This window comes from Jatropha curcas, chromosome 11 (assembly GCF_041381405.1).
Source record: "Jatropha curcas cultivar XTBG-Jc1 chromosome 11, XTBG_Jcur_1.0, whole genome shotgun sequence".
NCBI classification, from domain to species: Eukaryota; Viridiplantae; Streptophyta; class Magnoliopsida; order Malpighiales; family Euphorbiaceae; genus Jatropha; species Jatropha curcas.
Window position 1 is genome coordinate 1 of NC_143161.1, and position 263929 is coordinate 263929.

At 35.2% G+C, this 263929-nt stretch overlaps 52 protein-coding genes, 1 long non-coding RNA gene and 3 other non-coding genes across 91 annotated transcripts in view; 32 read left to right on the forward strand and 24 right to left on the reverse strand.

The window, feature by feature from the left end:
• Positions 1 to 2728: 2728 nt before the first annotated feature.
• On the forward strand, positions 2729 to 23529 carry SPK1 (guanyl-nucleotide exchange factor). 4 transcript variants are annotated; one of them, XM_012235847.4, is made up of 32 exons: positions 2729 to 2962; positions 3057 to 3109; positions 3209 to 3292; positions 4517 to 4679; positions 5168 to 5289; positions 5472 to 5584; positions 5716 to 5771; positions 6336 to 6433; positions 7034 to 7171; positions 7420 to 7731; positions 8461 to 8748; positions 9011 to 9178; positions 9251 to 9442; positions 10446 to 10489; positions 11402 to 11471; positions 11886 to 12047; positions 12818 to 12925; positions 13133 to 13170; positions 13842 to 13986; positions 15099 to 15225; positions 15354 to 15547; positions 16021 to 16151; positions 17096 to 17171; positions 17260 to 17370; positions 18960 to 19142; positions 19689 to 19832; positions 19977 to 20150; positions 20304 to 20651; positions 20727 to 21059; positions 21351 to 21536; positions 22020 to 22994; positions 23118 to 23529. In XM_012235847.4, exons 3-32 carry the CDS (start codon positions 3209 to 3211, stop codon positions 23370 to 23372), a joined length of 5538 nt encoding a protein of 1845 aa, XP_012091237.1. In that variant the 5' UTR covers positions 2729 to 2962; positions 3057 to 3109; the 3' UTR covers positions 23373 to 23529. The 4 variants fall into 4 exon arrangements, with proteins under 4 accessions (XP_012091237.1, XP_012091236.1, XP_020541329.1 ...); XM_012235846.4 differs by having other exon boundaries at positions 2729 to 2958; XM_020685670.3 differs by lacking the exon at positions 3057 to 3109 and having other exon boundaries at positions 2729 to 2958.
• Positions 23530 to 24730: 1201 nt separating this feature from the next.
• Positions 24731 to 27546, reverse strand: LOC105649257 (2-oxoglutarate (2OG) and Fe(II)-dependent oxygenase superfamily protein). Of its 3 annotated transcripts, none has more exons than XR_016318797.1 (5): positions 27394 to 27546; positions 26622 to 27119; positions 26220 to 26541; positions 25250 to 25530; positions 25035 to 25130 (listed from the first exon to the last, which is right to left on the reverse strand). XR_016318797.1 is itself a non-coding variant. In XM_012235849.4 (4 exons), the coding sequence occupies exons 2-4, from the start codon at positions 27101 to 27103 to the stop codon at positions 24882 to 24884; spliced, it is 1053 nt and encodes a 350-aa protein (XP_012091239.1). In that variant the 5' UTR covers positions 27104 to 27119; positions 27394 to 27546; the 3' UTR covers positions 24731 to 24881. The 3 variants fall into 3 exon arrangements, 1 of the variants encoding a protein (XP_012091239.1); XR_002286190.3 differs by having other exon boundaries at positions 25226 to 25530; XM_012235849.4 differs by lacking the exon at positions 25250 to 25530 and having other exon boundaries at positions 24731 to 25130.
• A 6564-nt stretch (positions 27547 to 34110) lies between these two features.
• LOC105649258 (oxygen-dependent coproporphyrinogen-III oxidase, chloroplastic) lies at positions 34111 to 37808 on the forward strand. Its single transcript, XM_012235850.4, has 8 exons — positions 34111 to 34875; positions 34962 to 35037; positions 35437 to 35531; positions 35884 to 35967; positions 36873 to 36960; positions 37079 to 37203; positions 37301 to 37399; positions 37494 to 37808. The coding sequence occupies exons 1-8, from the start codon at positions 34327 to 34329 to the stop codon at positions 37560 to 37562; spliced, it is 1185 nt and encodes a 394-aa protein (XP_012091240.1). The 5' UTR covers positions 34111 to 34326; the 3' UTR covers positions 37563 to 37808.
• Positions 37809 to 38306: 498 nt separating this feature from the next.
• LOC105649259 (AAA-type ATPase family protein) lies at positions 38307 to 40261 on the reverse strand. The gene has a single exon (XM_012235851.4). It carries the CDS (start codon positions 40198 to 40200, stop codon positions 38599 to 38601), a length of 1602 nt encoding a protein of 533 aa, XP_012091241.1. The 5' UTR covers positions 40201 to 40261; the 3' UTR covers positions 38307 to 38598.
• Positions 40262 to 41770: 1509 nt separating this feature from the next.
• On the reverse strand, positions 41771 to 43453 carry LOC105649261 (Leucine-rich repeat (LRR) family protein). The gene has a single exon (XM_012235852.3). The coding sequence runs from the start codon at positions 43308 to 43310 to the stop codon at positions 42051 to 42053; it is 1260 nt and encodes a 419-aa protein (XP_012091242.1). The 5' UTR covers positions 43311 to 43453; the 3' UTR covers positions 41771 to 42050.
• Positions 43454 to 48033: 4580 nt separating this feature from the next.
• LOC105649262 (ent-trachylobane synthase KSL2, chloroplastic) lies at positions 48034 to 52213 on the forward strand. The gene is made up of 14 exons (XM_012235853.4): positions 48034 to 48190; positions 48287 to 48342; positions 48454 to 48736; positions 48879 to 49059; positions 49290 to 49507; positions 49590 to 49710; positions 49838 to 49935; positions 50038 to 50252; positions 50348 to 50457; positions 50539 to 50637; positions 50739 to 50954; positions 51038 to 51179; positions 51268 to 51513; positions 51604 to 52213. Exons 1-14 carry the CDS (start codon positions 48121 to 48123, stop codon positions 51910 to 51912), a joined length of 2364 nt encoding a protein of 787 aa, XP_012091243.1. The 5' UTR covers positions 48034 to 48120; the 3' UTR covers positions 51913 to 52213.
• A 724-nt stretch (positions 52214 to 52937) lies between these two features.
• Positions 52938 to 59868, forward strand: LOC105649263 (phosphatidate cytidylyltransferase 1). Of its 7 annotated transcripts, none has more exons than XM_012235857.4 (13): positions 52938 to 53117; positions 53564 to 53865; positions 54006 to 54153; positions 54534 to 54787; positions 55360 to 55511; positions 55649 to 55790; positions 56741 to 56897; positions 57474 to 57521; positions 57602 to 57688; positions 58477 to 58605; positions 58752 to 58808; positions 59086 to 59169; positions 59265 to 59868. In XM_012235857.4, exons 3-13 carry the CDS (start codon positions 54085 to 54087, stop codon positions 59352 to 59354), a joined length of 1269 nt encoding a protein of 422 aa, XP_012091247.1. In that variant the 5' UTR covers positions 52938 to 53117; positions 53564 to 53865; positions 54006 to 54084; the 3' UTR covers positions 59355 to 59868. The 7 variants fall into 7 exon arrangements, with proteins under 7 accessions (XP_012091247.1, XP_012091246.1, XP_012091249.1 ...); XM_012235856.4 differs by having other exon boundaries at positions 53564 to 53746; XM_012235859.4 differs by having other exon boundaries at positions 53564 to 53746; positions 54053 to 54153.
• A 300-nt stretch (positions 59869 to 60168) lies between these two features.
• ATCES1 (Alkaline phytoceramidase (aPHC)) lies at positions 60169 to 63264 on the reverse strand. Of its 3 annotated transcripts, XM_012235865.4 has the most exons (4): positions 63073 to 63264; positions 62757 to 62796; positions 61658 to 62010; positions 60169 to 60965 (listed from the first exon to the last, which is right to left on the reverse strand). In XM_012235865.4, exons 3-4 carry the CDS (start codon positions 61909 to 61911, stop codon positions 60449 to 60451), a joined length of 771 nt encoding a protein of 256 aa, XP_012091255.1. In that variant the 5' UTR covers positions 61912 to 62010; positions 62757 to 62796; positions 63073 to 63264; the 3' UTR covers positions 60169 to 60448. The 3 variants fall into 3 exon arrangements, with proteins under 3 accessions (XP_012091255.1, XP_012091253.1, XP_089572231.1); XM_012235863.4 differs by lacking the exon at positions 62757 to 62796 and having other exon boundaries at positions 63073 to 63263; XM_089716105.1 differs by lacking the exon at positions 63073 to 63264 and having other exon boundaries at positions 62625 to 62763.
• A 2010-nt stretch (positions 63265 to 65274) lies between these two features.
• LOC105649266 (phosphoenolpyruvate carboxylase, putative (DUF506)) lies at positions 65275 to 66734 on the forward strand. The gene is made up of 2 exons (XM_012235866.4): positions 65275 to 65829; positions 65944 to 66734. Exons 1-2 carry the CDS (start codon positions 65421 to 65423, stop codon positions 66456 to 66458), a joined length of 924 nt encoding a protein of 307 aa, XP_012091256.1. The 5' UTR covers positions 65275 to 65420; the 3' UTR covers positions 66459 to 66734.
• Positions 66735 to 68046: 1312 nt separating this feature from the next.
• LOC105649267 (golgin family A protein) lies at positions 68047 to 74005 on the forward strand. The gene is made up of 3 exons (XM_012235867.4): positions 68047 to 68532; positions 73208 to 73366; positions 73613 to 74005. Exons 1-3 carry the CDS (start codon positions 68200 to 68202, stop codon positions 73763 to 73765), a joined length of 645 nt encoding a protein of 214 aa, XP_012091257.1. The 5' UTR covers positions 68047 to 68199; the 3' UTR covers positions 73766 to 74005.
• Positions 70149 to 70289, reverse strand: LOC149492274 (U4 spliceosomal RNA). The gene has a single exon (XR_016319028.1). It is a non-coding gene; the product is annotated as a U4 spliceosomal RNA (small nuclear RNA).
• Positions 74006 to 74436: 431 nt separating the features above from the next.
• LOC105649268 (mitochondrial pyruvate carrier 4) lies at positions 74437 to 76628 on the reverse strand. Its single transcript, XM_012235868.4, has 5 exons — positions 76470 to 76628; positions 75616 to 75714; positions 75433 to 75485; positions 75066 to 75139; positions 74437 to 74733 (listed from the first exon to the last, which is right to left on the reverse strand). Exons 1-5 carry the CDS (start codon positions 76522 to 76524, stop codon positions 74688 to 74690), a joined length of 327 nt encoding a protein of 108 aa, XP_012091258.1. The 5' UTR covers positions 76525 to 76628; the 3' UTR covers positions 74437 to 74687.
• A 93-nt stretch (positions 76629 to 76721) lies between these two features.
• LOC105649269 (mediator of RNA polymerase II transcription subunit 11) lies at positions 76722 to 77851 on the forward strand. The gene is made up of 4 exons (XM_012235869.4): positions 76722 to 76880; positions 76954 to 77070; positions 77224 to 77421; positions 77556 to 77851. Exons 1-3 carry the CDS (start codon positions 76824 to 76826, stop codon positions 77398 to 77400), a joined length of 351 nt encoding a protein of 116 aa, XP_012091259.1. The 5' UTR covers positions 76722 to 76823; the 3' UTR covers positions 77401 to 77421; positions 77556 to 77851.
• Positions 77852 to 79008: 1157 nt separating this feature from the next.
• Positions 79009 to 82795, forward strand: LOC105649270 (putative carboxylesterase SOBER1-like). 3 transcript variants are annotated; one of them, XR_001047611.4, is made up of 8 exons: positions 79010 to 79318; positions 79911 to 79963; positions 81174 to 81297; positions 81399 to 81520; positions 81743 to 81850; positions 81928 to 82031; positions 82394 to 82439; positions 82523 to 82795. XR_001047611.4 is itself a non-coding variant. In XM_089716106.1 (7 exons), the coding sequence occupies exons 1-6, from the start codon at positions 79057 to 79059 to the stop codon at positions 82015 to 82017; spliced, it is 759 nt and encodes a 252-aa protein (XP_089572232.1). In that variant the 5' UTR covers positions 79009 to 79056; the 3' UTR covers positions 82018 to 82031; positions 82523 to 82795. The 3 variants fall into 3 exon arrangements, 2 of the variants coding, with proteins under 2 accessions (XP_089572232.1, XP_012091261.1); XM_089716106.1 differs by lacking the exon at positions 82394 to 82439 and having other exon boundaries at positions 79009 to 79318; XM_012235871.4 differs by having other exon boundaries at positions 82394 to 82534.
• On the reverse strand, positions 82721 to 87615 carry HT1 (Protein kinase superfamily protein). Of its 3 annotated transcripts, none has more exons than XM_012235873.4 (4): positions 86546 to 87615; positions 85480 to 85935; positions 83457 to 83744; positions 82721 to 83013 (listed from the first exon to the last, which is right to left on the reverse strand). In XM_012235873.4, exons 1-3 carry the CDS (start codon positions 86960 to 86962, stop codon positions 83496 to 83498), a joined length of 1122 nt encoding a protein of 373 aa, XP_012091263.1. In that variant the 5' UTR covers positions 86963 to 87615; the 3' UTR covers positions 82721 to 83013; positions 83457 to 83495. The 3 variants fall into 3 exon arrangements, with proteins under 3 accessions (XP_012091263.1, XP_020541367.1, XP_012091262.1); XM_020685708.3 differs by lacking the exon at positions 82721 to 83013 and adding an exon at positions 83045 to 83289; XM_012235872.4 differs by lacking the exon at positions 82721 to 83013 and having other exon boundaries at positions 83045 to 83744.
• A 2088-nt stretch (positions 87616 to 89703) lies between these two features.
• On the forward strand, positions 89704 to 93672 carry LOC105649272 (Ubiquitin-specific protease family C19-related protein). Its single transcript, XM_012235874.4, has 4 exons — positions 89704 to 90764; positions 91965 to 92120; positions 92571 to 92782; positions 92933 to 93672. The coding sequence occupies exons 1-4, from the start codon at positions 90006 to 90008 to the stop codon at positions 93123 to 93125; spliced, it is 1320 nt and encodes a 439-aa protein (XP_012091264.1). The 5' UTR covers positions 89704 to 90005; the 3' UTR covers positions 93126 to 93672.
• A 798-nt stretch (positions 93673 to 94470) lies between these two features.
• On the reverse strand, positions 94471 to 97506 carry IBR1 (indole-3-butyric acid response 1). Its single transcript, XM_012235875.4, has 6 exons — positions 97299 to 97506; positions 96279 to 96395; positions 95952 to 96086; positions 95697 to 95822; positions 94922 to 95023; positions 94471 to 94814 (listed from the first exon to the last, which is right to left on the reverse strand). The coding sequence occupies exons 1-6, from the start codon at positions 97437 to 97439 to the stop codon at positions 94665 to 94667; spliced, it is 771 nt and encodes a 256-aa protein (XP_012091265.1). The 5' UTR covers positions 97440 to 97506; the 3' UTR covers positions 94471 to 94664.
• Positions 97507 to 97927: 421 nt separating this feature from the next.
• LOC105649275 (EH domain-containing protein 1) lies at positions 97928 to 102798 on the reverse strand. The gene is made up of 16 exons (XM_012235876.4): positions 102469 to 102798; positions 102294 to 102373; positions 102020 to 102088; positions 101875 to 101932; positions 101487 to 101542; positions 101356 to 101398; positions 101208 to 101269; positions 100827 to 100940; positions 100510 to 100612; positions 100360 to 100409; positions 99734 to 99862; positions 99397 to 99648; positions 99223 to 99302; positions 98611 to 98737; positions 98321 to 98464; positions 97928 to 98238 (listed from the first exon to the last, which is right to left on the reverse strand). Exons 1-16 carry the CDS (start codon positions 102551 to 102553, stop codon positions 98053 to 98055), a joined length of 1638 nt encoding a protein of 545 aa, XP_012091266.1. The 5' UTR covers positions 102554 to 102798; the 3' UTR covers positions 97928 to 98052.
• Positions 102799 to 103698: 900 nt separating this feature from the next.
• LOC105650085 (RPM1-interacting protein 4) lies at positions 103699 to 105461 on the reverse strand. The gene is made up of 5 exons (XM_037637442.2): positions 105113 to 105461; positions 104965 to 105032; positions 104268 to 104612; positions 103983 to 104183; positions 103699 to 103904 (listed from the first exon to the last, which is right to left on the reverse strand). The coding sequence occupies exons 2-5, from the start codon at positions 104968 to 104970 to the stop codon at positions 103869 to 103871; spliced, it is 588 nt and encodes a 195-aa protein (XP_037493370.1). The 5' UTR covers positions 104971 to 105032; positions 105113 to 105461; the 3' UTR covers positions 103699 to 103868.
• Positions 105462 to 105586: 125 nt separating this feature from the next.
• MRB1 (transmembrane protein, putative (DUF3537)) lies at positions 105587 to 109359 on the reverse strand. Of its 5 annotated transcripts, none has more exons than XM_020685688.3 (6): positions 108783 to 109358; positions 107878 to 108327; positions 107473 to 107785; positions 107263 to 107388; positions 107104 to 107147; positions 105587 to 105804 (listed from the first exon to the last, which is right to left on the reverse strand). In XM_020685688.3, exons 1-5 carry the CDS (start codon positions 109182 to 109184, stop codon positions 107134 to 107136), a joined length of 1305 nt encoding a protein of 434 aa, XP_020541347.1. In that variant the 5' UTR covers positions 109185 to 109358; the 3' UTR covers positions 105587 to 105804; positions 107104 to 107133. The 5 variants fall into 5 exon arrangements, with proteins under 5 accessions (XP_020541347.1, XP_012091268.1, XP_020541346.1 ...); XM_012235878.4 differs by lacking the exon at positions 105587 to 105804 and adding an exon at positions 105907 to 106373; XM_020685687.3 differs by lacking the exon at positions 105587 to 105804 and adding an exon at positions 105907 to 106529.
• Positions 106455 to 106821, forward strand: LOC105649277 (uncharacterized). The gene is made up of 2 exons (XR_016318906.1): positions 106455 to 106548; positions 106639 to 106821. It is a non-coding gene; the product is annotated as an uncharacterized LOC105649277 (transcript).
• Positions 109360 to 110968: 1609 nt separating the features above from the next.
• IM (Alternative oxidase family protein) lies at positions 110969 to 114461 on the forward strand. The gene is made up of 9 exons (XM_012235882.4): positions 110969 to 111239; positions 111314 to 111506; positions 111738 to 111831; positions 112210 to 112325; positions 112767 to 112875; positions 113310 to 113378; positions 113774 to 113845; positions 113921 to 113968; positions 114096 to 114461. Exons 1-9 carry the CDS (start codon positions 111109 to 111111, stop codon positions 114323 to 114325), a joined length of 1062 nt encoding a protein of 353 aa, XP_012091272.1. The 5' UTR covers positions 110969 to 111108; the 3' UTR covers positions 114326 to 114461.
• A 518-nt stretch (positions 114462 to 114979) lies between these two features.
• PFA-DSP4 (Phosphotyrosine protein phosphatases superfamily protein) lies at positions 114980 to 117836 on the forward strand. 2 transcript variants are annotated; one of them, XM_037637440.2, is made up of 6 exons: positions 114980 to 115448; positions 115543 to 115636; positions 116907 to 116964; positions 117069 to 117112; positions 117209 to 117412; positions 117739 to 117836. In XM_037637440.2, the coding sequence occupies exons 1-5, from the start codon at positions 115207 to 115209 to the stop codon at positions 117407 to 117409; spliced, it is 639 nt and encodes a 212-aa protein (XP_037493368.1). In that variant the 5' UTR covers positions 114980 to 115206; the 3' UTR covers positions 117410 to 117412; positions 117739 to 117836. The 2 variants fall into 2 exon arrangements, with proteins under 2 accessions (XP_037493368.1, XP_012091274.1); XM_012235884.4 differs by having other exon boundaries at positions 114982 to 115448; positions 117209 to 117836.
• Positions 117837 to 118533: 697 nt separating this feature from the next.
• TRN2 (Tetraspanin family protein) lies at positions 118534 to 120015 on the forward strand. Its single transcript, XM_012235885.4, has 2 exons — positions 118534 to 119418; positions 119514 to 120015. Exons 1-2 carry the CDS (start codon positions 118921 to 118923, stop codon positions 119823 to 119825), a joined length of 810 nt encoding a protein of 269 aa, XP_012091275.1. The 5' UTR covers positions 118534 to 118920; the 3' UTR covers positions 119826 to 120015.
• A 1023-nt stretch (positions 120016 to 121038) lies between these two features.
• LOC119370083 (small nucleolar RNA snoR111) lies at positions 121039 to 121171 on the reverse strand. The gene has a single exon (XR_005177659.1). It is a non-coding gene; the product is annotated as a small nucleolar RNA snoR111 (small nucleolar RNA).
• A 2523-nt stretch (positions 121172 to 123694) lies between these two features.
• LOC149492275 (uncharacterized) lies at positions 123695 to 124494 on the reverse strand. Its single transcript, XM_089716404.1, has 2 exons — positions 124059 to 124494; positions 123695 to 123771 (listed from the first exon to the last, which is right to left on the reverse strand). Exons 1-2 carry the CDS (start codon positions 124492 to 124494, stop codon positions 123695 to 123697), a joined length of 513 nt encoding a protein of 170 aa, XP_089572530.1.
• Positions 124495 to 127321: 2827 nt separating this feature from the next.
• Positions 127322 to 130334, forward strand: PHOX2 (Octicosapeptide/Phox/Bem1p (PB1) domain-containing protein / tetratricopeptide repeat (TPR)-containing protein). The gene has a single exon (XM_012235886.4). The coding sequence runs from the start codon at positions 127636 to 127638 to the stop codon at positions 129979 to 129981; it is 2346 nt and encodes a 781-aa protein (XP_012091276.1). The 5' UTR covers positions 127322 to 127635; the 3' UTR covers positions 129982 to 130334.
• A 1427-nt stretch (positions 130335 to 131761) lies between these two features.
• On the reverse strand, positions 131762 to 133285 carry LOC105649282 (1-aminocyclopropane-1-carboxylate oxidase). The gene is made up of 4 exons (XM_012235887.4): positions 133099 to 133285; positions 132796 to 133022; positions 132362 to 132695; positions 131762 to 132251 (listed from the first exon to the last, which is right to left on the reverse strand). Exons 1-4 carry the CDS (start codon positions 133201 to 133203, stop codon positions 131955 to 131957), a joined length of 963 nt encoding a protein of 320 aa, XP_012091277.1. The 5' UTR covers positions 133204 to 133285; the 3' UTR covers positions 131762 to 131954.
• A 3024-nt stretch (positions 133286 to 136309) lies between these two features.
• On the reverse strand, positions 136310 to 137824 carry LOC105649284 (uncharacterized). Of its 2 annotated transcripts, XM_012235889.4 has the most exons (2): positions 137273 to 137823; positions 136310 to 137133 (listed from the first exon to the last, which is right to left on the reverse strand). In XM_012235889.4, the coding sequence occupies exon 2, from the start codon at positions 137074 to 137076 to the stop codon at positions 136486 to 136488; it is 591 nt and encodes a 196-aa protein (XP_012091279.1). In that variant the 5' UTR covers positions 137077 to 137133; positions 137273 to 137823; the 3' UTR covers positions 136310 to 136485. The 2 variants fall into 2 exon arrangements, with proteins under 2 accessions (XP_012091279.1, XP_012091278.1); XM_012235888.3 differs by having other exon boundaries at positions 136310 to 137824.
• Positions 137825 to 139206: 1382 nt separating this feature from the next.
• Positions 139207 to 141497, forward strand: LOC105649285 (plastid-lipid-associated protein, chloroplastic). The gene is made up of 3 exons (XM_012235890.4): positions 139207 to 139818; positions 140647 to 140842; positions 140935 to 141497. Exons 1-3 carry the CDS (start codon positions 139394 to 139396, stop codon positions 141247 to 141249), a joined length of 936 nt encoding a protein of 311 aa, XP_012091280.1. The 5' UTR covers positions 139207 to 139393; the 3' UTR covers positions 141250 to 141497.
• A 773-nt stretch (positions 141498 to 142270) lies between these two features.
• Positions 142271 to 147894, forward strand: LOC105649286 (pyrophosphate--fructose 6-phosphate 1-phosphotransferase subunit beta). Its single transcript, XM_012235892.4, has 16 exons — positions 142271 to 142709; positions 142942 to 143103; positions 143206 to 143327; positions 143449 to 143502; positions 143580 to 143686; positions 143832 to 143937; positions 144223 to 144286; positions 144793 to 144881; positions 145403 to 145534; positions 145664 to 145834; positions 145927 to 146042; positions 146276 to 146387; positions 146569 to 146653; positions 147123 to 147167; positions 147377 to 147445; positions 147583 to 147894. Exons 1-16 carry the CDS (start codon positions 142520 to 142522, stop codon positions 147657 to 147659), a joined length of 1701 nt encoding a protein of 566 aa, XP_012091282.1. The 5' UTR covers positions 142271 to 142519; the 3' UTR covers positions 147660 to 147894.
• A 2257-nt stretch (positions 147895 to 150151) lies between these two features.
• Positions 150152 to 151659, forward strand: LOC105649287 (serine/arginine repetitive matrix-like protein). The gene has a single exon (XM_012235893.4). The coding sequence runs from the start codon at positions 150381 to 150383 to the stop codon at positions 151413 to 151415; it is 1035 nt and encodes a 344-aa protein (XP_012091283.2). The 5' UTR covers positions 150152 to 150380; the 3' UTR covers positions 151416 to 151659.
• A 519-nt stretch (positions 151660 to 152178) lies between these two features.
• On the forward strand, positions 152179 to 158405 carry LOC105649289 (P-loop containing nucleoside triphosphate hydrolases superfamily protein). Of its 2 annotated transcripts, XM_012235896.4 has the most exons (15): positions 152179 to 152388; positions 152554 to 152708; positions 152857 to 153018; positions 153283 to 153413; positions 153565 to 153700; positions 153773 to 154035; positions 154385 to 154509; positions 154932 to 154975; positions 155489 to 155620; positions 155750 to 155827; positions 156312 to 156394; positions 156484 to 156606; positions 156883 to 156943; positions 157018 to 157188; positions 157427 to 158405. In XM_012235896.4, exons 1-14 carry the CDS (start codon positions 152271 to 152273, stop codon positions 157183 to 157185), a joined length of 1779 nt encoding a protein of 592 aa, XP_012091286.1. In that variant the 5' UTR covers positions 152179 to 152270; the 3' UTR covers positions 157186 to 157188; positions 157427 to 158405. The 2 variants fall into 2 exon arrangements, with proteins under 2 accessions (XP_012091286.1, XP_012091285.1); XM_012235895.4 differs by lacking the exon at positions 157427 to 158405 and having other exon boundaries at positions 157018 to 157328.
• LOC105649288 (uncharacterized protein At4g22160) lies at positions 157395 to 158150 on the reverse strand. Its single transcript, XM_012235894.4, has 2 exons — positions 157699 to 158150; positions 157395 to 157613 (listed from the first exon to the last, which is right to left on the reverse strand). Exons 1-2 carry the CDS (start codon positions 158148 to 158150, stop codon positions 157565 to 157567), a joined length of 501 nt encoding a protein of 166 aa, XP_012091284.1. The 3' UTR covers positions 157395 to 157564.
• A 684-nt stretch (positions 158406 to 159089) lies between the features above and the next one.
• On the forward strand, positions 159090 to 161992 carry LOC105649290 (plant UBX domain-containing protein 4). Its single transcript, XM_012235898.4, has 4 exons — positions 159090 to 159304; positions 160413 to 160698; positions 161096 to 161191; positions 161387 to 161992. The coding sequence occupies exons 1-4, from the start codon at positions 159156 to 159158 to the stop codon at positions 161765 to 161767; spliced, it is 912 nt and encodes a 303-aa protein (XP_012091288.1). The 5' UTR covers positions 159090 to 159155; the 3' UTR covers positions 161768 to 161992.
• Positions 161993 to 167727: 5735 nt separating this feature from the next.
• STM (KNOX/ELK homeobox transcription factor) lies at positions 167728 to 173396 on the forward strand. The gene is made up of 4 exons (XM_012235899.4): positions 167728 to 168857; positions 169317 to 169560; positions 172379 to 172623; positions 172973 to 173396. The coding sequence occupies exons 1-4, from the start codon at positions 168444 to 168446 to the stop codon at positions 173174 to 173176; spliced, it is 1107 nt and encodes a 368-aa protein (XP_012091289.1). The 5' UTR covers positions 167728 to 168443; the 3' UTR covers positions 173177 to 173396.
• A 672-nt stretch (positions 173397 to 174068) lies between these two features.
• On the forward strand, positions 174069 to 178500 carry LOC105649292 (Ribosomal protein L4/L1 family). 2 transcript variants are annotated; one of them, XM_012235900.4, is made up of 10 exons: positions 174069 to 174221; positions 174323 to 174410; positions 174557 to 174730; positions 174834 to 174895; positions 174984 to 175110; positions 176289 to 176437; positions 176694 to 176801; positions 176933 to 177052; positions 177528 to 177701; positions 178084 to 178500. In XM_012235900.4, exons 3-10 carry the CDS (start codon positions 174625 to 174627, stop codon positions 178183 to 178185), a joined length of 948 nt encoding a protein of 315 aa, XP_012091290.1. In that variant the 5' UTR covers positions 174069 to 174221; positions 174323 to 174410; positions 174557 to 174624; the 3' UTR covers positions 178186 to 178500. The 2 variants fall into 2 exon arrangements, with proteins under 2 accessions (XP_012091290.1, XP_020541320.1); XM_020685661.3 differs by lacking the exon at positions 174069 to 174221 and having other exon boundaries at positions 174238 to 174410.
• A 766-nt stretch (positions 178501 to 179266) lies between these two features.
• LOC105649293 (chromatin remodeling protein EBS) lies at positions 179267 to 182093 on the forward strand. The gene is made up of 5 exons (XM_012235902.3): positions 179267 to 179554; positions 179676 to 180018; positions 180117 to 180185; positions 180724 to 180862; positions 181736 to 182093. The coding sequence occupies exons 1-5, from the start codon at positions 179458 to 179460 to the stop codon at positions 181760 to 181762; spliced, it is 675 nt and encodes a 224-aa protein (XP_012091292.1). The 5' UTR covers positions 179267 to 179457; the 3' UTR covers positions 181763 to 182093.
• A 2126-nt stretch (positions 182094 to 184219) lies between these two features.
• LOC105649295 (O-fucosyltransferase 15) lies at positions 184220 to 188678 on the reverse strand. Of its 2 annotated transcripts, none has more exons than XM_012235906.4 (10): positions 188118 to 188678; positions 187167 to 187286; positions 186976 to 187069; positions 186702 to 186763; positions 186488 to 186576; positions 185949 to 186069; positions 185703 to 185846; positions 185261 to 185595; positions 184701 to 184941; positions 184220 to 184608 (listed from the first exon to the last, which is right to left on the reverse strand). In XM_012235906.4, exons 1-10 carry the CDS (start codon positions 188550 to 188552, stop codon positions 184300 to 184302), a joined length of 1950 nt encoding a protein of 649 aa, XP_012091296.1. In that variant the 5' UTR covers positions 188553 to 188678; the 3' UTR covers positions 184220 to 184299. The 2 variants fall into 2 exon arrangements, with proteins under 2 accessions (XP_012091296.1, XP_012091297.1); XM_012235907.4 differs by having other exon boundaries at positions 187197 to 187286; positions 188118 to 188676.
• A 577-nt stretch (positions 188679 to 189255) lies between these two features.
• Positions 189256 to 195748, reverse strand: SRF8 (STRUBBELIG-receptor family 8). Of its 3 annotated transcripts, XR_016318828.1 has the most exons (17): positions 195269 to 195747; positions 194612 to 194744; positions 194457 to 194528; positions 194293 to 194358; positions 194127 to 194198; positions 193964 to 194035; positions 193111 to 193182; positions 192930 to 192995; positions 192791 to 192856; positions 192295 to 192605; positions 191595 to 191848; positions 191124 to 191395; positions 190891 to 191026; positions 190644 to 190783; positions 190359 to 190515; positions 189757 to 190075; positions 189256 to 189499 (listed from the first exon to the last, which is right to left on the reverse strand). XR_016318828.1 is itself a non-coding variant. In XM_012235904.4 (16 exons), exons 1-16 carry the CDS (start codon positions 195390 to 195392, stop codon positions 189923 to 189925), a joined length of 2142 nt encoding a protein of 713 aa, XP_012091294.1. In that variant the 5' UTR covers positions 195393 to 195748; the 3' UTR covers positions 189652 to 189922. The 3 variants fall into 3 exon arrangements, 2 of the variants coding, with proteins under 2 accessions (XP_012091294.1, XP_012091293.1); XM_012235904.4 differs by lacking the exon at positions 189256 to 189499 and having other exon boundaries at positions 189652 to 190075; positions 192791 to 192832; positions 195269 to 195748; XM_012235903.4 differs by lacking the exon at positions 189256 to 189499 and having other exon boundaries at positions 189652 to 190075.
• A 2650-nt stretch (positions 195749 to 198398) lies between these two features.
• LOC105649297 (malonyl-CoA decarboxylase family protein) lies at positions 198399 to 204894 on the forward strand. 2 transcript variants are annotated; one of them, XM_012235909.4, is made up of 16 exons: positions 198400 to 198612; positions 198706 to 198809; positions 198900 to 198990; positions 199065 to 199191; positions 199540 to 199723; positions 200029 to 200173; positions 200260 to 200350; positions 200982 to 201040; positions 201112 to 201189; positions 201688 to 201771; positions 201944 to 202122; positions 203283 to 203411; positions 203617 to 203689; positions 203958 to 204043; positions 204332 to 204416; positions 204498 to 204894. In XM_012235909.4, exons 1-16 carry the CDS (start codon positions 198526 to 198528, stop codon positions 204528 to 204530), a joined length of 1635 nt encoding a protein of 544 aa, XP_012091299.1. In that variant the 5' UTR covers positions 198400 to 198525; the 3' UTR covers positions 204531 to 204894. The 2 variants fall into 2 exon arrangements, with proteins under 2 accessions (XP_089572185.1, XP_012091299.1); XM_089716059.1 differs by lacking the exon at positions 204498 to 204894 and having other exon boundaries at positions 198399 to 198612; positions 204332 to 204434.
• Positions 204832 to 206021, reverse strand: RBCX1 (Chaperonin-like RbcX protein). The gene is made up of 5 exons (XM_012235908.4): positions 205629 to 206021; positions 205430 to 205547; positions 205305 to 205321; positions 205141 to 205203; positions 204832 to 205047 (listed from the first exon to the last, which is right to left on the reverse strand). The coding sequence occupies exons 1-5, from the start codon at positions 205857 to 205859 to the stop codon at positions 204967 to 204969; spliced, it is 510 nt and encodes a 169-aa protein (XP_012091298.1). The 5' UTR covers positions 205860 to 206021; the 3' UTR covers positions 204832 to 204966.
• Positions 206022 to 206174: 153 nt separating this feature from the next.
• On the forward strand, positions 206175 to 210461 carry LOC105649299 (lysM domain receptor-like kinase 3). Its single transcript, XM_020685319.3, has 12 exons — positions 206175 to 206978; positions 208098 to 208131; positions 208228 to 208235; positions 208356 to 208514; positions 208633 to 208829; positions 208961 to 209050; positions 209146 to 209239; positions 209336 to 209487; positions 209563 to 209654; positions 209723 to 209861; positions 209966 to 210064; positions 210139 to 210461. The coding sequence occupies exons 1-12, from the start codon at positions 206360 to 206362 to the stop codon at positions 210301 to 210303; spliced, it is 1848 nt and encodes a 615-aa protein (XP_020540978.1). The 5' UTR covers positions 206175 to 206359; the 3' UTR covers positions 210304 to 210461.
• A 163-nt stretch (positions 210462 to 210624) lies between these two features.
• LOC105649300 (axoneme-associated protein MST101(2) protein) lies at positions 210625 to 214180 on the forward strand. Of its 2 annotated transcripts, none has more exons than XM_012235911.4 (5): positions 210625 to 210950; positions 211841 to 211959; positions 213240 to 213310; positions 213438 to 213524; positions 213607 to 214180. In XM_012235911.4, the coding sequence occupies exons 2-5, from the start codon at positions 211869 to 211871 to the stop codon at positions 213880 to 213882; spliced, it is 525 nt and encodes a 174-aa protein (XP_012091301.1). In that variant the 5' UTR covers positions 210625 to 210950; positions 211841 to 211868; the 3' UTR covers positions 213883 to 214180. The 2 variants fall into 2 exon arrangements, with proteins under 2 accessions (XP_012091301.1, XP_012091302.1); XM_012235912.4 differs by lacking the exon at positions 210625 to 210950 and adding an exon at positions 211505 to 211689.
• A 1146-nt stretch (positions 214181 to 215326) lies between these two features.
• LOC105650086 (hyperosmolality-gated Ca2+ permeable channel 1.2) lies at positions 215327 to 221409 on the forward strand. The gene is made up of 12 exons (XM_020685562.3): positions 215327 to 215754; positions 215981 to 216302; positions 216408 to 216563; positions 216992 to 217127; positions 217409 to 217510; positions 217668 to 217787; positions 217906 to 217986; positions 218749 to 219089; positions 219172 to 219417; positions 219695 to 220019; positions 220522 to 220755; positions 220896 to 221409. Exons 2-12 carry the CDS (start codon positions 215989 to 215991, stop codon positions 221166 to 221168), a joined length of 2328 nt encoding a protein of 775 aa, XP_020541221.1. The 5' UTR covers positions 215327 to 215754; positions 215981 to 215988; the 3' UTR covers positions 221169 to 221409.
• A 1765-nt stretch (positions 221410 to 223174) lies between these two features.
• LOC110008625 (Transcription factor jumonji (jmjC) domain-containing protein) lies at positions 223175 to 228746 on the forward strand. Of its 2 annotated transcripts, none has more exons than XM_020685555.3 (13): positions 223175 to 223580; positions 223956 to 224521; positions 224653 to 224768; positions 224861 to 224960; positions 225275 to 225407; positions 225491 to 225545; positions 225645 to 226341; positions 226559 to 226888; positions 227326 to 227691; positions 227785 to 227833; positions 227913 to 227998; positions 228204 to 228323; positions 228414 to 228746. In XM_020685555.3, exons 2-13 carry the CDS (start codon positions 223961 to 223963, stop codon positions 228537 to 228539), a joined length of 2739 nt encoding a protein of 912 aa, XP_020541214.1. In that variant the 5' UTR covers positions 223175 to 223580; positions 223956 to 223960; the 3' UTR covers positions 228540 to 228746. The 2 variants fall into 2 exon arrangements, with proteins under 2 accessions (XP_020541214.1, XP_020541213.1); XM_020685554.3 differs by having other exon boundaries at positions 223177 to 223580; positions 227761 to 227833.
• Positions 227819 to 231859, reverse strand: LOC110011079 (uncharacterized). Of its 2 annotated transcripts, none has more exons than XR_002286157.3 (3): positions 231695 to 231859; positions 228720 to 228808; positions 227819 to 228406 (listed from the first exon to the last, which is right to left on the reverse strand). It is a non-coding gene; the product is annotated as an uncharacterized LOC110011079 (long non-coding RNA). The 2 variants fall into 2 exon arrangements; XR_002286156.3 differs by having other exon boundaries at positions 227819 to 228341; positions 231695 to 231858.
• Positions 231860 to 233728: 1869 nt separating this feature from the next.
• On the forward strand, positions 233729 to 242519 carry EMB2369 (tRNA synthetase class I (I, L, M and V) family protein). Of its 2 annotated transcripts, none has more exons than XM_012235919.4 (20): positions 233729 to 234222; positions 234602 to 234746; positions 234841 to 234897; positions 235464 to 235583; positions 235669 to 235773; positions 235887 to 236110; positions 236234 to 236300; positions 236378 to 236532; positions 236742 to 237006; positions 237097 to 237291; positions 237993 to 238072; positions 238689 to 238751; positions 238869 to 238950; positions 239290 to 239367; positions 239436 to 239537; positions 239677 to 239849; positions 239947 to 240124; positions 240988 to 241065; positions 241221 to 241352; positions 241784 to 242519. In XM_012235919.4, the coding sequence occupies exons 1-20, from the start codon at positions 233810 to 233812 to the stop codon at positions 242024 to 242026; spliced, it is 2955 nt and encodes a 984-aa protein (XP_012091309.1). In that variant the 5' UTR covers positions 233729 to 233809; the 3' UTR covers positions 242027 to 242519. The 2 variants fall into 2 exon arrangements, with proteins under 2 accessions (XP_012091309.1, XP_089572854.1); XM_089716728.1 differs by lacking the exon at positions 233729 to 234222 and adding an exon at positions 235005 to 235121 and having other exon boundaries at positions 234694 to 234746.
• Positions 242520 to 243712: 1193 nt separating this feature from the next.
• LOC105649302 (glycosyltransferase BC10) lies at positions 243713 to 248328 on the forward strand. 3 transcript variants are annotated; one of them, XM_012235917.4, is made up of 11 exons: positions 243713 to 243855; positions 244007 to 244284; positions 244363 to 244479; positions 244826 to 244926; positions 245144 to 245215; positions 245348 to 245429; positions 246308 to 246388; positions 246806 to 246847; positions 247219 to 247284; positions 247433 to 247579; positions 247954 to 248328. In XM_012235917.4, the coding sequence occupies exons 2-11, from the start codon at positions 244015 to 244017 to the stop codon at positions 248131 to 248133; spliced, it is 1158 nt and encodes a 385-aa protein (XP_012091307.1). In that variant the 5' UTR covers positions 243713 to 243855; positions 244007 to 244014; the 3' UTR covers positions 248134 to 248328. The 3 variants fall into 3 exon arrangements, with proteins under 3 accessions (XP_012091307.1, XP_012091306.1, XP_089572653.1); XM_012235916.4 differs by having other exon boundaries at positions 243726 to 243890; XM_089716527.1 differs by lacking the exon at positions 243713 to 243855 and having other exon boundaries at positions 243994 to 244284.
• Positions 248329 to 248507: 179 nt separating this feature from the next.
• On the reverse strand, positions 248508 to 250120 carry LOC105649301 (transmembrane protein, putative (DUF1068)). Its single transcript, XM_012235913.4, has 3 exons — positions 249765 to 250120; positions 249278 to 249301; positions 248508 to 248979 (listed from the first exon to the last, which is right to left on the reverse strand). Exons 1-3 carry the CDS (start codon positions 249985 to 249987, stop codon positions 248657 to 248659), a joined length of 570 nt encoding a protein of 189 aa, XP_012091303.2. The 5' UTR covers positions 249988 to 250120; the 3' UTR covers positions 248508 to 248656.
• A 614-nt stretch (positions 250121 to 250734) lies between these two features.
• Positions 250735 to 253435, reverse strand: LOC105649304 (Putative pyridoxal phosphate-dependent enzyme, YBL036C type). Its single transcript, XM_037637432.2, has 7 exons — positions 253041 to 253435; positions 252868 to 252934; positions 252715 to 252761; positions 252393 to 252480; positions 251420 to 251553; positions 251208 to 251306; positions 250735 to 251054 (listed from the first exon to the last, which is right to left on the reverse strand). Exons 1-7 carry the CDS (start codon positions 253329 to 253331, stop codon positions 250980 to 250982), a joined length of 801 nt encoding a protein of 266 aa, XP_037493360.1. The 5' UTR covers positions 253332 to 253435; the 3' UTR covers positions 250735 to 250979.
• Positions 253436 to 253519: 84 nt separating this feature from the next.
• LOC105649305 (cytochrome b561 and DOMON domain-containing protein At5g35735) lies at positions 253520 to 254501 on the reverse strand. The gene is made up of 3 exons (XM_012235921.4): positions 254259 to 254501; positions 253916 to 254176; positions 253520 to 253829 (listed from the first exon to the last, which is right to left on the reverse strand). Exons 1-3 carry the CDS (start codon positions 254466 to 254468, stop codon positions 253563 to 253565), a joined length of 738 nt encoding a protein of 245 aa, XP_012091311.1. The 5' UTR covers positions 254469 to 254501; the 3' UTR covers positions 253520 to 253562.
• A 2117-nt stretch (positions 254502 to 256618) lies between these two features.
• On the forward strand, positions 256619 to 257350 carry LOC105649306 (protein GRIM REAPER). Its single transcript, XM_012235922.4, has one exon. It carries the CDS (start codon positions 256692 to 256694, stop codon positions 257154 to 257156), a length of 465 nt encoding a protein of 154 aa, XP_012091312.1. The 5' UTR covers positions 256619 to 256691; the 3' UTR covers positions 257157 to 257350.
• Positions 257351 to 258146: 796 nt separating this feature from the next.
• LOC105650087 (Pectin lyase-like superfamily protein) lies at positions 258147 to 259709 on the forward strand. Its single transcript, XM_012236972.3, has 3 exons — positions 258147 to 258860; positions 258971 to 259074; positions 259162 to 259709. The coding sequence occupies exons 1-3, from the start codon at positions 258147 to 258149 to the stop codon at positions 259514 to 259516; spliced, it is 1173 nt and encodes a 390-aa protein (XP_012092362.1). The 3' UTR covers positions 259517 to 259709.
• Positions 259710 to 260945: 1236 nt separating this feature from the next.
• Positions 260946 to 262435, forward strand: LOC105650088 (putative pectate lyase 2). The gene is made up of 3 exons (XM_012236973.4): positions 260946 to 261662; positions 261750 to 261853; positions 261940 to 262435. Exons 1-3 carry the CDS (start codon positions 260946 to 260948, stop codon positions 262307 to 262309), a joined length of 1191 nt encoding a protein of 396 aa, XP_012092363.1. The 3' UTR covers positions 262310 to 262435.
• Positions 262436 to 262515: 80 nt separating this feature from the next.
• LOC105649308 (wall-associated receptor kinase galacturonan-binding protein) overlaps positions 262516 to 263929 on the reverse strand; it is a 1627-nt gene continuing 213 nt past the window's right edge. The window contains exons 1-3 of the mRNA XM_012235923.4: positions 263119 to 263929; positions 262983 to 263027; positions 262516 to 262831 (exon numbers count right to left, since the gene is read on the reverse strand). The exon at positions 263119 to 263929 is cut by the window's right edge and continues 213 nt beyond it. Coding sequence (XP_012091313.1) covers positions 262704 to 262831; positions 262983 to 263027; positions 263119 to 263929 — 984 coding nt within the window. The 3' untranslated portion in view covers positions 262516 to 262703. The remainder of the gene's footprint in view (positions 262832 to 262982; positions 263028 to 263118) is intronic.

Consider the following 263929-nt stretch of genomic DNA (forward strand, 5'->3'; position numbering starts at 1 on the left):
CAAATCAGGATGCCTAACTTGCTGACTCAATGCGTAATCAAATTGCTTAAGCCATATAAATTCATGCGCAAAATCCGTGCCACTCCTGAAGCATTCGACAGTTTTGGCCCAATATCTCTTTTTTTTACTGTTTGGTACGTCATTTTGAGGCCATAATATTTCGTATAAGACAGGTAGTAAGCATTGAAATCATTTTCAGGTCATTCTATGCTAGAACTTCTAGGTCCAATAATCCAAAGTTAAACCTTTGGTTTAAGAAGCCCCATGTGGAGGCCTATTCCGGAGCCTATATCGTCTGTACGCCTAATGAGCAGCTCGTATAGGGTCTTCTAGGCAATAGTTTAGGGTCTTATGGCTAAATCAGGATGTCTATCTCGCCTGCTCAATGTGCCATTAAGAAGTGCATACGCCATGTAAATTCATGCGCAAAATCGATGCCACTCCGAAAGCATTTGGCAGTTTTTGCCCAATATCTCTCTGTTTGTTGCTTGGCATGCCATTTCGAGATCATAATATTTCATCTAAGACATGTAGTAAGCATATGAATCATTTTTGGGTCATTCAGTGTTGGAGTTTTCGGGCCTAAAAATCCAAAGGTAAACATCTTTATTCTAAGAAGCCTTGTATGAAGGCCTATTTTGGAGCCGATATCGTCTGTAGGCCTAACAGGCAGCTCGTATAGGGTCTTCTAGGTGATTGTTTAGGGTCTTGTGGTCAAATTGAAATTCCTACCTCACCTGCTCGATGCATCATTAAGAATTGCATATGCCATATAAATTCATGCGCAAAATCGATGCCACTCCAAAAGCATTAGGCAGTTTTGGTGCAATATCTCTCTATCTGTTGCTTGGCACGTCATTTCAAGGCAATAATATTCATCTAAGACATATAGAAACATTGGAATCAATTTTGGGTCATTCTGTGCCAGAGCTTCTGCCCCAAAATCTAAGATATACCCTTTTGATCTAACAAGTCCTGTATGAAGGCTTGTTCTGGAGCCGATATCTTCTGTACGCTTAATGACTAACTCGTATAGGGTCTTCTAAGTAATAGTTAGGGTCCTATAGTCAAATCGAGACACCTATCTAGCCTGCTCGATGCGTCATTAAGAATTGCATATGTCATATAAACTCATGTGCAAAATCAGTGCCACTCCGGAAGCATTTGGTAGTTTTTGCCCATTATTTCTCTGTCTGTTACTTTGCACGCCATTTCGAGGTCAAAATACTTCATCTAAGACATATACGAAGGGTTGAAATCATTTTCGGGCCATTCTGTGCGAGAGTTTTTGAGGCCAAAAATCCATATGTACACTTGACGGGAAGCTCGTATAGGATCTTCCAAGCAATATTTTAGGGTCTCGTTGTCAAATCGGTATGCCTATCTCACATGCTTAATGCGTTATTAAGAATTGCATACGCCATATAAATTTATGTGCAAAATCGGTACCACTCCGAAAGGATTCGACAGTTTTGGCCTAATATTTCTCTGTCTGTTACTTGGTACGCCATTTTGAAGCCATAATATTTCATCTGAGAGATGTAGGAGGTACTGGAATTATTTTCAAGTCATTGCATATTGGAGCTTCCGGGTCAAAAATCCAAAGGTATACCTCATTAGTCTAAGAAGCCCTGTATGACGGCTTGTTCTAGAGCCGATATCGTCTGCGCGCCTGATGGTAAGCTCGTATAGGGTCTTCTAGGGAATAGTTTAGGGTCTTGTGGTCAAATCGGTATGTGTCTGTTGCCCGCTGGATGCGTCATTAAGAATTGCATATATAATTAAGAATTACTTATTTAGCATATTAAGTCCTAAGCATGCCTTTTTTAAAAATTATCGTATCTCATACATCCCTATATCTCGTATCATGTTTCCTTGCAACCTAACTTTTGGTATATAAAACTACTTTATACACCAAGTTTACTTTATATACCCAGTTAATTACCCACGTTTTTTTTTTATTACAAATAAAAATGAAGCTTTTTATTTTATTTTTGTCATTGAAATAAGAAATTAAAATTTTTATTTATTTTATATTTATAATTTATTATATATTTATAATTTATTATAAATGATTGTTTATTTGTTTGAAATATTAATGTCTTACTTGTTCACTATAATGTGTCCTAAGCGTATGAATGTCCTACTTTTTTAAAAATTGTCATATCTTGTATGTTACAATTTATATTTTTAAATTATTTATGTATTGTTTATTTAATAATAATATATTGTTTATTCATGCTTTTTAAACTCGTGGATTACTTATTAATCATTTTATAAGAAAAAATAAATTTATATTAATGTATTAAATGCTAGGAATAATCTTTTTATAAACATTATCTTGTCTGTATATTATCTTCTTAGAATTTTTATAATTGTGTTAAATTGTATTAAAATTTTAGCATCAGTTATTTTATAATCCAAAATAATACCAAATGACAAATTGTGTCCTGCTATATATTATATAGATGTGAGCTTCATTAAATCCCTAAACAACATAAAGTAATCATCTTTTATAATTTTATTTTTGTTGTTTAAGGAAATGTTGTGAAGATCACGAAGCAAATAATACAAAATTTACACTTCCTTTTTTCTGAGAATAAAATAAATGCTTTATAATTACTTGCCTTGGAAGCGAATAAATTGTGAAAAAAAATAAAAAAAAATAAAAAAAAAAAAAGCAAGCGGACATCTGTTTGTTTGAGCCAAGTTGAAGCAGACTTCAAACAGCCCGGATTCCATAAAAAGAACCCGATCCTATCGAGATCCCATTTGGCGTCTTCTCTGTTGGACTTTGGACTCCTTTTGACCCCCTGTATCTTCCGACATTTTGCTCTCTCTGTGTTTTTCTCTTTCTTAGGGTTGGTCTTCTGCTTCGTATTTCTTACTTCTTCCTCCTCCACTTTACTCGAGACAAATCACGTTACATTTCGCGCATTGTCTTGGATTATAAAATTGGTAGGTATGCCCCTTCTTCTCGATTTGTTTTACTTATTTTGTTTTGGCTCACCCATCCACTCGTAATTGAACACCAAATGTGGTTGGACTTGTTTCAGATCTACCAGATATATGATTGCTGAAAACATTCTGCATATTCTTTTGTTTTCCGGTTTGTATTTGACTCACATTTTCTTTTACTTCGGTCCAAATATGTTAATCGAATTAGCTATTTTCCTATGTACCTCATTGTTGATTGTCTATTCTGTAGATGGATAATAATAATGACAATGGAGGGAAGCGTTTCCGTAGAATACCTCGTCATTCTCTTGCTCGTCTCAAGTTGGACCCACTGGTAAATCTTTCTCTGTTAATACTATTTCCTCTTTGTTTTTTAATTTTGTCCACGGCAGTTTGGTAATTAAATTAAAATTTGAAGTGGAACGAGCTATCACATGTAATTGTTATCTGCTATATTTGAAGCTTTAAATTTTGACCTTTGCATGCTGCTTGGTCTATGTTATGATATTATTATTTTACAGCACAAAAGGCGTTCTATTGTCTCCTAATGCTGGTAGAATGTCTTCCAGTTATAATGCAGGCGAAGTTTTTTCTTATAACAGTATAATCCTATAGTGGACAAATGCAAAGTTGCCTGTACTTGACTCTAAGATACTGAATACAGCCTGTATAGAAGGCCATCGGCTTTGCTTATGTCTACTTTGAATCTTAATTTCTGTTTCTGATATTGATATTTATATGTGCTTCTGTGAATCTATACTGTACCCACTATTTTAGGCAAGTTGGCTTGCTTATATATGTAAGACATATAAATATTGGAAACAAGTGCATTACCATGGTTTAGTGCTTACCTCATAGTCGTAGGTTCAACTTCTAAGATCCCCTTCTTGCTTACCTGCATATTTGGTTCTAAGGGTGCGAATTGTTGGAGTTTCAAGCATCATTTCATAACAAGAATTTTATCTGTTAATCTTATAGAATCTCAGAGTGTTTTTTTCCCTTTGAAACTCGCCACATTTTCAATTTACTCATCATTCAAGGCTGGCTGGTTGTCACTGCTCTTTCACTTTTGAACCTTTTATTCTTAGTTGTATACTAATTTTTTAATGCTTCATTGAAGTATGTATTTACATTAAGCGTTTCTAAATCAGTAGATGGACTGCCATGTTATGGAAGTTTGATCGAGTAATACTCAGTAGCAACTCCACTTTATCTATTAAATGACTTCCTCTCTCTTTCTAGTTACATTTTGATTTTTGATATTTCTCTCATGATTCATGGTCATATAAAATATTATACAAACTGAAGAAGGAAAGCAAGGATAATATAGGGAAGATCACTAATATTAAAATATATGTCCCTAGACATTTTCAATAATATCATGTACTTCTCTTTTACAACATCGTTTTTTGCTTTGCCAAATTGAGCTTATGATTGTCTAGGACTCATGCTATGTTCATTTGTATCATGGAGTCCTTAACTTCAAATGATTAGTTGCTAAATTTGATTATATCAGGATTTTACTAATGAATGTACCTTATTCTTACTGTTTTTCCAGCTTGATGAGAATCTGGATCAGTGGCCTCATCTTAATGAACTTGTTCAGTGCTACAGAACTGATTGGGTAAAGGATGAAAATAAGTATGGTCACTATGAAAGCATCGCTCCTGTATCTTTCCAAAACCAGATTTTTGAAGGGCCTGATACTGATATTGAGACAGGTGATGTTAATGGATTCACTTAGAAGATAAGAAATCTCAGATTAATGTGAGAAGAGAACTGTTATGTGCTAAGAGAGATTGGTGTATAGATGGAATCATAGTATTGTAATTATTGTTATTGGATTCTGACATTCTGTGGAATTGAACCCTCACCCCACCCCACCCCACCCCACCCTTAACCCCCTGAAATATATACCTATGGAAGTGTAAGTTCACATGGCATTTCCATTTTAACAGACTTTCTGCTATGTCATGGAGAGAGTCTGTGTACTTTTTATTTGGAGATTTAAAATGTTATGATGTTTATAAATACTTCTGCACCAACTGATCCCTCACCCCACTCCTAGCCCCGTAAAATTATCCCTATGATACCGATAGTCCACATGGTATATCCACGTTCAGAGACAGTCTGCTGTCTGATGGGGAGATTCTGTGTATTTTGTATTTAGATGTTCAAGATTTTATGATGTTTATAAATTTTTCTGCAGAAATGCAGCTTGCCAATTCAAGAGGAACTAAGGCTGAAGATAACACTGATGACGACATCCCAAGCACCTCCGGAAGACAATTTAGAGAGGCCTCTGGCATGTCACAGGCACATGTTTCAAAGGTTGTAGTGTGTATTCTCTTTTTTTTTTTTTTTTTTTTTTTGAGATCATATGTCTAACTTCCTTTTGCACTGTTCATTTATGCTCTCCAGTTGAAATCAAATTTCTTCTGTGAATTTTTTTCCAACAATTCATTTTTATCTCTTTTCCTCCCTTTCAATTTATCATAATTATGTGTTTGCAGCATTTTGGCCGTTCTCCTCTTCCTGCTTATGAACCAGCTTTTGATTGGGAGAATGAGAGGTCAGTGATATTTGGTCAAAGGATTCCAGAAACTACAATGGCGCCATATGGCAGGTTTATGATTTGATGTTAGAATTCTGTTTCTTTCTTTCTTTTCTTTTCTTTTTTTTTTTTTTTTCTTTTTTTGTGGAATCATTAGTCTCAACAATTTCTTTTTTGTTTGTTTGGGCATTGATTGGTCTCAGGGGTTTGAAGATATCTGTGAAAGTTCTGTCCCTTTCATTTCAAGCAGGACTAGTTGGTAAGTAATCAGCTCATCTTGCTGGAGCTATGCAATTGATACTTTGCTTTACGGGTGCGTATTTGATTTCAACATACATTAAAACTTTCCTGACATTTAGTTATTTGACTTGGAAATGACATTCTTTCTTATTTGGTCAAGTCACATTGTAGTTGAAGGAACGAGATAACTCTAGAGACACAATCTCCTCGTCTTATGCTTACTGATAAATTGTGCAAGTTTCGACAATGTAATCCACCATTCATAATTGGGTGAACATGAGAATATTTCATATAGTTGCATCTATACTGTAACTCATTTTTTATTGCAAAGAATTTACATAGTGAAAAACAGAATCTTAGTTTCATGTTTCTCCAATTATGTTTCTTTTCATTAATTGGAATTTGACTTCAACAAAATAATAGTAAATTGTAAATTCCAGCCAAAATGTTGAACATAATGCATCCTTATTTTAATTCATATTTTATTTGTAAAACATTTAGATGCAGACAAACACATGTTCATTTCCTTTTACTTGTCTTATTTTATCACGTCTGATTTTTTACTTGAATTTTTCTATCTCAGAGCCATTTTATGGTACTATTTGCATATATAACAAGGAGAGAAGAGAAAAGTTATCAGAGGATTTTTATTTTTCTGCGATGCCAACAGACATGCAAGACGTAAGTTATCAAGCCAATAAAGTGATTGTTTTGTGATAATTATGAAGGAAGGCCTATAGTCCACTTTGTTAAGATATTGATGTTTTAAATTCCATGTTTGAGGCTTTGGCGAAATTTCTAATCGTTATTTTCTTCTATGTTTTTGTTTGACAAAAGTGATGTCAGATTTTAATTCCTTATAAAATAAAGTTAGAATTTGGCATATGGCTTGTATGAAATAATTGATTGTTCTGTCAGAATTTTAGAGAGTTGGTTTGGACATAAATATGAATATCTCTATAGTTGTTAATAAAAATTCAACTTACGAACTTCCTTTTCGCCTGATTAGTAATCTTTTATGAACTTTCTTTTCGCCAAATTAGTGATCTTTTTTTAACACTTCATTTATGGGATTTCACAAGAAATTAAAAATAGTATAAAGATAGGGTTTGAATTGAAGTCCTCGAAATATTATATGGTGAGCATTAGAACCATAATTGAAACTTACTTCATACTACAAGCCTTTTTTGTAATTTTCATTTTTGGAAACAGAATTTAAATTTCTTTTCTCGGCGCTTTTTTTCAAGTCTTTCATAATAGTTTGGTTCTTGTTAATTCCAGGCAAAAATTTCATGTGAGCCTCGCGGAATCTTCTATTTAGATGCTCCATCAGCATCAATTTGTCTGCTGATCCAGCTAGAGAAGCCTGCCACAGAAGAAGGCGGGGTTACTCCTTCTGTTTATTCACGTAAAGAACCTGTATGTCCAAATAAATCCCTATGTTTCATATATTATATTCCCCAACTAGTTTAGGATTAAGGCTTTGTTGTTGTTGTTTCATATATTTATTATAAGCATATATCTTCTGGCTTTCTTTCTTTGCTTTGTGGCTCCAAAATTTGTGTAGTTGCCTTGTTAGCGATCTTTCAATAAGTTGCTTATCCATTGAAGGATTTGTATATTAAATCTGCTTGTATAATGCTTGTGTTTCCCCTCTATCGGAGCAGGTGCACTTGACGGAGAGAGAAAAGCAGAAATTACAGGTGTGGTCTCGAATTATGCCTTATAGACAGTCCTTTGCCTGGGCTATTGTTCCACTGTTTGATAACAGCATTGGCGCAACTTCTGGAGGACCTGCTTCTCCAAGTAGCCCACTTGCTCCTAGTGTGTCTGGATCAAGTTCCCATGAGGGTGTGTTTGAGCCAATGGCAAATATCACACTGGATGGGAAGTTGGGGTATTCAAATGGAAGCTCAATTGTTGTTGAGATATCAAACTTGAGTAAAGTTAAAGAAAGCTATACTGAGGACTCCCTTCAGGTGCAGCACACATTCATTTGTATCAGACTCTTCTTTTAGTACATTATTTATGAGTCATTCAGAGCAAATTATTCCTTTCCTATTCCTATAAAATGCTTTTTTCTTTTTCATAATTTGTACTTTGTGGCTGCAATTATTGCTTAGATTCACTGTGTTCCACTTTATTTCCAGTGTTCACACAATTATCAATCTTGTCATGATAGCATCAGAGCCTCTTGATGCAGCTGATAAACTTAAAATGGAAAACTTAAGATAGATAGAATTTAAGCCAGGAATCTTCATGGGAGGGGAATTCAACTATATGGACAGATCTTGAAAGGACTAGTCCCCAGAATGTTCTGTTTCTGGTAGTTCATCTATCATGTAAAATACTCTAGTTCCAATTGGTGAAAATGGATGGCTTTCGTATGCTATACTGCTTATTGTTCTTGCAAATTTGTCTTTGATTCTATATTCTCATGTATGTTTTTAATAGTTCGTTTACTCTTGCAATGGACATCAACGAACTCCCAAAAAATTGGAGTTTGAATATAGTACTTCGATTCTATTTTGTAATGTACTTATATTTTGAGAGTAATTCTGAATTACTTAGATATTTTTGTCTGATACTTATATTTTCTTTCCCCTTTCAAAATAATAATGAATTGAATATTGTCATTTAAATTCTAAAATGTACTTTCATATTTGTCTTTTACTTGGGGATGATTGTTTCCTCTCTCATATTTACAGGATCCTAAACACAAGGTTCACAAACCTGTCAAAGTTGTTCTTAGACTAGAAATTGAGAAGCACCGGACAAGCCATTCTGAGTTGGAAAACCTATCAGAAAGTGGAAGCGTGACCAATGAATCGATTGACCCAGGAGACCAGGTTCCTGATACCACATCTACAAAATGCTCTGGCAATGGCACTGACTATCCTCAAACTAGCAGTTCTAAGTGGGATGTCTTTGATATGAAAGAAAGTTTTGGAAATAGTCCTAGTGCTCATGGTAATTCTGAGATGAGAGCTGATGATGTAAGCTTTGCAACCTTTTTTTTACTCTGATAGAGTAGAAAAAGCCTTTATGGCTTTCGATACATTTTCTTGATTATCTTATAAGTGATTCTTCCTCTTATTCTTTTCTTTTTTCCTTTTTTCTAATTATCCTTTGCTTTCTGCTTTTTCAGTGTTTTTTTTTTTTTTTTTTTTTTTTTTTTTTTTTGCCTTTTTTCTGGATAATATTGAAGAAGACAAAAATAAAAGAGAGTCTAAAATAACCATGTTAATTAACATGCAGTTCCAAGCATTTGACTTTCGCACAACAACTCGGAATGAGCCTTTTTTGCAGCTTTTTCATTGTTTATATGTTTATCCTTTAACTGTTACTTTGAGTCGGAAGAGGAATTTGTTCATACGGGTGGAACTAAGAAAGGATGATACGGATGTTCGTAGACAACCTTTGGAGGTGAGATGTGACTATAGTTAGCAATTTGCTTTGCCAATTTACTTGTTTCATGTATGTGAATAATGTTACCAGGCAATGTATCCGAGGGAACCAGGGGCATCACTCCAAAAGTGGGCTCACACGCAAGTTGCTGTAGGGGCCAGAGCAGCTTGCTACCATGATGAGGTTAAACTTTCCCTTTCTGCCATCTGGACACCATTGCATCACCTCTTGTTCACTTTCTTCCATGTTGATCTTCAAACAAAGTTGGAATCTCCAAAGCCAGTGAGTACTGTTTGTAATTTATGCGACATGCATGCATATGTGGATGCATACACAAACAGTTTGATATTATATTGCTGCTAGTTGAGTCCAACTTTTCATGGATGGCTACAAGGATGTACATGCTCAATTTTTAAAATAATAATTGATAAGTTTGACTGAACTCAAGTTAGTTGTTGGTGCCCAACAAGTTGCAGTCAGCTGCAGCTGTCCCTTTTTGTATTCTCTTTGTTGCAAAATGGTGACTTTCTAATTAATGAATTTTCATATTTAATTCCTTCTCAATGTGGTATCGTGAAAAGATATAGCAAATGACAAGAAAGTAGACAGAATTGAGAGCCTGTAAGTCATTGTTAAGAAGCTAATCTAACGGCTATAAGTTCCAAGCCTTCAAAACGTATTGAGAACATTCAACTTTGATTATCAAGGTATCCGTGTTTGTGAACGTATTGAAAACATTTCGGGAATACCTCTAACAGAGGGACATATGTTATTTTGAAAGAACTTATTTTCAACATCTTTCAGATATGAATCTATCTGATTCAGAAGGGAAGAACTTGCATCAATATCTCAATTTCAATTCAAACATGATGGACCTTTGAAGATCCAAATGGCGTAATGATGAGATCTTGGCTAGATCATAATGGGATCCTTGTTGTTAGATAGAAATTGATGATTTGTTGTTCAAGAAATTTTCTTACTTAGGTATCCTGGAGCCTAGCACAGGACAAGTTATGTCTTTACTTTAAGAAAAATCAAGGAACAAATGTTTTCAAAAATTTAGTACTATTTTTATATTGTTAGACATGTCATGTTCTTATGGTCCATCTCTGTAAGCCGCTGGCACACTGATAGCGGATTAAATAGAAAACATTTGTTAACTTTTTTTTTCTTTTAGTTTTCTCTTAATGTTATAGTAGTTCATTCATGTACTATTCATGCTGTGGGGCTTGGACTTGTTATATTTATCATGGTTTTCTAATGATTGCCATATATTTTTCTCTAGGTGGTAATTGGATATGCGGCACTTCCTTTATCCACACATGCTCAGTATGTAAATGGCTTTACATTTGATCTTCCTTTCTACTTATTCTTAGAAATATTTGTAAAATAATGTTCATTTTCTGTTTAGATTGTATTCCTCACTTTTAAGTTGCGTAGGTTCTATTCACTTTTAGATTAAATAGATAACAGTTTCTTCATTCTGTGCTGCATAAGTGGCATATATGTGGCATTCCCTGTCCAACTTCAGGATGAGTTGTACAAACTGCAATTTGATGTGGATAATAGCTTTTGGACTGTATTCCATATTATTCTTTCTTCTTTCATCGTTAACATATTGTTCTACTATCTAGCTATCAATTTCTCTCTCTCTCTATCTATCTATCTATCTATCTATCTATATATACACACACTTATACATACATGCATAGACAAGCTAATGGTTTGACTGTTGATCCGGTCTCGTCCCCTGATGTTCTATCTGAATATAACTGCACTGTACATATTAAGAAAGATAAAATAAAACTGGCAGCAGCATAATAGGTTAAAGAAGGTTAAACTTGCACTTATTAGTGATTAGTAATTTAGCATACATTCTCGAAGACTAGTCAAAAAATGTTCTTTCCAGATCTTTGTTTATGATGATCAGCTTCCTCTTCTTTGTGACATTTCTGATCTGCATCTCTATTTAAAAGTAGGCACTTCCTTAGAAAGATTTTGATTTCCTTCAATGAGTTCCTGTCCTACAGGATTCTGTCTGTTTGAATTAGATGTGAGATAGAATTATAATCTATAAAGTTATACTGATAAAATGGTTTCCCATGCTATATTTTAGTTCAGGGATATTATTTTGATGCCATGATTCACCGCATATTTATTACTTGCAAATTTTACCTTTGGTCTTAGTCAGTTAACTAATGATTTGATCCTAAGAGGTGTAATGGCTATAATTCTATCCAGGTTGCGGTCTGAAATTTCTTTACCTATCATGAGAGAGCTGGTTCCACATTATCTCCAGGATATTGGCAAGGTGCATTTTAAACAAACATTATTTGGGTCAGAGTATCAATATAGTACCTTCTAGTTTCACTGTCTAATTTTGTTCTTTCTATTATACTTTGTTGTTAGTTTGATTTGCATTTTTTATTTTTTGGAACCTGACTCGGTAATTACCGGAGGTACTTTCATTTTTTGTCTTTAAATACTTTCTAATAGTGTTTATAATAATTTCCCACTTTCTTCATTACCATATATTTATGCTCTCATGTAGTGATAAATTTTTTCCCCTAGATTGGCATTCTTGGGCAATATTTGGGTCCTCATAGTTTGGGGGAATTGTTTGCATCTCTGCATGAAATTTGTCCAACTTAATTTAACTGTGATTAATTCCTAACTCTGTTAGATATTTGGTTCCATTCATAGGTGTGACAATGTTGTTTTGTAGGAGAGGCTGGAGTACTTGGAAGATGGAAAAAATATCTTCAGATTGCGCTTGAGACTTTGTTCATCTTTGTATCCTGCAAATGAGCGCATAAGAGATTTTTTCCTTGAATATGATAGGCACACTCTTCGAACGAGTCCACCTTGGGGCTCGGAACTTCTGGAGGTATAATTCCAATTTCTGCATTATTTCAATGCTTTTGAGGCCTTATCTATATTCAAAAATTTTTCAACTTTCAATTCCAATAGAAAGGGAGTCCGTTCCTGCTTTCAAAATCGATGAAACACCCCCAACATGTGTTCTGATGTACTGCCTCCTCTACTTCTGTAAAATCTATTCAACATGTATTAGCATTTTCTATGTTGATTCTTTCTGTAGTTCATAAATAATGACCAAAGAAATATCGAGTGTCATATTTAACAAAGAATTGACTGCCAGAACGTCCATTTTTTCTGTCTCCTTGGAATGGTTCCCTGTCAGCCAAGCGTTATGGTGAAAGTCTAATATAGAGCCTTGGATGCTTGGACAGACCTTAGTCCCTGCTTCTTCTAGGCTAAAGAAACATTCATGGATGCCTTTTCACTGACTGACCTGGGAGTTCTACCAAAACTTTTACTGTTGGTAAAATGGAATGCTCAAATTTACAACTAGTATTATGGGGCCTGTTATGGACCTAGTTAAGCCACCAAGTAACAATCCATCAGAAAATGACACAGGTATTTGACAAATAGTTCAAGAGATCTTCTGCAGAGAGGAATTTAAGATTTTCATTCATCCTTTCAAGGGAACCCCACTTCTGTTGCATACCAATTTTGAATTATGGAAGTGTAGGTCTCTTTGTAAGCTGAGGTTGCCAGGAGTTTTTACAGTTTATTTGTAATATGACTGTTGTATCAGTTGCAGTAGAGGACTCATTTGAATCTGATGACATGCAGGCCATTAACAGTTTGAAGAATGTTGATTCCACTGCTTTGCTTCAGTTTCTTCACCCAATTTTGAACATGCTTCTCCATCTTATAGGAAGTGGTGGAGAAACTCTACAGGTACTTCTATATGTCTTGCCAGGGGGGTTTGCCCTTAGTAGTTCTTATTATTGGCTCATAATCTATATAGATTCAAGTTAATTGCAAATATCTGCCTTGGTTTGTTTGCTTAGGCACCTAATAATTCTTCTTTTCGATTTTCACAGTCCCTAGTTCTTAACACTGCCCTCTTGTTCTTTTCTTCGTCCTCTTTCCTCTTTCTTTCAGGTTGCAGCTTTCAGAGCTATGGTTAATATCTTAACTAGGTGAGCTTCTTACTCACATTGAATAGTTTGGAATTGTTTCGGGATGGGAATTTGTGTCTGAAAGTTTGTTAAATTTTCTAGCACTGCCAAAAACTTGTAGAATTTGGTGAAATTTTAATATCAAAGTTATATCACATATTTAAAACAAATTGAAATTTTGTGACCAAAAATAAAATCAAATGTCTAGTTCAATACCATTAGTATAAATGACCCTCATGGAACTTTGGCATATTTCAAGGTTTGAGATGGTGTTCTAAAATGAAACTTTTGCGGCTATTCGTAGGTTTTGATCTGTTGTAAATGCTTCCGTGTTAAGAGCCTTGCTCTCTCTTCTTTGCTATTAGACAATTTTTTTGTTTTTGGGCATCATTGTGGTTTTAGGCTAGCAGGGATTTGGAGGGTCTTTAGTTAAATTCAACAGGATTGGAAGGCATTATTTCAGTAGTATATTATCTTTCTTTTGTTGAATGAATGAGTAAAAATTGAACACAACCCCTTCCCACATACACCTTCAAAGTATAAATCATTTTGATATGGATAATATTCATTTGGGAGAAGTTAGGATTTTGATTCCTAGTTGCTTTTAAGTTTTAAGTAGTCTAACAACTTGGAAAACCATCTATCTGAATTTTGGATTTGGTTCAACATATAATTTGGATGTTCATTTGTAGGGTGCAACAGGAATCAGTTGATGATGCTGAACGAAACCGATTCCTTGTTAACTATGTAGATTATGCTTTTGACGACTTTGGTGGTCGCCAACCTCCTGTTTATCCTGGTTTGTCGACTGTGTGGGGAAGCTTGGCTCGTAGTAAGGTGTGCTATTCTGATTATTTGACACTTGCTGGTAGCAAAAATTCAGATGATGTTCTTGATTCTTGTTACTTGATACTTCATTTAAATTATTATGTTGATTGTTTAGATTATAACGTGGTACCTTTTCCGAATCGTATTTTAGAGTTCATTTATCTCAGTTGTGGCATCATTGTGTTATCATTTTCATGTCTGAATTTTTAAGGGATTACTGTGTTGGTAATCATTCTGAAGCAGAAACCCTTTGACAAAGGATTGAACAGTGTTTATATAAGCCTCCGACTGTAATGCAAAGTCTTCCTCGAGATTTGAAACACTGAGATACTATTATGGGTGTTCATTGGAAAAAAAGATGGTAAGTGGTGCTGAGATGGAATGAAACCAGATGGGTGGTGGTTGTGGTGGAGGCAGCAAGGGAATTGAGGGGGATGAAATGAAATGGGTGAGGTGAGAGAAGATTGAAGGAGCATAGGATAGAGTAGAGAAAAAGGGTAGGAGAGAAAAAGTAGTTTACTTGCTTACTTGTAAAAGTTTTATAATTGAATAATGCCATTTGCACAATCCGATTGCCAAAATTTAATTTAAACAAGCAAAAGAATTTGGGAATTTTTATGTGCCAAATTGTAGTCTAGGGACGATAAAGTGATAGGGCCTGTATTTTGGTGATGATGGGTGAAAATAAGCCTCTTCCCCTTTTCCTAATTATATATGATTCTTACTTCTTAAGACACCTTACAGCGTGCAACCCAATTCTCAAAAATTGAAATCTGCCATTGGAAATTGATTGCTGGTCTTGACAAACAACTATTCTTCATTCATGATTCACTATATTTCTTTTCGTGTGTATGTGTGTGTGTGTTCAAAATGAGTTTTGACAAAATAATTCTTGCTTGGACTTTCCACACTAAATTGCCATCTCATTGCAATTTTTTGGGCTCATTATAATTCAAGCTTTGGTTCCTTTTCTTGTATCGATGCATTAAGTGTTGTTCTCTTCTATGCAGAACAATCATTGTCATCATTCTTTCACGTACTTATGCTTTTCCTATCCCCCACCCTCTTTTTTTTTTTTTTTCCCTTATTTGCACAGTTTTTGAAGTTTGATTATTTTGCAGGCCAAAGGCTACCGTGTTGGACCAGTATATGATGATGTTTTGGCAATGGCTTGGTTTTTTCTTGAGCTAATTGTCAAGTCAATGGCATTGGAGCAAACGCGTCTTTTCTATCACAGTCTTCCACTTGGTATGCTGAATGCATTGGGACTTATAATCAGCAATTGAACTGCTCTTGCTTGAAACACTGTTATTATCATTTTCTGTAAATGATTTTCAGCTTTTTTATTTTTTTTTTGTGAAATCTGTGTTCCATAGGTGAAGATGTTCCACCAATGCAATTAAAAGAAGGTGTTTTCAGATGCATAATGCAATTGTATGATTGCCTTCTAACAGAAGTGCATGAGCGTTGCAAGAAGGGCTCAAGCTTGGCAAAACGCTTGAATAGCAGTTTGGCTTTCTTTTGTTATGATCTTTTGTCAATCATTGAACCCCGCCAAGTTTTTGAACTGGTATGTTTCTACTTAATTATATAGAACACTGAATTTTTTTCTAAAATAGGAGTATCCTAACAGGAAATTGCATGTCATTCTAAACAGAAAATTTTACAAGAGGATCTTAGTTTCATAATGATATTCAAATTTATAAAAATAAAAAATAAAAAAAAGGAATGCTTGATTTTGTTTTTCTCCATGGCATTTAGGTACTCAAAGCAAGGGATTTTACATCCCACATAGCATAATACTATCCAAGATCTCCATAGCCTTGGGGAGCTTCATGTTTCTCCCTAATTCACTTTAATTCAATTCCAAACAAAGTTGACAACTTGTTGGACCTTTGCTGCATTAGAAATTGTAGTGTCATCCCCGAAAAGATGAGAGAACTCCAATATGCTCAATTTTGGAATGAAATTGTAGGATATACGATAACAGTTATTATGTATATTTTACTTTGTTTTTCACATGGTCTCTTCAATTTGCTGCAGGTGTCCTTGTACTTGGACAAATTTTCTGGGGTGTGTCAATCAGTTCTGCATGACTGTAAGCTAACCTTCCTGCAAATTGTATGCGATCATGACCTTTTTGTTGAAATGCCTGGGAGAGACCCTTCAGATAGGTATTTAATCAATCGATCCTTTCATATACCTTTGTGATAAACATTTGTCACTCTCAATCATGTCTATTATGATAGATATTTCCATAATCAATTTATGATTTGCATGGGGTGGAGTTGATTAAAGTCTTGCTACAAGCTTCTCAATATTGCGCTTTTCAATTTTCATTGAAGAAAAATAAAAATAATAATAATATCATATTTTCCATCATTCACTTCAGCCTAGTTTGAGTTGGATAGAAAGATCAACTTACTAGCTGTTAAATGCTTTGTAAATTTTGGATAGAAAGATCAACTTAGTAGCTGTTAAATGCCTTTGTAAATCATTTGTGCTGACTGTCATATCATCTACATAACACTGTTCTGCAAACCTTCACTTCTGTCTATAGATAAGCTTGAATCTAGATTAGTGGAATAGCATCTACATTATTACAAACTGTCTGTAATTTTTCTGTGCCAACCTTTATAAGCCTACCTTATTAACTCTATACCTCAAAGTGTAGGATATTTGGATATTGGCAGGGGTGTTTCCCTTACTTGTGTTTTATGAGGCGCATACATGTATGTAATTTTTAAACCTTCTGCAAATTATTCATTCTATTCAATAGAAATTCTCGCAAACATCACAATACTGCCTGATTCTACTTTCCTTGATTAATCATCACCTTTTAAACTTATGATGTGGTCAATGCATCCATGTGAGAAAAAGTCCTTAGTATAATCTCTTTGCAAATTATTTGAATTCATTTTCCCCTTATCCTCCATTACCATCGCAATTTTCCGTCTCTTTTCTTTTTCCTTTCTTTATTGAGAGAACATGCTATTAAATCAATTGGATTAGATGCATTAGTAATGTATGAATATTTTGATTATTTAAATTACATTAATCTATTTGGGTTGGGCATATGAATAATGTTTGCCTAACTCCATCTGTATTCATATTGTAGAAACTACCTTTCGTCTGTTTTAATACAAGAACTTTTCCTTACATGGGATCATGATGATCTATCTCAACGCTCAAAGGTGAGCTTGGTTTTGAAATTTTCAGTGTCCCCCAGATGGTACAGAATGCTTACTAATTTTTTTGTCCCTTGCTTTTTGTCGTTTGCAGGCAGCTAGAATGTTAGTAGTTATCCTGTGCAAGCATGAGTTTGATGCTCGTTACCAAAAGCCTGAAGATAAATTGTACATTGCACAGCTATATTTTCCTCTCATTGGCCAGGTTTGCAGCTGCATAAAATTTTTATCCCGCAGCTATAGTTTCCTCTTATTTATTTGCCAGGTTTCACATTTATAAAACTTTAACATCGGTTTTAAATGGTTTCTCATTTTAAATGGTTTGGTCTGGTTTATAGTTTAATAAACCGCTTTCAAAACAATTTGATTTGGTTTTTATTTAATTAAACCATTTAAAACCGAATCAAACTGTAATAAATTCCAAACCTGTAGTTTAATCAAACTGTAATTAAACCATTTCTTATGTTCTTAATGCTATAGTATTGAAATAAATTTATTTATTTTATGAATAAGTTCTTTTTGGTAGGGGTACACTTTGGTGTATCAGAATATTACTTACATGTAATCTTATTATTTTTATAAATTTAAATTGCAGAAATTGATATTTTATATGTTATGCTTTATGTTAACAAATAATTGAGCACTTTTTTGCTAGGAATAAATTTTTTTTCTTATGTTATATATTATATATTATATATGAATTCATTATGTTTAATTATAATTAAAACAATTATGAAATTATTTTAATGGTACCAAACTGCTAACCAAACCGAATCAAACCGCTTTTAATTCGGTTTGATTTGATTTGATTTCATTGATTAAATGATTTGATTTGGATTGAAAAATCCATAAAGTTTAATTTTTGGTGTCGTTCGAAAGTTTTTTCAAACCGCACAAAACCAAACTGTGCTCACCCCTAATGGTGGGTGGTTAGATTATGTCTGTTAGATAGTTGTTTCTGCCATGTTATCACTCCAAGCTCTTTCCTTATATCCTAATATTACCCTCCTCTTAAGAACTTTTTGTTCTCATGGATGAATCGAGCCTGTTGAAATGACCATTCTTCTCATCCTGTCCCCTTAACAATGGGTTAAACTCAAGAACCTATACAAGGAGCCATCAGTTGTACACTTGAAATTGCTGTGTAAACATCGTTTTAATTTCCAAAGCACTATATAGTGCAATGGTATAATTTCCAGCGGCCACATACTTGAATTTGGACATTTGCTTACACCCAGCTTGTCTTGAAAACAAATAAAATGAAGACCTTCGCTCTTCAACCTTCTAATTGCCAATAAACTCTTCCATTTACACTAGCATTTTCAAGATGTTTATGGAAGTGCTGTTTTCAATCCCTCGGTGATGATAGATCCTGCACGCATAGCAAGAAAATAACTAGCTCCAAACAACTTGTTACGCCAACAACCCACCAGATTTACAATCAGCAGAGACCAAGAGTCAACTTCTACCATTATATCTAAACCAGTCTGGAAATGGGCAAATACTACGCCATTAGGTGGAAAAATGCATTTTCCTTCTTTGTACGATCCGTATCTCAAATTTATCTAGTTTAAGAACTCCAAAACTACTTGCCACCTTATTTCATGATCATCAAACTCTTGAATTTTTCCATTACTTCTTGGTTAATTTTCATCCCCAATCTTTCGACACAAAGGCAAATATTTACTTAGTAAATTACCAATGGATAGTAGAAAACTGAAGTAAGATTGATTCTTACTGTTGGTTCTTACTGTTTCACAAGTTCCTGAATTATTGATTTTGTGATCTGTGCAGATCCTGGATGAGATGCCTGTCTTCTATAACCTGAATGCTGTTGAAAAGAGAGAAGTTTTAATTGTTATTCTGCAGATTGTGCGCAATCTTGATGACACATCACTCGTTAAGGCCTGGCAGCAAAGCATTGCTCGGACTAGATTGTTTTTCAAACTCATGGAGGAATGCCTTATTCTTTTTGAGGTTGATACAAGTTTGAAAAGCAGTTTCCTTTTTGTTCATGAGACGTCGACTGTTGATTGTATCTCTTTTACTAGTTTGCACTGTTGCATGCCTAATTTTTTTATAATTGCAATTGCATTTATTTTTCATATTTTGTAATGTTATAGCATCCTGCATGTGGCAAATTGAACCATTTTAGTAGTATAAGGGTAGAAAATGTTTTGCAGCAGAACAATAAACACCACATGCTAAAACCTTACAAATAGTTTCCAAAATTGAGAACTTCAGGAGCAATTAACTTCGGTCAGCTCCAATGAGAAAGTGCCCGTGTATTATGTTAGTTGAGTGTGATGCGTAGTGTATATGTTTCTCCTCCTTTCAGCATAGGCTTTTGAATTACATTAATGCAGGATTTTAAGTTGTGTTCAGAACCTTCTAATGTATTGTATATTTCATCTTTGGTCATTGCACCAAATTTATTTTATAGCATAATGGTTATATTAGATGTCTTACTCAGTTTATTCCTTTTACAACCATGATGCTTATTCTGTGCAATGTATTTTACAGCACAAAAGACCTGCTGATGGCATGCTCATGGGCTCTAGCTCTCGCAGTCCTGTCACAGATGGACCTTCTTCCCCTAAGTACTCTGATAGGCTTTCTCCTGCAATTAATAACTATCTATCTGAGGCATCACGACAAGAAGTTAGAGTGAGTTAATTTTTCTTTCTACTTTTTGGTTTCACCTCAACATTGATGTCTTTAATGGTGTTTCTTTCTGTTAAAAGTTTGCCCATCAATTTTGGAGAACTGGTATTTTATTTTTCCACATAAATTCTGAATTTCTCTATGCAGACTCAGGGAACACCTGATAACGGATATTTGTGGCAGAGAGTAAATTCCCAGTTAAGCTCTCCTAGCCAACCATATTCCTTGAGAGAAGCTCTTGCTCAGGCACAATCCTCAAGAATCGGAGCTTCAGCCCAAGCACTTCGAGAATCTTTGCATCCAATATTGAGACAAAAACTGGTAATTTCCTACAGAAATCTCACATGCATTTGCTTATGTATTCTGTAATGCAACAGTTGCTATTTATTTTTGACATATTTTTCAGTTTTCATTTTACTTTCTGCATATGCTAAGCCATATTCAGGAAGCTGATAACTTTCAAAACTACTCCAGGAGCTTTGGGAGGAAAACTTGAGTGCCTCTGTCAGTCTTCAGGTCCTGGAAATAACTGAAAAGTTTTCCTTGATGTCAGCATCCCATAGCATTGCTACCGATTATGGAAAACTTGACTGCATGACAGCCATATTTATGAGCTTCTTCTCTCGAAATCAACCATTGGCTTTCTGGAAAGCTCTGTTTCCTGTCTTCTACTGTGTATTTGATCTTCACGGGGCAACCCTTATGGCCAGGGAGAATGATCGGTTTTTAAAGCAGGTTGCTTTCCATCTTCTTCGGCTTGCTGTATTCAGAAATGGAAGCATCAGAACAAGAGCTGTCGTTGGACTCCAGATACTTGTGAGGGTAGGCTCTCTTCCATTTTGGGTTCTTGGTCTTACATTGTTCTTGTCATAAGTTCTTTTTCTTTCATTTCTGCAGAGCTCTTTCTATTATTTTATGCAAACAGCAAGGTTGCGGGTTATGTTAACTATCACATTGTCAGAGCTGATGTCCGATGTGCAAGTGACTCAGATGAAGTCCGATGGAACACTGGAAGAGAGTGGTGAAGCACGACGCCTTCGCAAGTCTTTGGAGGAAATGGCAGATGAATATAAGAGCACCAACCTATTAATGGAGTCTGGTCTACCTGAAAATGCACTTGTGGCAATTTTGGACACATCAGTAGAAAATCGCTGGTCCTGGTCAGAGGTGAAATATCTCTCTGACAGTCTAATCCTTGCCCTTGATGCTAGCCTGGAACATGCACTTTTGGTAAGTTTGCACAGTATCCAAATCATCTTGAATCATGCAATTGCTTATTTAGGTAACACAATCTGCAATAGCAAGACTGCAATGGGATATATAAATTAAGCAGGGATATCAATGTGTCCTCTCCGCTTAATCCATTGTATTGCAACTCCTGGCTTGGTCTAACTCAAGTTCTTATAATTCAGGAAAGGGCATCATCCTCCCAGGACTTTTCTGGGAAAGAACTTCATGTCATCTGGGTGAATAAGTACTATTGCTTTGATATTATAATTTGTGCTGCATTTTCTTCAACAGGCTTCTGTGATGACTATCGATAGATATGCCGCTGCAGAAAGCTACTATAAACTTGCAATGGCATTTGCACCTGTTCCTGATCTGCACATAATGTGGTTATTGCATTTATGTGATGCTCATCAGGAAATGCAGTCCTGGGCAGAAGCTGCACAGTGTGCTGTGGCTGTGGCTGGTGTTGTAATGCAGGTAATTTACTGATCTACAATTTTCAAAAGGAAAAATTAATAGTATTTCTCTGCTTATATTCTATATAAAATCGACCAGGTTAATACATGGAAATAACTCCCAACTTTATCATCTATCGTCCTATATATCTGTTGTTAAATTCATATTGTCACAAAAAAGAAGTGAATTATGGCGATTGAAGGTAGAAACAGTCTGGACTTGTTTCATAATTGCTCTAGAAGTGATTGCCTTACCGGAGAAATTGTGCCTGAAACCTAAGAGGCTGAATAGGTAATCCTTTATTTTCCCAAAGTTGACTATTACATAATGGTGTATTTTAGGAGCTAACTGAGGCATTAAGGAATTTTAAGTTAAAGCAATTCCTTTGTGTTACTATTCCATAATGTTTGTTCTGTTACTTGATATGCTGTGGAGCTCACTTTTATCTGTGATTTCATTGATCATGTAATGATGGTTAAGTAATATTTAATTACATCCATGTAGGCCCTTGTGACTAGAAATGATGGTGTTTGGAGCAAGGATCATGTAACTGCTCTGCGTAAAATTTGTCCAATGGTAAGCAGTGAGATCTCTTCGGAGGCATCTGCTGCAGAGGTAGAAGGATATGGTGCTTCAAAGCTTACTGTTGACTCTGCTGTAAAATATCTACAGCTTGCAAATAAGCTTTTCTCACAAGCTGAGCTCTTTCATTTCTGTGCAAGCATTCTGGAACTCGTCATTCCAGTTTATAAAAGCAGGAGGGCATACGGACAGCTGGCTAAAAGCCATACATTACTCACTAATATCTATGAATCAATCCTTGAGCAGGAATCAAGCCCAATTCCATTCACTGATGCAACATACTATAGGGTAGGATTCTATGGTGAAAGATTTGGGAAACTGGACAGGAAGGAATATGTATACCGAGAACCCCGTGATGTACGGCTGGGTGACATAATGGAGAAGTTAAGTCATATTTACGAATCTAGGATGGATGGCAATCACACTTTGCACATTATTCCTGATTCTAGACAAGTAAAGGCAGATGAATTACAGCCTGGAGTCTGCTACCTGCAGATTACCGCTGTTGATCCAGTAATGGAGGACGAAGATTTGGGAAGTAGACGGGAAAGAATTTTCTCTCTATCCACTGGAAGCGTCCGTGCACGAGTCTTTGACCGCTTCTTGTTTGACACCCCATTTACAAAAAATGGCAAGACACAGGGTGGTTTGGAAGACCAATGGAAAAGGCGGACTGTTCTTCAGACTGAAGGTTCTTTCCCTGCCCTTGTGAATAGGCTTTTGGTGATAAAATCTGAATCTCTGGAGTTCTCCCCAGTGGAGAATGCAATAGGGATGATTGAAACTCGGACAGCTGCCTTAAGAAATGAACTTGAAGAGCCTCGCAGTTCTGAAGGGGATCAGCTCCCACGCCTCCAGAGTTTGCAGAGAATTCTTCAGGGCAGTGTCGCAGTTCAGGTAAGTTACAGAGCTTTTTTGTATTCTTGATGTGTCTCCAGGTTAATGCAACTTGCGTCTTTTAACAATTCTCTTTTGTCACCAAGGAGATGTTTTATCTCATGGTAAACTGCATATGTGCAGGTAAATAGTGGAGTTTTGAGTGTCTGCACTGCGTTCCTATCTGGTGAGCCTGCTACCAGATTACGCTCACAAGAGCTGCAACAACTCATTGCTGCACTCCTAGAGTTCATGGCTGTTTGTAAGCGTGCCATTCGCGTACACTTTAGGTTAATTGGAGAGGAAGACCAGGATTTCCACACGCAACTTGTGAATGGATTTCAGTCTCTAACAGCGGAATTGTCTCATTACATCCCTGCAATTCTTTCGGAGCTCTGATATTGGTGGAACATTATTTATTCCAGTTTGCTTTTGCAATGTTTTTGTTCATTGCAATGATTTCCATTTTAAACCGAACTATTTTGCTGCTATTTTTATGTAATCTATTTGTTCAGCAAACGCGTATTTTTCTAATCAAAATTCGTTGCTTCTTCCATTTTGCGTGGGTTTTTCAGGCACAAATGTTTTTCATATTGGGACATTGGGGGAAGCCCTATTTCTTACCAATTAATTTACTAAATATTCGGGGATATTGTTTATTTCTTTTGGAATTATGTTTCATGACTGCTACGTACAAGCTAAGTGTCTTATATATAAATTGAAAATATATTAAAATTATCTTTGTGAGATGAACTTGTCTTAAATTTATATTATAATTTAAATTAAGATAACTATATAGTGAACACTAAAATAATTAAAAAACATTGTTGTATTCCTTTTCATGTTGCAAATAAAAATTTTAAAAATAGCAATATTTATGATATATGAAAAGGGAAAAAAATATTTTAGGTATAGTCAAATTAATACATGAAAACCTTTGTTTAAAAACTATGAGGTTTTTTTAAATCATAAAACTATGAGGTTTTTAAATTATAGTTTGACTACAATTTAGAGACCAATTTCTCAGTCAATTGACATAAAGGAACTATAATTTCTATTTTCATATACTAATTTGACCAATTTATTTTTTTCCTATATTAAAATAGATTTTGATTTATTTTTTATAATATATCAATGTAACACAAGTATGCAGAATCAATTTTTCTTTTATACCAATTTTAATTTCGCAACATCCTTCTTTTCATTCTCACTTATCAAATACTTTTATATCTATTAAACACTTGAATTTTGTAAAACCATTTTATTTAAACACATTAATTTATAAAATTAGATTAAATATGTGATAACTGTTATTCTAAAAGTTATGATACCCACATATCAAATCAATATTTTGCATATAAAAGCTAAAAATTCTAAAATGTATTGTTAATATAAAAAGTGTATATCATTATTAAAATTTATAATTTTAAAGATACAATAAATCTCCCTTAAAATTAAAATGCCACAAGATTAAAGTAACATAATTTTGTAAATTAAAATACCACAAGGTTAAAGTAATATAATTCACTGGATAATTTATGGAAAAGGAGTACACCAGCGTTTTGCTGCTTCATGCGAGTAAATTTTAGGCGAACAACACTTGACTATAATTACTAAATAGGGTGGTCCCTGACTACTTCATTCTGTAAGTGAATACATGCTGGCATTAGGAAATCGATTTAGATATCTTTTCTGTTCACCATTTCTGTAGCACAACACAATGCTAAATGTTACCCCTGAGGCATTAGAAATCCCACTATCCAATCCAATCACTTTTAGAATTGATCTTATGCAATCATTCGGATTGACAAAAAATAATTAAAAGTATATTGATACAAACTGAATTTACAAAAGAAAAATAACGGGAGCCACTAATGCGTCCTCTTAAACATAAGGCATTGTAGACGGTCAATGATTAATCAGAAGTGCATCAATGTTTCGTTTTCCTTGTGGCCCTTTTCTGTACCATGATGACACATAATCTGCATAATTAACCTCATGGTATCTAGGAGGGCATGATTTGCTGATAAGCTCAGAAATAGGGGATATTTTCACAGTCTTGGCTGGATCATGAAATGTTGCGACTGAAAGTCGAGCCCTGCTGGCATTAGTTATGGCCCGATGTTGAGCACTCTTATACTTCCCATTGGTTATTATCTGCAAGAAAAATGATCCCATTAGCAAGACACAACAACAAAGTCACCGTCTATTTGTTTCAATGTAATACGATTCCTCATAGAAAATGATTAAACCGTGATGAAAATTCACAAGATTGCCTAGCTATCAGCATAGAGAACATCACGCATAATTTGGAATTGACTTCTGCTTGAAGTGCAGGCCAGGACGTTGTAAAGCAGTTCGAGGCTTCATGCTTCAATAAAAAACTGTGTAATATGCGGGGCGCAATATAAATAGAAGTTGAAATGAAAAAACATAGCATCATAACAAGACCAGAGAGATTTCTCCTCTCTCAAATACATTCCTCTTGCATTCCCGTGTGGCCTCTATCAACATTTAACATCTTCACCTCAAAATAGGCACAATTAAACCTTCTGCTCTGCATCAAATATCATATGCATTATTTATCTCCATTGTAATCTTGTGCAAATGGTTTCTAATGGTCAATAATGGGCACAGCTAACCAAAGATACAACCCAACCAACATCATCCAAGAAAGATTGCATGCAAGAATTTATCTGGGATATTATCTCTTTCAAACTCATAAAGTTCAGCCACAATGACACTTTAGAGTGTAAGCAGTGCACCAAATATCATGCCCCAAAAAGAATAAAATAATCATTACCTATCTTCAAAGACACTACGAAAAATAGATTATTTTACAGATTTCACGTGGGATTTTCATAAATCCCCCATAATCTATCTTAACCACCAAAGTAATCCAACCTCAGAGCTCCAACCCCTTTTAGAGTTAACAATCCATACTCAAATTGTCAATCTGTAGGATAGAACTCCACAACTAATCAAACAAAAGAGGCACGATAGAGCAAAGAGATACAAAACTTGGCAGATTACAGAGAATACTCTTATGAGAGTAAACTTCCCACCTCTTAAGCGATAATTCCCCCTCGCGATCTACAAATTTCTATTCAAACAAAGGAACTCTTCAAATTGAATTCAACATCTAAAAGCTAACCAATTAGGAAGCGGCAGATAAGCAGATGAAAGTACAAGAAAAGAATAATACCCAAAACACTCAGATGATGATGAGGGTTGGAAAAGGAGTACCTCAGTTTGATCAGACAGGATGACAACAATGGCATCAGATAAAGGGTGCACAGTCACCCACTGAGAATCTTTGAAAACCTGAAGACCCTCAACGTTGTCTTGAATCAATAGAGTAATAACACCCATATCAGAATGGGACTGGAGACCAAGTGTAAGCTCAGGCCGAGGGCATGGAGGGTAATAGCTGATGGTAATATTCTGATAGAAATCCCCTATTGCATCCTCAATGCAACATGATGGCAACCCTAGACTCTCTGAGATCAGACCCAGAAGCTTTTGAGCTAGCACCTTCATCTCATCACTATACTTCCCTACGATTTCTCTGCCATTGACCAAATAGTCAAAGAATTTGAACTCAAAGTCCAACTAAAGTTGAATAGTCCAAAAAAAATGGAAAATCACCTGTAATTGGGAGGGTAGTGAGGCCAGCGAGAAGGATTACGGCGAGAAAGGGGCAGAGTGTGGTGATCAAAGTAGTCCCTCCAGTCCAAGACGCTGTCTTTATCAACCAGCATCTTGCTCCCATATCCTTCGGAGGCTGCGGAAGAGGGATCGCATGCGTACTTTAGCTTATCTTGAAATGGATAATCACTGAAGAAGCACAAGCTCAAACTTCTCATCTGGTCCAATAATTGAGTGGGTACTCCGTGGTTGATCACGTGGAATGCACCCCATTCCCTGCAAGCCTCTCCAATTGCCTTCCTAATTGATTTTCTGTGCTCTCCATCCAACCCAAACAGGTCTATCGCCGGAATATTCTCATTACTATCGCCAACAATGACGGGTCGATTTTCAGGGGGTTGAATATATTGGCAAGGGATCTCTGCTATGTCCGCTTCTGCTAAGATCTGGACTCTCATTGCAGGGCTCCTTCCCGCCTCCATTCCTCTCCTTGTGAATCTAATTCAATAGAAGAACAACACAACACAGAGAAATTGAATAATTTTAATTTTAATTCAACGAATGAACCCATCAAAATCAATTAATGCTAATAACAGAATCGATTCTCTTCTCATAAAACCATAACTTCCACGAATAAATCCGATCATAATTAGCAAAAGGAGCTTTTAATTTTAAGTATTTTTTTTTTTCTTCGGAATTCTACAATGATTAGGACTGCGTATCAATTTCCTCATACAAGAAATTATACGAATTGTTACAGTTGAAGCCTTACCAAACTAGAGAATTGCTTTGCAAGAGTGACTTGTGACTATCCTTTGAGACAGAACTGATGGAGATCGAAGTACCTGCGACTACACTTTTTCGTATGCGAAAAATATAAATTATCCAAAATTATATTCAAATTAATATATAAGGACATTTATTTATAAAAAAATTATTCATATTCTTGAGTTAAAAAATAACTGGATTTCTCCTAATAAGTAAATTTTATCATAAAAATTTTCATTGTTCAATTCTATTGAATTTATTTGAAAATTCCGTTTATTTTAATACACTTTTTTTCCTAAATTTAGTCCGAATATTTTTTATATAGTTTAAGAATAATTAGTTAAATTAATTTAACTATAATTTTTTTTCTTACTTTTCTATAGATATCATTAAAGATGTCAAAAATTATATATTAATCATCTTTTGAGACTCTTAAAATAAAATGAATGGTTAAATATATCAAAATTATAGAATTAATTATCTTAAAATTTGTTTTCCCCTATTTAGCAATATTAGTTATTCACAGATTATTATAAAAGGGTATTGTGAAAAAAAGGTTAAAAAATTCCTAAAAATACAAATAGAACTATTAGTTTTAGGCATCTGAATAGGAAATTAGGACTATAATTTTAGGGAGAGAGAAGTAGAATTTGATTCAGTTATGTTGAATTTTAGAAAATAAAATTCATAAAATTAAAATATTCATTTTTTTATTCTAAATATAAAAATTTAGATATCCAATCTACAAAGTTGTATAAAATTCATTTATCCTATAATTAGATAATTTAGATTAACTAGAATTTTCTTATTTTAATTTTTCCATGGACACTCTCAAAGGTGTTAAAAATTGTATGAACTGCAATATTAATTATTCACACAGATTACGATTAAGGGACACCGTAGAAAAGTGCAAATAAAATATTTCTAAAAAAAAGAAATTTTACTCTTATTTTTATGCACCTTAAGACAAATAATTTCAAATTCATACTATTGAAATTTTTATTTTTTTAATTCCAAACATAAGCCTTCACGAAGTCTATGTATTTGGTGAATGGTTTAACTAAATGTTTATCTATTAAAAATTATCACTTCTTTAATTTATCACACACCCCTATCCATGGTGTCATACCATGATAACCTTATAAATAAAGTAAGGTTATTGAAAACGAAAATAGCATATTAAATGGTATTTGGACTAAGACTATGAGAGGAGAGACCCGGCATAATGCTCTCCACCGCCCCGGGGTCGGCATTCGGGACCGAACCCTAGTGAACTAGGATGCAAACATCATATTCTATTAAGAGGGGCTGATGTCTCCATAGAGAAGGAGCTCTCTCGACGCTATAGGGCCAAAGGCTGCGCATCTGTCTTGAAGTGGGGTTTCGGTACAGGCAATCTATGCTGTCCAGGATGCCTTAAGGCCTCAAGCCCACACACGATTGTGCAGGATCCTTAGATATGCATTGCAAAATAAGTTCTATAGTTGGATTATAAGCTAAGTCTAAGTGCCACACGGGTGTGTTATAGAAATTATAATGCCATTGACTTATTTTAAATAATTAAAAAATTGAAGTAGTAATATTTAGGTTTCAGTTAAAGGTTAAAGTTTACAATTCAAACAATTAAAATATTTTATGAAAAAATTTTACGATCCAAATAATTCAATATGGATAATCTATAAAAAAATATTGTTTTTAATTTAATTAGTAAAATATAATTTAATTATCTAGGTTTCAGATAAAATTTAAAATTCAAACAATTTAAACACTGTATCTTATCATAAATGAGTATATAGATAAAATTTTTTACGATTCAAATAAATTAATATAGATAATATATAGATAAATATTATTTTAATTTAATTAGTTAACAATAAAATATAATATAATTATTATTAATATTATTTCTATGAAACATAAAAAATAAAAAAAAATTATATTCATATCTATCAATTCCAAATAAGAAATATTTTAGTTTAATTTCAATATATATAATTTAAATAGATTAAAGAATAAAAATTTTTATAGCAAAGAAAATTATAATTATATATTATTTAAAAAATTGAAAAAGAAATTTAAGAATTTTGAAGATATAATTTTAGACGGTAAATAAAATTTCAAAAGAGGATTTTTAGAAACTCTTGTGCTTATTAATATTTAAAAAAAAAATTGGGTCTTATTCTTTTTTGTTTTAAAATATAATTTATGAATTTATAAATATATTATATAAAACTCAATATCTAAATAAAAAATTTAATTAATTATTTTATAAATTCTAAATAATAAACAATTTAAATATATGATTTTTTTAATAACAACGAAATTAATTAAAAAAATTGCAAATAATTACCTTTTATAAAATGCCCAACTAAGAGTTTTTGGATCAAATTATTTGGTTTCTTATAAGATGAAGTAATTTATTGTCTTATACGTTATTAATTATGTCAAAACTATAATTAAGTAGTTTTAGAAATTCCTTAGAAGTGAGAAATGATAATAATATTAATTTTGTATATACTATAAAATATTGATTAATTTTAATATCCAATATATGATAATAACATTGATAACCCAAAAAAAACTCCCTCCAAAGCAAATTGAAAATAAAAAAAAAGCAATTATCCAAAGCGAAAGAGAAGACGAAAAAATGAGAAATTAAATCATGAGAAAATAAGAGTTCAAAAAATAATGAGAAAAGAAGATCAAAGATTAAAAGGAAACCTATAAACAAAATTTAGTTTCTTATTTAGAATTCAAAGAATGGAAAGAAAGAAAGTGAAAGAAAACTTAATCCGAGAGTGATTTAAGATTTAGGTTGATGGAGAGCTCTTTATGTTCATCTCTTTTCTACCACCTGTAAAAAAAAACACATAAAAATTATCAGATGAGAACATTAGTAGGAAAGAGTAGGAGGGGTAGAGATACAAATGAAAATTAGGATACAATAGAAGGAAAATATATAGCTAAATAAGATTAAATTTAAAAAATGTTGGTTATTATCACAAATTGAATATTAATTTTTAAATTTAAAAAATATTTTAATGGCCTTTCAAACTGTAGAAAGATTTAAAAAACGTTGATTATTATCATAAAAAAAATTAATTTCTAAATTAAAAATATTTTAATGACCAAATTTTTAGAAATAAAGAAAAATCATAGTAAAAAAAGAAAAAAGTTAAAACTTTATTAAAAAAATGGAAAATAGAAAGATGAAAGAATAAAGTAACACATGAGCACTTTTGAAATATTTTTTGCTTCAAAATTATATATATATATATATATATATATATATATATATATATATATATATATATATATATAAATTCAATCACAATAGCTCTTGGTCCTGGTGTTCTATCCTATTAAAAATTAAATATGACTTTTTTCAGTTATATATAATTAAACTTAAGGAAGTAAAATTTTATTGCCAAATTGAGGTAACCCCCTCTCTCTCCCTATCACTGTTATCTTCCATTCTCTCTACTGAAACACAAAATTAAGCATGTAGACACGAAGATGGGCTGTCTCTTGTGATAGTCCCTCCTCGTATTTCTAGTTTTGAGGTAGATTTTTATTTTTTTTTGTTAAATAAATTACATATCTATGTCTATTATGGCATTGATTCATGTTATTTATATTTCTGCTATTATTTGTGTTTTATCTCCATCTTGTGTAGAGTTTATGATCTCTCTATTTTAAGTGGAGTTTTGTTTTGTTGTTTGCATTTGTTTGGTTTATTTGGATAGATTGCAATTTGTGGAGAACTTTTCAATTATACGATGATTTTCGTCTTTTGGAGTTTTGTAATGCGGTATATTCCTCTATTGGATTGAGTGGTTCAAATCCTTTCGTCATAAGCAACTATGTAACATTCCCGAGTTGAGTCATTTCATAGAGTCGAGTTGAGTCGAGTTGAACCAAACCCGGTTGGGGTAGAATGAGATTAGAAGTGGACTTATTTGAATGAGAGGAAAGATCAAAGCATATAAAGGAGAGGATTCAATTGCATTAAAAGATCAAGCTTGGGTATTAAGTTGTAACCTTGCATAATTGAGGTGCCATGTAGGAAGTTTTACATCTATTTTGATAGCCTACCCGTAAAAATCATTTTCACTTTCCCATTTTTCATGTTTATCTCCATCTTCTTCATCTCCTTCCCTTCCCTTCCTTTCATTTTCATGGTAGTTGTGGTAATTAAGCATTAAGGCAACCTCAATTTGCGACAAGTAAGTAGTATATCTTGAAGCTTTGTGTTATTCAACTTCTTTGAGTTATATTGTGGGTAATGTATAAGAATTGTTATGGATAGGTGAAGGAAGTTCCAAGAGTGTAGAGAAGAGAAGCTAGAAGAGCTCAAGCTTTTGGAGTGGAGGTTTGATATCTCTTGTTATTTCCCATGTTCTTTGCATGAAACATTGTGTGGAGTGTTGCTCATGAGATCATATGTTGCTTATTGTGGAGTGAGAGGATTGAAAATGATGTGAAAACAGGGGATGGAATGAGTTTATGAACCAGAGTTTGCTGGAAATTTTACCAGCAACTTCATCTTGATTTTGACCCCATTTATTGATGGAATTAGGAAGTGTCATAGAAGAGTTTTTTGTGCCCCTATGTGTTAGCTTTACGTGGGCTTTTGAATATGTGACATCCCAGGTTTGGGGCACTACACCTTAGGCGAATCCCACATCGGCTACGCACAGGGTGTTCAGACAGTACATAAGAGGGGTGATGCCTTGAATGGTTGGACGCGTTTTGGTGGTGAAATGGCTGGAGAGTTGGAAGAACTCCAGGGTTAAGCGTGCTCGCTTAATGGAAATCCTAGGATGGGTGACCTCCTGGGAAGTTTCTCATTTCCCCAAGAACAAAACCGATGGTGGGGCAAACCTCAGCGAGGACGCTGAGTCCCTAAAGGGGGGGTGTATGTGACATCCCAGGTTTGGGGCACTACACCTTAGGCGAATCCCACATCGGCTACGCACAGGGTGTTCAGACAGTACATAAGAGGGGTGATGCCTTGAATGGTTGGACGCGTTTTGGTGGTGAAATGGCTGGAGAGTTGGAAGAACTCCAGGGTTAAGCGTGCTCGCTTAATGGAAATCCTAGGATGGGTGACCTCCTGGGAAGTTTCCCATTTCCCCCAAGAACAAAACCGTGAGGGTGACCTCGTACGGAAGGGCCCAAAGCAGACAATATTCAGCCATGTCAAGGACCTGACAAACTAATTCATGAATAATTACGCCATGTATAGAAGATTCAGGGAGTTCATCTAATCAACTGCTTTTGAAGATTTATTTGTTTTCTTCAAGTTTACCTTCTATTTTTTATTAAAATTTCTTATTAAATCAGCAAATAATAATTCTATAGTTTTTATTCTATGTCAGTCTTCAGAAGAGGGGTTATATCCTCCCACTAATATTTGTAATGATTTGAAATTTTTTAATAAAATCCTAATATTATCTTCAATAAAAAAAAAAAAGAAACTATAGCTTCTTAAAAATGCGTTTTTTTTATTAAAAGTTATCTCTCTTTAATTTGTAGCCTTTTTATAAGTTTTAAATACAATGGCTCTTGGTATTAGCTCTATTAATTTTTTATGAGTTTTATTACTGTCATAAATTAATGTCTCGCTCGTTAGAATTGTCTCTCTTTAATTTATAGTTTTTAAAACAATGACTTTTGCCTTTTTAGTATTTTTCTTTTCACTCAAAATTAAATATGTCTTTTATTATTATACTTAAAAATAAAAAGTGCGCCTTGTTATTAACTACTTTCCTTCTAAATGATAATTTGTTAATAAATTGACCTAAAATAATATTCCATAAAATAAAAAATCAGAATAAATAAATATAAATATGATAAAAAAATTTATTACCAAAACATATATAAGATGTGAATTGCAGTAAATAAGTAATATTTTATACACCTCTTATCTAATTTTGCTCTTCTAACTTATTTGCTTATATTTTTTACAGAACTTTATTTATGTAGAATTGCCTAAAATCAGAAACAATGTTTAAATATTTAAATTACAAACTCTAACTAAAACTATGCTTTATAATTGTTGACATTATAATTTTTATATAACAGGAAAATTTAATAAAGCAATTGCAGAGAAATTAATTTTATAATAAAAATACAGATGTAACTGTGCAAGTGCGGCCTTCATCTAATTATTAATAAATTTTCAAATTTTTTATGTATGCGTTTATATGCTTCAAGTTATTACTTAAAGGGATATAGATTTTTATTTATACACTAATATGTTTTCTCTATTTCAATGACCACATATAAATAATGTATTAACATGCTTTTTCCTTTTAAATTTATTATATGAACAGCTCAATTAGAATAAAAATTTTTAATTTCACTTGATATATTCGAATCATATTACCCATATATTATATATACTTTAAATTTTTAGTAATTTATTCGTTACACATATTTTAAGTCTAAAAAATAAATATACTATATACCGGGCGCACAGCGCAAAAACTGTCAAGTAAAATTATTAGTCGAAGACAAATGCAAAAATTACGGGGCACGAAGTATAATTTTTTTTTTTTTTTTTTTTTTTTTGTTCTTTTTAATGCAAAGGACGGTATTAGACCCAACATTAGGAAGTAGAAATTAAGGGTTAACGATTTGTGCAGTTGTATTTGACCGAAGGAGGGGAATGGTGTCCCATGGGATTCTTACGGCGATATACAGACTCAGTGGGCGCGGCAGATAGTACAGTAAGTAATAGACTAATACTAGTAGTTGTTAGCAGGAGAAGCAAGCGGTCAAAAACCGGGGGATAAAGGGGATCCTTATCTGCTTCCAACACGAACAAGAGCTTTTCATTGTTCCTTCTCTATATGAGCGAGGGGGACTCCCACCTGGGACATAGTCGAAGAAATACAAACATTTGACATTGAGAAATTGATTGCGAAACCAAATGCCTCACGCAGCCTTGTCATCTTCTTTAACCTTTCCCTTCTTCCCACTTTCCTCACCTTCTTCTACTTCTACATCTACTTGTTTTCTGGGCAAACTCTCTGGCAATTTTAATCCCAAACAACTCCCATTTCCTTTTTCTTCTTGCCTTAAATTCCACAATCAATCCTCTCTCATGATACGATCTGCCGTTTCTATCGAGAAGGAAACTCCCGAAACCGAGCGCCCGGATACATTTCTCCGTGAAACTGAAGGAGGAGATGTGCGAGCCCGCTTCGAGAAGATGATAAGAGAAGCCCAGGACAGCGTGTGTCATGCCATAGAGGCTGTCGATAAAGGTGGAAAGTTCAAGGAGGATGTCTGGTCCAGACCGGGAGGTGGCGGAGGCATCAGCAGGGTCTTACAAGACGGCGCTGTTTGGGAGAAGGCTGGAGTCAATGTGTCTGTCGTCTACGGAGTGATGCCCCCCGAAGCTTACCGGGCTGCTAAGGCTGCTTCTGCTGATCAAAAGCCTGGACCTATTCCATTTTTCGCTGCTGGGATCAGCTCTGTAACTTCTTCATTTCGATTACCATTCTATCATTTATTCTTATTATTATTTCACACTGTCACCAATTAACTTCTATTCTTTTGCAGGTATTGCATCCAAAGAACCCTTTCGCCCCAACGTTGCATTTTAATTATCGTTATTTCGAAACCGATGCTCCCAAAGGTAAGTATGCGCGTGTTGCAACAATAAACTCTTAAACGAACCATACGTTATCTTCACAGACTGATTGTGTCTTCTATATATACAACTGCATTTCTAATTGTATAATGCTTGGATTTGCCAGAATCAAAATCCGGAAACCAGAGCACTTGACTTACAATTTCCATTGTTACACTTTAAACTTATAGTATATCTTTCTTTTACATCTTTTTCTTTTTGACGATTGCCAAACCCTATAAGCAAAAATAGTGTATGCCCATTATGTTTCCACCTGAGATCTTTTCATGCGTGATATTAATTGATGATTTCAAAATGCCTTGACAAAACCATCATCAGCATGATCGACTGGCTATGGAAATGACGTACTGAAGTTGCCTGATGTCTTTTTGTCATGATACGCAGATTCTCCTGGAGCACCTAGGCAATGGTGGTTTGGTGGTGGGACTGATTTGACTCCTGCTTACATCTTTGATGAGGATGTCAAGCATTTCCATTCTGTAAATTCTCAAATTGATATGCTGGTTCTGTTTTTTCATTTTTAAAAAGCTCTAGTGAAATGTAGTCTTTCATTTATGATTTATATTTGGAGTTTAATTGTTTCGTTTTTCATATTTTGTGGTTCTTTTCTCGAGAGCAAAATGGTAAAAGATAGAAAATGCCATTTTTCTTTAAAAGGATATTTCCTCAAATTTAATTTTCCATCCACTTGGAAGTAATAGTTGCCCATTTTACATCCGCAACTCCAGTTTTTGTTAGTAGGGCAGCTTTTACTGAAGGGTCTGTAGTTGTGGAGATATTTCTTCTATTTTTTTATTTTCATTTGACAAATGTTTATATTGTATGTTGTAGATTCAAAAAAAAGCATGTGACAAATTTGATCCTGCTTTTTATCCCCGGTTCAAAAAGTGGTGTGATGACTACTTCTATATTAAGGTAGGCCATTAGGCATTTTGTTTCACATGTTTATCATACTTGTTTATAGTACTCTGGATTCTAAATTTATCTTATCAATGCCCCTATTACATCAGTTGTTCCTTCCTACAACTGTTACCACAAGTCCACAACACGTACATTCCCAGATAAAACAATGGGGGAAGGAAAATGGAAAACCTATAATTATCTTGCCTTTTATGTCTGAAGATGCTGTGATGTTTCTTGCTTTCTATTGTAATCTACACATGTCTGAAATATATAGAATGAAAAATATTGTAATAAACCAGTCCGCTTGGCTGAATCTTTTTTCCTTTTCTTTTTTGGGAAAATAGTGTTGAAATTATGTGAGGTCCATGAATGCTTTTATATAACCAATAACAGACTGGTTTCAAAATGCACTTGTATAGGTGAGAAATGTGACGGGGAAATAGGCTGCCCCTTTTCAGTGTTAAAATGCAAGTTGATCTTGTACCTTTAAAACTAGGCAGGAATGATGATCTGGAACTACTTGGTTTACCTTGTTAGTGAAGTATACCCTATGGTAATGTTCTTCATGTGTGTTGTAGACTGTAGGATGCCTCTCTAAGGCAAATAGAGCATCTTTAAGTTAAGTGGAGAAGACTAGCAACGGGAGAGGAACACCCTAGAGGACATGGGAAAAGTGATTAAGAAAGATTAGATAGGTCTTACTGAAGAATTAATGCAAAACCAAGTGGAATGTAAAAAATAGATACATTTAGCCAACTCTAACTAGCTTATGACTAAGGCTTATTGTTGTTGTTCACAGTTGTTTTTTAGGTTCTTGTTTCCTCCAAAATCGTTCTAGATAACATGTTGCTTAAGTATTTTTCCAGATTTTGCTTAAGTTATTGGCCTATATGTTTATTAACAATACCATTATGCAGCATCGAGGCGAGAGGCGAGGACTTGGGGGAATATTTTTTGATGATCTAAATGACTATGATCAAGAGATGCTTCTTTCCTTTGCCACTGGTAATTAGTTTAGGTTATTGAGACTTATGCATCTAGGTTGTTTTTACCAGCAGATATGTTCTTTCATTTCCAGGGGTTAAAATTTGCATTCATGTGCAAACTTTTTGTTAAATTGCAGAGTGTGCAAATTCTGTGGTACCTGCATACATTCCTATTATAGAGAGAAGAAAAGATATGCCATTTACTGAACGCCATAAAGCATGGCAACAGCTACGAAGGGGTCGCTATGTGGAATTTAACTTGGTATAACTGGCTCAGAAAAATCCAAACTGAATTTTTGTAACATGAAAATTTGTTGAAGAGCAGGCCTTGATTGCCATTTCTCTTGATTTTTGTAAAGGTTTATGATCGCGGTACTACATTTGGGCTGAAGACAGGTGGTCGAATTGAAAGTATTCTTGTTTCTCTACCACTAACGGCTCGGTGGGAATATGACCATGTAAGTGTGCAAGACTATCTGCATATGTTGTGTCAGACTAAGAGGTGAAAATTATGAGCTGACAGCGATAGGTTGTTTCATTGTGGTCATACAGAAACCTGAAGAGGGGAGTGAAGAGTGGAAGCTATTAGATGCTTGCATCAACCCAAAAGAATGGATCTAATTTACCTAAAGATAAGCATAATCTTAGCCCTTTTTTCTTTTTCTGTTTTTCCCTTCCTTTCTCGTATGTTCTGTGTCTTGTTTAGCTAGTGTTTTTTGTAGCTGCAATAATAAGTTTAGCGTCTTAGCTAGCTGAGATCTACTGTAATCTACTAATTATGAAAGGCAATAGAAGATTTGGTTGTGAAACAGTCTGTATATTTTATTGCCATCTTTTTATGATTATGAAAAAACATTCTGGCAAAAAGATGAACTTCCGCATGCTTTGCTGCATGTTGGAGTTGGAAAGGTCATTCTCGCTAATTATTATAAATTAGATCTCTCTCTCTCTCTCTCTCTCTTATAAAATGCTCTGTCGACCAAACTTGGGAAGCAGGATCAATAACCATTGTAGCTCGTTAGCTACTTAATGGAGGCCTCTTTCAGAGGCATGCTGACAGGCACATCTCTCTCTCTCTCTCTCTCTCTCTCTCTCTCTCTTATAGAATGCTCTGTCAACCAAACTTGGATAGGATCAATAACAATTATAGCTCGTCGGCTACTTAATGGAGGCCTCTTTCAGAGGCATGCTGGCAGGCACAGATTTCCACTGCAATTGGTTTTGATATATAACAGGTAGGCATGCTGATAGGCTCAGATTTCCACTACAATTGGATTTGATATATAAAAGGTAGCGCCATAATGTTTAGAGCCTCTGTACCATACATTAAAGAATACACGACAACATTTAGCTAATGAAAACAACTGAGCAAAATTTTGACAGCTTAAATTTAGGAAATCACTAAGGACTTGAAGATATAGTTCACTGGAACTTTGCCAATATAAACAACTAATGGTCTAGTACATTAATGTCGTATTCCTTACTGTGCTTAGCATGTTTCTCTATATGTTTCAATCCAGTTATAAAACAGTAAAACAGGATGATGTTAGAACAAATAACGGGCTTTTGCAGCAGAAATCATCAGGACTGCTAACCAGCATTAGCTATCACAGTCAAAAAGTTTTGTAGTGATCAAATTCAAGTCGTTTCCTGCTTATCACTCATTATCGGGAGGCCAATCAAGGAACTTGTAGCCCTCAAGTGAAGAGGGTAAATAGGTCTGCTTTGAAGATGGATTGTGGGGAGTGTAGATATAGTCCTTCCCGTAACCAAGCTCTTTCATTAGCTTAGTTGGAGCATTTCTCAAATGGAGAGGCACTCCCTCATTTTGTCCAACCGATTCCTTAACAATCTTCTGTGCAGCCTCTATTGCTTGATACACAGAAATGGATTTAGGAGCCAAAGCCATGTAAGCCACACACTGGGCGAGAATCACATTGCACTCGGGCATGCCCAAGAAATGGCAAGCTTGGTAGCAAGCAACAGCCTGGTTAAGTGCCAAAGGGTCGGCCAACCCAACATCCTCACTCGCAAACCTTATCAAACGCCTAGCAATATAAAGTGGTTGTTCACCGCCTTCTAACATTCGCGCTAACCAATAAATGGAAGCATTTGCATCACTTCCTCTCATAGATTTGTGAAGCGCGCTGATCAGATTATAGTGTTCTTCCCCTGCTTTGTCATATGCAAGATGCTTGCATTGAAGTGCCTCCTTAGCATCACCCAAAGTAACACTAACCACTGATGAGATTGAGGATAAATTATTTATTCGGGAAGATGCAGTGGTAGCAGAAATCTCCAAGGCATTCAAGGCAACACGGGCATCTCCATCACAATTTTCAGATAAAAATTTAACAGCATCTTCATCCACTTCAACTTTCGCACCTATGCTTTTAAGCAGTCCCCTATCAGAATGATTGATTGCCCGGTTGAGAATGGTTTGCACATGGTGAGGCTTTAAAGGATAGAGGGTAAGAAGTCTACAGCGTGAGAGCAGTGGCGTGATCAAATGGAAGGAGGGGTTTTCCGTGGTGGCACCTATAAACACAATGCTACCATCTTCGATGACAGGCAAGAAAGAATCCTGTTGAGACTTGTTGAACCGATGAACCTCATCCACAAACAAGACAGTTCTTTTCCCACTCTTCACTTTCATCTTCCCAGCATTTTCAACTGCATCCCTCACATCCTTAACCCCACAATTCACTGCTGACAGAGAAACAAATCTATACTGGGGAGTGGAATTCACAATTGCTCTAGCAATGGAGGTCTTACCTGTCCCAGGTGGACCCCAAAGGATAATTGACGGAAGGCGGTTGCAGTCGATGGCGGAGCGGAGGATAGAGTTTTGGGCTAGAAGATGATCCTGGCCGACGACGTCTTCCACGTTGCAAGGGCGCATGCGTTCTGATAAGGGTTCGTGGCTGACGGCAGTATCTAGCAGTAATTTGGGCCGCTTAGAGTTTGAAGGTAGAGGAGTCATTTCGTCATGTCCTTCTCGTCGTCCTTCGAGGTATCCAGCAGTGGGTTGTGGGGAACTTGAGGAGTTGGGTTTCGAATTTGATTGCAAGAGGAAGAAGCGGTCCAGCTTTGGCTGGAGCGGAGAAGGGTTTGGCGGCGGTTTAGAATTAGCGTCAGAAGGCTTACGTGAAAGTATCCATTCGGTGGCTTTGAGGGTGGATTTGCCGCCGGTGGCCGCCAGAGCTTCGGTAGCCAACTCGGTTGGAAAACCCATGCTTAGCAGCTGCTCCATCTCCATCTTTTTTCTGGTGCCTTTCTTCTATGCACACCGTCGCTAATTCGAAGCATGGAATGCTGGTCTTCGGAAATTTACCATATATATATATATATATATATATATATATATATATATTTGGTTCCCTCCTACTTTTCACTAATAACCTAATTAAACATTATCTTAAATATGAATTAAATTCTTATTAAAAGATAATCATAATTAATTATAATTGAAATGAATAATCTTAATCAATTTAAATATCCGGTTTTTCTTTTATTTTATTATAAAAAATTATTCCATTACTGTCATAATTTTTTATCTTGGTTGGACTTGCACACAACACATATATTAATAAAATTTAATTGATATAATTAAATTTTTATTTTTATTTTATTTTTTCTAGCATGTCTTTGTAGTAATTTCATTAAAAATTATATGATCCGTATTAAATGCTTATTAACTGATAGAAATCAGTCGAATTATAATTGTCCAATGTGTAAGTAGAAGATAAAGGTTTAAAATCAATTAAAGCTTCCCATTCTCAAAATAATAAGCCTTAACAATTCAATGCCATCATTACTATATCCATATCCTTACCATTATCTACGATACCACCATTAATGTCGATAGATTTCAAAAAATCAACAGAATAAGGATTGAAGGCTTTTGATGGCCAGGATGAAGTATCGTTCGAGTTCCCTCGAGTCGTGACTCTTTGCAAACTGTTTGTGGTCATTGTTTTAGCACAGTTGCTAGTTGATTGAAAGTAAAAGTATTGATAAGGTGTACGTTGGGTGTTTGATGTCGAGATATCCTAAAGCCAACAAGCTAACTATTCTTCTTTGCCCAACTTGTTTGTCACTAACTTGCAGTAAATGTGAGCCAATTAAGCTCAATAGGGTGCTCATTGATGAAAATGGGACGAATTTGTGTCAATTGTAGGTGTGGGTACACTGCAATTTTTGTTGCATATATACTGTTTGTTAAAATGCCTGAATGAAACATTGAATGGATTTGGACATTGGAAGAGGAGAACGAGATATGGAGAGGGTGTGATGCCAGAGTTCTGAGAATCGTATTTTCCATTTTATTTTCATTTGCCTTTTAGGTGTGATAATAAAAGCAAGTTCTACATGAGTAGTGCTTGCATGGCTAAATGCAAGTTCCATTCTGGCTTGCAAAATAATTTGGCATTGCGAAACAACCTTGGTCAATTGCGTACAATATTTTAAATAATTTAGAAACTTGATTGTAAACTTTTTTTCATTCAAACAAAAAAAATGAAAAATTTAGCCATCCATATCGTTAAATATAGGATATGATATAAAGTTAAAATTTAAATATGACTTGAACTAATGCTCATCGATTTTACACTTGGCTCTTTAATTTCATATGCAAGATTAAATGATATCTTTAATTTCATATGGCATTTCACTGCTACGATGGAATGTTGTTTGGTGGGATGTGCAGTAGTCTAATGCCCAATTAACGGTTTTTTTAATTATGTGCTAAAAATAAAATTCTTCCACATAATTCTGAGTTCATAGCGAACTGTTCTATAGGCAACAACGAAACCATAGCCATTTCGAAGTTTAAAAAAGAAAACTAGAAAACTTGGATTCTTTTTTATTTTACATCGGAATGTATCCTTGGATTTACTCGCTATATATATATTATACCACAGCCCTTTGCTTTATACATCTCGCTGATCCCTTGTATAAACTATAATATATATCAAGAAATAAAATAATCCTTGGAGATAGAACAGTTAATGAATTTGTCCGTCTCGATCGCAAAGCAGTTAAAATGCAGCGTGACCCATATTTATAGCATTCACCCGATATGTGATGTAGACTATAACTATTAAACCATTAATGCCTGGAGTTCCCAACTCCATGGTTGAATGCAACACACTGTGATTCTGGTCTAGAGAACTGCCCACCGGCACTGATGGGGCAAGTGGTCGTCAGCCCCACTGGCGGAACCATACAATTGTAAGACAAGCATAACGACGCCGTATCAGGCAACGCCCTCCCAGGTTCCAAAGGAAACCCCGTTATATAATTGTGTTGCAAGTACAAGGTTTTGGTGATGCCTCGGTACACGCTGTCAACGTACTCCTTTGGAACCGTCCCCATCCAATGGTTGTTATTCAAGAATAAACTCTCCACCCCAGCCAATACTGGCGTCAGCTCTCCGCTCAGCAAGTTGTGGCTCAAGTCCACGATGGATCCCTCACCGTAGGATGCAGAAGACGGGTCCACAAACCCCAGGCCCCCAGATAAATTGTTCCGTTGCAAGAGCAAACAAGTGAGGGAAGGCCTGAAGAGAGAGGCAGGGATGGGCCCATTGAACTGGTTCATGCTTAGGTCCAGGTACACTAAATCTGAGAGCGACTCTAGGCCGTTGAGTGGACCCCACATCTCGTTTCTCGACACCGACAGGTAACGAAGCGTTGACGGCATCTCTAACGGCAAAATGCCTCTTAGCATGTTGCTTTTCAGATCCAAATGCAGCAGTGGAGCGGATATCCTCTTGGGTAACTCTCCGGACAAGGAATTTGAAGCAAAGATGACGACTTTCAATTGGCTCAACGCTGTGAAAAGACCCACAGGTATGGAGCCGGTGAGTCGGTTGTTACTCAAATCGAGCGTGTGCAAATTGTGGAGCGATGCTAGTGAGGTGGGAATAGAACCGGTTAAGCGATTGTTGGTTAAGGAGATGACACGCAGGTTGGTAAGTCGATCGAGTTGGGTAGGGATGGGGCCAGTAACAAGGCCCGGATAGAGGATTAGTTGGGTTAAGTAGGTGAGGTTGGAGAGGGAAGGGGAGAGTGAGCCAGCAAGCCCCGGAGAATCAGAGAGTCCGGTGCCGAGAGTGAGAGCAGTGACTCGATTGAGAGAGCAAGTAATGCCGGAGAAGGTGGAGCAAGGATCTGGGGATATGAAGTCCCAGGTGGAAAAGAAGTTGGAGCCTGGAATGTCTGTGAGGCTGTTCTTTATGGCTGCCAAAGCTGCAAGATCAATGCTGTTCAGTTTTTGCTCATACGATGAACATGGAATGGCAATATGCAGTAGAACCAGCAGCCAGAGAGTGTGCTCTCTATTCTTGGCCATGAGAGAAGGATACATGTGTTTGTTTTACAACTAAGTGAAAGAAAAGGCAAGAGTGTGCATGCTATATATATAGGAGAAGTCCAGCACTCAGTTATAGAGCTAGCTTAGATTCAGTTAGGGAGCGACAATGACCAAGAGTAAGAGAGTGGCTTGTTGTGTTGGTGGCATTATTATGTCTCATATATGTGTTCCAAGTTTTTATTTATGGTGCTCATCCAAACGGAAATTTCTGTGGATTCTTTTATCTAATTGCAGATTGCCACGTAGCATATTGCTTTTATTTTGTCTCTTTTATGTCGAAGGATAATCGAAAATTAAGAGTTTTATTAAAAAAAAAAATTCAAAGGATATCCCTTTTACTTGTAAAGCGAATCATCTTAACTAGGCCAAGGTCGCAATATTACATAGTTTATATTTCATAAGTTAATTTATTGTTATTATATTTTTTTAAAGCATATTATTATTTTATTTTATAAATTGTGTTTAGTATATTATTAAATATTTATTTTTCCGCATATGCAGTTCATTAGATTGTCGTGTTATAGAAATTGTAATGTAATTAATTTATTTTAAATAATTAAAAAATTCAAGTAATCATATTTAGGTGTTATATTTATGATAAAATTTTACGATTTAAATAATTCAATATGGATAATCTATAAAAAATATTATTTTTAATTTTATTAGCAAAATAAAATTTAATTACTTAGGTTTCAAATAAAATTTATAATTCAAACAATTTAAACATTATATCTTATTATAAATAAATATTATTTTAAATTTAATTATTAATATAATTTAATTATCTAGATTTAAAGTTTATAATAATTCAAACAATTTAAACATTGTATCTTATCATAAATAAGTATATAGATAAAGTTTACTATTCAAATAAATTAATATGGATAATATATAGATAAATATTATTTTAATTTAATTACTTAACAATAAAATATAATATAATTATTATTAAATATTATTTCTATAAACATAAAAAATAAAAAATTGTTTATATTCATATCTATCAATTCCAAAATAAGATGTATTTTAGTTTAATTGTAATATATAATATAAATAGATTAAAAAATAGAAAGTTTTATACCAAAGAAAATTATAATTCTATATTATTTAAAAAATTGAAAAAGAAATTTAAAAATTTTGAAGACATAATTTAGACGGTAAATAAAATTTTTAAAGAAGATTTCTAGAGACTCTTCTGCTTATTAATTTTTTTTTAAATAATTGGGTCTTATTCTTATTACTTTTTTTTTTCAAACTATAATTTATGAATTTATAAATATATTATATAAAATTCAAATTTAAATTCATAATATCTAAATAAAAAATTTAATCAATTTTTTTATAAATTCTAAATAATCAATAATTTAAATATATGATTTTTTAATAACAATAAAATTAATTTAAAAAGTTACTAATAATTACCTTTCATAAAATGCCCAGCTAAGAGTTTTTGGATCAAATTATTTGGTTTCTTATAAGATGAAACAATTTATTGTCTTAGACGTTATTAATTATGTCAAAATTATAATTAAGTAGTTTTAGGAATCCCTTAGAAATGAGAAATAATAATAATATTAAATTTGTATAAACTATAAAATATTAATTAATTTTACTATCCAATAAATGATAATAATATTAATAACCCAAAAAAACACTCCCTCCAAAACAAATTGAAAAAAAAAAAAAGCAATGATCCAAAGCGAAACAGAAGAGGAAAAAAATGAGAAATTAAATCATGAGAAAATAAGAGTTCAAAAAAATAATGAGAAAAGAAGATCAAAGATTAAAAGGGAATCCGTAAGCAAAATTTAGTTTTCTTATTTAGAATTCAAAAAGGAAAGAAAGAAAGTCAAAAAAAAAACCTAATCTGAGAGTGATTTAAGATTTAAATTTATGGAGAGCTATTTATATTCATCTCTTCTTTACCGCCTGTAATAAAAAAGCAAATAAAAATTATCAAATAAGAACAATAGTAGGAGAGAGAAGGATGCATAGAGATACAAATGAAAACTAAGATTGAATGGAAGCAAAATATATAGCCAAATAAGATCAAGTTTCAAAATGTTGGCTATTATAACAAATTAAATATTAATTTTTAAATTTAAAAAATATTTTAATGGTCATTAAATTGTAGAAAGATTTCATAGATGTCGATTATTATCATAAAAAATTAATTTCTAAATTTAAAAATGTTTTAATGACCAATCAAATTTTTAGAAACAAAGAAAAATCATAGTAAAAAAAGAAAAAAGTCCAAAATTTTATTAAAAAAAAAGGGAAAATAAAAACTGAAAGAAGAGAGTGACGAGTCAGCATTTTTGAAATATTATATTTTGGTTCAGGGTTATATATATATATATATATAACTAAAAGAAAAACTGAGTCAATAGTCAAAAATCTAATTGACGTAGTGCAATTAATTGTTTGTAATATGCAGAATTCCATTAGACCCAAAACATCACCAATACCCTGTACGCATGCGCGAGAAAGAAAGAGAGCGGCACATGGATCGGACCAGAAATTAAGGTAATAATACTAGTGTATGCACAGCACTTAGCACATGAATGCTGCAACTAACTACTATACATTACAACCAATTTACATGTAATGTAGCACAAGAAGACAGAACGGAATTTGTTTATGTATTATATTAATTCTAACCAAGGCAAAATATAGTGCCTAATTAAGCACAGTGAGATGTAGAAATTTTTGTGTTAGAAAGATTCCATTCCTCCATTATTATTATCATCGGAATGGCAAAAAGATCTAAACGAGTGCGGCCTGTTGTTCATCAATGCCTTCAATATTATGTAAGTGGACCACTGCTGCCCACCCTCCACGCGGACGCAGCCATAACTAGTTTAGCGGTGAAGCAATTGCAAATGCACGCGCAGAGAGAAGAGATTTATTTATAGAGTAGTTTGTTTGCTGTAGTGGAAACCATAGATTCTCTCGATTTAAAAGAATACTCTGACTACTATATATCTTTCATGGAGTTTTCTATTTCAGGTGCCAACTTCTGATTAATTTATTCGCTTTAATAGCTTTGTACGCCTAAAAAAACCCAGGTTCCAGCTTTGAATTATTTGCATGCTTGAATTGGCATTCCTCCAAGGCTATCTTTCTATTCAGAATGTATCCCCTTTGATTGCTGCATGCATGAATTGGCAAAAACCATTGGCTGGCCTGGCAGGTTAAAGTTTAACATTGATGCTAGTATTTTCAGTTCAGTTCTCAAAGGAAGGGTGCTTTAGTTGTGTATACTATTGAGGAACGAGGTAGGGGCTTTGACAAAATACAAAAATAAAATAGTAACTTTCTCCCAAGTTGAGATATGGACTCCATGAACTTTTTTTTTTTTTTTTAAATGAATTTTAACTGAAATTAGATTTTATGATGTACAAGTTGCCAAGATATTTAGATTATGAATTTATGATTTAACTATAACAAATAGAAAGACAGGATATTTTTGTGTATTGGGCTGTGAAAAATATAAGGTGACAAACTACAAGTGGAGCCAAGTTCATAAGTGAAAATGGAGAGACTTTTCATAATGATTTTTTTTTTTTTTTTTTTTTTTTAATGTTACCAAAGATTTATTCCTTCAGCACAGACAAAAATTACCGAATTAAATAGAGAATGTTTTATGCCTGGCAGGCCGGAGTTCAGTAAGCAACCCACTGCTTAAAATAAGCAGCCATAGAAAAGTCGGTTCGATATGATTATTTATAAAAATCAACGGATGTTTACTTCCTATGCTTACAAAGCTCTTTTCCTAATGCAATTCTATATTTCTATAATATCTTTGCTAGTCCACTACTTTTCAAAGATTATAGTTGCCCAAAAATATAAATATTTTAAAAATTATTTATATTTTTTAAAAGTGTATAATTACAAATATTATCGTTTCAACAAAAATTTCTATTTTTATTGATTTATTTCATAGATGAAGTCTAAACCCAATATAAATAAGTTAATCCCATTTTTTTATTAATTATTTTTAAATTTAGGTTGAATACATAATTCATCCTGAATTTTATTATTTCAACCTTGTGACATCCTCAACTTTTACTTTAATGCAATAAATACTTTAACTCATAAAATCATATATATTAAACGCTTTAAATATATATAATTATTTTATTATATACTTCAACTGACTTATTAAAAAATATGAAAATTATTATTTCAAAAGTTATGCTAACTATACATTAAATCAATATTTTACATATAAAAATCAAGAATTTCTAAAATTATTTCGACTAGTGTTATCAAAATTTGCAAATTCAAGTACATATCAGGTCGTTCACAAAATTAAGATGCTATAAAGTTCAAATTACAAAGTTTGGTGGTGAATTTATATATTTTGAAATAAATATAAATGAAAAAGTAAAGAAAAAGATCAAACAACCTTTTCAATTCTGGCTGCTGATAGATAAGTCGTTTAGATAAGTCGTTATATTTTATACTGCATAATATTAAAATTAAATGAAGGCGGCTGCACCAACAGTACAAATAAAAATACTTATTTCGTGTATTTGCATTGGCGACTAGATTTCAATCTGCGCCAAGAAAAATTACTTTGAATTCTAAGCAATATGTACATATATTACGTATACTTTAATATTTTATAGACTAGTATTTTGACTTGGGGATTGGAAAGGCGGCCAGCAATATTGACCGTCTATCGTATCTCCAACCTCCAAATGTATACATAATGCTGCTCTGATTAACTCCACACACTGTCCATTGAAGCAATAACAAAGCTCCAAAGCAATCAAAATAATATAATCTCTCTCTTTCAATGTCACTCGCTTATGGACATACTTTCAAGCTTCTCTCCCAGCAAAAGAGGGAGACTAGGAGTCCCTCAGGTTTGTTTCATGAATATACACAAACGCCATATACATGCTTTGTGATAGCTTTATGTTCTGAGATGATTTTTTTTTTTTTTTCATTAATCTGTTTAGGAAATTATTTGCATCCCAAGACACCCTCGAAAAGAAGAGTCCAACAATTGGATTTGGTCAGTAATGTTTAATTAATTTGTTTGATTTGCACGTTAGTATTTGCATGTTGATTAAATATCCAAAAAAAAAAAGTAAAAAACATTGAATAATTGGTATGCCAATTATAGGTTGGGTTAGGGGATGGATCAATTACCAGAATCAAAGAAATGCTACACAAAGTGGATCTATCTGTTTCACCGTATGATACTGCATGGGTTGCCATGGTCCCTGCTGGAGATTCCCCACGTTTCCCAGGATCCTTACAATGGATTTTGGAGAATCAAAATCCTGATGGCTCATGGGCTTCTCACTCAACCGATCCCTTGCTCATCAAAGACTCTCTGTCTTCCACATTAGCATGCATACTTGCTCTTCGAAGATGGGACGTCGGCCAAACACTCGTTTGCAAAGGTATGCCGATTCCATTTTATTATTAGAATATAGTTTTTTTTTAAGGGTATTATTAGACTATAGTAACAGGAAATCTCCTTTTTTTTTTTTTTTTTTTTTTTTTTTCATAATTAATAATCTCAATTCTCAACTCCTTTACTAGGCCTAGACTTTATCGGCTCCTATCAATGGGCCGCCACGGACAGGAATCAGCGTTCTCCAATCGGCTTCGATATCATATATCCTGGCATGATCGACCAAGCGAGGCGTATGGGCTTGACTCTTCCCATTAACCCGTCTTCGCTCGATGCAATGCTTAACAAGCGAGACTTGGAGGTCCAGAGGTGAATGTCGTTTGCGTTACCTTTTTCTTTTTCTTTTATCCTTTTTATCTAGTATATAGTCAAAAATACAGTCCTTTCTCTCATTTATTAGAGTTTGCTAGCATAATATATAAATAATAGAATACAACTATCATTGGTAAGTCAAGTCTATCATTATTATATATGATGTTACAGTCTACATTAATTATGGGCGCATTTAGACTGAAAATATTCGGTTGCTTCATAATTAGTGCTTTGACAAGTGGTTTGGAGGGAAAGAAGAAGTATCTTGCATATGTTGCGGAGGGTTTGCCTAAACATGATGACTGGAATAATATAATGAAGTATCAGAGAAACAATGGATCTTTGTTTAATTCCCCATCTACCACTGCTTCTGCTTTGCTTCACCTGAATGATGATAAATGCTTCACGTACTTGGTCTCCCTTCTTAAAGTATACCAAAACACAGGTACATATACAGGTGTGTGTATTAGTTGATTAGTCACTTGTTGTATTAATTTGCATACTTACATCTTATACTACTTTTGCAGTTCCAACCATCTATCCTTTAAATATATATACTCGCCTTTGTACCATTGATAATCTCGAAAGACTGGGGATTGATCAATATTTCAGATCCGAGATTGAAACAATTCTAGATGAAATCTACAGGTGAAATGCCTTGCATTTGCTATTTTGTAAAAAAAAAGTTTAATACAGGTTTATCTGACTCTCTCTCTCTCTCTCTCCATGTATATATATGGTTGAATTTATATTGATAATTTTTGCGGTGGAACAGATGCTGGCTTCAAGGAGATGATGAAATATTCTCAGACATTAATTGTCTTGCTATCGGATTTAGACTCCTAAGGATGAATGGATATAGAGTTTCCTCTGGTATGGACTAGAAAGTTTTGTTTTGGCCAAAAACAGAGCTAGCACACTCTAGTTTTATGCACAAGTTAATGACATATAAAATTTGGGGGAATATTGGTGCAGAAGCATTAACAGGACTTGATGACCAACAGCAGTACTTGGATTCTGTCAGCGAACAAGACAAAGATATAAACACAATTCTCGAGTTGTACAAAGCTTCCCAGATGGCAATACTCCCAAGTGAACCCATTTTGGAGAAAATAAATGCTTGGACAACCTCCTTTCTCAGACTGGCATTAGTAAATGGGGCTTGTGCCCAAAAAAAATTGTACAAAGAGGTAACAATTTCATTAGTTGATATCAAAAGTTTGTTGCTACAACACGACATTTACTCCAGACGATGATACATTCATTTATGGGTCTTTTTTTTTAGGTCGAGTATGCTCTTAAGTATCCTCATGCCAGTTTGGAACGGCTTGAGAACAGGAAAAGTATAGAGTTGCTTGAAGTAGACAACACCCGACTTCTCAAAACATCTTACAGGTCAATTCCTGCCGGTTTTTTCTTTTCTTCTAAAAGAATGGAAAATATCTAGAGTCTGTTGACACTTTATACATATTCCAGGTGCTTTAACATGGACAACAAACATTTGCTGGAACTGTCACTGAAAGATTTTAATGCCTGCCAATACATACACCAAAAAGAATTGAAAATCTTGGAAAGGTAAGTATAACAATTAATTTCTTTTAATAATTGAACGGTTGAATGGAGGAACATGTTGAATATTATACTTGATTGATTATGCTCTTCCAACTGGAAATCAGATGGGTCAAAGAATACAGAATGGATGAGCTTAAGTTTGCAAGGCAGAAGATAGCCTATGGGTTTTTTGCTGCTGCTGCTGTGCTATTCTCTCCTGAGCATTCCGACGCCCGAATCGCATGGGCTAAATTCACTGTTCTTGTGACTCTCATCGATGATTTATTTGATGTCGGTGGCTCCGAAGAAGAGTTGCTAAACATGATTGCATTGGTCAAAAAGTAATTAATGTTTCCCTTGCTTCCATTTTGTTCCTGATAATGGGAATATGTCAGCTAACAATTGTGTGTTGAACGAAAAACAGGTGGGACAGACATTCAGAAGTAGGGTTCTGCTCCGAACAAATTGAGATAATTTTCTCTGCAGTTTATGATACAACCAATGAGTTTGCAGTGAAAGCGGGCATAGAGCAAGGAAGAAGCGTCAAAGATCATTTAATTGAGATAGTAAGCAGGAGATTAATTATTAGTTAGATTAGATAAAAAATAATAAACCAGCATAAAGAATGAATTAGCTAACAAATTTTTTTTCCAGTGGCTGATATTGCTGGATTGCATGTGGAGAGAGTTCGAATGGACAAGAGGGAAATCGATCCCCTCAGTGGATGACTATATGTCAAGTGCATATGTGAGCGTTGCCTTAGGACCAGTTGTTCTGGTGCCTCTCTACTTTCTTGGGTGCAAATTGTCAGAGGAAGCAGTGAAGAGCGAGGAATACGACAAACTGTTTATGCATATGAGCGTTATTTCACGGCTCTTGAATGATCTCACAACAGTCAAGGTACTCTCTTTTGTTTTTATTTTTGCTTTTGCATTTGCATTTGCATTTGTTTCTCTCTACAAATAAAATCAACGTACGTATTAATTGCAGAGAGAAAGTGAACAAGGAAAACTGAACAGCTTGGCATTGCGTGTGATTCATGGGGGAGGTAGCATCTCAGAGGAAGAGGCTATAAGAGAAACGAAGAAAGAAATTGAGAGTCATAGGAGAGAATTGCTGCGAATGGTAGTGCAGACTGAGGGAAGTGTGGTTCCCAAAATTTGCAAAGACTTGTTCTGGAAAACAAGCAAGATTGTTCACCTTTTTTACATGGGAAAAGATGGCTACTCGTCTCCACATGAGATGATGAATGCTATAAATACTGTCATCCACAAACCGATACTGCTACCTCAATACTAGTTCCATTTCGTAAAAACTTCCACTTTCACTCTCGATTCCTAGCTAAGGACAAGCATAAAATACGCAGTTGATTCTTTAAATTTTTTTTTTTTTTTAAATTCCGCCACCAAAATCAACATCTTGTTCCTATATGTATATGGTTAAAGAAACACAAAGCTTCAATATTTGAAGCGGGAATAGGAAGAAAGATATAATGAGATTGGGGCGAGTGAGAGGATCGATGCTTGTTATTGGGTCAAGGAAGAACCTTTTTCCCCCCTTAAATATTGAAAAAAAAGGAAAATCTACATTAAGGTGTCTTGATACACTGTTATTTATTATTGAAATATTATTATTGTTTGCTTGATTAAACAATCTTGAAACCCAAATATGCAAATTCATAGCGAAAAATCTTACAGCAATCCAAACATAACACAATTCCTCACATTAATAAAAATATTTTTGACAATTTTTAATTTTTATATATAAAGTAAATTCAAATTTTCGCGACTATAATTTCACAATTAAAAGAAAAAACGCTTAATTACTGCTGATAACAGATAATAATAAGTATGTAAAGGTGAAAGGAGAACAATTATATTCTATCTAAATGGATAGTAGTTTTACTAAATCAATTTATAATTATTATATACCCATCTATAATTATTTCAAACCACTATTTTTATATTTTATTTATTTATAGATCTAATACTTTTACTTTCAATCCATTTTTACATACAAATATCAAATACCCAACCTAATATAAAGAAAACCAACTGTTGTTGGTAATTTGGTTCACCTTTATTCACATATCATCATATAATAATGGAGAAAGAGAGAGAAAAATAGCAGATTTTTGGGTACGTGCACACTTAAGGGTTAATCCACGTGTAAATAGAAAAGGATTAAAAGCGTGAATCTAACGCTCCCCCGTTCGTCTATAATAGTAAGTAAAATGGAGTTAATCAGAAAATTATAATAACTTTTGAGCTCTTATTTAATTAATTAATTTTTGCCAAAATTGAAAATTGTGTGCCTTTGTATTGTACTCCACGAATGAAATTAAAATTAGTAATTGTTCCCTGGGAATTATTCTTTGCTTTGCTTTGCTTTCCTTTCCTTTCCTTTGCTTTGGCTTGCTCGCCCCTCTAATCCATTATTCTCATTCTCTCCACTAAGGGCTTCTCTTCTGTTTCACTCTCACAGCTGCTTTCAACTGAAACCAGGTATTCTTTCTTTTTAGCTAGCTTACATGCGTCATGCTTTCTGTGTATGGCATGGATCTTCTCGTCCGAACTCTTTTATTTTCGGATGTGGGTTTTCCTGCGAATTGTCATGCCATTCTGTTTCAGGTAGTTTTTCTATTGTCTTGCGGAGTTCTTCTTCTTTAACGATTCTCTTTGGGGTTTTTAACTCTATATACTCTCTGGAGCTGTATTCTACTTGTATTTATTTTGATTTCTTTATACGCAAACAGTAATTAGAGCTATCAACATCTTCACGAAACTGTGAGCAGCAGGCAGTTCTTACTGCTACTATTTTTTTGTTTTTTGAGAGTTCTGCAATTGTTTAGTTGGGACTTTTTTTTCATGTTGGAAGTAATAGTTTTTGCTTCAAATTGCAAACTGCTATTATGCTTAAGATTATGAAGCTCAACTTTCACCAAATTCAGGTGCGAAGCACTCTATGTTGAAACACTATCGCTAGCAGCGCGACCCAGGTTGTGGATTAAAGTAGGCTTTCGAGCCAGATGCTTGGTTAATACTTTCCGGCAGAGGGAAAACATGCATTTTCTTTCTTTCATCCGTAGATGTTGGAGATTGTTTTTCTGAATGAAATAGTTATTCTAGATCAGGTTGATAGCCAAAAGGGTGCACTTTTACTCAAGAAGACATCTGCTTATATGCTCATAATTTTTGTTTCCTGGATGAAGCGTGTTTGCTCTTCGTTGATACTGCCTTTGTACTGAAAATTGTATTTACCTAATGTTCCTTGATTTTTCCTCTAATATCATGCTTGGTGTTTGTCATCATGACTTCATACAATTGGGTGAATTTCTTTCGATACCTCCATGCATATTTACTTTTCATTAAGGACCATTTTTGACATGGCAGGTGCCAATTTCCTAGGCTACATATAGATGCAGTTTTTTTTTTTTTAGATTGTTAATCAAGTGAAAGTAAGTACATAGCCATGCAAAGGGATAACAGCACTAGTGCCCCATCAACACCCCGGCTTCGGCACCGCAGGCGCTCCAACGAGGTCGGTTACTCTATTTCAATATGTTGTTTTTTGTTTTCTTTTCATGTTCTTTTAACATCATCAACAAATTGGTTCTGTAGAAGTATATATTTCCTAGAAAGTATCCATGTTATGCAGTATATGCTATTGAAGGAAAACCAGTACTGAATTTTTTCTTTGCCCTCATGACTTATTTTTATTTTTGTGTATTGTGATATTTTAGTCTCTTCAATGAATTCAATATCACTATCAGTTGTGCCCTATTTTCTTCTGACATACTTGTTTGGATAATAAATGGAAGATTGTAAACGTCTTTATCATTTGTTTGAGAAGATATATTGCTTTCTTTAAAATTGTGGATGAAAGTTCATATTTAGTTCTATCTTTCACCTGAATTTCAGGTTATTCCAGAGGCTAGTAAGGAAAATGGAGGCCATTTACTGCTTCATGATCGAAACAAATACAAGTCAATGTGGATCCGTGCATACTCGACCATTTGGATGATTGGGGGCTTTGCTTTTATTGTCTACATGGGTCATCTCTATATCACAGCAATGGTGGTTGTCATTCAAATATTTATGGCCAAAGAACTATTCAATTTACTTAGGAAAGCCCATGAAGATAGGCACCTCCCAGGTTTTAGACTTCTAAATTGGTAAGGATGGCATATCATCTTATCCTTGTTAGATTATACGTATAAAGGGATCAAGGCGATTTGAGACGTAAAAAATTTGTAATTTTTTTATGAGTGCCTGAACTTTTCTTTTTGTGCTATTAAGTTTCTGAACATCCACACAAAATGCAATGAAGTGGTTTTGTATTTTTTCCAGCAACCTGAAGTGCCACGATGGTTGAAGTAACAGAAATTTTGGCTTCACTTGCTATACAGGCAAACACATGAATTATTTTATTTTTCTTTTTTCTTAAAAAAAAAAAAAATCAGGTATCCCTCCCATAGATAACAACATTTTTTTTGCTACTGCGGATTTCTAAGATTTTGAGCATGCATATTCTGAGAATGTTTTCTTATTAACATAGTCCATGTGTCTGCTGACAAAGCAAGTAAAACCAGTTTCATATTATTTTAATTCATTCTCACACATCTGGTCATTAAAAGGTACAGAGGCCCTTAATTGTAAAATCTATTCTCATGCAAGCACTCAATTACACAGAAAAAATTCTTGGCATTCAAAGTATTATTGTCATTATAAATGTGTCTTTTCTCAGGCACTTCTTCTTCACTGCAATGCTATTTGTCTATGGCCGCATTCTCAGTCAAAGGCTAGTCAATACTGTAACTTCAGACAAATTCTTGTATCAGCTCGTGAGCAGCCTCATCAAGTATCATATGGCTATTTGTTATTTCTTGTATATTGCAGGTTAGTTGTATGCTACATAAGGTGCCATTAAAATTTATTTCAAGGGTTTCTCATTGCCTTTTAGAGTGGGTTTGTTTTGACACGCATTCGTGATGCATTGCTTCTGATTTGGGTTCTGATTTGTACAATTGGCTTAGGTTTTATGTGGTTCATTCTCACGCTAAAGAAGAAGATGTACAAGTATCAATTTGGCCAGTATGCATGGACGCACATGATTCTTATTGTGGTGTTTACTCAATCCTCTTTCACTGTGGCCAATATTTTTGAAGGAATTTTCTGGTAACTCAAAACTCTTACTGAAACGTATATGTTGACATGCTTCAATTTATATAATATTGGTTTCTCTGATCTGGGATTGTGTGTAACCTCTGTTCCCAATTTTGACGGTGTCAAGCTTTCCTCGGGCAGGTGGGGCTTTCTTTATTTTCTGCTAGTTTCATTTTCTGATATGATATGCCAAGTGCATTAGACCCTATTTTTTTATGATACTTATATGACATTTTTGTCCTCTCTATGGAAATGTTTGGTCAAATGGTTATGCTAGTGTGCTCACTTTGTCCTCTTTGCAATTCGATTCTCATATGAGCTTGGAGGTTTTGTTTATTGAGTTCCAAGTAGAATGAGATCTGTTCCTAGTTGCCTTTTTCAAAGCTTCATTAGGAATACTTTTGCCGTCCAAGTATTATGGGGGATAAGGATTATCATGTACATCTGTAAGTTAAATCTCACACAAATTTCTACTTCTCAAAGTGCAACTGCCACTCCCATACCAGTTTGTCCTCTGCGACAGCAGCTCATCATAATTTTGCTTTTTCATTAACTTGCCTGGAAAAATATTTTCTTTCATTACTAAACTACTAATATCTTATGGGAAACATTGATGGTACCAGTACCCCACCAAAAGAAATATCCAAACTATTCCTAATTCAGCCCATGTAACCTGGTTTCAAAAAGACCAGATGTTAATGACCTGGCTTCATTTATCTTTACCTGAAGATTTATTCCTATGTTATTGGTCCCATCTCATCCTTTCATGTATATCTATAAGTTCAGTAACAAGTTTTATATATATGTAATGAATCTATGGATATTTGTTCTATTCTTGCCTATAGGCTACATAATCAGTTCAATCTGTCTTCTGTTATCTTAATCATAAACTAGACTTCAAACATGAATAGCTCATCAGTGTTGGTACTCATTTACATATATCTTTTTACCTTGCTATGTAGGTTTCTTCTTCCAGCCACACTAATTGTCATCAACGACATTTTTGCTTATATCTTCGGTTTCTTCTTTGGAAAAACCCCTTTGATCAAGTTATCACCAAAGAAAACGTGGGAGGGATTCATTGGAGCATCTGTGACAACTATGATCTCTGCATTTGTGGTGAGCATGCACTTTGCTCCTTTTCCTGGCAATTCTAGTGGATCTTTTTATTTGATGTGTATTGTAATTAGTTTCATTTACCATAATCTAATCATTATTCTTGCTGTATCAATCTTGTGCTTAATGCAAATTTGAAGTATAAGGCTTAACTTTGCAACTATCATGGTCACAGAACTATAATATTATTATGAGTATATTTCTATGAAGTCTCAACTTCTGTTCAGCTGTGTGTCCTCTGTAGGAAATTTGTTGCCATGTCTAGATCTATACAATAATGCAGTTAACCATGAATGGAGGAGTTAAACCACTGTTTCAGGCTCATATCGTTAGGATTCATCACGAGTTCCCCATTATTTTCATAAGTTCCTGTTGCTCTCATAATGGCATATTTGTTGTGACATTTTTACTACTGACAGCCACTTTCATGTCAATTACATCAAAAGACTGATGCTTTCACATTTGACTCGAGACTTTATGAGAGGATTCTCTAAATGTTTAACTAATTTGTGCTCAGTTATGTAGTTCATGAATGTCAAGTGGTATAATGTTTAACCAACCTTGTGCTTGTTTATGTAGCTTGCAAATGTCATGGGGCGTTTTCAGTGGCTAACATGTCCAAGGAAGGTAATTCTCCCACCACACATTAGTCATTATTGCTTAAAATGCATACTGGTTAATTATGCTGGGGACCCACGTTCATGCAGGACTTATCAAGTGGTTGGCTTCAATGTGATCCTGGGCCTTTATTTAAGCCGGAGTATTTCACTTTACCAGAATGGATTCCTGAATGGGTGAGTAAGCTCATGTTCAATTGGATTTGAATATCTGCACTGATTTTACAGTTTGTTAAGAACAAGATGAGAATTGTTCACTTTAATGCATGACACTCAACAAGCTTATGGTCCATGCTTTTCATATTATGGTTTTATACCCGTTTTTATGTTTAGATGGGTTGTATATCCTGTTGTCAATATATAAACAGCTTTCCTTGCACTGCATCAACTGTCGTTAGTAAGGTTTACCATGTGTCATTTTCACTTGGTATCTATCAACACACTAAATATGATTGGATATCCTCGCTGCCTGTGATTTTAGCAATGATTTGCCTGCGGTTGTTTGAGTTAGGTTGTGTTTTTGCATGTTGCCAACTGCTGCCTTGGAATACACACTATTAACTTTATCCAGCATCTACTTATTCTTGAAACTCATTGTATTAAGGTAATTGTCAAGGTAAATCTAAGTTGATACTAAATTTCATAATTATCTCATTTGTTGCCTTTTTTTTTTTGAAACGAGAATCATGTGTAGATATGGTGATGAATGTATGGTAGGTAACTGTGTTGAACTTGAGCCTTAAATAAGCATGCAAGTAACATTTTGTTATGAGTTACATTTTTATGTTTTCTTGTTACTATGAAACAAAAAAAAAAAAGAATTAATGTAATTTTCTTATTCTCTTTTCTTTGTGTTGAATTTTTATTCTGTATAATCGGTGTATCTTGGTTAACTTGTAACTTTCAGAGACTCGAATCATTTCTTAATTACCAATATTAATGCTACATTAGTTGCTCTCGTGCAGTTTCCGTGGAAAGAAGTCTCCATTCTGCCTGTTCAGTGGCATGCCATGTGCCTTGGTCTGTTTGCCTCAATAATAGCACCTTTTGGAGGCTTTTTTGCAAGTGGTTTTAAAAGAGCTTTTAAAGTCAAGGTGCTCTCTTGTACTTTCAGCATTTTCAGAAGGAAACAATAGGGAGACGAAGGGAGAGAGAGGAATGGGGAATGATGTTGATATGTATGACATGCTCTCCAAAGTGTTGGATATCATCTGCTAACTTGTTTTCATCTTTGCAACAGGATTTTGGTGACAGTATTCCTGGCCATGGTGGAATTACAGATAGAATGGATTGTCAGGTAAGCTGTACTCTATTTATTTGATGTGATTTGCTCAGGATCTATTTATCTCCAGTTTGGAGCATTTGCTTCCTTTTAGTTGGCTGCACTCTATTTATTTGCTGCTATTCCAATTTGAGCCATTTGGATTCAAGGCATTTTATTCATTTCTTAAAGCAGGATTTGAAATTAAAACATGTAAATGAGCAAATGGATGCTTCAAATGCAGCGTTTCCATCTAATTTATGTTGCAACCATTCTTGTATTGCTCTCTGATTGATTTGATCACTCTCTGTAGATGGTGATGGCTGTGTTTGCATACATCTATCATCAATCATTCGTCGTGCCTCAAAGTATCTCAGTTGAGATGATACTAGATCAGGTAAAACTAATTAATTTCCATATATGACTATATATTCCATCTTAGGTCATATTAAAGAGTAAATGACTGCAGTAGTTGATTGTGTGGTTTTGTAGATCTTGACGAACCTTACTTTTGAGGAGCAGCATGCTTTGTACACAAAGCTTGGTGAAATCATTCAGGAAAGGCTGGTCGGACGTTCTTAGCCCACATCCATAATGTTCTAACTCTGCGCAGCATGTGATACATGGTAGCCAAGCAGTGAAAGAGAAATGTTTGTATATGTTGACTTTCCTATTTCGGATTCGAAATCTCTAGGTGGAGGCATTCTTTAGTGTGCGCACTATGTACAGCATTAACAGGATATTCATAAACTGTCAACGGCATGTATTGTTGATTCTCTTCTTAAAACTGCAATACAATGGAAGAATGAGAGGTGGCACAGGCAACTGAAGCTATTTCCAAAGCCAGATGAAAAGCTAATAACAGTGTCATGGCAGCACCATTATTGAGAAACCTAGAGAAATGAGTTGATTCAAGCTAGGTAAAGAGTGATCTGCATGTTACTTGTAATTCCAGAATCAAGCTGGCCGAAGAATCTGAAAGTTCTCAATCAGTTGGAAACGTTTAAGATTCATCAATGAGTAGGTTTTGTTGGTTTTTCATTAAAATTAGAAACTCAATGCACTTAGTGAATATGGAACATTTCGGGTTGCTCTACATGGTTACCATTGTCTGAAAATGTTCTTTTTGGAAATTGATCCGCACATTGGAGCCAATATCACATTTGAATTTCATTGCCAAAAAAGGGACGGCGCCATAAACAAAATCTTAACAGAAATCAATATCCCATTTCTATGTAAATCCTCGAGCACAAGGGCACAGTTCATAATACCCTGGGCAAAAGTCAAACAACCCCTGGCAACCTCCTAAGAGAAAAACCAAATGGCATAAGCAAAATTCATGGTCTTTCTAAGGAGTTCAATGGGAAATTTATCGTGGTATCGTCAGTTCCTATGATGAAAAAAAAAACATCTAAGCTGATGATTCAACAGAGCATATAAAATATAGTACATGTTCTACTTTTACAATGAAAACTTTGACGTCACATTTCCCTCAAGATCCATCCAGATGAACAAAAAATTGACAGATTGTTTTCCTTAGCTTCTACAACTTCTCACACGCCTCCAATTAGAAGCAAAAACTACATGGAAATGTTTTCTGGAGAAAGGGTGCGTGTTAACACCCCATCTTCCACAAAATCAAGTTCCTCACTTCTTTTTCATAATCTCATTTTCTTTCATTGAGTTTTTTTTGATTTCTCAATCTTCACATATGGAAGAACACCACCAAAATAGCCAACCTTTGGTGCCCATCCTCGCTGATGGGCACGGCAAAACATCAAGAATGTGTTTGCAAAATAGGAATTAAAACCCATAAAGACATGCCACAAAGCATGTCCTTGCGGATTGATGGGCCAATTTGATATGTTCTTGCAAAAGATCCGATCGAAAAGCCAACTTAAACTACCAGTGAAAAGGGTAGCCACATACAGTTTTGCAAGTCGCTTGGCAGAGGCATCTTCTGTATGAATGTAATATTTGTACATTCGAGGGATGCAAAGAAGGCAGAGGATGACAAAATGCACCTTGAAGCCCATTCCAAAATGCACCACTGAATGAACCATAGCAAAAACAGCACCATAAAGGAAGAGAAATGTAGGCATTGTACTATGATAGTGCCAGTCCGGTGAATAGAGGATGTACAGATACAGTAGCATCTCCCATACCATGGGGGTCTCATCGCTTTGCTGTTGCCTGGCAATGAGTTCCAACCACCATTAGCATAGGTCAATCAAAACAACTAAAAAAAAGATATTAAGAGAGATTGATATTTTTGGAACTGACAGTTATTTATTTTCACGTCAAGCTGTTTTGGGCTGGCATAACAAAGAATGAGAGTGCACTTAATTTGTTAAGGTGCACAAGAAGGTCGTGTCAATTACATAAGTAAATATCAACGCAGAAACATGTGCATGAACATACTTGCAGTATATCAACTTTTAATAACATTCTGCGGATTAGACAGCAGTTTCTTTTTTCAAAGTCCTTTTCTTTTTTGTCTAGTTCATATTTAGAGTTACTCTACAGATTCCTTAAAAAGATAATCACTGAAGAAATCAAATATTTCAGCACCTAAAAAGAGAAAACAATTGGAAAGATCCTTCACAAGATGAAAATCAAGCAACAAACAAAAATGAAACTGGCAAGCATCACATAAATGATGATAATAAAAACTTGATTACAGGGCATAACTAAAAATACAACAAAGAGTTTTTACATATAAAAAAAGTACAAGTGTTTTGAAACTACTTTCATAGAATAACAGGTTTTATTTATATTATCCACGAAAATACTCTAATTGTATTTTTTTTCACAATACCAGAAAAAGGACAGTACATAATAGTTCAGTAATATACAAGATCATCCAGTGAGAGAGTGAAACTTACACACGTTGCAACGTGGCATGGAAAAACATGCTTCCAATTGCAAGTATCATATTAGATATGTGAAGAACACTAAATCTCTTCTCGAACTGTTGCCTTAATGCATTTATGAGGCCAATGAGAGCCAAAAGTATGCATGGTATATTGGATATGGTGTTGTAAAATTCTGCAATATAAGAAGAATTAGCATAATTCTTCTCACAACACTCAGTAGTGGATGTAACAGGACCCCAGAAGCTTGATATCCCATCAGCCATTCTATTAGACGAATGTTCAAACTTTGAATATATTCAACCAAACCTTTTTTTTTTTTTAGGATGTTGCAGGGTTTCATGAACCGGTAAAACATGAAGAACCTGGAAAGACAAGTAGATGTTTTAAGAATCCAAATTCTATCAAACAAAGCAACATTAAAGAGGGAATTTTTTTCTTTTTTTTTTTTTTTTTTTTTGGGCGACAATGGACAAATTGCACAAGAAATATTTATTACCCTCCTTTGCATAAGATATGTGAAAATCAAGACATTAGAAAAAGCATGTCATAGTGACTTGTGAGCATGTCTATTAAGAGAGTCAATATTTTCCCTAAATCTGAATTTCTTAAGGGACTTATTTAGGTTGACCTATGAGGAGCTCGTCCTTGCTAGCGGTAATGACATGGGAAATACAGCAGCAAGTATAAGTAAGTGCAGTGTATCAACCTAAAACATCAGAGGATCAAAGTTTAGGTGTGGACAGATGTTTGTCCAGCAGAAGTTGAGTATAAATGCAATCAACAAGAATGGGGATAATGCAAGGATCTAATCAAACTCATAAGCTTTTCATTCACGGGGAGTCAAATCCATACAAATGCAATCAACAGGAAATGGGTATAGTGCAAGAAGCAAACTATTATTTGGCCTGTAAACTTGTATGCTTAAAAATAAGGAACAAAGCATTAAAAAAAGTATATGTCAAAGTGAAGCCCGTACAAGTAACCATTAGTAAAAGTGAGTTAGCAAGAGGGAAAACATATATTAGCCCTTTAGCAGGAAACGAAAACACACTAGCGTAGCGGCCAAATCACAAATCGAAACACAATCAAACATCACGAAAACAGCTACCACAAATTGAATGAACATAAAATACTCCTTCGCTTTAGGCCTGCAATAATAAGAATAATAATCAACATTGTTTAAACGACAATCACTAATCTAGAGTCGCATATACTCCAAATAAAATGAAAATTGAATAACCAGACCACTAATCACTAAAATTTAAAACTTTGCTACCAAGATCCAATCTGAAACGTTTTCATATTGCCGAATTCAAACACCAATCCCCTTATAATATTTACAAGAAGTTAAGAACAACCTCTGTCTAAGGGAACAGACAAGGCACATTTTCAGACCATATCAAACATGATATAAACAAACAAACCTTTGTTTAATGTAAAGAAGCCATAGGTGCGCTCCGCTGGCTTAACAGTTCCTGAAAGCTATCAATCTCACGGGCATGGGAGGGCAAGACGACGAGAATCTATTTTCGGCATTTCGAGGCAGAAATAGACCACTTTCGTGTTTTATCATTATTTTTATAAAACTGGGTATTTTTGACTTTTCAGACCGAAGATCTACTGTCTACGTGCGCAGTTGGCGATAGTCGAGAGAAGTTCCGCGAATGTGTTTCCGAACAGGTGGTATAGGAAACGTCATCGACACTGTATAATGGGCTGAGCCCAATCGTTTAAAAATTCTATTCTAAATGGGTTCAGCCCTTTTATCATTTGTGTTCGACTTGCAACAGAGCCCTTTAACAAAGAACTTCGGCCCATAAAAACAGTGCCAAAATGCACACTTCCCACGAGTGCATCTAGCCTAAATATCAGTCTCATGCAACTAGCTGCCTATATGGACGTTAATCAAATTTTCGACGTTATTTTATTTTGTCCTATTATTAGGAAAAAGTGCAGTAAGATTCATATAGATTGCGAAATATATCTGCTCTGTTTCTGTCCGTTTTTTAAATAGACTAAATATTTTTATAATTTATTTCCGTTAGATTATAAAATTTTTTCGTCTATTTTTTATATTTTTTTTAGATACCTAATAAAACAATGAAAATATTCTTTTTATTTTTAAAAATATAGAGATGGACTAATTCTTTTAATATCGTATTTTAGTTTTTATCATTTAATCTCTATGTTTTCTTATTAACTTAATAGAAAAAATACAAAAAGTTAATAGAATGATTTAATAGTATAACGGAAGTAAAATATATAAACAAATTGATAAATTTTAAAAATGTCCAAATTAATAAATTTTAAAAAAAGTGCAAATTGGTAAATTTAAAAAAAGACAGGAATTGAGTACTTTTTCCCTATTATTATTTTGCAAAACGAGATTTATTTCAAAAAAAAAAAAACACTCAATTAGAAGAAAACTGGATTCAGTGTATTTAGACACTAGACAGGCAAATAAGGTTCATTGAATCTGGTCATCAAGGAGGCACTTACTGCGCCAATTTTCAACATCCAGATAGATTCATGGGATTGCTGTCGTGGAATTTTACCTAGTGGCAATCTCGTGGTAACTAAAGTCTATAGGATTACACCAAAAAAAAAAAAAAAAAAAACCATGAAACTCAATAAAAGATTTGACAAAATCTGGACTCTTAAATTGAATGTCAGTGAATTGAATGTTTATTTTGGTGTCAACGAAATTTACAATTGAATGCGGGAATTATTAAAAAATATTTACAATCAAGTATATTTTATTAAATTATTTTACTCAATAAATCATATCAAATATAAACTTCCATTAAATTTAATTCTCTTTTTTCATTTTATTTTATTTTTATTACCTTGTATTTCTGCTCTTAAACAAAAGTATCCTTTTAATTTTCTTTTGATTTCAAGACAAAATATGAAGAACAAAAGGGAAAAAAAAAAAAAAAAAAAAACAAAGAAAGGTAATACTTCCGTGAGATATTCCAGTCAAATTCACTTAATTGTATCAAAATTATTAATTCAAACACTCAATTATAATTTTTTTATTCGGACATCAAATAAAAAATAAAAATCTAAGTACCACAAATGTAATTAATTTGTTATAGTATCAGTCCGCTTTATTGTTGTCCATAATTCTAAATATAATATATACATATAAAAAGTTTTTTTTTTTTTATCAGAATTATTTTCACTCAATTAGGTGAGTTAGGAGAGAATTAAACTTTATTGTATAGTTCGCAGTATTATTATATATATATATATATATAAAACAAAAAAAATTACCATTAGTTTGAATCATTGAGCTGTATTGATATTTTACATAAATGGATTCTAATAAAATCTAATCCATTCAAATAGGAATTAAAGTGTTACACACGAAATGAATTAATTACTGACTTATCGGTTTAATAAAGCAGTGATCGAGCCAATTGAATCGCGGCCTGGAACGCTAGTTCAATTCAATTAAAGTCTAATTTCGTGTCAATAGTATTAGTCAATCCTGTTGCATATTGAACCTGGACTTCAAAGTAACCCATATACATCCACATGCAGCCTAACCAAGATAGTGTACATGACTATCCGGCAGTCACTATCTTCCACCTGGCTTATATATAGCTTTTACAGATTAAGCCATAATTTCGCCATAATTTCGTCATCTTCCTTAATCTTCTTCAGAATATCGACATCCTCTCGACATCCCTCCGTTTATCTGTACACGTAAAGCAGAAACTGTACCGCCTTATAACTCTCTTCGATCAAATTAGAGACAAAGAAAACCATGGCAAAGATCCCTTTCCGATTCCAGAAGATGGGTGCTGCTTTCAGCGAGGCAGCGAGGATGAGGCTTTGCGAGAGCAGCGGGAGCGAGCACTATTCTCCCGATAATTCCGACCATGATCTCTCTGACCTTGTCAATTCTTTTATCGAAAGAGACTACAGGATTGAAGCAGACAACGAACGTCATCTGGAAAATGATTCAAATCTTGAAGCTCTGGAAAATTACTGCTCTGATTCAGCTGAAAACAAACAATTGTTACAGAATTTGTTTAATGACAACGGAGACGACGATGTGAGGAGAAATATTAGCGCCGAAACACAGTTTGCATGTGGTATCATTGGGGAAAGGTCTTCGCAGGGATTTAAGCGCCGATTGATGTCTCGTTTGCGGGACCAGGGCTTTGATGCTGGTTGGTACTTGTACACTATAATTTTTAAATTTAGAATTAGGAGTGAATAAAATTTTGTATATATACACTCTAGTTCCTTGCATTAAATTAATGATCTGCGTACGTATGATACAGGTCTTTGCAAATCCAGGTGGGAGAAATTTGGGAGGCATCCGTCTGGAGAATACGAGTATGTAGATGTGAATGTTAATGGGGATCGATTCATTGTTGAAGTTTTTCTAGCTGCAGAATTTGAAATTGCTCGTCCCAGCAACGGTTACGCTGAAATGCTTGATGTTTTTCCACAAGTATTCATTGCCAAACCTGAGGAGCTCAAGCAGGTTGTGAGATTAATGTGCAGTGCAATTAGACAGTCCATGAAAGAGATGGACATGCATGTGCCGCCATGGAGGAGAAATGGTTACATGCTAGCCAAGTGGTTTGGTCCCTACAAGAGGACAATCAACCAAACTCCAGCTGCTAGAAAGAACTCATCTCATGACTCTGTTGCTGCAACACGGTCTATTGGTTTTGAGCCTTTTCCAGTCAAGGCTTATCATTGCAGAGATGATGTTTTTTCGACTAAGCTTGGCCTGAAAGTTGGCTATTTGACTGCTGCCTTCAATGGCATCACCTTGGATATGCAATAATATAGCACTAGATAAAGAATTTTACTACTGATCAAAAGATCTAAATGGCCAATCTATGGGCGAAACCCTGGCTAACAAAAGATCGGTTGATGCGGTGGCACTTTTTTGTATAGAAGAATCAGCAGCGTGGATTGTTTTATTGTCATTGTTAAATAAAAGGAACTGGTAGCCTGAGAGTTTGAGAGGATGAATTGGATAGGATTTGAAAGTTTATTTATTTATATCAATATTTAAATATCTAATATAGGGATTAATAATAATAATTTTTTATATTGATATAGTTGGAATTTTCTATGATGCCTATTTTTCGAGTTTATAAATTAATATTTTTCAATTAATTCAACGAGAATTCTAACTATAATTGTATTTATTAAGTATTTTTGAACAATATTTTATATTTCATATATATACTTATGTATATATTTTACAGTATTTTTGTAGATTAAGTAAATAATGATGTTTGAACTGGGTTAATAATATAATTTAGTATTTCTTTTTAACTTTTTATAAATTAACTAAAGACAATTATCCAATCAGAGGGGAAATCTATCTGAGGAATTGGAAAAGCTTTCCTGGGTTAATAATAATGATGTTTTAACATCTATTTTTCGAGGGAAATTAAAAATCAATGTGCTCCTTTATATATACTCGTTCTCAAAAAATTAGAATCATAATTTTTTTGAATAAATCTCAATTTAGGCCCTAAATTTGTAACCCTAAAAAAAAAAAAGTGATATTTGATCTTTGGGCCAAGTCACACTTTAAATTATACCAAATGACCTAATTTCAACTTGATTTACAAAAAATCATAATGGTGTGGTTAACGTGATCGACAAATTTAAAAAAATAAAAAAATTATTAAATTACAAAGGTAACTTAAATTGAAAATTTATATATTTTAAAACCCGATTTTTGAAACCTAAAACCTAAATTCTCAAGTTTCCTTCTTCAATCAATAAGTCTCGTCTATACATAATCTTCAACTGTGTTTTAATCGGCTGAAATATGATTACAATGGTTCATCAAAATTTGTTTTTTTGGCTCAAAACTCCAAAATTGGTATGGTAAAGCTACGGAGATTGAGGAATAAAGGTCAACTCTAAATCATTTATTAAAGATTAAAAAAAAATTTATAAATATGTTTACAGTACCGAATAGATATTATTAAACAAACAAATACGAGCGATTGGATTGTCATTTGGTATGGAATTTTTTTTAAATAAAATAAATTAAATCATTTGATATAAGTTAACGTGTTATTTAACCCAATTAGTGAAATATGAATTTTTTTGCTAAAATTACGAAGTTTAAAGCCTAAATTAAGATTTATTCTTAATTTTGTTTTTCCGGAAAAAAAATCAGAGGGGAAATCTATCTGAGGAATTGGAAAAGCTACCATCGTCAAATTTCCCAAACCCGATTCGTGAACCAATCATTATATAAATCTACAAAATACTACCAAATTTGAGAAAAGAGTCAACCATTGGAACGGCTCTGATTATTCCCCAGAACAGTAACTTACCGTACCGTCCTTATGCAATCTTTCCCAATCTTGGAAATCACTATAAAACACCAAATATTAAAGGCCACCTGTCCTTCTCCTCTCTATCTCTCTCTAGTAGAATAGAATTGGAGGAAAGAAAATTCTCAAGGAGAGTAAGAGAGAGAAACAGTGGATCTTGCCTTTCTAGCGAAAATTTGAACCGATCAGGCACCCCTCCCCGATTCGAGTGGAAAAAAAATGGAGGGAGTAGGGGCGAGACTCGGGCGGTCCTCCACTCGGTACGGACCGGCCACGGTGTTCAATGGACCGGTGAGGAAGTGGAAGAAGAAATGGGTCCACGTTTCCCCATCTAACAACACCAACCACTCTCAAAATCATCACCTCCACACCACCGCCAACGCTACTACTAACGGTAATAACGGCTCTCATCTCCTGCTTTACAAGTGGACCCCATTAACTCAAAGCAACAAGGATGCCGCCAATAACTCCAATGCCGACAAGAATTCTCTCAAGGACGACGCGCTGCCCCTGCCTGAGGAGCCTCCCAGACGTAAATTCAAATACATCCCGGTATTGTTTTCGCCTCCCCATTCTTTTATTTCTTTTCCTTCATTTAACTTTTAGGGATTTGCTTTCTCACTACTGTTGTTCGTGGTCTTATTTTTTCTCTTTTGGTGTTTGATGTGTGATATTTCAAGTCTCTGATGAATCCGAATTCTGTGTTAAGTTGCTACATTTTAGATCTGGGTTTCTAGAGTACAGCGTTTTAGGGTATTGTTTTCATGGTCAGATTGATGGATTTTTTAGTAAAGACTGGGGGGTTTTGCTCTGCTGGGTTTGAGATTTTGGGTTTAATTTTACACTTCATTCGGAAGATTTAATAAGGTGTAATAAAGTGTATTAAGGTATGACAAGGTGTGGTAAGGTAAAGTAATGCCCTTTTTATATTTGGGAGGAAGGTAAGGTGAAGGAAGGTTTAGTAAGATTATGTTTTTTGGTTTGATAGTATTGAAAGGTAAGGCTAAATATAAAATTATGAAAAATATTATTTTCATGTAAATTGTTATTTTAATTGAATAAAGTTATTCTTAACAAGATATTCATTTATGGATATTTAAGGTATTTAAAGATATTGTTTAATAAGGCTGTGAGTAAGAAGATAGAACAAAATAAATAAATAATTGAATGAGGCAATTTGGAAATTTAAAAAAAAAATAGTAGGGATAGTATAGGAAATTAAAAGTTAAAACTCTTCTTCACACCTCAAGTCGGTGGGTTTTCAAACACACCAAATAACCTCCAAAAACCATTTCTTTAAAATAATGTTCCTCCAAAACAATTCAAAAACTAACTTACTTTGCTTTATCATACCTTACTCCCAAAAACCCTCAATCAGAACAATATAAGGTTTTGAAACATGCAAAGTGTTGCATTAAGTTTTATTAGAGTTACTCCTAGAAGACTCTAAGAAGACTATGAAGTGCTAATAATAAGTAATTCTTTTGCAATGGTGTTGCGCACTTGACAGAAAAGGATTGTTTCTTCTGTTGCTTTTCATTTTGTGAATATGTAGGTCCAAATTTCATTGAGTTTGCATTAGCTTTTTCTCAAATATTTTTAAAGTTTGATGGAACCTTGACTTGAATATTTTCTTGATCTAGAAAGTTAAGTGGGCTATTATGAAAATATACCCTTGTATCACCTTGTCGGATGAAGCCATACTTTATCTATTTGTAGCAGAGCTCTTGAAGGATGGCACTCTAACTGAAAGCCTTCCACAAGTTTTACACTATGCATCTTTGAATTAGTATTTTGAAAACTGTTTTAACTTTAGATTGTGCAGGCAATGGCATATACTACATAAGGGTTGTTTGTTAGTCGATTGGTTGTGTTTTGTGCCATAAATCCTCTGAAGTTGCCTGCTTTTTCAGCATAGAAGTGGTTATATTGCAGATGTCTTGTTTTAATTTTTTCATGCTTTATAAAATTAGAAAATAACACAGCAGAGGATATAGATGCCAGCTCAATGGTGATGAGTGAAAGGATATGGTCGTGTTTATGTTCATCTACTATGGATTTCATTAGTCATATGCATAGGAGATAAAAATTGAATGTTTATCATTACTGTTTACTGGATAAATTAGAGTGTATATATATATATATATATATATATATATATATTTTAGAGCTTTACCCCGAAGGGAGCCCTTCCAGAAATTCTTGACGGCCAAGGTCAAGCCCTGGCCGAAGAGGGGGTTTGGAAATAGTTTTCAACCAGCAATATATATATATATATATATATATATATATATATATTGAGGGAAGAGGTGTTTGTTAGACTTTTGATCGTGGTGGGAGGTCATGGTTCAATTGGAATTTGAGTTTGTACTAGCAATAACATATGATTAAATTAGATTTTTCAATAAAAATGCCATCAGAATTTGGAAAGCAAAGGAACACTCATGTTAAGGGTTTTGCTAAAATAAGGGAACCTAAAATCCTGAGTAGATATTAAAGAACCATTGCAATGGCTAGTTTGATTTGTAATCATTAGATTTAATAATTTTCATAATACATTGATAAATACATCGTTAGATTGAATAATGTTAATATTACTATAATTAGTTTATCTTACATGAACTTGATTACCAATTTGTGGTTGGATATATCTTCCACGCCCATGCTCTCATCAGCTTAAAGCTTTCGACATGGGTATTTCCAGCTTCAAGTTGATGTGGAATGTTATCATTCTGAACTTACACTCTGCAAACCTAGGGCAAAAGTGAGGTTTGCACAGTACTTGTTATTTTTTCTTTTTGAAGATTTAGTTAAAACCAAAAATACAACTTTTGGAACTTGTGCAGAGAGTTTGATATTGTTTATTTCAAGATCTGGTGTAATAGTAGTTAAACAAATGATCAGAATACAATCATTTTCTGAGTAATCTATTTGTGCGCATTGCAGACATTCAAGTGGTTAGCTTGCTTATATTTTTCTCTTATTCCTAGAGTAGGTGTGAGCATGTTCAGTATTAAGGAACATTAAAAAAACTATGTGGGAAAAAAATTCTGGCTTGTTCATCTATGACAAGTATTGCTTGATTTATTGTACTTGGTTTGGTTCATTGTATGTGTTTGTTTCATGAGGTTTTTGGGAGGGGGCACTTTGATTTTACCTTTCTGATGGTGTGATTGCTTTTTTTTCATTGGTCACAATGACTTTGGTCCTCATTAAATGTAACAGTAAATCGTGTCAAATAATTCTGAATCATTCACATGAATAGCCAGAAAGACAATGAGCCAACAGATTTTAGTGGTACCAACATAATAGGAAATTAAAGATGCTTTATCTGAAAACCATGCTATCTGGTTTACCTTGTGTTGTTATGCAACACGGAGCTTTATGCTTGGAAAAGGAATAGGCTTCTTGAAGAGACCCTATATTCTTATGCATGGAAATGAAGAGAGGTTCTTTAGAATTGTTAAGTTAATCGATAGGAATGCTGTTATACTCCATCCCATTTTAAGTGTCACAATTTTAAAACGCACAAGAATTAAGAAAATCAGTGAACATCTTCAATTCTTAAAACAAAAAAAAGGTGTAATTGACTAAATTTCCCTTTTATCAATTCTCTAAATAATTAATATTTACTTAATAAGGTACCAAAAGACAAGGGTAAATAATTAATACTTAATTTTATAAAATGACAAATAAAGTGGTACAAAAAATTGAAATTATGCCACTTAAAATGAGTCGGAGGTAGAATTGTTATATGAAAACCATGCCAATAATGTTGTACATCAAGTTTAGAGCTATTCAATTGCGTGTAATTTTTCTTGTTAATTAGAACTGAGCTTTAGTAGAGTATTACAGGAATATTATTATATTAACATATGTAGTATGTTTATCTTAATCAATTGACTGATGGATACAATAAAGGAATAGAGGAAATATTATGGGGTTTCAATATCATTGTTTTGTTCTGTGCAGATACATTAGATCTAGTGTAATCTGGTCAAAGAACCCATGTCTAGGGATATTTCTTAGAGGGAAGAAATTTTCTACTGAAACTGAAATCCATCTTCATGGTTCTTTCTCATCCAGGAATGTTGCTCAAATTATGACATGAAATGTCATTTTTTATTGAAGCATTATCATGCATCTTTATGGTTCTTGCTGATCCGTCTTCATTTCTTGTCCATTTTGAGCATATTTTTTCTTTCATTATTTGCGGTATTTTGTCTGCTTTACTGATAATATGTTAGACACTTTCTCCATATGGTCAAAAGCAATCCCCAACTGTCCCAATCAAATTCTGTCAATTCCCATTCTGTAAATCGTTTATTGAAGCCAGATGTCTTGGGTTTGCCACAATCTTTGTCAAATTCTCATCTTAAAAATTATCTATTTTCATACACATGTTATGCTCTTATTCTCAAATAAAATTATCCGGAATATTGTAGTACTGTTGCATTTAATTCAATAATTTTAGTATGCAGCTATCTTGCTTCAACAGATAGCTGATCCAGGTTTTTAAGCCATTTCTGTTCACCTGTGTGGTGGAGGATGTTAATGGAAATTTGCAGATTTTAAAGGCATTTTACTTTCAAATTGATAGAGAAATGTGTTGCCGCTAGGAAATTATGTGTTTGCTTTGATTTTGTTTGGCAGAGGGGGAAGATAAGCTATGGTAAAGGGGTGTCCAGTGCAGTAAGCCTTCCAAATTGTGGGCTTTGAATAGCCTTTGTCTTTCATCAAAGAGAGTCTTTTTTTTTTTTTTTTTTTGGAAGTCAGACCTCCGAATCATGAAAGATTGTATCAAGGCCACTCGCCATCATTTAGAACCAGGATAATTTAGAAAATGCTTTCTATTATAAAATTTAGATGAATTATTGCATATTTTCTCAGTTACATTGCCCCAACATGCGAGTACTAGTAGAATTGACATGTTTAAGTGATGCATGTTACCTGTTATTACTAGTGGAATATATTACATTGTGAAATTTTTTTGTGCTCCAGCGAATGTTTGCAAAAGAATTGCTATTTACCGATGGCTGACAGTAAATGTTACTTGTTTTATCAAAAGTATGCGTCTAGCATGTGTTGCAAGGTACTATTAGGAAATGACAAGTTTAATGTTTTTCTACGAGGGTGATAGAAGCATATAGTTGCACTTTTGTTCCTTTGGGTTGCTAGTAAGCCAATGCTGTTCATTGATCATTAGGGGTATATTTGACAATGCCAGATTTATTTGCTAGAGAAAGAGAAAAAAGACGCTGCAGAGAGGGGTGAAGACGAAGCTAAACTGAGTGATGCTGAACCAATTCCAGTGGAGCCAACTCCAAAGGGTGATGGTTTTGATGAAAAACCCGATATTAATGATGTACCTATGGAAGAAACTCAGGTAAATGGTTATTCAGATTTGTGGCTGTTTTCGTGCTTTGAGTTCTTTGATGATTTCCTTTCATAGAACGCTGGTTCATATCTATTCCCTACAGATTTATTTGTAGGCAAGTTAATTGCCATATAATATCTTCACAAAAATGACATTATAATTGTTTAATGACCATTAAAATGAAGAAAATGCTTTGAATTTAAGGTGAATATAGCATCCATCTAATGTTGACTTGAATAATGACTTGAGTCTCAGGATGGTGATCAAGTGGTGCGACAAGATCTGAATGAAAGGACTTTGGATTTGAGTCTGGGTTTAAAATCTCATGATGATGATTGTGATTCAAAACCAGATCAGTTGAGAGACGGGCAGTTGGAAAAAGTGAACTCAAGTAGTGTTGGATCATGATTGCTGGCGTCCCCTAGATTATTTGACACAGAAAAATGAGAACAAAACAGTCTATTTGTTGCTGCTGATTTTAACACGAAAATTTTCCTATGTTTCTCCATTTGGCCACCAGCTGTACTTGAGCGGGGATGCATTTTCTTTTCTTTATTCATTTGCTCCCTGGCTGAGCTGATTGTAACTTGTATCAATTACAATTAACTATGATTTTTTATCATTGAACAATCGATTTTTTCTCCCCTATTTCTTTTGCTTCACCTTGGTTGACTGGAATATCTTTTGGGATTAGAGTAGGAGCGCATGTTGGACATATGAAACTTGTTTAGCCCATCATATCAGCGCCAAGTTGGGGAATTTCACATGTTTAAGATTGGAGCAGCTAACAAATTGTTGCTCAGATAATGTGCCATCACTTCCATTTTCATCTATTCTGGTCCCGTGCAAGTAAAATTAAGATCCCATCGTCCATCTTCAATGAATCATTTTGCTGCATCCCTTGGTAAGATCTGAGCCAACTTTGTGCAGGTCCTGAGCATGATTAAATCATCCTGATGCATTCGTAGTTTTAACCTAGTTCCTAAACTAAAATTGACAGATAATGGCATTTAATTATAAAAATCCATTTTGGACTGCAAATAGTTTGCTAAAAAGACTACAGAATGAACGACTGAACGTGAAAAAGAAGGGATTTGGAAAAGATTTTATTTGGTCAACTAATAACTTTTTAAGTTCATAATTGCCTTTCAAGCACAACAATCAAAGTCCACCTACAATTTCTACATCATAGAATACTGAAATATCCATAACCCCCGAAGGATGCAAACATAAGTCACAGATTGAGAATGTTTAAATAATTGCAGGGCGAGAAGGCAAACTGGCTTCTGCACTGAGGAGAACCAAAGGAACTTGAGCAGATTCTCGTCTGTCATTCCTTTGCAACAACAGCTTCTGCCTCAGGAAAATAATCATGCCTGGAAATGTGGGAAAATTTTAATTATAATTTAGAAGTATCTAACAGGGACATAGTCTATATAAGCAATAGCACAACAAATGAGGAAGAATATTGGGTTAGGCGTCATTTAGGGCTGAAGATTTCCACGAGGAGATCTCAAATTCAAATCTCACTAGATCAAGACGGATGGGTTCTAGGAAGGAGTGAGGCACCCCCATTGTCTAACACACATTTTGATGGACCAAGGAAAAAGATTAGAGAGAAATTCTAACCTTCCTATGCAAGTAGCTTCAAGGCATAAATCCTATAAGTTCCATAGAAACATATGACAGAAATTTGAATTGAACTTACTGTAATTTGCGCGAAAGTTGGTAAAGGCCTGTTGCAGCCATTGCAACGTTTACACTAAATAGATTCCAGTTTTTCTGCATTTCAGATCAAAGATTAACAAGAATCAAAATTAATAAAGCTTTCGCCAAGACGACAGTAGATCACTCATTTAAATGACTTGGAGCTAACCATGATTATATTGCATGGAAGATAATATTGAACAATAACAAGAATGCTAATGTTATAACTAAGAGCTACATAAATAAGCAGTAATCAGAAGATATAGCAAGCTGCCATATGCTTACAAGATATATTGCTTCAAAAGAGCATCAAATGACACTGTTTTATCTCAGTTATATATGGCAGATTTCATCAATTCCAAACTCACCGGCATTATTACAGTGCTGTAGCGTGACCATATAAGCCCAGTGGCAGTAACAGCTGAAATCAAAGTGCAACTGTAGGTCAATAAGACATATCCATAAGGGATAAATAATGGTCATCTACACGGATGTAATGCAATGATCAATTCTAGATGCAGTCATTATTGTCAGAGATAAAAGGAAGATACCTATTTGCTGAGGATATGAAAGTTTTTCAGGTGGTTTAGAGAAGTCGGCAATATTTGCTATGCTGATGCCCCATTTAAAAGTTGGTGCCCAAAAGTGAACTGCAAAAAGGCATTGAATTAAAATGAGTAAAGCAGAAAGTCAGTTTTGAAGTTTTGTTCTGCTCTTTGGTAGACCGGTCTGCATTTCATTGGAGTCGCTAGTGGGTGCTAATCCAAGTAGGATAGTTCTCTCCATCTAAAATAAAAGAAAGCCAGGTACTACATGAAAGGTTGGCTATACCGTTGGTCCCGTTTCTAACTCTCTATAGATAGTACCGCTCTACCAGCAGGAGTGAGTTTTAATCACCAAAGGGAACACTAACCACCCAAATATTCACTATGAAAAAACATTAGTTAAGACTACAGATCATGCATTTATACTAGTAGATTTTAATAGCCTCAAATCCGTGATCAGAAAATTGAAAATTCACACATTGGACAGTTGTATATTGTCATTGCAGGCTCTCTCACATCAAAATTGAGATAATGAACAAACAAAATTGTAAAATTAAACCCAAGATAATTCGATATCTAGATTCTCACAAAAGACAATCTTTTTCTTCTTCTTTTAATTCTCCATTGCGCGAAATTAGACCGTAGGATTAATCTAAACGTATAAAGATCCTATGGGTTTCGATTGGAGCAGAATATTCAAAGGAACCGCAAATCATGTAAATCAATCGAATTCGAGAGAGAATAATACATGTTGAAAGTAGTCGATTAGATGTTTTTATGATCTCTAATTTCTATTCATCACAGAAAAGATTTTTAAGAAATCATAAAAAAGGTCTAACAAAACATCGAAGTGAACTTACTAGTTTTGGGTCCGGCTGGGTGATTCCAGAGAGCTTGTAGCTTTGAAGCCGCCATGAATTCTCCTCTCCCTCCCTCTGACTCTGCGTTGGTTAGGTGATGGCGAAGAAAGAATGAAGATTCCTGTGTGGTTGGTTTACTGCTTCAAGAGGTCCGGGACACGTCGGCATACGTGGGCCGGGATTTTAGTATTAACCAGTCCAATGTTGCCACGTCAGCACACATGGAGCCGGGGGCATTTAGTATCAAACGCGGCGTTTAAGTTTTGAGAAATGAGGGGTTTGTTTATGATGGATAAAACGACTCGGGAGGTGACGAGGTGGTGAAGTAGCGGAGAGAGCAATTATACTGCATCAATGGATTCATCGCAGACACAGAACACATCGTTGCAGCGACTTCAAAATGTGGAAAAGGTATTTAATCTTATACTGAAAATTTTAGTTTTGAGTTATTAGCTTTGGTAATTGAAATTTTTTTGGGATAAAGACAATAGTTAGGGTTTTGGAGCTGGCCGGAGGAGTGATGGATGAACTGGCAAGTCCTACCGGTCCTCGAAAGGAATTCATCAACAACCACTGCCGAGAGTTCATGCAAATGATCAAGGTGTCTCTCTGTTCCTCTACTTTTTCAATTCCATGAGTGATTTATTATGTTATAGGTTTATTTTTCAAGGGTGGATGTTACTTGATTCCTATTGAAAGCTTGAAATGAGTTTCGTTTAATGAAATCCCCAAATAATAGTGAAAATCGAAGCAGGATATCCAGTTTACTCTCCGCAATGAAATCAAAAGTGCATGCGAGTACCGTCCGTTTGAGAAGTGCGACTACAATTCTAGAATTTCGAATGAAATCTGTTTTACGAAATTGGAATTTGTTATATCACAATTGGATGCCATGAAACAAGCGATCGATCAGTATCATGATACGGTTTGAACAAGTCATGTACTATTATAGGTACCAGTTTCTTGATCTTTTCTTCTTCAACCCTTCATTATGTAGTAATAACTACAAATTTACAAATGCCATTATCTTCGATCTTTGTACTCATTATTCTGAAAATATATAATCATTTATATTCTTCTCTACAGCCTTGGAAGACATAGGGAGCTCGAAATGTGGACTTGGGATTTGTGGCTTTGAATTTCTGTATTCTTTTGTAAGCTTATGGAGCTGATTATCTTGACCTTTCTTTCCCCAATTCTGAAATTTTATGAAAGTAACCTCTTTGTCAATTCTTTCTAACAAGATATCCTTATTCTAGTTCTCATCATGGAGATATATTTTCCAGTTTTAACTGTCATTTTCAGCCCCTCGGATAGATGAAACTTTCTCTGACCTTTTGGTTGCTGCATTGCAAACTGAATTTCAATGTTTACTTGTTTCATTTTCTTGCTCTTCTCTTGTTCGTGATTTGTGTGGTTTGATAATAGCAATTGCAACTGCTAATTCTCATCTTCATGGGTCATGACTACAATTTATTCTCCATTATTTTGCTCCATATAGTTCGTTAACAGTATCTCTAGGTCCGGTGCATTCTGCCTTGACCTTGACTTTAGTTCTCTCAGCCCATTCTTTGAGAACAGATAAAGCAATACAGAAATACAGGAGAAATTATCTGTTTGTGGCGGTGATGCAAACTATGAACCAAATAGCCAAATTCTCCTCCTTGTTATGAAGGAAAACAAGAGTAAATTCAGACCGTTGATTGTTTGTTTTCATTAGCATAGTTCATTCCAAGGTTCCAATCACGCTTGCAGCAAAATGGAGTTCAAATGTCAAGTCCCAAATGACCTATCTCTTTGAGAAGCAGAATCGGTGTAAGTATATTTTGGTGATGGTGCAGCCTTGATTTCTGGTGGCAATAATTGAGCGACCCAGCAAGCTGAACCGACCAACCTTTTAGTTTTATCTTTTCTAGTCTCATTCTCCAGGGGAAGGGTAGACCCTGCGGAGTGACTCAAATGCCTGGATTAAACAAGTTTAAACAAGATGGGGCTCACCTTACCAGTCAAATCACTCTTTTTTCATTTAAATGTTTTTTCGACGAATTTCTTAATATGAGTTCGACTTTCGCAAGAAAACCGATGAACAAAAGATACATTGCCATTTGCACTGTAAACTGTACATTCTTGCTTGCTGTATTTCTTCGCAGCGAATGAGTTCGACTAAATTTTATAAATTTTTTTTTTTTTTTTTGGTATTATGTACTAGTATAAATAGAAATATACTATAATTACCATAAATGACTTCATGGTTTATAATTTGTCAAAGATGCTGATTGTGGCACCATTTTTATAGTTCCGAATTGTTGGTTAAAACTTAATCTCTTCTCTTCAATTGCAAATGGGAAAAAAAAAAGGTGTGAAAATCTAAAATTGTTGCAAGAAAATTAAGAAGAGTAATTGTCAAGCATGAAAAGTAATATATTAAATAAAAATTCTTGTCTGGAAATTGTTAGAATTTTAATGATACAAGATTTCTGAGTTAACAGGAAAAAAAGCAACATAAGGGGTAATCCAAGTAATTTCACATTCGTTTTCAAGCAGTCGCGAAACTTAAAATAAAAGGGGTAGCTATGGAAGACGAAAAATGCTACTGCCAACAAAGGTTTCACCACTCTTTACGGTGGTTCTCTGTAGCATCCTTGTGTTTATCCTATTCTTCTTTCAGCCAAATCCTTCTCCTCCTCAAAATCCACAATCCATGGCTCGTAGTTTTATTCTTTGGCTTCATGGATTGGGTGATTCTGGTCCTGCCAATGAACCAATCAAAACTCTCTTCACGTCTCCTGAGTTCAGAACTACCAAATGGTCTTTCCCTTCTGCTCCTAATAGTCCGGTCACTTGCAACTGTAAGCATTCTCGTGAACGCTAACATACATCATAATAAATTTCCGTGTTTGTTTTTTCTTTTTTCTTGTGCTTATTTCGGTAAATCTTTCATGTGGTAATCTGAATGAAATTAGTTATCATATTGGTGTTATTTTTCGGTTGTGAAAAATAAATAAATGAGGTTTTTGTTAATCTTGGTGTATTGATTTGGTTCCGTTTCGAGTCCCCTTTTGATGTTCTACTATGTTTGAATGATATTGCGAATTTTGTGGAGTTATTTTGATGAATTGTTTTAATTGTTGGAACAAGCTGTTTCAGAAGAATTGCACTGATTATGGGAGTGAACGGAGTAATTAATTGCAATACCATGCGTTTAGTCGGAAGAGGGGTCAGGGGTGTATTTTATGAGGTAGAATGTGTTGAATTTGCAAGTGTGTTAAAATTGTGCGTGCCCTCGTTATCTTATCTTCATTTTGTTTAGGTTAACGTTTTCTGATCTTGAATGGCTCAGCAGGTTTTACAAAACATGCAATCTCATAAAATATTAATCTAGCTGTGGGATTTTTTGGATTTGGTGTAGTGTATTACAAATATATTTGCTTGTCTTTGTAGATCGTGCTGTAATGCCATCATGGTTTGACATCCATGAGATCCCCATCACAGCTGTAAGTTAAGCTTTTCCTACTTCTTTATATGTCATTCTCTTGTGAATTTCATTCCATGCATCTTGACCTTAGTTTGATCATAGTTCTAACAGCCTACAATTTAGGTCTCATGAACGAGTTGTGGAAGTAATATTTCTTAACTGAGGTATCTTAATCCATGCGTCTGCTATCTACTTACTGAGTTTTGATTGAATTATTGTCCTTCGCTAAAATCATTACTTTGCTCATTTCAGTTTCTGAATACTGTACTTGGGCCAATTTGTGCATAACTAACATACCCATGAAGTTAGTTTCAAAAGAAAAAAAAAACATGAAGTTGTTATTGATGAGTTCTCTAGTTTTGAGATTTTGTAATGATCATAACGATCTTTTCTAGGTTCATCATGGTGTCACATATTGGATGATTTTGTGGGTTAAAGAAATGGGCCCTTTTTGTGCATTATTTTTTGTTAATATTCTATTTTGCTCAAATAGCTACTGATTCTGGAACTACTTTCTTGAAATTTCTAGATGAGAATTTAAGTTATGTTTGATACTTGTTATGAGTCAATTTTTACTGTTGATCAATGAATTTGTCATGTAATTTGAGCATGGCCACTGAATCTCAATTTGTATTAGCAAATAAATTTAACAACTATCGAGTATGATAACTGCTGACTTTTTATAGAGATTAGCCAAATTTAACTACTGAGTATGACAGTCTTATTGAGTGATTTTGGTCATGTAAATTGATATTTAGTGGTTGTGCTGAAATTTATTATAAATTCAATAACTATGGATAAAAGTAAATCTACTTAGTCCTTGCACAATGAGAGATCCAGCAAATATTTTGAGTAGAAGCGGTAATATGTGCATTCGATTTATGAATGAGCATATGCACCTATGCAAAAATGTACAGAAATGCATAAAAGAAGAGACACAATTAAGTGTTATATACAACAAAATCATTGCTATTATTGTATTATCAATGGTACATTTTCATATTTTGAAATTGTATATAATTGTTTTGTTTTTTGCAATATCAAGCACAAACTGTCTTTGCATATTTAAATACTCTAATTTCTGATGGTTTGGAAAACAGAATTGTAATCTAAAAGAATGATTGGATCATCTCTCTAGTCACTGGTCAAACTTGAAAATGATCTACCTCGTCAATTTTACAATCTGACCACCCCATATGGTTTTAAGGTTGTTTTGGCTGACATGCTAGGATTCTCCCAAAGATGAAGATGGTTTGCAGAAAGCAGTTAAGAATGTGCATGCAATGATAGACCAGGAAATAGCAGCTGGGACAAATCCTGATAATGTATTTGTGTGTGGATTTAGTCAAGGAGGTGTCCCTCTCTCTCTCTCTCTCTCTCTCTCTCTCTCTCTTCATAAAAAATAATCTTGGTTTCATTAGGGATCTTTGACAATCTGTCAATTCCTTTTGCAGGTGCCTTGACCTTGGCTAGTGTTCTGCTGTACCCGAAAACTCTAGGAGGCGGTGCAGTCTTTAGTGGATGGGTTCCTTTCAACTCTTCTATTATTGAACAGTTTCCACCAGATGCCAGAAAGGTACCTACTGCTAGCTAAATAAAGCTATGATGCTCCCTCCTAGCATCAAGTGGTGCTTTTGGTGATCTATTTACCTTTATCCTTTTTTATTCATGTGCTTCTAATGGTCAAGAATCGTGATCTTTTAAAACACAAATAATTTTCTGGGTGATTCACTTCTAATTAGTAACAAATTTTCTTTTGTTTTATGGTTTAATGGTTAAAGATGTGAAATTTGTGCAGACACCTATTTTGTGGTCGCATGGTATTGCTGACAGAACAGTATTGTTTGAAGCCGGACAAGCAGGCCCCATTTTTCTTGAAAAGGCTGGTGTAAGCTGTGAGTTTAAGGTAACATATTTTATGCTTCCTCAGATTTTCTGCTTGTTATTTGACTTCTAAGAGAGTTGCCGTCTACAATTTTGCAGGCTTATCCTGGTCTTGGCCATTCAATAAGCAATGAGGAGTTGCAATATCTGGAATCATGGATTAAGACACGTCTGCGTACTTCTTCATAGAGTTTAAGCGACTGGTAATTTTGATTATTCAAATATATACGTGGGGACCTGTGGTGCCCCTCCTGAGCAAAGAAAATGTTGTTTTCAATTTTAATGTTTCTATGTGTTATTTGGTTGAATTACTGTGAAAGTTTAATATATGTGGCTCGATCGGTTTGTTATGAGTGCAAGACACAGTTGTTCATGTGAACCAATGGAAAAATATTAGTGCTAAGAAACTGAAAATTTAAAAATAAAAAAAAAAATGTTGTTTTATACTTTTTTTTTTTTTTAGCTATTTTCTTTCCTGTTACCTTCGGTCTTCTTTCCCAATTATATACATGTTACATTGGATATCTTTGAAATTTTCTCTCTTTTGTTCTTTTTGAGCTTCCAGGAATATTGACCACTTCTTCCAGTGAATGGGAAGATTTGGATGCAAGGTCTACTTTTTCTGTCTTGATTGTAAGTGTTGTGCTTTTCACATTCCGCCCGTGATTGAAAATAAACAAACTGCATTTCCCAGGTGAATTTTACCTAAAAAGCAAAGAAACTCGATGGAGTGTAACACAGCAAGCTGTGCATGAATCAATCATTACCCGCACAAACTGCCTTCCATTTTTTCTTCTTTTATAATCCTAAAGTCTAAAAGACCTCTTTCGTATTTTTCATTTGTAAATGTAGGATTTCTAGGACCCATTGAATGCTGATGCTACCCAGGACAATCGAAAATCTTACGGTTTGTATTTAAACCAGTAACATGTTTTTAATGATATGATTAATAATTAAGGTCAAGAAATGGTGGCATTAGGTGGAGATTCCTCCAACTAGATTGATTTCATGACTTCTAATACTTATCGGGTGGCAACATGACACTACCCAAGAGAACTGTACTAGTTTTGGATAAGAATTGGACATGCATAATGCATATATAAATGGAGAGTCCACAATTGGTCCAACCAGCTGAGATCATTACTGGGGGCTCCCAATCTGTTATGATGAAGCATCTGATATAACCTAAAGAGCAATTGAACAAACTGAATAAAAGTTCTAAAAAACAAACAATCATGTATCAACTTAATTAGTGAATATTAGAAACATCATCTTTCATTTATACATTAATTGCCATAACTGGTTTGGTTTGAAGAATCTAGCCTATGGTTTTTTCTAGCTTGCAAAGATGATTGTCTACGCTACAGCATACCAGCACAACTTGGCCACGCCACTCGATAGCTCCTACTTAGGCACAATGTCATATGAGCATTACTGCAGCATCCCTATTCATTCTTTTCCCTGTAATTTTCACATTCACTCTACTTCTTACTAAAAATCAAACAATAATAATTAACTACCAAAGCGAGGATCTATTCCGAGGCCCCTGTCCCTGTCAACCTTATTGATACGCCATTATTGAGCATGACCTTAGACAATTGAAAGCACGTCATATACAAGTTAATTACCTTAAGGATCTGAAGAGATGGCAATACCTCCCAAGGATGCTATGCATGTACAGGTATAGATGAGTTCATGGATACACAGCCTTTCAAGCGTTCTAGGATGACATTCCGGCTGACAAGCCCTGGGTGTGAAGTAAGAGGAAGGCCCTCTTTGACACATTCATCATACTTCTCCAGAGCAGAAACAATGTCACTGAAGTCCGGTCGCTTTGATGGGTTCGCGGCCCAGCAACGCTTTATTAAGTGTGCAAGTGCTGGCTGACAACTTGCTGGCATTGGAGGCCGCTCATTCTGCAAATGGACAAATTAATACAAGATAAGTCGTTCCTATTGCAGTTTGAGTCCCAAATATTAGCGAATGTTAGCAACAAAATTGGAAGCTACTTCAAAATAAAAACATCGCAATCGTATCAAATTATGTTGAAGATTTCATTCACGTTATTTGAGATTGTATAGTTTGTTGATACCTACAGATCTTTTTCTTGCATGCAGCAGAACAGTTATCCAGAGGAATACGTTTTTTTTTTTTTTATAAGCATAATATTTTGCAATAGATATCTGCAGCTTGGACCTTGGTTACATTTCATATATTAGTGTTTCAACAAGTGGGTAGTAAATCCAATTGTATTAGCACACAAGTTAGCAAAACTAGCCAAGTCAAATGTATGGTTTTTGAAGTGCGTGGATAGAGGAAGGAGATCCTAGACTGTTTTGATAGGATCTCTGTATGTTATTCCATTCAATAATATGCACCATTTTCTCCAAATAAAAATTCATCCATTAGGGCATTATGACTACTTTTCTAAACAACCTGTAACAGCTATGGATAAATAAGCAGCAGATCATGAAATCAACAGAAAACATTACCCAAATAAATAGAATGAAAATATTCTACTTTCTTAATACCAAAAGAGATGTTTACTAACTTAGATGATTCTCTTACATAACAACCCATTGTGATTCCCTATGGATAAAATATTAGCAAAAATTTATCTGCTCTACCGTTAGCATAGGAGAAATAGGCAGGGGGAGAAGTTAATAATATTTAGGAAGAATGAAACGACAAACAATAGTTCATCAATTTTTTTTATTATTATTTTCTTCAATAATTTGTGCGAAAACCATGATAAGAGCTAATCATATATACATTTGTTGCTGAAACAGGTCTAAAAGCAAACCAGCATCACCTATATTCAATGCCTTCCCACTTTTAAGTACCTCACTACACTAGTTTGAAACAAATGACAAAAACAAAGTAAATTAGGTTTATTCTGCCCGCCACAGCAATAACATGCAAACAACTCTTTGATTAAATATTTAAATTCACTTAGGAAATCACAGGCATAAAGCATGTAGCATGATGTTAATGACACAACCTCTGGATCTTTCGAACAAAAAAAAAATTTGACCTTCAGCATCTATTTTGTATGCAGTGGAAAATCAGAGAACTTAAAACTTTGTCTATTGATATTTAAAGAAAAGAATAACAGAATAACAGGTACTTTTAGATAATGGATTGTCTCTGATTCCATCTATGATGAACTATTAAGAGCTATGTCTTGAAGATGGACAGGACCTCTAAAAACAAAGACAACATCAATCTAATTTCCAGTAGCTATAAGACTGAAAGAAGAAGACTATACATTGCTACCCATCTCTTTTCAATATGCTAACAAATCATCATCATTATATTTAATTGTGAGGTTCAGTAACTTGATTTGTTTAACTTTCTCATCACGTCTCAACCAAAATATGGTCTAGCTAGTTGGTCACATTTTAGGGACCATAATGCTTACTTTTGTTTTCTTTCAGCAGTCATGGGCTTCACTACCATTAGCAAAAAATATTCAGAGTTGATCAAGAGAAGAACTAGAACTAAATCATGGGAAGGTCTCAATACTACTTCTAGGTAACAGCATCAAACATTCAAAAGAAAGTTATGAAAGGCAACATTTTAAGAAATCTAGTAATAAGCATAATCATATTCCAAGAGGAAGAAATTTGCATCAAAGTATAGCTATCTGACCTTCTCAGCCACAGCAAATGCAGCCTGTACAGGGGTCATTCCTTGAAAGGGAAGCAAAGCAGTAGTGAGCTCCCATAACACAATTCCGAAACTGTAAACATCAACTTTCCGAGTATAAGGCTTTTCCTTGATCATCTCAGGCGCCATCCAGCGGTAAGTTCCCTTGTTTCCTTTAGTTTCTTGGCATTGTGTTTCTAGACACGATGTGCCAAAATCTGCTACCTTAACCCGCATTTCATCATTTAGAAGCAAATTATTTGACTTGAGATCTCTGTGGATCACTCCTTGTGAATGAAGATATTCCATTCCTCGCGATATATCAAGAGCTAACCTCAATATTGTTTCTGTTGAAAGAGAGTAGGGCTCTTTCTTGTTGAGATACATCCTCAGAGTTCCTTGTGACATGTATTCTGTGATGATACAGTACACAGGTGGCCTTTTACACGCTGCAATGAACTGTAAAGAAGTTGGTTTACCATCCAGCATTATAAGAGCAGCAATTTTAATAGGCCATCCATTTTAGTGAAATCAAAGTTTTTAATTAAGTTAAGAGTAACATTATTTTTGAATGGTTATATAACGGGGAGTTACGCGGAAAACAATACCACTGCTTAAATGTTCATGGCTTACATACTAAAAGGCAGCAAATTTCAGGTTGAAAGTCCCCTCTAAAAAAGACACCGGGTGAATGGTGAAATTGTGGATGACTACAATTAGTTGGAGCCAAGGCTTTGTAAAGTTGACACCCTGGATATTTTGGGTGTCTCCAAATTCCAGAGCAAACCATCATGACATTGCAGCCACAGAGCATAGAGATGATTAATAGGATAAGTAAAGAAATTGTAGAATTTAGCGAAGTTTTCACACAGTGTCCATTTTCACTGCAGCAGTCCAAATTTTAAGAATGACTGTACCAAGAAGATTCTATCTAATTACAGAAAAGTATCTGACAACGTCTTGATTGAGAATTTGGAGGCTAAAGATATGATTTAGTTTACTTCATTGCTACATATCATTTCATTCAAATAAACTTGACAGAAAATCAAGAAAATTTATAGGACGCTACCTGAACTATATTGGGATGAAAGAGACGCGAAAGCAAAGCAACTTCAGATTTAAATTGTTGCTCGAGTAAAGTTCGAGTCTCCTCATTTTGGTTTGGAATTCTCACCATCTTCACAGCAACAGCTCTTTGCTTATAAATTCCACGATAAATCCTACTGTGAGCCCCGGAGGCAAACTTGTTACCGATAAACAACTGGGAAAGGTCAGCAGTCCATTCCTCTTGGTCCTCCTTTGACGTCTCCCATGCATCCACATTCTCAGACTCCAATATCATTGACCAAGACTCCAAGCTGTCAAATCTCTTCTTCTCCATGTTCTCCATGTCAGAATTGAACTGGGTTTTGGATGAGGAAGGAATTGTGAACGGTTTGCTCTTGGATCTTCGAAGGCGAAATGCATGGAAGCATGAGCCCGCCATTTGTTTTCGATTTCCTCTTTTGGGTTTGATTTTGGTTGTGTGCTAGTCAAACCAAACAATCAAAAGGAGGAGTCTTCCTTCTGAAAGTGTGAATTGATTTCAGAAAGTGCATGAACTGATTTAAAAACATGGGTTCCGTAGAAAAATGAAAAGGAAAGATGAGTTTTCATGAATAGATGGAAACAATGGGGAAATAGTCATAGAGAGAAGGAAAACGTAGCAAGTTCTTGAGCTAGAAAAACAGAGAGAACTACTTAAAAAGGACAAGAAAAGTTTCCATTTTAGAAGTTTTTTGCTGGAGGAAAGACGAGCAATAGAAAACTATTACAATTAAGAGAGAAGCTATGGCATCAAGAATGGGAAAGAAAAACTGATGAAAATGCAGGTCGTCGCGAAGAAGGTGAAAAGATTAGGGCGTTTGACAGTAGAAAGATGAATTCAAAGCAGAGATTTCAGGGACGTCTCGTGATGGCTCCATTGAAAAGTAAAGACTTTAGTTTCTGTTTCTGATAGTTGTTTCTTTTTTGGATCATTAATGTTAAGTGGCCACAGTTGCAAAAAGCTTTCCATCCATGAGTCATGAGACCATTGATAGATAGACAGACAGATAGATTGATTAAGCTTTGCATATCATTCAAGCTTTGGATATATGCCCTTCCTTTCCCTTTTAATTCAACTAAAACTATATAGCTTTCCTTTTTGTTTTTTTGTTTTTTCTCTTTGTTTTCTACATACAACTTACGAGTACACGTGTAATTGCGAGGAAAAAACAAGTCGCAAATGAGTCCCGTCTATCTTAATTGCTTTTTTTTTTTTTTTAAAATGTTCACAACCGTTAGAACTATTCTCCTAAACGACATGACGCTTACTCGGTGAATGGTAATTAACATTTGGAATCTCCTAATAATAAAACCCAAACAGGATGTTAGGGATCATTAATCACAACTTTTCTATGATTGACTTGTAAGTCAAGTCTAATACTATTAGAACCTTTGTGCGCATCGCATCATATCATTTCATATCATATCATAATAATATAAAAATGGGGAAGCAATTTCTTTATTTCATTTCGAAACAAAGAATATAACATATATTGCAAATCATTTTTTATGTTTTTGGTACTGATGGCACGAATATATCCCATACCCTAATCAATGTATGAATTTTTAAATGAAATTCACCTGCTGGCTTACTAATAGCAAATTAATGAGCTAAAACTCATTCTAAACTCTTTCATTATTATATATTAATTAGTAAAATTTTGATTGTTTGAGTTATCATTTTTAGATAAAAAAACTAATAATTTAAAATTTATTTATTTTTTAAAATATAAAGAATTTATATACTTGATAATTAGATTACATAATATAAAAATATAATATTTGGGGTGTATCCTATTAATAGAATGAAAAAACATATATGAATCTAAAATGATCAAAGCTTTTTTGAATAGTGAATAGATGAATTTCGTTTGATTATTCCGTTATAAGTTGCAAGTTTTCCCCCGTGCCTGTGGTGAGTGGTGACTGCATTTATCTCTTACGTGTTCGTGCTGCTGCTTCTCAAGTGGTGCGTTACGTAGGAAAATTATCTTAATACAGCCACAGGCCATATTCATTGCAAGTTGGCTTGAATTGTCATTTTCAATAGCCAAAGCTGACAAGCACCCTTGCCTTGGAGGTCTGGATACTAAATTATAAAACTCTCTGCATGAGCTTCAACCAAAATTAATTTGGCGTGGCAACTTAAATCGATTTGAGCGAAGTATGCTGGGCCCTATGGGGAAGTCCAAGAGTGCAACAAACAAATTCCGCTTACTATGGGCTATAGGAAAAGTGGGCTTCAAGTCCAGCCCAATGTTTGGAGACGAGTGGTTCTTTACTTTTGGTTAGAATGCTAACGAGTTTAGTTTTGTGTCGTGCATTAAAATACTTCTGGCAATTTATACTATTATACAGAATACTTGTGGCAAAAATATATTTGAAATACTAGAATCAAATTTGCATGATTGCGTAAAGTTTAATATCTTTCAAAAATTTTTAAAACATTTTTCATATGAAAATAATGCAATAGTGGTGATACGAAAAACACTAACACTAACCCATTCGGACTCGGAGCATAAAATTACAAGATAATGCGCGTCCTCAAATTGGATAGTAGTGGGTCCTCCTAGGATTCCCGTTCCTCTCATGGGATCATCACAAGAGGACATTTTCGTCCTTACATAGCCACCGACCTATTGGAGTAATGAAATTACAACATTAGCCCGTACGTGATTGAATCAGTTAATAGTAAACAAACTAGTAGTTAATATTAGAAGTGGTCCAAATATTGATATTATTATCAAATTCAATAGTTGAAATAATAATTTCTGATAGCTGTATATTTTTGGAATTGGAAGGAAATGATAGATCTCCATCTCCAAACCAGGACCCAGCAGCCTCCTTCCTTCCTTCCTTGTATGGCTGGCTGCATAAACTCTTTTAGTATTTTTTTTTTATTTTTTTTTTTTTAAAGAAATGCAATCACCGTTTGGTTGAATTTGATTTTGTATGTATTTTTAGTTTTAGAAAAAGAAAAGAAAAGAAAAAATGAGTCAATTACGTAAAATATTAGGCAGTAGCTGACAAAAAGAAAAGAAAAGAAAAGAAAAGCAAAAGAATAAAGTAAGGGCAGGGCAGGGCACATAGTATAGTAGTATTGATTGAGGAAGGACCAACAAGGGATAAAATGGGAGTGTGATTAATGAGCACATCAGAAATCAGTATCAGAGTCGTAATAATCTCAACTCTATTTGAGTTAAACAACTTTGAAGCCTCAAACAAACCCAATAACTGTAGCCCCATTAACAGACACCTACGTCCACCACAGGGATACACACGTCATTATCGCAATTTCTCAGCTCCTTTCCAGTCATCTCGTCGCCCTCTAGCACTAACAGCAAAACGCCATCTCCTCCTCCTACTGCTCATTACTCTGCCCTCCACACTCTTCACTTCTGCTTCTCTCTCTCTCTCGATCAATCACCCTACAATTACAAAAAATGGGAACAAGAATTACGTCACACCAGCTCAAAAATGGGCTCGTCGTCTCCGGTCGACCGGACCAGCCTCTCAAGGAGAAGCAACCTACAATGGCATCACGCGCCGTTCCTTATACCGGAGGTGATATCAAAAAGTCAGGCGAGCTAGGTAAAATGTTTGACATCCCCGTCCTCGATCAACACTCTCCTACTGGGCCTTCTCCTCCTCCTATACCCAAGCAACCCTCGCGCCATTCCTCCTCTTCTCAACACAATAGCGGATCCGTCCGATCCGGGCCCAACTCCGGACCAGTCAAGAAATCCTCCGGTCCTATGCCCCTCCAGCCCACCGGTCTCATCACCTCCGGACCCCTTGGCTCCGGTCCATTGGGCTCCGGTTCGCTTCCACCATCCCACAGGAGATCCGGCCAGCTCGACCATACTGCCTCAGTAATTGGATCCGGCTCTAGCAAGGCGCTCTATGGGTCTGCTGTTACCAGCTTGACGGAGGATGTAAAGGTCGGTTTTAGGATTTCAAGGCCCGTGGTGTGGGTGATACTGGTAGTGGTGGCCATGGGATTGCTTGTTGGTGCATTCCTAATGGTGGCAGTTAAAAAAGCGGTTATTTTGGTGGCCGTGGGAGCGATACTGATCCCCGTAATTGTAGGGCTTATCTGGAATTGCGTCTGGGGAAGGAAAGGGCTGTTAGGGTTTGTTAGCAGGTATCCCGATGCTGAGCTTAGAGGTGCTATTGATGGACAGTACGTCAAGGTCACTGGGGTAATTTTCACACCACTCTCTGATTATATTACACATTACGCTACTTTATTCTCCTATATTATCTCTGGGGTCAATTCCTTGGTTCTTTTTTCTCAATATACTTTTTTTTTAAAATTTTTTCTTAGATATGTAGTAGGTGGGCGTTTGGATTGATGCTTGTAATTTTAATTTAAGGACTAGAAAGCTAAACGGAGAAACGCAGACTTTTATGGAATTTAGCTTACTTTAATTGAAATAACCAACGGTTCGTTTATGAATGATTTAACTTTCTGCTGATTCTTAATTAAGAGGATAGTTTTTTTCTCCGTATGTCTATGTTCTATCCCCCCATAAGCTTTCTCCCTCCGGAGCTGAGGGAACTTAAGTTATGTACTCGCAATTTTCCCAGTGTCTTGAAGCCCGTTGAAAGTTTTGGTCCACATGAGAGGTGGAGTTGAGCCAGCAAAGCTGTCACGCACAATCTTGGTTGCATGTGCTGGTTAGATGTTAGAGGGGACCATATTTGCTTGTTGTGGGGTTAAAAGATTGAATTCTATGAGATGACTTCAAACCTACTCGGTGAACTGATTGCAATATGCTTGTTTTTTTCTTTAGGAGCGTCGATTGTGTCTTTACCTTGACTTCAGACCTCCTTGTTTTATGGTTCACCGTTTTGTCTTTCTATTATAATTTATACTCAGGTGCTTGATTTCCCCGAAGTAATTTCAATTGAGACATGCCAAAATGACCAATTCATGGCTTTCCATTAATGATATCACTACCTCAGCCCTTTTAATGTCTTCCTGAACTCTTTTAATGACTTCCTGAGCAATCTGCATTGGTTTAAAGAAATAAATACTTGTTATGTAAACCCGTCAGCCTGGAATCTACCATGAGTCTGTATGCTATTAATGCAGAGAAATTTCCATTCAGCATTTTTTGATGGAAAACTTTGACGGGTTATTCTTATTATGGAGTTAACTTCTATCTTAGTTTTTGGCATTCTGCTTAAAGTTTCAAGCTAGCATTTTACTTTTTGAGTAGATGCACTTGTTGAGCTGGAGCTGAAATATTTAACATAACTTGGCTATATTTTGGTATTAGTTTGAAAAAGGTGTACAAAAAGGTGTACAGATGGTATATGAGCAAACATCTTTGTTCACGATTTCTATTTAGTATATTGTGTTTGATGTAATGTATGCATGGATTTCTTTTATGTAGGTTGTCACATGTGGCAGTATCCCTTTGGAATCATCTTACCAGAGGGTACCCAGGTGCGTATATGTTTCCACGGAACTGCATGAATACAGGGGGTGTGGTGGAATATCTGCACATCCCAAGCACCGTTTCTTCTCATGGGGATCTAGATATTCGGAGGTCAGTTTGGAAATATGTAATTTTTTGCCAATGGTGGTTCAGTTTCTCACTGCATTTGCTCGAGTACTTGGGTGTCATTATTCAAACCTGTTAAATTCAATTCAGTCAAACACTAAATAACTAAAACAGAAACAATGATCTTGGCACCTGATTTTAAGATATATGCTGTTAAATAGAATCATGTAGCTGAGTGACAACATAAAAGTTACTGACAGTGTTCTATTCTATGCACGTTAATAAGAGGGCACACAAATTGACTTTTATGGCTTTAAGTCTCGAACACTTTCATGATTATAAACTAACTGCAACTGTAGCTGTGCCTTTAATTGGGAATAATACTTTTATTGTCTAAAGTTGATGTTTTAGTTCTTTTCTGTGCCTGGGTCCTTACTTTTCGGGAAGAGAGAACATCTTGTGTGCATTTAATGACATACTGATTCTGGTGAACAGAAATATGTTGCTGACTTTTACATATCAGATTTCCAATCTGGATTAAGAGCACTAGTAAAGGCAGGCTATGGGGCAAAGGTTGCTCCATTTGTCAAACCAGCTACAGTAGTTGACGTGAAGAAGGAGAACAGAGATTTATCACCAAACTTTTTACGCTGGTTAGCTGATCGTAGCCTCTCCAGCGATCACCGGATTATGCGCCTCAAGGAAGGGTACGCCATCTGATATCCTAAATCTTTTTCCCCTTGCAATTTTTGTTCAGATCTTAAATTCCCTTGCGCACTTGGGAACTGATCGATTCCTTGACATTCTGATTTTTGTTTTCTGGTTTGGATACTTCTAAGGATTTTATTGGACCTCAGGTATATCAAAGAAGGAAGCACTGTGAGTGTGATGGGTGTTGTTCGACGCCATGATAATGTACTGATGATAGTTCCACCACAGGAGCCTGTTTCAACAGGTTGTCGATGGTTCCAATTTCTCCTCCCAACCTATGTTGAGGGTCTTGTTTTGACATGCGAGGATAATCAAGATGCTGATGTAGTTCCTGTGTAGATATCTGTCATTTTCGCATAATCTTGGTTTTATTTTGAATTGGATTTCACAAGTAAATGCTGAAAGAGTGGTGAGGAATGGAATCATCGGGCACCCATGAAAACCAGTCACTTTGTTTCTAGGTACTAAAAATGGATATAAAATGGCCTAGAAGTTCCAGAGCTACAAGACTGATATATACATCAAGCATAATCTAGTGATATGGGATGATAGGCGTTGGAGATTGTGTCAAGAAGTCCATAGGGGAAAGAAAGAAGACTTTGCAAAGAAGCTGAGAACTGTTGTTTGATGATTGGCGCTATAGCATATTTTGATTTTGGCTAATTTGTGTACATAATTTAGCAGTCACCCAAAGGGATTATGATTTTAGTATGGTATATATATATATATAGTGTAATAGCATGTAATAATAGGGTTCTGTTACCCTTTGTTTGGAAGGGGTGAAAGAAGGTTTAATGACTGTAACCTATGGCAAGGTGTGGTAATTGGTAAGGTAATTGCCTTTTTTATTTTTGGGAAAAAGATAAGGTGAAGAAAGGTTTAATAAGCTTCGCGTTGTTTTGTTTGGTTTATTGGTTTGATGTTGTCTTGTTTGGTTTATTGGTTTGATGTTGTCTTGTTTGGTTTGATGATTGGAAGGTAAGGTTAAATATAAAATTATGAAAAATAATTTTCTTAAAAAGATTTTAAATATCTAAATCAAATAATTTTTTTTAATAAAATATTGATCTATGCATATAAAAAAAGATTTATCAGTTCCATTTTGATTATTTGTTTTTTTTTTTTTTTGAATGTGTCAAAATATTTAAAAGGTTTTTAAATTTAAATATATTTTTTTTAAAATATTATTTATAATTATTCATTTAATGAATGATTTTTATTAATATTTTATTAAGTTAAGAATAAAAAGAGTTAGAATAAATTTTATTAAACTAAATTTTTATTATGCGTGTTTTGTCGAATCAAATGGAATGAAAAGAGTATTTAAGTATTGTTTTTTTTAAAATCGACGGTGAAAAATGAGAAGAAAAAATAAAATAAAAAAAAAAAAAGAATGAGGCAACTTGAAATTCTTAATAATTAAAATAACAGAAATTAAAATTATATCGTACGTTTCAAATTGATGGGTTGAAAGAATGTACGATATTTTGGTATCCAAGGCCTCTAAAATCCAAAAGGTTTTCTTTTAAAAAAATCTTCCTTTAAAACAACTCAAACATTAGAAATTTATTTACTGAGGATTACATATTTTTCTAATTTATATGTAAAATGGCTTCCAAAGATGAAAATCTGTTATTTTGTATTCCATTTTGCTAAGTAAAATAACAATCTTCCTCAAAGGCAATTTTTTCAGACAATAAAAGAAATTTTTTACTTTTCTCATGGAAAATAAAAAGTCGTACCTATTTTGTTTGTAACATAATTCATGTAACGCATGAAAAATGAAAGCTAATCCATCAAAAGCAGCAAGAAAAATTCTCTCTGCTAGGATATTTATTTGTTTATTACTGTGGACTAAAGCTAATCCATTGAAGAAAACTAAAGTCTAGAGGGTATTCCTCCAGCCACAATCAAAGTTTCTCCGGTTATGTAAGAAGCATCATCAGATGCCAAAAATGCAGCTGCGGAGGCCATGTCTCCTGTGGTACCAAGCCTGTTCAGTAAGGTTTTTCCCTCAATGGACTTCCTCTACAACAATGAAGATACAAATTCAGTAAAAAATAAGCCACAGAGTCCTTGGGCTATTCCAAATGTGAGCAAAAATGGAAATAACTAACGTCTGGAACTATACTTACCAAAGCCTCATTGCCCGTGATGAACTCAGCAAAATGTGTTGGAACAAACCCTGGTGCTATACAGTTTACACGAGTATCAGGTGCCATCTCAGCTGCAAGGGCCTAAACAAAAATTAGAAAACGTTAGAAGGAAAAAACTAGAACCACATGGAAAGAAGTTGTTGCGAAACATCTACAGTAAACCCTAACTAATTTAAAGCTTAATTATTTACTGTTTTACTTTTGTTTAGCAAATAGTTTTTTTTTTTTTTTTTTGCAAAATTTTTTCACAAAAAAAAGTAACTAAAATATTTCCAAATGTATGACTCTAACTAGTTTTGGATTAAGATTTGGTTGTTATTAAAACTATTAAAACTCCTGCCATCTCCATGAGATAACTCCACGTTTACTTACAAACAAATACAATAAAAAAAATGTGTATATTATATATATACACACACGCACACAAGATCCTAGGTAGACTGCTTGATAGTTAAACCTTGTAATACCAGCATCAAGCCCTCAGATTTCAATCCCTGGGAGTGTTAACGGGATAAGGGGGAAGCTGCCATTTGTAGCGAAATATTATACATTCCATTTGTAAGTGAAAGATCATGGACCAACCAAATACAACAATTCAGTCCTTTCACCACTGGGTAATAACTTCAAGCCCACATTTGTAACTTCACAAGGGAGAGACAGAACATCCCAACGAGCAGTATACATTATATAGCAATCAATGGTTTGTCAATGCTGAAGTAACGAAATATCACAAGAAGTCAGGACAAATATGTACCTTAGTGAGTCCGAGAAGAGCTGTCTTTGTCACCCCATACATAGCCATGGAAGCTTGAGGGTGGTAACCAGCAATAGAGGAAATGAGAATAACTGAAGAACCCTTCTGCAAGTGAGGAGCTGCATCCTGCCGCCAGAAAAAAAAAAAAATAAATAAGAGAGAGAAAATTCCCACTTTCTTTATTACTATAGAAAAATGCAAAGAAAATTCACATTTTAGTTCTAATGCGAAATTCATTGAAAATAGAAATGGTACCTGCAAAAGAAGGATAGAGGCTTTGACATTAATTTCCCATAGCTTGTCAAGGACAGATTCTTGGGTGTTCAAAATGGATTCAGCGCTTGGATTGGCAGCAGCATTCGATACAACCACATCTATTTTTCCATATTTCTGAAACCAAAAATCAGCAATTTCCTGTCAGTCAAGAACCATCTTTAACCACAAGTGCAGAGCACTCTTTCTGTAGTTCTACTGGAACAAACACCTTCATGATTAATACATGTAGACAAATAAAAATAGATATTAAAGAAAGAGAGAGAAGGATGGAAGGAGAAGAAGCCACAGAAAAGATTATTTTCTCACCTGAACTGTTTTCTCAATGAGATTCTTCCTTTGTTGTGCGTTTGACACATGACAAACAACACCCAACACTTGGATACCCCGAACTTTAAGCTTCTGAACAGCTTCATCTACATTTTTCTGGATCAATTTAAACATACATACAATCAAGATCTAGTAGATGCAGAGTTGCAGACTAAAAAATAACCATCTAAGAGAAGTACAACTTGCACTAGAACGTGCCTAAATTCAATTTATTAGGCTCAATATGACATGGGTTGTTCATTGTTTCAGAAATCTTAATGAACTAGTTATCGGAACACTTGCTGTATATTTCACGTTGACAAATTTATATAAACATCGTAGAACCTAATTTACAGGGAAACATATTCTGTCATTTGATCAACAATGGAAACTGCTTATGCTATAATATGTCAGCACCAACATTTCTCCTTGTTGACCCTTCTCCTGTTCCCTTATTTGTACCTCCCTTTATTTTTCATGTGAACAATGTCAAGAATAATATAACCGAAACAGTAGACTTGTCCAATATTTTCTTTTGGCAAAAATGTTTATACCGACATCCTTAATTTTCATTAGGTTTGCAGTCAAGTAGAAAATGTTATCGTCTGTTGGATTGATGCTAGAGCCCCAACCGAAATCCTAAGGCAAATTAAGCTACCTGGAAATCAATACCGATCATGAAACTTTGTCCAAATTGAAAAATTATTCCATAACAAGATAAATCAAACACTTGTACCAGTTTTCGCAATTAATGAATCGAACAGCGACAATCCAATCTGATTATTTAACATGTAATTATGTAAGCCAACGCGAAAGGGAAAAAAAAAAGGTCAGCTAAACGAGATTCAGCAGCTACGTTGGCTAGGCTGAGTTCATTATGCCGATCAATGAGATTGAAAATAGAAATTCAATCCACAGCGAAGCCGATCAGGTCGAAGAAAAGGATAACAAACTGAGATTTAAAATTCCGAATTCCAAAATCGTCCAAACATAATATATGAGAAATGCAAAGCAATGAACCTGCTTGCGAGAAGAAATGACGACGGCGGCACCTTCCAAGCCGAGGCGCTCAGCGATTCCGAAGCCTATTCCCTGCGTAGAAGCAGTGACAATAGCTACCTTCCCTTCAAACCTCTTGCTATTTATTTTTGTCTTCTCCATGGTATCGCTTGCTGCGAGATAAAGCAATTACTTTTGGTTTCTATATCTAATGGACAATAGTCGGAGAAGGAATGACGCGGTCGTTTTGTTTGACAGGTTGATGCTGTTGGGATGAACGTCTGGGCCCACATTGGCGTTGAGATTTAGAATTATCAACAATTATTTTGATAAAATTAATAATCATTTAGTTGCTGAGGTTTGATAATAATCATTTAGTAAAAATCATTTTGATAAAATTAATCACCTTGTCTCTGTCCAGCTCTTTCTTTTCTATTGAAATTTAACGAGAAAATCAATATTTGTTCAGACAGAATGTTAATTATTTTATCAAATGATTAATTTTGTCAAATTCCAGGGACTACAAAATAATTTTTCCTTTTATTTTTTAATTTTTATGCATTTTGAATAAAAGAAATATTTTATGTATTTCATTAATTTAGCACAATTCTAACCTTTTTGGCACAAATTTTAATGGAGTTCCAGTGCAATTATCCAGAAAAGATATTTAACCAACAAAAAGTAATTACCTCAAAAAAAAAAAAAAAAAAACATTGCCATCACTCTCAAAAGTTTTTTATAAACCATAGCATGCCTCACTTTCATAGTGATTTATTTATGCATAAGGGTTCCTAAAATTTTTCAACAGCTCTGGGATTTCATAGCCAAGCATGTCATCGACAGCTTGTATCATCTTGGGCTTTAATTTCTCAAACTTGTCGATGCTATAACCATTCAACACTTCCTTGAAATGATCCACATTTGGAAAATCTCCAGCTGGTAAATGAAATTCCCTTTGTACCTGCTCCATAAAAGTATTACCGGTTACTACACATCCAGAGCAGAGGAAAGTACAAATTGCACAGATAGAGAAAGAGATAAACCTTTGCAAATTCATCTTCAAGATTGTCAATAAGGCGTTGTTGAGTCTTAGCTTTGCCCATTATGGCAGGCATCTCTTTCTTAAGATGGCTGATTATGTAGGCATGTATCTTAGCAGCTCTAGCACGCTTCACGAATTCATTGATCTATATGACAACACAACAAACATTTATAACCCATCATTTGCCTACTACTTATTTCATAAGCTCAGATACAAAGAAATAAATATGCATCTAAGCAAATGTGCATATGCCATTTCAATGCTAATAGTAAATTACAATGTTACACATACACGGCGATCACAAGCCTTCTTAGGAATATCAACCAAGTCCATGAGAAGATCATCCTGTTCTTTTTCAAAAAGTTCAAGGAACATTGGGTTGACAGTTTCTTCATTAATAGGCTTGTCGTTGAATGAACTGCAAAGCCAGCAAAACGACCACCAACTTAGAACAGGACAATCATATAAAAAACTTATAACCACTTAACTTGCACAACAAAGACTCTGCCCCTAGATATTGTAGTGTAGTGTAATCATTTTTCATAAAATAATTACACTACAAAGAAAATCCTCAAATAAATTAGCAATGATGAGGCAGACATATAGGATTGACCATAATCAACAAGCATCACAAAAGACAAATTTAATCAATGTATGTTGAGGAAAAAATCTCCAAATGGAAAAGTTAAATGTGAAAGAAATTTTGCAGTAAGAAATTTAACCTACAAAAATTTTAATCGCTAAGCCTGATATTGCCATCCATATGCTATAATGCTACTACATATGGTAAAACACGGATACAATAAAATGATATAAAAACTTTATTGAGACGGTAGCTCCATAGCATACAGACAAATTATCAGTTTGCCCGACCAAATAATGTAAGAAAGGCAGAGAACATACCCGATATAAACTCGCATAACTTCTGGTGTATTTAGAACTTTTCCTAGTGACCACATTAATGCCCCATAAACTCTCATCAGCTATATAAAAAAATGTCTGCAAGTAAGCAGATTGTACAATACTAGAATTTCTGCAATTAAAAAGTAAAGACATCAGTGGAATGAAACATCTTACCTGTTGTGTATCCACCTGGTCTGCCTTATTTAAAACAACACGTATCTTGTCATCATTGCCACGCAGAGATGCAATTACTCTCTTGAACTCATCACTTATATCAAGTTTATGAGGATCAAACAGAAGAAGAATGAGATCACATTTTGCTGCAAACCATGATATAACACCAGTAAAATCATAACTCCTTTGTGTCCGTTGCTTTTCTCCGGATAGAACCCCAGGGGTATCAACAATTGTAATTTCATCCAGCAACTGCAACAAATTGAAAATAACGATTATGATAAATAACAAAATAAGCGGATAAAAGTCAAAAAAGAAAACGCAAAATGTAACTCACTGGATGTGGCATTTGTGCACACTCGAACTTCGATAAAAATGCCCCTCCAAAAGTTGTTAGGCCACTAAATGGCATGTCTGCATGAACAGCAACAGTGTTGCCAGGTATACTCCTTTCATCGGAACCAGACTGATTTTAAGGAAAAAAAAACTGAATTCTCAAAAAGTACCATGATAAGCATCCATCATGGATACAAAAATGAAGCGATGATAGATGGTCAACATTACAAGGCTTGTCAGCAAGTCAAATCAGTTATTGGATGTCAGTCCTATTCTGGAGAAAGAAAAAAAGCTCGACAGATTTAGACACACTGGTTCGAAAACTTCCAAAGCATAGAAAGTAAACTTGAACACCACTCAAAACTATATGAGAATCAAATTCCCCAAGGACCAAAGTGTAACAATTATTTTGCCACGTCCATTGCAACTTATTTCACTAGTCAACAAAAAATAAACTTTGAACAACTCCAATTGATAACCCCAGCAAACAAACAAATCATGATGAAACTACAATAAATCTAAACCAAAATAAATGGACTCATGTCATCAGATGAAGGCTTCAGCATAACTTAGCATGTCATTTGAACTTTTAAAATAAAACACTAGAATGAAAATGGCTAACCATACCATTACAACAACAAATCTATCCGTTGTAGGCTCTGGTCCAATGTGAGCTCCTGTGTGGAGGAAAAAGAAAAATAACCAACACTAAGATAGCTGACCAGAAAGGTTAATTTATTGAAAAGGAGAAAGGAGAATTGTGAGTACTTAACTAACCTGGATAATTACATCTAAGTAAATGTTTTATAAACGTTGTTTTGCCAGTGGAATACTGACCCAAAAGCATAACCATAGGCTTGGCATCAAAATCACTGTTTGTCTGAAAAATTAATCAATATAGATGGTTAATTAAAGCTTTTTGTACCTAGATTTTATTGCCTGCTAACAAGAGCCAAAGAGCATTGCATGACTCAGACTGTTTACAAAATTGAAGACTGGAAGTCAAAAGCGCACACACACAGAGGGGGAGGGGATAAGTGAAATTAAATTGGCAATGCAAATAAGTCAAAATAATATGTCTTCAGTATACTCACCAATAAGGGAGATACAAAATCATTAAAACGATAGGTCACTTCCAAAGGCTTTAGCTTTTCAAGATACAGTCTCTTCAAGCCATCAATGATGGATGTAACTGCAATAAGTGGCATCTGAACAAGGAATTAAGAAGAGAATAATGTGAAGTCATCAGCAAAACAAATTTAAAATACCATCCTCTAAAAACAAATAGGAGCAAGTTGATCTAGCATTTTACTGAATCTGTGCAAGTAAACTATATATCTGAATGTAATTCAACCATGAGAATGTAGACCATTAATCCCACATATCAATTAGCTTAATATTTAAGGTTACATTACATAAAGAAAATATCATTAACATAGGCAAAACTATTGTACAAACAGGAACATATGCCTCACCTTTCTTGATGACTTTGAATTAAACCGTTGACCTGTTATTGATGGTTGTAGCTGAGCAGATCCTACATCACTCATTACAATGAACTAACTTAACCAACAATAAAAAAAACAATGCATCTTATATCAACAAAGATGCAAAGTGTCTGACCATTGATTTCTGGCTCATAATCTGTTGATGAGCCCTTGCTTTTCTGGGAAATTACAGAGAAAAATCAAATTAGTAGTTGCATTGCCATTTGAATAACTGAACCATAAAATAAGATAAAGCAGACTACTTACAACTAACAAGGCATCAATGCCTTCCATCAAAGGAGGTTTTATATTCTCTATGGAACCTGAGAAAGACATAATTGCATCAAGCTATTAAGTAACCAAAATAAAATCAATAGCAATAAGTTAACCACCAAACTGGAACCTTGACTTATGCTTGTTAATGATAAACAAATGCAAAGATAAACCAAAGAGGCTTAATTCTCAATATCTGGAGGGAAAATGGAATGCACGTGATTCTCTACCCTATGATGCTACAGCATTGCAAATATCCAAACTAGTCTTGCAGACTTGCAGTCCTAGTTATATGGCAGAGTTTTACTCCGTCTTAAAAAATCTGGGATATGGCCATCACTGCTAAGTTCATTAAGAAAAACCATGATAGGACATTACATACAAGTAGTTTTAAGAATATCCGAGGTTATTTCATGTCCTGCTTGAGCCAGAGAAATGAGCTGCAGTTAAGACAATTAATAAACAAGTGAGATTTCACACCAGTTAGATAGTATAAAAACCTGAGGCAGTAAAAAATGAATTAAAACCTGCATAGCAAGAATGAACTCAGTAAATCCTAAAAATCCTTGCCGTTTAGAATCTGCAAGTGCCCAAACCTTCCGGAAACAAGCAAAACAAAATAGATAAGTAGGATAAATCTTTTGGCCCTTTAATCGGACAAGTGAAAAACCAAAATAAATACGCAGACATGGTTTTTTCACTGAGAAACCACGAATACGGAAAATCACGAATCAGTAAGAAAACTGAGAATCCGCAAAATAGAATACAATAAGAATAGTAATAAAGATGAGATGGAGTAACCTGTTTGAGTTCCTGACGAGAAAGGTTTGACATAGCCAAGAATTTAGTAGCATCATTACCAGTGATACGCCCGTCGCCATCTACAGCAAATTAATCCCAAAAAGACATTTGGTTTTGTAGGCGAAGCACAAGTGAGTGTAACATTAACTAAAATGAACAAAAGAAGAAGAAAAACCTGAATCGGCTGAATTGAACCACTCCTTGTACATCTGTTGATGCTCCTTTGAGCATGATCCCACTGTGCCTTTTCCTAACTCCATTTGCAAATACAAAACTACACCTACACTCACGAACAAAGGTCTCCTCCTTTCTGTGAGATTCTGACTAGAAAGTAGAAGGTTTATTCGCTTGCTTTGCTTTACCAAACCAAAAGATGGGAAGAAAACGAATTTTTATAACTCCTATCTCGTTCTGTGTCTCTGAAATTTGAATTATTTTGAAGATTTGGATGCTCCGCGAAAAAAAATTCGAAATCTATTTTAAGCGTGCAGTGCCACACAGCGCACACACTCTCTATTTCACGCTGTGCGCATTGCGCAACACTGCAACTGGTTTTGGCGCTCAGGTAAAAATACAATACGACGTCGTAGTTATGGTGTTTTAACCCTTTTTTTCTTTTTTTTTCTTTTTTTTTTTTTGGAGGAAAGATGTTTTAACTTTTAATCACTGTGATTAGATTAGGACATAATACAAATGATCGCGCGATGATCCGTTGGGCTTTTGAGGTGGGCCTGGCTAGCTGGACAGGGTCCCGCATCGAAATTCGTTCCCCGGATTTTAAGTTTGAATTAGGGCGCCACCTCATCTATATAATTTATATTTTTTTATTTTTTATTTAATATGGAGATTGGACGCAGCAATGCTCTAGAGGCCGAGTTCTGGCTTGTTTATTGGGGTTTATTTGCATGGGATATGGGATTTCGGAAACTTGAGCTTCAGACAGACTTGCAGACCTTGGTGGATGTTATCAATAAATGAGATTTCGAAATATCCTCTCCGCTATTGTTTCTTTGCTGCAATGACAACGGGAGATCAAGATTCGAAATATTTTATAGGGAGGGAAATCAAGTTGCCGATATCTTAGCTAACTAGGCCATTAATTTGCAGCAGGGTTTGTACGGACTTGAGCAACCTCCCTCTTCTGTTATGGGGGTGCTTGATCCCGAAAAAAAGTTTGAATGTTCTGACGAATTATACTGAAACGATAATTATTTCCCACAAGCAGATAACAATAGATACTAATTAAAACATAATTTTTTAAAGTTGGTTAATATAATATCGTAAGCTGCTTCAAAATTATTACTAATAATTTTTTAGGGAACGTAGTATATATATAGCGAAATGAAGGAATTATACATTTATCGAGGATTTATCCAATGTTGGCTAGAAGAACCGAAAATTACTGTGAGAGAGAAACAAACTAGATTTGCATTTAATGATCATAAAGAAAGGAAAAAAGAAGTATATCCTCTGTCTGTCACTAACGAACAGTAAAATAAAGAATACAAGGGAGAGAAACCATTGGTTCTGCAAAATGAATTTCGTTTCTGAAGCCAAAATATGCAATGCATTTGTTTATCGGCTTCCACATGAAAAGAGACAGCAACAGGACTGCACAGGTTAATTTGTAATTGTTAATTTGTTATCATAATGGAGTTATTTAAACTTTGCTCTGGAGGAAATGGTTACCTTGAGTCTAGAGGAGGAAGTTTCCTTGTCTGTGTGAGTGTAGGAACGGTATGTTGGTTTCGGTGGGAGAGATGGGAATGTGGACGATGCAATTTGTTTTTCCTCTTTCACTCTGTTGAAAATTGCAGTAAAACCTTCTCCAGAATTGGGGTCTGATTGATCCCAAGATCCAAATTTGGGAACTGATGCTGCTCTGTGATGCTGCCATGCATCCAAAAATAAAAATCAAGAACATGTCAACAACAAAATTTAAAAAAAAAAGGGTCAATAAGCAAAATTTCTAACTTTTGCTCTTTTCTTATTCCGGGCAGATCTTTGACGCCGAAAACCTGCAGCTTGCAACATCGAATAATCAGAATTGCTCTCGTCGCTGGCAATGGCAGATTCTGATGTGATGCTCTTTTGGCGACCAGAAGGATTTTCCTCTAAATGTGTTGTGGTAATCTGTATGGATTGACCAAAACTCAAATCGAATTCGTCTTTCCGGTACATGAAGGCCTCTGGATTCTCCTCAGGATCATTTGGGTTTATCTTCACTCCCGTTTTCTCTTTGCGCGCATTTTCGAAGTATGCAGTGTAAGGTATATTATCATTTTCCCAGTTTCCGAATTTGGGAACATGGCAACTTTGCTGTAAAAATTGTTGAATTTCAACAGTATCAGTTGTCAGTTGAACGCATATCAGAAAAGAAAAGAGTCTACATATCAATCTTGAAATATTCATCATAATTATTAATTCTAATTCATTGTAATAACAGCTGCTCTGTTTTTACGCATGTGAATCCTCGCATGTTTTTAAAACTTAAAATGAATAGCTCATTACTGAGGCACCATTTTAGGTTTTAGATCAGAATGCATAATCAATATAGTACGTAGTATTACAATTAAGGAGAAGGAAAATACAATTACCACGTTACCAACCTTAAAATAAAAGAAAAAAAAAAAAAAAGAAAGAGAAGAGCTATAGCTAAAGGACCACTTACAGCCATTAAGGAGTTGAGATATGGCTAGCGGCTAATTTTGCTTTCTGAACTTGTTTGATAGAGTAACTCTGGACAAGGAAGAAACAATATGAATCATAAAGTTAATAATTTAGGTGGCCAAAAAATTATAGGTGGGTTAAAGGCTCACGGTGATTGCGAGGATCTTGCTAAGCCAATATAAGACAATGATTCGATGGTTACAGAGTTGCATTTGGCATTTAGCCAGTGATGAAAGGCACGAGCAACAACTGGGTCATAAGCAATACTACAAAGTTTCTTTATCGGCAATTGCCATGCATAAACATCTTCTACTGTCTTCACCTTTGCAATATCTTCCTTTGTTGTTGCAATTTAAATGCCTCATCTTTTTATTACGTGGCCAGGGTTGTCTTCCTTTCAGGGGTAGGACAAGAAAATACCAGCTGGTTCATCCATTTACCAAGCCAATGATTATTTATCAATTAAGAAAATTTGTATTTATTTATTACTATTTTGCCTTTTTTTTTCACTAATAAAAAGATACTAAAATCATCAATTATGTTAGATATTTCTATTACATTGATTTGGTATATTAGCCAACTCAGAATTACGTACGGTGTCAGTTATTTGGCCACGTTAACAATCAACAACTGTGACAATTTATTATTTTTATATATTTTTGCTCATATTTAACAATAAATTTTTAAAATGTGTAATCCTAAATGTTTTTATAAGTTAATAGATTTTAATAGTTTTAACCAACCAGCAACATAAATCAATGCAGAGATTTGCCTCTATATATGAGGAATTGAACAGCTTCAATCCATCTCCATCAGAAGTCAACAGCTGCTTAATCAATTCCTGAATAGCCCATAATTCAATACATGGTGAGGAAACAAAACCAAATGCTAAAATTATTTAAAACTAATCAAATATTTGACTACTTATTGGTGCAATTTGGCCTGAGATTAAATCGAGTTTTATTTCTTAAAAATTATATTTCAAATCAACAACTCTCTTTAATAAAATAAAGAAAGTGGATTCACATTCCATTTTTACGTTGTTTAAATAAAGAAAGTGGATTCACATCCCATATATACATTTTTCAAACGGTGAACATAAGGTATACAAATCTCATTCATTAATTACTCCAATACCTAAATGGTAAATAAAACTTGCTCGTAAATTAGTATATAGCTACACGAGTCGAATGAATATCTAGCAGTAGATTTCAGAGCGAGCTGAGTTAACAATTCTGCAAACTTGAGAGGAGAACAAAATGATGGGTTTGTGGAGCTTGGTATTGGCGGTTTTGATTGTGAGCGCTAAGCCTTTGCTAGCTTCGCTATGCCAGGAAACCATGACTTTGATGCCTTGCGATCCATACTTGGTTGGTAACGACACATCGCCCAACCCTCCATGTTGTGCAGCTGCACAAGAGGTCAGCCGTGAGGCTACCACTAAGGAAGTACGCAAACGTCTATGTGAATGTTTTAAGCTGGCTATACCAACTTTTGGGGTTAACACTGCTAAAGCTAAGCGACTTCCTCAGCTCTGCAACGTCGACTTTCCTGTACCCATTGGTCCTGACGTGGACTGTAGCAAGTAAGAGCTTTCTACTTTTTCTGAATGAAATTTTATTTTATGCCCAAACGAGTTATGAAAATTGACAGATTCTCTCTTTATCATGCGCAGGGTTTCATAAACAATGGAAAGGATTAGATGTGCTTGTTTCGTAAGAATAAACTCGAGGAACGGTGATATACAAATTTAACATGTATAGAGCCGAAAATAAATGTTTTGAAGGCTCATGTCAGATGTATGAATATCGAAAAACAAACATATATTTATATGAGATCATTCTTCTTCCTCTTTTCAGATTGTCCTAGAGACCATATTTTGGGATAAAATTACATTTTTTTTCTCGCAAGTACTGAACAAAAAGAAGTAGAAATCAAATGGGTTCACTTAAGCGAATAATTGGACAATTACTCACGCCATTTAAAGCATATAAGAAATAAGCTGATTAGCAAGTGAAGCTCAAATGTCCTCATCAATTTTCCAGTATCAGAATCATACATGTAGCTTTGATATATCTCTGTGTGTGTACGAAGTGGTGATCTCCAAATTATATACTTTTAAGAGCCAAATGTACCGTACCTTTCTTATGTCACTGGAGTGTCTTTGCTTTCATGACCAATTCACTGAGTGAAAAACAAAACGGAAAGGAGTGAGATTTTGAAAACCATGCGTAGGTACAAGCAGAGGCACGTATACAAATTTAAGATTAAGAAAAAAAAAAAAGAAAAGAAGAAGCACCTATTGTCTTGTTGAGCAACCAGAGTAGCAGAGCCAGTTCAATACCAAATATGGTGTGGAGCCATGCTCTGTCCATCATGAACCCGTAAACTGTCATGCCAGCTCTATTGTTTTCCATATACGTTACTGCATGCAATAATTAATTAGGATTCAATATTTTAGGTTAAGTGGAATTAACAGATGGAAATCCATTTTTTGCTTCGCACTAACCTAACGCCTGCCTCTTTTGGAATGAGATTGTGTGCGCGAAAATCGGCACCATCTTGTTGTTATCATCCAAATCATCGTCTCCTTCGTCATCTTCATCGTCCAAACTCCAATCAATGTCCACATGAAACACTTGGCGACTACAAGTACTAATCTGATATGTTGGAGTCTCGCCATCCATATCATCATAAGAGTTGATTGTAGCGCAGACATGCCACTTCGTAGCAAGGCTTGTGACGGACTGTGCTTTGTGCGTGATCTTCGTTGCACTGCGCAGGCATATGAAGAGCCCTGCCACCAGATTAATGGAGCACAACTGTCCCCATAATCATATTACAGGAATTATAATTTTATGAGTTGCATTTTCTTATATTTTAACAACTAATGTTACTGATTAATTTACTATACCGCAAGTTCTCCAGCCTCGAAAATGTTGTTATTGGCGCTGGAACGAGTGGTCATCAGCAAATAAATGAACTGACTTGCGGTGACTAAAATCAGAGACAGCAAGATGAACCTTCGAAACCGGTGGCTTATGATGCGAAGATTTCTTCTGATCCGGAGGTGCTCTTTCAAAATCGAGCTGACATCGCTTTCCTTTTGAAAGACTTGACCAAAATCTTCAAGTCTTAGCACTTGCAAATAGCAAATCAGTTTGTAGAGAATGCAGACCACGATGTAAATCGACATTCTATATACCCAAGAACTTAGCTGCAATAAGCAAATAATAGTGTCGCTGATGTACATGTTGCCGAAGTAGGGTATTTCGGAAACTCCTGTCGCGTACCACCATATTCGATAGGCGCTCTCCAAAGCAAAGCAGGGGAGCACAAATATGCAGAGCAGCTTCGTTGATGTCTGCAAGAATTCAACTTGTTAACACTTGGAGGGTTTAAGGTGCAAAAATAATTGAACTTTTATTTAGTTGATTCTCGTAATTCAGAATTTTCTGATTTTCAATGTTACTAAATCAAATGTAAAGTCAAAGATCGATTAGATACTCTGCATCAAAAAATTTAACTGCTCTGTCCTCGCAATTATTTTACTAAACAAAGCACAGACCGAAAGCCTCCTTAAGATTCCTTTTTATGATTAATTTGGTCAGATGATCCAATCATGTATATCCTCCGGATCCGACAGACAAGCACTTAATCAGGAAGTAGTTGAAATTAAGTCCAAGATTATCAAAATTTAACCTCTATTGACGCACGAAATTCATTTTGACTTGGTTATCGCATAGATCATATGTGCAGAACTATTGGATTTGGAGCGAAAAGAACAAATGATTGAGAAGAAAGAAAAGAATAACAAACCTGGAGCTGCTGTTTATATTCTCCGCGGATCCTCTCAGTTTCATCATTTAATTTGTCCAAGAAGAGGAACTTGTTAAGACCGTACTTATGAGACCAAGAAGATAGACTCAAAAATGAAATTATGGCAAATATAGAAAGAGATAATTGCACTACTGCATCATAGGGTCTTCGATGCTTTGAATCGCAATTTGAGCACAAAAAAAGGAAGTGAGAAACCAAAGGAACAACAATGACCAGAATGAAGAAGATAGACCAGGACAGACTAGTCCTCCAAATATTAGACCGATCTGGGCATACCCAGTTGAGGAATACTCTGAAGCTCTTCAATCCTACTCCTTCATTATCAAAGTAGCCTAAGTTTGTCCGGTCCTTGGGTATTAAAGAGCCCGCTTCATTTTCCATAGTTTGGGAAATTTTGCACAATTCAGAATCTGAGTGCAGCGAGATTGCATATAAACTAGGAAACCTGGAAGCATGGATGTGATCAGAAGCAAAAAGGAAAGGGAGGCGATGTCAACATTCCGTAAGATCTCTCCCTCTTAATCTTATATTGTCAATTATGATTTCGTTTCTCTTTTGCAAGAAATTTTGATGCAACATGAATCAATCTTTGCCACGTGTTGTCTCTTGCTATATTTTTTTACTATTTTTTTATGGAAAATACTTGCCGCTTGGTATGTGTGATAGAGACAGATAAAAAAAGAAAATTTTATCATTGTCTTAGCACTTCGTTAAATCCAAATCTCACCTGCTAATTGCTTTGATCAATAGATTCCCTAGCCTCAAACTTTGTAATACAACTTTTCTTCAATTCGCAATGATATATATATAAAAAATAGTTTGTAAAATTTACACTTTATAATAATTTCGTCAAAAATAGTAAAAGCGCAAAAATGCTATTTTATTGAATGATTTATAAAATTTTATTAAATTATATAGTATTATTTTGTCGCATAAATATAGATTTATTTTCTTTTTTTATTTTATTTGTTCTAAATTATAGGCCATTTCCTTTTAATTCTCTAATATATCTTTATTTAATTTGTCTTATTATCTATTCAAAATTTTATTTAAAGTGATATCTAATATTAATATAAAAAAGATTTAAAAATTAATAATTTTTCAAACTATTAAGGAACATCACACACTGTAACTCCCACAAACAAGCCAACAGGTGGATGGTTAAAGGCGTAAGAAAAACAAAAAAACTAGTATGATTGCTGGGGGCCAAATTAGGTTCGCTTACCTCACCTCAAGCTGGTGAAAAATCATTCGTCATACAGTCTACCATTCAGCTGTCAACACCACGTAACGACGTAACCATTTTGATGTCGTTTTCATAATTTATTTCAAGTCCATTTTATAGAACTCGTCCGACGCATCACTCTGCTTCTTTTTTATCAATAAAAGACGGAAAAGAAAGATACTGCCAGATAACAAGTGAAAATGTTTAGTTTAATTATTAAAAGCTAGCTACAATTGTCTGAATAGATTAATCTGAGGGAATTTATCCTAAATTCAGAAACCAGCATCACAAACAAATGTTCTTACTAACAGCTGACCACCATATTCATTTGTCTCCTAACGCACTTAATCTTAATATTAAGTTCAGAATTTAAAATGTTCTTACACTCAACATAGAACAAAATTAATCTTTTTATTATATAAAACAAATATCATTAGTAATATATTGTTTAAAGTTTAAACCTCCAACAGATGGTATTTTGTAAATTTTTATTTTAGTACCTTTTCTTATAAATTAATAATTGATTCGATTTTAGTTTATATTTGATCTTAATTACACATCGTTATAAATTATTCAATAATATATTTTATTCCATGCTAAAGAAATTATAGTATTAGTATTTATTAATCCAAGTAAAATTATTCAAATATGCATATAAAATTAGTTATATTATTTTCTTTTATTTGAATAAATAAATTAAAATAAAATTGTTACAATACAAAATAAAAGTAATATTCTAAATAATCAATCACTTAACATCACGTAACAATAATTTAAAAAAAAAATGTAACAATAATATTAACAGAATTTTATATACACTAATCCAGCTCACTATCACCACCCATCGAATTAATAACCCGGCCAAGGCCCAATTGAAAATTGTGCCAGGTGGCTCAAAATCAAGGAATATCATCTCAGCAAAACCGCGATCGTTTGCCAAACTCACAAACGACAAAAAGCTCTTCAGCTGGGAAAATCCGTTAGCTCCCTCCCCCAATATATGACTATTCTCGCAAATGCCAACTCCCGCTTTCCCTTATTTTCATTCCTTCGCAATGTTTTAGAAGTTGGATAGATATAATGGCGATGGCTCTTTCACCTTCGATATATGCAATCTCAGTTTCTTCTACAAATTCTAGAACTCCTTTCGCACCGCAGAAATTTTTGTGTCACAATCCCCTCTCTTCCCATCGATTAACACCTACTTTTCGGTAAGTACCTACTTCTCAAAATTTTCTTCAATTTGTTTGTTCACTTTTTCTTGATTCGATTTTTTTTTACGCAGAAAATCGTGTCGAGTTCAAGCAACTGTTTTGCGAGAAGATGAAGAAGAGAAAGTAGTGGTAGAGGAAACATTTCGACCCAAAACTTTTACAGATGAGGAGTTCCTAGGGAAAGGCAAGAAGCCGCAGGATAGTTCGTCATCTTTGGAGAGATGGATTATAAAGCTTGAACAATCTGTCAATGTCTTGCTCACGGCAAGTATTATCTTTCATATTATATCTTTTATCTTTTGCTCTGTAATTGCTTTTGATGCATTAGAATGTTATACTGATCTTTGCTGTTGTGTTATCTGTAAAACCGTTCTTCTTCCAATATTTCTTTAGTGTTTGATTTATGTAAAACCGTTCTTTGTTACTTCATTATCTTTTTCTATCTAGCCGAAGTTAATATGTCTGATAGTTTGTGTCCTTTCTTAATCTTTCCAGGATTCAGTGATAAAGATTCTGGATGCTTTTTACCGCGACCGAGATTATGCGAGGTTCTTTGTGCTGGAAACTATTGCGAGAGTTCCTTACTTCGGTTAGTGCTAATGTTCCCTTTTAGTTAGTCATCTTTGGCCAATTTTAGGAGCCTCTATTGCAAATCAAGCTACCTTTTAAGTCTTGAGTGTTAGAAGTAAATGATCTCTGAGAAATGGTCTTATTGGTGATTCATTTGTAATAGGATCGAAGGGGAAGCGGAATCTACATTTGATAATTTTTTTTCTACTTGAAAAATGTGATCTAGATGACTAGGTTACTGTTGGTAAACGTTGAATTTTGGAAGAATTTGCAAATTTGGGTTTGGGTTGCCAAAAAAGGGTCTTTATTGCTAAGTTAACTTTGAACGCTATAGAAAATTCTCTTTAGTTATGGTTGTGAGTTGTTACCTTCCATAATCGTTTAATCATTGTGACAGCTTTTATGTCTGTTCTGCACATGTATGAGAGTTTTGGATGGTGGAGAAGAGCAGATTATCTCAAAGTGCATTTTGCTGAGAGCTGGAATGAAATGCACCATTTGCTCATCATGGAAGTAAGTTATCTTTTATATTTCGACATATAAATAGTAGTTTATACTTGTCTTGTTAGTTAGGATAACTGGATAAGTTGTGTTATGAATTCTTATTGACAGTGTCACAAGTGTCAGTTTTCCTCCCTTAAATGCTCAAAATCATGTTATGTCGGTCTCTCTATATTTCCATATTTCGATATCTTGCATGGGAGACAATTAAATGAATGATTTGGGAACATAACATTGATGAAGTAAATTTTAGCATGTTAATACTAGAAGAAATAAATTAGAAAAGTTAAAAACCATGGAGACTGTTTTCCATGATGATGTATTGCGACAAACTCTCACATATGAGTCCATATGCACAGTCATGCTTGCCTGCACATGTACATATATGAATGCAGTTGTTTTTTTACAAATGTAATTCTGATATAATCTGATAGTGTGGTGATTTGGTTGCAGGAATTGGGGGGAAATGCTTGGTGGTTTGATCGGTTTCTTGCTCAACATATAGCAATCTTCTATTATGTTATGACGGTCTTCATGTATGCATTAAGCCCAAGAATGGCTTGTAAGAATACTTACATTCTAATGTTTGACAATTCATTACCATATTTTTTGACTTGCATCCTGCCGTCACGTTGAAATTTCCATCGAGTGGGATCTTGGATGGAACCATGTGATGAAGCGACGTGGCGAGCATGTCTGAGATTAGCAAACTTTCTTTATCTTGTGGAACTTCTTTGTACTAGCAAGCACTTGGTTGGACTTGTTACTGTTAGAGCTCATAAACTATCAACTTTGTTGGTTTCTTTAGTTTTGGATTAATTTGAGCCAGAAAGATAGAAGTGATCATATTTATAAAGCTGCAAGTATTTTTTTCATTTTTGAATTTTACAACTTACATTGTTTTAAATTCACTGAAAAAGCAACCAAAAGGTGACCGCAGACTGGTCATTCATCTGAAATTGGTAGTTTTTAATTTCAACTATGTCATTTTTGCAGATCACTTTTCTGAATGTGTAGAAAGCCATGCATATGCAACTTATGACAAATTTATCAAATCACGAGGAGGTATATTTAAGAGTTTCAGTTATGGGGGATTGTTTTATTTTCACATGTATCATCTGAAAGCATAAAGTTGGAAATGTACTAATAATTATAATTGGTTTTCAATATTCTCATTTGTTAGTTTAATAATAGTTTAGTTAAGCTGTAATAGTGTTGTTCATCCTAATCATGAAGTTTGTTTCAGTTCCCAACCTCTTAATGCGAGCACCTTTTACATCCTCAGAATGGTATATGTGAGACTCCTGTTATAGAATTTTTAGTAGGCGAGTTTATGTAGTATGTTATGTTGAATATGTATGACAATGCAAAACAGTTTGATTTGTCCAACATTATAGATTCTTATTTCTCCAAAAAAATTCAGCTGTACCGTTTCTAACTGATGCTCACTTTCATTATAGAGGAGTTGAAAAAATTGCCTGCTCCTGAAGTTGCTGTAAAATATTACACTGAGGGTGACTTATACTTGTTTGGTAAGTTATCTTTTGACAACCTATTGCTGTCTGAAGTGCAACCTAAACCTGATGCTGTTCTCAATTTCTTCCCAGATGAATTCCAAACTTCCAGAGCTCCACAGTCACGAAGGCCGAAAATAAGTAAATACAACACCCTGAGTATATCATAATTTTCAATTTTTATTTTAAAGAACTTTCGTTTATTTAGCTTTTGTTTTTGATATGCTGAAGGATGTTATGTTTGTTTTTCAACTTTTTTGTCTTTCAGATAATTTGTATGATGTGTTTTTGAACATCAGAGATGATGAAGCTGAACATTGCAAGACCATGAAGGCTTGCCAGACTCATGGAAACCTGCGCTCTCCCCATTCACATACCGCAGATGCTTTTGAGGATGTAGCAGGCTGCGTCCTTCCTCAATCAGATTGTGAGGGGATTGTTGATTGTTTGAAGAAATCTCTAACATCAACTCCATCAAAGCAGGACATTGGAGGATAGAACAAATAAGTCACCAGATTTTTTAGATACTGAATTGTATACATAAACAATATAAAGGTCATGTGATATATCTTTTTATGTAAGAGTTTCTAGAATATAAAAAGGTTTATCTTTTTGCTTGTGACAAGAAAATCAATTTGATGTCCATTTAGCCGCCCAAGCCAAATACAACCGTAGGTACAGGATGAAGTCAGGTGTAAATTTGGTTTGAAGGCTGTGGGAGAGACATTGTCTTTGCCTCTTTGGATTACGCATAGCAAAATAGGCAGGGATTAACCGAAAAAATAAAACAATATTTGCCTATATATGGTGTGTGGGATGCGAAGTCAGTCCAAGAATTTTTTTTTAGTTTGGTTTTATTATTTTTTTTTTCCAATGATAAAAAATCCCTCCAATTACAAACTTATTTTGGATCGGTTTAGGAGCATGTAAGCCCTTTTCAACTAATTTTTCAGGATTGATTTGTTTAAATTGGGTCTATGACTCCCTCATGGACTAGAAATAAATTTTTATTGAAAGAAAGGGATTTTTAGTTATCACTGGAAAAACGGATCAATTTAAAACAATGTTAATCGAGGTAAGTTTAATGCTTAACTTTCCCTTGTTAAGCCAAAGTGCAAGTGAAATGTGTCAGCACGCCATTGGATTAGTTTCATGCCGCGTTTCTTGCGTTCCCTTCTCTCCCCACAAATTTCCGCTACCTACTGTGCGAGCTATCCCATGTTCCCATCCCAGTCATAGCGCACTTCCCTTCTTTTTCAATAAAAAGCCCACCAGAAAGAGGACTCCAATAACCAAGATTCTTTCTGGAATCCGCCCCTCAAATTCTCTCTGTGATCAATTTCAGTTTCCTACTTTTCAAATTTTTTGGCGCCAAAGCTATGAAACTCGACAAATTGGACGTCGATAATGGCACGGTTGTTGAAGCGTCATCTCCAGATAATCTGCCGCCTCGGGTTAGGTTTCCACCGATCGGAGCTGAGGCCGAGAAAGACCGAGAAGGTGAAGACCTGTTTGTGCCGCCTCTAAACTTTGCGATGGTCGATATTGGAATCTTCAGGTCTGGTTTCCCTGACTCTGCTAACTTCGGATTCTTGCAATCCCTAGGTCTCCGTTCGATTATGTAAGTAGATACTTTACTAGCCAAATTAAACGATGTAAATTTTAAATTATGCTTTTTTCATCACCATGAAATAAGCTTGTGATGTTTTGAGTAGATACTTGTGCCCCGAATCATATCCAGACGCGAATTATGAGTTTTTGAAGGCCAACGGGATTACGCTTTTTCAATTCGGAATTGAAATGTGCAAGGTTACCTTTCAAATTTCCAAAATTTTCTTTTCTCTCTATGTTTGATTCGTTTGTTATAATGTTGCTTAACTTCTCGACATGACCTTATGAACTATTGTCGTTCCAGTAACATTTGGGGCTTTGAATTGTTGGCTATCAATTATTAAGAAGACATAAAATTTTCATCTAATAATTGCTTCAGGGCTTAATGCATACGATGTATCACAGATGAAAACTGCGTACAAAGGGTGTTGCTGTTTTTTGTGCACATGACTGATCAGCGCTTCTTATGAATGCCAACTTTATTAATTTTATCTGAGGAATTTATCACTCCAAGAGGATTTTTATGGTCTTCATAGGTGAACTGGTTGAATCCGTATATTCACATAAGAAGCACAGGACAAGTTACTTGGGATGCTCAGGGAAAAACGGCATATTGATCTCAGATGATCATATCTTTGTGTATAGACTATAGAGAGTTTCCTATTAATTGTATCTTTTTCTTTTATTGCCACCTCTGTTTTCCCTTATTAGTACATGTTGGAACCCCTAGGAAGCACATGGAAGAACATGAGATTTCATAGTGCTAAACTGGATATATTTATGCATGGTGAGTACTAACAGCTTGCATTTCCATAAATTTACCTTGATAATAAATTACTTCAGAACATTAGGCTACCCCATATTCACCAAGATTGATAAAAACAAAGTCAGTATACATACAATTAGAAATTTTGCACAGAAATCTTATTGTGTTGCAATTATGGTTGCTTTCTCTCCCTTTAGTTTATTTTTCCATTAATTTTGAGGAATTTCCGGGGGTCTTCATGTGGTCCTAAATTCTGGAAATTGACCAATTAACATCAGATAGATTCGTCCTTTCCTGTTTGATGCTTGTTTTTACAATAAACTTATCCTATCAAGCATATTTTCAGCACAGCGTTTGCATAGGTATGCTGTTAATAAAGGAAATTAGGCATAAGATACTGCCATTATTTAAGGTGCCCTGATATGAGAAGGAAAAAAAAAAAAAAAGGGCAAGATGGTAGAATGTGCCTTGTGGCTATTGCCATACGACATACTAGTTAACAAATGTTAGTGCGATTTTTAAGTATAAAGCAGCTAGCATATTTCCCTTTTCTTTAGTTCTAACTGTTGTTACTTTGGACCAAAATTTGGGGGATTGTTGCCAGGATTGACTCCTACAGTATTTAAATATTTCTGTGATTGAAATTTTTTGCATTCAATTTAATTTTCTGCTCTTGGAATTAATAATTGATTCTGTGTACAGGAGCCTTTCGTGAACATTCCGGATCAAACCATCCGCGATGCATTAAAAGTTGCACTTGGTATCTAGAAAACTTGAAAAAACAAAACTTTAATTGACTTTGTTGTGCTGAGGTGATGAGTTACTTGATTTACAATGTACTCACGTATGTCTTTGCCTTGCTAGATGTAAGAAACCACCCTGTCCTAATTCATTGCAAGAGAGGGAAGGTACTCCTTTTATTCCTTACCTCATTTCCTAATTCTCTTCTCAGTAGTCAGATGTAGTTCTGAAGATAAACTGCTATATCACTGTGCCATGTCCAGCACCGAACTGGTTGCCTTGTGGGGTGCTTGAGAAAGTTGCAAAGATGGTGCCTTACATCAATATTTGATGAATACCAGAGGTTTGCTGCCGCGAAAACTAGAGTTTCAGATCAGAGGTTTATAGAGTTGTTTGATATTTCGAGCTTGAAGAATACGCCAATGACATTTTCATGCTCGAGGAGATTGCAGTACCTAAGCTAATAGGTTAGTGGTGGCGTGTTACTTTGTTATTTTCCCTTTTATTTTAGAAGCCCTCTCTCCCTCTGGGAGGGAAGGTGGATACATTACTTTGCAGGTGGCAGGTGGCAGGTGGCAGGTGCCATTACCAAAGAATCATATATATATATATATATATATGTAAAGTGCTCATTTTGTTACCGGGCATCGTATACTCTTACAATGCAATGCCAGCTGGACCTATGCTTCTGCTTGTGGAACAGTGAATTACTATTATTATTTATCAATTGAAAAGCATTGTTATGTGTTGTCACGTACGCTGATAATTAACAATGGATTGGTTTGGTTGGTAGTCATAAAGGAAAGGAAAGGAAAGAAAAGAAAGATGCGACGAGAGCACAATGTAAACGCAGCTATCGGTATCGAAGGCGTATCCTTTAATTTGTCCACAGCACGTGTACATGTAGTTGCATGCAGTTAAGATATCTATAATTTATTATAGTATATATATAATAAAGAGGAAACAATTAGGATGGATAAAAAAAAATTCCTTACTAAAATTATATATAGAGTTAATTTAATTTACTTGGTTGCTTTTTATATTTAAATCTAAATTTTACTGGCTAATAAATAAAATAAGATATTATTGTTACATAATATTATAATATAAAAATTTTCATTTGGGAAATTAATTGCATAGCAAAAACAGATTATTTTAATTAAAACATTTATTAAATAAAATATTATATATGTTACTATATCAATATTAATGTAAAAGTTAGAACAACCAAAAACATATTAGGTATTTATTAAAATATTTTTTGACTAAATTTTTAATATTTTAATCAAATAATATAAAAATAATTGTGAAAAATGTTTTTCAAAAATAGTTATGGTGTTGAAATAAACCGGACCTTATATTTACTCGTTTTACACTTTATGGAACGAAGAACATGACTATTTAATCGATAGTTTGCTAAATAGAGACGTCACATGTTTTTATAATAAATTTGTGGACAATTAACTAATATGACTAATTCTTTTATTCAAAGTTTTTTTCTATATTTGATTACAATATTTATCTATTATTTTTGTTATTTCTCAGTAAAAAATTTTATATTATTTCATGAGTTTAGAAATAAAAGGAGATGAGGATTGGATGCAAAGGATTTTTTATTTGATTGTTATTTTAGAATTTCATTTGCCTATTAAGTTATATTATAATTATATTGAGTAAAAAAATTTCGTAGATCATATATCTCCTGTATTCTATACAACTTATAAGGAACTCCTTTTCAAAAAGCAGCGGACCAAAAGATGAAAATTCACTTTAAAAACAAAAATAAAGACATTGATGTATATATATAGTTATAGGTAACTTTAGTAGAAGTCACGGATCCAAGGTAAGGTAAGGAATAAAAATGAAGTGGGTCATATGACTAAAGCTGATCGTGTAGCTATTTTCAACATCTACCTTCTGCTTTAGGCGTTTTCAAGGTGAACCCCAACAAGGAAAAAAAACCTCCATCACCAAAATGGCGCTGAGCAACAATGTGATTGGTGCAATAAACTTCGTCGCTATGCTTCTTTCAATTCCTATAATCGGTGCAGGGATCTGGCTGGCAATGGAAACAGACAACTCGTGCGTGAAGATTCTGCAATGGCCTGTGATTATCTTGGGGATATTGATTCTGGTAGTAGCAATAGCAGGGTTTGTAGGAGGATTTTGGAGAATACCATGGCTGCTGATATTTTACCTAATAGCAATGCTGATCCTGATAATATTGCTTGCATGTTTGGTGGTATTCATATATATGGTAACGATTAGGGGGTCAGGACACCTTGAACCAAACAGAGCCTACTTGGAATATCACTTGGATGATTTTTCAGGATGGCTTCGCCGGAGGGTTCAAAGTTCTTACAAGTGGGATCGAATAAGAAGCTGCCTTAGCTCAACCGATAACTGTGCTGAGTTGAACCAGAGATTTCGCATGGCGCAGGATTTCTTTAATGCTCATATTACCCCCTTACAGGTACATTATCAATAATTTCTTTCTTGCCTCTTTAGCTTGTGTTGAAAAGCTTTTTGTTTAACTTAAAACTAAATAAAAAGTTTTGTAATTTACAGTCAGGATGCTGCAAGCCCCCTACGCAATGTGGGTATAACTTTGTGAACCCAACGTATTGGATAAGTCCCATATACGACGCAGCAGACATGGACTGCCTGAACTGGAACAATGACCAAACTCAACTGTGCTACGGTTGCGATTCGTGCAAGGCAGGGTTGTTGGCTAACTTGAAAAAGGAATGGAGAAGGGCAGATATCATATTGCTCATAACTCTTGTAGCTTTGATATGGGTGTATTTGATAGGCTGCTGTGCCTTTAGGAATGCCAAGACAGAGGATCTATTCCGCAGATACAAGCAAGGTTACACCTGAAGAAGCAAATGTTCACTATCTTAAGATTTGTTTTCCATTATCTTATTATTATTATTATTATTATGTATCATTACAAGCAAGTTCATGGTTTTCTTGATTAGCAGTTAATTAGCAGTGTGTTGTGGTACAAAGTTGTGTTGCTGTAGAAACTTGGAATTAATGGGAAAGTGCGCACCGAAAGTTAATTGCTTGTCTTTTTTCTTTGACAAAAATCACCCCATGCCCCCATTTTAGCGACATTGGTGGGTCATTACACTTCCAGCTTTCCACATGTTTTCTGATACGCGTCAGTCATATTGGTGATATCAGTTTCCTTCCACTCTGAACATTTGAACTTTTACATCTCAGATGAGGACATTTTTGAAGGGAAAATTATTGTTTCTTTCTGGAGGTATTACCAAATTATATAAGTAGTTCTTGCATGGTCTTTAACACATGTACAGCGGAAAGGGGAGACGGCTGTTTTTAAACTTTGCCATTCACTTTGTGTCTCACACATGGATTGAAGGAACCCAGCTCAGTTTTGGATTTTAAATTGGTTAAGTGGTGTGCATTTGTTTAGCTCCCTATTTGCAGCCTTGAGGTAATGTGTTTGTTGTTGCATTTTTATTTCTAGTCAAATATTTCATCTTGGAAAGACTTATCTGTGCATCTTGAGGACTATTACCTCCTCTTTATCTTCAGTATATAGGCATGAATTGCATTTAGGATTAATAGATTGTACGGAAATTTTGTAGCAGATGAAACTCATAACACTCGGTCCATTGATTGTTAATGATAACAGAGAGGCATTTGAGAGCATTTGTTGGAATAACAATGGAAACATTTGACCAAAATTTAGTCATATCTTCCCTATTTTCAGTACACTACCACCGATTTTTTTTATTTAATAGCTTTAAACATAATTAACAATAGTAGAAAAATGATAAGTGTCGGAACTTAGGATATGTTTTTCATTTTATCAGCAGATAAATTTAATGCCGGCATCAAATGATTAATTTGTTCTGCTGATGCCAAACCGTCGTCTGTTTCAAATAATCAAATCCCATTAGGTCTGTATTAATGGTTAAATCGAAGGGCATCATACAACAGGTCCAAAACTCGCGATCGAAGAGAAGATCATTTGCAGTTTGCACCCTCTCCACCGATCAATCCCAAATTCTAAAATCCTAAATTATTAATAAACAAAAGTAAAAAATGAAAACAAAAATAAATGTGGACGAGCAACAATCGAATCGTCAATCGATGACTAACGACTGAAACGATATCTCGGCCATGGACTTTTATATACCTCATTGTTCTTTCTCAACAAAGAGACACTTCCAATCCGTCTCTCATTTCAGTTATAGAACAGAGGCCTGGTATGAAAGAAAAAAATTTGTACATTAAAAAAAAAAAAAAATGGAAAAGGACGGATGAAGAAGAAGTGGAGGCTGTAAACTTCGCTAGACAAAATGAAATGGGGTTGGGTGGGGTTTATATAGAGGACAAGGAGGTTAACCCTAGGAATTTCATCGTGAAATTACCAAAAACACAAAAGCGTCTCTTTCTCTCATTGATGGGGGTTGAATGGGCTGATGGGCTCTCGAACTCAAACAACGGTCAACTGCTTTTGCACGGCGTAGCCCATTACTCCCAGCCTATCATTTGCTTCTATTCATTTTTTAAGATGATTTAAAAAAAAAAAAAAAAGGCCAAATGTGTAATATAACCCTTGAAATCTATAAAAAAAAAATTTTATGGTTCCAACACATTATTTTTTAATTTTATAGCTCTTGAATTTCAATTTTCCTATACTTGTGACTTATGAAGCTAATTTATTTTTTAAACTGCACGTAGTAAAATTATTATCAAAATAAATTTAAAGGATCGTAAGGTTAAAAAGTAAAGTTTTAGAAAATTATGAAGTCATTTTCAAAGTTCAAAGCAACAAAATTTTTCACAAAAGTTCAAGGGTTAAAAAAAATTAATTCAAAAAAATTTACTGTTAACTTGCTATTTAAAATTGAAAACAGAGAATAACAAGAAAATTGCTTGCAAAAATTATTCTAGGATATAAATTTTTGTACCGTTTTAGTATATTTATAATTATTAGTTACTTTTATAACGTGCTACATGTTGACTATATTCTTTGTAATTATATATTAATTTTTTATACTCATTTAGCTTTTTTATTTTTATAATTAAAGTATAAATTATTATTTAGATTGTAATAAATATAGTGATTTTTATATATACAGTAAAATATTTTTTACTTATAGGCCTTGAAGTATATTATCTTATTAAAAAAATTAATATATTTGTTTCTCCATTTAAAATAGTAATTCAAATAAGAAATATGTCATTTATATTATTTTCGATATACTGGTTTATATATTTTTTATTATACGCTGGTTGCTTTCATTTTTTTTGTTCAAGTACCAAATTGATTTATAAAAATCATTATATGGCTTTTATTTTACGTTTTATAATTAACTTACGTGTTTTTGTTAATAAATTTTACTAGAATATCTTTTAGTAAATAAATATCCTTTAACAATAAAATAAGAAATCAATTTAATAAGTCAAATTAAATATTTATAAATAATATTTTTTTTTTTATTTTTTCATCCAATCAAATTCATGAAATCATTTAAAAATTTTATTAATAAAATCATAATTCTTAATAGAAAGAATAAAATTTGAATTAAATAAGATATCAATATAATTAATTAAATTTGAGTTATTTAAAAATAATAATTTTTATTTTATTTTTTGGCCAACCAAATTAGAGTGCAATTTGTAATTAAAAAAAATTTAACCATATCCTTTTTAAATTAAAATCTTAATTCATCTAGATATATTTATTTAAAATAAATTTTTAAAAAAATTTCAAATGCCTCATATTTACATATTTTCATTTAAATTAATAATGTCGAAGATAAATTACAATAATAGAAAATAAAAATAAATAATAATAATAATAATAAATTATTAAATTATTAATAATAATTTATTTAATAATATAATGAAATAAACTATAGTTAGACATAATAAGATAATAATAGTAAAGTTTTAAATTTTTAAATGCTTAATTATATATATATATATATTAAAAAAAGTTAAAAAAATCCAATCAAATTATAGAGATATTATATATTTTTTTATGTCAAAAAATTTTAATTAACTATGACTAAAGTTATTTTAGAGTATTTTAAATTTTACAAGGACAATATAGAAAATCACATTATTCCCCTTTCATGCCCATTTTTATATATAATACTGATTTTTTTTATGACATGCATTGCACGTTGACAATGCTCGTTGTCTTTTTTACTCGTTTATTATTTATTTATTTATATAATATTAACACATAAGTCCTTATTTAGATTAAAATAAATACAACGGTTAATTTAAATATTATATTTATTGTTTATGCATTTCTAATTGAAATAAAGATTATGTTTTTGCTTGTACCTTTAAAATAATATTTTTAATATGAAATTTATCATTTCTATTCTCTTTGAAATACTTGTTCGCTGCAGCGTGAAAAGACACTATATTAATATTCATTATGATTTAAAATATAAACAATGTAAATATTCATGAATGTAAGTATTATTTTTATATTACCTTTTTGGTAACAAGACCTTGTAGACTCTATTTTTTGTGCAAACTGCCATTTTATTTTTTTTCTTTTCCGATTTTGCAAGGACTTTTGTTGTTGACATCAATATACCTCTTGATAGTGCCACATAAAGCTGTCCATAAGAGAAAGCATCTTGTGATAAATATACGCCAACATATGAGATTGTTTGTCCTTGAGCTTTATTTATTGTCATTGAATATAAACGCATTGGAAACTGTTTTCTTTTGAAACGGAATGGATATCATTCATTTTCTACAGGCGACAATGGTATTCTCAGCAAAAATACTTGTGTTCCAGCATGTTGTCCCATTGTTATTTCTGCATGAATTACATTGGTTCCAAAATTTTTTGCAAACCATTCTAGTCCCATTGTATAAACCATTTGAAGGATCTATGTTCCTAAGTAATATTACTGAACAATTTACTTTCAGCCCGAGCTTGTGCGGAGGCAAGCCATTCGGCAACAGAGTGTTCAAAAATTTCTCTTAGTAGTAATTATTCGTGTCATCTGTTGCTTCATCAAAACTATTGTAGATCTTGCTTTGACCAAGAAATATATGTACTGTCTTTTGATTTAGGCTGTCGACATATTCATTTTTTATTACCAATATCGCACGAGTTGGTCATGTATTCTACTGAGTTTGCATTATCATGCAATGATGGAAATATTACATCAATTAATGCCCTCTCGTAGTTGTCATCATTTTCATGCCTTATTACCATCTCTTCTTGTATTAGTATATTTCCTTCATCATTTGTTGGCTCTTCTCCATCACTGACTCTAAGTAGGAATTCATTGAAATATCTATCGGTTCTGGCTCTCATATTGTTTATCAATATCAACACCTCCATATTGCTCCACAAGTAAGACTCCACAAGACTTGCACTGATTGTCTCTTGTCTTGAAGCTTTAGGAACTACTGGTAACACTTGCCTGAAATCTCCCTCGAACACTATTACCTTTCCTCCAAATGGTTTAGCACATTCTATTATATCCTTCATACTTCTATCGACTGTCTCTACTGCTAGTCTCTTAGCCATAGTTGTCTCATCCTATATAATAAGTTTTGCCCTGCGGATTAATTCTGCCTGTCTGCGTTGTTTGATATGCCACCTAAACTTGACTCCATTGGATTCAATGGTATGCTGAATCGTGGGTGTGCGGTCCTACCTCCTGGCATTATTATCGCGCTGCACCTGAGGTTGCTGTTGCAAGCACTATATTTCCTGCAGATCTTTCATTTACAAGTAGTGCCCGAAATAAAAATTTCTTCCCTGTCCCACCTGGTCCATCCACGAAGAAGGCCCCATGGGTGTTTGAGTTCACCCTGTCCAATATCACTCTATATGCATTTAGCTGCTCATTTTGCAATTTTGAAACTGCATCAATGTCCTCTTGAGGTATTTCAACTGTCATTTCATCTACAATTTCTTTTGAGTTACTGATTGATTGATGTGTTTGATCTTGTGCTATCTCGGGCAAGTCATACTTCTTAATTTCTTTTCCCATACTCTGCAAGTGATATTCTATGCTCTTCAATACGTATGAGATCTGTGTATGTATTGATTTCGGGTGCAACCTACTGAAATCATCTGACATGGCATCAAAGTAATCATCCCATAATTTCCTCACATCTGTTGGCTCACAGTATACTAATATTGTAGCAAAGAGTCTCCTTAATTCTCGTGGCTTCTGGTATGCTACTGCTTCTCCCACGCAATGCGATGCACTTTGATTTGATTCAAGTAGTTCACTTTTGGTTCCTGAGTCCTTGAATATTTGGCATGGAAAACTGTCTACTGTTAATATATCATCAAATGATTGTGGGCCCTTTACATGGCTTAAGGGTAGTCTCAAGTAATACCTTTCCCCCCTTAATTGGATTCGTTGCATTTACACGCCCTATTACTTGCCTCTTCTTCTGCGTAGACTATACTTTACCTTGCTTGTTCCACACATAATGCTCAAAAAATTCCCTGTAAAGTATTTCTCTTTCTTCTGCATCGATAGAGCATCTTCTGAAATACTCTGTAAGCAATGTTCTTGATACGTGATCCCCTCACTTTCCAAAAATGATACCATCTGTTCATTTGGTAAATGCAGTTGTAAATTGATAAAAGTTTTATTTCATTCAGCTCAAACTCATAGATCCTTCACATTACTTCTTGAGTAGACACCTATCTTGCATCTTGAAATTGTCGTATCTCATCTACTTCTTCATCTTCATTGGAGACATATACTGCAACTCTGTCGTGCCCTTTGTAGATATATTTGTATAGATATTTGACTCCTTTTAGGCCAGCACAAACCTCAAAATTGATATGGCAGTTGTATCTTGTTAAAAGATATGAATTATAAGGGATAACCCGTCTGTTGTCTAACCTATTATTCCTTGTTGTGACCTGTACCAATGATTTTCAAATACAATATTTGGAATTTATAATTAATTGTCTTTATTTTTTATATTAAAAAAATTAACACAAGTAATATGACATACCTCTCGTCCGTTGTTTGGTCTATTGTAAGTAGGGTATTAACTCTTTTCCTTGTGTAGTTTTTGAAGAGTATTATCTCGGATAACGAAACCTGCAATATTTATCATTTATCGTACAAGGACATTTTGCATTTTGTTCTCCGCATGGCCCGTGCATCATGTGTTTCGCAACTATTTTATACAGTTCTGGATATTGCTCCTCATTCAGTAATTCTGCACTTACATGTTTGCCAAAATCGTTTGGACTTGTTAATTTGTATGATGGTTGAAGAATGGTTAACATATGTGCATGTAGCAATCCCCTCTTTTGAAATTCATTTACATGCATGTGTGCTACAACTTTGCCGAAGATCTCTTTCTTGTACAACTGTTCTTTTAAGTCTTGCAGTTTCGCTCGGAATACTCTAGAAGTCAAGTCTGGTCTGTCTTGAGCTATTTGTGGTGGTTTCAGCTCCTGCTTAATCTCTTCCCGTTCCGGATTGCATGTAATTGTAATGAAAAGATCTAGCTTGCTATACTTTTGTACCATAGCCATTGCATCAAGATATTGTTTTCGCATATCTCTCGGGCCTCCAATAAATGATGCTGGCAACACAGACCCCTTACCCACTTTCTTCCCTCTTGTTTCTCTTGCTTTAACAATGTCCACAATTTCTTGATATAATTTCGACCTGATTTGTGCCTGTTGTGTTCTGAAGTATACTTTTGTACCATAGTCAAGTCTTGTTGTCTCTAGTTTGATATACATGTTCACAACAAATTGTTGCAATAATCGTTCAGCCATAAGGAGCACTGATTCATCAATTTCTCCAACTTGCAATTTATAGCAATAATACTCCCGACATGACACTTTATTCGGTCCATCTCTTCTGATAACTGGATTTATTTTTAATAGCATATTTGTTAGTGTTAGTTCAATGCCAATGTATAATATTGATTTTATGAGTTAGTATTTTTTTATATAAAAATGTAATTTATATTGTTCATAGCTTTGTGTGGCCTCTGCAGCTGACGTGTTGATGAAAGAATTTTTTTTTTTTAAAATAATTTACTTTTTAACGATGTTTCAGCTGATGTGGCTGGTCAGATAGTGTTTGCCTTTTCAAAAATTCCTATTTTCATTTTTTTTTTTTTTCCATCTCATTTAGCTTCACTTTGTAACGAAAATTCCGTTACTCCATCTCAAAAAATTAAAATTACCGATTTGTATTACATCTAACAGCCACGCGTCGCACCAGCAACAAAGAGATTCAAGGAGATCCCATGGCCCATGTCCGACATGATGGTTATCCAATTGGGCAAGGGAAGTCAAAATCTTTTGTGCCATGGTAAGACGATCCAAGGGTTCGTAATGATGCATATCTCATTTGATTAAATTCCCTGATCCTGATGAGCATGTCTTACCGTCTAGGGTTTCAGCTCCAAAAACCCATTTCCTCCACTTGGCTGAACTCTTGTTAGACACTTTCTCCTAATTACTATCTACTGCTATTTCTATTTCTCTCGGCCTCACCTCTTGATAATTTACAAGCTGCAAACTTCAAGCTTCAACTTGTCAATAATGGTTCTGTAAGTAGTCTTTTCACTCTGTTATCGCTACTGAAATTCTCGTATAGAATCCCTCAAAGATTGCTTTTTCAATTTGATTCTGATTGAATATATATAATCGTGTTTGAGAGTTAATTTTATGGGGAAATCGGGAGGTAGAAAAAAGAAGGGCAGTGGTGGTTTAAACCAAGTATCTGATGGTGGTAAAATTTCAAATTCAACAACCGTCCCAAATGCAAATGGTGCTGTCGATTTCGACTCGTCAATATTCTTGAAAAGAGCCCATGAACTCAAAGAAGAAGGGAACAAAAGGTTCCAAAATAAGGATTATGTGGGTGCCCTTGAGCAGTATGATAGTGCTCTCCGCTTAACTCCCAAAACCCACCCTGATCGTGCTGTGTTCCATAGCAATAGGGCTGCTTGCCTAATGCAAATGAAACCTATTGACTACGACACTGTTATCGCCGAGTGTACTATGGCCCTTCAAGTGCAGCCTCGGTTTGTTAGGGCTCTCCTTAGGAGGGCTCGTGCATTTGAGGCGATAGGTAAATATGACATGGCGATGCAGGATGTTCAGGTTTTGTTAGGGGCTGAACCCAACCACCGTGATGCTTTAGAGATTGCCCGGAGATTGCGGACTGCATTGGGCCCTCGACAGGAAGCTCAGCAGGACCTCCAAAGTCGCCCTTCTCCTGCTGCACTAGGGGCATCTGCAGTTCGTGGTGCGCCAATTGCTGGTCTTGGGCCTTGTTTACCAACTCGACCGGTGTCCAAAAAGGCAGCGAATTCCCTTGGTGGATTGACTGTATCTGCTGGTAATAAGATTGAAAAGCCTCCAGTGAATCTAGTCAGTGACAATGGTCCCGACACCAAAGCTCAGTTACCAAAACTTGTGTTGAAGCCTTCGAGTGGTTCTCCTAAACCTGGGGCCAATCTAGCCAAGGATAGCCATGGAGAACAGTCTTTATCTTCATCTATGCAATTGCCAGTTCATGGCCATGCATTGGAGGTCGCAGTTCGGTGGAGGCCATTGAAACTTGTGTATGATCATGATATAAGGCTTGCACAGATGCCCGTGAATTGTACTTTTAAAGTGCTGAGGGAGATTGTGAGCAAACGTTTTCCATCATCAAAGTCAGTTTTGATCAAATACAAAGACAACGATGGTGATTTGGTGACTATAACATGTACAGCTGAACTCAGATTGGCAGAGTCCTCTGCAGATAGCCTCTTGCCTAAGGAGCCTGACACAGATAAAACTGATGCAGCTGGAATGTTAAGGTTGCATATTGTTGAGGTTAGTCCAGAGCAAGAGCCCCCTCTGTTGGAAGAAGAGGAGGACAAACCTCTTGAGACTCAAGAGACCAAGGGGGATGAAAGTGGTTCTCACTCCTCACTTGGTGAATCTGTGCTTGAAGCAGACGATGCAGAAATTGATAAGGAAGAGAAAGAAGTTACTAAGGACAAAACAAGAGTTTCAGAAGATCTAGAAGGCAGAGAAATTGAGATGGATGATTGGCTGTTTGAGTTTGCACAGCTTTTTAGGACACATGTTGGTATTGACCCAGATGCTCATGTTGACTTGCATGAACTTGGGATGGAGCTGTGTTCTGAGGCTCTTGAGGAGACAGTGACAAGTGAAGAAGCTCAAAACCTCTTTGACAAGGCTGCCTTAAAATTCCAGGAGGTGGCTGCTCTGGCTTTCTTCAATTGGGGAAATGTTCACATGTGTGCAGCAAGGAAACGGATTCCCTTAGATGAGTCTGCTGGAAAGGAAGTAGTTGCAGCACAACTTCAAGTGGCTTATGATTGGGTCAAAGAGAAATATTCCTTGGCAAAAGAGAAATATGAGGAAGCACTCTTGATCAAGTCAGACTTCTATGAGGGGTTGCTTGCACTGGGGCAGCAGCAATTTGAAATGGCAAAACTTCATTGGTCATTTGCACTTGCTAAGAAAATAGATCTTTCCAGCTGGGATTCTACAGAAACTCTTAAACTTTTTGACAGTGCTGAGGAGAAGATGAAAGCAGCAACTCAGATGTGGGAGAAGCTTGAGGAGCAGAGAGCAAATGAGCTAAAAGATCCAAGTGCAAGCAAGAAGGAAGAATTGTTGAGAAGGAGGAAGAAACAAGGAAGTGTTGAAGGTGAGTCCTCTAGCAGTGGTGGTCAGGGTGAGATTTCACCAGAAGAAGCGGCTGAACAAGCTGCGGTGATGAGATCACAGATACATCTCTTCTGGGGTAATATGCTTTTCGAGCGATCGCAAGTTGAATGCAAGTTGGGGATGGATGGCTGGAAGAAAAACCTCGATACTGCAGTTGAACGCTTTAGGCTTGCTGGGGCTTCTGAGGCTGACATTTCAATGGTTTTGAAAAATCATTGTTCAAATGGAGATGCAAAGGAAGCAGATGAGAAAAAGATTCAGAATGCTAACACTGACACTGTTGGGGAAGCAGAGAAGAGCGAGGAAACTGATAAAGTATGAGGGGACTAAAAAGTGCTCAAATTTTCTCCATATGCCATGGCAGCATTGAATTACATCCATGTATTCTCCTTAATAATGGATCTGAAATAGAACAAGAAGTGTTTCTTCTCAGCTGAAAAGTTGGAAATTTTTGTTTTTGGGAATTGAGAATTTTGGTTCCAACATGGAACAATCAACATTGGTGTCCTCGAGAGATATTGTTTTCTAGGGCGTCCATGTTTGCTTCGAGGTGATGTTTTTTGTTCACATACTAGCGAGTTTCTCTGATTTTTGACGTTAGTACTTCATCTTACTGTGGTCTATATCTGCAATTCTTGATTTTTATGGAACATAACTTATTTCATTGTTTGAAATTATCCATTTTTTCATTCTAAACAGAATCTCTAACAATTCATTGATATAATTTTGGTTTGTTGGATTCCTGGCTGTGGCATGCAGGAAAACTTCTCGTGAATTATTGAGAAAGTAAAGAAAAAATTTATTTTCTTTGCAACTAGGGGAAGTTCCATTCAGAATTAGTTAGATTCATTAAAAGTTAAAAAGAATGAACCCCTGGGAGGAGCTCTATGCATATGCCATGAAGATACTTGTAGACATGTATCTTTCCATCTGTTCTGTTGGCATAGAATTTAGCGACTATATATCTATGCTTGTAGTTGATGTTTCTACTTGGTGGTGAAATATTGAGAATTGAATAACAGAGGATAATGGAACTGGTTCTCTGAAATTGTTTCTATGCTTGATTCATGATTGTAGGGTCTAAACATTTAGGTGAATTAATATAATGTGTTTGTTAAAGTAACCAGTAAAATAGATGTTTTTCAGACACACAAATAGGACGGATCCTCACATGTCCCTAAAGATAGCAGAATAAGCAAAAAGTTGCTATCCCATCTTTGCTGTTCCACTGCGCGAGTATTTTAGACATTCTTTGGGCGCTTGTCATGCTGGAGCAGTCAAGAAACATAAAACAAACTTTTTTGGACCGTGATACAATTTATGCATGCAGCGTATGAGCGAGCTAGTTTCGACAGGCTTGAGTACCTGTTTTGTGGTATTTTGTAGGAGAATGTTTGTTTTTGAGAAAAATTTGCATTTCAGGTGTCCAATGTAGATGGTGTTAAGGAATTGGAAGAGAAGATATCTTTCATTGGCATGTGAAGCTTGGAACACGTTATTTTCATAAATGATTTTTTTTTTCATGAGAAAGAAATTTTGTTTTTATTGTTATGATCATAAAATAAATAAGTTACATTTACGAATGAATCTGCAATTGCAACTCTGTAAATTTGAAAAGGGGTTACTTCATATAATTTGTGTCATATTTTCATAAAGGGGGTTTGTTTAGATTTGGTTGTTTGGTTGATATGTGACTTGGAACATTTAATGTTGGGGGCAAGTTATGATGGGATCAATTTATTTAATTGTTCAATTACTTTCTCGTATGAATTAAGAATTATGATAATGTTTTAGGTGAAAAGTATGGTATATAAGAGGAATGGGCAAGTGTGAAAGAGACATGCAAATGAAATTAGTATAAGGTTAGATGAATAATAAAGCACTTCCTCCGGTCCGTTATGATCGTTAGGACCGGACAGAAGGCTATACATATATAAGAATAATAATATTGGCCTCTTTCTTATCATCGAGAGGGAACATCAAATACAATTCATTCAGTTATTTGTACGGTTTCTGAATATGGTAAATTTTAATTTATTACATTCTATATAAATAAATGAAATAAGGAAGATGTGACAGAAGGGAAATAATAAATAAATACTTAAAACAGAAGCCAGAGCAGATGGAATATTAATTACGACGTACACATTCATATTCATAGAGGGGTTCTTGTTCACCTTCTAAATTAAAATTTAAATTCCACAACGCACACATCAGAGGCACAATACATTTATTTAATATAAAGGCTGGATTACTACCTAGTAGCGCACACTCAATTGGTTTATTTTACATAATTAAGCAGTTGCAATAGGATCCATATTAACCATTGTCTTCATGGCCTCAAATCTGGGCTCCTTGGCTTGGAACTTGAGACCAGCATACAGCTTCATATAGTCTTCGAACACGAATTTTGGATAGTCATACTCCGTCGTCGCTTTCCCTTCCCCTTCCCCTTTCCCAACCAATTCAGGAGCTGGATATATTACTGCATCGCTCCCTGGGTTATAGAACGATGCTATCGACATTCTCGTGCCGTCCTTCTGAGCAATCACCCGGTGCATCACACTCTTGTATTTCCCGTTCGTGATCACCTGTCGTATTTCAATTAATTTCTACGTTATTTATGGGAAACGACAGGCTAAATAACAACGACAAACTCTTTGATTTTGCTGATATCTCCCAGATGAAAAATTGTATATACCTCAAGTTGGTCGCCTAAGTTGACGACAATAGAGTGTTTCATGGGAGGCACGTCAACCCATTGGCCATCCTTGAGCAGCTGGAGACCACTCACCTTATCGTCTTGAAATAGTAAAATGATGCCACCTGCATCTGTGTGGGCCCTCAGCCCCTTTATAAGTTCAGGCTTTGGGCATGGAGGATAGTTGCTGACTTTAGTCCCGAAGGTTGGTCCTTTTGATCCATAGAATACCTTTTTCAGGTACCCCTTCTCTAATCCAAGATTCTCGCACAGCAACTCCAGTAGAAGCTCTGCCATTTTCTCCAATTCTGCTGCAAACTCCTTCATTGTCTTCCTGTTCACGTTACTTGTTACATTAATCTTCTCTTAACTAGTTCATAATTAAAACTGAATGAATGAAAAAATTATATATACTATAGGTGAGCCACGGCGACCTGTAATCTTGATGAAGGTTAGGAATTTCTGCCAGGTTGGAGACAGGAAGGTGGCGCAAGAAGAAGGTGCTTTCCCAGTCCAAGTCATTGATTTCAGACTCGACAGCCTCAAGACCCTTACTGGCTACCATCTCCTTGAACCTTTCCTCCATACACTTTCTGTAGTGTTCCTTTGTCAGTCTTTCCACAGTGTCCATCAGCTCATGAGATATTCCATGGTTCACCAACTATATAATATATGTGTAGTATACATATCAGTCACAATAACTATGCATAACCAAACATATATATACAGGTACGTACCTCAAAGAAGCCCCAATTCTCGCAGGCATCTTTGATCATGTCCATGGTTTCTTTTCTCCCTTCACCACTAAGCTTTGACAGGTCAATAACTGGAAAGTTCTCCATTGAGTTTCACTCTCTCTCAAACTTGTCACTCTATGTATGTAGGCAATAACTGTAGTGTATCGTGTGAAATGAAGTGTATGGGAAGCGGCAATTTATAGACGTGAAAGGAGATGCAGAAAAGAAAAAAACAAAAAAAGCTTGGGGCAAGATTAAAAAAAAAAAAAAGAAAAAGAAATTAGAAAGAAACAGGGAGTCGTGGAGAATGTATGTATATATGAGGACGACATCCATCCTCGATGGACCCCTACCAATACAGTCTTTTGTCTGGTGAGCATTACTGTTCTGATGTTTCCAGACGTGAAGTTGGGAGTGAGAGAGACCCCACTCCACTCGCAATATAAATATGACTATAGTACAGTACTTGAGTTAAACTCAGTTGCTAATTTCTTGAGGCTTGACCAATGGTCTGCTTCTTTTTCCCATATTAATGCTCGCTCCAATCATTTTATCTTCTTTTTCTAATTCATTCCATTAATTAAAACAAAAAGTTTGAAGCTTTCATATCTAATCACACCTTCAAAAAGTAATATATCTCCTATCCTAATGTTTCCCATTCATAAAAAATATAAATGCCGACAAATATTATAGAGGCCGCCTTAATATTTTTTTCACAGCGTTCAAATTCGATTACTGTACCAATTGTGAATTAATGAGTAATTAGTCAACAATTAAGATATTGTTAACTTTAGACTGATTAATTAACGACTAAAACGCAAGTCAAAATAATAAACGAGGGGCATGGCCTTTTCAGTTTCCTCCAACATATTACTACAACTACTAAAATTGGACATAAAACGTACTCATACATACATACTTTCCACATTGTTGAATGCTTAGAGTCTCAGATAATTAATCATTGATTTGTGCCAAATTCTGAAATTGTGGGAATTGACTATCCAAGAAAATCACATATCTATGGATAAAGTTTCTATTTTCTAGTCATTTCTATTGACCATATCTTATCATATAATATAAAAATTAAATATAAGTCATCTTTTCGTGAGGAATACTCACTCGTTTATTTAACTATTCAAATGGGTAGTTAGGCATACAAGTAGTTTTTTTCAGTTTTTATAATAACTAATCAAACATTAATAATTTTTCTGTTATTTTCTTTGTCGTTAAGTCATGATACTAGTACGTAATTCGCAAATATATGTTAAGGACAGGTATGCATGGTCAAACTTTAGATATTAAAAGTGAAAATAAAACTAATTTAAAAGTATTAGATATATATAATATCTGAAATTATAAATAAAATTCAAGGGAAATATATAAATTTTGGAAAATTTAGGAGCCACAGTTTCCAAATTTATCACTAGTTATGTCCTATGTTATGAAATAAAAATCTGTTGGCAATGAAACATAGCACATGTGGGATACTTTGGAGCACGAATGTGTATATGTGTAATGTTGTTCCAGGTTCTTTGAATTCCTTTCTTTTTGTTCAAAGAAAAGAAATGAGTTCCTTGTTAATTTGCTGGAGCAGCTTTATTTTGTTCAACATTGAAATTATTATGCAAACTGAGTGCTTATGCTTTTAAAATGACCAACTCTATCTGACCAATCAAGTGCAACTGTGCCTAACCTTTATTTTTTTTTTTTATTTTTTGAATTGAATGTGGATATGCCCATCTCGACATTGATGGATGATGATATGGGAAAATATTTTATTACATTATATGTGAGATGATGAGAATAAAAGAGGATGGCATTGTCATGCCTGGCCACTTCATAATGTCTTTAAGTTAACAGCGGCAAGTTAAAGGGACAGACATTTTTGTTGGTTGGATTGGATTAGATATATTTTTCTTCCTTTCTTTCCTGTAAGACCCAAAGCCAACCATAAGTAGAAATAGTGTCCAGTAACTTCATTGAAAGTTGTTCATCTTTCTTCCAATTTAATTTATATATGCAATATTATAAAAAATACAAATCAAATGGGTCTAAATCTGGGAAGAGGTCAAAGTGGATCCCATCTTTCTGCTTTTGATCAATTCCCTCTCTTGTGTATACTGAACGTCTGATTGATTGATCATTCGCGTTTCAACCCTCCCCATGTGATTGTCCAAATCAAATGCATTCGCCCTTCCTATTATTCGCTTCTTTCTTTCTACTCTAATTACCTAAAGCTAGCTATAGACAGTTCAAGATAACAGAGAATACCAAACAGTAGCAATTCTCGCAAAAAGCCAAAAAGGTTTCAATTCAACAAGTAATTCCTGCAACCTTTTTAATTTTAGCTTTCTTTCCTCCAAGACGACAGAGATGGAGACGACATTATTCGAGGCTTTGCAAATTAAAACTAGACTACATAAAGTAGAAAATGATGGAACCACTATCAGTGAATTTAACAAGGGTTTTTTTTAGAATTAGGTATTATGAGATCCTTGCACGTACAAGCTGTAACTGAGTGGTGAGAATCATTATATCCATGTATGCATGTATTGCATAAGCAGGCTTCCTTCTTTACTTATTCTTCATGTTGTTCGTAATGTCCCTGATGCACTTGTACTTTTCAAAAGTGGATTACTTTGCTACACGCCTGCTTATGCTTGTGCTTATGCTTATGCTTATGCTTATCCAGATGCCAATTTCCCAACACATAACACAACACAACACTACACTATCACATTCACTTCAGATATTTTGTTTCCCGTTTTACCGCTTTTTTATTTTTCCTCCACTTCTATGGGACTTCAGATACTAATTTCATTCTCCAACTGTAAAGTCAAGGTAGCCTAAAGCCCAAATGTTGAATGTGCAAAGCCCACCCTTCTTGTTTGTTTCTAGTCTGTTGCAGCCCATTATTAAAAAAGCTTCGACTTACTATTATCTAAGATCTTACGCACGCTCCTCCACAGATCCATCAAGCTGCCGGCCCACATTTTTTAACTCTTCAATTTTTTCTTTTTTCCTTCTGTTTTTCATCTTCATTTATACAAGTTAAATTCTTACTTGTTCTGTTCAAACATTACATTAAATTAATCTAAAACCTCATCAAATCTCTCGGTAATGAAAATTTTAAAGAGGGACAATCATAAAATTTAATATGTTTTTAAAAACATAAAGAGAGACTAATTATATTTCGCAAGTGAGAGCACCGTACTATAATTTTCTTTTTCAAATATTTTTCATATGCCAAACGAAAATAGTAACAGAACAAGTCCATGCTGAAAGTCAATGGAAAAGAAAAAATTAAGGCAACGAAGACAAACTATTGATGATCTCGAGGCATCATTAAACGAACAAACAAACAAATTGATGGTGATGATCAAACTGCTAGAAAATGTCGAGAATCTCGAGGATTAATCGATTACAAAGGGGGCAGGACCCTCGATTCAGCCAAACCTCTCTCGAACACACCCTGCAATATGTATGCCCACATGGGATAAACGCCGCGCCCTTTTTCCTTACCATGCACACGCAGCACACTGTATCGCTCCCCACTCCTCCTCCCTCCTTCTCTCCCCCGCCGATTTCTCCATCCCCAACCTCACTTTCCTCTAACAGCCTCATCAAAGATACCCTCAACGGCGTTCCCGGCGCTGTCATGCTATCCGCGTTGCCGTTTGATCCATTCATGCTCGATGCCTCCCGGAATTGACGTTCAGCGGCCAATGCTGCCGCCAAATTCATACCTGAAGATGCCGGGATCGGAAGACAATCCGGATCCGATATTTCTTGGGAGGGAGTCGGACCAGTATTTACGACCTCTGTTTGTTGCTCCCGTGGCTCTTCCTCATCGTCTCTGACGCTAATGGTGGTAGGTCTGAAACCCCACGTGGCCCCACAACAGGCTAAGCCTCTTAATCCTAACCGTTCCTTCAGACCCATCCTGGTCGTTCTTCTCCTCCCATCTACAGTATCCATTTGCTGTCTCAGCAATCCAATAATCGTTATCACCTCCCTTTCTCTCCGTGCCGATTCCTGCAATATCACACTGAGTTGACTCATTTTTGTTTTTCTTTAGCCAGACAGAATTTGAGAACCCAGAGAGAATAACAAAGAGGAATGGCAAAAATAAGAAAATAAAAGAATAGTAGTAGATATTAAGAGAGGCACATACAGATAGATAGTTTTGATCAGATTAAAGAATGAAGAGGCGTGCATGGAAATCTCGTGAGTTAATTTCTTCAAGAATGAGGAATTTAATTGTACACCGCTCTTCCCTCTTTGACTTCATGGGAATGAAAAGGACAGGGCAGAGAGGATAGAATTATTGTACTATGGATTATGGAAAGCAAAGAAAGCATTATTAGTACTGTTAGATCGCAGATTGAGATTCGTTACTGAAGTGTGGGTTTGTGAGTTGGTCATTGCAAAAAGGCATATGGAAATTTTGGAGAAGCAACAAGGACAAAATAGAATAAGAAGAACAGCAAAAGAAAGCCATGGCTTTGCTTTGGACTTGGAGAAGCACTAACTTCCCTTTCTTTTTTTTTTCTTTTTTTTTTTTATTTGTTTAATAAAGAAAAATAAGATGCTACTATAAGTTAGTAGGGTGTTTATTATAATACTAATGATTATGATAATCCTGATTAAGGAGAGGTCTCGCCGGCCAAAAATGGTCAAAAGCCATTGGAGCTGGCACAGCAACTGAGGTATTAGATACCAAGTGGCAGTTACCATTGGTGCGTTCGGGATATCTTTGGTGGAAAATCCCTTTCTTTGATCTAAAATTTGTTTATCTAATCTATCTTCCATGCTTTTCTTTCTCCAATGATTTTATATAGCTTCCAACAGTATCTTTAGAGGAGGATATGAAATAAAACGTCGTAATAACAGCCATTAATTTATAGTTAGCAAAAGTGCAATTAATTAATTCTGTACCTACAAATAAGGCAACGTCATTCCTTCCTAAGGCTTCCAAAAGCTTTTTCGTTTGGAAATTTGCGTTACGGTTAGGTTAGCTAGTTGACTTTTCCTTTTCATCAAGTGATTTACTTTAACTAGATGCAGCCAAATGGAGTAATGGGCTTTCCCTTTTCCTCCGGAAGGTACATGAAATTTTTTAAGTGATTGTTGTGTTCATATTATATACGTAGTAGAGAAAGAGACACAGCTGGATATGGTTATTGGTTCTTCAAATTTGCGCAGCGTCCTACCAATTGTTGATCATATCTTTTTTAATTCAAATCTTTGTCATTTTGCGTTTAGTGTTTTTGGGATCAATGATTGGTGGGTAGTGTACTACTACAGCTGATTACCAGGCCTTTGGTGGTGGACTCCACCCAGAAACAGAGCATATCCATTTCCGTTCACCCAACCTACCCTAAAGCCCCATATGCCCTTCCTTTTCTATTATTATTATTATTATTATTATTATCATTTGTAAACAGTTGATCAAAGAAAATCAAAATCTCACTAGTTTATAAATCCTCTCGAGTCTTGTCACATGAGCAGCACCAAATCGTATTTCATAAATATATTAATGGTGAGGACTGAGGATAAACTATGGACTGGACTTTAATGAAATGGAAAGAGGAAGAAGTGAAGGTTAACTAAAATGGGCCGAAGAGGAAATTACAAACCGAGTGTCATTGTTCATTATCATCGAGGGATGATTGTACTTATGGACCCATTCTTATGGGCCATGAAATGGGGCTTTTAGTAGAAGCCTCGTGACCCAATCCAATGAAGCAGCAAAGTTTAACACGGTTGTTACTTGTTACAAGCAAATTTTTGGCTGCTGGATTTTTTTCTTGACCTACTTGCCCATCCACCACCCATTTGTTTTTTCAAAACTAAAAAGCCGACAAGTCGACAACTGACCAATTGAAAGTTCCAGAATCGGTTCAGTGTTGTTTGACATGCAAATAACATTCCATAATTTCTGATAAATAAAACCATCCAAATATTTCCTGCCTCATAACTCTTGTTTGGCTCCGGTTTAATTTCTTCTTCGTCCGCGCCACGCGTCGCCATTTTAGCCCAACTTTCTTTGCCCTTCTATTTTGTCTTCTAATTATTCATCCTTTTCTAAAATCGACTGAAATAAAATTAATTTGTCTGACAAGAAAGGGATAAAATGGTCTTTTCGTTGATGTCTGAATTCCCAGCGGTGCTTTAGGGCTTACGACGTTTGCATTTTGAGGTCATTCATCACCGACTTGGGAGTTGGAAGAGCAGGGACTTCGATATTCTATAACTACCCCTTGTTGATCTCAGCATCAAACGAACCATTCAAATGGCTACTACTACCATCTCTCAATTGAATCACTTCCCCTGCAAGACTCTGTCTAAGACCCCTCCAAATTCCCAATTCAATTCAAGGCCCTCAGTTCTCCCTTTCCCTTCGATCAAGCTCGCCAATTCCATCTCCAAATCCACGCTTGGAAGGCCCGCCTTCTTAGTTAGGGCCGTCGACGACGATGGTGAGTCGGCCTCTGAAGCGGTGGCGGTGGCTGAGGTCGAGGCGCCCAAGGAGCCATCGGAGGTTGACGCCCTCAAGAAACAGTTGGTGGATTCCTTTTATGGGACCGATCGCGGATTGACTGCGAGTAGTGAGACTAGAGCTGAGATTGTGGAGCTTATTACGCAGCTTGAGGCCAAGAATCCAACTGCTGCACCCACTGAGGCCTTGACTCTGCTCAACGGAAAGTGGATTCTCGCGTAAGTTTCTTGTTCTGTTGCTCTTGCTCACAAATTTTCTTTCAGTATTTAGAATACAATTATGGAATTGGAGGTCAGTTCAGCCTTGACATGCTTTGATCCATCAAATATCTTATCAACTGCTCGATCACGATGATGTGAATCAGAATTCCACAGTTTAACTTTTCCTGTTGTTCTGTGATGATATTGAATTATCCCTTCTGTGAAAAAATTTGATCTTGTTGTAATTTTCTTATGAGAAATTCTCACACTGTTTTAAGAAACTGTCATCATTCTTTTGTTTTGGGAACTTGAGAGAACTAGGATAGAACAGATACAAACTCACATAGCCTAAGAACGTTCCTTTGTTTTGCGAAGTAGGTGACAACTTACAGACTCTCCGGAAACCATCATTTTTTTCATCTAATTGTGCTCTAGCAAGTATTATTTAACTTAAATGTGGGAATAAGGATTGTGCTCTCATTTTAATGCCTGTTTCGCCTCACTTTAGAAGTATGTTGTTAAATAAACTTTAATATAGCCTAGATTTTATTATTCTTAGAATTTTTTTAATAGGAATACACCCTAACTGGTCCTAATTGCTTTAAGTCCAATAACCATCGATTTGGGCCACCTTATTTAGAACCGACCCTTGGGCGAATAGGTTATTAAAATAATCTAGCATATGTTTGCTATAAAGACTTTGATTTGGCAGCAGGCTATTACATAATCTTTTATCGGGTTATTTGCTCAAGGAAATCATTATATTTCAATCCAGGCTTTCCTAGGACTTTACTCATTTTATTCTCTCTGTTGGGACTCATATATACAGTCACTGTTCTCCTGCAGGTACACTTCTTTTTCAGGTTTGTTTCCCTTGCTTTCAAGGGGTAGGCTGCCATTGGTAAAGGTGGAGGAAATATCACAGACAATCGATTCAGAGAATTTCACTGTTCAGAATTCTGTCCAGTTTTCCGGGCCACTAGCTACCACTTCTATCTCCACAAATGCCAAATTTGAAGTGCGAAGCCCCAAGCGGGTGCAGGTTTGTTTCCACTTTTCCCATATTATGCCCTATTTGATTTTATTAAAAGGTAAGACATGGGTCTTATTTATTCATGAATCTGTTTTGTATAGATCAAGTTTGAAGAAGGTGTCATTGGGACTCCCCAGCTCACGGACTCCATAGTAATACCGGAAAATGTGGAATTTCTGGGACAAAAGATTGACCTCACACCCCTTAAGGGCATATTAACCTCTGTCCAAGACACAGCATCATCAGTTGCAAAGACCATTTCAAGCCAGCCGCCATTGAAGTTTCCAATCTCAAACACTAACGCCGAATCATGGCTGTTGACCACATACCTCGACGAAGACCTTCGAATCTCAAGGGGTGATGGTGGCAGCGTGTTTGTTCTCATCAAAGAAGGCAGCCCCCTCTTGAAACCTTGAACCTCGTGTAAAACTAGTACTGTTTTATCAATCACAAATAAGTAAAGAAAAGTAGAAAGTGCTTTTTAATGTATTACTGTATATAAACTAAAATTTGGGGTGCTTGTTAATCTATTACTGTATATAAAGTAAAATTTGTAATATGTGACAATCGGATGTAAGACGAGTAACATGTCTTGACAGATGACTTGTGTATGTTGAACTGGTTTGTAGTGTTGTTATAAGAATTCGCTTATCCTTCTCGAATAGTATAAAGGGTTAATTGCAATCTTTTTATTTAGCGTTTGAAACTTTCTAAATTTTTTTTTATTTTGATTTATGAACAGAAAGTTTTTACAATCTGACGTCTATCTGACCATCTGAGAATCTGAGCTTACACAATCAATCAAAATTAGCTCTCAGCACAAACATAATATGATCAAATTGTATAATGTAAAGGGTCGGGTTTGGTTTCAAACTATAGACGTGTGTGGTTATAGTTGACAATATTGTCAACGTTGACAATGTTAACTTGACGAAATGGTAGAAATTTTTACAGTTTAATCCCGTTTTCCTGATAAAATAATACTATTATAACTGTCAATCGTTGTGTCCTCGTTAAGCTTCTAAGGTTGGCTAATTCAAGATTTAACCCAAACCATCTCTATTTTTGGAGCAAGAAGAAAAATCCAAACACGAAGAATTTACATTTTTCGTTTCAGCCCACAGTATAATTGTCAATGCGGTAGTCTTTACTTTCTCCGGTTTTCACTTCTGTTGCGATTTTTAGTTTCCCAGGTTATAATGCAGGTGGCGGGTTTAGTCGTACAATTAATTAGTAAAAATTCATTTATTTGCTGCATCAAACACAAATACATCCCGAAAATAATTAACTCATTCAAAATAATCAATAAATAATTTTATCATCTTTTTATATAAAATCGTCGGTGCTTTCGATTCACGCGCTCACCAACCAGATGAAGGTTCGGTGAGCATAAACTTTGATGCCAACCCTACGCATCACTCCTCAAATCTAAACCGTCCAATTCCTACCAAAATAGGTCCCAAATTGTGCTACGTGTAGTGTATCCACCCTTGATTTTCCTGTAACCGGAGGGCAACCACCTTTCCGGGGCGGAGAGTCCTACGACCCGAAAGTCCAAAAGACCATCTCACCCTTTCAACTCTGGATCTTTTTATGATATGACATATAAATTCTACTTTCTTCTCCTACTCTCCCACTCCAACACTCACCCCTGCAACTAAATTAAACCTAACAGCTTCAACCTACATGGCTCCTTCCTTTGTACTTAACGGCGAGCTTCCCGCTATCAAGTCTTCTCCGGCTGTGGGACGCGTCGCTTCTGTTTACAGTGAAGTGCAAGCCAGCCGTATTGACCACGCGCTTCCTCTCCCTTCTGTCCTTAAAAATCCCTTCAAAATCGTCGAAGGGCCTCCAAGCTCGGCAGCTGGCAATCCAGGTTCCTTTTATCTTTTCAGTTTTAACTTTGATTCATTGCGGATCAATTTTTAGTAGTTATGTAAATCCCCTAACTACTTTTAAATCTCTCACTCATCTTTTTCCCGGGAAAAATCGAGTAGACTAGTTTTTTGAATTTTGGCTCCTTTAGCTAAAACGACTGTCTTGCTTCGCTTTTGGCTAGTGCTGTGAATAATTTTTGGAGTTTTCTATCTATTGCTTGTTGTTTGCAGATGAGATCGCCAAGCTATTTCCAAATCTGTTTGGGCAGCCATCCGCAATGTTGGTGCCAAACGGGGCTGATTCAGTGAATCCGGATCAAAAGCTAAAGATTGGCGTTGTTTTGTCCGGAGGTCAGGCACCTGGAGGACACAATGTGATTTCTGGAATCTACGGTGAGGATTTTGTTGATAAGGCTATTTAAATATCATTGCATTTAGATTTTTCCCTCTTGCCTCTTTTTTAAAAAGTTATGTTGTTGTTGTTGGTCGTGCTAGATTACTTGCAGGACCGTGCAAAGGGAAGCATATTATATGGGTTTAGAGGTGGTCCTGCTGGGATCATGAAGTGCAAATACGTAGAGTTAACAGCTGATTATATCTATCCCTATAGAAATCAGGTAATTTTCTTTAGTGGTGAGTATGCGATTGTTGGAATACGACACAATTGACTCCCTCTAGAAATTAGCTTAGACTTTGTAGCTATTGAGTAATAGAATACTCATCAATTCAATTGTTCAGGGTGGCTTTGATATGATCTGCAGTGGGAGGGACAAAATTGAAACACCTGAGCAGGTGGGACTGTTTTTTTTTCTCCTTAGTTTGTTTTTGCAAGTAAAGGGACATGGAGATTAAGTAGGTGTGAACTGCAGTTTAAACAAGCTGAAGAGACTGCATTGAAGCTTGACCTAGATGGACTTGTCGTTATTGGTGGAGATGATTCAAACACTAATGCTTGCCTCCTTGCTGAAAACTTCAGGTATGTGATGTATAATCTTTTTTCATTGGAATGGTATTTCGAAATGGCTCCCATTACTGCAATGTTAAGAAGAGAAGTTTTGCTTCATCAGCTTGAATAAAAGTCCTATTAATTTAACTCACATTTCCTATAATTGTTTAATCAGGAGTAACAATATTAAAACTAAGGTCATTGGATGCCCAAAGACTATTGATGGTGATCTGAAATGCAAAGAGGTTCCAACCAGTTTTGGGTTTGATACTGCATGCAAGGTGATTAAAATAACTCAAGTTTTAAATTATAAATGCATCATTGACATATCGAACTTTCTAGTCTTATATCATGTATAAAAGTTGTATGGTATGTAGTTAATTGATTGGACTCTTTTGTTATGAGGGAGAAAACGGTTTCAAATAAGTCCATGTGATTTTTTAATATTGTTATATACCAGGAATTGTTGCATCTGGATGATTGCAATGCCACCACATCCATTTTATCTAATGCTCTACCCATGTCTAAATGGTGCATGATAACCGTAATATGTTTGGTGCATGCAGATATATTCAGAAATGATTGGAAATGTTATGATTGATGCTCGATCAACTGGAAAATATTATCACTGTAAGTAAAAGGTCGAATACAATTTGCAAAAATTAATAATCTTTTCTCCATTGATGAATTTGAAACTATGCTATTATTAGTACTAGTTACTAAATCATCATGTTGGCAAATAGTCCTTGGTGTGCATAGTCATGCTGATTTTAGAAGTCTACTTGATAATCAAGTACTTAATTTTGTAATTTGTTGCTTGAATTTCCCTATAGAAATGGGGAGACAAATATTTGGGTTTTTGAATTTGCTTTCACTTTTGCTTGCCCAAAGGTGAGATGGCTCTAGAAATTTTGGTTATAGGCTTAATTATTTTTGCTCATGATTAAGTGTGAAAATCATGGAATTCAATTTTCCTTTGGTTCATTTTTCCCACCCTAAATGATGTATTCTTTACCTTCTGTTCTTGCATCAACACATTTACATGTTTTAAAACATCCCTTTTTTTTTTTTTACTGAATACTGAACTATTTGTTTAAGAGTAAGTAATTTTGAGCTTTGATCTGTCATGACTGCAGTTGTAAGGCTTATGGGGCGTGCAGCTTCACACATTACCTTAGAGTGTGCTTTGCAAACTCATCCAAACATTACAATCATTGGAGAAGAGGTATATGTTTCAATTTGTTTTCACAGTTTTGAATTAATTGCTGCTTCAGTTGCATTTGGCTACTAACAATCATCAGCATATTATTACCAGTCATTAAAAAGTTTGAATTGGGGATGGGTGAAACTAACTAGTCATTTTCTGGTTGAAATGCCTTAATTTAATCTGTTGTTAGTGGTGTTGAAACTTTTAAGTGATTCCCCCCCCCCCCCCCCCCCTCTCTTTCACTTTATTGTGGGTTTTCCCCTAAGTTGAACTGTACAAGTTGGTCCATTAACTAACCTTGTTGTGCTCGAGTTTAAGTTTGATAGTTGAGCTAAGATATATATATATATATATAGAGAGAGAGTTGTTCTATCAGCTGGATGTTTGATACATTAAGGCTGATCTTGATTCAAAGGACAGTGAATAGTTTGCAAAAAGTGTTGGCAATTTATTTGCTGTGGTATCACATGGTGCATTTACTTGTCAATTTTAGAGAAGTTACTGATGTATATTTGCTGCTTTACCTTATCTTGTTGCAGGTTGCTGCTAAGAAGCTGACACTAAAAAGTGTTACCGACTATATTGTAGATATAATCTGTAAACGTGCTGATCTGGGTTATAACTATGGTGTAATCCTTATACCTGAAGGTCTAATTGATTTCATTCCTGAGGTACTGCTCGTAAATCTTGACACTTGCTATATCACCTACACACCACGCACGATGTGTTATCAATCCCATGTTTAGTGCTGCACAGGAATCTTTCCTTGTTAATTGGCACATTCTCTTGTTACTCTGCAGGTGCAGCATCTCATTGCAGAACTGAATGAAATTTTGGCCCGCGAAGTGGTGGACGAAGGTGGGCTATGGAAAAGGAAACTTACTAATCAATCTCTGCAGCTTTTCGAATTTCTACCACAGGCAATTCAGGAACAGTTGATGCTGGAAAGAGATCCACATGGAAATGTCCAGGTATTTATCATGTAATATGTTATTGCTTCCTGTTTCTGTACTGGATTATTACTGAGCATTGTTGTTCACATTGTCTCTGTTTCTATATTTAGGTTGCCAAAATAGAAACAGAGAAAATGCTTATTCAAATGGTTGAAACTGAGTTGGAGAAGAGGAAGCAGCAAGGCTCATATAAAGCCCAATTCAAAGGACAGTCCCACTTCTTTGGGTAATTATCTCCTTTAACTAAACAGAGAATTTAAATTACGAATCAATATCCGGATTCCATTTGTATGAGATTTTTTCTTTCTTCTGGTCTCAAGGTTATGATTCATGTACTCAAGTGATGTGTTTATTAGTTAATTATATGTTATTTGTTAGTACATATGAATTTGCATTGTGCACATCCTCCATGAGTCTCTTTATAAGATTTTTACCTAATATTTCATTTCTACTACTCAGTTATGAAGGAAGATGTGGTTTGCCAACAAACTTCGATGCTATGTATTGCTATGCTTTGGGCTATGGTGCTGGAGCTTTGCTTCAGAATGGAAAAACTGGGCTGATATCATCAGTGAGTAGCTTTACCTTGCATTTTCATTTGTTCTTGATCACTGTTCATCTCTGACTTCTATCATTCTTCAATTCTAGAGTGGTTCCTGGCTACCTAGGTTTTCCTATTCATTTAAAAAATCAAAGAAACTGATGCCTCAGTACTGAATTAATGTTGCAACCTATTGTTATTGTATCTTCAGGTTGGGAATTTGGGGGCACCTGTTGCAGAATGGACTGTTGGTGGCACTGCACTGACTTCTTTGATGGATGTGGAGAGGAGACATGGTATGCTTATATCTTTCTATATTCTTCTCTCTCTCTCTCTCTCTCTCTCTCTTTCTCTCTAATGGGAAGAAAAGAAGATTCATATAATATCAGTATCCCTTTCCTTTGACTGCTGATAGAATAGTTGCATTTCCTGCTTTGGCATAATCTTGATATAAACCATGCTATATAATATTCCATGGATGGAGTGCATGCGTGAAACTCTTTTGGTGACTCCACTTATTTAGTTTTCTTTTAACTTAAAAATTGAATGCTGTTTATTTGCTGTAGCTGTGACGTTGAATGTCATACATGAGAGAGTAAATCAGATCAGAATATCCCTAAAACTTATTTTTGTTTGAGTGTTCTAGCAACTTTATTTTTGCCATTCTTTCAGCAATTTTATTTTCATCACTTTTTTCCCCATTGGAGCATTTGGATTAATCTGAAAGGGGGTTTCTCTTTTTCTTTCCTTGTTTTCTTTTGGCAGGTAAATTCAAGCCCGTGATCAAGAAGGCAATGGTTGAGCTTGATGGTGAGAATCTGTTCTCATGCACATTCACTTTATGCTGATTGCATAATGGAATTCCACTTTGCTGCCAATGATTTGTTGACCTTAGTATTTATTCAGTATAATGTACCAGTAATTATTCAACGTAACATACCATTTTCTTGTTTTGATCTATCTATATTCTGCAAAGAAATTTTCGGGAGCAAAATTACTCACTACGAATGAAATTTCAGGTGCACCATTCAAGAAGTTTGCATCATTGCGAGATGAGTGGGCACTCAAGAATCGATACCTTAGTCCTGGTAGGTTAAGATGACTGGGCATTTCTTTCTTGATATGATGTACTGAATTCCTTTGTAAAATATGCACTATTTTTCTAGGCAATTCAGGCACAACTAAGTTGAGATTATGTGATTAACACTCTAGTAATTGATGTCAGGTCCTATCCAATTTATGGGCCCAGGGTCCGATGCCGTGAGTCACACGTTACTGTTGGAATTGGGAGTTAATGCTTAGGTATAATTGTGGGCCTGCTGATTGGTGGAAGCTCGAGTTCTACTGGTGCAATTCTACTTTTTGTTGCTTTTATTCAATGCCTCTTTTTTTAAGCTGATATCTGAGTGTAGGATTCTGGGACTTCTTTAAAGTTTTAGTTGGATGGTAGTCCATGGACTTGTACATTTGAAGTGTGATTGCTGTCAGTGAATGAATAATAATAATAATATGATGCAAGCATAAGTTTTGATTTTAAGATATTTTCTTAGCTGTCCCACTTGCAATTTAAAGCCACTGGTTGCATTTTTTTTTTTTTTTTTTTTTTGATGCAAGTATTATAGTCAAGTATTGACGATTGACATGATATTTTGTTAGTTTAACCGATGTGGGAGAAATCTTATTGGTCCATTGAGCACCGGGGCTGCCTGGTGAAGACCCGGAAACAATCTTGCTAGTTGCCTTTTTTAAGCCTTTCGACTTCTTGAGAATTGCAACGACATTGTCAAGCTGACCTAGAACCATAGGATACACTTTTCTCTGTTAATGATTTATAAATTAATTTTTTTATAAATGAAAACAATCGAGTGATTGTGAAAGAAGCTTAAACTGCTATTTAGAATTTACTTGTAAGCCATATAGGATTTTAGTGGGATCGCTCTGGAATTACCGGGGGATCTTTGTTTGTTGAGTGAAAGAGACAGCGGACCAACTAAGATCACATTTTCCATATCGATGCTCATCATTGGACGACACCTATGACAAACAAAATCTTTGTTGCCCATGTATTCATGATCTCTTCTTTAATCCATACTAAGCTAACTCCCATGAATACATGGCTTCAGTGTCACTGATGACGCGAATTGTCATACCTGAACGCATCCGACCCTCAAATGTGAATTTTGAATAGTGAATAAAAATTAGACTTAGGTCTTAACACGCGAATTGATGCGCAAAGGTTGCATGCGAAGCCAAACAGAAGAAAATAATTGCAAATTTAAAAACAAACGGTGAAGCCCAAGGCCTAGTGCTCTGAGCCACTTCACTTGGTTAACTAAATCGGGCTGTGTAGTAGACCTTACTCATATTGTGGACCCAACCACCACCAACTGTTTGTTTGGTCTTTACATTTGAAATTTTACAGATTTGAGGACAATTAATTTAAATTTTATTGAGAATAATAATTATAAACAACATTTTACATTGAACTGTAATTATCATCTTTAAATGCAGCAGCGATCTAAGAGCCACATGGTTGGCTCTCTTTTTGTAAGCTTTATATATATCCACTGAAGATTTCAATAAGAAAGGAAAAATATCACCATCGTCCTTATACCAATTAAGCGAGTGGTTGTTCGTGATTTTTCCTGAAAAATATATAAAAAAAAAGATTATTAACTAAATAATCAATCATGGGGTAATCTTTATTTAAGAAAAGAAAAGGTATAGCTAAATGACAGAGTATAATCAAAGCAGTAGCTATCAAAAGGAGGAGTATGCGTTCGAAAGGTGGACCCAACAACACGTTAATGAAAATAATGGTGTTTTGTGCCTGCACATGCTCATCATTTTCCCTACAAACAAAACCCCATTATGCCATTCGCACACAGCTTGAAGAAGACCAACCACTTCAATATCTCTTTCGCTTCTGCTCATCTCCTGGCTCTAATTCAATTGCGGATCCCATCATTTTTTAAAATTTTTTTTTACTTCTCTATTAGATTGTAATTTAGATATTACAGTTCAATGTAAAATTCGTAATTTCTATCATTGTGGCTGCGAATTTGGTAAAAGTTTGTCACTCCATCACATGTGAAAAAGGTTAGGTGATCAGACCAACTTCTTATTGTCTTCATTTGATTTAATCAATTATGAACAGAGACCTTATTTAGTTGTTTAATTAAATTAATTAGATGCCAATCTATATGATGAAACTTTTAGGTTGGGAAGCCGACATTCTCTCCATGCAAAATGTCAACGCATTTTTGCTTTAGATTTAGATGAAGCCATGAGCGTGTGAGCACTATTTTCATTTGCTTAATACCCCCACCATTGCCATGACTTGACATCACTCTTTCTTTTATTAGAGATCAACAACAGTGGCAGTGGCCCCATCACGTACGCTTGCCCTTGGATCATCATCATCATCATCATCCATCCCTCATTTTTGTTTCTGCAACAGATTATTATTATTAATTATCATTAAATACGTGAGAAGTTCCAAGGTTCAAGGGATGATCAGATGGCCAATATTCTCCTCATCACCCTCTTAAAATACGATCCTCACAGTCACAGTACAATGCGCGTCTCTCGTCCGTACGCTTTGCATGTGCTGAAAGAGACAATTCACGCATATTATTATTCTAATATCTCAACTAATCAATCACATTATCATTTTTTTTTTCTTTTTCAAAACTAGTAACAATAGCTGATGGAAATTCTTAATCACTTATTAGCATTGCTTACCCATAAGTAAAGTGGTTAGATGAAACATTATCCTTAGTTGATTAGTACTAATCTATTGTGTGTTTGGCTTCATGTATGCGCACTTGCATGCATAATTGGATTTAGACTTGTAAATTAATTACAACCCTCGTTCTCTCTCTCTCTTTCACTTTCTCCTTTTGTTTATTATTGATTTGGGTGTAGGTGTAGGGTCACCTGCACTGCATTCCTTACTTAGGGAAAACCAACCCACAATTTCTCTGCTTCTATCCATTCTTTCCAACGCCTAAATTAAGCAGCATGGACAGCCCCAGCAGAATAGTTTCCCAACCACCTCGGCTTCTCCTCTCCCCATGCAGCGGTGGAAGAAGAAGCAGCGATTCCAATTCTCCCGAATTTGAGTTTTGGATGCTCCAGAATCCGTCTTTTCCGGAGCCCAATCTCCTCTCCGCTGATGAACTCTTTGTTGATGGTGTCCTTCTTCCTCTCCACTTACTCCCCCTCCACAACCACCGCCCTCACCCACCGGATCCCCAACCGCCCAACTCTCTACCTGACTTTGAACCCCAACTCGAACTTGGACCCCAAATTTCATACGAAACCATAGCAGCAGAATCCGCCGCCCCTCTAACCGCTTCAAAGAGATGGAAAGACATTTTCAAGAAATCCGACAAGAAAACTGCAACAGCTCAAAATCAAGAAGATAAAGAAAAGGAGAAAGACAAGAAGAGAGAGAAAAAGAGTCAAAGCGGAGCAACTTCAGGAGCCGAGTTGAATATCAATATATGGCCATTCGCACGCAGTAGATCCGAGGGGAACAGCGCATCCCGACCCAGGATGTTTCCCGGAGCTCCTGGAGCCCGCAAGGTGAGTAGCGCGCCTTGCTCACGTAGTAATTCAGCAGGGGAGTCGAAGTCCAGGAAGTGGCCTACCAGTCCGGGTAGGGGTGGAGTCCATCTGGGTCGGAGCAGCCCGGTTTGGCAGGTGCGGCGTGGAGCAGCCGGAGGTTGGAGCTCAAAGAGTGTTTACTCTGAACCTGTGAGTCGAAACAGTGAAAAGGGGATGAGTAAAAAAGTTACTGATCGGCCTCGTAAAACAGCAGCCGGAAGCAGCAGCGGCGGTGGCAATAGTAAAGCCAAAGTTGTGAATTTGAACGTGCCGACGTGTATCGGATATAGACAGCAACTGAGTTGTAGAAGCCATGAAAGCAGTGGTATACGAGATTGTACCAATGGCGAAAGAAGGAACGGCGGCAGTGGCAACAGCAACGGCAATGTTGGAAGTGGCGGTCATTTTTTCAACTTACGCAGCCTCTTCACGAAAAAAGTTTATTAATGGAATACTGAATGAACTTTGAAATTAATTTAAAGCTTGATTTTTGATTCATTTTACTTTCTGAAACAGTGGATAAGTTTTCTCACATCTCGTGTATTTAACTAAACAGAAAAGAGGATTTGTGCTGTTGTATTTGGGGTACATTACGATGTATATACATTATTAGTCTCTGCAATCTTGGCACCATCCAAGGGCACATATCATCATTATACGAATTTGTCTTAACGACTACGTTTTGCTGCCACTCTTTGTCAATTATCATTATCACCAACAAACAATGTTTCATCTCAATACACGTATTATTACACCTCATCATACAAGCCATGCCACTCTGATTTCCAAAAATTGAACTTTATTTAAATATCTCATCCTTTGAAGATAGATGAGGAGACCAAAATTGTTATTGGTGGCTTTTAAACCAACAACCAAAAGCATACTATGTCAATGATCAGTATCATCCTAACCTCTATTTCCCTTGGTTTTGGGTTATTATTTTCACTTTTATGCCACAAATGAAGACTAGTTGATGTTTATGCTGGAGAGACCAATTTTAATTATAATGTTTTCATAGAACTAAAGCATCAAAGAGATTACAAAACTATTTTTCAATATATATATATATTTTTTAAAAAAATACATGCATATGATCAGGATAGAATAAATAAAAAATGAAACTTTAATGAATAAATAAAAAATTAATGACTTTTACCGACTAAGCTACCGGGCCACAAGCGCAAACCCAAACACGCGCATCCAGAAAAACCCCGAAAGCCCATATGCCACGCAGCTACCAAGCGTAAAGCCTAGACACTGGAGAGATCCCGAAGTTCACATTTCGGAAACGTACAGACAGCCATGGCTACTTTGGGGCGATTGAGTAGAACAGCTCGGGCATGGAGAGAAATCGCTTCTCCCAAAACCCTAAGTCGCTCATATGCTCGCTCACTCGAATCCTTTGGCCGTCTCCATCACCGTGAGCTTCTCTACTTCTTTCTCCCTATAGTATTTGCTGTAAAAGTTGGTTGTACCTCGTAAAATTAATCTCTGTTTGTAGAGGTTGATGATGATTTCGCTTCTTGATATAATTGATTACAGATTCTACGGTGTGTGCAATTACCTTTATAATTTGGAAATGCAGGGTCTTCTAGTCACCACATTCATTCCACTGCATCAGAAATTCAGCGTCCCATATTACTGCCTAATGCTGATGAACCTTACTCTACACTTCCAGCTATTTTAGCTGGTTTCTTTGGAATCGGAATGCTACAAGTAGCTTATGCGGATTCTGATCAGGTTTATATAATTTGCAGCTAACAAATTTCTATCATGAATAAATACCATTTATGAAGAGCTGAATTTTGTAGTTGTACCTTTGTAATGGAAAGAGCTTTATTACAATGTGAAAAGCTGCAATTCTTTTATTGATTATAAATTTCTGCAGGCTGCTTCTAAGCCTACATTGTCCCCAGACTCTCCTTCAAGTTATCAGGACCTAGAGGAGATTGCCAAGAAAGAAAGACAACGAATTGAAGAATTGCTTAGAAGTAAAGGGATGAAATATGGTTCTTATCCCCGGTTCACTGTTGCTCTTAAGGGTCAAAAGGTTATTACTCTTAATTTTAATAATTATACTTAGAACTATACTAAAGACAATTTATGAACTATATATATTTTTTTTTATTTGAGTGTTTCATTATACTTGTGTCAATCTGAAGAAACACTTTCCTACAGTTATTTCCTGAAGGGTTCAAAATTATATGTTTATCTAATAAAAAATTTTCGGCTGCAGTTTAATTTTATCAGTAGTCTGCTCCCCGTTATGTTGAATGCTAAAATATGTCTGATATTTGTGCATGTTACGTCACAGGTCACAATCAAGTTTCAAATTCCTCCTGCATGTGATGTTCCGCAGTTGATTGCAAACCTTGCTATGAATCTTGGACTGAAGGTTGATGAGCGTGGCGGTGGTTCAGACATGCGTTTACGTGCTTGGGACAGGTTTACTGATATGAAGTTTTCATTGTCAAGTTCTTCTTGCAATATCTAGTTTTGAATAATTAGCTTTTCTTTATTTTATGCTGTTTTTCTGCTTGTTATGCAGTTGTCTTAACATTGCACTATTCTCTTTGTTTCCTACGTACAATTTCAGTGCAGTTGCCTGGCAATTAACACTTAGTTGTCCAGAAAAACAGAAGGAATCTCATGGGGATAACAGCAGTTTTGCAGAACCTGAGGGAGATCTGTGTATTCTCTTATTTCGTTCGCTCATTAGCAGAGATAAAGCAGTTAGTACATTTTTAGATTAATTCTCTGTTATCCTATAAACAATTGCTTTTTCTAAACACATCAATTTGCAGGAAATTGAGTTTATAAAGAGTGGCAGATTGAGCGAAACAGAGCTTGATGCTCTTGTGTCTGTATTACAATTAGCTGGTGGGAGGGTAATGACCTCAGAAATAAAGCCTGGGGAAGGTGCTGCTCGGATGCCATCCACAGAAAAATCAGTTGCTGCTCTGGAGTCCATGGGAGTGAGAGTATATGGACTTGATGCACCACATGTAAATTCTTCAAACAGTGAGGTAGTATGGGAGAACATTGCTGGATATGATCACCAAAAACGGTATGTAACATGAGTGTCAATGCTCATCCGCTGTTATTGCATATTGATAAGTATAGTTTATCCTTATGTTTGTTGGTGCGGTCAAAATTTGCTGCTTGAGAAAGAATTGATACTCAATATATAATATATATGAATTGAATATATTTTCTTTATAAACCAGAAGGACTTTTCAGAAAAACTTTTACTCATTTTGTTGTGTGATCTCTGTAGAAAAGTGCATGTATCATGGTATGGATTTACAAGCATAGACCTTTCTCACATATTTTGTCTACCAACTTTAAGTATCATGCGTCTAGTCATATTCATGAAAATACTGATGGATACTCCTCTTTGACTGTCTGTTATCTAGAGAAATAGAAGATACAATCTTGTTGGCTCTTCATAGCCCTGAAGTATATGATGATATTGCTCGAGGAACTAGATGTAAGTTTGAGTCAAATAGACCTCGAGCTGTGCTTTTTGAAGGTCCACCAGGTTTGTCTTCTAAACATGACCTCAAATAACTATGTTGCTGGAAGGACATATGTTCATGTGCAAGAATAATCTGTATGCTCCTTGTACTGTATTTCTTGTTTATCAACCTTTCTGAGAGCACCAAACATATATAGGCAAGCCACTCCAGAGCCTGTATTGTATTGTGTTGAGCTCAAAACTAGGTCTTACTAGACCTGCTTCTTCACTTTAATTTTTAAATGATTAGAGAATGTCATTAGCCATAGTCACGTATTATAGAATCTTGGAGAGTGGCTCACATCAAATGATTGAGCTTACCTTTACTTTTTTGAGTATCCTTATTTGCATGTATAATTACTTTATTTGATTTGTGAATTGATAGCACTGTGAGAACTGTGGTTAGTTATTGAGCTAGCTTGCTTATGACTGATAATCAATTCCAGGCACAGGGAAGACATCTTGTGCACGTGTTATTGCGAATCGAGCGGTGAGTCACTGGCACATTATGGACAATTGCATTAGATTTTATCTTAATCCTAAATTTGCGGTTTTCTTCCTCATTTTCTTTAATTTTATTCAACTGCTCCTGGTATTTTTAATCTAGATATTCTCATGATTATATCAATTCTTGGCCATTTTGTTGTACTGAAATGAAAATCTTCTCAGGATTTTGATTTTGAAGTTTCCATAAGGTGTCCTTAACCATTTAACTATGATAATGGTCATTGGATCAGTGTTCAAAGATAAGAATTGCTGATATTTTGATTTAAAATAATGTCCTGTAATTGGAAGAAATTTATGCTTTGAGTTGCTGGTTTGCCAATTCAGTTGAAGTAAATTAACACATATTTGGGAGAATCAATCATGTTGATAATTCAAACTTCAGGAAATTCTATATGGCTTTTGAATTGGCCTCGTGCTTGATGCAGAATATTAACTATGCATTGGTTTCTGCACCAGTCAATATTAAGTCAGATGTCATCTAATTATGCCCTGACAGGGTGTTCCCTTGCTATATGTGCCTCTGGAGGTTGTCATGTCAAAGTACTATGGGGAAAGCGAACGATTGTTGGGAAAAGTCTTTTCTCTCGCTAATGAGCTTCCTAATGGCGGTATCATATTTCTAGATGAGGTAACAAATGAAAGCAATGCTCGCTTGATAGCATTTACTAAGTGCCTTTTCAGAGCCTGCAATTGCAATATAAGTTACGAACTCATTTAACAATCAAGTCTCTTTTTTTTGTGTCCAATGTTATGACAGGTTGATTCTTTTGCTGTTGCTCGTGATAGTAAAATGCATGAAGCTACACGTAGAATTTTATCAGTTTTATTGAGACAGGTGAAGATGGATTTCAATTCCTTTAATGCTGCTGAACGTGGGCCTTTTCTGGTCTGCTGATGCTTTATTTATGTTATGGAACCCATTGTGCGTTTTATATTTTGTTCGCAATGGTTTAGAATGTGACTTTGCCAAAATCTCTTGGATAAATAGCCTGCTTGCGAATCAAAACAATTCTCAATATGTTATTCCAGCTGTAAGCCATTTGGAAGTTGCTATGTAGGCCGTACTAGTTAATACTCAATAATCTTTATAGTTTTACCAAATCCATGTCCACGAGAGACCTGAAGAAATTGTACTCGTTAAAGCATTGAAAAGCTTTGTCGTCAAATCCTACATATCTTGGGTTTTTTTTTTCAGGCATCCCTATAGCTTTGTGGTTGTTTGTTTCATGAGCCAAGTACTTGAGAACTTTCGTGTTAAATGTATCAATTTTGCATAATGAAAGTGACTGAGCTTATGGTGTGGTTTGTAATTTTTGCAGATTGATGGATTTGAACAGGACAAGAAGGTAGTTGTCATTGCTGCAACAAATAGAAAACAAGACCTTGATCCTGCTTTAATCAGGTAGACTGGTGCAATTCTTCTCTATTGGAACGATGGAAACCCTGATTAATCAAATTATCTTCTAACTCATGTTTAACTTTTGTTACCAGCCGATTTGATTCAATGATTACTTTTGGCCTACCCGATGAGCAGAACCGCCAGCAAATTATTGCCCAATATGCAAAGCACCTAACAAAATCTGATATGGAGGAGCTTTCAAAAGTTACAGAAGAGTAAGATGCACAATTCTCTGATATATCAAATTCTTCATTATCTGGATCCTGTGTGCAACATGCATGCGTGCTTCTGATAAATTTATGGTGATAATTTGGCTAAACGTCTGTGAACATGGCTTTGAAAGTTGGTGCAGCAGTTGATTTTTCTTCTAACTCATTTTATTTACCTGTTCTTATAATATTATCCCTGTCATTGCTATTACAAGATTTCACGAACGCTTTTGGTGACTATTAATATTAATTATGTATTGGCTTCGTCCTTTCTGTACTCAGCATGTCTGGAAGGGATATAAAGGACGTATGTCAACAAGCTGAACGGTCATGGGCATCAAAGGTAAGTCTCTCATAAATTTTTGAATTTTCAATGTAGTTTAGAAATTACGAGTCTCTATTTCGTGGACTTGATAGATCATTAGAGGACAAGCGGATAAAGATGGAGAGCAAGGGTTCCTTCCACCATTGGGAGAATACATTGAAAGTGCAATGAACCGGAGAAAGGCACTACTTAGCATCGGAGACCAAAGAAGTCGAGGTTTTAATCCGCGCACAAGCAGAGGTCAATTAGATTTATGTTAAAGAGTAAGTGAAGGATACTATGAATACTTAATACATAGAATTAGAAGGTGTCTTGCTTACAATTGATCAAGAGTACAGCCTAATATTGTACATACATCTGAATTACCATCTCATTTTTTACACTTGATTGTTCTTTTTTTTTCTTTTTTTGATCTTCAGTAGTAGTATTTTCTGGAAATAGTGCGAGTAAAATGTGTGAATGCGAAGGATTATGATTTTGAAATCAGTTTATTCTTCCCAGGAAGACGAGTCTTATAACTGCCAGCAATAAAATCATCTTGGCGCATGTAGCAGTACAATCAAGCTCATATTTTTGTTTTGAGCAAAATTATTTTGTTTATTGAAAAAGAAGATGAGAAATCACATGCCATTATACAATTCAAAAGCTGAAGTTGCACTGCAACAAACTTAGCAGCAATGCTCCTTCCCTGCAATCACAGCAACACAATTACGGTTGAGATGCACAATGACGGAAAAAAAGAATAAAAAAAAAGACAATAAAAAAACACTTGCCTTGTTGAGATGGCCGACTCATCTTCTTCTTGTTCAACTCGCTTCCTCTTCTTGTTCGGCCCCTTCCCGGCGACAACTGATGCGATCTGCAACTGAGTTCTTAGCATCATGCGAGTCAACTCGGCGTCCAATTCCATCCTCCTCTTCTCCGCCTCCCACCGCGAAGTCTCCCTTGCCCTGATCATCTCCATCTCCGCCAGCTCCATTCTCGACAGAGAATCGGAGAAGACACGGAAACAGGAGGCAGCTAGATCGTCAAGCCGCGTCGACTCGCAGCTTTCGGAGTCGGAACTCTGTGGCTGATTAGAATCTTCGCTGTCGATATCATGGTCGTTGGCGTTGTCATACGGGCATGCGTCGGATAAAATTCCGGCATCGCAGGCGCACTTTAGACGGTTGTCGTCGTTGGTTGGAGCCATTTGTGCTCTGGTTCGACTGGTTGGGTCTGCCATAGCATACTCACTCACATGAGCTGTGTTAAACCGTTAAATTGTGTGCGTGTGTTTTTGCTTCAGCATCAAAGTAGGTGGGTCCAGAGTGCGCTTTACAAATGATACCATGTTGAGCTTTTGTGCGGTTAAGGCTGGGGACACGCGGCCCCACTTCTCATTCATCCTTTCCTTTGATTTTGGAGGCCCATTGGGCCTAGACCAATGTTACTAGTTAGTTTTGATAATATAATAATAAAAAATTAAGTTGTGATATAATTTAATTCCAAAATATATATAAAAAAAGGGACTATTTGTATTGTATATTGTTTTACACTAATTTATTTACTAATTATAAGAATGATAAGTTTTGTTTAAGAATAAATTAAATTATTCTTTTATTTTATAAAGTACTTTTGTTAATTAGCAGATCGTACCCACACTGGGAATAATAGCAAGCTCTCCATTTTTCCTTTGACTTCAATAGTCTTTCAATTATGTCACTGTACAACTTAGGACTTTATCGTCATTAACTGCTTCTATTTTTTATCACTGAAATATAAAAAATGAGAAATGTAAAAACAAGGCTAAGAAAACTAAATTAACGGTACCCATCTCCTCATTTATGATTATAATTTTTCCTTCATTTGTTTTTTAAATAATTTTTCTTTCTTTTGTAAAATAAATATTATTAATACAAAATTTAGAAAAAAGATGGGTTCGGACTAAACCCGAATCAATATTATTAATCCTTGTTAATTTTTGAATTATGTTAAGCAAAGCCTAACTTTTATGTTAAAAAAATAATTTTACCACTTAACGAGGGAGAGACTAGAGAGAGAGAGAGAGAGAGAGAGAGAGAGGTCTTAATCATATCTAGTGTTAAGTGTTAACCCATAAGATAAAAATAAATCATCACGCGCTTCGGCAGAGCGTGTCGTAGTTGGTATAAATCACTAGTACGAACTAGGAAAGAAGTACCAGCTACAACCAGCATCGCGTCTCTCTCTCTCTCTTTCGTTGAATCCAATGGCATCGCGAGACAAGAAACCAGCCAAGCCTTCGAGCAGTCGTACCGGCGGTATCCGCACTCTTTCCGATCTGAACAGACGTTCCGGTCCCGATTCTGACAGCGACGATGATGCTCCCCAAGAGTACTACACCGGTGGCGAAAAGAGGTTTCTCTCCCCTTTTTCTTCTGCCTATAGTCTGAATTCCTTTTGCTTCTTGCTGCAAACAAAATCGTGGTTTATCTTTCCGCTCTTATAACTTTGATGGGTTTTAATTTCATTACCTTTTGTGTTCTTTTTGGATTTAATTGATGGTGTTCTTTTGTGTTGCACAAGATATTGGAGGGAAAGATATAGGTTAGAGATTTTCAGGCACTATGTGATCGATTTTTTTTTTGATAAAATCTGAAGATGAAGATGTTAATTGTCTTGAGCTGAGAGCATTCTTTAATTTTATCTGGAGTTAGAGATACTACAAAATTGAGCTTAATTTTGGATTTGTGGATGCAATAGCATAGTGTCAGCATGTGCTGTTGAAGGTTCCTTGGCAGCCGTGTGGAAGTAATATTTGTGGAGGTGGAGAGGTGGTTTGAGTAAGATTCATTGGGTAGGTTTTGGTTTTGTGGTATTGGCCATGTTCAGTTTCTTTCTTTATCTTATGCAAGTGAAGAGACCTGAAAATTATGTGCTTTTGAAGAAGTTGATTAGGAAGTTGAGATTTTAGTGATATATTTTTTTTATCTTAATTTGCACTTTTATAAGGGACTATTTATGTATTAACTCTAATGGTCTAGAAGACAGATTCAGATGGGACTAGAATTGTATCCGATGAAGGTCCTGTTAGGTCATGGTTTGGTTCTTTAAAAATGCAACTATCCCTTGTGGGAAGCTGAGGAGGTAGAGTTTGTGCTGTCTATGGCTCCATTGGAGTGCGTTAATTTCAGAATTTTTGAGGTATTATTTGGATGAAGTATCATAAGAACAAATATATTTGTATAGAAGGTGGAGGGGACGGTGCTTTTAGCATTGAACATCAGCTCATTACATGACTACTAGGATTTGCTGAGACACAAATGAGAAAATGTTGAGTATAATTGCAGCACCTGATCTTCATTTAATTATAATTTACTATTCTTCATTGGTCCAAATCTTTATTTTTGTTACTATCCATGTTCTTTGATCTACATTCATTTGACTTGATGACCTTGAACTTTCTTTCATATGTCAAATATTCTTATGAAACTCTCTTGTTAATGGCTAACACTTGTAATTGCAGTGGTATGCTTGTTCAAGATCCTACAAAGGGTAATGATGTGGATGCAATATTCAATCAAGCTAGGCAATTAGGAGCTGTTGAAGGTCCTCTCGATCAATTTCGTCCATCTTCAAGCTCCAGAAGCTTTACTGGAACTGGTAGATTACTCTCAGGGGAAACTGTACCATCTGCTCCTCAGCAACCTGAGGCTGTTATTCACAATATTGTTTTCTGGACTAATGGTTTCACTGTAAACGATGGCCCTTTGAGAAGGTTGGACGATCCTGAAAATGCATCTTTCTTAGAGGTAATATCGATGAATGTTTCATTGAGATAAAAAGAAATATTTCTAAAACTAAAAAGAAAGCAAAAGCAGAACTTTTTTACTTGTGTGTTGGAGGTAGGTGACTTGGCAATTGCAAGTTAGCGGTGCAAGGAAGATGTAAAGCAAGCATGAAATGAGGCATACTAATGCATTTCTTATTTTTCCATAATTCCATTTAATAGAAAGAAGTTCGAAAATTTTGAACTACATTGCTTTTTCTGTTATCTTCTATTGTTGACTGGATGACCGGCATGACCTAAACAGATGTGATGGGCCGCTATGGCTTTGATAGTGTTTTTCTGTTACCCATCCTTTATATTTCTTCCAGGTATTATCGGTGTTGATATTTTGATATTGTTTTCTTATATCTCTATAACAGAGCATCCGAAAGTCCGAGTGCCCAAAGGAACTTGAGCCAGAGGATAGAAGGTCCTCAGTTCATGTCAATTTGATTAGAAGGGATGAACAATGTCCAGTAAGTGCATCTCTTTTGTCAAACTTGTTGATTGAATGCTTAGAGCATTAATATATCCAGGCTAGGCCAAATTATTTTGGATTTGACATTTAGGCAATTCAGAGAATGTCCATCAAGTTATCTGCGTGCTGTTCAGCAGTTGATTGAAACGATTGGTAAGCGAAGATTCTTGTTTTCTTATTTGTTCTCTTATAGGAACCAGAGAAGCAGCGCCACGTTCCATTTCAGGGTGTGGGGAGAACTTTAGGTAGCAGTACCCCAACGACAACTGAACCAACAGTCGATCCAACTCCTCTTAACACTGCTCCGACGCCATCTATGGGCCTGGTTGTGAATGAAACATTGCCATCAACTTCAATCCAGCTTAGGTTGGCAGATGGGACCCGCATGATTGCTCACTTCAATTTCAATCATACCGTGAATGATATTCGAGCTTTCATTAATGCATCTAGACCTGGAGGTGCTCAGAATTATCAGCTGCAGCTGATGGGATTTCCACCCAAGCTTCTTTCTGACCCAACTCAAACAATAGAGGAAGCAGGGCTTGGAAATTCAGTTGTTATTCAGAAATTCTAGCCAGGATGAATAAGAGGTTGTCCACTTTCTTTAGTCATCACTCGGTTGCTTACTGTGCCAAGCGAACCGGATACTATAAACGTATGGACCCCAATCTCCATTTCCTTATATTAAAAGAGGGTTTTGGTCGCTGGTTGCATGGTTATTAGAATTGAGTATTATGATTTGAATCTGTTGCACATCGTGTTTTCTAAGTTGAATGTAATCTTCTGTGCATTCTTTGCATTATCATTTGCCATTCTAGGAAGTGATTTTTGTCCGTTTCCCAAAATATTAGGCATCGAAGCCTCGAGGATGACTAGTACTGAGTGTAACTATAGGAAAATTGTTGTATGAAAGTTTACATTCGTAATTAATACATTAATATTAAGTGTCTCGGAAAAAAAAAATCTTTAGAAAATATATTTCAAATAATTCATTTTCCGTTATTTGCTTGTAATATTATAAATTAGTTAAAATATTATATTTAAAATATTTTATGTTAGCTACAAGAAAAAATGTATAAAAAATAATAAATTGTGATAAGTTAAAATATTATATTTAAAATATTATAAATTAGTGTAAGTGTCTAACGTGTTCATAAAGTTATAATAAGTTTATTATCCAGAAAATTTTTTTATCTTCTAAAAATGGGAAGAAAATATTTTCTATTGATTGCTTTTTTTTAATATTTTAATATTGAAAATTTGTAAAATATTTTCAAAGTAATTTATTTTTCAGAAAGAAGTCAGAGGCAAAGATTTATTGGATGGATGGCAGAATGCCCAAACTTTCAATGCTTTAGGCTTTAGGGCATCCTATCCTGAACCCCGCCCTAAACAAGACAGTTTAATTGGTGAAGTTAGTATTAATTTAGGTGCCCCAAACCAAACCCACCTTCAAATAGAAATATTTCATTAAAATATACATTTTTATAGGGCAGGGCAGGATAAGTACAGTGTGAGATTTGTGAGTGGCGGGGCAGGAAGGATTGATGAACTTTCTAGTGTACAAAATAAAAATTAAAAGAGGGTATTATGGTCATTAAGATTTGTGCTAATTTTATATGCAAGAAATTATTCTATAAGATTCTGTTTATTTTTAAAAATTTTTAGATGCCCGGAAAAGTTTGACTCATTAATTAATTTTAAAGACTGTGAATAGCCATTACGAAACAATGGATTATACATTAAAAATTTTTAAAAAGAAAATATATTTATCAAGAATGAGTTTTTATTCTAAAACTCATAAAAAAAATTCAACCTGAAAGTAGGTTTAAATTATAAGTGAAATGACTGGATGTGGTAGAAACAAATGCAGTCTCAAAAAGAAGAAACAATAAATGGCGGATTCTCTACCTAACCTAAGTCATACGCTAGCTAGCTAAGCTGGGAGTGAGATTGTGAGATGGCGTGGCATGGCATCTTAAAGAGCTAATACCTCCAATCTCCATTGATAGTGGCATGGAATGGATTGGACGACAAAAAGCTTATTTGGTCGGCCAAAAGAAACCCATTTGGAATACAGTGTGAATTAGGGTTGGGGCGAAGCCATGCCCAGGCCCCCCATGCGCATGTGCTACCCCACCCTGCGCATCTCTAATGCCGTTCATAATTTGGTGCCAAATCTCCAAAGATTAATCTGTACAAAATGTAACATCCAGAGAGTATAAATAAGTCATGTCAAGTGGAACAAACATTGCCTAAAAAACCCACTGTTAGGAGATGATGAACCCATGACATGAAAGATAAGCCAGTTGCCCTTGCCCTTGCCCGTGCCATTTCAACATTGAAATATCTTTCTTCTTTCAATTTTTAAGCATACGTGTGAGATGCCAAATTGCTAATCCAACCTTTTTCAACCTCATATTGATTAGTAGATTGATTATTAATACACTTCATTAATGACAACCGCTTGCGGTACATTTTTGAATGGAAAGGCCAAAGACCCCACCTTTGAAAGCTTTCCAATTTGTTGTGTCTCTCAAAAATGGCTTACTATCTTTAATCTGACTATATCTGGAAGTTGACTAAACTTAATTAATCATATATAATAATCCTAATAATGTTGTAATTGGGAACTGTTTAACCATTAGCAGTAGTTAAGTTGACTGTAAAAGTAAGGTTTGGTTGGCGTCAAAATCATTAGGACTTTACTTTAATGTTTAAACCATTTCTTGCCTCCCAATCTCACGATCCTGAAACAAAGTTCACTCTTTTATATGCTGTCAATACTCAATTATTCAACACTTATGCAACTGATTTGTGTTAGCCATCACACTTTCAGACCCACATTCTTTTTTCCCATCTTTAGACAACTCTATAGATGATTAAAAAAAGAACTTTACAGCAATTAATGTTTTACTCCAATCATCAATTGAAGTGAAAATCTAACCCTGAAACAAGATGATTTTGTTTCTTAAACTTTTACTCGTAAAGATGCTGTTACTGATTCATGACTGCTTCAATTTTAATGGAGTCATGCTAAATTAACTAATTATTTGATAAGCAGGCAATCTATTATCGATAAAAGTCAAAGAATTCTGTGGATGTTTTTCCGTGGATTGGTGAACTCAACCTGAAAAAAGACAATAAGAATAAGACAAGAGAAATTCCATATGTATGAGGAAAAATGGACAGAGCAGTTAATTGCTTATCTTAATCTCTTGTTCTAATAGTATTTATTTACAAGAATATCTTATTATTAGACTCCTCAGTCCTAATTAAGACTTGTCATTTAATCTTCGTTTCTTGCTGGGATTCATATGTTTACAAGTTCAAGAATCACAATAGTAATTCTTTCTTTTCCCCCTTGTATGATCAGAGTTTTGGTTATTTTTCTTATATTCAGGATTTTATGGGCAGTTTTGTGAATATGAAAAGGGAAGTAATTGCTTTGCACTTGCAAGCCACAAACAGCAAATGATAAGAGAGCTACATGTAGCCTAAATAATTTCCTAATTGGGTGAAATGAAATATGATTTATTGCGAATGGACCCATTTGCTTTTTTTGTTTATTGGCCCCTCTCCTTTCAGAAAAGGCATTTGGAGATACAGAGTTTGGTAGCCGCTTAAATTTTTGCAGCCTTTACGTAGGACAAACCTATAAATAATTAATCGGACTTTGCAACAGACAAATATTAGAATGTCGATATTATTTTATAAAATGCATTGACAGGGTATTGTTTACTGCTGATTTAAAAATAAACCAGAAGATGAAAGTTCATCCTTTGACTAAGTTATTAGAAATGGAAGGTGCCTTAATGCAACCCAGTCAAGTGAATTAATGAAAGTTAAAGATTATGATGGCAGATGATGCCTTTCTGAATCTGAATGCCCAGTAATTTCTATTTGATGATGATTGTATAGTCAAACCGTGATAGTTAATTTATACGGAATATATAACATTTTGCCACAAAAGTAAATTTGCTTTGTGGAAACCAATAATTAACAAAGTAGTTTAGATGCTAAAAAGGTTTAATTAGCGATTGAATGTTGATAATTAAGCATACAGGGGTGGGATTGAGAAAGGTGATGTCCTGTCTACTTGAGAAATTAATTTGGTTTTTCTAATTAATTATGAGAATTTTTGAAGGAAAAAATTGTCGAAAGGAAAACTCTTTACGTTATATCATGCAACTGTTGATGGAAAAGACGTAAAGTAAATCAGAAAAGCTTAAAATAGGGTTGAAAGGGTGGATAGAGTCACAGTGCCTCTCTTTCTTTCTTTCTTTCTCTCTCTAAAAATAAAAACCACTCTCTCCACTCCACCACCTTATAATAAAAGGATGGTAGCAGTGGCAATGACGTCTCTTTACCTTTTTTTGCTTGGCTTTGCTTTTGTTCTTATGCTGCTGTGACGGATTCGCGTCCTTTCTTTCTCCCACCCCAAAACCCTACCCCCTCCCCTCCCTCTAACCCTAACCATGAGTCGTGTTGCAGATGTTACATTTGACAAGCCGTAAACCCAGAGAATTGGCCATCCTGTTCTTCTTTTTTTTTGCTTGTCTCAATAGTAATTGGGCAATCCCAATTGAAAAAAAAAAAAAAAAAAAAAAGAAGAAGAAACAAAATGGGTTATTTCCAAAAATTAAAACAAGATAATGATTAGATTAATATCTAATATACTCTAATTAATTCATAATGGTCAATGGTTTATATACTGATACTTGCTTTTCCCATAAGAATTACCAATACATTTAAGATGCCAATTTGATATTCTTTCATATGTATATAATTAGTAAGATTAAAGTTAATACTCTGAGTAGTTTCAGGTTCAATCTGTTTATATTTGCAACATTATCATCTTTCATTCCTTCTGTTTTAATTAATATAATTGGTAAAAATAAATGTTTATTTAAATAACATGTAAAATTATAGATTCAATGTCAAAATTTTTTTTTATTTTTTATGGAAACACAGTGTCCTGATATTATATTCCATATTTCAATCTGAATCATCAAAATTATTAAATTTTTAACTTTTACAATTTTCACTTTGCAATTCAACAAACTTGTTGTCTCTATGTTTGGTTTTATTTGAAGAATAAAAGGCTTATCGCTGCACATATAAAAAGTAGTTGAATTAACAACAAAAGTTTATTTTGCTATTGAGAAATAATAAGCAGCAATTTTGGAGATTTTAAACATAAAAAAATTATTTACTGTTGACGGGTTGACATAAGTACAAAGATCCAAATTATTTAAATAAGAGATAGAATTTTAATAAGAGTCCGATGCGGCACCAATAGGATTAGCTCAACAAGTTAGAATTTTGTTTTTACTGTTAAGACAAATCCAAAAAACTTAAGGGATGGGCACGTTTGACCTTAAGAACCTTTGGTCCTACTTATTTGATTTAGACATAATTTATAATAACGATAAAATAATTGGAGAGTATTCTACAAAAACAATTAACTTGACTGTCATAAATAACCTAATTAAGAGTGAATATTCAATCTATATAATTAGGTACGAGGACTATGAATAATTCCCTGAAATGGAAAACACAAATATCTGGTTTGGATAAGTCATTTTTATTTTTATTAGGTTAAATAAAAATATATGATTGAACTTTGAAGTGATTAGAGAAGATGGTGTACTCAGTATAATTAAGCGTGGGTGATTGTACCAAGGTAGATGAGTATCTATCTATGTTATTAGAATTGGGAGTGGTGAAAGATTGATTTTTTTGGTGCGGACAGTATAGGGGGAGACAAGGGAGTAGAGACAATTTGCTCAACTTGACTGGAGCTAAGCTGTGCTGTGCTGTGCTGTGCGGTGCTGTGTTTTCTACTACACTCTCAAATCTCAAATAAGAGAAGAGAAGAGAAGAGACATTCGGACTGTCCCACAAGCTTTATCAGCTTTCTAAACCCACTTTTTTCCTACGCTAAATAAATAGCCATGGATTAGATGCTATGACTGTGACTAAGATAATTATTAACTTTGAGCCTTTGAGAGAAAGAGTGAGACTGAGAGAGTCATTTTCAATCTTGGGAAAAGATTTTCGTCAGTGCGTTAATTTTCACTTCCAGGCGCCCAAGATTTCTCATTTATTTATTTTTTTTTTCTTTTAAAAATACTCCGCTATAGTACTTCAGCATTTCCTTTTTTCAAGAATAAATAGTATCCCAAGTAGAAACCAGAAAGAACATTTGCAAAAATTAAAAAGGCTCATTAATGGCAGTATCAGTTTGTGAGTTTTGGGGCTGGGTTGAGATGTGGAAGAAGACAACAAAATTTGGAATATTAAATGAGTGGACAGATTGCTACCCAAGGTCCAATAACTAGAGAAAGAAAGAAAGAAAGAAATAAACAAATAAAAAGAGTGAAGGGGTTTGTACAGGCACAGGGGAGAGAGCCGTGATATCCGAGCCCCAACCCTCACCACCCACACAGAAAAAAAAAAAAAAAACAAATAACTCTATTCCATTGCATAACAGCAGATCACCTCTTTCTTTCTTCCTTCCGGGGCTCTTCTTACCTCGATTTGATCGTTCCTTTCTTTCTCTCACTTTGCTTCTCTATAAAACTTTCTGTTTCTCTCTCTTTTCTTTCTTTGCCAGTAATCGCAGTGCATCAGTGGCAGTGCAAGAAAAGAGGGGGAGAGTTTTCATCGGGAAGGTAAAGCTTTACCTCAGTGCCTCAAAGATAACAAACACATTTTCATTTTATGAACCACCACCGCCTGCCTCTTCTTCTGCTCCTGCTACTATTTCCCTCTCTCTCTCTCTCTCTCTCTGTTCACCCCGCGCGCGTGCGCTCTCCGCTATTTTCATCTCCAACTCCCCCCTCTTTCTCCTACTCACAAACAGAATTCTGAGATTAATGCTTTTAAATCCACAAAGATAAACGCCCTAATGCATTTCCCCAAGGAAAGGCAAAACTGAGCACTCTTTAATTGGCAGACCTAGCCAAGAGTGTAAAACCCACAAAACTGACTCACTCGCTACTCCCACTACTATCACTCTTTAGGATTTCCTGTAAAAAGGCTGTTTGTTGAAGCATAAATCTCGGGAGAGCACTGCACATACAATATAACAACAATCTTTTAGAACAAAGAGATTGCGTAGGAGAGAGAAACACCCGATTCAAAGAAAGAAAGACACATATCATGGGTAAAATTGTTAGTACTACTGCTATATAGCTAAGCACAAGCGAACAACTAGGAACGGATAAGACACTAGTGTGTGTTGTATGTGTAAGAGAGAGATAATGGAGGGTGGTTCCAATAGCACTTCTTGCATGATGGCTTTTGGAGACAACAGTAATGGACTATGTCCTATGATGATGATGCCTCTCATGACTTCGCATCCCCATCATCACCATCATCATCCTCCTCCTCCTCCTCCTAATGCAGACTCATCATCAAATACCCTATTCCTTCCTCTCCCACCTCCCACCAACCATCAAGACCAAAACCGTAATAGTAGTAGTGCTTCTTCTATGATTCTTGACGATCATAACAACACCACCACCACCACCACCAACACCAACACAAGCTGTTATTTCATGGACAGCAACGATGGCTCTGCTGCTTCTGTCAAGGCCAAGATCATGGCTCATCCTCATTACCATCGTCTCTTGGCTGCTTATATCAACTGTCAAAAGGTGAAAACTACCTAGCACAATTCTTAGCTCACTCTCCAATAAGACAAAACCCGAAACCCTTAAATCTCCATCTCTTTGTTTGTAAGTAGGCGCAGGTACCCCTTGCTCGCGACTTATTTCTCTCATACGGAAACATAGTGCATATCTCTTCCTTTTGTGGAAAACACAAATTGAGATATTCTCATGTTGCAAAGCCCCTTGAGACAAGTCATAATCTTTAGTTGCTTTTTTGGTTTCTTTGAAAATTATGGATCTGTCCAAAGAAAATTTTCCTACTCGAAAGCTTTTTGAGTTCTTCACTTTATAAATTGAAAATTTTTGTGCCAAGAAAGTGAGAGGTCAAAATGTTTTTGAGTAGTATAATATAAGATAGAGACACTGGTGGTGTATATTTGGTCTCTGTTTTTTCTTTTTATCCCTTCTTCTTGGTCATACAGATTACACGTGTGAAATCCTCAGGTTGGAGCACCGCCTGAAGTGGTGGCTCGACTAGAAGAAGCTTGTGCTTCTGCGGCAGCAATGGGCCCGACTGGCACGAGCTGTGTAGGTGAAGATCCGGCCCTGGACCAGTTCATGGAGGCTTACTGTGAGATGCTTACGAAGTATGAGCAAGAGCTTTCGAAGCCCTTCAAGGAAGCCATGCTTTTCCTCCAGAGGGTTGAGTGTCAATTCAAAGCCCTTACTGTTTCCTCTCCAAATTCCGGTGATAATAATCTCTCTCTCTCACACTGTTTGATGCGTGTACTTGTAGGTTTTCTTAGATCTTCTAACCCTGGGTTTTTTATATGGAAATATGTTTTGCATTAAAATAATCAGTCATGCATGTCTTTGTTTCCAAGAAGGATTAATTAACAACAGAGAAGAGGTTGTTTCCCGAAGTGGGTACTTTCTTTTTGGTCCGTTCCCTCTTTCTTCTTGATGCGAACTGAAACTGCGTTAGAGGTGTTAGGGTTATGTTAAATATTCCTTGCTTTAATTCTCTTCTTGATGTTTGTGTATTTTAATGTGTTTTCTTGGTTTCTCGTGAATTCTACTTGCTATATTGGTAGGTACCGACACATTTTTTTGCACTTTTTAGGAAACAGAAGGAAATATCTTGTCATTAGTTTTTTGCCAAGTTAATATTGAGCCTTGTATCATACTGCTCAAAGGAACTTGACATATTTTTCACTGTTCCATCTTGTACCGTGCTATTGCCAGCCCTATGGAGGTCGCCGATGTGATATCTGGTAGCTGAATATTCAATTCCATACAAACGTTCCATTATTATACATTGATCTAGCTGATAAGGCTGGGAAGATAGACATGTTAAAACTAAACATCGATCAGACGAGAACGGGATTCTGGTTATTCAGCCCATGACTTTGAAAATTTAGGGTTTCCGGGAGGACATACATAAAGGATCGGAATGATTTTGGACACACGACACACCTTCATTCAAGGAAAGAAAACAGAAAAAATTTGAAATCTGGACACAGGTTTTTAGGTGGAACTTTCATTCACTTTTTCCCCGTACGGAATTATACAAACAAAGTTTACAACTTGAGCAGTAAATATTTAGAAACTGGCGGAGAAAATTGCTGTCTTGAGTTCGTACTTGTTACTGGAAAATCATTTCATTGTGCTTACTAAGGTAGGAGCGAGTGCTTTTTTTATTCCTTCTCTGGAGAGATTCATGCAGCCACACTTGGAAACATCTTATGGAAATTCAATTGGACCATTTCTTTTGGGGAGATATTCATTATTTTTCCATCAATCCTTGGAAAAATTGGAAAATTGGAATAGAGTCACGTATGGAACTGCCAATTGTAAAGCTTGTGTGATGCTTCAGGAACTTTTCTCTTTTTTGTTATTGGTTAAACAATGCCTCCTCTTTATTTAAATTATTGTTTCATTTAAGGCTTCAATCTGCTTTGTGATTAATATTTGCATTCAAGTGAATGCTTGTAGCTTGCTTACGTCTGGTCTTTTTAAATGCTCATATCCACTTTTCTATTGCCTTCTTCTTGAACATCAATCAAAATAGCAAAGTGATAAACTTAAGATTAATTTGTGGATTTCAGTTTTTATAATGTAAGGTCGATTCAATAAATGTAGCATATGGCATTATTTGTTTGTTAGATGAAGGTGAAATGTGCTGTCTGAAAGATAATACATGCTGTGTGTGTGTGTGTGTGTATTAGTATCAATTTGATAGATTTTAAGTCATTACATCAGTCTTATTTTACGCCTTTGTATTGCAATCTGACTTCTCAAGGGCTCATTTATTTTCTCCTTACTTGGGAATGTTGCTTTATTTTGTTTGTATGTAATGATAATGGATATTACTTGTTCATTATGCTGGTACTCATCATTAATCAGATTGGAAGGTGTTGGAGAAAAAGGGCAATTTATTAGTCTTGTAGTTTGCGAGCAAAAAATATTTGCAACATCTAAGCATCTCGAGTATTTGCTTCATTTCCTAGTCTAACTTTTTAGGAGATATGATATTTTGTTGTTCTAAATAATATAGTTCCTGCAAGCACCATGAAATATGTTCAAGTGATTAAAAGAGCTCCGACTCACATGAATATAAAAATCCTTATTTAAATCGATTTTGGTGTAGCAGAAATGAAATGGTTAGTGCTTGTGTGTTCGACCGCACCATGACAGCAATTTAATGCAATCTTTATCCAATTGATGAACAAATGTTAATGGATGTGCAGGAATACGGTGTAGAGAGCTAGCTATATTAGTTTTTTTTTTTTTTTTTTAATACTCGTACTTTGCTTATTGGCCAACCTATGAAATGGATCTTAGCTGTATTTCTGAAGAAATCCTTGCCCTCTCAGAATTAGGGGAAATCAGCTGATGGGTAGTGTCATGAACTACTGGGGCATTTTTTCGACATCAGATTCTTGGTCCAATATGATTTGCCTCGATGTTTTTGTGTCTATTGTTGTTGCTTGATTTTATCGGTTGGATTACTGTAAGCTTTCATTGGAAAAGAAAGTAGTAACGAGACATGTCAAGAAAAAGCATATAGTAGATCATATTTTGCAGTTATCTTTCTTCTATACATTATCTGAGTTAGTTTTTGATATGTGAACTTCAATAAATATTTGTCACTCAATCTTTTGACATTGTAGTTAAGCTAATTTTTGATAGTCGAAAATGGGAAAAGAAGGCAAAAAAGGAAAAAGATGAAGACCAATTGAGAGGGAAAAAAAAAAAAAAAAAAGAAACTGAACTCTATGATGTCAAGCAGCTAACTTCCAGTATGCAAGAAATCTCAATGATGGGAAACAATAAAGTTTGCATAGTAATGATGGTCCAATTAGAATATATTTAAGCTTGAGGTTGTGGGATAATTTAGTATATGGTCTATTTTTCTGGAACTTTATGGGTAAGTATGCCATTTCATTACTATCGTAAGCTGAAATTAGTACTGAAGAATGTTTGGGACTTGTTAATGCTACTTATGGTAAAACTAGTTGTTTAGTGTTTTCTGGTGCTTACCTTTTTTCATGTTGCTTTCATAGCTTGTGGTGAGGCTGGAGAGAGGAATGGATCATCTGAAGAAGAAGTTGATGTGAATAACAACTTCATAGATCCCCAGGCGGAAGATCAGGAACTGAAGGGTCAGCTTCTTCGCAGGTACAGTGGATGTTTAGGCAATCTCAAGCAAGAGTTCATGAAAAAGAGAAAAAAGGGGAAGTTACCCAAGGAAGCCAGACAGCAGTTACTGGATTGGTGGAGCAGACATTACAAATGGCCTTATCCATCGGTATGCTTACATATTTAATGTACATATATCATCCAACTAATTCATGGTGCCAAAACATGCAATATATCATTCATGTGGATTGCAATTGCTAAGTAATGCTTAGATGGTCGTGGATTCGGCACGGAGAAAGATACTTAGCTTAGGTTTTGCACGATAAACTGGGTGAATGTTATATCTAAACAATAAAGAACGCATCGTAGTGGCATAGAACTTACATCATTGTCATTCGAGTTTGATTGCCTCTGAGCTGAGGAGATAAAGTATTATCATTTTATTTGTTGTGACATGTTAATTGTATGATGAGTTGTAATGGCTGAAGCAAGCAATATGTATTGCATGTGAATTACAGGAGTCACAGAAGCTGGCCCTAGCAGAATCCACAGGCCTGGACCAGAAGCAAATTAACAATTGGTTCATTAACCAGAGGAAACGGCACTGGAAACCATCGGAGGATATGCAGTTCGTAGTGATGGATGCTACGCATCCTCATTATTACGTGGATAACGTTCTTGGTAACCCTTTCCCGATGGACATCTCTCCTACATTGCTGTGAAGATGACCGGATAAATATAAATTAATATATAATCAAATAGTATTATATTTATATGTTACTGCAATTCTAATTGTTGGAATGCAGGTGGATTTGTATTTACACCTATAATCTGACATGGAATTTATGATATGTCGTAGTATCTATATCATGTAACTGAATGCTGAGCCAGCCGGCCAGCCGGTGGTTCTCTTATTTACATAGTAAGTTTTGAAATTTGTAACGTTGTTCTTTTTTCTTTCTTGCTAACAAGGTATCCATTCATCGCGTTGATGAGAAATTCGCAACGTTCTTGTTTCAGAATTTTTCAGGGTTAAGGTTATACTTTCATTGAATAGCACTAATTAAGTTCATTTATAATTAATTGATGGGTTAGGGAATTTATAGGTACGATATGCCTTTCATAATACCACCATTATAATTAAGACATTGCTTGGGTAAGGGTGTAGAATCCTGGATTAGTGGAGTTTTTTGGACTTGCTTCAGGTATTTTTTTAATAATAATAGATTTATATTTGCTGATAAAAAAAACAAATTAGGACATTGCTTTTAAGGATCAAATTGGTCATTTGAGGGAAGTTTTTGCATTTTGTTTTAAGGATGAACTTATATATTAAATAAATAAAATCAGTTTGTGATGTAAACAAGGGTAGACAGACTATTCTTTATATACGTAAAAGAATATTTTTCTCATTTATTTTGTGTTGATTTTCAATTTACATAAAAAATATAAAAAATAAGTTTAAAAAAATGAAAAAAAGAATATTGTTTTTCAAAATTAAAAAACATAAAATGGTAACAAGCACCCCTAAGTTTTTTTTTCACACAAAAAAATCACTGTGGTGGGCCCACATCTGAACTTAAACCAAGCCCAGTTTGGAATAACCACCAGCCACTCTAACCACTCAAACGTTGCCGTTTTAGAATAACCTAAAAACCCCTAATCGTGGTCTCTCTCCCTCCGCTCTCCCTTTGACCTCTCAGAGATCTCGGTTTCCAGTGCAAGCTCTATTGTTTTTATTCTACTCGTAATTGTTTTTATTCTTAAGTGAGTTTTCTTACTTTTATTTTTTTAGTATGAGAATAAATATAAAAACAAAAAGCTTCGGGGTATTTTGTATGTTCAGCCGCAAATTTCCTCTTTTACAGGCTGAAGTGCCTCCGATCAAAGAACCAGCCTATCAGCTTATCAGTCACCGATTGAAAGCTGCTCCTCGAATTTGATCTGCAGGAGAAGGTTTTTGGTTTCTTCTTTTCTTTTCTTTTCTTTGCCTTATCATTTGTCAGTTTACAGTTTACAGTTTTCTTCATCTGCTCGTCTTTGTACGAGACATTTTGTCGAACACTTAGTGGGCGTTTATTTTGCTGTATTCTTTTGTACAGATGATCATGTGAGTGTGACACTTCCTTATTTTGATCGGTGGGGTATATCTTTTCTATCTTGTAAGATTATGGCAGTGTCAATATCGAGAAGGATTTTACGTTCTCTTGGGTCCTTACAAGTTGGACGCTGTAAATCTCCATGTCTCGCATATCACTCATTTCAGGCTTCCCAAGGTAAGGGCTATCTCTCTTATTGCACTATAACTTGGAGTTGCTTGCTGGGAATATTTGGCGAGTGTTTGCCTGCCTTTAAATTTTTTTGACACCTTCATGACAGATTTTTGCGGCCACGTCTCCTGGGGTTGCTTATTTCCTGCTGAATCTTCTAGCTTTATCAAGGTACTTTATCATCATTTTCTGTATTTCTCGGGGAATTTATTTTTGCTAGCGAAGAAAGCAGCTAATTTTACATGTTGTTATAATGTAGGGTGAAGCAGCTTCTCTCCCTTATCGGAGCTTTTCAACATCTATTCTGACTCCTGGATCAAGTGATGGTGCATTCCCCTCAGATTTGTTATCCACAAAGGCTGTGCTAACACCAGAGCGTAACATAGGTATGGGAAGAGAGCAATTTTACAGGCATGATGTTATAGGTGATTCACTGCATGGATTGAAATTAGTGACATATACTTGAGATATTCATTTCCTGAGCTAAAAGCATAACTCAAACTTCTAGTGTTATTTGAACTAGGTAAGTTATTTAGTATTTTTGTAAAAGAAAACTATGAATATCAAATATTGAAAAGGATTGATATATTTTGTTCTTTTGGCTGATGATCTATAAGCAATTCCTGAACACAATGCTAGTTTAATCTACCAGAGTGAATATAAGCTGTATCTATGATAAAGCTTGCTGACTCCAAGTTCAAGACGACTTCCTAGTGATGAGCAAAGCTCGAATCTGTATTATCATCGATTAAACTTCTGTACATCCAGAAAATAGAGTTTTTATTTTTTATTTTTACTTCTTTTTATCTTTACGAATGTCTTTGCATGTTTGAAACATCATTTTCAACATGCAATCTAGTAATGCCTTTAGATGCTTGTGGATTGTCTTTCTACATGCTTTTTCGGGGCTTTCTTGGATTCTTTAAGAATTGCCGTCATAAATGGTGCTTTCCAGCATTTAGTTATGATTTTTATCAATGTAGAAAAGTTTTATCTCAAAGTACACTTTAAAGTTTCTAATATCTGTATTAGCATGTTGTAATAGAGAAAATTTATTTTCTTAGCATAGACTTTTAAGCTTTGTTCATGAGATACTAATGAACTTTAAGATATTTCTTTTGCCCCCTTTTGTGTCAAAATGCATCAAGTTTGTTATATTCTGAAAACATCATATTATTTCTTGATTATTTTAAAGGTGCTTGTACAATGGTGATTACATATTGTTCACTTGAACTATTATCAATCACTGTCAATGCCTGCCATTTTCTTATGTTATTGACAGTTAAAGGTAGAATAATTAAAGTTCCCTTTTCCTACAGTTGGATGTTGCATACCTAAGGTGTGACTCTTGAGTGTGGTTTCAATTTGCTGACTTATTATATTAAATCTGTTTTTTTCCTGAAGAATATAAAAAGTGATGTTTTCTCGTTTCGCTCATGTCTAGTAAGGCACACACTCCTTGTTTTGCTTTGAACCCATTCTAGATTTAGCTTTCATCTGCTGTCTTTTATTTTTATTATGTGCCAAAATTGGTAAAGTTTATTAATTTTATGTTGTGATATAGGACTTTATCAGGACCTGGTAATTCCAGTGACAAATTTTCTCAACGAGGACAAGGGATTTATGGTTTTGGCTGGTGATGTTTTTGACGTGCCCATTAAGAAGCATATTGTTCATCGTGTTGTGCGGTGGCAACTTGCAAAACGACAGCAGGTGGTGCTCATCCATAATTAAAAGCTACAAAAAGATTTGGTTTTGTTGAGAATCAGTTTCTGGTACACTTGTGGCTTAGGGTGTCCCATATGCATATAATTCATAAAAGCTGTTAGTTCTGTTTCTGAAGGAAGCTATCTGATGAATTATTATTACTTCCAGATACGATAGGGATATGTTAATTAATTTCTACTACAGAAATCTGCAACATGTAAAGTAGGAATCAGTAATCTCATGTAATTTGAGCTGTCTACAGGGAACACATTCAACAAAAACTATCAGTGAGGTTAGTGGGACTGGGAGAAAACCGTACCGACAGAAGGGTACTGGTAGAGCAAGGCATGGAACATTGCGCGGACCACAGGTATAGAACCTATTTTGCCTGTTTTAGTGATCAGGTGGTCAATTCTCCTCTCTTTTTTTTCCTTGTTCTTTTTAGAGATATGTTGTTCCTGTGATTTTGCTAGATGTTAATGTCTGATGCTTTGGTTACAGTTTAGGGGTGGTGCTGCAATGCATGGTCCTAAGCCACGGAGTCATGCTATTAAATGCAACAAGAAGGTTAGGCGTCTAGGACTGAAGATTGCTTTGACGGCTCGTGCAGCAGAAGGAAAGGCATGTATCTTTGTCTCTCAGTTATTTAATTTTGCATTGATCTTGTGAAAAGGTCAGAAGCTTATTTTAGGTAGTCTGTCTGATTACTATCCATTGTATAAGCGGCTTATGTTCTTGGGACAGATGCTGGCTTGTTTTTGATTATCATTCTCAGCAGGCTTTTTATTGTCTGCATTGCCATTGTTACTTGTTACACCTATGATGCCAGTTTAGACCTCATGCGAGGCTTTTATATTTTGGGAGAGATGCCAGTTCCCTTTGGATTATCAACATTTTTCTCACCAGACCTTATAGGCTGTATTGTTGCTGTTACTTGTTACATAACTACTATTCTGTCAGATTTAACAACTGTAGTTGTCTTGCATTTTCAATTTACATCTTTTAGATTCATCTTTAACGAAAGCTTCTATATTCAAATAATTTTTTTCATCCATGTATGAAGTAATAATCTTAAAAACATACCATAAATGTACAGCTGCTGGTTTTTGAGGATTTGGAGGTCCCAACACATAAAACTAAGAATATTGTGAACTGTGTTAAGCAAATGGAAGACACCAAGAAGCTACTGGTGGTGGATGGTGGGCCCATTAATGAAAAGCTTAAGTTGGCTACACAAAATCTACATTATGTCAATGTACTACCATCAATTGTAAGTTGTGATTCTCATCCTTGTACTTTTATTGGATAATAGTTGGATATGGAATGACTATGCGGTCTGGATCTTTGATCTATTTTAGAATAGATAGTGTTTGATCCACAATCTGTGTATAAAACCCAATGAGCTTACTCTGCTGGGATAAAAGCATGGAACAGCCTCTTAGAATTTCTTGAATTGTTGATGTGTATGCAGGTTAATGAATTAAACCTAATTTCATTTGTGAATTCTCTTTTGCAAGCGAATACTTTGACTATCATCTATTCATGATAGTCGTAAAGCCTTGTATTTCTTTTTCTCAGCTTACATGTTCAATATTCCCTGTATAGCTAGACATGATCGCATCTCTGAGCTTAGTTTGTTCTGTTCTTTTCAGGGTTTGAATGTCTATAGCATCCTGCTGCATGACACACTAGTGATGTCTCGTGATGCTGTAAACAGGATTGTTGAACGGATGCACACTCCCATTAATCGATAAAGTGAAGTCTTCATTTTGTTATCCAGAATAACATGTAGCATTTTTTTTGCTAAAAATATGGAACCTGCAACTGGGCATCCATTTCCTTGTTCTAGTTTTGTCCATCGACTAGGATTTTTAATTTTTCCAGTTGAATTTTGGTGAAAGGTTAAGCACGCCATGATGCAGATTTTGCATATGGTTCGAGGCAAAAAAATATACTCCACTTCCCAATTTGGTTATCTTTGTTTGGGTTTGGGCACTGGTGACTTCAATCTCGTGTCGCTCACATTTCAAAATACATATTGAATTTGAATGCTCTTTTTTGCTTTTCAATTTTGGACGATCGATGGCCCATGTGGCGTGCACTGTCTTAATCATCGCCATCTCTTCTTCCTGTATGTCCCTTGTCTGTTGCATGTGGATTTCTTACTAGGAGACTGCTTATGGTGTTCTAAGCTCAGGAAAATGTCCACGATACGCTTAAGCTGATAAACATGCCCATTTGGCCATAAATTTGACTCGGCTAACCTTGTACAGCCAAAATTAGCGCATTACATTAAAAAAAGTCATGCTTGCTTCTTGTTTGTAACTAACCAGACAAATGAATAAATAAGCAAGTCCAAAGAGATTGTTAATAATTGTCAAAGAGAGAGAAGACTTGAAAGTATTTTTATCCTTAAAAAACAATTATTGTCATACGTAACTCTTTTAGATTTCAGAGTTTTTTTTTATATATAACAAGGAGATTTAAAAAGTTTTTTCTATTCTAATAGTGATAAAAAAAATATTTTTTGGCTGTTAAAAAATATTTTTTAAAAATGGTAATCAAAAAGGGGTGTGTTATTTTGTTGTTAAATGTTGCCAATGTTTTACGCCATTAATTATAAATACTGTGTTAATATGTAAATTGATTTTTTTTTCCTTCTAACATCAATTTAACTTTGACTTTCTAATCAACGGCTTCGGCTTTTATTGAACTCGAATGCTAAAAAGGAGATTAAAAAATAAAACAAACAAAAATGTACCTGCTAATTGCTAACTGAACATATTTATTATTATTAATTAACCACACATATACTAATATATATATATATATATATAATTTACAGTAACTAAGCCTAAGGTCAAGGGTCACAGTTCGCTGTCTCCTCTCTCTGTCTCTCTCTCTTACCTCTCCATGAGACGAGCCAGTGCCTAGGGTTCCTCTCCCTCCAACCTTCAAATTCCCCATTTCTAATCTTCTTCAAATCTTACATTATCCTAACAAAGCAGGAGAACCTTACGTCTTCCATGGCCAAAACCAGACCTGGCCTCATCTCCAAGCCCAAATCTGGCAAAAGAGAACTCGATTCCTACACCATTCGCGGCACCAACAAAGTTGTCAAAGGTACATGTACAGTTCCATACATGTATGCATGTCTATACATATACGTATGTATTTACTATGGGTATATCTGTCTCGTGTACTTCACAAATGCTTGCCTTTTTAATTTTTTGGTGTTTGGCAGTTGGGGATTGCGTGTTGATGAGACCATCGGACACCGGGAAGCCACCATACGTTGCCAAAATCGAGGGGATCGAGACAGACAGCAGAAACAATGTCAAGGTAAGGGTGAGGTGGTATTATCGGCCTGAGGAGGCACTTGGTGGTCGCAGGCAGTTTCACGGCGCAAAGGAGCTCTTTTTATCCGACCACTATGATGTACAGAGTGCTCATACTATTGAAGGGAAGTGTATAGTTCACTCTTTTAAGAACTATACCAAGCTTGAGAATGTTGGGGCTGAGGATTATTATTGTAGGTTTGAGTATAAGGCTGCTACTGGAGGCTTTACGCCTGACCGGGTCGCTGTGTGAGTTTTACTGATTTTCTGGTTTCTCCTAATGTGTTTGTTTCATCTGCTTACTGTTGATTAAGATGTAATTCGTTTTGGCTTTTGTTTTCTTGAAGATATTGTAAATGTGAGATGCCGTATAACCCGGATGATCTTATGGTGCAATGTGAAGGTTGCAAAGATTGGTAAAGTTCATTCCTTCTCTTTTAAAGAGTTGAAGATTAGTATTAGTTATTCCAAAAGAATGAAAAGGAAATGCTTTATATACTGATACTCCTAAACACATTTTTGAATGTGTGTATCTGAAAAAGTACGGCGACTGTTAGCATCAAACTCTGTATATGGGCCCATGTTAAGCAAACAGTAGTTGGTTTATGAATTTTAGCAAAAAGAAAGAATCAATAGAGTAGTAAAGAGCTTACAATTATTTAATAGAATTTAAGTACTTAACCTGATCTTAGGGTAACATTTGAAGAGATGTGTTGCTTTCTAGACTTGTTTTTTCCGTTCTGTTTTGTCTTATAGACCACAATTTTACTTGGTTTTTGTTTGGGTTAAGTTTTATCAATGAAACTTTGCATCATACTGGGGCCTTTTTGCTTATGATGATCCAATTCTATGTTGGTATGTTTCTTTGTGTCAAGACTGCTCTTTGAGATGTGAAATTCTTTTCCATTTAAGATCGACATTATTTTGACATGATTCTTTACATGTTTTCTGTAGGTACCATCCTGCATGTGTTGGCATGACCATTGAAGAAGCAAAGAAGTTAGAGCACTTTGTCTGCTCTGAATGTGCATCAGATGAAGATTTCAAAAGATCACAGAATGGATTTTCTTCATCACCAGCAGCTGATGGCAAGGTGAGACATTTATGCTTTGGCTGTTCAAATGCCAGAGGTGATTAGACACCTCCAAGTTTTCGAGGAAAAGAGATTATTATCCAAGAATCATTGGTCGACTATTTTGGCGTATATTTCTAGAATGAGCTCATTTGAACAGTTATTTTTATTTCTGAATCCACATTTTACATTGTGTATTGATTTTTCTGCTTATTGGTTGTGCTTGAATACAAGCTTGAAACTGTTTGAAAGTGTGTCTTGTTTTTACATGTGTTTTAATGAAATGGATGTCATTTCAAATGGGCTGATTTTCTAATTAAGGTGTCTGCCTCTGCCATGAACCTTCTCACCATTCATGTCCCAACACGTCTTAAGAGTGCTGAAGGACTGTATATATGAACCTTCTGTGGATTGGGTTCCCATCTTTCTGTATGATGGCTGTTATTTTACATGTCTCGTATCATATTTGTCTGATAACTTGATGGCACTACTGTGTGTGAACCTTCCAATTTTGCCCCGTTTTTTCCCTCTTTTTGTATTTAGTAATTGCTCTGTCAAGCTTATCTGCCTCAGTTCATTAAAGATGACTGTCAGCACTTCAGTTTTCTGATTTTAAGTATTCAAGATTGATTCAAGTATTGCACCCATCATTCATTGATACCTTGGAGTTCTTTCCCTAAGCATCATTTTTTATCAAATATCAGTTCACTCAGTGTCGGATTTTCTAAAATATCATGTGGGCATTAGAATGATTTTCATTAGTCATGATATCAGAATGTGAAACAAGAGGATTTGTTTTGGATATTATGGAAGGCTTGTTCTTGGTCAGCACAATTTGTTTTCAGGAGGTTCTTTTGTAAGTTTGGCTTTTTACCATATTCTCTCTACTTGCAGGTAGAAACGAAGCGACGGAAGAGGTAGAATGCGTTTAGGGGGGGTTAACAAATAGCATGGGGAGACATGGCTCTTCATGCAGATTTAACTTATAGAATGCTGTGTGGGATGTATAGTGCAGAGAACAGTGGCATGCTTTGCTCAAACTATGGGCCGTCAGTAATTTATGTGTGTATCTTGTTATATATGAAGCTGTTCTAGATTTAGGACATCAATTCTGTTACCAATTTGTTCAGAAAAAAGAGGCTTTATTTTCAGCAAGGCTCAGACGTGAACCTAATGTTTTGAGCAGACATCTTTTGAGTTTGTGACAGTCAGTACAGTTGCTCATTAATTTATTTTTCCAGAAGTAATCTAACTTTACTTGTGTCGCAGTTACTTGTAAGATCATGATGTTTTGCAACCCCAATTATATGATATCTGGACTGCCAATTTCTGAGCAGTTGGCTGCAATTACGAGTTGAAGTTGGAGGGCCAACTTAAGGAGCCTGCCAGGCAGCAATTTTGTTTTGCTGTATTTTTCACACAGGTGCCCTGTCATGCTGTGGCACAGCATTTATAAGGACGAACTGTCATTGTATTATCCATGATATGCAAAACTCATGATACTGGTCTGTCACCGGAGTTAGCTGGATTTTTGCCTGTTCTGTTAGATTCATATGTCACTCGGGCAAGCTCTGCAACTTCCTTGGGAATGAACCTGTAGTTGCATCTTTCTTGGAATGTCATTCTCAGGGTTTCGTAGGCTAAGTAGGTTTTACTTTACACGTGTTCTTGCCCCTCCTGTCGGCCTGTGTCACCATTTGCCAACGCAAATTGAAATAAACCAGTTATTTTTCACATGATGTTTTACTGGCATGCTTCTTTTGAATGATTTTGCAGTCGGGAAACTTGAACGTTGCGGTACATGGTGAATTCGGAAAAGCACTTGTCAATAATAATATAATAATTTTTAATGAACATGATAAAGTTAGACGTGGAAATTGCAATGAATAGACATACAAAGTGGAATTTGTAATAAATTAAAAATAAAATAAGAAAAGACAAGAAGAGAAAAAAAAGAGAGAGAGAGAGAGAGAGAGAGAAGGCAAGCCTGATACATGCTAAAAAAAATAAATGAATTATATAGTAGGTTTATTGCTAATTAGCAATAATTATATAAATAATTAAAAATTCTAGAAAAATCAAAATATATTTATAATTAGTTTTATATTAGTAAGAGAGAATTATTTTTTGGCCTTCACCCATAAAATTAAAGTCTCTGCAAATTAGAGACAAAAAGAAAGAATGAATTGCATTACTTTCTTTTTTTTCATTATTTCTTTCCTTTCCTATTCAAATAATGCGGGTGGGACCAAAATATTTATATTTTAGGATTTGCCTATTATCAAACTAATTAAAAAAAAAAACTCTTATTTGTCGTAAGAGTACTTTTACTATTCACCAAAAAAAAAAAAAAAAAGTAATACTCTTTTTAATTGTCTTGATCCAATACGTTAGAGGCAATAATTCTTATCCTGGCTTCATGTAGGGCATTAATCTTAGTCTTACAGCGTGCAAGCTTTACGTTTGCATGTAAAATAAATTTAAATTTACCGAGTCCTTTTGCCCAAAAGAGCGCCAAACGCCGTTACTTTCCGATTCAAGCGTAACAACCAACATTAGACAATTTCAATTTGATCCGCTTCAGACCTTCCTTCCAGCTTGTTTTCTTTTGTTTTGCCTATTATATTGGTATGCTTACGTAGACTGCTATAATGCCTTTTAGAAAACAAAAAAATCAACTTCTGTCATACCCTTGCTTGAGACTCATTAGGTCACATGTCCTTTATGTCCAGGAGGCGGCAGAAAAACAAAAATGTCAAAAAGTTGTTTTTTTTCATTCAAGGTGGCGAGGATAGGATAGCATGCCCAAAAATTTCTTCATATAATAAGCTGTTACTACAGTGACTCTGTCTCCAACATGGTTTATAGAGAATCTAGAAGAGGAAACTTTCATTGTCAGTAAGAGAGTGTGTAACTGAAAGAAGAAAGAACAGTTTATTGGTTCTTTCAACCGCAACTTCATCTGAAATATATAACTAAAAAAGAAAAATCGAAAGGTCACAGACCTAAGATCTATATAGAAGATCAGGTGTTTTCTAAATACGAACTGAATATTCGTTTATGAGAAGGAAAGCATAAAAAATAAAAAGAAAATTTTCTTCTGTTGCAAATCCAAGGATGGAAAACTGTCTGGCGACAAATTTTCTTTGTTTGCTTTGCCCTTGAAACAGAAATAAAACAAGTAGGTGATTACCGTTACAGCCCTTTGTCTTTGCAACAGCCTATGCCTTCTGGAAGTTTCCTTTTCAAAATTCCTTTCTCCTTTTTGGTTACTATTGTTAGAAGAAAAATTCTCGGCTACAGCTAATACGTAGATCTCATTTCACTCTTGCCAGAATGGATCCCAGTAGCCTCTCCACTCCTTTCATTTAAACGAAATGAACGAGAGAAAAAAAAAAATAATAATAATAATGAATTTATGAATATCACTAGTTCCTATCTCTGCTAAAAGAATAATTTTATTCTGTAAAACACATACACTCTTTACACCGTGGAAATCTGTAAACACTCCTTGCCACAGGCCTTTCAAAAACGTGTTTAGTTTGTCTAACTGCTTTCCTAACTCTTTGCTCGAATACTTTCCATTCAATGGTGGAGTTCTTAGTGAAGATGGCAGCCAGTCTCCGCTTGTTTGGCCGTATTGTTGGCATTCTTCCTCCGCCATAATATGTTCGATATCCGGCAACCAAAGATGACAACTGACTCCCTGAGTCTGTCATGGCAAATGCATCAGAAGCAGTGCAGGCTATGAAGTCCAGTGCAGCTAGCTGCAGAAGAAATAAGCTCATCACGCACTAAATATAATGGAAAAGAAAAGCTAACTAAACTACAAATCAAGAGATATTTGCAATTTTGTTACCTGAGATGAAAAGTTTGAAAATGGTTCAAGTTCGGTTGCTGAAAGTAATTTCTCTTTAGTAACTAACTTAGGATACAAGCTGGTTAAAGCAGCCAATCTTGATTGCCCTCCATATATATTTGCACCAGCCACAAATACATGTGTCTTACGGGTGAAACCAAGAGCGGCAAGCATAAGGACTGCTTCTTCAGGAGTTAATGGACATAGGCCTTCTGACCTGAGCATTGCAGGAGAAGGTAGTCTGCAACGAGTAAAACAATTTACTGAGAAAATAAAACAAAGTAATGTTAATGTAAACGTTTTCCCTTCCAAATGATATAGCAAACAAGTACATAGTCCTCTTCAATGATTCTGTTAGAAGAAAAAAATTTTACATCCTTAAAATATGAAATTGCCATCACTTCAAGGAAAATAAGATTAATCCAGAAAGATTATGCGCATGTGGTAAAGGCACCTCTCAATCCAATGCACTGTAAACATGACTACCCGCATCTCATAACCTATATATATGCATATGCATACGTACAATCACAAACAGCAAAAAAGGCAGAAGAGCATACATTTTTGTCTTCTTGAGAAGCGTCAATGCAGGGAAATGGATTTCGCGATATGCTTCCAGCAGTTTTCTCTCTTCTTCACCCCCACCATATTCACATAAAGAATGTGCTACCATGTCAATTTCAAACCTCAGATGCAGAGCTAGATATTTTGAAGATTTCCCAGAACGACCACCACTTTCCTTCATATTTGATTCTGCATAAGGTCCAACAAGATAATGATCTAATGGCCCAGGATGAGATGCACGTTTACGCAATCTTTGGAGCAGCAAAGCGCCAGTTTGTTGTATTTTGGGAACAAATTGCAGTGCGTGAAAGTTACATCTGCATCGAAGTCTCTAGATGAAGTCCCCATATTAGGAAGAGCAAAGTAGGAAATGGGGAGAAGAGATAATGGCATATATCATCACTTGTTATGGACTAGAAATGAAGGACAAGCATTCACCTGCAGTTGAAACGGTATTGGATCAAATGCCAACCGGTTCCCAAATCCAATGAAATGGACGACTCTATTTTTCAGCAAAATAGGGAGAATATTTTTCAAATAAAAACTTGGCTTGGACTCTTTCATAATGTCTGCATCAGTAACCTGGTCACCATTTGAAATATCACTATTACAAAAAACCTAAATGAAATGAAAACTAATTTTATTTTTGAAAAGCTCAGAAATTAACTCAGCTATGAAACTTACCACACTCCCAATTGCCTCCAAATCTAGTGATCGTAGTTCCTCCGGGAGTTCCTTCACTATCCGAATATCAGGAGTCAGGTAATTAATAAAATGCTCTTCCTGATAGATATCGCTGAATTGACTACGAAATATAACATTGACATAGTCAATTACTTTTACATCTAAATGATATCATTTTATGTAAGAGGTAATTACTTGTACTGCCTAAATTATGTAATAGTACATGAGGAGGAGGCGAAAGGGAGGAAGCATTGCCATTTATAAATGGAAATAGTACATGACAGAATAGAAGTTACAAGAAGAAATACTTCAACCTTTTAAGTAGCATTCACAAAATTACGATCACGTCAGTTGTTTGAAGTGAGAACTTTTTTATATTAAAGGAAACCCCTTCAAGTGTAACAGTGGAACAAGCAATAACAATAGAGCAGCAATAATGACAGTTATAGTTTATCCAACAACCAACAGTCTATTTCCCGAAATACACAAGTGTGGAGAAATAGAGATATATGAATGTAGAGAAGAAGGAAACACATTACCTCACATCTCTCCAGACACTACTGTACATAAACTTAGGAATAACAAGAGTTGAATTCAGCAACCGAGCAACAACAACAGCATTACAAACCTGCTTTGAAAACAATTGAGTCATATAACAAAAGAACATATATTAACCCTTCAGAAGCAAAAGAGGAATCACCTAAAATTATGAGATTAGGCCAGATAAGAACATTGGTTGAAGGCATTACTTACAGCTACTCTCTGCTGGTTCATCCCACCATTAGCTGTGACCAAAATGTAACCATTACTTCCCCCTATTAAAGTAAGATTAAAAAATATCATGTTAGAAACAGCTTTCACGACCCATAATATGCATCTTATCATGCATTTTTAAGATATTCATAACATATATTCACATAAACATGCCTTGCAGACACCTGCAAATGCAAACATCAAGTTGCATGTTCAAGCCAATATGCACACTTAAATGAAAATGTAGATACAGACGGGTGAAATAGAGAGTCACCACTAGGTTCCCAACTACGTTGATCAGCACAAGGTATCCAAGCAGAGGCCTCGATATATGGTTCCTGCCACAAATCCTTTGGCTCACGCTTATTCTGTCACCATTTGTAATAACACAAATGCAATCAGTTACCACACAGGGAAAGAAAACCTACAGATTGAAACTAATTAGCTTCCCATACAGATACGGACTAGATGATAACTGATTTGATATTCAATCACCTCTGCCAGGGCATGAGCAGCCAAAGCCAACATCCTTTCATAGGTACCTTTTTGTGGTTTTTTTCCTTTGCCAGGCTTTCTCCATTCTGTCTGCACACGTTCCAAGTATATAAACAACAAATAACCAAAGAAACTAACAAGGGAAAATAAATAAATATGCATCTTGAATTCTTTAAAAAGAAATTGCTGCCCTTTATAAATTCTGAGAACGTGTATTCAGGGTTTGAACCTCCCCAGTATCAGGCTTTTTGCTTTTTACTGTTGTAAAGGTTGGATCTTTAACAACTCTGTTGTTTTACCCCTAGGAGTATTAAAGTATGTCATCCTCTTTTATGTAAATATTTAAATTATTTTACATGAACAGAAGAAACAATTTAGGAGTATTTCTCAAAGAAGGGATTAGTGAACTACATATGTCATACCAGTAGCTTAACACTAGCAGCAAAGGTCACACTAGCAGATGTCATGTTCCTTGCTTGCTTACTTTCATTTCATACTAGTTTAGCTTGGAGTTTTGAAATAGTACCTGGCTCCAAATAACAGGACAAAAAAATTCCCATTTTTCCGGAAATGCTATAGCTAAATTCAGTAGTGAGACAAATTTTAGCTAAAAGTATTAACATCTTCAGTTTCCCAAAAAGAAAAAGGTGGGAAATTTCTTCAGTCTGCTAGTTCAAATATGAAAGGATAAACTTTTTCACTGTCATTTATTCATATCTTGTAACCAAAACAAAGTATTCATAAACCACTCTCTACCCATAAAGACCATTAAATTGAATCTCAAACAGGGGGGCAAAAACAAGTAACTCCTACATTATCTATAAAAGTAATTGAATAAAATTGCAAAGCAAGCAATTATTCTCTAAATATTTCTTCCAGTAAACTTTAGAATAAAACAGAAAAGTAAATATTGACACATACCTTAACGGAAACTGAAATAGAAGAAGCAGAATCTTGAGAAGAGTGATTCTGTGGATCAATTATTCGATGATCTTGAAGCCGTAAAAGCATTAACCAATTAACAATGAAAAACAAAACCAGCAATCCAATCACAGTTACCAGTCCTTTCACTCTCTTTCTTTGGTACCACTCTACCCTCCCTCCTTTTCTCTTGACTGTCCTATTTACCTGCCTCTGTTTCTGATCCGACAAAAAACCCAACAATTTTGACCAAGAAAAAGGCATGCCATGTTGATTATAACGGGGTGATTGTCTGGGCGAGGATTGGAGGTTCATAGAGGAGGAGGAGGAGGAATTGGTCCGGCTGTGGATAAAACCGGTTTTCTCGGTTCGATCTGAAACTGAAACCAATGTATCTGAGAGTTGAAAGTGGTCGTCTGTTGATGAGGGAGGCATCTGAGTCTAGTTTTGAAGATGAAAAGAGAAATTTCAGGACAAGGAGAGCGAGGGAAGCGGGAGCTCCTTGCTCGCTGTCTGAATTTTTCTTTTACGGAGATAAAAATGGTCCGCTATTGCAGGGCTAAATGTAATAGCCCACGACGACCAATGAGGTTGATTGACGCTATTCAACGACAAGTAGGACCCACCAGATCATAACAGACCTTTGGGAATTGCTTTGCTTCCGATTTCAATTCTTTTACATTTCTTACGGTACTAACTACCCAATTAAGGATTTATGATTTAGACTTTGATGGATGTCCAAATTTGAATCAATTTCAAATAATTCAACATTTTATCTTGTTTCTATTGGTAAAATTCAGTCTTTTTATTAATAAATATTTAAATTAATGATTTTTATTCATAATTAAGTGCAATTAGTTGGTTGCTTTACTTTATTCTTTTCTTCAAAAAAAAAAAAAAAGACAACAAAGATTTTTAGAGAATGAAAAAAAAAAAAAGATAAGTTGAATAGATATTTAATAAAAACAAAGTTCAGATAATAACATAGAAAAATTGACCAAATTTAAGTACCAATTGTATAATTATACAAGTAATAGTTTAAAATGTATAAAATTCAGAACAAATATTTTATATTATAGTAAAAATTTATTTGATTTATTTAAAATATAGTATTATAGAATCTTCTGAATATAATCAATTAAAATGTAATACTTTACTAAATTTTATTACTAAAATGTAATATAGTATTCGATTCCAGTTACATATTTGAAGTTGGGAGCTCAAATGTTAAACCAACCATCAATTTTTACTTGTAAATGCTAATCCAAAACCTACTTCCATTGCAGAGGCACATGGTACAGCCTGGTTTTTGATCCAGTAATGGTGTCCCTTTTGGCCTTTCCCCGTTTCACCATTGGTTGGCAGTTTCTGGCAAAATAGCACTGCAAGGAACAAGTCAAACAGGCGTTGCTTTCGTCAACTTACCAAGTTACCATCAATCTATAAGCCGGGAAATATTTACTCGCATAATGTTTCATCGTTACCACGTACAAGAAGATTTATTACAAAGCAAAAATCTCATAAAAACATAATCTTGATAGAATCAAATGAAAAATTTTATTCTGCCGTAGTATATCTTGCACCAAAGATTCTGGAAAATTTTGGAATACAATATTGAATCATTTACAGATAAAGGTACCTTAAAGTATATGCAGGATATAATTACATTTCTCATCTGATATAGTAGTTGTTCCGCCTGTTGCCTCTGTGCATGCATGCGCTTCAATCTTTCAATACCACTCTCTTTTTCTGGTTGTATACTATGTAGGACTCGCTTCATCTCCAATTCAACAAGGCTGAGATGCTCAAAATGACATGTCGATGGCCTCGTGATCTGGCGTCTTGTATGCAAATCCTGATTCATCACTAGAACGCCTTTTAACCACACTTGCCCTTTGCACTAACCGCACCAATGCTTGCACCACTTCAGACATAGGTGGGCGAAACTCAGGTTCCGGCTATACAGAAAACAAAAACCACAAATTGCTAGTTCTGAGTGATATCAAGATTAACAAAAATCTATGAACTAATTAGAGCACTAAGAAAACACATGCATGTTTTTGCAATCACACATATCTCCTTCCAGATATTCCCGGAGGCAAAGTCCAGCCCTCCTCACAGTATCAGTGAGGGAGGGATCCAAGCAAACTCTTACATGCTTTTGGAAGCCAACAGAAAAATGTGCGCTATGATAGCTAGGCTCAATATATAGTTGGTCTTACCATCAGGAAAGAAGCTTACCTGAACACAGAGGGCAATAATGTCAGCAAAACGTGAGAGAGACTTTGCAGGATACATGCCATTCAATGCAGGATCAACCATTTTTGCCAAGGCGTCAATATCATGCAGCTGAGGAGTAGCCCATCTCACAAGTGACTGCTCCGATCTCACCCTTGAACTATACAAAATACAAAAATTGTATGAAGGATGTGTGCTGTATAACAAGGTTTAAGAAAGTGCAGAATTAAAATTCTTTAATCCCAAGAACATAAGGACAATAATGACTAACAAAAAGAGAGGTGTTACCTGTCCAATGGCTTCCGACCAGTCAACAGCTCTAACATCACCACACCAAAGCTGTATACATCACTTTTTACAGTATATACTCCTGACAAGGCAAATTCAGGGGCACTATAACCAAATGATCCAACCATCTGTGTTGAAACCTGTCATTTTAAATGCTTATTCAGCACCCAAATCCAACTAAACTCATGAACATAGAAGTTAAAAGGTATTATTACCAACCATACACATTATCAGTGGCTTTATTTACCTGCCTCTCTGTATTTGGTGTGAGAGCAGCTAAACCGCAGTCTGACAAGTGGGGATTGAGCTCTTCATCAAGTAAAATATTAGCTGATTTGAAATTTCGATGCACAACAGATGGCAAGCAGACTTCATGCAGATACCTGAAAGTCAAGCTACAGTTTAGAAAGGAAACGTGCAACAAATATGAGAGGGAGAAAGGGAGAGACAGAATTATAATTTCATATACATATAACATACTCTAAGGCCCGCGCTGTGCCAAGCGCTACCCTAACACGAGCATTCCAAGATAAAGTCTTGCTGCCATCTTCAGCAAAATGCAGCATATCATGCAGACTCCCATTTCCTACATGCTCATAAACCAAAAGACGTTGTCCATGCTCTGCACAGTATCCTACCAGTGAAACAATATTAGGGTGCCTCAAGCGAGACATGTTTGAAACAGCTTCAAGAAAGTTATCTTCCTCCTGTAATGAAAGTGCTGCATTGTCGATCTTCTTGATAGCCATTGTCTACATCAACAGCAGGTAAATTGATTAATTCATTACGAACACTATAAATTTGGGCACTACTCTGCACCATAGCTAAAGTAGAATCATCAGCAGCAAATAAAATGCTGGTGGCTAAAGACTCTTACTGATAGTGTCATAGACAAAACAGTAAGAACTATGTCCATAACAGCATATGCTTTATATGGAATTACCAAGTTACCTTTCCATTAGGAAACTCCCCTTTGTAAACACGACCAAGAGAACCTTCACCAATTAGAAACTCTTGACTAAAGCTATTTGTTGCTACTTGCAGAGAAGCAACAGTATATGAAGTAGCTGTGATTGGAGACTTCATTCTCTTTATAGATCCAGAATTCCCTTGTAGTCTCTCAACCACCGATTTTTCAGCAGGTGGGGGCTTCAGATCTGTAACGGCAGCAATGTTTTTCACTCTCTGCTCATGCATCTCCGTTACTGCAAAAATAAAGCAGAAGCTAGCACCTGATGGTTAGCATTATGCTAGAGCTTCCAGCTTCAAATTATCAATGAACAAATTTTGAAGGATATTGAAATGGAGAAGTTCAACATTTTGCAGCCCACTACTGTGTGGACAGGAAACAACTAATTAACCAATGCCAATTGATTTATTTGTTTATTTATTTTAGCTATTCCTATCCAACATCCAAAGGAAATGGATAACTTCCACCAGGAAAGGAGAAGAAATCATGATGATGCTCAAACCTTGTGTACATATATTATCACACATATTATGCCTCCAAAAATATCCAAATCCCATGTTAACATTTTTGTTTCTTTTTCTTCTGAAAGAACCCATGTTAACATTTAAATGACTCAATATTCACAAACTCCATGAAACTGTAATGTTAGGAGTATAGAAGAACAAAGGAAAGAGAACCTACTATTATTTGTGCTAGCAGACCGACTTCCCTGGGAAACTATGGCACCAACTTCCTTTCTTTTACTTTTTCTAATGAAAAACACAACCGCAAGAAGTGCAATCAAAAGAAGAAGCACAGAACCCAGGATTATGCCTACAACAGCCCCCACTGACATTCCCTTATCTGACTCGGATGACTGGCCATCAGAAGATGGGGGTGAATGTGCACCTGATCCCGAATGATTACGATTATTATGAGATCTACCAGGAGGTGGTGGGGTAAATGGTGGCGGAGGAGGAGCAGGACCATTGTCAAAAGAATTTCCATCGTATCTGTTTTATTTTATCAACAGAACAGTTAAGCATATTGCAAAAGCGAAATATTATGGATTGAAGTGAATGAAACTCCATTAATATTTCTTAAATATTTTAATATTTAATAACAGAATATTAATATAGAAAAAAATTTATAATCATCTGGTTAGGATTGATCTCAAAGTAGGGCATAAGAAACTTACATAAAGTCTGGAATTGATCTAAGCTCTTGAGGTATCCATCCACTGAAACGGTTGTGTGCAACATTTCTATTGAAATATAAGTTGAAATAAGAGAAGTAAGGTACATAAATGTCAAAACACCAAAGGTGAAGGAACTTACAAGGCAGTCAAAGGCAAACCCACAAGAGCATCAAGAGAACCAGTCAATTGATTGGTTTGAACATAACTGTCACATAATAGAATATCCAGAGAGCTTCAATCAAACTGCACAATATTTGCTATCTTTTTCTTTTATACTTAACTTGGAATATAGTTTACAAACTAAGGAAAATTGAACTCACAGTGTTGACAGATTGGACAATGAACTAAAGGAACTGGGAAGATCTCCACTAAAATTGTTGAAAGAGAGATCCCTGCATCCATGAGTATGGTAACGTGAAACAACTTACAAGCACTTGTTCAAGAAGACTTAAAAGGGGTCAAACAATAGTATGGTTTAGCAACGCATTCAGTTCTCCATGTAAAATATCTATCATTAGCATTGTTTCTTTATTTATGTAAACCGAAAAAGGATATATGACAAAAGCAAAAATTTTAGACATTTAAGTAATGCTTAATTCAGAAAATTGCAGCCAAATCCAGACAAACTTTTCCAAATATATTCCCACTGTAGCTTGACTGCAACTTCATAATTCTCCACTTTCCCATTGACAACCCTATAAAATCTAGCATCTCTGTTTCTGTAACACATTGAACTTTCAAACTTCCCCTTTCCCAATCAACATTTTGGACTTCCTATATCTTGTGTCCTCTCTCCCTTCCCTCCTTCTCCAGGTGAGAGACAATAGAACTCTTAGCTTCCCTTTTCCAGTTTAGATTTTTTTTTTTCTAAAATAAGTATATTTATTGCACCAATACTAATCGTTGCATGAATTCACCCCAAAGATCCGAATGCATTGTAATGCAAAGGTATTTGACCATCTTTTCCTCTGTTAACTGTCTCAAATTGTCAACTATGTGTGTACTTATAATGACTGCAGGAATCAAATTATTCAAAATGACCAGATTGTATAAACACTATACCATAAAAAAAAGCTTGCCAGGAAGGAAAAAGTTGACATCCTTTTTTCTTTTCTTAGTAGTAAGAGCTAATGCAACATTAATGACAGATATAATTTGGATTAAGATTCTTACAGAGTTGTGATAAGAGAGAGATTTGAAAAAACATCTCCAATTGATTGGGCAAGTGAATTATGGCTCACGTTCCTGAAACCAATGATGTTAGAACTGGACAATGACACAAGTCTAAGTTGGTGTGTGTATAAATATGTCATAGCAGTTGAGAGAAGTTACTAACAAGTAAGTGAGAGAAAACATGGTAGAGAGGGAATAAGGAAGATTGCCGCTTAGATTGTTTCCAGCAAGATTTCTGAATTGAATTACAATACAATCTGCCGCATTAAAAAATAAAACATAATAGAGCTCCATAAGAACAGAAAAAAAACAACATGATTGAACATTACAGGCTTGTAAGATTCGGCGGTAACTGATAAGGGATTGAATCGTGAAGGTTGTTGTCACTCAGATCACTGAAAGCAAAAACAAATCGCACCAACAACTCAACTAACCTCGATAAATAGCAAGTTTTCAAAGAACCAATAAATGAACTAAAGCAGCAATTTCTCACAATGTTCTCAATGACATGAGGTTTGAAAGCAAGTATCCCATTGTACCGTTGAGTCCTAACCCAGAAATCTGACTGTTAAACAACAACAAAAACAAACCTATTAAAGAAGACATTCAAAGAAAGAAATTACATTGATTATAGGCCATAGTACGTACAGGGAAACAACAGCCGATCCCTCACAGGTAACTCCTTTCCATGACTCTGCACACGGATCCCCACCATCGCTTTTCCAATTGGTTAGCTGAGAAGGACTGTTCAAAGAAGTGTACATAACTTGTAGAGCTTGAACTGCAACAGAAGTAGTTGAACTCAAATCCCAAAACCAATCAATTACCCAAAGAAAAAAAAAGATACATACCCTTGTTTAATTTATGTGGAATGGAAGAATAAGAAGAAGAAAGAAAGAAAGTTCAAATCGGAATAGAAAAAGACACCCTTTTGATCATTTGAGAGCTTAAGCATAAACTGATTAAAAATATTTGGCTCTTATGAATAAATACCTTTTACTTTGTGTACACAAAAACCAACATAAAAAACGGAAACTATTACATTAAACTCTGTTAAGTTTCCTACATTTTCCCGGGAAACAAACAGAGCATAAAGATTAAATTTAAAAAAAAAAAAAAAAGAAAAAAGAAAAAAGAAAAGTGAAGTGAAAGCTCATTTCCTGCACTCTAGCAAGGTTATGCAATAAACAGAAAAAGTCAATAACTTTGCACTCACCAGTCACCAATCACATTACATTAATAACTAAATCTAACACTCAATCACGACCTCAGAAAAGGGGGGGAAAAAAAGAAGAAAAAACATACCATCAGAGGCATCAGTATTGCATTGAACAAGAAACGGCAAAAGAAAGATCGAGGCGAGGAAAACTAACTCGGTGAGTGGTGAACAAGCAAAAAAGAAATGAAGTGCAATGGGCTTCCCAGCCATTACAGAAACTTATCGTCGGTGTGCCTCTATTTAAAGGTGATATTGAAGTGAGGGAGATAGCATGACATAGCAGTGTGGGTGCTGAAGCAAAGAAAAAGAAGAAGAATAGAAGAAGAGGTCGGTATTGAAGTTGAGATCGGAGCGAGGGGCAAGAAGCATCGCCATTAAAGAAAGGGACAGCAAGAGAGAGATATTCGAAGCTTGGAGTAATGAGGGGAGAGAGTGTCAGTGTCGGCGAAAAAGGAAAAAAACATTTGTTAAAAATAAAAATTAATGTAAACACTAAACAGCAAAAGAGAAAACGAAAGAAAGAAAAAGAAAAAGGGGTTATAGCTTTCAAGTCGGCAGCAAGGAACGCATGTATGAATTGAATTGAATACTTACGTTGTGTATGTGCCTATGTCTTCCTCCTTGGGCTTTGGATTCTCTACATGTGGTTCTTTCTTTGCTCTTTTGCACTTTAACTGCCATCGATTGCCATGTCAGCAATAAAGACTGTGATCTAAAATGATAACGCCATCATTATCACACAAAAAAGAAGTTCCGTTCCATTCCATCCGTTAGAAGTCAAAACCAACTCTTAACAAATTTTTTCAACTTTGATTTGATTTACTGTGACTGATGAGTAAAGTTTCAATTTTTAATTCTTTTTTAAAATGAGTGTTATTAGGAAATTTTGTTTAAGATGTAGATTGAAAACCAAATACAAAACACTTTAAATTTGTAGAGTTGGTTGAAAGCATACATTTAAATTAATATGGAGAAATTTATACTAAATTTCAGCAATTTTATAATCTGATTTTCCTAATAAGAGCAGTGGAGTACAAACAAAGCTGTAAAGGACCCAACATAGAAGATTCAAACCCCTGGCTGGCTTAAAAGGTGTGTTTAATGTCAATACTACCCCTAAAAGTTGACGCATTATTAATGAGTATAGATAAGAAAATGAGCTGGGTAGCTCAGGATCAGTCTCTGACTCTCGGAGGATAAAGAGTATTTGTGAAAATGACTAAAATGTCCAGATGTGAAATGATTGGGACTCGTCCCTCATTGACTCGGGCCGTGAAATAGAAAAGTTCTAGGCATCAAGTGCGCAGAAGGATTTGTCTTCTTCTCTGTTAATAGCTGATCATTTCCTTTGTTTTTATTTTTGTAAATTTGATGCTCGTGCTCGTGGTGGGGATGATCATCACAGGCTAGCCTACCAACAGTCCCCAGTTCTTCATTTGTTATTTTGCAAGAACTTTTGTGCCCTGAAAGATATTTCCAAAAGTTACCCTAAACTAAAAGAAAAAGACACAGAGTGTAAATACTGTAACAACTATTTTCTGTAGAATATATATATATACACACACACTGCAAATTGATATAACAATAATAGGAAGAAGAAGAAAGTTTTTATCCTACTTATCTCCTTCCACAAGCTAAAAGATGTTAAAGAAAGAACAAAGTTTCTCTTTTATCAACTTTCCTTTCCGCACTTTCTTTTTCCACACGCATTGTTTCAGATGCAAGACTTCTTTAATTATATTAATACCACTAATTTTTCCAGATCAATCAAAGATAGCTTGTTAAGATCTAGAATTGAGAATTCTATTCTTGGTTTTCCTATGCAAAAATGCTGCCTGTGATCACTGATCTGTCTCAGCTAAAATGATATAATAATATTAAGCAAACTATCCAACTCATTGACCTCCTCGTCCATTCACTAACTCCTCTCTGCAAGACCCATGTTTGGAAGTTTCATTTAATTAATAACAGCAGATGCAAGTTATAATTGGAAACTGGATTGCAGTCAAATGTGGGACCCTTTTTTCCATGGTAGCAGGTAGGTATCACGTCTCATCATTTGATCTACCTCTGTAAATTATTGGTTACCTCAGTCCTTACCCGTCTCATATCTGTATCTAGCTGCACTGCTGGCCCCTTTTCTTTTTTTGGATTTATTTATTAATTCTTGCTCAAATCAATTCCGTGGAGCCATTGATCATATAATTTCTTAGTAATGCATGTTGTGCCTAAATTTAGAAAAGATGCAGCAAAAATAAGGAATTTCTCTTCAAATTAAACAATGATTAACACAGTAAAGAGAGAAATATTAATGTCTCGAGTCTAAGAAACAAACAAGAGGAAAATTATGGTAACGACCAACTAAAATACTTATTGGCTTAAAATGGTAACATGCATTAATGAAATGAATATATGTATATCAATTATTTCTCACACCAACATGTGGGTGCACAGTACTAGAATAATATAGGAAGTTCATATTCGTATTTACGAAGGTCACGAGAAAACTTCAACGTTACTAGAAAAAGTATTTACGAAGAAATAAAGGAAAGGAAGAATTATTGAGAAATGAAGAGGAGCTAGGAAAGGAATCAGACCAGTTGTCTAAAATCCACTTTGTTTTTGTCATTTTCTTGAATTATAAGTAAGATATGCATTAACAGTAGATCACATGACCGCCATTGTTTGAGCTGTCCATTTATTATTCAATACAAGTACAGATTTATACCATCCAAGCACCGCAAATCGATGCAAAGCCATCAATCGAAGGAAAACCTTTTTCATTTTTTTTGCACTTGCATGGATTCTAATAATATTATATTAACAAATCATCTGCAACCAATTTTATTTTCCTTCTTACTACTATTTTTTAATCCAAAAAAGGAAAAAACAAGAACAAATTTTCCTTTTTTTTTTTTTTTCTTTTCCTTCAGATTATTTACGGTGGCGAATTGTTACTGTGCAGCAAGGGTGAATTTAATTTAATATAGTGAAATAAATGGAATAGAAACATGGAAGCAGAAAGCGTGTGGGCCAAAAATAAAATATTGTAAGATCACTTAGACGCTTACTGGCCGCACCTGAGCCCATCAGTAACATCCGATCCACCAACTAATTCTATGTGGCCCAACTATTTTTCAGAAATTTTGAAGCATTTTTTTTTCCGGTGAAAGCATTTTTAATATGAATAAGAATACGATGCCGTTTTTCATGCAAACGGCGTAATGTCGAGAAGTAGGATCATTTGCTTACGTTCTGCGAGCCGAGAAAAACGATGAGCTTGTGGACAGCGATGCATTAACAGACAAAGCGAGAAATCTTGTATTAGCAATCGATTCAAATCATGAACAAGAAAGGCTTGGCCATTTTGATGCGAGCAAGAATGAAATCTCCAAGAGATCAAACTAAGCTTCCTCTCTTAACTCTCAATGTAAGTTACTATTGATACTCCATGATCAAAATTCCTGTCTTTCAATTTTGTAAAAACATTTTATGCTAATTTCTGAAATTTATCTCATAACAGAACAGGGTTAATCAAATTATATCCGATTCTCAAGATAGCCAATTCGATGCTAGTGTTTCAGAGGGAGGAGCCAACAAGCTCAATGTCTCCACCAACGGAAAGAGGTCTTTATTTTGTGCAGAGTCACCTGGTATCATTTTTTGTTCTTTTTAATAACAACAAATTTATTACCGGCTGTTAATTTTCACGTATAGGGATTTCGATTCTGTCCGAGAATCACTGCACTCGGCCATATCATTGAACAAAACTGAGGTTCTGGATGTGGCGCTTAATGATTTCTCCGAGGTAACACAAGGATTGCTTTAACATAACTTCTGATCATCAGATGATATAATTTCATCTTATATGTTATAATGCAGGGCTATGTCAGCCTTTCTTTTGAAGACCGCCAGAAATTATTGCTCACTCTGGCCAAAGTTTATGATCTCAATAGGATGCAAGTTCGTGACCTCATTAAACAATACCTTGGATTCGAAGTTCCTGGCAGTAAGCTTTGCATATCTATGTTTCATCTTTTTTAATCCTAAGCTATGGTTGCTCGAATGTAACCCAAGCTGCAATGTTACGTCCATTACGTTGCTTGTCTCAAATTTATTACACTGTAATGGCAATTATATTATGAATTATCATTACATTGGATCGAATCTTGTATCAGTAACCAAAAAATAAGATTAGAGTGGTCGTTACATTACTTTTCTGGTTTCATTAAACATGTTGCTTAAATTCCATTCCGTCACATTTTTATCAAAGATAAACTTAATAATGTCCTGCTACTCTTATTTTTGTTTTGATTTTTCATGAGGTTTTCTTAAAGGTTAGGTGTTTTGGTTTCAGGTAATTCAGTTGAATCCAGTACTGCTGAAGAGGAAGCCATGCTTTCTTGTTTCTATCGCATCGAACGAAATTTGAGACAAGCTCTTCAGCCAGCATATGAGGTTCTCTTTGAACGACTCAACAACCACCCTGGGGGACTGAAGTTCCTGTCAATTTTTCGGGCTGACATCCTATCCTTTCTCGCGTAATGTTATGGTTGTTCATATTTTCATTATTTCAAAATTTCTTGTTCTTTCTTATTTGTTATCTAATATTCATATTACTGCAAGTCTGGAAACCAACTTCTGCGAAATTATTCTTTTAAAACAGCAAGGAACGAAATCTCTGGCACTGAGATTCTCACTTGTAACATAAAAGTGCTATGAATAGTTCTATTGAGTTGCACCAGCTGCCATAAAAAGCAATCATTCTTGAACAAAGGCTATATCAGTAACAATTTATAGTGATGAAATTTAATATTTGATTGGTTGGTTCTTTATAACTCCACAGAGAGGAAAATATTGCATCTTTGAGATCTCTAGATTCCTACTTAAAGGAGAAACTTAATACTTGGCTTAGTCCTGCTGCATTGGAGCTTCATCAGATTACATGGGATGATCCTGCTCGTTTGCTGGAGAAAATTGTGGCTTATGAGGTAATTATTCTCAATTGTCTTGCACTTATCACAGATTAAGACGTTGCTTAGTATCTGTTTATTTTACAAGAATGCTCTTTGTGTAGGCAGTACATCCAATCTGCAATCTTTTAGATCTTAAAAGGAGGTTGGGGGTTGGTCGTCGTTGTTTCGGATATTTACATCCAGCAATACCTGGTTAGCAGTGCTATCTTATAAATGTCGGTGCAGGAAATGGTAGTTTATTTTTTTAATGTTTTGGACTTATTTGGAGTTCTTGTTTACTCTTCTTTTCCTTCAGAATGCTAGAGTTACTATTTTTAAGTGTATTGTGATATACTCATGTCATGTCTTCTCAACTGTAATATAACATTTAAATTCTAGGAAATGACTTATTGAATATTGTGTCAAATGTTGGATGAGAGACCTTATATTTTGTGTTTGAAAATTGAATTTTATCTTGTAGATTAACCTTTCTAACATGGATTCCTTGCATTATGGTATAGATATGTGTGGCACACCATGTACAACATTGACTATCTCCATTTGCAGTAGATTGAACATGCACTTATTGAGAAGAAACCTTGAATCTGTCAGAACACAATCATAAAATCCTTTAGCAGAAATCAGGGTTAGCCAACAAAATTATGCATTTTAAGAGTGGTGATGTTGGAGAAATTTAGACTTCTCTGCTATTTATGGTTGTCCTGACAACTGGTTTTTAGGTTTTGGTAACCATAATAAAAATTTGATGGAATTCTATTGATCTCTCTTTTGTTTGTTTGCTAAGTTACCGAACATAGTCTGATTGTAAATTTTTCTTTTGCAGGTGAGCCGCTTATTTTCATAGAAGTTGCCCTTCTGAAGAATGTGGCTCAGACAATACAGGTTACATTTAATACATTATACTTGCTCTCTCTTTTTAGTGTATTTCTGTTTATTTTTTTAACCTATAACAGGAAGTTTTATGGGATAATCCTCCCATACCTGAATCTGAGGCTGCATGTGCACTATTTTATTCCATATCATCAACTCAGGTACGATTAGTTACATTGGCCTTTTTTTTCATTTCATTTTAAATTACGCCGTATTTTCCCCTAACAATCAGGTTCTACCATTTATCATGAGACGAAAATGAAACGTCAACTATAGCATGTTTAATCTGCATAGTACAGTTACAATGTACTTACTAGAAAATCATGGATTTTTTGCAAAGCACATCACAGATGAATTTAGTAGCTTTAAGACGCATTCTCTCTATGGTTTATTGTCATCCATGAAGTTTACTTCTGTGCCAGTTGTTTCCTTAACTTTTTATGCCATTCTACAGATAGAGATGGGAGAGTATTTGTATAATCTGAAAGAGTATTTGTATAAATTGCAAGTGAATTGAATCTACAGAAAAGTGGCTTTGTTATTCTCCATTTTGTGTATCTTCTCAGGCATCAATTCTTTTCCTACTGAAGAAAAATGAATAGCAAATTCTAATTATATGTTTCCCTTACCTGAACTACACACTTACAGAAATTTGACAGCCTGGCTTGGCAGGGATCAACCTGGGAAAGTTTCTTATCAAACGTGTCGTTACACTGCTGAAAAGAGATATGCCACATATATCTGTAAGTATTTTCTGATCTAATTTAGATGAAGTGGAAAACCACAATCTTTTTGAACTATTATTCCATAGCACACATCAATCCAGTGAGTGCACTCGTCCATTTTGCCGCTTGGTATCATGATTTCCAAACCTTGCTGCTGGTTTTACTTGCTGATTATTTTCTTTCTGCAAAGGTATTTGCAACATTAAGCCCAATTCCTGGATTCATGCAATGGCTGCTATCTAAGTTGGCATCCCAGTCAATCCTTGCTGAGGTGGAGAACATGTCACAATCTCCAAATGGATCTGTTTCTACGTTTAGGGAGAATATACTTGAACCAGATGAAGAAAGATTACTTATGAATTGTTCTCTGTAAGTTTAGTTGACCTCGTGTTATCTTTTAAATTGAATAGGCCTTTTGTTTTGATATTTTCCTGTGTCTACTTATCCTTGAGGGAAGTATGGCTGGTCCTGAAGATAATATTTTCCTTTAAAAGTAAAAAACTCAACATAACTAAGCATTAGAACCAGATTAATTGTGACTGGTACTTTAGATCATTTTCTTCCATGCTACCAGGTTGAGGGCTAAGATAAAAGGAAGAGAAGTTTAGAATTAAGACGTCAGATTTGTGGCATTTGGATATAGTGGGCCTTTCCAGAATAACAAAAAGGAAAGGAAAACAAAAGAAGATGGCAGTGGTATCACTCATTTTGCAAATTAAGGATTGAATATGCTGTTATGTTGCTCTTTCCATGGTGTCTTTTCTTTTTCCATGGTGTCTTTTTGTGAACTTAAAAAGGTTTGTTTTACGACATGTATTCTCCTTTTTCACCATCGAACTTCTCTATCTTATAAGAACCCCAAATTCCTAGTAAGCCATTTTTACCAATATCCTGTTTTGCTAACTTTACTTCATCATAGAGGTGCATATGAGCAGATCACTTAAAATCTCTCTTAAGATTGTTGAGGTCGAGAGAATGAAATATCTCATGGATCCCTAATTTTTCTTTCCCATCAGAAAATATATATGTCGAACAACCACATCAGAATATATTTGTTTCTTGTCGTTTTGGCATCCGAATGATCATGCAATGAAGAGGAGAGGACTACGTAGGCATTTATTGCTATTCAATCCATCTTAAAATGATCTGAATCCATTCTTGCCCTTTTTCTATGGGAAAAACAACCTAAAGCAGTCCAATGCTCCTATATGTTGCTGACCATAAAATACTAATAGTACCAAAATTTGCTGCATTACATATAAGTTGAAGGAAGAACTGCTTGGGACTGCATAGATATGTCGCAGCTTAGATTTCCAGTAGATGAAACGTGGATGCATAATCCTTGATGCTGTCTATTCTCTTTCAAATGATGTTGCCTGCTTGTTTATATGATCTTTCCAAGATCAATGATATGGTCTATCTTTGGCACCTAATAGTAACTCCAGATGCCTGTTCTCCATCTCGTGGTTTTGAAATTTGATTCAAACAGCAATATTGCTTTGCATGGACACTAACTCTTTGACTTACAGGGATGATTTTCCTGGAAAAAATGGAATCGAAGTGCTGCTGAAGCTGTTGACATCAACAAAATATGAGTGGACCAGTTCAGATGAATTGCTTTCAGCATTAAAGCCCCCTCTAATGCGACTTTGTGCCAGGTATCTGATAAATCTTAAACATCAATATCCCGCTGTAAATTAAAATAATCTGCGAATACGGTTAGCAAACATGGGTCTAATAAGTTAAAAATTGAGCATACTGGAAAACAAAAATTTGTATGTTTCGGTTCTTTTACCTTTTCATGAAGCTCGGGTTTCTGGTTATCTAAAATACAATTTAGAGATGTTCGTTATATGGTTGCAGGTACCTTCTGCAAGAGAAAAAGAGAGGAAAAGCTCTAGATTCTGTTGCTAATTTTCACTTGCAAAATGGCGCGGTATGTTATAGAACCTCAATATATAGGGCAGTAATCAAATCCTTCCTAGCAGTCACATCTGTTTGCAAAAAAATTATGTTTCTCAGTTTAGATTCCTATTTCTTTTTTTACAATTTTGAAAAGATGTTCCCCATAGGTGTAGAAGGGAATATGCTTTTTCATGTGTGTATTTTAATGATTAGAGAGGAGGCAACCCAGCATACAGCAAGCTTCTCCTAAGTTGAGAACTACTGTATGTTAATTTCAGATATTTGGTGTTATATTACAGATGATTGAAAGAATAAATTGGATGGCAGACCCTTCTGAGAAAGGCCTTCGTCAAAGTGGAGGTATCATGGTGAACTATGTGTACAGGTGATTCTTATCGCAAATGCAACTTTTGCTTTCAGATTGTGTTATGATTCGCCAATGAAAGAAACTGAGTTTCCAACATCTAGAGTTTATGAATTTAATTGGTACAAATTTGACTACTCCAACTGGATGAGTTGCCCTATGCTTGAACCATTAACAGTTGATTGTCTTGTTAACTTTTCTAGCGGCATTTTCGAGCAGATAATTCTTACATCTGTAATCTGTTTGATTAATTACTCTCCAAAAATTTCAAGACCTGAATGATGAGATACATTGATCAATGACTTGCAGGGTTGAGAAAATTGAAGAATATGCTCAGTCATATTTCAGCACTGGACATATACATGCTTCAAACAACATCCGTCGATATAATATGGTAATTCATTGTCCATAAAGTGCATTAACTTTGCACTTCTATACTTTGTGTAACCATACTCATTTTAGCTATTTTTTGCAGCCATGGAAGGAACAAGAAGTGCCGACAATTTAGGCTCACGAGGAAATCATTCAAGTATATAATTTTTTACTTCCTGTATAGGCGGACTTGCAAATTTAACTGTTACGTCACATAAGATTTGGAATGCCCAAACAAAAGAACTCCAGAGATCCAGAGACTGTGATTGAGGCTACCATTACAACCTCAATATTCTCTGTATTTGGTACTATCTTCAAGTTGGTTACTGCTCTGGACTAAAGTTTCATTATCAAGTTGATTCCTATTTGAGTTCTGCGTATTATATGGATAATATACAGAGTAATTTCCATTATGTGGCTGAACTTTAGAACGCATATAAGATTGTATACATACGATATTATAAATTTGAGTTCTGTCTATAACACATATTACTAGCGCATGATATCGCATAACTATATGGATACATGATGTTTCTATTAGAACAGAGAAGAGCTGATACGGTGCGGTTTGATCACTTCTCACTTTCTATATCTACATGGCTGGTTTCTAATACATAATCTCTCATAAGCCTCTTGTTAGAGTCGTCAACCATCTACAAGAGAAGCAAACGGTTTGGGAAATAATGATCAATGATGTCCTTTAGTTGAGAGAAATCATTGGAGTTGAAAGAAATTTGAATTCTGACCTTTTCGGCTAATCGTTTCAAGTTGTCCCATTCAAAATCATTTTTACAGTACGCAGATCGAACCTATATCAAGACCAAGAATGGAAGGAGTATAGATTATTGATACATATAAGGGAATTGAAACGAAACAGTACACACACACGTGTGTAGAGTTAAATACTGACCTCTAAGATGCGTAGAGCTGTGATTGTGGATGCCATGTAAGTTTCAAAATGGAACAAGTCAGACAGATGTAAAGAAAAATATGAGACAAAAATGGCAGAAGGAAAGAGAGGGATGATTGGCCTACCTAAATTCTTATGCCTTGAAGATTCCCTCATCAAATTGGCACAAAACTTATCTCCATCATTCAAAGAGTGCCTACCTAAAAATTCCATCAACTCCTCATACGCCTCTGGGTTATAGCTCTGCTCTGAGAAACAAGATGAAATTATTAATCCCTCAAACATGCACAATTTTGAAGATGCACATAACAAATTTAGAGGAACCTGAAGCTGTGCGCTGACAATCTTAACGGCAACATAGTTAAAGAAATTATGCAGATTGTTTGCTGCCTTTTTCTCCGGCGATAATTCACCAGGCACATACATCTTGTGGCACTGAAATCGAGCGGTTCTTGGCTTCTTGCATGGCCAAGGCCAAGGATAAGCTTTGTTCCTGTTGGATTTTGGAGGGCAAAAAGAGAGTTGAGAGAGTGGTGGAAGTGCAGAGGACTCCATGCTTAGTTGAGAAATGAAGATCTTGGGTATTAAGGCAGAAGATATTTACAGTACTGGCTTCAAAAAATATCTATGCATCCATGTGGAAAGTTACAAATCTTTGTCAACAGGAACCCCACCGTCTTGTATTCTTGTTTTAGCTAGCAACAAAAGTGCAGATATGGAAACTGTAGGAAAATTGCTGTTGGTGGTGGTGGTTTCCTAATTCCTAGTCCTATATTTCTATTTAACAAATGGGCTTGGGCCTTAAATTCCCAACACATAGAAGGGTTGGGCCTTATATACCATATTGATTTAGAATTATCTAAAATTCAACGAGTCGCAGACAGAAACAAATGAATCTGAAAAAAGTTTCTTTAACCCATGCAAACAAACAAAAACTCATAGGAGGCGAAGATACCAAACACCGTATATGTCCATAAAAAAAGTTAAATAACGAACAAATGCTCCCACACCCAAAGGAAACGAAATGATCTCCCAATTGAAATCTCTCCATTAAGATGGCCATTTTCAAAAACCCAACGCTTGAATTAATCCTACTTCTTGTTCTCTTGTCGTTCAAAGCGGAAGCGAAGTGCAAAAGTGGATGTGAGCTTTCTTTAGCTTCCTATAATGTATGGGAAGGAGTAAACCTTACTTATATCAGCAACCTGTTTAGCCAAACCATCCCTCAAATTCTCCTTTACAATCCCAATGTCACCAACCAAGACAGCATCCTAGTGGATACCAGACTTAATATACCCTTCTCGTGCGACTGCTTAAATGGCGATTTCTTGGGCCACACCTTCAAGTACACCACGCAGCCCGGCGATACTTATGATAGGATTGCAAAATATGCTTTTGCAAACCTCACAACAGAGGATTGGGTTCACAGAGTCAACATTTATAAAACTACAAGGATTCCTGACTATGTTCCTATCAACGTTACTGTTAATTGCTCCTGTGGAGATAAACGTGTGTCCAAGGATTACGGCTTGTTCACCACCTATCCACTTGGTGCCGCCGATAATTTGTCGTCCCTAGCAGAGGAATCCGGTGTACGGCCCGATTTGCTGCAGAGGTACAATCCGGGAAAGAATTTCAGTGAAGGGAGCGGAATCATTTTCGTTCCGGCGAAAGGTTAGTTGTTTTTTTAACCGTTAAATTTAGACTACAGTACAATACCTCAAAAGTAATTACTGAGGAGAGCTGGCCTTGTCAACACGCTTTGACACATTCAATACATACATAATTATAAAAATTAAATTAAATATAAAGTATATTAAGTAGTATTTGATAATGGACATTTGTCGCTTAACTTATCATTGCAGGCTGTAGATTAATATAATTACTAGTCGAAAACAGCACTTTGCACGCGAATATTTAAATATTATTTTATTAATTATTATAGTTGATTATATTATTATTTTTAATAAATTATTATGCATTGTAAAATTCTGGGGTAGAACAATTAAAAATCTGTACATGAAATAATTAATTATGTTCAAAATGAATTGTAATAAAACGATGACATTGTTTGTAATAATATAATATTGTAAATCTATAATATTGTAATATTGTAGTTATTTTCTATTAATTATTTTGTTATTTTCTATTAACATTAAATAAATTTTAAATAATAAATTAATCAATTAAAATATATAGATAAATGAAAAAATAATTTTTATTTTTATAGATGTAGGATGCAAATAGATTTATAATTAGATAAAAAAAGAATTAATAATTATTTAGTTATTTAATAATATGTTATTGTAGATTGTAAATAGATATGTAGTTAGACTTATAGTTAAATACTAACACTTACCTGATTATTATCTATTAATATTAAATAAATTTTAAAAATGAATTAATAAACTAAAATGTATAGATTAATCAACAGATAATATTTAATTTTAATAGATATAAAAGGTAGTACTAACACCAAAAAAAGAAAGTATAATAAAAATAAATTTTATTTTAATAGATATGTCATTATAATCTATCTACATATATATATATATATATATATATATATATATATATATATATATATTATTTAATTAATACATTAATCATGTTCATTCATTCTTTTTAACCCCCTAATCACTTTCAAAGGTGCAGTGCTAGCCTTTGCTGGACTATTATTTGACCAAACCTAGAATATGCTCCGGCCCATTAATATAACAGCCCAACCCAATCGCTTTTCCTTTCCTCTTTTGGTTGTCATGGTTTTTGGTTTAACCGTTTTTGGTTTTGCAGATTCAACTGGAAATTTCCCTCCGTTAAAACTAAGGTAAACTACACCAATGGGAATTGAATTTGTTTTCCTTGCCTAATTGGAGTTTTCTAACAATTGCTTCCATCGGTCCTTTTGGTCTTATTTTTGCAGCGAAGCTGGTAGGGTCTTTCTCGATCTGACTTCTTGTCAGTTTTCTAGCTTCTGTTGTACAAGGTAACAGGCAATTTAAAGGCATGGATTAATGTATTTATGGTGTCATAAATGTGCATTTCAAACAGGAATTTCGAGCAGAGGTATTGCTGGCATATCTATTGCTGGAGTTGCAGGAGCTCTACTCTTTGCTTCTTCTATATATTGTTGGTTTTATAGGAAGAAGAAGATGGAGACTTCATTGCTCTCAGAAACAACTGAAGATCACTATTTTCAACACGGGCATGGTAATTAATTACCAATAGTTTAGGCTTCATTAATTTGCTAAAACTGTCAAATTTCATAAATGCCTCTCTGGTGGTCAATTAATTATTGATCACTGTGCTTATCTGTGGTTATATATAGTTTATGGAAGTAAGTTGGATAGAACTTCAAAAGCAATCGCACTTGTAGCCACTCCTGGGCTTTCAGGTATTACAGTGGACAAATCAGTGGTGTTCTCATATGAAGAACTTGCTAAGGCTACTAATGACTTTAGCATCAAAAACAAAATTGGACAAGGCGGCTTTGGATCAGTATACTATGCTGAACTAAGAGGGGAGGTTAGTAGACTTCTCGTTTTATTTATTTATTTATTTTTTTATTTTTTTAATGAATTATTATCCCTTTGTCATTAACCAAACAGCGAGTTGTATTAGTGCCATTACTTGCTAAACTTTCATCTGCCTTGCAGAAGGCTGCAATAAAGAAGATGGATATGCAAGCATCTAAGGAATTTCTTGCTGAACTGAAGGTTTTAACACATGTTCATCATTTGAACCTGGTATGCAAGCATCTCTTTTTATGTTGAATTAAGGATGGAAACACCTTGATTAATGATCATATCCAATGCTTAATTAAAATTAAATTTTGTGGCAGGTGCGCTTAATAGGCTATTGTATTGAAGGTTCCTTATTTTTGGTCTATGAGTTCGTTGAGAATGGCAATTTGAGTCAGCATTTGCGTGGCTCAGGTGAAAGAATGTAACTGCAAGATGAAGATGTTTGCTTCATAATTTATATGTTGCAATCAATTGAGTCTAACATATTTTTCATGTTTTTAAATCTAGAGAGGGATCCATTGCCATGGCTGACGAGGGTGCAAATTGCCCTGGACTCTGCTAGGGGACTTGAATATATCCATGAGCATACAGTTCCTGTATACATACACCGCGATATCAAATCTGCAAACATCTTAATAGACAAAAATTTTCGAGCAAAGGTTGTGATTATTGTCACATACCCGTGGTTTTCTCTCAAGTTAATGCACAACTAATCTTTTCTACTTTTGTGGCAGGTTGCTGATTTTGGGTTGACTAAGCTAACTGAATATGGAAGTGCTTCAATGCATACACGTCTTGTGGGAACATTTGGATATATGCCTCCAGAGTAAGTTAAATTTCTATTTGAATATTTGTTGTTTTCTCGGTATTGATTGAATTGCCATTTCTGCTCAGATATGCTCAGTATGGTGATGTTTCCCCTAAAATTGATGTATATGCGTTTGGTGTTGTACTATATGAACTCATATCTGCTAAGGAAGCTGTTGTCAAGACAAATGAGATTATCACAGAGTCTAAAGGACTAGTTGCTTTGGTTGTTATTCTTGTCTTCTTCAGCATACAATTATATATTAATTGTATCTTCCTGTAATATTAACTTTAACTGATCTTGTGCACTGTAAATCTAACTTGCTGCAGTTTGAGGATATTCTGAATCAGCCTGATCCAAAAGAAGATCTTTGTAAAATTGTGGATACTAAGCTTGGAGATAATTACCCGCTTGACTCAGTCTGTAAGGTGAAATTTTATCATAGAAATTAAAGATAGATGTAGCTGAAGTGGTAATTATTTAATGGATGTTTGATTCACAGATGGCCCAGCTAGCTAAAGCTTGCACACAAGAGAATCCTCAGCTGAGGCCAAGCATGAGGTCAATTGTGATAGCACTTATGACACTATCATCTTCTAATGAGGACTGGGACGTGGGTTCTTTCTATGAAAATCAAGCTTTACTCAATCTAATGTCAGGAAGGTAGCTTGTGCTTCTGGGCTGCTATTTCTTGTTTCCTCCATTAGATATAAAACTTATTGTCATGATAAAAAGTAAAAAACTTGTATCATTCACATCCATTGTTTATATGATCTCAACAGTTTATTCAGCAATCAAACTGTTCAGAAATTCAAAGCTTTGTTAGTTTTGTTTGGGGCAACTATCAAATTAAATTTTATCCACAAAAATTAATACGTGAAAATACTTATTGATCGGAGATAATTTAAAAGAAATAATTGATATTAATAAAAAGAAATATTAAATCTTAAGCTATAAACTACGACGTTTAGGTCCTAAAATACACTAAACGTTCCATCACTCTTCATTCACGCATTTCATCCTAAACCTAGCCGTTCTCAATGTGTCTCGCCATCGCCATCAAATTTGTCTAGACGTCGAAAAGCTCGTTCCCCAATCGCTATCTCTCTCACTCACTCTTCCATTTCTGTCTTTCTATCTGACTCAAAAATCTGCGAACTCTCTCATAATTCTCTGCAATTTCAGTTTTCCTTTCTCTTTCTTTCTTACAGAGAAAACCCCAACCCTTCGAAATTGCTTGCATTAATTACAGGGCAGAAGAGAAGGGCACAGAGGCCTGCAAAATCTCTTATCAATCTCTGCAGTTGTTTGCATGTAAGTTTAATTTCTCCTTAATTTCACGCTCTCTCGTTCTAATTATTTTTTATTTTGCATTTCTCTCTCTAAGCAAAATTTATGCGTCTGTATATTTGCTGAAGGGCGATAAATACCTTTGTATATTTATCCATATAACGAAATTTTATGGAGGGAGATGCATATGTTTTTCATATATATATATATATATATATATATATATATATATATATATATATAAATTGTGTGGCATTCTTCTTTTTAAATGAATGGCTTAATTGATGATTGCTGATGCTAAATTACTGCACGAGGCAAATGCTTGCATTTCATGGATGAGTTCGGCTCGTTCGATACATTTACAGCCCTAATGCCGGTCATCCTCTGATAGCAACCGGCCAGTAGTTTTTCTAGGTTCTTTGCCAACCGTCGAACGACTGCTTGTTTGGTCTTCCGGAGCAACGTGTTTTACGCATCCCGTGCGATCTTAATGAACGATGTCGTTCCACTAACCGGACACTGTCAGTGTTCGGTTTTTTGGGGGTTCTATTCTTTTGTAAAGGAAGACTTTGGATTGGGACGACATGTCGTTGATCGCTCGAACAAAGTGGCAGCCGACAAACACTTAAAATGTGAACAGTACGTCCTAAACCCTCGTACATCCCTCCACAAAGCTTCGCAACCGAAATTCCCCTGCTGTACATATCCCCAGAAGCTGTTCCTGGAACTCACAGCGGTCGTTCCTTTCCCCCGAAAGATTCCAGTAATCTACTCTCTTGGGAAAACCCTAAATCAGATTGCAATCTGCTCTCTCCTTCTATAATTTCTTTTTTTGCGCTTCTCTCTCTTTCGCCATATCCTTTTGTGCAAGTATTGCAGTACTAAGGGTCTTACAATTTCTTTTTTCTTTGCAGTTAAACTGACCAAACAAAGGCCAACAAAATGAAGAAAAGAAACCAAGCAAGCTATTCCATGGATGACAAGGACCATAAGTGGGATTTTAGACAGATTATGAAAGACATCGAGTTATTTGGTATTTTACTACTCTTCTTCATCTTCTCTTAGCTTTCGCCTTATTCCATAATTGCGCTTGTGCTTGCATGTTATGGTATTATATGCATAAATCGTAAACAAATTTGTATGTGATGTATATTTGTACGGTTGTGAATTCCTTTTTTTTTTTTTTTTTTTTTTTTTTTTTTTTTTAGTTTTGGAGTTTGTGATAGTATCATTTATCATTCTGATTTATTCCTTGGTGACTCTGCACTGTGAATTACGTTTTTTTTGGGATTTTTATGCTTATATGCTAATTTTGTTGATTGCTATGTAACTAATGGTTACTGGGAGTATTTAGAGTTAACAGCTGGTTTCTTGTTTGAATACACAATTACTAGCCTGTGACATATGGACAAATATTGTGATTGTACCTGTCAAACACCGGATATGAGTAAGTAAAAGTCAGTCGGCAGTTGGAGTTAAAAAGTCTCATGCTATCAGCAACAGAGGATTGGAGTCAAGAAGTTATATACTTGACTCTTATTTAACGAGGAATCATAGTCATTGATGGTAGGATGGGCCAGGGTTATCTGTGAGGTGGTGGTTAAGATTGAATATTCTAGCAGCCTTTGAGATGAGAATGTTTCTTACATAATTGTCCTCAAAGCTGATATGGTGAGGACACTATTGAGGTGTTTCCTTGCATTTTAGAGAACCTGAAAGAATAAAATTTCGATTAGTTTGGATAACTTGATAGTTCGGGAAATTATCTTTTTTTTGTCAAATGTTGCAAGAAGCAGAAAGGATTCTGTCCCTATGCCTGTGATAATGTACCTAAGATCCTTGAGTTAAAAAACAACCCAGTGTATGGCACTATAATTTGTGGCTCAAGCTGATTGGAAACCAAAGGTGTAGCAGTCACATATTTGCTTTCACATGCACTATATTTATTTTTGGCTGTCACTTGTTATAACTGTATGACTTGTCGGTTACATGGATGAGATGGAATTGGTGCTTTATGATTGTAAATTAGTTTTTAGTGTAGGCTGGAAGATAATTATGGTTTTTTTTTTATCTTGGTAAAAGCTGCTACTTATGTGGTGAGTAGGAATTCCAATCTGAAAGATCCTTGTTGTCATAGAAAATTCAGAGTCATAGGATGTGGTTTTGATTCTGATGGTGTTTGATTTATCTGGAGGCTTCATGGCTCTATTTTGCTTCTTTCATTTGCTGTGTTGCATGTGACCAGTTTGAATTTTTTCTAGAAGTGTTCTCTATTTTGATTAAGCAGTTGTCTGTCATTTTTGTTCACTTCAGGTGCCTCTCATATGACATGGAAAGAGAGGAAGGAGAGAGAGAACCGGAAGGTAGTCTCCCTTGGTGGGAAGGTAAGAACTCTGCATGCGCAGAGCACACAGCTGTATACTTAGCTGAGTGAAGTGTTTTCCATTATGAAGGCAATGTTTCTGCCTCAAAAGCCATTTGAGTATTTATCTGTGCTTGTCTTCAACACAGCCTCTGAAGAAACAGAGACTACCATTGAGTGTAGCACGCCCACGAATGAAGAAACAAAAGGAAAGAGAAGAGAAAATGCTTCAAGAGGTAACTGATTTTCTTCCGAATTGCCACTGCACTTGTTAGCGAATAACTTTTTTTCTCATGTGCTAACTGGGCTAAATTACAGAATCTGATTCTTGGGAGATTTGGAGGTAAGCTAGGCAGTGGTGCTAAAAGATCAGCAGAGAAGCGCAAACCAGAGGACAGGGTGCTGAGGTCAAGTGAAGGTTATTTCAGAAATGGTGTCCTTGATGTGAAGCATATGGTACACCAAGCTCCATATAAAAATAATGATTCTACTGATCAAATGGCCAGTAAAGGGAAGAAGAAGAAGAAGAAGAAGAAAGGATTTGGAAATAAAAACCGGGGAAAGAACAAAGGTGGTGGTAGGAAGCGTCATTGAACAGAACGTATATGGTGCTAGTAATTTTGCCAAGAGGGTGGATAGGATTGAACTACTTTTTATGGGATTTTCAACTAATGATCTCTTGTTGCTTATGCTCTTCACCTTTGCTTGATTTAGTTTCAGTTCAAACTAGTTAAGATCAGCACTCTGGCTTGTTTTTTTCATACATTTTAAAAATTGTACACTATGTATTTCTTGTTAGTAACTCGCCCCTGCATGTGCTCATTGGCGGAGAAGCTAAGGAATTAACGTTTTAGTTAAATGATATCATGCAAGTTTTGCCTTTAATTTTAAATATATTGCTCTTTTGTTGACCTGGATGGTTATTGACTGCCGCCTCGTATCATCTGATATTATAATCTCAAATATCATTTCGAAGGCAAAGTCGGCAAATGCCACCCATTTTAAGTATAATAATAAAAGAAAATTGAGTCCAAAAACTCCAGCTTTAAGGTACTTTCACATGCCACAAAATTTTAGGTGCCAGTATTAATAATGGGAAATTAGGTTGCTTTCCAATCTAAGCATTATGTTTTCTTCTGCTTTTGGCCTATCCCGCGGAATTGACACTTTTTTGACTAGTTAAGCAAGCAGTTAATAAATAAAAAACACTAATACAAATATTTTTATTTAATTTGTCTTTTTATTAACAGTTTTTATATTGAATTCTTTATTTGAAGTGTAATAATAATAATATTATTATTATTATTAATGTAGAAACTAATCATACTCTTTACGCTTCCATGTGGATATTAGGTAGTGTTTAAATAATAATAATAATAATTACTATTAAATCTTATGGTAATTTGAAACACTTTGAAATAATTTTAATCATACTATTAATTATTTAGATGCCACATAAATTTTGTTCTTGAAAATTTATTATTTAAATTAATATTAACTTATTTTTTAATACGTGTAAAGGAAATAATAAGTCTTTTTTTTTTTTTTAACAGACCAAGGAATAAAGTAAAAAATTAAAATTTCTTCCTTATATCTGACTCGTGCTTAATTAGTAAAAATTGTCATTATTGTCCAAAAGTCAAAAAACCGCTGCAATAGTACACCGAACAGTCTTTATCTTTGATCCTCTCCGGCGGTCTCCTCCAACTAACATTTGCTGTCATTAATGAGACGCATCCACGCAATATACGCTCTCTCCACGCGGCACCGCTTTACATGTTCGTTGTCACACTCATCGGCTCACCTACTGTTACCCAATCAACTACTTTTCTCCAATTATATTGGTTCGTGTATTCCACTCGCCTTAACACCACGAAAGACACGACTCCTTTTTGGCGCAAAATTCCAGAAACCGATGTAAAGTATCCGTTGATGATCCCACGTGGCATGCTGCCGACAACGGTGGTTATAATAATACCCTTTCGTTAAAAATTAACGGAAAGACCATTTTTTTTTAATTATCTATCTTAGTCAAAAAAAAAAGAAAATCCCAAAAAACGTTCACATCGAAAATAACATTTACAGGGACAAACAAACTCATCACCTTTCCTATCTCTCTCTATCTCTGCAGTCGTAAAATACTCTCTACTGTTTTTGCTTCGCTTATTTAACGATTCCTCTTTCTAGATCTTACTCTTCTGGAGTTGTCATTGCTATTTTCTTTTTCGGTTTTATTATCTAAGTAAAGGCGTGTATGATAGCGTGCCTGCTACTTATCCTCCCACAAGGAACGGAGAATCCTGCTGTTGCTTTTGTTGAGTTAGAAAGCAATCCGAACACTCCCTAATTCAACTTTCAGATTAGCTCAATCTTTTCTCTGCGGCCTTCCTTTTACTTTTCCGTTTTGGGACGAAACTTAAAAGCCATTGCGGTTAGAGCAGGAACATTGAATTTCTAGTCACGGGTGTAAGAATTTTTTCCTCTTGTATCTTAGGCTTTTGCTTTGTGTGGTTTGATTTAGTTTATTGTTGTTTTCAATAGTAAAGTTGTTATCTTTTGATGTAAAGAGTATACTTTTCTCAATTGAAGCTTAGAGATGCTAGAGCCATAGCAGTTATAATTATATGGTAAACGTTTTGAAATTCCATTTTTAGGAAAGCGGTTGCGTTGACATAGTTTTGTTGTTGTGCAGATCTTTAGATGGCGACACTTGGGGATATAGGAGTTTCGGCTGCAGTAAATCTTCTGAGTGCATTTATTTTCCTTTTAGCATTTGCAATTTTAAGGTTGCAGCCCTTCAACGATAGGGTTTACTTCCCAAAATGGTATCTCAAGGGCTTAAGAGAGAGTCCTACGCACTCAGGAGCGTTTGTGAGGAGGTTTGTCAATTTAGATTATAGGGCGTATCTGAGATTTTTAAATTGGATGCCTCAAGCACTAAAAATGCCAGAGCCTGAGCTTATAGAACATGCGGGTTTGGATTCTGCTGTTTACTTGCGCATTTACTTGATTGGGTAAGATAAAGTTAGTTTCTTTAGTTTCTGCAAATGTGTTTTTGGTGTTGAATTACTTGGCACTTAGCTCTTTTGTTTTTATTGTTGTTTCTTTTTATGATGCAGACTAAAGATTTTTGTTCCTATTGCGTTCCTTGCTTGGGCTATCTTGGTTCCAGTTAATTGGACAAATAGTACGTTGGAGTTAGCTAAGCTGAGTAATGTTACTTCCAGTGACATTGACAAGCTTTCAATTTCAAATATCCCACTTGGATCACAAAGGTATGGGTACATCTTCATTGCTACCTTTCAGCTCTCTAGGTGTGGATTCACTATTCACATATTCAGATACTCTAATTGCAACGTTTTACAAAGAATAAAATGTTTATTTTGAATGTTTATTTATTTGTAATGTATTGGACATAAATGTTGGTAATTATGTTTTTCAGTTAAATTCTTTCTGTAAAGTTATATTACCTATCATTGTAGAGATGATACTTAACGTTATATCTTTGTTTGAATGCTTTTTTTTTTAACAAAAAATCATTAAATCTAAATTTTCTTTTCAGCTTAGTTTCTATGTCTTTATTTCTGTTGTTGTCATTTAATGTAACTTATTCATATTATGTATTGCTAACTTTCATAGAGAACCACATTTTAACTTTATGAAACTAAGTACTGTAATAATCTTTCTAGCTTCTGGATTGCAGATTCTGGACACATATAGTGATGGCTTATGCCTTTACTTTTTGGACATGCTATGTGTTAATGAAGGAATATGAGAAAGTAGCTACAATGCGGTTGCAGTTTCTTGCCTCAGAAAGACGTCGTCCAGATCAATTTACAGTAAGAAAGTTATTTTCCTCATCCAGTTACTTTACATTAGGATTATATTTTCATTATTGAGCCTTTTCTACTGTTTCCATTGGAAAATTTGCAATTTTGAAGTGTATGCACTATACAGTTAGACAGGATTTTTTTTTTTTTTTTTTTTTTTTTTGGGAATTCAATAGGTTTACAGGTTACAACCCATCCCTTCAGATTTGAATTGGAGTAGGGTTTTCTTCCCCCCCTTTTGGCATTACTTCTACACACCAAACTTGTATCATGGAATTTACTCTTTACAGGTCCTTGTGAGGAATGTACCACCAGATCCTGATGAATCCGTTAGTGAGCTTGTGGAACACTTTTTTCTGGTCAATCATCCAGATACCTATCTTACGCACCAGGTAGATTCCAGCTTAAACTGAGATGTATTCTTTAAAACTTTTGGAACAGACTATAAAGTTGTTTGATTAATCTATTTGAGGAATCATGAATTTTCAATATAAAAGTAAATACTTTTTTTCTGTTTATCGGTTTTGAAGTTTAGAAAATTTTGTGCAGGTGGTCTATAATGCAAACAAACTAGCCAAATTGGTCAAAAAGAAGAAAAAAATGCAGAACTGGCTTGACTACTACCAACTTAAGTATTCTAGGAATCAATCACATAGGCCTTTCATGAAGGTACTTTACAATGGAGTCTGATCTGATATGTCTTTAGAAACAATTGCCGCACCATCTTTCTTTCATCTAAAAATCTAATTTTTATCTGAGCTTAGTTTTTGAATCCCTTTATTCTCAGACTGGTTTTCTCGGGCTTTGGGGGAAAAAAGTGGATGCAATTGATCACTACACATCGGAGATTGAGAAATTAAGAAAAGAAGTAAGTCCACTGACTGTTTGATTCTGGATCCTATTGTTTGCTTAAGAACACATATCTGGTAATCTATTTGCAGCAGTTAAAATAGTTTATTTAGGATTTGTTTGTATTTTTTTTTTAAGAAAAAAAAAATGGTACACAAACATGATCACATTTATTGTTCCCATATCCTGTGAGACCTCAACGTGGTATGAACTGATTTTTTGGCATCCTCATTTGAGTGGTTGTCTGTGGACTTTAATCTGCCACCTCTATTAATACTGACTAGGTCACTTTGAAAGAAACAAATTTCTTTTGAGATCCATATATACTGCCACATAACATCAATGGGAACTCAATGTTGCCTTTCAGATTTTATTGCCTCCTGTTTGTCATACCAACGTCAACAAGGTAGATTTTTCTACCATGATGGTAATATTATTTACACTTGGCAGGCAGTATTGTCAATTAATATTGAACATATGCATTACAATTGCTCATTGACATACTCTTACTGCTCCATGAGGGAAAGTATTCACTGTTTCTTTAGGTTACTTCTTAGCATATAGAAGAAATTGGGAGATAGAGAGAGAGTGAATCAGTGAAAGATTTGGATCTTCATGATGAAAGATTGATCTAATTATGTCCAGTTATGTACTTGGGTTTCTTGATTATGATTATTGATGCAGCACATAATTAAGCTTGCCATTTTTTTTTTTTTTTGTGACTATTTTTTTTACCACCAAAGCTCTAATTTGAGATCATGAATGGCCTCCTACATTTCAGATAGCAGAAGAGAAGGAAAGGGTAAAAAAGGATCCAAAGGTTATCATGCCGGCAGCATTTGTTTCATTCAAAAGTCGATGGGGTGCAGCTGTTTGTGCACAAACTCAACAATCAAGAAATCCAACTTTGTGGTTAACAGAGTGGGCTCCGGAGCCACGTGATGTGTATTGGCAAAATCTAGCCATACCATATGTTGAGCTCACAATTAGGAGGTTGATAATGGGTGTTGCTTTCTTTTTCCTTACCTTCTTTTTTATGATCCCAATTGGATTTGTGCAAGTTCTTGCAAACATTGAGGGAATTGAGAAAGCTGCCCCCTTTCTGAAGCCTGTTATTGAAATGTTAGTGATCCTCAAAGACCTCTTCAGTTGACAACAAGATTTCATTGCCATAACTACTAATTTTTCATGATTTATAATGCAGAAAATTTATTAAATCATTTCTCCAAGGTTTTCTTCCTGGTATTGTATTGAAGCTTTTCCTGATCTTCCTGCCAACAATATTGATGATTATGTCTAAATTCGAAGGATTCACATCTCTGTCATCCCTTGAAAGGAGATCAGCAGCACGATATTATTTTTTCAACATTGTGAATGTGTTCCTGGGGAGCATAATTGCTGGAACTGCATTTGAACAACTGAAATCTTTTATGAAGCAGTCTGCTAATGAGTATGTTATAATTTTGCAAACGAATAATCATATATTTTTTCAATGTTTCTTCTGCATAGTGAATCATTATTATCAGCTTATTATTCTTCCATGAAACTGCTGGGCATTGTTAACCACCTCAATTAGCACTATGAATTCTCCCTCGGCTGGTACAACAGAAAAGATGTGGCCCACAGCTTGTGTGGAACTAAAAATAATTGAAAATGTTTTTTCATGTTGTCTTTTGCACTTTTAGTGATGATTCCTGTTATGATCTCTTCATTTATGCATTTCGCAGCATTCCCAAGACAATTGGTGTTGCTATTCCAATGAAAGCAACTTTCTTCATAACCTACATAATGGTTGATGGATGGGCTGGAATAGCTGGAGAAGTTTTAATGTTGAAACCACTAATACTCTTCCATCTGAAGAATTTCTTCCTGGTGAAGACTGAAAAGGATAGAGAAGAGGCAATGGATCCCGGAAGTCTTGGTTTCAACACTGGAGAACCGCGTATACAATTCTATTTTCTGTTAGGCCTTGTATATGCGACAGTAACACCGGCTCTCCTCCCATTCATAATAGTGTTCTTTGGCTTTGCTTATGTTGTGTTCCGTCATCAGGTAAAAGCATGACCTTTTAGTTACATAATGTTCAATATAAAAAACAATTTCAATTGCACATATAGTCTTTGTTTAATCCTGTATAGAAAAATTTATGTTGCAAACATGTCGTTGCCATTAGGAAAGGAAAGCAAATTTTAGGGAAATTGTAAAACAAATACTTCACCACCGATCAGATTCTACATGTTGCTTCTGCTGAGGATAAGCTTGAAATCTCTCTGCATTTTTTTTTTATTTTTTTATGTTGGGGTGGTGCCCAGCCCTTAAGGGCATAGTTCATGCTCTCCACCTCGGGTCCATGCAAATGCCCCCTCCACATGGACTGGGCAAATCTCCAGTACACATGGGGTTACGGTCAATGTGCATTGGCTGGGACCACCAAAAGTTTGTCCAGTGTGGTTTCTAATTAGGCTAACCCTTTGAGGGTAAACTTGGATTTAAGGACACCTTAAATCTCTTTCCTTTGGTTTCACGTCTTTAACCATTTATGTAAAAATTGCAGATCATAAATGTTTACAATCAAGAATATGAGAGTGCAGCAGCATACTGGCCTGATGTACATGGACGTGTAGTCACTGCACTGATAATCTCACAGGTGCTTATGATTGGACTGTTGAGCACGAAACGTGCTGCCCTGTCAACACCATTTCTGATCGCCCTTCCTATACTCACGATATGGTTCCATAGGTTCTGCAAAGGTCGCTATGAACCTGCTTTTGTCAAATATCCGTTGCAGGTGTGTTCTTGCTATTGCATAATTGATGCTTTCTTATGTTTTATACTGAACCAAGTATACATTGCTGTCAAGTAAACCTTCACGGGTAATTCACTAAATATGATAGTCACCATAGTCCTTTGTTTATTGTTGGCTTTCAGGAGGCGATGATGAGAGATACCCTGGAACGTGCAAGGGAACCAAACCTGAATTTGAAAGGATATCTTCAAAATGCATATGCACATCCAGTTTTCAAAGAAGCTGATGATGGGGATGAAGATGAAGACGAGATATTAAGTGAAAAGTTAGAAAGTGAGAGCGTGCTAGTCCCCACAAAACGTCAATCGCGAAGAAATACACCTGCGCCAAGCAGAATAAGTGGTGCTTCCTCACCCTCACTGACTGAGGCTATCAAGAAACATCCAGAGCCTTAACTCTCAAATGTGGGACATAAAAATCGTGTTGTGTATATCTGGCTGGTTGCAACACTTGCTCACACTAGCCACTGTAAATTAAACGGAGAAGGGTATTGTTTGTTGTATAGGAGGGAGAAAGAGAGAAAAGGGACCTTCAAATATTCCAACAAAAAGTGGAATCTTTGCATTGAACCAGTGTGTGGATTCCTTTATTATAGTATAAATGATTTAAAAAAAAAAAAAAACATTTTTGAGTGCATTTGTCGTATTAATGTTCATATTAAAGCAAATAAAAAATATATTAATTTTAATATTACTTATATTTATATTTCATGAAATATAAACACACTCTAATTAAAAATTTTCTCTACATAAAAAATAATAGAAAGTAATTCTTAACATGGGTTTGTTGGTTAAAAATGGTATTATGAGTTAGTACTTCTAATAAGGAGAAGTACGAGGTAATCTTTCCATTAAAAGACAAACCATGGGCGCCCTACGATACACATCCACAGATAAACCTTATTTATTACGGTAATCCTGACCGTCATTTCATTTTCAATTACCACTTTCCTATCTTTCATATTCAGATTTCTTGGAGCAGCGACTGGTGGTCTTTCAACTGAACACTATTCAGTATTCACAAACAAGGCTATCAGGGATTCGCCGACCGGAAGTTCAAGAATCACACTCGTAAGGTTAACTTTTATTTAGAGTTAGTAAAATCTTTTTTTTTTTGACTAACCATTCATCTCTTCGTTCTTTCTTTCCTTTTTTTAAACAAAAAAAATCCTTCAATCTCTCATTAACTTCTTGATATGTATAATGCTTCTTAAAGATACAACTATTTTTATATATATATATTTTTTGTTTTAATATGTTATATAAATAAAAATAAATTATTAAATTTTTTATAATAATATTTAATAATCATATCGTAATAAAATAATTATGAACAAATATTAATAATTACGAATAAATGTAAAAAATTTTAACAGTTTTTCCCATAAATATTCTTAATTCTTAATAAATATCGCAAATTATAGGTCAATTTTCTTTTTAAAAGTAAAATTAATTCTTAATTTAAAAAATATAGTCAATTTAATATAATCCTGCTATGAATAATTTATAGATTTAGTGACTATTCTTTTTGTGTAGAAAGAGTTATAGAATATCAAGATGTTTTGGAAAATGTAGTAAAATTAATTGTTCAAATTTATTTTTCTTAATTTTTGTGAAGGTAGAATTAAGGCTATTTTTATGAGAAAAAAGAATAATTCAAAAAATAATTTATATAAAGTTAATTAGTCTCGTCCATCTCATAAAAATAGATGGAGTTTGGATTTCAGGTGGGGAGAAAGTTTAAAACTTTTAGTGTTTTTACTGTTACACTCCGATTCTAACCAAAGAGAAATTATGTTTTGGATCAAGTCAATTTCATCTAGTATGTGGAATGGATAACTTCCCAGGAGGTCACCATTTTAGAATTCCTTCAAATGAAGACGTTTAACCCTGGAGTTTTTCAAGCTCTTTAAGTAATTTCATCAAAAAAATGCATTTGATGATTAATTTTACCTTTTCGATATATGATTTGATTCATTACTGTGTTTCGCATTTCTCTATTCATAGCAAATCTATCATTTTAGAAATTAGCTAAAAGCTTTGCTCTATCTGCCTTCTTAGAATCGTTTTACTGCATAAACAGACAATTAATATCTAGAAGTAATGACTAGTAAAATATAAACAAGTAACAGCTAGTAAAAATATAAATAATTAACGGCTAATACTAGCTATTAAAATAGAAATTGTTATATAAACAGATTTAATAAGTAATTAAGAGCTAATAAAATAACTAATAGTAAAATAATTAACAACTACTAACCACTAACAGATAGCTATTAAAATAGAAATACTAAATAGTTAATATCCAATCGAACCAAACTCCCAATCGGAATCGGTGATATGGAGTGTCGAACCGGACAGAAGGAGAAAGCAAAGGAAGAGATTCTACATGATCTACCGGTTCTCAGCTGTCAGTCTTGCGACTCAAGTAGCAAATGAAAAGATACCGTGGAGAAGATTGCATAACGCGATTTCCTATCAGATTCGGATTGATAATTAATGTTGCGGGCCCAAAAAAGCCCCGTAGCCTATTCGAAACAAAGCGGTGCAGTAAATCCGCGCTTCTATTCTTTTTACTATAAATACATAACGCTCATCTCCCCAGTCCTCTTGACAATTGACATCCGATTCTCAAATCGTTAATATTCACGGTCATCGTTCTCTCCTCCCGTTTTCCTTCTTCCTAATTCCTATTGGATTCTCGATAAGCGCAAACACCAGACCATCGCTCTCTCCCGAATTATACAAATAGCTATCTGCAATATCAAAGAATTACGTTGATTTCAATCTCAATTTCGACAGATAAAGGTATGATTGTTTTTTGCGCTAACACATTATATCAGTTTATTTTGAAATTGTGTTTTTTCGATTTAGAATCTGAATCTGATTGCTATTTGATCGGTTATATTTAAATTGGGATACATTTTGATTGTTCTATCGTTTTCTCTGAGTTGACCTGAGTCAAGTCAACTTCACTTCACTACCTGTTAATATTGACTACAGAGCTTTTTATTTGTTTGTTTATTTGCTTGGAGTGCAATGTGCTTCCTGTTTGTTTTTAACCTGTTAAAAGCATGGTTCCGTCGTTGGTGAAAGAAGAATAATGCAATTTGAATTTTCTTCCGCTTTGCGGTAGATCAATTCTGTATATTGGCACTCAATCTTGCATCTTTCCTATTGCAGCTGTTATGATGGCTGCAGCAATTGCTAAGAGGGACCGGTTTGGCCACCATAATGATCATAAAACGCGGGGAATGGGAAAACCCGTGCTCACACCGAAGAGACTAGATGCGAAAACTCTGCAGGGTAGAATTAATAAGAGAATATGGAAAGAAGCACAAAATGATGATGATGAGTGGTCACCCGTACCGAGAAAAAGAACTTCAGCTTCATCCAAGAAAGTAAGGTTGACTCCTGATTTTGATTTCTCAAAGGGCAGCGGCATTCCAAAGAAGCGGCGGAGTGCCTTAAATAAGAGTAGTAGTTTTGTAGTTATAGATGTAGAGGATGATTCAGAAGAGGAAGTCTTAGAGCAACTGTGTATTGTAAATCTGAGACAAAGCAAAAGACGCAGAATTTCAAATAGGGAAGTAAGTAAAAGAAATACCAGGGATACAAAGGAGGAGAGTGTAGATTTTGCAAATGCTTCTTCCTGTACTTCATCCTCTCTGTCAACTTCTACGTCAGCTGCTTCAGCTATAAAGAGTGAAGACAGCAGCAACAGCACATGTGCAATGAGAAATGTGAAGGTAATTGGCTAAACATTGTTTATCTGCTACAGTGGAACTATTATAGTATTATTTTTCCCTTCACATTGAAGGGTCTCTTTCTTTATTAACTTTTGTAACTGAAGGATGTTAATTTTTCTTGCTTCAAGCAGGCCAAAATAGAAGCACGCCCAAAGTGTCATCAGTGCATGAAAAATGAAAGAAAAGTTGTTGTCCCTTGCAGGAAGTGTAAAAGCAAAATGTATTGTATACAATGTATCAAGCACTGGTAATTTTTTGGTCCAGAATCTGTGACATTGTTTTGTTTAATTACCTCTGAGTCTTTTTGCTTAATACACATTTCTATTGTGTTGTATGTAGGTATCCAGAGATGACAGAAGAAGAAATTGCAGAACAATGTCCATTTTGTCGTCGAAATTGCAACTGCAATGTGTGTCTGCATTCCAGTGGGTTGATTAAGGTTTGTTTCCATCCTGTCCCCCAACTACTCAATCCTTTGTTAGGATGTTAATGATGAAGTAAAAGGTCCATAGATTAGTTAACCCAGTTAATTGTGGAAAACAAGGAAGAAGTTACTCTTATATGCTATTAGAAGGGTGCCCTCCTTTTAGGTTATCTGTTTCACAAGACCACCCCTACTAGTATACTACATCAATTCCTCCATACTGTTTATCTCTTTGGTTTTCTGCTTTCTTTCCAATATATATAAGCAGAATCTGTTCCATCTTGGCATAATCTGCTTTCTAACTAGTGCATAATATTCCTCACTTTCAGACATCAAATCGGGAAATCACTAACAGTGAAAAGGTTCAGCATCTAGAATATTTGATCAAGTTACTGCTTCCATTTCTGGAAAAAATCTGTGAAGAACAAACGCTAGAGTTGCAAATTGAGGCTAGCATTCTTGGTACCTTCTGTTTCCTTTTTTATTCTGGTGTGAGTTTACATGTTTAAATTTCATTTCTGCTAATTATGGTGTTTTATAACCAGGTTCCGTACCTGAGGTAGCTGAGATCTTCTGTAACAACGATGAGCGTGTCTTTTGGTAAGCCTCCTTCATTCTGTCTCGAACTTGGAGATGAAGTTTTTGTCTTTTGATTGAACTTTAATCTTATTGTCTGCAATTTTATTGTTCTTGGAGCAGCAACCATTGTGCAACTTCTATTGTTGACTTCCACCGCAGCTGTCCAAAATGCATTTATGAATTGTGTCTCCATTGTTGTCAAGAACTTCGTGAAGGAAGTTTGTCAAGCCGTGATGAAATAAAGTTTCAATATGTAAACCGAGGATCTGATTATATGCATGGTGGAGATCAATTGCCTGGTGGTTTTGAAAATCCTGAGGATCGAAGTGAACCACCAACTTTCCAGTGGAATGCCAATTGTGATGGTAGTATTTCTTGTGCCCCAAAAGAAATGGGTGGTTGTGGTGATTGTTTGTTGGAGCTAAAGCGTATCCTTCCAGTGGGATGGATTTCAGAGTTGAAAAAAGAGGCGGGTGATTTATTGGGTTTCTTTGACACTGAAAAGAATAATTTGACTTGCAAATATTCTGAAGCAGGGGAAGAGATGTTGTTGAGAGCAGCTTACAGAGAAGGATCTGAGGATAATTACTTGTATTGCCCACCTTTCAGTGACATTCAAGAGGATGTAGGGCTTTTTCACTTTCAAAAGCATTGGGTTAGAGGTGAACCTGTTATTGTTCGTGATGCACTGGAAAAAACAACTCGTTTGAGCTGGGAGCCAATGGTCATGTGGCGTGCATTATGTGAAAATGTGGATTTAGAGACAAGTGCTAAGATGTCTGAAGTGAAGGCCATTGATTGCCTGGCTAGTTGTGAGGTTAGCACCACTATCTTTCCTGGCATTTATTTTTCATCCAAAACATAGGATCTCATGATTGAGGAATATCATCTGGTTTGCTTTTGTTAGTTATATTAAAGGAGATAAAATTTCTTCTGCTGATGTATTCAGAAATACATTTTTCTTCTTGTGAACTTGTTTTCTTTGCCCTTCTAATTAGTGTTCTAATGATTTCTGATTTTGTCAAAATATTCAGGTGGAAATTAATGCTCGACAATTTTTCAAGGGCTATATAGAAGGGAGAAGATATAAAAATTTTTGGCCTGAGATGCTGAAGCTGAAGGATTGGCCACCGTCCGATAAGTTTGAGGACCTTTTGCCACGCCACTGTGATGAGTTTATCAGCGCATTACCTTTCCAAGAATACAGTGACCCCAAGGCTGGCATCCTTAACTTAGCCGTTAAATTTCCGCCAGGGCTACTCAAACCAGACCTGGGTCCAAAAACTTACATTGCTTATGGAACAACAGAAGAGCTTGGAAGAGGGGACTCTGTGACCAATCTTCATTGTGATATGTCAGATGCGGTAAGCCTAAAATATCACTTATGTTATTTAGTATGTCGTGCAGATAAATGCGCGAGTGTTAAAGTTTTATGGTACACTGGCTGTTTTAAAGTTAATATCAATGATTCATTTTGGGCAGGTGTTTACAAAAATAAACTATTATTTCAAATGATCCGCAATTTGTACTCTCTTTTTTCTCTGGGAGGAGGGAGAAAAGAGGGGGGCGAGGGTGGGGGGGTGGGGAAGGGTTGAGGAACTGTTTCTTTCAACTGTCAAGTCACATTACGGTGACAAGTGGTGGCTTTGCGATGCCAGTTGTTAAGCATATTTTAGCTTGCCAAACTGCTAGTTTGGTCGGTGATGATACGGAATGTCTGTAAAAGGGTTGTTGATTTCTTTCTATTACAATCTATTGTCTTTTTCACACTTCTAAAGGTGTAAGATATCAATTTATTCAGGTGAATATTTTGACACATACTGCGGAGGTGGCTTTAAGCGAAGAACAGCAAACTGCCATTCAGAAGCTGAAAAGGAAACATAGGGAACAAGATGAGAAAGAACGTCAAGAGCTACATGAAGTAGTTGAGTGCTGTAGAAACTGGAAAGAGAAGGACGTATTGGAAGCTACTGAGCTAGATATGGAGATTTCAGACAATAAGCTAAGAGAAGAGACAGAACCTGGTTTGATTGCTAGAGTGGAATTAGAGGAGACATGTGGTGCATTGTGGGATATTTTCAGAAGAGAGGATGTCCCGAAGTTAGAAACATATCTAAGAAAGCACTCAAAGGAATTTAGGCACACATACTGTTGTCCAGTGGAACAGGTATATGTTGCATTTAAATCTTTAGTTTTCCAGACTAGTCATCTGTGATTTACTTTTACTTATTAACAGGTTGCCCATCCAATTCATGATCAGTGTTTTTATTTAACTTCGGAGCATAAAAAGAAGCTGAAAGAGGAATTCGGTTAGTATATTATAATTCAACTTTTCTTTTACAACTTACTTTGTGGCAATCACTGATTCACTTGATTCATTTCATATAGAAGTTGAACCTTGGTCATTTGGACAGAGAGTTGGAGAAGCCGTATTTATCCCTGCTGGTTGCCCACATCAAGTTAGGAATCTCAAGGTAAATCTTCGGGAAGTTATTTTCAATCTTTCTTTCAAACTGGTTGTCAGCTTTTTTATGCTAGTACTTCAATGGCAGAAGAGATTATGATTAATGAAAACTACTACATTTTGCTTTTCTCTTTTAAGAAAATAAATAAGCAATCTAGCATTATATAATAGGTAAGTTACTTATAATAAGGCCTTTCTTTTTGCAAAACAAACAGTCATGTACGAAAGTTGCAGTAGATTTTGTCTCTCCTGAAAATCTCCATGAGTGCTTTCGCTTAACTGAGGAGTTTCGGCAGCTTCCAAAGAATCACAAGGCTAGAGAAGACAAACTTGAGGTAACTCTTGCCTCCATTCTGCCATAATCGTAATCTTATCAGTTAATTTTTGCTTCTGTAACTAATAGACTCCTGTTTTCCTTCTGTCAGGTCAAGAAAATGATTATATATGCAATTGAACATGCAGTAAAAGATTTGAAAGAGCTAATATTATCCAGCGGCGATGAGTTTACTTCAAGCAGAGCAGAAAACAGTAGAAGATTTGAAAGAGCTTAGAGCTAATATTATTCAGCAATGAAAGCAGCAGCTAGAGAAAACACCACTAATTGTTTTTTTTTTTCAAATTTTGAACTAATTGTTAACTCCCTTTGATAGGAATTAATGCCAGTCTAGGTCAATTCTTTGGCAGCTTGTAACAGGTAGCAATTTTTTTGAGAGATATAAAAGAAAGTATACCTTGATATTAGGGAGTAAATTTGCCAATCCATGAGCTCAGCTTTGCTTGAGAACTGACCAGGTGCCAGACTGATGGGTTATAATTTTGGCTAGTCCATTAAAAAAAAAAAAAAAAAAAAAAGTCAATATCGTACTAATGAAATAAAATAAAATCAAATTAATGGTCAAATTTACGGAAACTAAGTGGCATTAAGACAAGAAGTTTAGTGTAGATATGCCTAAATAAAGATAAAGTGCTATTTTGATTCTCTAAACCAAAAAAGTGTTGGTACCTATTTCACTCTATGCTCAATTCCTTGGAATATGCTTCTTACACTCCAAATGATTCCACACTTTCAAGTTTCCACTTCGACCACTTACATCTTTCATCATTCTACTCCTCAATTTGACCCAAAAATAATTTCGTTGTCACCTATAAAGTTACATTTCACTAATGATTACCATTATAAGCTCGCTTAACTATTATGTTATATGTTAAATCTAAAAGTAAATATTTATGACTTTGCTCCTTCACAAAATCATGATAACTTTGTAAAAGCATTTAACCTATATAAACCCACATGTAATGGGTTAAGGACAGGACACACTCCTACAATGGGTGTGTGATTTGAAGGATAAACCCACTCCCCAATGGGTGTGAATGAAATAATAACATGTAGTATCGCAAATAATTATCGTTTAATGTTGTTACACAGAGATTAAGAAAGCATGTCCACAAATATTTATAGTTTAAGGTTTTTGCATAGCAGCAAGAAAATCTTTCCACATATAAGTTTAAGGTTGTTGCTTTCTAACATTCGTACAAATACTTGTAGTTTAAGGTTGTTGCATAATGACTAATGAAATCAAAAAACAGCAAAATTCTAAGCAAATACTTTTATACATACTTCTTAATTTCTTCAATTATAACAAAATATTCATTTCCCTTATACCTAATTATTACTCCAATCTCACTGGGGATAAATTTGAAAAAAGATTCCTTTTTTTAGTATTGCAAGAGAGTGGATTTATACATACACTTACCACTAGGCTATAGCCTAATGTAGGGGTGGCCACGGTTCCGGTTTCAAAAAAATTAGAACCAGAACCGAACCGAAAATTTCCAGTTCCGGTACGTTTTCAAAACCGACGGTTCCAATCGGTTTTCCGGCAAATCGCATAATTTTAAATTTTAAATTTTGAAGACCGATTTTCAAAATTTAATAAATTTGTCAAAGTTATTTCTAAAAAAAATTCACCTAAAACATTAAAAAATGCTTCAATTAAATTTATTTTTTTAAAGACTTGAACAACAACAAAGAAACGCAAACCCAACCAACCCATTAGGGAAAAAGGAATTAACAAGAAAATAAAAAGATGATCCAAACCATTACCACTTGATATAATTGATAAAAATAAAAAAATAAAGAAGAAGAAGAACTGCATAAGCAAAAGACGTGGAGGTAAAAAAGAAAAAGACTTTACCTACCTCTTAGTTCGGTGGTGGGTTTGAAGGGGAAGCCTATGGCTCTTTGATTTTCTTGATAGTGTAAAGAAAATCACAACAAAATTAAAAAAAAAAAAAAGACTGACAATTTATAACGGCTAGAGCCGTCGGTTCAAATCGGTTTGAATTGGCTGTTCCATCCGGTTCCGACCGGTTTGTGGAACCGCCGGTTTGCGGTTCCAACAAAACTTGAACCCCACCGGTTCTGATTCCCGCCGGTTCCGATTCCCGGAACCGTAATATGGCCACCCCTAGCCTAATGGTACTACTCTTGAATAAATATTCTTAACTTATAGACAAAAAAATTACTCTACCACTAAGCTATTGGTAGGTTTGTACATGCACTTGCTACTAGAATGCAGCTAGTGGTACTATATGCACTTGTTAGTGGACTGCAGCCTAGTGGTACTATATACAAGTTTGTATATGCACTTATTACTAGATTATTATAAACAATAATTACTCTACCACTTGGTAGATTTGTAAATGCACTCGCCAATAGACTATGGTCTAGTGGTGCTACTCCTAAATAAATATTCTAACATATATATATATTGTACATGCACTTACCATCATAGTATAGTCTAGTGGTGCTACTCCTAAATAAATAGTCTTAACATATATTAAGGACAAAAGAATTACTCTACGAGGCATGTTTATTAACATACAACATATATTTATAGATAAAAGAATTCTCCTATCACGAATTATTTTTAAATAAAAAGAGTTTGAATCAATTTTTTCTATAGTCCTAGGGGTGCTAGGCTTAAATAAATATTCTTAACATACAACATATATTTATAGATAAAAGAATCCCGCTATCACTAACTTATATTTATTAATAAAAAGAGTTTGAATCAATTTTTTTTATTGTTTAAATAGAGAAAACCTTGCCTCAAACAAATAATTAAATATTTAGTAAAACTAACATTTTATCCAAATCCTATATAATATGCATAAAAAAGAAACCTTACTCCTTAATCAATACAACTAAGTTAAAAAATAATGGTGGAAACTAAAGTAAAGAATTTAAAAAGATAAGATTGAGATATTAGTATCCATTTACTAAATGAGTTGTGTTATATAATAATATTAATGTTTTGGCAATCTAGATTTGCAATATTCAAAACTTTAAAAATTAGAATTCAAAAAAAAAAAAAAAATCTAAACAATAATTGTTCAAAAGTCAAAAAAATTTATAAAAACTAAAAAGAAAAATACAAGTTTCAAAAAAACTCTAGAGTAAAATTTTTAAAATGATCAATCATAATTGGAATCAATAGTTTTCTACAGGAATATATATATATATATATATATATATAGAGTAGAGAATTCAAAGTCAAACAAAATTTTATTGTGCAACCATAGGAAGATTGAAGATGAAAACTAAGCTAATTGATGGGTAGAACTTGAAGTAATTCAATTGATGAAAGCACAAAAGTTAGAACACATACATGTATACACATATCCATGTTATGATGTAACTCACCTTGCTATGTATAGCTCATATCATAAGTCATACATCTTTCTCCCAGGCTTCCAGCCTCTAGATCTGATAAGCATCTATTCATCTTCTTTTGATCTTTTGATTTTGTGAAGAAAGACTCAAATCAAATGTTTTTCTTAACCCACCGTGCACCCTCAAGTCTAAGTTATCCTTTTATAGGGGAAATTTTGCGGCTAGGGCTACAATTGTTACATACGAAATGGCAAATTTGCCCCTCTTCATATATAAATGAAAAAAGTTCGGATGTGACTGTTGGCCTCCTATTTATATTGAATGGCTGTTGAGCTGCTTTTATTCCTTCACGATAAACAAATTATAAAGGTAAAAATCTTCACTGCGCCCCACACTTCTCTGAAGATGAAAACATGATAGTCCTTGCTGGATCATCTTTCCTTTCTCACTTCAAAATTAAGCATCTTTATATCGATTTCAAAAAAAATTTAAGCATCTTTGTTCCTCCGTGATTCAAACACAAAAAATTCCAATTTGAAGGTTTCCTTGTCTTTTCGAGCTGGTAATGCAAAATATACTTCGTGTTTAAATTCTTTATATTTGTCATAAGTAATTAGTTTATACACGAAAGTTCTCGCTTTAAAGCTTTTGTTGTCTTTTAGAATTGGTAGTGCCTAGTGTAAGTTGTCTTTCGTGTTTAAATTCTTTGTATTTATCATAAGCAATTAGTTTATGTATAGAAGATTCCCACTTAGAAGCTTTCATTGTCTTTTGGAGATGGTATGCAAGTTGCGGTTCTCATTTGTGTTTGTTGTAAGCAATTAGTTTATGTATAGAATATTCCACTTTAAAGATTTAGGAAGAGATTGTATTGTAAGTTGTTCTGCAATAATTAGGTGTAAGTTGGTGTCCCTACAACATACAAACTCCATTTGTGAGGAGGATCCCTTCCTTAACTATAAAGGAAGGAATTGAATTCCCTAATGGTCAACAGAAATTTAATTAGTCAGCTGTTTGGGACAGTCCAACAAATGGGTGAGTCACTTCGATGTTAGAGTCATAGTCTAATCATCATGTTTCTGATAGCTGTTAGTAATTATTGATTTCAAACACTGTATTACTGAACACACTAAAAACATAATATTGCTACTTAATTAATCAGCTGTAAGGGACAATTGTTTCATTTTTAGGTTTTGACAATTTAGGGGACAATCGTCCCAACAAATGAGTGAGTCATTTGGATGTTACACTCATAGTCTCATTGCCATTGATTTTTGTAATGTTTGATTAATGTTCCTTGTAACTGTTAGCTGTTCTAGCTGCGGTAGTCATTGGCTGTTGGCTATTTTAGCTATTTTAGCAACGTTTGTCAATATACTATTGCTACTTAATTAATCAGCTGTACATGTGCTATTTTACTAGCATTACCTTAATGTATATAAGTTACTTTAAACATGCATGTTATTGACCAAAATCTACTTAAAAATCATAATAGCGTTTGTCACGTGCACATGCATTTTTATTAACATTTTATAAAATGTCACCTTAATGTATAAAAGCCAGTTTAAATAGCATGTAAGCTATTTTTAAACATGCATGTTATTACACACGAAAGCTACTTAAAAATCTGTTAAGATCTTTTTGGTAGTGTGAGCAAACTTTGGAAAAAAATCAAAATAACATTATTTTTATTTTTAGTTTTTGGTTCAGTTATTTAATCTTCAATTTCAATGTCGATTTTCAATCTTCATCTTTCATTTTCAATCTTTATATCGTTATTGCATAATAATTAGTTTTAAGAAAAATCAAACCGTTCAATTGAATCGATATGAACCAAATCGATTGATTCATCTGGTTTCCAAACTTATTTCAATGCAAATTAGTTTCAACCAAAAGTGAGTTTCAATTTTTGGTTTTTACGGTTGTATCCGATTCGAAATCGAACCTCCGTTTCCACGCCCACACCCCTACTTCCCAATGCAAGGCCCAAGGCTGAAAACGCCACATTATGGGCTCTATGTTAAGCCCAATATCCACTGCAAAAACGGTAGCCAAGAAATCTCAGCGCCAAACATTATCAACAAGAGATAGTCTGCTCTCTCAGAACTCTTCTTCTTTATTCTTTCTAATTTACATGTACAGGAAATGAATGCATCAACTTTCACACTAACCCAAATGGTCCCTTCAACATCTATTTTTCGTTACCAGAAGTTTCATTTCTCTGCTAAAAAACCGCAGTCTTCAAACCCCAGCACTCCCAACAAGAAAACTTGTTATGTCCCAAGAAAAAGAGCATATGGAAACAGCCTAAATTATCAAAGTTTTAGATTTAAAGAGATTAGAGTTAGGAGCTTAGTGAACAAACAAGACAATGAAGTTGAAGAACCTGAGCTGAAGCAGACGCAGAAGCAGCCAGTGGTGAAGAGAGCTTACCCTTTCCATGAAATAGAGCCCAAATGGCAGCGTTATTGGGATGATAATTACACTTTTCGAACCCCAGATGAAATTGACACCTCGAAGCCTAAGTTCTATGTGCTTGACATGTTCCCTTATCCCAGGTAACTGTTTTTCATTCCCTCTTTCTATTCTCCTTAAATTTCTCTTGATATCAGCCATTAAATAATCAAATATGGGAAGCCCAATATCATCATTTCTACTTGCCCTTAGACTTTGGTAATTGGATTTTTTTTTTTTTTTTTTTTTTTTTTTTGAACAAGACTTTGGTAATTGGATATGGGACTCAGGTATAAACAACATTTAATTTGGATTGCTATTCTCAATTCTAAAGCTTTAGCAATTGTGAGCTATTTCAACTGGTCAAACGTACGACAATTAGTTATAAAAATCAATGCAAATTCAAGGGATGGAAAATGTTGATTAATGAAATTTGTTATAACGAATGAGGTTTCTGGAATTATTTGTTGGTGGTTATTGCAGTGGATCTGGGTTACATGTTGGTCATCCACTGGGGTATACTGCCACAGATATTCTTGCCAGGTTCAGACGTATGCAGGGTTACAATGTTTTGCACCCAATGGGATGGGATGCATTTGGTTTACCTGCAGAGCAATATGCAATTGAGGTATGCTTTGCAGTGCTGATGAAAGCTTTGCATAATTTTCAGTTTTTATGGTTAACATTCTCATTGATTGATGGGTTGCATATGCGCGTAACAGACAGGAACACATCCGAAAATCACAACATTGAGGAATATTAACCGCTTCAGATCCCAGGTCAAGTAATGTCCCTACTATTTTTTTTTTTTTGCAGTTCTGAAGTAATGTTTCTTCGAGTCATGTGCCATGTGTGTCACAGAATGATTTTCAATCTTGTAATGCAGATTCTGTTACCTTTTTTTTTCTCACATGTTTAGAGCAACTGGAGCATCAGCATGAGAAACACCAAAGCAACACATGCATATACTTGGCATGTTGTTATGTTGATCAAAAGCACACAGGTCAATGTTTGAGAGTGCTCAAATGGAAGCTTATAATTTCACTTTGTATGTCATTCAGTTGCTTGCCTAATTATAGTGGAATGTGAAATTCTGAATGTTGAACAATTTTATTCATCTTGACCTCTATGAGGTGCTGCTGATGCAAGTTAAGCCACATGGAAAAATCATAACCTATTTAGAGAAGTTCCTTTTAGGCACTTGAGATGGCATTGCACTCTGTTCATCATGTATTAGCCTAACTGTCTATTCTATATCATGTGTTCCTGAATGTGGTTCTTTCTAAAAATGTTGACATCTAAATTTGTTCTTTCTTAATGTATTGACATCCAATTTTGTTTTCAGCTTAAATCGTTGGGATTCTCGTATGACTGGGATCGTGAAATTTCCACTATTGAACCAGAATACTATAAGTGGACACAGTGGATCTTTCTTCAGCTATTGAAGAGAGGATTGGCGTATCAGGTCTGGGATTATCTCCATTCCACCATCATATCCTCTCATTTCCTCCTTAAAACTGGATTTGATGGTCTACTTATTATTTGTTCAGGCTGAGGTTCCAGTCAATTGGTGCCCTGCGCTTGGCACTGTTCTGGCCAATGAGGAGGTTGTAGATGGGGTGAGTGAACGCGGTGGTCATCCAGTTATAAGAAAGGTGTGGCAGTATGTTATTTTATCTTTTAAAACATTTGTTCTATTCGCATTACTTTTCTTCTTTTTGTTGAATGGGCTTGTAATTTTACAGTGTCGTTGTTTATTACCAAGCAGCCAATGAGGCAATGGATGCTCAAGATAACTGCATATGCTGATCACCTTCTTGAAGACTTAGATGACCTTGACTGGCCTGAAAGTGTAAAAGACATGCAAAGGAATTGGATAGGGAGGTCAGAAGGGGCTGAGATAGAATTTCTTGTACTTGGTGATGATGGAAAGGAAAGAGGCGAAAAAATTATTGTTTATACTACGAGACCTGACACCATCTTTGGTGCAACGTACTTTCATATCCTATATTATTGTTGTTTATTTGATAAATCTATGCACCATGTGCTTGTTCAATAAATTTTTTATGCCATTCTCCCTGGATTGATAATTATTTTTTTCCTGGTTTGGTGCAGATATTTAGTTGTGGCACCAGAGCACTCTTTACTTTCATCATTAGTTTCTCTCGCCCAGAGTAGAAGTGTATTGTTCTTTTCTTCCTTTCCATATTTTGTCTCAACTGCCATGAACAGTTGCAAGGTAACAAATCTTGATCACAGGTGGAGGAATACAGAGATATTGCCTCTCGAAAGAGTGAACTTGAGAGGACTGAGCTTCAGAAGGAAAAAACTGGGGTGTTTAGTGGCTGCTATGCAAGAAATCCAGCTAATGGGAAAGCAATCCCAATATGGATTGCAGATTATGTTTTGGGCAGGTGTGCTTGGTTTTTTGTCTTTTTGTTGATGATAGTTGGCTGATGCATAAATGCTTAGGTTGCAACTTTCCCCCATGTATGTTGTCTACAGTGTGAAATGCATGAGCTGTTATTTGGAATATGATGTAATCATGCCATGGGATTATCAATACTAAGCATTTGGAGAGTGTTTGTTGGTGTCTTTGACATATATAATATTTTGGGTGCAGTTATGGGACTGGAGCAATTATGGCTGTGCCTGCACACGACACTCGTGATTATGAATTTGCCACTAGATATGACATTCCTATATGTTGGGTTGTGAAGCCAGATGGTGAAGATTGTGGTGATTCAGGAATAGCTTATGCAGGTGCAGGCATTATCTTAAATTCATCGAATTCAAGTGTGGGGCTTGACATCAATGGCTTGCCTAGCAAAGTAGCGGCATCCAAAGTCATTGAATGGGCTGAAAAAACTGGAAATGGGAAGAAAAAGGTGCTCTCTACTTATAATCTAAAGCTTACTGATACAGGTGATCTTGGGAGGAAGGTTATTATACTGAAAACATGTTGGGTCTTTCTTCAGGTGAATTACAAGTTAAGGGACTGGCTTTTTGCTCGGCAGCGTTACTGGGGGGAACCTATCCCAGTTGTTTTCTTGGAGGATAATGGTGAGAGTATTCCACTTTCTGAAAGGGATTTGCCCCTTAAATTACCCGAATTGGATGATTTCACTCCCACAGGGACGGGAGAACCACCACTGTCAAAAGCTATTTCTTGGGTATGTTTTTATCCTCACTGCAAGTGTTCCTTGTAATCTACAATGTTTCAGAGTTTGCAGTCTCTCTTTTTCTGATAGTATTTACCACAAAATCAATAATGAATCCATCACTCTTTCCCAGAGCTTGTGATGGTGCAGGATTCTGATTCATTGTATGTAGAGAAATTGTTTATTCAGTACAATCATTTCTATTCTAGAAATATAACAGATTATATCTTGGGGAAGCCAGTGGCATCTTGGAATCTTATATCTGGTTAACGCAGGAGAAGGCTGTTTATGAAGTTTCCTATTTACTTTGATAAAATTGATGCAATAGACTGGACCAAAAGGAGGGTGTCATGCTCAAAAGTGCTTAAATGGTCAATCGTTTTTCTTTGTGGCTGTTTCTATAAGTCAATGTAGAAATAATCCATTAATTTTCTCACTCCTTGGTTATGCAGCTTACGCTTCTATTAATGTGATCTTGCTTGCTAATTGACTGCTAAATTCAGGGAAAATCCTGGAAATTTGATGAATTAATAATTTTGCTACATGTTTTTGCTTCATTATATAGATCTCAGGCTCTCTCTCTCTCTCTCTCTCTCTCTCTCTCTCTCTCTCTCTCACAGTCTCTCTACTTTTCTCCTTTCTCCCAGCGACATCTGTATTTTTGTTTCCTTAAATATGTTGTATGTCAATTTCTTTTTGTGGCTTATTTTCAGGTGAAAACCACTGATCCTTCATCTGGAAAACCTGCCAGAAGAGAAACAAGCACCATGCCACAGTGGGCTGGTTCTTGCTGGTAACATATATGTTGCTACTTAAAAATGTTTCTGCTGGCAACACATTTTTTACTACCCTAAATGTCAAAATGTCAAAATTTCTAACTTTATCAAAAATTAGGACATGTTACTAGCTGGACAGACCATATTCCTATGTCACATTTTGTTTATCCAATTATTTATGGTTCTGCTTCTCAGATGTCCATAATGACTATTTTCTTTCACTCACAAAATTTAATCATTCTTTGTATATGCTACGATCGAGTAGTTATTAATATATGTATACTCTCACTTCAAATCTAGTCAGAGCATTTTCTTAACCTTCTCTTCCTTTGGAGAGAAAATATGGAGCAGGTGGGATAATTGGGTAGCTAACCTGCTGTGAACTAATGAAAATTTAATAGATAGGGAATCTGGACTAATTTGGCAGTTGACTTGAACAATAACTGTTACAATTTGAAGTTAGTAACTATTTGTTTGAAGAACAACCATGTTTCATCCTTAAATTAATCTTTTGCAATGAATGGGAATGAATGGAAGTTTGTCATTTTGTTTTCCAGCATTTTCTATTGAGCAAAATGTTAGTTCAAGTTTTCTTTGATATTTGATGTTCTAGAATTTTTCTGGAATGTTCAGGTATTATTTGAGATATATGGACCCAAAGAACTCCGAGCAATTAGTTGATAAGACAAAAGAAATGTAAGATTTGGTCTTAGTAACATAAAAAGAATGTACTTATGTTATTTAAATTATGAACTTGAATATATTTTTTGTGCTGTTATTTCTTTTCTATTTTAAGATTATATTTGCCAATAGGTATTGGAGTCCAGTTGATGTCTATATTGGTGGTGCAGAGCACGCTGTTCTCCACTTACTTTATTCAAGATTCTGGCACAAGGTTTTGTGATCTGAATGCATTGTTGTTTATAATAATTTTGAGATTAACTTGATGAATCAATTAATGTCATTTTCGACAAATAACACCTGTTTATGCAGCTTGTTATCTATCATCATCATTGTCAATGTGGATCTCTGTCTTTTGTTACAGTTTTTGTTGTATTCTTTGTCTCCACTCAGGTTTACCATTGACTTATGCTTGCATAGATCAATCTAGTGCTTGTGAAATGAGCCTATATATCAAAATTAGCAGTGCACTTCCCACAACCAAATAATGAATTGTCTAACTTTATTAATTTATGTCATAAGATGTATTTCTTACAGAAAATATGTATTTCAGGTGCTTTATGATATTGGTGTTGTCTCAACTAAAGAGCCCTTCAAGTGTGTTATAAACCAAGGAATCATCCTTGGAGAAGTAAGTACACTTGTTTGTGTGCATCAAAATATAAACCATCACCATTTTTCTAATGATATGGGTGGCAGGTTCAATATATGGCCTACAAGGACCCAGATGGGAACTATGTGTCTGCAGATTCTGCTGATATATTGGGTGAACTTTATCAGGAAATAATTCCTGAGGAAAAGGTATTTTCTTACATGAATGAATATAGTGGCATTTTCTTGTCTTCATACAAGACTGTCTACACTTGTTGAGATATTCGTCTATTATTTACAGCTTTGTATCTTCTTAATTTCTGACAAAATCCCATTTCTCTTTATTCAGGTGATAAAATCTGGGGATTCATTTGTGCTGAAAGATGACCGTGATATTCGTTTGATTGCCCGTGCTCATAAGATGAGTAAAAGTAGGGGCAATGTTGTCAATCCTGATGATGTTGTTTCAGAATATGGTGCAGACTCTCTTAGATTATATGAAATGTTTATGGGACCATTTAGGTATGCCTTACTTTCTTGGTTTTAACTTGTGCAGAGTGTTAGAGAAAATAAAGATATTCTCTCATATGATTATGTCCTCAATGCATTATGCTTTCAGAGACTCAAAAACATGGAGTACTAGCGGCATTGAAGGTGTATACCGATTTTTGGGAAGAACTTGGAGGCTGATTGTTGGTTCACCTTTAGCTAATGGTGCTTTCAAAGATGGAACCGTGGCGAGTGATGATGAACCAACTTATGAACAGCTACGTTCTCTACATAAATGCATAGCAAAGGTTATATCGAAATCTGAATATTCAGCATCTCTTTCTCTCTATGAGAGTATTCCTTTGTTCACTTGTCCACTACCTTTCCTAAAAGATATCAACCTGCATTTGTTTGTTTGTGGATTTGGTTGGGTGCTTTGACTACATCTTGAATAGGACTGGAGTTTTGTTTTAAAACCAACAAGATAATTTCTATCCAAGTTTCTTCCTCCAATAACTCTCACATGCTTCCCTGTTATTGATTACACTAATTAGTTATCAATATTAAAAAGTTCCTGAGGATAGATACAGCTTCATATGAAGATGCATCCTAATTATAATGACTTACAGAAACAGGTGTATTAATGCGAAGATTAATTTTGAAAATTAAGATCGATATCTCAATAGTCGAAGAATGTATTGTAAAGTTAAATCCTTTGATATTGTTAAGAATTACGATAAAGAATTCTATATACTATGCATTTCCCTAATTTTTGATATATGTATCAAAAGCAAATACCTGCTAAGTGGGGAGAGTAAATAACTTTACTTAGCTTTATCCTTATAAGAATATTCCATCCAGAAAACACAAATCAACAGCCTTAATCCCGAAATGTTCTATTTAACAGTTGCATATATGCTCCAAGATGCTCAAGTTTTTACTATATTTAGTTTAACTACATGGTCGATAGACACAACTAGAGTTGTGGTTACCCTGCCTAACCATATAGAGTTCTGAGTGGTATGGGGCTTTCTCTTGGGCGAGAATCCATCAATTGTGTGGTTCTACAGATCAGAAGAAAGGCTGCTTTATTTGTTTGGAAGTTTCTGTCAAAGCAGATTCTGACACACTCCATCCTTATGAAACTCGAGGAATTGATTTTGCTTCACAGGTAACAGAAGAAATTGAAGGGACACGATTCAACACAGGAATTTCAGCAATGATGGAGTTCATTAATTCAGCATATAAGGTCTTGCCACAATTTCCTTTTATTCCTTGTTAAGGAGTTCGCTACATTTTATTTTATTTCTTACCCACTCTTCCTCCTCTTTCATGTCTTCTCTTTTGTTTCATGATTGATATTTTCCTGTTAATTGTAACAACTTTTGCTTGCATTATCACTAGTGGAATAAACTTCCAAGGTCAATTGTTGAAGAATTTGTCTTACTGCTCTCTCCTTATGCACCTCACATAGCTGAGGAGCTTTGGTTTCGGTTAGGGCACTCAAATTCATTGGCATATGAACCATTTCCTGAGGTAAATTTCTGTCTTCAACTCAGCTGTATATGTTTGACATCTTGTTTGTTATGTTATTTTGACTTTTATTTCTCGGCGTTCTTTAATACATTGTTGTTTTAGTCCTTGTCCATGTATGATGATCTAAAATGCTGTAGTGCTTTGAATTAGTCATCAAATAATTTTCATTTGAGGGTGACAAAACTCGTTCTCTGGATTAACAAACAACGGACTGGATAATCCAGACAGTGGACTGGATTTGCCATCAGAATGGCAATGAGTAATCTGATTGTGTCCGTGTCTTATTAATTTCCAGTCAATATAATTCATTGTGGAGTGCGCTTTAGAGTTTAGATTCCATGATGGATAAGATGCACTTGGTTGAATAGTAACCACTTATATCTACCTGGGTCCTTTTTTTGAGACTACTCACCCAGTTATTCCAATTTCAGGCCAATCCTGCTTACCTGAAGGATACTTTTGTCATCTTGCCAGTTCAGATCAATGGCAAAACACGAGGCACTATACAGGTTGAAGAAGGATGCTCAGAGGAGGATGCTTTCAGATTAGCTTCCGAGGATGAGAAGCTCTCCAGGTATCTGGATGGAAAATCTATCAGGAAAAGAATCTTCATTCCAGGAAAGATTCTAAATGTTATTTTGGGCCCTCAAAATGTCAAGGCAGGTGTCCGATAGTGCATTTGACCTCTGTTAAGTCCACAATTCACTTTAAATTGGCATCTGCGCTGCAAATAAAATTTAAATCTCGAGGAGAGGCAAATGTACTTAATGGTTCTAAGCTTGAAACTGAATTGGATGTCTACATGCTCCAGGTTAGATCATCGATTGCATATAGGGAACTGTCGGTTCCATTCAGGATACAAGGGTGATAGCAGAAAGTTTCTTGCTGCTACTAGTCATGCCTTGAGGGACATGCAAGAAAATTTGTGGATTGAGTTATTTTGCAAACGCATCGATGTATTTATGGTTGAACCATCAGAGTGTACCTACTTGCTTATTATCTGTAATATTCGAGCTCGGACACAGATTTATGATGTTCTGTTTGAGCAGGGAGGCTCTTCGCTCAGCTGTTTTGTGCAGTTGGTTGCTGATTTGTATTTAACGGTTAGGTGATTAATTTGATAAGGATTTTTTATCAATAGCTATTAATTGTCGATTCTTTTGATCATATGATGGAATTTTTTCTTATCAGTTAAAAGTTGGTTTGTATTTATATTATATTTAGGCTATATTATTCTTATAAAAATAATTATTTTTTTGCAACTTAATATTTTTATTTGATTATTTTATTTATAATTATTTAAAGATAATAAAATATTAAATATTATTATAAAAAATTAATTAATATTTTATTTATGTAAGATTAAAATGAAAAATAGTATATTCATTCATTTTAAATAAATATATCATACGACGATCTGAGAAAATAATTTTTTTTTTTTATGATTTTTAAGGACCAGCCTTGTCCGAGGGAACAACTATAAATAAACTGCGTAATGTAGGTGAGGCCTACATGTTTATGTCATCATATTCTCTTTTTAGTCTCTATTATTATTATTATTAATAGGACAAATTGTTTTGGGTAAATGATTGAAGCCATAGGACTTTAGTCTATTTTGCTTTTGCATAATGTTAGTTGAGAGACAATCAGACAATGTGTAATGGTTCGATTTATTAGCTGTGTCCACATGCGTGTGAAGAGTATTTATTACTTTCCAACTTAACGCATTTTTTATTTTTATTTTAATCATATAATCATCTAATGAACTTATATAATATTTTTGATTATTCGCTAAAATATTAGTTTCATTCATTTTTTTTTATTTTAAATGAATTATTTTCATTTAAATGAATTATTTTCATTAATTTGGTTTATAGGTGAACACATATATTGTATTTTAAAATATTTTTAAATACACCAAGTTAATAAATTTTTTTTTCTAAAAATCAATATATGTTTAAAAATGCTTTTAATTTTATTTGTGATTGGTTTGATGTATGAATAAATTATATATGATAAATATAGGTAAATCATTCTCATACTCGTTTATGTTATTCTTCTATATACAGTATGCACAACCAAGGTGGATACACTTGCTGGTAATTGTAAGTAAACAATTTTAATTAGGTCCACATCTCCAAATTTGAACCTTTTGGTCAAGTTTTCTTACCTTATGAGGGCCAAATTCTCTCTCGTCATTTCCATTCCAAAAAACAAATCAAACATAATTAGGTAATTAGTTAGGTCGACCACGCGCCAAATCCTCCTTGACGGTGCCGTTTTATTGTGTCAATGCCTTCAATATACCGTAGGACCCACCTTTGATTTTCCATTTTTGAACGTGGGTTAAGGCCAGACTTGCGCCGCTGCGCTGCCATTTCTACAGGTTTGAACCCAAACGGCCACGTTTTCATTTTCTCTTTTCCCATTCTTGTTCGCTTCATTGAGCTTCGACAAAGAAAAGAAACGCCAGCATTTAGCATGTACAGCTCTTTCTTTCCATGTTAGTCTCTTACCATCAATTCCATCACATTCAATGTACTCTCTCTCTCCTTTTTCTCTCTTTACATATTCTCTTGAATTTTTGCCACTTTTGTCATTCGATTTTCTTTTTTTTTTTTTTGTTTGATGCGTTGAAATCATGGCCCTTGCAGGAAGAACCATGACGAAGAAAGCCCAACCGATACCCGTACGCCACGTCATTTGGTTCGGCTGGAAGCTCGTCCTCTTCCTTTCTGTCACTCTCTGCGTCTTCGCTCTTCTAAGACTCCATTTTCAATCCGATTTCTCGTCTCAGACTTCTACCTTTTATCGCCCGAGATCTCGAATTTCTCGCCGTAGCTTCGAGTTCGTCGGTCCTCCTAAGTTGGCCTTTCTTTTTCTCGTCTGCAAAGACCTGCCTCTCGATTTCCTCTGGGGAAGCTTCTTCGAGGTAATTTGGAATTGGAATTTGTTTCCTTATCTTTTTATCTGGAAAATGATCGGGTTAACAGAACGAAGTGGCTTGCAGAATGCCGACGTGGCTAATTTCTCCATTTTTATTCACTCGGCGCCTGGTTTTGAGTTCGACGAGTCAACAACACGGTCGCATTTCTTCTACGGTCGGCAGTTAAAGAATAGTATCCAGGTACTTAATGTTTCCTTTTTTTTTTTTTTTTTTTTTTTTTTTTTTTTTTGTAGAAACTTCCTCTTTTAATAGTTCATTATACATGTTAGGTAATAAAAGGAACATCAAATATTGATTTAGGATTTTTCTCTTAATTGCTAAGCGAAGGCGTACTCGAAGTTTGATTGCTGTTTTTATCATCCCCTTTAAAGAGTGACTTCGGTTATACTGATGCATCGTTCTTAATTCAATTTTCTTTCTTTTTTTTAATTTATTTTTTTTAAATACTGGATTCTTTCTTATACTAAAAATAGAACTGATTGATGGATAAACTTGTTTTGGAAATTTTTGTGGTCACGTTTTGCAGGTAGTCTGGGGAGAGTCGAGTATGATTGAAGCAGAGAGGTTGTTGCTTGCAGCTGCTTTGGAAGATCCGGCAAATCAAAGATTCGTGCTTCTCTCTGACAGGTTGGCTGGTGGTTTCCTTAGAAATTTAAAAAATGAAAATTTTTATTTCTCACGGGATTTGGCCAATTGGCCTTTAACGTTTCACAAGTTTAGCAAGTGGAGGCTTGCATTTAGTATAATCAATGTTGCATTTCATGTGAGGATTTTGGGTTGTTAAACTAAGGTTGTTTATAGATTTCTGTTGGTATTGATATATGTTTTTCACTAAATGTCGCAGCTGTGTTCCCCTGTACAACTTTAGCTACATATACGGCTACTTGATGGCTTCTCATAGGAGTTTTGTGGACAGGTAGATAGAGGCTTTGATACTTGAGGTGCCAAGCACAGGATTATATGGAACTTTCAGCATTATTCAACCTTTTTTTATTAATACTTCCACATTTTGTAATGCTAAGATTTATGCAGTTGTTCTGTCTTGTAGCTTTATTGAAACAAAAGGAGAGCGCTACAACCCGAAAATGTCGCCTATCATACAAAAAAAGAAATGGCGAAAAGGATCCCAGGTTAACTCTATTGCACTTTCACTTTAGTCAAATTACTTTGAGGCCATTAATTGGGGTAAATTAAGGTTTAAGAGAATTCATTAGTTTTTGAATGTTTCATGGAATATTTCCTTGGCATTGATTTTGGTGTAATGAAAGCAATATAGCTCATAAAGTCATGTAACATGGAAATTGCATTACCATAACTGAAATGGTATCATTTGATAATATTCAGGTTAGTGACGCTTTATTGTCACCTGTGGTGGATGCAATCTTCTTGCACAACCTATCTTATACAGAATTCACTTTGCTAGAAGCACAAACTAATATAAATCTTGAGGGAGATTGTATTTCCTTGGAATCTGAAATTGCATTAATTTTGACCTGACCAGTATTTGAAGTCATATATTCTGCCAATTTGACCAGAGATTTTCACAGCATTTGCAAATGATGTTTTTCTCATCATTCTAATATATATATTTTTTAATTGATGTTAATTAAGTAAGATTTTGGCCTATTTGTTGATGTTGACATGTTAGTAAAAGCTTGACTGGCTAAGTTAGAGCATCATGCAAAGTTGCCTGAGATTTTGAAAGCAGGAAGCATTTTTTATTCAGTTCCTGAGCATAAATTTAATTGGTTCTCTTGCTACTGTAACCTGGGAAGATTGCTTCGTAAAAATGGCCTTATCATTGGAATGACATTAAGAGCATCAGCTTTAATTGATGGTTTTTCTTGCTTGTCAGTTTAATCCTCAGCATTACTATATTATACATATAGCTTTGAGTCTTGACTTGACAATGTAATGTAGTTGTTATTTCATTAAGTATAGGAATGTCTCCCTCATCCCTGGTATATCTAATTTATCTTCCATCTTGCTATTCATTTTGCAATTTCAGTGGATCACCTTAGTGAGAAGTCATGCAGAGAAGATTGTAGATGATGAGGTTATATTTCCAGTCTTTAAGAAACATTGCAAGGTACTTAAATATTGCTGTTACACACGAAGCTGCAATCCAAATTTGTATTGCCTGTTTTAGTCTGTTACTTACAAACTTTTTTGGCTATAAGTAACAGCAACATGAATGATATATTCATGAATGGAGCAAACTAAAACATGAACCTTTTACCGCTGTAACCTAAGAAATTACGACTTAAATTATCTTTTCTTCTTTGGTAGTTTATTCTGTTTATTAGTAAATTAGTAAATGCCTGCTTGGGTCCTATTTAATTTTGCTTTAAAACAGATGGTTTCAATTTTGTATTTTTGGTTTCTAGTGTTAACAAAATATGAATTCTTAAAAGATAATTTTAATTGGATGGAACCACTGTCCAAAAACTATTTGAAATTTGTTTTATGATGTAATAGCTTATTCTTTGCATTTTATATTGTGCAGCTGGGCCTACCTCCAGATGCCGTCAAGAGAAAAGTGTTTATTGTAAGTTCAATTTGAAAATGATTTATATCTAGAAGATGAAATGTTTTCTGAACTTTTGGATATTTTTTTTATCCAGTTTCATGTATAACTTGCTTCGTTATAATTTCGGGATGTGATGAACTCTTCTCTCATTGCCAATGTTCACTAATGCACCTCATACTTTTTGCTAATAAAGCTATGATGCTTTGATTTCTATCCTTTTTCTGTAGTTGGTGCAATATAGATGTTACTTCCTAATTGGAGCTTGCTCATTGTATTATTTTGGAGATATTCTGTACTTTTTTTGTATACTGGATGCAGTTCCGTTACATTTATTTCCCTTCCCAGTTTCTGGGAATTGATAGTTTCTTCTGATTTTACCTTATTACTAGATCGAGAAACTTAAAAAGCTGGAGACCTGTATTGCTGATGAACACTACGTGCCAACATTGCTTTCGGTAAGAAATATTCTGGGTTTTCTCTAGCAGTGGCTTTCGTTTATCTCACATTCTGTTAGTAATTAATACTGAAGCAGAGGACACGGTCATCAATGATAGAATTAGTATCAAACTTTTCCTATCCAAAATTCGATTCTGTACTTGTCAGGTGGCTGGGCTGGAAGGTGAACTTGAAAGAAGAACTTTGACCTATACTGTGTGGAATCAGTCTCTGGCAAAAATGGAAACTAAAGGTTGGCATCCTATCACATTCACCTATGCAAATGCAAGCCCTAAAAAGATCAATGAAATAAAGGTATTATTTTTACCGTTAGTCTATTGGAATTGCAGTCCATGTATGCATGAGAAAACTGTGTATACCCAATCATTATATTTGTGGCTGTAATTGATCTTCTTTTCTAGGACATGCATTAGTCTTCTGAGTGCTGCATTTGTCTGAGAATGGTGGTAGTATCAACGTTGTTGTTCAATGCGTTGGTTGTTCTGCTTGAAAATTTTGGGAGGATTGATCTATTCTGGCAAAAAATGATTATTGTTGCACAATACCAGCATTTTATCTGTTTCTCTTTGTGATTTATTTTTTCAGATTCTGGCTATAGTTTGCCATGATCTGTTCTTTTTTGGCACCACATGCTCCTAATTGTGGTATTCTTTTGTTCAATTCAACAGGCTATCAACCATGTATACTATGAGACCGAGTACCGGACAGAATGGTGCCGCACTAACTCAACATCTGTTCCCTGTTTCCTTTTTGCAAGGAAGTTTTCTAGGGGAGCTGCCATGCGCCTTTTGAGTGAGGGCGTGGTTGGTCCCTTTGATGCCTCAGCATTATTGGCTTCATCCAACTGATCATAGTGGCCTGTTCTCCGATAGCAATCTTTAGCTGTCAACTGACTTGCTCTGAAGTATTGATGAGACTGCAGGTGGAGCGCCTGTACATTATACAGTTGTATACATAGATAGATACAAATACTGATAATTTTTATTGACAGTATTGCAACTGTAGCGGCTATTTGATTAATCCTATAGAAAATTTAGCTGGAACATCATTTTCATTATAATGTTACATTCATCTGGGAAAAATTCCCTTGCATTCAAAAGGCCATATCCTGCTGTTCTCTTTCTGCAGTGGTTGCTTATCCCAATGATTTAATAAACTCGGAATTAGAATTTTAATGCCCGGGCTTCCCCTCCATACAAGCAACTTCCCATAACAGCAAAAATTGAGTCGAAAGTGAAAAATGAATGAATTGGATGACCTCAGAAGCAAGCAGGAGAAAAACAAGATTAACAAAAAGAAATTAAGCGATTCCTCAAAGTTGAAACTGCCTGAACAATTTTGATCAACCACTTGAAAAAAGCAATGCGGCATTTAAGAAGCACGAGACCTTGAGACATCTTCTTTCCATCCTCTCTGAAGAGCTCTAAGTTCCCACATGGCACTAAGTTTCCTCTGTGCTTCTAACGTGGCTTCAGCTCTTTCCCTTGCCTCTTCACAAGTTTCCATTCCTGCATTGCACTTATCTGCCTCCTTTTGATACTGCGATGCCATTTTCTTAGCCTCCAGCAGGGCCAGATCTACACGCCGTTGTTTTTTAAGAGCCTCTTCTTCTTTCAGCCTCACCTCCTCTGATAATAGTTCTATAAAGCTCTTCTCCATCTCCTCGCTCACATCAGGATCGTGCTTCATACACTCTACAAATGTACCAACACAAGAGCAATAAATTCCACAACCAAGCAATTACATTTTGGACACTATTAATCTCAACACGAGCTACTCTTTACAGTTCCATCATAACAAAATCTATAGCATCTTTAACTAAAAGATTAAACATGTTATATTTCAAAATAAGTAAATGGAAATCAAACCATATTTCGTTATTTCTAACACCAGAAAATCAAGGGTTTTAAGTTTGGTGACAAAAATAAAATAGCAGTGATCTAAGCACCAACAACTGTTCAGGTTGATGATGTAATAGGGAGGGATATTAACCTGTAAAGGAATTGTTGCTCAATCCTGCAAGAAAACAGACAGGCATCACATCAGCTTCCAAGACTGGTACTTATTTCAGCACAAAATTGATATGAATATCCTGCAAGATTCGTGATAATAGAGTAATTATTGTTCAGGACCTATACACATATATGCATGACGGACAAAGTGGTCATAATCGCTTATCAAGATTTTCGAAATTCTTGACAAAACAACCATAGAATTGATTATTATGGAACAAAACAGTGATTGTATTAATGTGTACAACACATTCCTCGACAATGCCAAATAGGAAATGATAACAAGAAAGTAGAAACCTAAATGATCTACATTCTACAATCCCTGCTATTGTCTCTTTTTGTATAAGAAAATTTAAATCCTACTCATGAAATCCAGACCCCTGTTTAAAGAATTAGTATCATACGATCCTCGCATTTAGCATCCATACATGCATTACATTTTACATAGAGGTACAGAGAGAAAATACCATTAGGAAGAGAGAGGAGGGGTTGAGAAGAGCAATCGCAGGGGCAGAGAGGGCAATACGAAGAGGAGGAGGAGGAAGAAGAAGAGCGAAGAGCAGCCACTATAATATCAGAAAGGTGCCAGTAAAGGGGAGGGGCGACTATATATCCCACAAGGCAAAGCCCCATCATCCACATTACCGTCTTCAAACCCTTTTGGTGTCCCCTATTATGAATATGGTTCATCTCTGTTTTCTTGTATTGTGTTCGTTCTGATCAAAATTGTTTGGGATTTAGCGCTTTTTCTCCATGCTTTCTAACTCCCTCTCTCCCCAAATGCCGCCACATGAGCAGGCGGAGTTGCGATACTGTCGTCACCTCAACTAAATTATGGCCACGTGTTTTATTTAGTTTAACATTTATGACTTGTTTTATGTATGTAGGAAAAAAATTTTGGTTTGCACCCTTTTTATTCTTTAACAATAAAATTGAAAATTACATTTTTTTAATCAAAAGAACATTTTTTTAATCAAAAAAACATTTTTTTAATTCTTCAATCTTCCATTAATTTACATATTTTATAGAATTTAAATGTTAATTGCTTTCTACATTTATCACTAAAAAATTATTTAAAAAAATAAAGCTTAACTCGCATATTTATTACCTATCTAACGTGTGTCAATATATTTTCCATGAACAATTTTAAAAATTTGAACTTTTCATAAATAAATAATTAATTTACTTAACTAATGTAAACTTATAATTTAATAGCTATCCAATATATACTGATCAAATTTTTATAGTTTGGATCGATTTATAAAGTTTATGAACACCCTCAACGCAGAATGTTATGAACAACCATCAAAAACCAAATATGCTATCAGTTCGAAAGTCATTTCTGATACCATCGGTTCTTAAAATAAAAAGAGAAACTTTTATGTGAAGCTTGTTCCAAGTTCTCAGGTCCACCAAATCGGAGAAGGAAAAAAGCAATTCTTGAGTCTCGAATGTAATATCCGATTGCATATAGTTCAGTGTCTCGTCTACGCAGTAAATCTTCAAAGTACATTATTTAGATCTTTAATCTATATGTGACACAGTTCGACTAGCACTTATGGCCATTCAATAGTATAAACCTGAATCTGCTTTTCAACAAAGAATGACGAAAAATGTGCAGGACTATCCAGATGAAGGAAAAAAAAAAAAAAAAGCAGAGAGATGCCATCGACAGTTTTGTTTCATTTCTTCTTCGGATATTCTCTAGGCCCAAATATGGTAGATCCAACTCTCACATTTGTACTCCCCATCTCAATCTGCAAAACGAGGTCACTGATTAGTTGCACAATCTCAATGCAGATCCACGTCGCAATGGCTGCAATTTCAAAAACCCTCGACTGGAAATATAATGAAAGTTCAAATTAATATGCATATAGAAATTATATATTGGATAGGCCAGCATTACTTACAGCTTGCTCAAAATCATTAGACATTCCCATAGAGAGTTCACATTGTTCTTCTGGTATATCAAGGGCCTTGCAAACCTCACTTCTGCAGTCTGCTAATGTCTGACAACAACTTATAGACCCAGTATCAAAAAAATTGAGCACAAAGAATCTAGGCAAAGAAAACAGCAATAAAGGATGCTTGCATAAAATTGAAGAATATGTCAGGCTATCACCTTTAAGTTTTCTGGGGTTGATGAATAATCAAGCATTCCAATTGTCATTAGGCCACAAAACTCGAGATTTGGGCAACTCTGATTAACATGTTTGGCAAGTTCCACACACCCTGAGGGCTCAACCCCATATTTTGCTGCAACAATAAGACAGAGACTAAAAATAGATACTTAGAATAATACCGGATGCACTAAGGTAACAGTAAGAAATCTAAAGATAAAATGCAAGATATCGAAATTAATAATATCTTACAATGTCTAGTTCATAATAAAAGAGTTACTACATAAAAAATCATGTCATTGGCCATCGGCATTAGAATCACTGATTTGTCGCAAACGACAGAGATGTAGGCTAGAGAATAGCATGAACCAGACCTAGCGAGTTAAGACCATATGCAGTATAAGTATATACATATGTACTATGGCAAATTACTCAGACACCTGCTTTAAGAAAGAACCAGAGCTACTCTAACCTGTCATCAAGTGCATAATCTAAGGGAACTTCCTACGCAACTCAACTCAACAAGCAGTGAACCAAACAAATAAAATACATAGTATGATTCTCTTCTGTGAAATAAATAATTAAATAGTTATATTTTTGGCAAGATTGATAATCAGCAATTCATAGCTCTCATATATAATAATGAGATGACAGCTGCAAGAATATATCAACCAATCGCTCGTAAAGTAAAACCATGTATATGTTGGTTGATTTCATGAAAAAAAAAAGAAAAAAAGAAAAATCAAATGATGCAAAACATAGCCTAGACTGAACTGTTACTATAATGGCCCAAATCAACTGGGTGAATTTCCATATTCCTTGTCTATATAAGCTCCCATTAAGGCAATAGCACTCTGGAACTAACATCCAAAAGTAAGTTACAAAATCGAATACAATACTAATTAAGGCAATAGTTTGAACTTAGAGAGATGAAGAGGCAAACAAGTCTACTGCAACATGACTTGATTTACTCACACTCTTCACCACTGGTGTTCACTTGGACTAAGACCTTCAAACGTTTCCGCCCCAAATTTCCAACAACACGATCAAGATGATTAGCAATCTGCAAAGAGCATAAGGCTTGGTAAATTCATCAAGAAATATACCAACTAAGACTCTTGCAAAGATGCTGCCGTAATATTTTCAATACAACAGAGAACCATTTCTGATTGATATACCAATCCCAAAATGTTAATAAATGAAAAATCTTTGTGCATACAGTATGAATTAACTAAAATAGCTCTTCAAACCAATTAATTTGCATCACAATAAAGGCATATATTAGAAAAATCCTTACCTTCTCATCATCGACAGACTCCACCATCGCAAGATTTGGTACACCAGCTGCAAAAGAACAAACGCTGAGCATAGAGTCTATTATCCCTAATTATCAAACTCATCTGAAGAGCAACAACCTGAATTTCTAAAATAAACACAGAATTAAACATACACAGTAAAGGCTTCACTTTATTGCTCTGTAGATTCCCAATGAAATGCCACTCTATGTCCTCCGGTAGCTGCAATGGGCATCCAATATTATTGCCATGATTAAACTTAATTGATTGATAAATTGTAGCATGATAGGGAGATTGAAAAAACTCAAGAGGAGAATAGAATAGGCACCTGAGGAGCTTTCTCGATGAGTTCTTGAACGTAGTTTTCGCCAAAACACCGGTGACCGGCGTCGTATACTTGGCGGATGATAGCCACCGGTTTAGTCTTGCTTACGGCCACTACTCGGATCTGCTGCGACCCACGGCCAGCCCGTTGTGCAGCCTGCTGAACTCGCTGAAGAACAGAGCGGAGGGCCGCCGCTGCCACTCCGTCCATCGCGGCGGATGCTGCTGCCATGTCAGCTTGTGGCGATTGTTCTATTGCGTCATCTAACTGGGTTTGATCTTCCAGATCGTTCATTTTCTCTGAAAATCCTACAAGTTCCCACTTCGCAGTTGGGCCAAGAGAGTGGATGAAACGTTGCGTTTTAGGGAGTTGCTTAGTGCTTACCCATCAACTTTTACCGTGTGCTTATTTTTTGTAATATAGAATAATAAAAAATTTGATGTTATAAAGAAAAGTAACTATCTGACAAGAAAAAATAAAAATTAATTGCAATTGTTCTGTAATTTATTTGATGTGGAACAAAAATCAAATGTTGATATGAAAAGCCATCCGGTGGTGAATTTTGGGCTTCACCCATCTTAAAATTTCTAATAGAAATGCAAGAAAACCCAAAATTACAAGTATTCCCACATAAATCCATTTCCATCTCTCAGAATGGGCTTGATTACGAATCCCTTCAAATATGTTTGCAATTATCATAGCAAGCAACGCATACCCTGTCAGGTGATGGTATATCTGCCAGTACCTGCGATAATCACCTTCTCTCTTGGGTTGCAGGCACAGGGCAAGAATCTGCAAATCATTTTCCAGCAAGCAAGCAGGCTAATTAAGGGCAAGAAGAAAGGAAAATGGGATGTAAATTTATCTAAAAAGCTTACTTGTAGAGTTGCCAATGTGAATATAATGATTCCAAGAATCCTATGCGTTTTAAAACTTGTGCTCTGTTGCTTGGAAGAAGTCCCAAGCCACAACCCAACACCCCATCCGATTGCACCAATGATGTAACCTGAAGTCTGACAGAGTATGTGCAGATTGTACCATTCGTCGCATTTCAGGGGAGCTTTGCTGAAGTATCTTGCAACAATTACTCCAATGGGCAAAAATGCTCCCCATCCTATCATGTTCAGAATCCCATGAGCCTGTGTTAATCATTTCATGCATTTTAGTACCTAACCAAGGAGTAAGTTATTGAATGATTCATATCATATTATTACATCTTACATTCCTGAAATGATGTCTGTGATGAACCTTCCATGATCCAAGGTAATTGCTAGTTTCTACTCCATTCTCATTCTTGATGGTTTTCGCTTTGACGCCAGTCTGCCACTCGTTTGTTTCCACTGTAGAAACTTCAAGTTTACCGTTGCTAGCCAGAGAAGGAAGAGGAAAGATGAGACTAATTGTTAGGATTACAAGGCAATGTGAAGTCATGGTGGATTGAGATAACAGAAGGAATCCATATAAAACTGTGTAAAAAGATAGTTTATGTTGTTATAATCTATTAAAGCTGTTCCATCAACTACTTTTCGTACTAAGAATTAGAATATGTTCTTTTCTTATTAAGGAAGAGCATCCTGTCTATCTTGATTCAATAGCTTTTTCTACACAAAAATAAGATTTTATTCTCATTTCTGTCCTGCTTCTCTCTCTCTCTCTCTCTCTCTCTCATCCTTTTTTTTATTGGCGTCAGATTGGAAGAGTTAGTTGAGCCTTCGATCCTGCTCTTAATCTTTCTTCACAAATTGGTAATAAGATGAAGCATGCAGTAGCAATAATGGCGACTTTCATCTAGCCATGGTTCACTGATGATAAGGTGTCATCATGTCATTTGATTAACCTGTTAAATGTAAATATCTTTAAATGTTAGTTATTTATGTAATGGTTTAAAGTAAAAATATTCGGTAAAAATAAATATTTGATTAAGCTGTTAAATGTAAAATAATTTTAAAAAATTCAATTAATTATTGTTAAATGTCAAATGTTAAGGGAGATGCCTCCCAATAAATAAATATAATTACCTTAAATATTGCCAAACAACGTGATATTTTTATGTATTTTACTATTTTTAAAAATACGTTTTTCTTGTTTTATTTATATCGAGTTTCTGCCATGGCATGTGACTATGTTTAATAGTAAAATATTACATTTATATATATGAATAGGTGCAAAACATGAATTAAAGGCCTTAATCGTGATTAATCCTCAGGCCAGAGGCTTAGGAATTGATTGCCGAATAGCCTAACCGTGGCCAAACATTTTGACTATTTAATTTGGAAATTAATTAAAAAGTCAAAAATACAAATACAGATTGTCAAAGAAATTTGTTTACGTTTTTTAGAAAGTGCTCCTATAACTAAATGATTCTAATTTCAATCAATCAATTGGTTATGAAGACATACACATTGCATCTTAATCATGTATGCTTATTGACTTAATTAGCTAATCATTTATTTAAGCCTTCATTCCCTCCTTAATCATTTCTATCTCATCGTCACCCTTAGCTAGCTAATGGTTTTTATTGCTTATTAATATATATTCTAATTAACTAATTCATATTTATAATTTTTATTTAATTTAAAATAAAAATCAAATTAAAACCTTTGGCACTCCATCTTTGTAGTTGTGATGAACCATGGGAAACATATTTCTCATTATCTTTTTTTTTTTTTTTAAAAAAGAAAATATTTTATATACCACCATTTCTGTCCATAAATATATAAATCATTTTAGAGTAATTGTTTCTTAAAAATATAAGTCATTTTGAAAATATCAAGAAGTAATCAATAATTATTTCTTTGAATTTTTTAAAAATGATTTAATCAAATTAATAATATTTATAATTGAAGAGAATTATTTTTTTTTAATTAAACGGCCTCTACTGGCGGGGGAGTAATTTCATTTATCTTATTAGAAGTCAATGAGCGGCCGTCAGGAAGTGATTTTATAACGGTTTTTCAAACCATGTTTCCTAGTTACTTGTACTGCTATTATTTTCTCCTGAAAACGGAACTACGTAACGTGCTATAGCCGCCAACAACCAAGATACATACCCAATTTAATCAATAAGGCACTAACCATATATATATAAATATATTTAGAGATTAAATATTTTATTCTTCAACATTACATAGAAAATAATTATGTTTATTGAAAAATAAGCAAATTTATATTATTAAACAAGATCATTAAACAAGATCATTATACACAACTTGCAAATAAAATCAGAATGGACATTACCCTAATTCTTTATGTCAGATGTGAAATAAGAACCAGTTGCTAACTCTATTTAATGATCTTATATTTTTACATACTCTATTAGATTATTATATAAATGAACGGAAAATAAATTAATATACTGAAATTAACGTAAAATGGAGACTGACCTAACCACTGTTCAGTATTATTGAATTTTATTATACTAATTTCTTTGGTTTTTATTTGAATTAATTCATTTCACAAGGCCGTTGAATTAGACCACTCCACTAATGCCCAAACGACATTGACTTATCACATGCAAATGCACTCTTCTTCTTTTCTCCGCTATAAATATCTTCCATATCCCTCCATTCTTCTCCATCCCATTCTCATTGATAAGGTAATTACTTCAATTGCCTCTCTCTCTCTCTCTCTCTCTCTCTCTTTCACGTTCAGAACATGAAGACTCTTAAGATTTTCCTTTTGGTGGCCATGCTTATGGCTTTCGCTGCCATTGCTTTGTCATCCCAAGAAGAATCATTTGTGGACGATAACGATGACACCCTAGACGAAAATTCTGATATTCCTTGGCCTGAGAACCAACAAACAACGCCAACTTCTCTGCGAGGAATCACAAACCGGTTTCTTGCCCAGGCAAGCCGAGAAGCGATGACATGTGATAACTATCCTAGGGTTTGCCGTGCGAAGGGCAGTCCAGGGCCTGACTGCTGCAAGAAGAAATGTGTTAATGTCGCAACAGACAAGACTAACTGCGGCAAGTGTGGGAGGAAATGTAAGTACCCTGAGATTTGCTGCAAAGGGGCGTGTGTGAATCCAATGTCGAACAAGAAGCACTGTGGAGGTTGCAACAACAAGTGCAAGAAAGGGAGCACTTGCTCATATGGAATGTGCAGTTATGCATAGACCGATATAAACCCATTTATTAATTATTTTGTGCTTGTGATATGAATAAGAGCGACCATCATCACCATAACATAAGATGATTAAGGTTCGCTGGTTTTTATTCATTTTTTTATTTATGTATGTGAAATCGTGTGATAAGAATTAATGTATTCCTAGTCATCTTGATTTACTTAATGTTAGTCCTCGTCTCATAATTTAGTTGTATACTGCATGTGACTTTTTGTAAGTAAACAGCTGCATGTGAAGTTGACTTCACTAACGATAAAACACTACAGTTAAATTTAGGTTAACGGACAAGAGGGAATAATTAACTTTTCCTCATTAAACAATGTAATTTTTTCAATTCAATTTGGAGACATTTTAATTTTTTAGGTTTGAGGGGAAGATAATGCATATTTTCTTTCATTTGATATTTTTTTCACTCTTTCCAAATAAGAGAAAATCGTTCTCATCACATATAAATCCTTCTTTCTATATAAAACCTGAATTTATGATGCACTGCGACAAATTTGGAACTTGGACTCAAATCTCTGGAGCATTCAAAACCCAAAAAAGAAAAAAAGAAAAAAAGAAAAGAAAAGTCAAACGGTTTGTAAAAGCAACGACCGGTCGTTCGACTATCACCCAATGTTGCTCATTGTCAAACTTATCCTTAAACGCAATCGTTTTAATTAAGCTGTTTTCAAAGTCGGTCCGCAAGCGTTATTCTTTTTCAATGCCGACAACGAAAGACGCCCTAGTCGTTTGATAGCAACGACGACGTTTAAAAAAATACTAAGGATCCCATGAGTGCTTTGTTGATCGAGGGAGAAGGCTTAAAGTTATTGGCAAGTCAACAAGCTCGTGCAACCACGTCTAGAAGCAATCCACATCCTACCAAATCGAACTTCAACTATAACCGACGTCGTGTGATCCATCTCCTTGTGTTGTGTATATATATATTTTCCTTTGTTTCTCCATTTTAGATTCATCCAAACACAATATCAGTCCATGGCCTCACTCTTCCTTTCTTCTCTAGTATTTGCAATCTTAGTTGCTTTAAGCTTTCAAGCTCATGCAGACAATTACAACGAACCCAAACCCTTATCAGCCTATCTCCCTAGCAATGTTGAAAGCATCTTCAACACCATAGACTCGTGTTGGCGCACTGACCCCAATTGGTCAAGCAATCGACAAGCTCTGGCTGATTGCGCAGTGGGTTTTGGCCAAGCTGCCATGGGAGGGAAATATGGAGATATATACGTAGTCACCACTCCAGAAGATGACCCCATAAATCCAAAACCAGGCACGCTTCGATATGGTGCAATCCAGTCAGAGCCTCTTTGGATAACTTTTAACGAGGATATGGTTATTACGCTCGAAAACGAGCTTATAGTGAATAGTTTTAAGACAATAGATGGAAGAGGAGCTAAAGTAGAGATTGCAAATGGACCATGCCTAACAATTGAAGGTGTTAACCATGTTATTGTACATGGGATTAGTATCCATGATTGTAAGCCAGGAAAGAGAGGTCTTGTTAGAAGCAGCCCTACGCATGTTGGCGAACGTCTAGGATCGGATGGAGATGCCATTGCTGTTTTTGCATCTTCTAATATTTGGATTGACCATTGCTATCTTGCTAGTTGCACTGATGGCTTAATTGATGTCATTCATGCTTCAACTGCCGTTACCATCTCTAACAATTATTTCTCCCAGCACGACAAGGTAATATATAAGCCCCCCAAAAAATGAAAATTAAATCCTCTCTATATAGCTAGTTTGCAAGGAAGATTGGATTCTGTTGTGATGATAAATTAATTAACATATACTAACAGGTGATGCTGTTGGGGCACAATGACGAATATACTGCAGATAAAGTTATGAAAACCACTGTTATCTTCAACCATTTTGGCACTGGACTCGTCCAAAGGATGCCAAGGTAGCCTATTACATTGTTTAATGATGATTATAAATAATTCTAGTTAAATTATGCGAAATTTGGTGTTTATATGTTAATTAATTGCAGGGTAAGGTTTGGGTATGCCCATGTTGCTAACAATAGGTATGATGAATGGCAAATGTATGCAATCGGTGGCAGTGCTGATCCCACCATTTTTAGCGAAGGCAACTACTTTATTGCCAGTGATTCCAATGCCAAAGAGGTTACCAAGAGAGAGGCCAGTGGAGGATGGAAGAATTGGAAATGGAGGACTTCAAAGGATGTATTTATGAATGGTGCTTATTTTATTCCTTCTGGATATGGAAGTTGCGCTCCAGTTTATTCTCTAGGTCAATCGTTTCCAGTTGCCCATGGCTCTTTGGTTCCCTCTTTAACATCTGATGCAGGGCCACTCTCCTGCATTACAGGAAAACTTTGCTGATCGAGACCAATATTTCACGCAATATTCCATTGGAAGACCGACGGTCTTCCTATTTTGCTTAAGCAAAATAATATCTTATGGATTTTAGATAAAATAGAAATTTTTATGCAGTTTTTCGGGATTTATAGAAGAGATGAGGTCTAATTCTTGTAACCTGAATCTTATTGTAACTTGTTTTCTTTAATCATTTCGGTTTCTTTTGTAATGTTGACCGTGGCAGAAAGTTTGTAAAGAGCTTGGAGGATTAATCAATCAAGAAAATACTTTCAGTTGAATATTTTTGTGCACTCCAAATATCAAGAAGTTCAAACAAAAAATATGCTTTCTTGAACGTATTGCCGGGTTATCCCTCCATAAATAATAAATAAAAACATAATTGACATTATTTATCCTCTTCTTCAAATACTTATTTAACAAATATATATCTCATAATTTATATTTTTATTGTTTAATAATTCAGTTTACAATTAAATTTATATTTATAGTACAATTTTAAAATAAAGGTGCAAGCGATAATGGCCATTTTAGAGTGAGATTAAAATAACTCTGAAAGATCAAGGTAAAAAATATAGTTTAGCCTATATATTATTTCTTTTCAAAAAATAAAATTCTATTACAAAAATTTACAGAAAAATAAAAATTTCCCTTCGATTTCTTGTTTTTAGTAGCGGTATTTTTTTCTCTATCATTTCAAGAGATCATTTTTACCTACTCGTGGTGTCTGAATCTGCACTATCCAATTGTCTATTATTGATAAATAAAAATACAGTACAAAAAATATAGGTAGAAAATTTTGAATTAAAATAAAGAAAAAGACAATTTTTTTTAACTATATTTATATATACTCCACTTGTTAATATATAATTACTTTATGGGAATATAATCATATTAATTATAAATCATTAAATATTGAAAGCTCACACATTACTACTTTCATATTTTATTATTTTTAATATTTAATATTTTAATTATTTCATTATTTCAGGGTATTTATTAAAATTAAAAATTTTACGTTTATTTATAATAATTATATATCATTAAATATTCCTATTTTATTTTTTACTATTAAAAATATTTTATCTTTAGTGATTTTTAATATCTAAAATTTCAATTATTAAATTATTGTATAAGCTTACATAATACAAAATTATCTTTAATTTCCATTTAGAGAGGGTATAGAGCGTTACAAGTACTACATTTTTTTAAGCATTGGAAAGTCAACTCGCGGAAAAACAAAGGCATTAAGTTCGTTGACCAAAATACTAACGTCATAAAATATTATTAAAAAAAGAAAAACATATCGTGCAATCACGTTGACCAAGCAACTCGACTATAGATCGTGTCTGCCACCTTCTACTTAACTGTGTCCTCCTTCCTATATACTTCACTTCTTTTCCCCATTTGCTTATCCTCTCCAAGATTACACACCATGTCCTCATTAGCCCCGCTTCAAGTTCTTCTTCTGTACTGTATTACTATTTCACTTGCCTTTCAAGCACATGCACTGGACTCCTACTACAAGCCTCTATCAAGTTATCTCCCTAAAAATTCCAAGAAGATCTTAAACACAATAGACTCATGCTGGCGTACCAACACTAAATGGGCAACAAACCGCCGCGCCTTGGCCGACTGCGCGGTGGGTTTTGGCAAAGGCGCCGTGGGAGGGAAATACGGTGCTATATACGTAGTCACTAATCCGTACGATGACCCAGCAAACCCCATGCCGGGAACCCTTCGTTATGGTGTTATCCAAACAGAACCTCTATGGATAATTTTTGACAAGGACATGGTGATTACACTTAAAAATGAGCTTATAATAAATAGTTTCAAGACTATAGATGGGAGAGGGGCTAAAGTGGAGATTGCAAATGGACCTTGTATAACAATTCAAGGTGTTAGCCATGTTATTATACATGGAATAAGTATTCATGACTGCAAGCCAGGGAAATCAGGCATGGTTAGGAGTAGTCCTACACATGTGGGACGTCGAGGAGGCTCTGATGGGGATGCGATTGTTATATTTGCTTCTTCAAATGTTTGGATTGACCATTGCTATATTGCTCGTAGCGCAGATGGCCTGATCGATGTCATTCATGCTTCAACTGGTGTCACGATCTCTAACAACTACTTTGCCCATCATGATAAGGTGCTATTCATTTTCTTATAAAAGGAAAATCAAAATTCGCCGTCGAGTGATTTCTGCATATATTGATACAATTGCTCTAATTTACAGGTGATGTTGCTTGGACACAATGATGGGTATGTCGCAGATAAAGTTATGAAGGTAACAATAGCCTTCAACCATTTTGGCACTGGACTTATTGAGAGGATGCCAAGGTGCGTAATTAGGGAAATATAATAAATCTACTAACTCATATTATAAATTGCCAACGCAATTAATTAATAAAATTATATAATTGCAGGGTGAGATTTGGGTATGCCCATGTTGCTAACAATAGATATGATGAATGGGAAATGTATGCAATTGGTGGCAGCGCTAATCCAACCATCTTTAGTGAAGGGAACTATTTTATAGCGCCAGATAGAGGTTTTTCAAAGCAGGTTACGAAAAGAGAAGCCAAAAATGGTTGGAAGAATTGGAAATGGAGATCCTCTAAGGATGTATTCATGAATGGTGCTTATTTTGTGCAATCTGGATATGGAAGCATTGCTCCACCTTATTCTCGGATTCAATCATTTCCAGTTGCTCCTGGCACTATGGTCCCTGCTTTAACATCTGATGCAGGTCCTCTGCACTGTGTTCTCGGTAAAGCATGTGGATATTCTTATTAGACCTATACACCTAGTTAATTATAATCTTTAAGTTAAGTAACATTCGAGAGCTATTTTAATTTTAATGAAGCTTGTATCATCTACAGTTTTCAGAGAGCATATGTAATATAACAATAAATTTTCCGAAACAAGGTGTAAACCTACTTAATATTATATAAAAAATAATTACAGAATATAAAATCAGCGATGACGATGTGAGCAATCCATGAATAAAGAAATTACATCGTATATTAATTATAAACCCGACGAGAACAATGTATGAGTAAAGAAATTACACCATAACTATTTAACTAATTAAGGAGGCTTGTTAACTAATAAAGAGCTAAAAAAGCAATTCAAAAAATAAGAAAAGACAAAAGTATTGGCATTTGCTTTAGTTAATGGGTTTCCTTAATCAGAAGAGCCTGTTTTCATTGCTCTGAACCCCACATGTTACTGGTGCTTTAGCTCTAACCTTTTTCCAATACCATATGCCAGCACCAATTCCTAAGGCCCCAGCAGCTGAAACTCCAGTTACAGTGCCTGCAACCACAGTAATAAAATTTATCCCTATCTTTCTATATATATATATATATATATATATATATATTAATCCTAATTTATTCAAATTGGATATGATAGATCAAAAATAAAAGAAATTGAAATAAACCATAAAAGTAAAAATATGCTAGACCTGCAATGGCTCCTGCACTGCTGTGCTGCCTAGAAGTGCCTCGATCTGCAAATTAGTACCGATGTCTTTTAATGAGACAGAAAGTAACAAGTTGCATTTCCAAATGAAAGCCTTAATTAAAATTAAACAAACATACCGTTGCAATAAGTGGTTGTATTTCTATCGTTACACATACACAAGAAATTCTGTGATTGTGTGTTAAATCCACAAGTTCCACCTCCTTTGGTCATGTCTTGACACTCGAGGCAACTCGTAGTCACTGGAATGTCAAAATCAATCCTAATCCCATATTCAGGGACTTGATCATAAGGAGAATTTGCACCATTGTTTCTCCAATAGATGCTTGTATAACTGGCACAATACTTGAGCATAAGCCGTAAAGATTCAGTTGCTTTAGGGGAATAAGAGCAGCAAGAACTGGTGCCCAATGCAGTAGCACATCCTGGCAAATGCCTGCAAAGATAACTTGCACTATCACATGTGGAATCACACTGATCAGGAAACCGCTCGCAGAAGATAGGCTTTGGCTCAACAATCACATTTTCTTCGCTGCAGTTGAAGAAAAGATAATCATTTTGAGAGGAAAGTGTGAAATGTGTGCTTGTATCAAGGCTAAAAGGCCTAGTTGCCCTAAACTGATTGCCATCTTCACATTTCCACATGAATTTATCAGTGACTATGATATGGGGATCAGAGTAGCTGATGCTGCGTACTTGGTATCTACCGGAAGGCGTTCGAACCTCGAGATTTCCTGAATCAGTGCAAACAAGTATATGTCTATAATAAGGGCTGCCACATCCATCATCGATACCAAATGGATAGTTTATTGGAATAGTGCCACAAGAGGTTCTGCAATGGCTGGCTTGAGCTGTTGTAAGGCTAAAAAAAGGTAGAGTAAGTAAGACAAACAGGAAACACAAAGAATGATAAATACAAAAACATGACAG

Excerpts from the sequence above, each read along its gene's own strand:
- LOC105649262 (XM_012235853.4), top strand. The coding sequence starts at position 48,121 with ATGTCACTCGCTTATGGACATACTTTCAAGCTTCTCTCCCAGCAAAAG. Across the intron at positions 48,343-48,453 it reads GAGTCCAACAATTGGATTTG|GTTGGGTTAGGGGATGGATC; the intron begins GTCAGTAATGTT and ends TGCCAATTATAG. Across the intron at positions 50,253-50,347 it reads AAAAAAAATTGTACAAAGAG|GTCGAGTATGCTCTTAAGTA; the intron begins GTAACAATTTCA and ends CTTTTTTTTTAG.
- LOC105649257 (XM_012235849.4), bottom strand. The coding sequence starts at position 27,103 with ATGGAGGCGGGAAGGAGCCCTGCAATGAGAGTCCAGATCTTAGCAGAA. Across the intron at positions 26,542-26,621 it reads CACTACCCTCCCAATTACAG|AGAAATCGTAGGGAAGTATA; the intron begins GTGATTTTCCAT and ends GGTCAATGGCAG. Across the intron at positions 25,131-26,219 it reads TCCTGTCTGATCAAACTGAG|ATAATAACCAATGGGAAGTA; the intron begins GTACTCCTTTTC and ends TTTTTCTTGCAG.
- IBR1 (XM_012235875.4), bottom strand. The coding sequence starts at position 97,439 with ATGGAGAAGACAAAAATAAATAGCAAGAGGTTTGAAGGGAAGGTAGCT. Across the intron at positions 96,396-97,298 it reads TCATTTCTTCTCGCAAGCAG|AAAAATGTAGATGAAGCTGT; the intron begins GTTCATTGCTTT and ends AAATTGATCCAG. Across the intron at positions 94,815-94,921 it reads TCACGGGCAATGAGGCTTTG|AGGAAGTCCATTGAGGGAAA; the intron begins GTAAGTATAGTT and ends TCATTGTTGTAG.
- SPK1 (XM_012235847.4), top strand. The coding sequence starts at position 3,209 with ATGGATAATAATAATGACAATGGAGGGAAGCGTTTCCGTAGAATACCT. Across the intron at positions 3,293-4,516 it reads GTCTCAAGTTGGACCCACTG|CTTGATGAGAATCTGGATCA; the intron begins GTAAATCTTTCT and ends CTGTTTTTCCAG. Across the intron at positions 22,995-23,117 it reads AGGGCAGTGTCGCAGTTCAG|GTAAATAGTGGAGTTTTGAG; the intron begins GTAAGTTACAGA and ends GCATATGTGCAG.
- LOC105649258 (XM_012235850.4), top strand. The coding sequence starts at position 34,327 with ATGCCTCACGCAGCCTTGTCATCTTCTTTAACCTTTCCCTTCTTCCCA. Across the intron at positions 37,204-37,300 it reads GCTATGTGGAATTTAACTTG|GTTTATGATCGCGGTACTAC; the intron begins GTATAACTGGCT and ends ATTTTTGTAAAG. Across the intron at positions 37,400-37,493 it reads CTCGGTGGGAATATGACCAT|AAACCTGAAGAGGGGAGTGA; the intron begins GTAAGTGTGCAA and ends GTGGTCATACAG.
- LOC105649268 (XM_012235868.4), bottom strand. The coding sequence starts at position 76,524 with ATGGCGGCTTCAAAGCTACAAGCTCTCTGGAATCACCCAGCCGGACCC. Across the intron at positions 75,715-76,469 it reads CCCAGCCGGACCCAAAACTA|TTCACTTTTGGGCACCAACT; the intron begins GTAAGTTCACTT and ends GCCTTTTTGCAG. Across the intron at positions 75,140-75,432 it reads ACAGCACTGTAATAATGCCG|AAAAACTGGAATCTATTTAG; the intron begins GTGAGTTTGGAA and ends TCTGAAATGCAG.
- LOC105649293 (XM_012235902.3), top strand. The coding sequence starts at position 179,458 with ATGGCCAAAACCAGACCTGGCCTCATCTCCAAGCCCAAATCTGGCAAA. Across the intron at positions 179,555-179,675 it reads CACCAACAAAGTTGTCAAAG|TTGGGGATTGCGTGTTGATG; the intron begins GTACATGTACAG and ends GGTGTTTGGCAG. Across the intron at positions 180,863-181,735 it reads CACCAGCAGCTGATGGCAAG|GTAGAAACGAAGCGACGGAA; the intron begins GTGAGACATTTA and ends CTCTACTTGCAG.
- SRF8 (XM_012235903.4), bottom strand. The coding sequence starts at position 195,392 with ATGGCTGGGAAGCCCATTGCACTTCATTTCTTTTTTGCTTGTTCACCA. Across the intron at positions 192,996-193,110 it reads TTGTCCAATCTGTCAACACT|TTATGTTCAAACCAATCAAT; the intron begins GTGAGTTCAATT and ends ATTATGTGACAG. Across the intron at positions 190,076-190,358 it reads TTATTGCCCTCTGTGTTCAG|CCGGAACCTGAGTTTCGCCC; the intron begins GTAAGCTTCTTT and ends TTTTCTGTATAG.
- LOC105649284 (XM_012235888.3), bottom strand. The coding sequence starts at position 137,160 with ATGAGTCAACTCAGTGTGATATTGCAGGAATCGGCACGGAGAGAAAGG.
- LOC105649290 (XM_012235898.4), top strand. The coding sequence starts at position 159,156 with ATGGCATCGCGAGACAAGAAACCAGCCAAGCCTTCGAGCAGTCGTACC. Across the intron at positions 160,699-161,095 it reads AAAATGCATCTTTCTTAGAG|AGCATCCGAAAGTCCGAGTG; the intron begins GTAATATCGATG and ends TCTCTATAACAG. Across the intron at positions 161,192-161,386 it reads GAAGGGATGAACAATGTCCA|GAACCAGAGAAGCAGCGCCA; the intron begins GTAAGTGCATCT and ends GTTCTCTTATAG.
- LOC105649297 (XM_012235909.4), top strand. The coding sequence starts at position 198,526 with ATGAACAAGAAAGGCTTGGCCATTTTGATGCGAGCAAGAATGAAATCT. Across the intron at positions 198,810-198,899 it reads GTCTCCACCAACGGAAAGAG|GGATTTCGATTCTGTCCGAG; the intron begins GTCTTTATTTTG and ends TTTCACGTATAG. Across the intron at positions 204,044-204,331 it reads ATGGTGAACTATGTGTACAG|GGTTGAGAAAATTGAAGAAT; the intron begins GTGATTCTTATC and ends AATGACTTGCAG.
- LOC105649272 (XM_012235874.4), top strand. The coding sequence starts at position 90,006 with ATGGGAACAAGAATTACGTCACACCAGCTCAAAAATGGGCTCGTCGTC. Across the intron at positions 90,765-91,964 it reads AGTACGTCAAGGTCACTGGG|GTTGTCACATGTGGCAGTAT; the intron begins GTAATTTTCACA and ends TCTTTTATGTAG. Across the intron at positions 92,783-92,932 it reads ATTATGCGCCTCAAGGAAGG|GTATATCAAAGAAGGAAGCA; the intron begins GTACGCCATCTG and ends ATTGGACCTCAG.
- LOC105650087 (XM_012236972.3), top strand. The coding sequence starts at position 258,147 with ATGGCCTCACTCTTCCTTTCTTCTCTAGTATTTGCAATCTTAGTTGCT. Across the intron at positions 258,861-258,970 it reads ATTTCTCCCAGCACGACAAG|GTGATGCTGTTGGGGCACAA; the intron begins GTAATATATAAG and ends ATATACTAACAG. Across the intron at positions 259,075-259,161 it reads CTCGTCCAAAGGATGCCAAG|GGTAAGGTTTGGGTATGCCC; the intron begins GTAGCCTATTAC and ends AATTAATTGCAG.
- LOC105649261 (XM_012235852.3), bottom strand. The coding sequence starts at position 43,310 with ATGTATCCTTCTCTCATGGCCAAGAATAGAGAGCACACTCTCTGGCTG.
- HT1 (XM_012235873.4), bottom strand. The coding sequence starts at position 86,962 with ATGGCGGGCTCATGCTTCCATGCATTTCGCCTTCGAAGATCCAAGAGC. Across the intron at positions 85,936-86,545 it reads TTCATCCCAATATAGTTCAG|TTCATTGCAGCGTGTAAAAG; the intron begins GTAGCGTCCTAT and ends ACTTCTTTACAG. Across the intron at positions 83,745-85,479 it reads CATTTGCTGTGGCTGAGAAG|AATGAGCGGCCTCCAATGCC; the intron begins GTCAGATAGCTA and ends GTCCATTTGCAG.
- PHOX2 (XM_012235886.4), top strand. The coding sequence starts at position 127,636 with ATGGGGAAATCGGGAGGTAGAAAAAAGAAGGGCAGTGGTGGTTTAAAC.
- LOC105649267 (XM_012235867.4), top strand. The coding sequence starts at position 68,200 with ATGGAGGGAGTAGGGGCGAGACTCGGGCGGTCCTCCACTCGGTACGGA. Across the intron at positions 68,533-73,207 it reads GTAAATTCAAATACATCCCG|ATTTATTTGCTAGAGAAAGA; the intron begins GTATTGTTTTCG and ends TGACAATGCCAG. Across the intron at positions 73,367-73,612 it reads TACCTATGGAAGAAACTCAG|GATGGTGATCAAGTGGTGCG; the intron begins GTAAATGGTTAT and ends CTTGAGTCTCAG.
- LOC105649285 (XM_012235890.4), top strand. The coding sequence starts at position 139,394 with ATGGCTACTACTACCATCTCTCAATTGAATCACTTCCCCTGCAAGACT. Across the intron at positions 139,819-140,646 it reads AACGGAAAGTGGATTCTCGC|GTACACTTCTTTTTCAGGTT; the intron begins GTAAGTTTCTTG and ends GTTCTCCTGCAG. Across the intron at positions 140,843-140,934 it reads GAAGCCCCAAGCGGGTGCAG|ATCAAGTTTGAAGAAGGTGT; the intron begins GTTTGTTTCCAC and ends TGTTTTGTATAG.
- LOC105649292 (XM_012235900.4), top strand. The coding sequence starts at position 174,625 with ATGGCAGTGTCAATATCGAGAAGGATTTTACGTTCTCTTGGGTCCTTA. Across the intron at positions 174,896-174,983 it reads AATCTTCTAGCTTTATCAAG|GGTGAAGCAGCTTCTCTCCC; the intron begins GTACTTTATCAT and ends GTTATAATGTAG. Across the intron at positions 176,802-176,932 it reads GAACATTGCGCGGACCACAG|TTTAGGGGTGGTGCTGCAAT; the intron begins GTATAGAACCTA and ends CTTTGGTTACAG.
- LOC105649304 (XM_037637432.2), bottom strand. The coding sequence starts at position 253,331 with ATGAACGATCTGGAAGATCAAACCCAGTTAGATGACGCAATAGAACAA. Across the intron at positions 252,762-252,867 it reads TAAAGTGAAGCCTTTACTGT|CTGGTGTACCAAATCTTGCG; the intron begins GTATGTTTAATT and ends GTTCTTTTGCAG. Across the intron at positions 251,055-251,207 it reads CTAATGATTTTGAGCAAGCT|ATTGAGATGGGGAGTACAAA; the intron begins GTAAGTAATGCT and ends CTCGTTTTGCAG.
- MRB1 (XM_012235877.4), bottom strand. The coding sequence starts at position 109,184 with ATGGAAAATGAAGCGGGCTCTTTAATACCCAAGGACCGGACAAACTTA. Across the intron at positions 108,328-108,782 it reads AATATAAACAGCAGCTCCAG|ACATCAACGAAGCTGCTCTG; the intron begins GTTTGTTATTCT and ends GAATTCTTGCAG. Across the intron at positions 107,389-107,472 it reads CCAAAAGAGGCAGGCGTTAG|TAACGTATATGGAAAACAAT; the intron begins GTTAGTGCGAAG and ends TATTGCATGCAG.
- ATCES1 (XM_012235865.4), bottom strand. The coding sequence starts at position 61,911 with ATGGCTGATGGGATATCAAGCTTCTGGGGTCCTGTTACATCCACTACT. Across the intron at positions 60,966-61,657 it reads CATGCCACGTTGCAACGTGT|GCAACAGCAAAGCGATGAGA; the intron begins GTAAGTTTCACT and ends ACTCATTGCCAG.
- LOC105650085 (XM_037637442.2), bottom strand. Across the intron at positions 104,184-104,267 it reads GGAATAAGAAAAGAGCAAAA|CATCACAGAGCAGCATCAGT; the intron begins GTTAGAAATTTT and ends GATGCATGGCAG. Across the intron at positions 103,905-103,982 it reads CTTCCTCCTCTAGACTCAAG|TCCTGTTGCTGTCTCTTTTC; the intron begins GTAACCATTTCC and ends TAACCTGTGCAG.
- LOC105649263 (XM_012235857.4), top strand. The coding sequence starts at position 54,085 with ATGCAAAGGGATAACAGCACTAGTGCCCCATCAACACCCCGGCTTCGG. Across the intron at positions 55,791-56,740 it reads ATTTTTGAAGGAATTTTCTG|GTTTCTTCTTCCAGCCACAC; the intron begins GTAACTCAAAAC and ends CTTGCTATGTAG. Across the intron at positions 58,809-59,085 it reads CAGATAGAATGGATTGTCAG|ATGGTGATGGCTGTGTTTGC; the intron begins GTAAGCTGTACT and ends CACTCTCTGTAG.
- LOC105649300 (XM_012235911.4), top strand. The coding sequence starts at position 211,869 with ATGAAGAAAAGAAACCAAGCAAGCTATTCCATGGATGACAAGGACCAT. Across the intron at positions 213,311-213,437 it reads TAGTCTCCCTTGGTGGGAAG|CCTCTGAAGAAACAGAGACT; the intron begins GTAAGAACTCTG and ends TCTTCAACACAG. Across the intron at positions 213,525-213,606 it reads AAGAGAAAATGCTTCAAGAG|AATCTGATTCTTGGGAGATT; the intron begins GTAACTGATTTT and ends GCTAAATTACAG.
- LOC149492275 (XM_089716404.1), bottom strand. The coding sequence starts at position 124,494 with ATGGCTAAGAGACTAGCAGTAGAGACAGTCGATAGAAGTATGAAGGAT. Across the intron at positions 123,772-124,058 it reads GACCAACTCGTGCGATATTG|AAATAACAATGGGACAACAT; the intron begins GTAATAAAAAAT and ends TAATTCATGCAG.
- LOC105649289 (XM_012235896.4), top strand. The coding sequence starts at position 152,271 with ATGGCTACTTTGGGGCGATTGAGTAGAACAGCTCGGGCATGGAGAGAA. Across the intron at positions 154,036-154,384 it reads GGATATGATCACCAAAAACG|AGAAATAGAAGATACAATCT; the intron begins GTATGTAACATG and ends TCTGTTATCTAG. Across the intron at positions 154,510-154,931 it reads GCTTTTTGAAGGTCCACCAG|GCACAGGGAAGACATCTTGT; the intron begins GTTTGTCTTCTA and ends AATCAATTCCAG.
- TRN2 (XM_012235885.4), top strand. The coding sequence starts at position 118,921 with ATGGCGCTGAGCAACAATGTGATTGGTGCAATAAACTTCGTCGCTATG. Across the intron at positions 119,419-119,513 it reads CTCATATTACCCCCTTACAG|TCAGGATGCTGCAAGCCCCC; the intron begins GTACATTATCAA and ends TGTAATTTACAG.
- LOC105650088 (XM_012236973.4), top strand. The coding sequence starts at position 260,946 with ATGTCCTCATTAGCCCCGCTTCAAGTTCTTCTTCTGTACTGTATTACT. Across the intron at positions 261,663-261,749 it reads ACTTTGCCCATCATGATAAG|GTGATGTTGCTTGGACACAA; the intron begins GTGCTATTCATT and ends TCTAATTTACAG. Across the intron at positions 261,854-261,939 it reads CTTATTGAGAGGATGCCAAG|GGTGAGATTTGGGTATGCCC; the intron begins GTGCGTAATTAG and ends ATATAATTGCAG.
- LOC105649259 (XM_012235851.4), bottom strand. The coding sequence starts at position 40,200 with ATGGAGATGGAGCAGCTGCTAAGCATGGGTTTTCCAACCGAGTTGGCT.
- LOC105649301 (XM_012235913.4), bottom strand. The coding sequence starts at position 249,987 with ATGAACCATATTCATAATAGGGGACACCAAAAGGGTTTGAAGACGGTA. Across the intron at positions 249,302-249,764 it reads CCTCCTCTCTCTTCCTAATG|GATTGAGCAACAATTCCTTT; the intron begins GTATTTTCTCTC and ends GTTTTCTTGCAG. Across the intron at positions 248,980-249,277 it reads GAGCAACAATTCCTTTACAG|AGTGTATGAAGCACGATCCT; the intron begins GTTAATATCCCT and ends GTACATTTGTAG.
- LOC105649266 (XM_012235866.4), top strand. The coding sequence starts at position 65,421 with ATGGCAAAGATCCCTTTCCGATTCCAGAAGATGGGTGCTGCTTTCAGC. Across the intron at positions 65,830-65,943 it reads GGACCAGGGCTTTGATGCTG|GTCTTTGCAAATCCAGGTGG; the intron begins GTTGGTACTTGT and ends CGTATGATACAG.
- LOC105649306 (XM_012235922.4), top strand. The coding sequence starts at position 256,692 with ATGAAGACTCTTAAGATTTTCCTTTTGGTGGCCATGCTTATGGCTTTC.
- LOC105649295 (XM_012235906.4), bottom strand. The coding sequence starts at position 188,552 with ATGCCTCCCTCATCAACAGACGACCACTTTCAACTCTCAGATACATTG. Across the intron at positions 185,847-185,948 it reads TGGAGGCAATTGGGAGTGTG|GTTACTGATGCAGACATTAT; the intron begins GTAAGTTTCATA and ends AATGGTGACCAG. Across the intron at positions 184,942-185,260 it reads CTTCTCAAGAAGACAAAAAT|ACTACCTTCTCCTGCAATGC; the intron begins GTATGCTCTTCT and ends TACTCGTTGCAG.
- STM (XM_012235899.4), top strand. The coding sequence starts at position 168,444 with ATGTGTAAGAGAGAGATAATGGAGGGTGGTTCCAATAGCACTTCTTGC. Across the intron at positions 168,858-169,316 it reads CTTATATCAACTGTCAAAAG|GTTGGAGCACCGCCTGAAGT; the intron begins GTGAAAACTACC and ends TGAAATCCTCAG. Across the intron at positions 172,624-172,972 it reads ACAAATGGCCTTATCCATCG|GAGTCACAGAAGCTGGCCCT; the intron begins GTATGCTTACAT and ends TGTGAATTACAG.
- EMB2369 (XM_012235919.4), top strand. The coding sequence starts at position 233,810 with ATGAATGCATCAACTTTCACACTAACCCAAATGGTCCCTTCAACATCT. Across the intron at positions 238,073-238,688 it reads CAGTGGGCTGGTTCTTGCTG|GTATTATTTGAGATATATGG; the intron begins GTAACATATATG and ends TGGAATGTTCAG. Across the intron at positions 238,752-238,868 it reads GTTGATAAGACAAAAGAAAT|GTATTGGAGTCCAGTTGATG; the intron begins GTAAGATTTGGT and ends ATTTGCCAATAG.
- LOC105649302 (XM_089716527.1), top strand. The coding sequence starts at position 243,994 with ATGGCCCTTGCAGGAAGAACCATGACGAAGAAAGCCCAACCGATACCC. Across the intron at positions 246,389-246,805 it reads TCTTTAAGAAACATTGCAAG|CTGGGCCTACCTCCAGATGC; the intron begins GTACTTAAATAT and ends TATATTGTGCAG. Across the intron at positions 247,580-247,953 it reads AAAAGATCAATGAAATAAAG|GCTATCAACCATGTATACTA; the intron begins GTATTATTTTTA and ends TCAATTCAACAG.
- LOC105649282 (XM_012235887.4), bottom strand. The coding sequence starts at position 133,203 with ATGGAGAACTTTCCAGTTATTGACCTGTCAAAGCTTAGTGGTGAAGGG. Across the intron at positions 133,023-133,098 it reads AGAATTGGGGCTTCTTTGAG|TTGGTGAACCATGGAATATC; the intron begins GTACGTACCTGT and ends TATATTATATAG. Across the intron at positions 132,696-132,795 it reads AACCTTCATCAAGATTACAG|GAAGACAATGAAGGAGTTTG; the intron begins GTCGCCGTGGCT and ends TAACGTGAACAG.
- LOC105649270 (XM_089716106.1), top strand. The coding sequence starts at position 79,057 with ATGCTACTGCCAACAAAGGTTTCACCACTCTTTACGGTGGTTCTCTGT. Across the intron at positions 81,298-81,398 it reads GTGTGGATTTAGTCAAGGAG|GTGCCTTGACCTTGGCTAGT; the intron begins GTGTCCCTCTCT and ends TTCCTTTTGCAG. Across the intron at positions 81,851-81,927 it reads GTGTAAGCTGTGAGTTTAAG|GCTTATCCTGGTCTTGGCCA; the intron begins GTAACATATTTT and ends ACAATTTTGCAG.
- PFA-DSP4 (XM_037637440.2), top strand. The coding sequence starts at position 115,207 with ATGAAACTCGACAAATTGGACGTCGATAATGGCACGGTTGTTGAAGCG. Across the intron at positions 115,449-115,542 it reads CTAGGTCTCCGTTCGATTAT|ATACTTGTGCCCCGAATCAT; the intron begins GTAAGTAGATAC and ends TGTTTTGAGTAG. Across the intron at positions 116,965-117,068 it reads TGCATTAAAAGTTGCACTTG|ATGTAAGAAACCACCCTGTC; the intron begins GTATCTAGAAAA and ends TTGCCTTGCTAG.
- LOC105649275 (XM_012235876.4), bottom strand. The coding sequence starts at position 102,553 with ATGGAGTTAGGAAAAGGCACAGTGGGATCATGCTCAAAGGAGCATCAA. Across the intron at positions 99,649-99,733 it reads GTGCACAAATGCCACATCCA|TTGCTGGATGAAATTACAAT; the intron begins GTGAGTTACATT and ends AATTTGTTGCAG. Across the intron at positions 98,738-99,222 it reads GTTATGCGAGTTTATATCGG|TTCATTCAACGACAAGCCTA; the intron begins GTATGTTCTCTG and ends CTGGCTTTGCAG.
- IM (XM_012235882.4), top strand. The coding sequence starts at position 111,109 with ATGGCGATGGCTCTTTCACCTTCGATATATGCAATCTCAGTTTCTTCT. Across the intron at positions 111,507-111,737 it reads CTGTCAATGTCTTGCTCACG|GATTCAGTGATAAAGATTCT; the intron begins GCAAGTATTATC and ends TAATCTTTCCAG. Across the intron at positions 111,832-112,209 it reads TGCGAGAGTTCCTTACTTCG|CTTTTATGTCTGTTCTGCAC; the intron begins GTTAGTGCTAAT and ends TCATTGTGACAG.
- LOC105649299 (XM_020685319.3), top strand. The coding sequence starts at position 206,360 with ATGGCCATTTTCAAAAACCCAACGCTTGAATTAATCCTACTTCTTGTT. Across the intron at positions 209,240-209,335 it reads TCAGCATTTGCGTGGCTCAG|AGAGGGATCCATTGCCATGG; the intron begins GTGAAAGAATGT and ends TTTTAAATCTAG. Across the intron at positions 210,065-210,138 it reads CGCTTGACTCAGTCTGTAAG|ATGGCCCAGCTAGCTAAAGC; the intron begins GTGAAATTTTAT and ends TTTGATTCACAG.
- LOC105650086 (XM_020685562.3), top strand. The coding sequence starts at position 215,989 with ATGGCGACACTTGGGGATATAGGAGTTTCGGCTGCAGTAAATCTTCTG. Across the intron at positions 216,303-216,407 it reads TTGCGCATTTACTTGATTGG|ACTAAAGATTTTTGTTCCTA; the intron begins GTAAGATAAAGT and ends TTTATGATGCAG. Across the intron at positions 220,020-220,521 it reads ATGTTGTGTTCCGTCATCAG|ATCATAAATGTTTACAATCA; the intron begins GTAAAAGCATGA and ends TAAAAATTGCAG.
- LOC105649287 (XM_012235893.4), top strand. The coding sequence starts at position 150,381 with ATGGACAGCCCCAGCAGAATAGTTTCCCAACCACCTCGGCTTCTCCTC.
- LOC105649269 (XM_012235869.4), top strand. The coding sequence starts at position 76,824 with ATGGATTCATCGCAGACACAGAACACATCGTTGCAGCGACTTCAAAAT. Across the intron at positions 76,881-76,953 it reads GACTTCAAAATGTGGAAAAG|ACAATAGTTAGGGTTTTGGA; the intron begins GTATTTAATCTT and ends TTTGGGATAAAG. Across the intron at positions 77,071-77,223 it reads AGTTCATGCAAATGATCAAG|GATATCCAGTTTACTCTCCG; the intron begins GTGTCTCTCTGT and ends AAATCGAAGCAG.
- RBCX1 (XM_012235908.4), bottom strand. The coding sequence starts at position 205,859 with ATGGAGTCCTCTGCACTTCCACCACTCTCTCAACTCTCTTTTTGCCCT. Across the intron at positions 205,548-205,628 it reads TTGTCAGCGCACAGCTTCAG|AGCTATAACCCAGAGGCGTA; the intron begins GTTCCTCTAAAT and ends TTCTCAGAGCAG. Across the intron at positions 205,048-205,140 it reads TGAAACGATTAGCCGAAAAG|ATGGTTGACGACTCTAACAA; the intron begins GTCAGAATTCAA and ends CTTCTCTTGTAG.
- LOC105649286 (XM_012235892.4), top strand. The coding sequence starts at position 142,520 with ATGGCTCCTTCCTTTGTACTTAACGGCGAGCTTCCCGCTATCAAGTCT. Across the intron at positions 142,710-142,941 it reads CTCGGCAGCTGGCAATCCAG|ATGAGATCGCCAAGCTATTT; the intron begins GTTCCTTTTATC and ends TGTTGTTTGCAG. Across the intron at positions 143,503-143,579 it reads AAATTGAAACACCTGAGCAG|TTTAAACAAGCTGAAGAGAC; the intron begins GTGGGACTGTTT and ends TGTGAACTGCAG.
- LOC105649305 (XM_012235921.4), bottom strand. The coding sequence starts at position 254,468 with ATGACTTCACATTGCCTTGTAATCCTAACAATTAGTCTCATCTTTCCT. Across the intron at positions 254,177-254,258 it reads ACAGACATCATTTCAGGAAT|GCTCATGGGATTCTGAACAT; the intron begins GTAAGATGTAAT and ends TGATTAACACAG. Across the intron at positions 253,830-253,915 it reads TCACATTGGCAACTCTACAA|ATTCTTGCCCTGTGCCTGCA; the intron begins GTAAGCTTTTTA and ends AATGATTTGCAG.
- LOC105649288 (XM_012235894.4), bottom strand. The coding sequence starts at position 158,150 with ATGGCAGACCCAACCAGTCGAACCAGAGCACAAATGGCTCCAACCAAC. Across the intron at positions 157,614-157,698 it reads GAGTCGGCCATCTCAACAAG|GGAAGGAGCATTGCTGCTAA; the intron begins GCAAGTGTTTTT and ends CTGTGATTGCAG.
- LOC110008625 (XM_020685554.3), top strand. The coding sequence starts at position 223,961 with ATGATGGCTGCAGCAATTGCTAAGAGGGACCGGTTTGGCCACCATAAT. Across the intron at positions 224,769-224,860 it reads ATACAATGTATCAAGCACTG|GTATCCAGAGATGACAGAAG; the intron begins GTAATTTTTTGG and ends TGTTGTATGTAG. Across the intron at positions 227,692-227,760 it reads ACTGTTGTCCAGTGGAACAG|GTTGCCCATCCAATTCATGA; the intron begins GTATATGTTGCA and ends ACTTATTAACAG.